Genomic DNA, 211,729 nt, shown 5'->3' with positions numbered 1-211,729 from the left:
CAGTCTGAACTTTAAATATCAGAGGGCTCAGCTCTGGGAGAGGACAATAGTCAACTGACTCCTTGCCACTAAATAGCACAACAAACAGCCCTGTGGAGATAGAACATAGAAGCAGTAGTCTGAAAAACACCTGGGTGTACGGGAGGGAGACTCGTTTACTAACCTCAGAGCATGTTCTGAAGGCGCAGGGCAGGGATTCTTGGGAGAGTCCTTCAAGAACAAAGGAACTGGTGAATGCTATTTCCCTCCTCCACCCCCCAGCCTAGATACAGGGACAGCTGCAGGAACCAGCAGAGTACAACACTCTCCAGCTGGCTTGATAACAACATGCACCCCATCCCCACACTTCTGTGGATCTGCCCCCTCCAACCCAGAGGCCTCGGCAGGGATTTTGGGTGGCCACAGGTCCCCTCCCAAGTGCACCCCCACATTCTCCTGTGGACCTGCTCCCTCCAGGGCACCCTTGGCCAGAGCCCATCCAAAGCAGTGAGCATTACAAGCCTGACAATGTGCATGCAGCCCAGACAGGGAACAGCATTACTCCTGCCCCAGGGAAAGGAGAAGATAACCACACACACCACTCTGACTATGGTCCCAGCAATGGGCTGGGAACAGTTATTTGGTTGGACTGCAGGCCCTAACCACCAACAGAAGCTTCTTGGGACAACACAAGGAAACTGCCCAGTAGTTTGGTGCTACTGCATCTCTGGCAAACACCTGGTCTGACTCAACTCAAGCCAGATGCGGCCCCAGACTGGCCCACTGACAACTCAGGGACCAAACCCTGCCCACAACAGGCATCATTGCAGATGACCGGACTGAAGCCACTATAAAAGGGCACTCACAACATACACAGCAGACATCCCCTAAAGCGCACAGTTCTGGTAAACAGGGGAAACTGCACTGCAGGGACCACAGGACCTCTTCTTCACAAGACCATAACTTTTAAGAGCAGGAGAGGTAGCTGACTCTCCTAATACCCAGAAACAGGCACAGAGAGACAAAATGAGATACAGGAATATACCAAATGAACAGGACAAAATCATAACAAGAGAGCTAAACGAAATGGAACAAAATAGTATATATTCCTGATGAAGAATTTAAAGTAATGGTCATAAAGATACTCACAGGATTGGAGAAAAGAGTGGAGGACCTTAGACCCTTAACAAAGAGAAAGAAAACATAAAAAGAACCAATCAGAGATAAAGAACTCAGTAAGTGAAATTCTTAATATAGTAGATGGAATAAACAGTGGACTAGAGGAAGAAGAATGGATCAATGACCTGTAGGACAGAATAATAGAAAACAATCAAGCTGAACAGAGAGAGGGAAAAAAACAACCAAAAATGAAGATAGACTTAGGGGAACTCAGCAATACCATCAGAATAATAACATCCACATTACAGGAATTCCAGAAGGAGAAGAAACAGAAAAAGGTGCAGAAAATTTATCTGAAGAAATAAACCTCCCAAATCTGGGGACAGAAACAAATATCCAGATCCAGGAGGCACACAGAGCCCCCAACAAAATCAATCTAAGGAGGTCCACACCAAGACACATATTAATTAAAATGCCAAAAGTAGTAATAAAGACAGCATTTTAAAAGCTACAAGACAAAACAGACAAGCAAACAGTTACATACAAGGGAAACCCCTTGAGGTGATTTTTCAGAAGAAATTCTGCAGGCCAGAGGGAGTGGCATGATATTGTTCAAAGTGCTGAAAAGAAAAAACCTGCAGCCCAAAATACTCCTTCCAACAAGGCTAGTATTCAGAATAGAAGGAGAGAGAAAGAGTTTCCCAAACAAAGGAATTCATGATCACTAAACCAGTCATACAAGAAATGTTAAAAGGGACTCTCTGAGTAGAAAGAAAATAAATAGGAATGAGAAAAGCAGCAAGGATAAAAGTAGTAAAATTAAGTGTATCTATAAAAATCAGTCAAGCAATTCACAAAATAAAAGGATGTAAAATATGACACCATATACTTTAAATGTGGGAGGGGAGAAGAGTAAAGAATGGATTCAAACTTAAGTGATCATCAACTTAATATAGACTGATGTAAACATAAGATGTTATATACAAGGGGGCACCTGGGTGGCTCAGCTGGTTAAGCAGCTGACTCTTGGTTTCAGCTCAGGTGAAGATCTCATGGTTCGTAGGTTCCAGCCCCACCCTGGGCTCTGTGCTGACAGTGCAGAGCCTGCTTGGGATTCTCTCACTCTGCCCCTCCCCAACTTGTGCTGTCTCTGTCTCTCTCAAAATAAATAAACTTTAAAAATTAAAAAAAAAAAAAAAAAGATGTCATATACAAACCTAATGGTAACCACAAATCAAAACCAGTAACAGACCTGCAAAAATAAAGGAATCCAAGTACACACTAAAGAAAGCCAGCAAAGAGTGAAAACAGAGCAAAAGAAGAAAGGAACAGAGAAGAACTACAAAACAACCATAAAACAAGTAACAAAATGGCAATAAGGACATACCTATCAATAATTACTTTGAATGTAAGCAGCCCAAGTGTCCATCAAAAGATGAAGGGATAAAGATGTGACACACACATACACACACACGCTGGAATATTATTAAGCCACAAAAAGGAAGAAAATTTTGCCATTTGCAACAACATCATGGATGGATCTAGAGAGTATAATGCCAAGTGAAGAAAAGTCAGAGAAAAACAAATACCACAGGCTTTCACTCAGATGTGGAATTTAAGAAACAAATGAACAAAGAAAAAAAAAGACAAACTAAGAAACAGACTCTTAACTATAGAGAACTGATAGTTATCAGAGAGGAGGGAGGGGGATGGGTAGAAACAGGTGAAGGGGATTAAGAGTACAGGTGAGCACTGTGTAGAGATTTACTGAATCAGTACAGGGTACACCTGAACTAATATAACACTATGTTATCCAGCATAACACTATATTGGAACTTATAAACAAAAAAATAAATAACCCAGGAATACATTTAACCAAGAAGGTGAAAACTCTACTGATTTATAAGACTGATAAAAGAAACTGAAAATGATGTAAATAAATGGAAAGATATACCACACTCATAGTTTGGAAGAATACTATTAAACTGTCCATACTGCCCCAAGCAATCTACAGGTTCAATGCAATCCTATCAAAATACCAACAGCTTTTCCACAGAACTGGAAGAAATTACCCTAAAATTTGTGTGGACCCACAAAAGACCCCAAATAGCCCTAGCAAACTTGGGATAGAAAAACAAAGCTGGAAGTAGCACAATCCTGGATTTCAAACTATACTACAAAGCAATGGTAACCAAAACAGAACAGTACTGTCACAAAAACTTTATCAACAGAACAGAGAGCCCAGAAATAAACCCACACCCTATGGTCAATTAATCTAGGACAAAGGATCCAAGGATCTAACAATGGGGGAAGACAGTCTCTTTAATATGTATATAATATGTGTTGGGGTTGCCTGGCTGACTCAGTTGAAGGAGCAAGTAACTCTTGTTCTCAGGGTCGTGAGTTTGAGCCCCACACTGGATGTAGAGATTACTTAAAAAACTTGAATGGTGTTGAGAAAATTAGACAGCTACATCAGAAGAATCTGTACCATTTTCTTACACCACATAAAAAAATAAACTTAAAATGGATTAGACTTAAATGTAAGACCTGAAACCATAGAACTCCTGAAGGAAAACAGCAGCAAACTGTTTGTTGGACAATGGTCTTAGCAATATTTTTCTGGAACTATCTCCTCAGGCAAGGGCAACATAAGCAAAAATAAGTAACTAGGACTAAAACAAACTAAAAAGCAAAGGAAATTAATGGAGCACCTGGGTGGCTCTGTTGGTTAAGTGGCTGACTCTTGATTTTGGCTTAGGTTATGATCTCATGGTCATGAGTTCAAGCCCCACATCAGGCTTTGCGCTCACAGCATGGAGCCTGCTTTGGATCCTCTGTATCCCTCTTTCTGCCCCTACTCTGCTCATGCTCTCTCTCACCCTCCCTCAAAAAATAAATAAATAAATAAGCAAAGGAAATTATCAACAAAACAAAAAGGTAACCTACTGAATGGGAGAAGATATTTGTAAATAATATATTTAATAAGGGGGTAATATCCAAAATATATCAAAAAACTCATACAACTTGTTAACACAAAAAACCCTCAAATAATCCAATTAAAAGTGGGATTTTTAATGCAGAGAACCTGAAAAGAACGGTTTCCCAAAGAAGACATACAGATGGATTGGGGCACCTGGGTGGCTCAGTGCATTAAGCATCCAACTTCGGCTCAGGTCATGATCTCATGGTTTGTGGGTTCTAGCCCACGTTGGGATCTGTGCTGACAGCTCAGAGTCTGGAGCCTGCTTCGGATTCTGTGTCTCCTCCTCTCTCTGCCCCTCCCCCACTTGTGCTCTGTTTCTCTCTGCCTCTCATAAATAAATAAATGTTAAAAAATTTTTTTCAAATAAAAAGAGACATACAGATGGCCAACAGATACATGAAAAGACGTTCAATATCACAAATCACTGGGGAAATGAAAATCAAAATCACAATGAAACGTCTCTTCACATCTTGTAAGACTGACTAAAATCAAAAAGACAAGAAGTAACAAGTGTTGGCAAGGACGTGGAGAAAAGGGAACCTCCATGCACTGTTGGTGGGAATATAAATTGGTGCAGCCACTGTGGAAAACAGTGTGGAGGTGTCTCAAAAAGTTAAAAACAGAAATACCACAAGATCCACTTCTGGGAGTTTACCCCCTAAAAACCAAAAACACAGATTCAAAAAGACACATGCACCCCTATGTTTACCCCACCATTATTTACAACAGAAGATATGGATGCATTCTACGTGTCCATTGATAAAGATGATTTGGTGCATAAACACACACACACCCACAGAGCAATGTTACTCAGCCATGAAAAAAAAATGAAATCCTGACATTTGCAACAACACAGATAGACATATATGGTATTATGCCAAATGAAATAAGTTGGAAAAAGACAAATATCATGTAATTTCACTTATATGTGGAATCTAAAAAACAAAACAAATGAACAAAGAACAGAAACAGACTCATAGATACAAAGAAAAACCTGGTGGTTGCCAGACAGGAGGGGAGTGGGAAGAAGAGTGAAACGGGCAAAGGGGATTAAGAGGTACAAACTTCCAGCTATAAAATAAATCAATCACAGGGATGTAAGTACAGCACAGGGAATATAGTCAATACTACCGTAATAACTTTGCATGGTGACAGACAGTAATTACACTTTTTGTGGGGAGCATTTTTTAATGCATATAAACGTCAAATGACTACATTGCACACATGAAACTAATATATTGCATGTCAACTATACTTCAATTAAAAATAAATTTTAAAAAACACATTGGTGGGTTAAAGGAGAAAGTGAGGTCAAATCTGCAATTCCCTCTGTGGCTTCAGCAGAAACTATATTTTAACTGAATAAACCTCCCAAAGGAACATTTATGTTCATGATTGTTTATTTAATTACTTCTGACTCTCTTCATCCAGAAGAAAACTTGTCTAAACATATTACCCCGTTTGCTTTGCAGCCATAATTCTAAACCGCATGTGATTCTACTTTTTTACCACCAGATTTTTGGAATCAGGAATCTGAGTCTGTACTACTACTGATGAGCTTCCACTGTCATTTTATTCCGAATCACTAAAAGCATTAATATTGATTGGTGGTGATTCACAGCCTGTGCTCAGGAAAATGCATCCATTTTATCCAAATTGTGGATTAAAGTGCCCCAAACTTTTGTACTTCTGGAAGATATTCACTGGACATAAATCACATCTCATCTCTACCCTGTGAAATGCAGGATTACAGGTTCACAAAATCTCAGTATTAGTGGTTACAATAATTTTAAACAATTAAAAATTATTAGTCGGCTGAGCTTCCGACTCTTTCTTGATTTCGGCTCAGGAGATCCAGCCCCAAGCTGGACTCTGCACTGACAGTGCAGAGCTTGCTTGGGATTCTCTCTCTCCCTTTCTCTCTGCCCCTCCCCTGCTTGCTCCCTCTCTCAAAATAAATAAACATTAAAAAATATATAAACTCATATTTTTACTGAACACTTAGGACCAAGAATGTGCTATGGATTTTCTGGCCTATTTAATAGTGAACTTCCTCCTCACCTCTGTCCCCAGCCTGAGAAAACAGCCTCCAACAAAGAACAGCAGATACCCTTTTGCTCCCCTTTACTGAACAAAACATAAAGAAATTAAAAAAACATGGTGGTACTGCTCAAATATTATCAACTGATCTTTATTTCACAAAATTATTTCCATTAAAATTATTTCATATGCCACTTTTACTAGATACTATTTAAATGAAACACAACTGGCAAATTCACAAATTACCCGCTTTAAGTCATTTCCTTCTACTCTGAGGTTACACATCAGACAGCATTTGTTCCCAAACCTAAGTAATGTTCTTATATTGATATGAATTTGGACTTTCATATTAGGTTGAATACGCATTACACCAAAGGAGCTTCTGAACCATCTGTCACACCTGTCCCAGACCAAAGCTTAGATCTTCTGTGACCTTTTGTGGTTTTCCTCAGCCCATTACTGAATCAATTAGCCAGACTCTGAAAACCATAGCCTACAGGGGATGAAGTGTACTGTTATCACAAAGGATAATGAAACAATAAAATTCTAAATATTCTAGGAAATACAATTTTAAAAATGAGGAAAAGTTCTGTATGAGACCTACATTACTTTTCTATTGCTGCCTTAACAAATTAACACAAACTTAGTGGCTTCCAACAACACAATTTTATCACCTTATCTATTGACCCTAAGTCCAACAGGTCTCAGGGGGCTTACCCTCAAAGCAGGGCTTTGTTCCTTCTGGAGGCTCTGGCGGACAATCTGTTTTCTTGCTTTTTCCAGCTTTTAGAGGCCACCTGCATTCTTCGGCTCATGGCCCTTGCCTCCACCTTAGAGTTTTTCTTACAAGTTTCTTTGACATTTCTGCCTCCCTCTTCTACAGTTAAGGACTCCTGTGATTAGACTGGGCTCACTCAGATAATCCAGGATAATCTTATTTTAAGGTTAGTTGATTAGCAACCTTAATTCCATCTGTTACCCAAACTCTCTTTCCTGTCCTAACATAGTCACAGGTTCTGGTGACTGGGACAAGGTCAACTTGTCCCAGGGGGACAATGGAGGGGTCATCTTGTCCAGGGGGAGAATGGAGGCTCATTATTCTGCCAACCACAAACCTAATTCTATGTTTGTAAAGTTGAATACACAATTTCTTTTAGAGAATGCTGTCTATCTAGCAGATACTTTTGATGGTCCACTCTAGTTATGGAAAGGAAGTCTCAGGGCAGAATTCAGTGGGCTAAGGCAGAAACAGCAGGAATCACTCCAAGGAATACAGTGGTTAAGAATCATGAGGTTTCAGAGACAGCTGGATAAGGAAGGGCAACTGTATGGAGGGAAGGACCCTGTCATGGAAAGTTGGTCAGTTGAGAAATCCCCGAGGGACAAACAGCCAACAAGTTTGAGAACAGGGCTATTAAATATTCAACCAAAACCTTGGCTGTGCTATATATGTCCGATCTCTCCTGCCCTGGTTCTGAATAAAAATCCCCAAACCATCTTGTTTCACTGGAGACATCATGAACAAGGGAAATCACACCAAACCAAACACAAAAACAAAAAAAAACACAAAAACCCTTGCAGACAGATTGAGGGTACTGGACATAGGGAAAAGGGGCAGAGTGGCACAAGCCGATGTTGCTTAATTTACAAAGGAGAGAAGCCCAGTTAACCCAGGACACTCAAAGAGTAAATCCTCCTGGGACTGCAGACTGCTGCAGGACACAGACCTGCTAACTTGACAATGATCTGCACCGGTAAGAGCAGCAGAGGTAAGATTAAGTCCATTCTGAGAACACTGCCCATCTTGCTATCTTGGCTGTTCAACCTTCTCTGGCTAGACCCTGCTTTAGGAACAGACTATACTAAACCTTCCCCTCAGCCAGCAGATCTTTTCAGCCAATGGGGATACACTGAGTTTGAAAGTCAAATCCTATTACACACAGATTATTAATACTAAATGGCAGGAGGAGAAAGTCTGACCATCACATCCTAATGAGAACTATCACTATGAGGACAAGACAGTGGACAATCAATCAATCAATCAGCCAGTCTCCAGAATCACCCAAGAGATGGCTGAGCACAATCTTCCCTGATAAGCCAAGGCAGGCCCTAACTGTAGTGTGATCTCTCAGCAAGGTAAAAACAATTAAAGCAGACAGTATAGGGAGTAAATTCCTGTAGTGTTGATCAAGGCCAGGAGAGATTTATTCCCCTGTGAAAGGACAAGATTCTCTGAAGGAGCTAACTCAATTGCAGAACCTTACCTTCTAGGCAATTAGATGGCCTCTTCCATTATGTATCTCAAAGTTGAATCCATCAAAGGCCCAATTCACCTTCTGGCTGATGTGCCCACCTGAGACATTACTAGCACAGAACTGCAGGACTCTCGACCTAGTCAGTGTTTATTAGTCAGGGCAGGCCTGCCTCACCTCTACCCACCCAGTGGGACAGTAGTCGACCCCACGTTTGTCTCACCAGCATCTGCTCTTCACTCTTCCTTTCTGACCTGCCTGGAGTGCATCTTCGTCCACATGCCAGGAGCTGGCTCAGAAATGGGCATATGACCCACTGCTGGGCAATGCGTTATGATGAAAGGTCTTCTGGAAGTTTCCTTGAGTCATAAGGTTTTTCTTCTTCCTCTGGAATGTTCTACTGTCTTGATATCCAACTTAAAATTGGTCCAGCCCTTCTTCTACCAGCTTGATGAAGCCAACAGGATGGATGGAGCAGAGAGGAGAAGAGTTTCTTTGTTGAGCTGATGCATCAATTCTCTACATAAGGACTTCCTGCCAAGTGAGAGACTAAATATCCTGGCTGTTTAGTTAGGCTGCTGAGCTGGGATGACTATAGGTGTCAAATGATGTGAAAATGTCCCACTCATAAACTGTATGTTGGGATGCAAAATGCTAGGTGAATGGAAAGAAGGTGGTCGTATCGTTCAGGTCATTGTACCTGGAGCTCTGTGGGGCTGCCTATAGAGTCTAGGCATGGAAATGTGATCATGAGGAGGCAACTTCCTGTGTCATCCTCCACACATCCTGACACCTCTGCCACATAAGTCACCTAGGATTCTGTTCCTCATGGTAGCAAAGAATATAATAAACAGATCCCTGGGAATTTGTCATTGGTTCACGAAGACTAACAGTCTCTCTAAAAATGCCTTTTTCAGAATTTAGTTAAGAGCATCAAGACTAAATCCAAGCTCAGCACTGAGGATGGAAAGCAGGAAGTCAGAAAAGGCAAAACTGGTTTAGAAACACATTTCCTAACAGCAAAGGAAGCTCAGTCACATCTGCTTGGTGACAATTCAGACCCCCCTTTGCCAGTAGCTCCTCCAAGATGGGAAAAGAAAATGAGTTTGCTCTTCCCTGTTTATCATTAATTCTACTTCCTGTTTGGGATTTAGACATCTAATAAAACTTCTGTTTCTTCAATCAAAAGAGATTTCAATCTCCAGTGAGTATTCCTGGTAAAGTTCCTTAGAGGGGGACATTCAGAGTAGTGAATAGTGACAGAGGACTTAGGGCACAAAAGTACAACACTTGGCACTTACTGGTTGGGTGAACCTGGGCAATTTTATTACTTCATCCCTGAACCTCAGTTTCCTCATCTATAAGATGGGGATAATAGCACCTATTTCATAATTATTAAGATTAAATACATTAATGCAGGGGCAACACATTAGTATGTACGTGGTACACACTAAGCACTCAAGACATTTAGCTATTATTTATATATGCTGATGTCTTCAAACAGGGATGGAATGCTTAATACAGAAAATAGTAAGTGTGAGCCACTCACATGTTCTCTTGACTTCTGAAACATGAGCTTCCCTGACCTCAGTTCATTCAAGCACATGGGCAAAGTTTTCTTTAATCTCTGCAGAGGTTTGACTCGAGACAACTGTAAAATGGCTTTCATTTGCACAACTGAATAATAAAAGCAATTCTGGCTGTTTTGAAGGACAAGACAGTAGAGTTTAATCTTCAAATTTGATGGACTTGGAAGCATTTCTGTCAATATAAAAGATTTTGTCTGGGGTGGTGGAGAAGCCAAGGCCAGCGCCACGGCTGTACTTCCAGCTCATGGCCCGGTCGTAGTCCTGCTGGAGGTTCTGCCGCAGAGTGTCGGCCGCCTTCTTGTTGAGAGCCATGTTGGGCCTTCCGGTCATGTTAGGGGGGCGGCTGAATGAAGGTGACCCATTTTTAAAGCCACCCATAAGTTTGAGAAATTTCAGTTTCTGTTCCTCGTTTTCAAAACCAGCAGTATCCCACTGGCCAAACTGAGTTCCCTGTGTTAAAAGAAAAAGGTGGTCATTTTCCTGGTTTCCAAAGCCCCATCCTTTCCCCAAGCCCAGCCTCAACAAGGAGGATCCAGCTGATTAAATGCTCACTGTGGCACAGTGCTCACAAGCACATCAACAGACTATATTTTTCATTCTAACAAGAGCCGTGTAAGGAATACTGTATTTATTTTCATTTTACTGGTAAGGAAATGAAGGTATGCAGCCTAACTGGGGGCACAAGCCTAATCAATGACCCTGCCAGAATTCCATCTCGGGTCTAGCCGACACCAGGGCCCACCTTTAAACACCGAGCTGCCTGTTTGCTTCATTCCTCCCCTAACTCATGGCAAAGAGTATGGCACACCTCACCTCACCTCCAACCACTTTACCTCCCAGCTGGCCACTCTGCCCTCAGGTTGCTGTCAGTTGGAGGGAAGAAGAGAGCAAGTGGGAATCTGAAACGCACATTGCTTCCCACGAGCACTGCGCTTTATAGTGGGGGGTGGAGGCCCAGGGGGGTAAAGGGTCACACAGCCAAGCCAGAGGCTGAGTTAGTCCAGGACTAAGGGGGTCCCAATTCATGTCCAGAGTACTCTACCACCTATACATGAGTCACCCATGTTCAAGAAAATCCAAGACAGCTCCTAAGAGCGGCTGCAGAAGAAAAGACCCCTTTCCTTCTCACACCTGTGAGATACCAAGAAACCCAGCTCAAGAAAATTATGACTTTGAAGTCACACAGACCCAGGGATCAAGCCCGCCCTGGCTGACTCTGTTCAAATCACCTAACCTCTCTGAGCCTCAATGTCCTCATCTACAATACAGAAGTGTAATACACCTCTCACAGGGCTTTAACTAATGATCAAATCAGGTTTTTACACCAGCAACCCAGAGCACAATGCTTGGCATACTTTAAGTTCTCAAAAACTGGTCATTCTTCCCACCCCACCCCGACTGCTGACCTCCATGCTGCCTGGGAACTTTCCACTTGCAAGACAAATGCCAGCCTAGCACTTATTTCTAGATCAGTTTTGGGAGAATACTAAAAACCAATCGTTGTTACACTTGCCCTGAGTGAATCAGTGACAAATTCTTCCAGTTTCACAGCGGCCCAGATGGAGGCATAATTAACAGCTTCCCAGGCCTACAATTTCTAGAATGAGAAACCACCTCTGACAGCCCTGCACTGGGTCTGAGGAAACTAGCTCTTCCAAAGGCTGCTGACCCACTCAAAGAGGCCCTCCCACAGGGGCCCACAGCCAGTCTGGAATCCTCACCACAGGCCTCACCTGTCAAGTGTCCCCAGGTCCTGGGAGGCAATGCTACCTAAAGTGTCCCCAGCAGATGCCAGCCCCTGTGCCCTAAGATCCCCATCAGGTCCTTCTAGGTGCAGCCTCTGGGGCCACTAGCTGCCCTGTTTCTTGCCTTCCTCAACTCAATAAGGATGTTCTATCAGCTCTGCTCAGCTGAAGAGGATGGAAAGAGAAGAGACACCCAGAGGGAAGACACATAACAAAGGCCCTCTCCATATCCCACTGGGCAAGAGTACAAATCCCACTTTACCGATGTGGAAACCGAGGCTCCAAAAGGAGAAGCTGCTTCCCTGGAGTCTCACAATGAGAAAGTGGCAGAGCCAGAAATTGAACTCAGGTCTTTTGATCCAAATTAGTTGTTCTGTCCTGTGTTAAACTGTGAAGGCTTAAGATAGGGCAGGAAAGCAAGCCTTCCTTGTCATCTAGATCCTTCTTTACCTCTCCCCAATCCAATTAACTATTAGCAAGTCTTGTTGGATTGTGAAGCTGTCTCTTCTCTCTGTCCTCTGCCACCATCCCAGTCCTCAGGCCTGCAGGCCGAGCCTCCTAACCAGCTCCCCACTTCCCCTACACACATGCCCTCCAGGAGCTCTCACTGCACCTAGAGTCTCCGTACAAGCTTCCAGCCACAGCTGTCGAGGTTGGCCTGGTGTAGGCCTGCCCACAGCCCCTCTCACCCTGCTTCAGCCTGACTTCGTGTCCTCACGCAGTACTCCCTCCTGTCCCATCTCCTCAGGCCTGGTTTGGACTCTCCCATTCCAACTGGACCTTGAAGGCAGTCCTGAGAGAGGCCTGCCACCACATAGCTCTTGCCTCTGCCACCTACCCTGGTCCAAGAAGCCTTCTGAGGTCACTATCCACTGCTGGAAAGCGCTTATCACATGCCCTCAGAGACCAATGTGTGGGACATCCCATCCATCCAGAGCTGGAGACAAAGGTTAAGGATGCTTCTCTGGCTTGGCCAGCTCTCTAGGAGGTAGGCAAGCACCCCTTCAGAAGGAGGAAAGTTAGCTCAAGACAAGCTCTGCAGTCAAGAGAGCCCAACGGCAGACTGGGACAGCCTCTGGGGCCTGGACTCCCATGGTCTTGTCTCCCATCACTCTGCTGCTCATGCCACAAGGCAAGGAAGGAGGAGTCAGGATGCCGGGGTATGTCACCCAGCAGAGCCAAAGCATTGAACTTACTGTCCACTTCCTTGGTTCAGAAGCTTCCGTTTTGCCCGACTCACGATCAATCTCTTCTTGCAAGGCCTTTCGCCTCACCTGAGCAAGGGAGAGCAAAGAAAAGAGGGAAATGGGACACAGAAGTTTTCCTTTGAGCTTAAAACAGAGCACAGAGATAGGGCAGGAGGACAGGACGGTAGCAAGAGGGAGAGGAGCTTTCCTCTGCTGCAAATTGGGGCAGGCATTTGTCGGGAACAATCTTCTAAGCATCCCAAGGCTGCAATCCCTTGGCCTAAAATGGGCAGCCTCATTTATTCTTTTTTTTGCCATTTTTTAAGAATGAACTTTCCTATAAACTGAGCCTTATCCACCTTCAGCAGAACATTTTTGTCTGTAACAGCCATAGTGGGTGGAAACTTCCCCAAAGCACACTGCCTGAAGCCCTGCCTTCCTATACAGAAGATACAGTAGTTAACTTTCGGGATAGCATTATTTTCTAGAAAGAACACTGGAGTGTGGCAAAGGCTAGTATGAAACTTAGCACTTAGATAAGTCATTTAACCTTTTTGTACTTAGATTCATTCATCTGCAAATAGAAATATCAGCTACCTTGGAGGATAAATGGCAGAAACAGAATTGTGCTATGATGTATAATAAATATATATTTGGTTGTCATCCTAGTTTCTGCAGAGAACTCCTAAACCCCTTGGGATTTCCAAAGTGAGGAGAGCAATCAAGGTGTCTTATGCTATGTAAGTGAGGAGAACAAAGAAAAGCACCTGAGGATGGGGGCTGGTTGTCAGGTGAACCAACCCCATGACCATAGGGGGTTGGAACTTGCAGTCCCCCCTCCAAACTCCAGGGAGGAAAGAGGGCCTGGAAGCTGAATCAATTAGCAAATGGTCAATGATTTAATCAATTGCACCTATGTAATGAAGCCTCCATAAACCTCCCAAAAGAGCAGGATGTTCAGAGAGCTTCTGGGTTGGTGGAAAACATGGAGATTTGTAAAGAGTGGTATACTTGGAGAGGGCATGAAATTTTAGTGCCATTTCCCTATACCTTGCCATATGTATCACTACCATCTGGCTATTCTTGATTTGTATCCTTTTATTATAAACCAACAGTCTAGTAAGTGAAATGATTCGGAGTTCTGTGAACTGCTCTAGCAAATTAATAGAACCCAAGGAGGGGGTCATCAGAACCTCCCATCTATAGCAGGCTGCCGAGGGGTGGTAGTAGCCTGGTGAGACTGAGTCCTTAACCTGTGGGATGTGACACTATCTCCATATATATTGTGTCAGATTGGAGTTGAATTGTAGGACACCCAGCTGGTCTCCAAGAATTGCTGGTGTCGGAGAACCTCCCTGCCCAACATTAAATTGTTGGGTGCAGAATGTTAAGAACCTAATAGAGTGCCTGGTACACAGCAGGTACATCTTATGCAACGCTGCTAGCATGGCTCAAGGCCACCATCAGCATACTAATGACCCTGCTGTTTGATATAAAAGCTTCCAGGACCAATATCCCTGACAAACATAGATCAAAAGTCCTCAACAAAATGTCAGCAAACTGAATTCAACAATACATTAAGAGAATCATTCACCATGATCAAGCAGGATTTATCTCAGGGATGCAAGGATGGTTTAATATCCATCCTTGATATACCACATTAACAAAATGAAGAATAAAAATCATACTCATCTCAATACATGCAGAAAAAGCATTTGATAAAATTCAACATCAATTCATGGTAACAAATGTCAATAAAGTCGATACAGAGGGAACATACCTCAACATGATAAAGGCCACATAGTTAACATCATACTCAATGGTGAAAAGCTTCAAGTTTTTCCTCTAAGATTAGAAACAAAACAAGAATGTCTACTCTCATCACTTTTATTCAACACAGTACTAAAGTCTCAGGCACCATAGACAAGAAAAAGAAACAAAAGTGATCCAAACTGGAATGGAACAAATGAAACTGCCACTACTTGCAGATGACATGATAATCTATATAGAAAACCCTAAAGACTCCACCAAAAAACTATTACAACTAATAAATGAATTCAGTAAAAGTTGCAGGATATAAAAACAATATACAGGAATCTGTTCCATTTCTATACACTAAAAACAAACTACTAAAAAGAAAAATTAAGAAAACACTCCCAGTCACAACTGCATCAAAAATAATAAAACACCTAGGAATAAATTTAAGGAGGTGAAAGAGCTATACTCTGAAAATTTTAAGACATGGATGACACAAACTTGAAGATGACATAAATAAATGGAAGGATATACCATGCTCATGGATTGGAAGAATTAACATTGTTAAAATGTCCATATTATCCAAAGCAATCTACAGATTCAATGCAATCCCTATCAAAAAACCAATAGCATGTTTCACAGAACTGGAATGAACAATCCTAAAATTCATATGGAATCACAAAAGATGCTGAATAGCCAAAGTAACCCTGAGAGAGAGAAAAACAAAGCTGGAGGTACCACAATCCCATATATCAAACTATACTACAAAGCAGCAGTAATCAAAATAGCATAGTATTGGCACAAAACCAGAGATCAATGGAAAAGAAGCCTGAAATAACTTATAGGTCAATTAATCTATGACAAAGCATCCAAGGATCTAGCAATGTGGGAAAGACAGTCTCTTTAATAAATGGTGTTGGGAAAACTGGACAGCTACATGCAGAAGAATGAACTGGACCACTCTCTCAGACCATACACAAAGATAATTTCAAAATGGATTAAAGACTTAAATGTGAAACCTGAAACCATAGGACCCCTAAAAGAAAACAAAGGCAGGGGCGCCTGGGTGGCGCAGTCGGTTAAGCGTCCGACTTCAGCCAGGTCACGATCTCGCGGTCCCTGAGTTCGAGCCCCGCGTCAGGCTCTGGGCTGATGGCTCAGAGCCTGGAGCCTGTTTCTGATTCTGTGTCTCCCTCTCTCTCTGCCCCTCCCCCGTTCATGCTCTGTCTCTCTCTGTCCCAAAAATAAATAAACGTTGAAAAAAAAAAAAATTAAAAAAAAAAAAAAAAAAACAAAGGCAAAAAATTCTTGGTAATATTTTTCTGGATCTGTATCCTTAGGCAAGGGCAATAAAAACAATTAGAACTACAACAAACTAACAAAAAGGCAACCTACTAAATGGGAGAAGATACAGCTGACCCTTGAACAAGTGGGGATTGGGGCGCTGGCCCCCTGCACAATTGAAAATCCACATATAAATTCTGACTCTCCCAAAATTTAACTGTTAGCCTACTGTTGACTGGAAGTTTTACCAGTAATATAAACAGCTGATTAACACAGACTCTGTATGTTATATGTATTACATACTATAATCTTACAATAAAGCTAAAGATGTAATTAAGAAAATCAAAGGAAAAAGTACATTTACAGCACTGTATTGAAAAACTTTGTGTATTCATGTACTCGTACAATTCAAACCCATGTTGTTCAAGGATCAACTAATTTGTAAGGATCAACATATCTGCAAATACTATATTCGATAAGGGCTTTATATCCAAAATATATGAAGAACTCATACATGGGGGGCCTGGGTGGCTCAGTTGGTTAAGCGTCTGATTCTTGGTTTCAGCTCAGGTCATGATCCTGCAGTTCATGAGATCAAGCTCCAAGTTGGGCTGTGTGCTGATAATGGGGAACCTGCTTGGGATTCTTCCTCTCCCTCTCTCTCTCTCTGCCCCTTCCCTGCTTGCATGGGCATGCTCTCTCTCTCAAAATAAAGAAACTTAAAAATCAACTAGAAAATGGGCAGAGGACCTGAATAGACATTTTTACAAAGACATACAAATGGCCAAAACATGAACAGATGTTCAACATCATCAGGAAAATGCACATCAAAATCATAACAAGGTATCATGTCAAGCCAGTCAGAATGGCTAGTATCAGAGACTGGAGGTAACAAGTGTTGGTGAGGATGCAGAGAAAAGGGAACCCTTGTCCACTGTGGGTGGGAATGCAAAGTGGTGCAACCAGTATAAAAAAATAGTATGGAATTTCCTCAAAAAATTAAAAATAGAAATACGATACAAGCCAGTAATTCCACTTCTGGGTATTCACCCAAAGAAAAGGAAAACACTTAATTTGAAAAGATATACGCACCCCTATGTTTATCCCAGCATTATTTACAATTGTCAAGATATGGATGCATCCTATGTGTTCACTGATAAATGAATGGAAAAAGTTGTGGTGTGTGTGTGCGCACAAACATGCACACGTGCGCGCGCGCACACACACACACACACAATGGAATATTACTCAACAACAAAAAAGAACGAAATCTTGCCAGTTTACGACAATGTGGATGGACCTACAGGGTATTATGCTAAGTGAAATAATTGAGACAGAAAAAAGACAAATACCATAGAATTTCACTTATATGTGCAATCTGGAAAACAAAACAAAACAAACGACTCATAAAAACAGACAACTAGTGGTTGCCAGAATGAGGGGTGTAGGAGGCTGGGCGAAACAGATAAAGGAGATTAGGAAGTACAAACGCGTAAGTAAGTCACAGGGATGTACAGTACAGCATAGAGAATACAGTCAGTAATCTTGTAATACCTTTGTATAGGTGACAGATGGTAGCTACACTTATTGTGGTGAGCATAGATTAAAGGATATAATTGTTGAATCACTAGGCTGTACACCTGAAATATAATATGGTATGTCAGCTGTACTTCAATTAGGGAAAAAAAAGCATCCAGGGTCTCCTTCTCCCTCATAAGGGTTCAGGTAGAACTTTGACCCAATTTGCGCCCTTTCCTCCTCCCTTCTAATCTGCCACAGGCTGTGAGACAAAGTGACCACTTATGTAAGTTGAAAACTATATAAAACAAAGTGACAACTGTAAAAATGAGAGAAAAAGTAACATATTCCTATAGCGGAGCCATGCTCCAGATGCAGAGTGATACAGATGTGCCTAAGACAAAATGAAATTCAATTCACCAGTTAAATGATAAAAATTAAGAGAATGGGGGGGCGCCTGGGTGGCGCAGTCGGTTAAGTGTCCGACTTCAGCCAGGTCACGATCTCACGGTCCGTGAGTTCGAGCCCCGCGTCAGGCTCTGGGCTGATGGCTCGGAGCCTGGAGCCTGTTTCCGATTCTGTGTCTCCCTCTCTCTCTGCCGCTCCCCCATTCATGCTCTGTCTCTCTCTGTCCCAAAAATAAATAAAAGTTGAAAAAAAAAATAAAAAAATGAAAAGAATGGTCTACATAACGTAGCATGATTACACAGTGCTTTAAAATTACACATAGTTACAAAGGAAAAATCTAGAAAAATATAGTAACAAAGGGTTAACAGTGACCATTCTTAGGTGATAGGATTTCAGGTCACATTATTTTTTTTAGGTTGCAATGTTTTAACATAGTGAACTTTCAGCATTTACAGGGAAAAAAGGCAGAGGTAAAATAGAAAGCTTCACTTACGTTGAGGTAATCTGTCACCCATAACGGTTAAAAGTTTCCTTAAAAATTGTAAACAGTAGGCACAAGTCAGCAGCAAAGGGGCTGCTGGTGGGCATCGCCCATAAGAAGTACATGGGCATGAGGACTCTCAGAGTTCTAGCAGCTTGCTGCATCCTGAACGGGGGAGGATACCTGCGAAAGGAACTGAGGGAAGGGGCCCAGAGCCCAGAGAGGCAGGGCCCCCCCCCCACCTCTGTCCTCTCGGTCCTCATTACAGTTAGCCCTGACCCTGGGGAGCCGCATGACTATGACCTGCAAAAGGCTGGGGACCTCCCATTTCTAAGGGGTTTGTGCTTTGTGCCAGGCCTTGGATTGGGCTCTGTCAGCATCCCCTTACTGATCAGCATGGTCCTACTTCCGATGCCCCTGCCTCCAGGGAGAGTTCCTTAGCACTCCAAAGGCATTAGGTTTGGAAATTCTTTGACATCTTCTAGGCTCCCACATACTCAGCTCACTTCCTAGTAGTCACTGGTTTCTTTCTCTCCTGGAGTAGAAGGGCCATGAGACAGGGGTCATCCCTGCATCACACCCTGTTGCTTCTCTCCAGCAGTTACTTGCTGACAAAGCGTGAGGATGTGGTCAGGGTAATGGGTGCCCCTTATTAAGCAGATATAAGACATGACCCTGCTGATTGCCTCACAAACATGACTGTGTCTGGTTTTCACAGCCACCTACACGAGAGGGTCAGTAAGGTCAGTGACTGCCCAAGGATGTTAGTAATGGTCCAAAGCCAAGCCTCTGCTGTTACCACTGTCCTGCCTGGCCTCATTTGCTCCAGGATCATACAAAGACCCCAATTCCAGAAAGTCATGCTCCTTTATAGGATACATCTACCTACAGATCCAGGCACACCAGAAGCTGAAGCTGAGCCACAACAGAGTAACTTCTCTAAGTGCTCCTGAATTGAGGACAGGAGGTGGCAATGCACGGGCCTGGCTGAGCGCATGTTCCCTGCCCTGGCTGCAGTTCCTGGAGTCATACTCCTGTCTCTCCTGCAGCAATTATAAGGGAAACACTCAGCCTGAGATTCTCAATGATCAGATAGCCCCTCAGCCAAAGCTGTGGTAGTGAAAGGGTCTCCCAGCATCAAGTGGGGAAGGCGCCACAAGTCCCCTGCCACTTGAGGTGTTCCAGAGCTGGCTGGTGGCTTTTGGGTTCCTTGACACATCTGGGACCAGGATCTTGTTGCCCAGGAGGAGACAAATGTGTGCCTGGTGGGTGGCAAGACATCTGGGAGGGGGATGAGGACCTGGACCGTACCTGGTCTATGTGCGCCTCATCCATGTTGCCTTTCTTTTCCAACACCACCTCTAAGTCTGTGTCAGGCTCCTGCACAAAAGGGCAAAGGGAGGAAGAGTCAAGCATACGATGGCCTCTGCCCCAGCAGCCCAGCAGGATGAGATCATGATAATCCAGAAAAGTCCCAAGACTGCAGCACCACCTCAACCCCTGCCACCAACAGAACTTCTGACATCCTGTCTTCCACATTTCTGATTCTCAAGACAACGGCACTGACCTAACATATGAAGAAACTAAGATTCAGAGAGGTGACAGGACCATCATGAAGTAACCCCCACAGCTCAGGGACAGAACTGACACAGGTCTCCTGACTAAGGCTGGGCACACCTTTCCTCCCACAGACATCATCTTATCTCCCATGGCACCACACCAGCAAGAGGAGAGAGGCCAAGGGCCCTGCTGATGGGGGTGGAGGGACAGACTGGCAGGGGACAGGTAAGCCTGGGGCCCTGATTGGGGTGAGGGTGGGCAGGGCGGGGACCCTGCCAGCAAACCTAAATCCAGTTCTCTCCTCCAGTGCCCATCCCCACTCCAGTCCTAGTCATTGCCTTCCCTCCTACCTGGACAACACAACAGTCTCTAACTCCTGCTTCCTCACCCCCTTCCACCCCAACCCTGCTCCATTATGCACAACAAGTAGGGTGAGCTTTAAAAACTCAACTGGAGGGGCACCTGGCTGGCTCAGTCAGTAGAGCATTACAACTCTGATCTCGCAGTTGAAGGTTCAAGCCTTACATTGGGTACAAAAATTACTTAAAACAAAATCTCAGGGCCTGGTGGCTCAGTTGGTTGAACATCTGACTCCTGATTTCAGCTCAGGTCATGATCTCGTGGTTCATGAGTTGGAGCCCCAAGTCAGGCTCCGCAAAGTCAGTGCAGAGCCTGCTTGGGGTCCTCACTCTCTCTCTCTCAAAATAAATAAATAAACTTAAAAAAAAAAAAAAAGGTAAATAAAATAAAATCTTAAAAAAAAAACTCAACCGGATCATATCATATATACACCTTAAACTTGCACCATGTTATATGTCAATTAAATCTCAATTAAAAAAATAAAAATTTTAAAAATCAGATCACATCACCCCACTACTCCCCAAACTCTCCAGGGGCTCTTATCCTATTTACACAAAAATCTAGACTCCTGTGGCCTCTATGGTCTCTATTCCTTGGCCCCTCCCATACTCCCAGCTTCTACTACCCCAGTCTCTGCTCCTTCCAGGACCTCTGCACTGTTGCTCCCTCTGCATGACCCACAGCCAACAGCCCTCACACAACTCCGCTCCCATGTGGTGTCCTCATTGGGCCTGCCCTGGGCATGTTTGCATGTGTCAAACTTGCTCACTGACCTTAGCTCCCATGGGACCCTCTAAAAGTGAGACCCCAGGCTACTTTCCCTGATCCTTTGGTCATGACAACTGCCATCTTTTCGCAGTCTGACTTTAAATGCGCTCTGCGCGGCACCCAGCATCACATGTGATGATCCCTGGAAGGCTCTGTTTACTCACATCACCCATCCAGACCCTGAAGATGTGTGCATTTCCTGACTCAGAGGGCTGTCCGAGGCAGCAGAGCCCCCAAGGCAGGAGATGTTAAACAGAGGGGACCAACCACCTTTCACTGAACTCTGGAAAGAAGGGATTCTGATGGGGGTTGGGCTCCCAGCCTCTGGGGTTCCTCTTGGCCCCAAGAGCTTCTGAATGAAAGAAACCAGTGAAATAAGTCTAATGGACTAGGACAAAACTGGGAAAAATCCAGAAACCAGAACTGCCTTTTGTAGGCCCTGAAAAGGAGGCCGCCCCTGCCCTCCTCAACCCTATCAAGCTGAGCTGAGGGTGCCCAGACACTTCCTGATGACCTTGCTCTAGGGGGCTCATCCTTCAATTGGTATTAACGGAGCCCCCGCCAGTGCCAGGGCCATCCTTCAGTAACAACTACATACACGTTAGCCATCATTCTTGAGGACCACAGGGCAGTGGCTGGTCTGAGCTTACCTGGCTGGTCGGTGCAGAACTGGGAAGAGAACTCAGGGCTTGTTTAATAGAAGACAGTCACTTCTTGGGCTCTAATGGCTCTACCATCTATGGGAAGTTACAGGGCAGCTTCTGAGAAAGGATGAAACCTCCAGTTCCAAAGCCAGACTGGGCTGAAAGCCCACCCTGACAGGTAGATGATCCTGATCAAGGTATTTAACTCCTCCCTTAGTATCCTTGTCTGTTAAATGAGGATAACGACAGCAGCCATTTCACCAGACTGATGTGAGGATTAAACGGGTTAATACATGGGGAGCATTAGCCTACCGCCAGGCACACAGTAAGTGTTCAACATCAGCCTTGCCTACCCCAACAGGCCAGACATCTGCTTGGAGTAGGACACATACCATCTCATTTCCCCCCTGCACATCCACTCACTTATTCCAAAAACAGGAATGAAGGTGTGGTCCTGACACAAATAGAGGCAGATGTGGACCTGTGGAGTCCAAGTGCTCTGGCTCATCTCCTCCCTTCTCTCCCCCACTCAAGGAAGCCTGTAGGATGGAGACAACGTATCTCTGTTGTCTTCGCCAGACCATCAACTATTCTCTTCCTCCAGGTAATTAGGATTGGGTTTTCCTCCCAGGAATTGTCTTCCCCCCGACCTCAAACAGTGGGGTTCAGTGGGACTAATACCCTAGTTTCCTCCCCCCAGCTTCAGATCAGGGCTTCCAGCTTAGGTGATCACCTGAGGCATGTGACAGCAGCCCTGAGGATTTTCTTGTAATCGTTTCAGAGGGGCTACAGTTCTCCCTTTGGGGGTAGTCTAACTACTAGGATGAAATCCTGGAACTGCTGAGACTGTCTTGCTATGGGTGGGAGGTGGGAGGTGCCTGTCTGTGACTAAAACCCACTAGAAGAAAAAAATACAAAGCCCAGAGCTGGGGAAAGCCACACAGGCATCTCCTGCAATCCAAACCTATTTGGTCTCTAAATCATGTAAACAGAGCACAGAAAATAAACTCAGATAGGCTTGGACACCATGTTATCTCAAACTATTTGGTTCCTGAGTTTTGGACAGCAAGTGGCAAGAGTTCAGAAAGAGAGTGATTCATCTGAAAAATTTATATCTATTCAGACCCTAAGTGAAGATAGTGAGAAGTTGGGTAGAGTTTCAATAGCAAGGGATACCTTTATTACTGAGGATAGTGCATGAGTACCTGGATCCAGCCATACCTGAAACTAAATAGCTTTTAACCTTTCCAGTTACATATCTCAACAAATACCCTTTTCTGGATGAAGTCAGTTCAATCAGGGTTCTGGAAGCTACAAAGGGGAGTGCCTGTGTACGAATGCACACACACACTCCCCACTTCCACCCTTATTCACCCAAGCAGAGTCTACTTCTGAAGAAAAGCTTACCTCTTTACAAGGCTCTCCTGCTACTCTGCTCTCTTTCTCCTTCTTCTTTTTGTTCCTCCTCAGAGCTGGCTCCTCAATGCCTGGCTGCTCTGCCTTTTTCTTGGCCTTCATTTTCTTTTTTGCAGGGGACTTGGGGTTATGTTCTATTGGGATGTATTCTGGAGCCTCAACTTTGACTGGCTTCTTACTTCCTTTCCTGGGGATTCCCTCAATGGACTTGGAGAGCTCAAGGTGCCCTAGGGAGGTGTCTCCCTTCTGGTGGATTTTCTTTTTCTTCTTCATCTTCACATTGTGCTCCCTGGGGCTCTCCTGCTTCCGTTTCCGCCCTGAGGCTGTCTGCTCCTCTCCATCCTTCCCCACCGAGCAAGCATACAGAGAATCCCCAGACTCACAGAACCAAGGGTCCTTGGCTGAAAAGGCTGCAGCCTCCTGAGCCTTTTTCTCCTTCTTGTGTTTTTTGGGCTTCTTGCCGATGCTGGTCACCTCCTCGCCCTGTCTGGGGTCCGGGAAGGTCTTCACTCTCGAGCCAGGGGACATGGCCGGAGGCCATAAGGACTTCCTCTTCTTTTTCTTCTCCCCACCTTGGAACTCAGATGAACCAAGAGCCTGCTTCCTGGGGCTCGGCAACTTCTCTGTCCGTCCAGCACGTAATGTGGTCTCAGGTTCTAAGTGCTGCTCACTGAGGGTGCTATGTCCCTTCTTTTTCTTCTTTTTCTTCACTAGAGGCATCTCAGATGCCTGTCCCAGGACCACACTCTTTGAGGGGGATGTGGCTTTTGTGGGACAGATCTCAGTGAAGTAATTGTCACTGTTTAAAACTGAGTATTGAGTCTCTAGTTCTTTGACCACCTTCTTTTTCTTCTTCTTTTTCTCTGGGAGCCCAAGGCCCAAGTCTCCTTTGTGGGTTTTAGTGATCATTCCTGAAAAAAGAAATGGTACACGTTATCCCCTACCAAATCCCCGTGTACAATTCAGTTAGGTAGTACCAAAAGCCACGTTTCTTTTTTTTTTAATGTTTATTTTTGAGACAGAGCATGAAAGGGGGGTCGGGTCAGAGAGAGGGAGACACAGAATCCGAAGCAGGCTCCAGGCTCCGAGCTGTCAGCACAGAGCCCAATGCAGGGCCCGAACCCACGGACTGTGAGATCATGACAAGAGCCGAGGTCGGACACCCAACCAACTGAGCCACCCAGGTGACCCAAAAGCCATGTTTCTGAGTAGCTAGTTTGAAATGTTAAGGGATGGAAAAATGTGATCAAAGAAGTAGAATGGAGTTTAAATTCAGACAGGCCCAAGTTCAAATTGAAACTGCTCCCTCACCTTAAGCTAATCATCTAGCCTCCCTGAACATTAATTTCCCCATCTAGAAAATGGGGGGAAATAACACTTCCTTCTCAAAGGGAGAAGTGATCCATGCAAAGTGGTACACTGTTGATTCCTTTTCCTAACCCCCCTTCTCAGATCTCTGAGCCTAGTCACCCATTCCAACAAATTTACTGCCTACCCTGTGCCAGCCAGGGAGGACACAACTGCAGTCAAATCAGACAATTTCTGAAGGGAACAGAAATCCTGAGGTGAACTCTTCCTGCCAATTCCCACCAGAGGCAGTAACTGTGGCACAATTAACTCCTTACCTTGGTTCACCTAAGTAGCTTTTCCTTTGTGTGTGGAAACTAACTTCCCCCACCTGCACGCTGGATGACTTACCCTTCTAATTACCTTCCCATGTGGCTAGTAGTATGAGCAGCAGCAAGATATGGAAGGAGCCCCAGCTAGGACAGACAAGACCTGGGTTCAAATGGTGACTGACACTCTCTTGCCACATAGCGTTGGCTTATCCGGGCCTCAGTATCCCTATCCATCATCAGAGACTGAACCAGATCAAAGGCTGCCAGGGGGAGAAGGTGTGGGGGCCACACCTCGCCTGCTTCACTGTTTTTAAATTTTCAAATTACCAATATTTAACAATTGGAGATGACACAGAGCAACCTACAATGTCCAGCTTTTTTGGGGAAATGTCATGTAGGCAACTGTGCGAGGGCTCTCAAGTACACTTTAGCTTCCAGCTAGGCTACTTCTGTCACTCATCACACCCCAGTTCCTATTGCTCCCTGAACTAGGTGACATGGAGACACCCAGGGAATCTAGAAACAAAATATCCCCCAGGTTTGGACAGTGGGAGGCATAGTTCAAAAGGCTCTCCATCCTGAAGCTCTCCAGGCTCAGAACCCTGCAGACTGGACTTGACTCACCATTAGCAGCTTCAAGGAGCCAGGCCAGGACCAAACTATGACTCAAATTCATTTGTAACTCATGCCAGGAGCACCTGGAAAGTCAAGGGAACCCTGTCATTCATTCCTATCCTGTTTTCTGCTCTATTCCCAGAGCCTAGCTCTGTACCTGGCACATAGCAGATGTTCAATAAATACTCACCGAAAAAATGAATGCCAGAGATACAGAGATGAACAAGCTAAAACACCTGCTATGGGGTGCCTGGGTGGCTCAGTCGGTTAAGCATCTGACTTTGGCTCAGGTCATGATTTCACAGTTCGTGGGTTCAAGCCCTGCATCAGGCTCTGTGTGGACAGCTCAGAGTCTGGAGCCTGCTTAGGATTCTGTGTCTCCCTCTCTCTGTCCTCGTCCGCTTGTGCGCACTCGCTCACTCTCTCAGAAGTAAAAAACAAAAAACAAAAACAAACACTTAAAAACTGTTAAAAAAAAAAAAAACACCTGCTCTCAAGAAGGTGTAGGAGGAAAAGATGTGTGATAATGAAGACACAAGTGATAACATCAAGGCTAGTGGTGAGGTCAGGGCAATGGAGTTAATCTAATCTGACCCATCAGTCGTCAGTAAAGTTTCTAGTACAGAAGTTTCCAGCTTGGGCAACTACAGGACGGTGGTGTTAAATCCTAAGAAAAAGGAACTGAAGGAGGGTGATTAGGGGCTGCAGGAGACAGGCTGGTTTGCATAGATGCCTTGAGATATCCAAAAGGAGACTGTCCAGTGAACAGGTGGATATGTGGGTCTGAGGCTCAGGGGTGATGGGGCTGACATAGATAAGAAAAACTTAGAAATGTATGGATGATAACTAAGCCTCAAATACAACGAGCCTAAGACAACACCTTAGGGAAACAGGAGGGCAGAGGAAAAGGGGCCTGCAAAGGAAGAGAAGTCGGTGCAAACCTAGAGAGGGTGGAGTCAAGAGAGAGGAGAGCGCCTCAGGTGGGGGAATAGTCAAGAGACCTGTTTGGAACAAAGAAGCCAAAGGGGGGCTGTGGTCAATTTAATCCCCTTAAGCTTCGCTCCTCTTCAGCACTGAATATCCTCCTCTTCAACCCAGCGAGCCCAGATGTATTCACTCCTAGGGAAGAGGAATGTTCCTTACAGTGTCTCCAGTAAAAACCAGCACTTTCTCCAAAAGCGCTTTTAAAATCTCGCGGTAGCCTTCTGAGAACTGGTGTGAAGACCCCATCGCACAGACTTGCTGAGGCGTCGAGACTTCAATTTACCAGTCCTAGGTCCTAAAGCCAGCAAGTGGCAAAAAAAGATTCGAACCCAGCCCGCAGAGCCTGTGCTCTGCACAATGGAACCAACACCCCACCACCACGGCAGGTTCACTAGCGGGAAGCAAGGGAGCCGGGAGGCGAAACGGACCCTCTAAAGCTCCGCAGCGCCAAAGCTTCCGCGCGCATACACACGCGCGGAGGGATTACCCGCGATCCTGGCCCCACTCCAAGGCGGGAGAACTTCCAGAAGGCGGCGGCCTCAGGCCGGAGCGAGCGCTGGTGGTTGGTGGTGTGGATTTGGGGTGCAAGTCGCCCGCTTTTCCCTTAGTTTGCCCCGCAAGTCCCCAAGCCCAATCTCCAGACCCCGCGCCTCCCCGCCTGGGCCGCCCCTCAGCACTCACCCACAGGCCAATCTTCCCCGCCTCCACGTGAAAGCCAGCTCCGCCGCGACCCGGAAGTTAATCTCGAGTCTCTGGCTCGCCCCCGTGAATTCTGGGTCCTTCCGGGTCGCAGCCCTGCTGGGAGGGCGGTTGCCTTGGAAACCGTGGCCATGGCGGCCCCGGGGCGGGTGAGCAGTCGCACCGGTCCTCGCGAGGAACCGGCTGGCTCTACAGAGTCGTCGGATGCTACCCGGACGCCAGTGCCCACCGTGTCCCCCGTATCCCCCGAGCTACCCGTCTCGCCCGGACAGGGTGCGGAGCCGCTGGGCAAGAACCTGTGGGAGCAGATCTGCGAGGGTAGGCAGTCCGGGCCGGCAGAGAGGGGCGGGACTCGTCAGGCTAGAGCCGCGTTTTCTGGGCGCTTACTTTGAATGGCTTTCTAGCAGCCGCGCCGCAGGCCCGCCGGGCTTTCCATTTCACGCATGGGGAAACTGAGGCTCCGAGAGGTTTGTCCGAGATTACGCAGCACAGTCTCCAACCTTGATCCGTAGTCAGATTAAAGGCAGGGGAAAGCGGAACAAGGGGACCCAGTGGTGGGGACTGTGGCTCTCAAACCTCATTTAATGAATAGGAAAGAATCTTGGGGCGGAGAAGGCGAGCTCGATTAAAGCGTAGGTTCCCAGCCCCTGCCCCCAGATCTCTTAATCAGATGCAGGAAATCTGTGCTTTTAACGAGCATCCTAAGTAATTCTGATGTAGTCTGTAGCCCACATGTTGGGTAAGCGTGGTCTATACAGACTTGGGTTTTAATCCTTCTCCCATTTCTAATCTTCCTTAAAATCCTCAAATGGAGGTTAGCTCAACTTCTTTTGTGGCCCCACACATAGGCTTGGTCATGAGGCCTTACAATACTCTTCACCTGTTGGGCAAGTTACTGCCCTCTCTGTAAAATGAGCATAATAATGACACCTATTTTATGGTATTAGGAGCGTTGCAGCTAAACAGTCCTAGAAAGTGCTTAGCAAACTGCCCGATTTCCAACAAGAGCTCATTGTTAGCTCTTGAAAAAATAATATTGGGTGGGTCTTTTTCTCCTGTAGGTTGTAAGCTCCTCAAGGTCAAGAACTCAAGATTTTTCATTCTTGTGGCTACTGTCACTACCTCAGCTGTGTGAAACAGCATTGCCCAGCAGAACTTTTCAATATGGTAGCCCTACTGATTCATCATGTTGTACACCTGAAACTAATTTAATATTATATATGAGTTACATCTCAATAAAAAAAATATGTGGTAGCTACTAACATGGTTACTGAGCACTTGAAATGTAGTTAGTGTAACTTTAGTACTCAGTTTTTTTAAGTTTAACAAAGTTAGATAGCCACTTGTGGCTAGTGGCTACTATATTGGACAGTGCAAGCCAGTAAATGTTGAATGGAAAAAAGAGTGAATGCACCAGTATACGGGATCGGATAGAAGGAGAGAGAGCAAGGAGGTGAAACAAGTGGAAAAATACAGAGGAGAAAGAGAATAGTTAGTGGACACAGTTGATCGATACCTCAGCAGCTGTCTGTTTCACCTGCATCCAGTGTTTGAATTCCTTCTCCAGCATTACATTATATTTAGAAAAATCTGTTTCATCTTGAATGTCCTCCTTATAATTTGATCCTTTGATCCTTGCCCCCTTGGTGCCATGGCCCAAGTTGATCTCACTCTACCATAAAGAATCCACTCTTATTTGAAGGTAGTTGTGGCTCTCATTTCCCCAGGAAAGTGAAAGATATTTTGACTTCTCCAAGCCAAACAGCTCTTCATAATACAGTTTATTGCTCATGTGTTGTTAGGGAAACTGCTTACCTACCTCACAGGGCTGTTGGGAAGACCGAATAAGAAAATGTATGTGAAGATGCTTAGCACAGTGTCTGGCATTTAGAAAGTGCTCAATAAATGTTTGTTGTTGTTAACAAAGAAACATGGTTTGCACTGTGTTTTAGAATCATGGGATTTATTTTGGTCAAACAGCCCTGTAGGGAGAAAGCAAAGACAAAAGGTTTTGGTGCTCTCTAAAAAGCAAGTGAACTGATGCCGCTCACAAAGTGACAGAGTTACATCCAAAAGTTAATGAGGTCTGGTGTGCCTGAGTGGCTCAGTTGGTTAAGCGTCCAGCTTTGGCTCAGGTCATGATCTCACAGTTCATGATTTTGAACCCCACGTTGGGCTCTATGCTGACAGCTCAGAGCCTGGAGCCTTCTTCAGATTCAGTGTCTCCCTCTCTCTCTGCCCCTCTTCTGCTCGTGCTCTGTCTCTCTCTCAAAAGTAAATTTAAAAAAATATTTTTTTTAAAGAAGTTAATGAGGTCAAAGGTGGTGAATTATATACTCAGGTGCTGTGATGATTATTACAACCCAGGTGAATAAACCCAATTTCTTAAACATTCTAACATGCAATTTTCTATAAGAGATAGTAAGATTTAGTGTCTCACGACAAACATGAAAAACAGACTTTGTGGTAATTCTATGTTTGAGGTTAAGTATTACATTCTATTAGTATATCTCCATTTAAAAAGCAAATTATTGGGGCACCTGGGTGGCTCTGTCAGTTAAACATTTGACTTCGGCTTAGGTCATGATCTTGCACTTTGTGAGTTTGAGCCCTGCGTTGGGCTCTGTGCTGATAGCTCAGAGCCTGGAGCCTGCTTCGATTCTGTGTGTGTGTGTCTCTCTCTCTGCCCCTCCTCTGCTCACACTGTCTCTCCTTCAAAAATAAACAAACGTTAAAAAAAAATTTTAAGCTAATTATCACAGCAATCAGACCTGCCAGAAACTCAGTTTCAGGAAAATGAAATACAGAACAGGTAAATATCTGACTTAAGACTGTCCTATGCTGCTGCTGCTGTCTGTGTGTGTATAAGTTGACAACTTACTTGTAAATGTTCTTTAATTTTCTGTCTCATCTTAACAGTGATGACTACCTCTGACCTTTGTATTCTCAAAGGCACTTGTATTATTGATAAATAAAGTTCCTTCACTGCCAAGGCTTCTAGTTAAATCCTACTTGTGACATGATTTTTAACTATAGTTTTAAGGAAGGCTGAGTCAAAGTATCGCGAGTTTCCCATCTTCTATTTTGATATTGCTGTTACTACTCTCATCAGTATCCTCATTATTGCCATTGGTTCATCACTCCAAACCCTCTCTGGCCTCAATCCTTAAAGCTATTGTAAAACCAAGTTCCTCCATCCCACCTCCCAGATACCAGTATGGACCAGCTCTGAATGCCTGCTTGTAACCCTAGCGCAGCAGCTGAGTACAGCTGGAGAAAAATGACACCAAGAGGCTCTCACAGTGCCTGTCAATCAACAGCCCCCATCTGCTAGTCCCAAGTTTCTACTGCCCTCCTCAAACATTGTGTGATACCACTTAGTAAATGTCGGAGGCATTCACCGAGAATAGTAAGGCAATCAGAAGCAGGAAGGGGATCCTCCAACTTCCATATTACCAATAAACATAATTGCATCTGCATGCATGGAAGAAGTGTTTACCCTGCTATTCACAGCTCCGCCTACATCTGTGCTTTGGTACCATCCTCCTGCGATCCCAGGATCCTGCTCTGTCACCCCCTCTCCTACATCTAACTTCTTTACTGGCTTTTGCTTGCAAACATCCTTTGGTCTGTCATCTTAAGGAAAAACTTCTCCCTTAGCCCCTATTATGTTCTAGCCCTTGTCTTCCCATGTTCTTCTCTCATCCAAGCTTCTGGAAAGAAGACACTGCCCTTGTTCATACCACTTTCATTCCTATTCTCTTAACCCAGCACAGACTAGCTCCTACTTACCTTATGGTTCCAATGAAATTATTCTCATATATTGTCAACATATCTACCCATGTTGGGAACTGTTTTAAATGCTGGGCCAGTAATGATTCTAGGCACTATTCTAGACACCAACAACTTTCCATCTCAATGAGTGTTACCATCATTCACTCAGCTACCCAGTCCAGAAATCAGAGATTCATCTTAACATGCTTCCCATTTGCTTTCCATGATCCCCAGTCCCTACAAATTCTACCTGCTTAACATTTGTAACCCCCAACTCATCACCCTTGATTCTCATGGCTGCTGCTTTAGATCAGGCCCTTACCACTTCCTATTTGGATTGCTGCTGTAGCTTTTTATTTGCAGAAGGCCACCGTCCAGACCATCTTCCACAGGAATGTCTTTAAAATTCAAATCTGATTACGTTATGCCATGACCTGCAATGATTTTCATAGCTTTCATGATAAACTCTTTACCTTAATACCTAAGCCCTTTAATGATCTTTTGTTTGTTTGTTTGTTTGTTTGTTTCATCACCTACCATTTGTTCAAGTCATCCTAATGGCAACATTTATTGAGCTGCTTTTTATGTGCCAGGCACTGTGCTAGATGCTTTTCCTCTCATTTAAACCACACAAGAACTCAGGGTTTTGCCTGTTGTACATATGAGGAAACTGAAGCAGATAGAGTTTAGGAAACTTGCCTGAAGCAAGTGGCAGAACCAGGCTTGAACTCCGATGTGTGTGTCACTCAAGTCCAAACCCTTAGGCAACATACAGCATGCTTCAAAGTGTAGACTGGGAGCACCTGCATCAAATCTAGATTACTTATTAAAATGCAGATTCCTGTGCTCTGTACTGGACCTAATGAGGTGGGACTTCTTGGGGGTAAGTCCCCAAGCTCTCCATTTTAAATAAGCTCTCCAAGTGAGGTACAAAGCACAGTACTACTGTCCTGTCCTGTGTACTTTTAGCCACAAGAAATTATTCCTGGGCACCTGGGTGGCTCAGTCGGTTAAGCATCCAACTCTTGGTTTCTGCTCAGGTCATGATCTCACAGTTTTATGAGTTCAAGCCCCTCATCTGTCTCTGTGCTAACACCTCAAGGCCTGGAGCCTGCTTCAGATTCTGTGTCTTTGTCTCTGCCCCTCCCCCGCTTATGCTCTCTCACGTGCATGTGCATGTTCTTTTTCTCTCTCTCTCAAAAATAAACATTAAAAATGTTTTGGGGGCACCTGGGTGACTAGTCGGTTGAGCATCTGACTCATGGTTTGTGAGCTCGATCCCCATATCAGGCTTCATGCTGATAGCTCAGAGCCTGCTTAGGATTCTCTCTCCTTGTCTCTATGCCCCTCCCCTGCTTGCTCTGTCTCTCTCTCTCAAAGTAAATAAATAAACACACAAAAAAATTTTTAATTAAAAATTATTTCAGAAAATAAATTGAATGAGTCAAACCATGGTGAATCAAGTTGTTTTAATGAGTTCAATACTCTTTACAAACTTAATCAAATTTATACAAACTCATGTGGCTTTCAGTGGAAAAAAGCATCAGTCTGTAATCAGTTATATATTTTAAATTGAAATCACAAGGCAAAAGTGACAAGTTCTCAAACATGCCAGATTCTCTTAAATATTACAGACTTGAAATCACAAACACATCAGATTATCCTGAAGATAATGTATTTTCCCATGCTTCTACATAATCATTTCAACTGTTTATCTTTTGTGGTTGTATGATGAAAAAATATGCATTCTTTCCATCAACTTTAAGTGAACTCCTAAGAAGTCTTCTTAGAAAAAAATCTAAATAGAAAAAATAAAAATAAATGACAATGAAATGCAGATAAAAGCAAAATATCATTTTAAATATAGGATTGGTAATAACCCAGAGAAACAGAGAGTCTCACTATTAGTATAAATTGTTGTAAACTTTTTGTAGGAACATTTGGCATTTGGGCCCAAATTTTAAATTATTTTTTTTCTTTAACAGAACAATTCCACTTCTAAGAAATAATCCTACAAATATATCTCCCTTCCAATTTATGATGTATATATAATGATGCTCATGGCAGCATTGTTTGTAATAATGAAGCATTGTAAAAAACCTGAACACCCACTAAGAGTACACTGGTTAAATAATTGTGGCATATCCTGTATATAACAACGTTGAAGGGTGTCACACATTCAACATCTAGAATGGTTCCTGGCACATAGCGGGCCGTCAATAAATATGAACAAATTAATAGATAAAGGGTCAAAAGTAACTTGCTATACTTTTTATTTTGTTCATTCATACATTCAGCAAGTATTCTTTGGGAATATGATACTGAGCATAAGCAGACCCAGACAATTTCCCTCACAAAATACACAGTCTATTAGAAGAGATAGTCATTAATTTTTACAAACTTCAAATAAGGATAAAGCTGATATAAATGAAGAAGAAAAAGGACTGTGCTATGAGGTTCTATACTTGGATGGTCTGACCTGGTGTAGGAGATCTAATGTAAATAAATGTATTTGCATATTATATACATATGTTAGTAAATACAGTGGTTATTATGGTTGTGATGGGATCAGATGTGACTTACACTCCCTACATAAGACAGGTCTGTATTCTTTGGAATTTTCTCACAATAGCATGTATTGCCTTTGTAATCAGAGCTCTAAATGTATATATCTTAAATCTAAATAAATAGTTTTCATACCATGTTCGTGTTTCTCAAACTGTTTGGGGAAGAAGAGTGAATTTACTTGCTTGAGAGGAAAAACAAAGTGGTAGAGCCCGAGCTGTTACGGTAGGCGAAATTCTAAGATCCAAGGATTCCCAGTCCCCAGTTGCACACACCTCCCAGTTATTCAATCCAACACAAATCTAGGCATTGCTGTCAAGGGATTTTCCAGATGTAATTAAAGTTCGTCATCAGTTGACTTTAAATTAGGAAGATCATGGTAGGTGGGCTGGACCTAATCAGATGAGCCCTTAAAACAAGTCAAAGATATTAAAGCAGAAGAGACTCCTGCTCATCTTGAAGTAACAACTAACCATGTGTGAACTGTCCATGGCGAGAACTCGAGGGTGGTCTCTAGGAGCCGGGAGTCCCACCAACAAAAAGAAAATGGGGACGTTAGACCTACAACCACAAGAAACTGAGAACTGCCAACAACCAATGATCTTAGAAGAAGACCCAACCCTCAGATGACATCACAGCCGTGGCCAACACCTTGATTTCACCCTGATGAGACTAACCCATACCAGGACTGCTGACCCACAGGAACTGTGAAATAATAAATTTGTGTTGTTTTAAGTTGCTAAGTTTGTGGTAGTTTGTTACACAGCAGTAGAAAACTAATATAGCTAGTATTGGAAATCAAAATTGCTCCTGCAGCGTAACATACTCATCACAGCCTGATACCTAGGAGTTTTAAAAAAAAATTCAAGAGATGTTTTACTGACAAGGAACCAGGTGGTAGAAGAAAGCATGTGTCCAATTCAGTTATATTCCATCAATACCATCTTGCCCAGAAACTTTTTTCCTCCTTGCTACAAAGTGATTATGCATTTGCCTTTAAAACATTGACTTTTCCAGAAATATTTTTACCACTCTTTCTTTTAGGCATGTAACTAATGTAGCCCATGAGCATTTCTGCCCTAGACCCATTGAATCAGAATTTCTGGAGTTAGGCCCAGACTTTAGTATTTTCAAAAAGCTCCCCTTCCCAGTGATGCTAGTGTGCAGCCAGGATAGGAAACTACTGGAGTTTACAGCAGAGCTACCACTTGTGTGCACAAGTCAGCTGGTATCTTGTTAAAATGCAGGTTCAAATTCAGCAGGTCTGGGGTGGGCTTGAGGTGTTGCAATTCTAACTTCCCAGGGATGCCCAGTGCTGCTCGTTCTTGAGTGTACTTTGAGGAGCAAGGTCTTTATGGGATTGCTCTTCCAAATGCATACCCCAACCGGGCCATCTTCATGTTCATCCTCATGACTGCAAAGGACAGCCCATCTCTCTGTCACTTCTATTCTGCCCTCCCCTCCCCTCTGTAGCTATCCGTGTCTTCTCTTAGCTTCCCTCCATTCTCTTCCTTCTTTCATTCCTGGTAGTTACCATAACTTGGGGGCAAAATCTAAAGTTGTATCCTCTCAGCAAAAGAACCTCAACCTCTTCCATAAAGCCTGACTCTGTCATGCAAGAGAACAGTCCTCTTTTACCCATTTTAAATAAGGTGGCTCACGATAATTACTAACCTGTAATAGCCAGTTGTTTTCATTTCTATACATCATCAAGGAAAATAAAATTTAAGAATGTTTTATTCAGAGGAAGGGAAATTGCATCGCAAACTGCAATGAAGTGTGGAATTGAGGATTTTTTTTTCCCCACTCTTTAGAGTATGAAGCTGAGCTGCCTCCCTTTCCAGAGGGATGTAAAGTCAAACCAGAAGGTATGATTACTGTGAGTATCACACAGGCCCCAACCCAAATAAAAGGTTCTTACGTGAGAACAGTGCCAATGGCTGGTGAATGTCAGTGTCATGAGCTAGGGAGGTGGGAGAGGGAAGGCACTGGAGTTAAAACCAGAAATGGTGGCCAATACTAACTCTACTCCTAATGGTGTGACTTAAAGGGCATCATTCATATAATCTCTCTGAGATTCAGTTTTCATATCTTTTAAATGGAACAGATGATCCTCGACTAATTCGTAGGACCTCTGTGGGGTTCAAATGAGATCCTGGATGAGAAAAGTCTTCACAAAGGAGTCAACACATGTCCATGTTGGGGACAGCAGGTGATAGAGCACGTTTCCTAAGCATACCAGCATGAGCAAAATAACGACTGTACTAAGGGCCAAGGACAAGGCAACTAGGAAGGAGGGCCCTCAGGCAGTATACTTGGAGTAAAACAGGACTTAATGAAGTTTACAATAAAAGAGCAAGGTTCTGAGACATTCAGCGACTTGAGCAGGTCACAGAGATGGGACCAAACCTAAGTCTCTACACTTCTAGTACATTATAACAGCTGCCACTATTAGAGATTCTTGTGTCTAAGAAATTTCCTGGTCTGTGATTGTTCCTTGTTCATAGCATCCTCTTCTCGCTTTCGGAATGCAATGCTTTCTCAAATTGCTCTGCAGATACCAACTACAGTTCCCTTCCCTAAATTGTATGTGCTTCTTCCAGAGTCAGTTCTTTGTAGGTCTTGATCTTTGTCTCTTATGCTATTGATGTGTTTTATCTGTGTGGGAGAACTTGGATTATTTATTCAAAATTTAAAATGGGGGTCTGAGTGGATTTTTCTTTGTAGCTAGTATGATTTTCTTCTGCTATTGTGCATGTGGGTTTGTTTTCTGGATGAGTCTCTTCTGCCAGTGGAAAAACTGACTGTGAGCCCTTGGGGAGTGATTGTCTACTGGAAGACTTTTCCTCGGGGTTAGCAGGCAGGGAGCCTCCAAATCATTGAAGCCTTTTGGAGTTCTGATGGGACGAGGGACCCCCATCCTCCGGGGCAATTTCCTCTTGTGGATCCTGGGCTGCCATTCCTTCTCTTTCTTAATTTGATGACAAGCTTCACCCGTTTGTTTTAGAAATGCTTGCAAATCTTTCATCCTCTGGTTGTCCTCTTTTCTCTATGAGGGCTTTATTCCTTGATTGTCATTTTAGGTGTCTCAGAAGGGAGGAGGAACAGAGATTTGTGCTCATTATGCCCCTTGAACCTGAAGTTAATACAGAGTTTTATCCTTTGTTAGGTTATAAAGAAAATACAGTTATTTAAACAATTTTATGAATTGATTCCCTCCCCAATACCACCCCCCATCAGGTTTCACCATTGGAGGAAACGATTTTCCATGGCTTCAATACAGAGCACCTTTATTCAACTCCTCGTTTGACCACGGACTCACATGTACCCTGTCCTCAAGTTAAGTTGGAAAAAATCCATCCAAAAACATGTAAGTAAGGAAGTGAAATTTTGTCTTTTGTAATTTGGGGCTTGTAACATTGCAAAACCACAGGATGGGGTGACCTCAAGGTGACCACATAAGTATGAAAGAATATGCTCTTGTTTTAATTTTAATTTCAATTTCAATTTTAATTTTTTTAACGTTTTTTTATTTTTGAGACAGAGAGAGACAGAGCATGAACAGGGGAGGGGCAGAGAGAGAGGGAGACACAATCTGAAACGGGCTCCAGGCTCTGAGCTTTCAGCACAGAGCTCGATGCGGGGCTCGAACTCACGGACCATGAGATCATGACCTGAGCCGAAGTCGGACTCTTAACCGACTGAGCCACCCAGGCGCCCCTTAATTTTATTTTTTAATTTTTTTCAATGTTTATTTATTTTTAAGAGAGAGAGAGAGAGAGGCAGAGCATGAGTCAGGGAGGGGCAGAGAGAGGATGAAACACAGAATATGAAGCAGGCTTCTCTGAGCTGTCAGCACAGAGCCCAATGTGGGGCTCGAACCTACAAACTGTGAGATCATGACCTGAGCTGAAGTCTGATGTTCAACCGACTGAGCCACCCAGGCGCCCCTATTTTTTTTTAATGTTTTTTTATCTTTTTTTTTTTTTTAATTTTTTTTTTTCAACGTTTATTTATTTTTGGGACAGAGAGAGACAGAGCATGAGTGGGGGAGGGGCAGAGAGAGAGGGAGACACAGAATTGGAAACAGGCTCCAGGCTCCGAGCCATCAGCCCAGAGCCTGGCGCGGGGCTCGAACTCACGGACCGCGAGATCGTGACCTGGCTGAAATCGGACGCTTAACCAACTGCGCCACCCAGGCGCCCCAAATGTTTTTTTATCTTTGAGAGAGAGAGAAAGTAAGTGAGTTGGGGAGGGGCAGAGAGAGACAAGGACAGAAGATCTGAAGCAGGCTCTGCTGACAGCAGAGAGCCCAACGCAGGGCTCGAGCTCACAAACCGTAAGATCATGATCTCAGCTGAAGTCAGACACTTAACTGAATGAGCCATGCAGGCACCGCTAATTTTTATTTTTAAGACAAATATCTTTTATCCCACTGATTTATCTTGAATGTTAAAATATAATAAAGACGATAACTAACAGCCAAGCATACTTTGATTTTACATTAAAATCAAAGAGAGGGAAATGAAAGAAGTGGAAGAAAATATCATACTGCCCTGCATTGTGGCCTGGAGCCAGAGATCTAAACTTTCTCCATCTCCCTGGGCCCAGTTCCTCTGGCCCTCCCTGGTGCCAGACCTCTCCTATCGCTCTGTTCTGTTATCTCTGCTGGTGTGCTTTGGGCCTTGACAACCACCACCACCATTACTATGGCCATAAGGCCCTAGACGTCGTACCCCCACCCTGTTCCTCTCTGGCCTCATCACCACCACACTTGCCTTGCTTTCCCTCCAGCCACACTGGCCTCCTTACTGTCTGTGCCTGTGGCCCTGGCCCTGTGCAAGACCCCATCTCCATCCTTGCCAGTCTGCAGAGGCTCAAAGATATTTTAAGTTTCTTCAAGATTACAGCCCAACTCAGCAGTCTGGAGTAAAATGTAACATTAAGGTCATGTTATTTCATGGATGGTATCTTTTTTTTTTGGTTCAGAAGCAAATGTTTCTCCCAGATTCATTTGGGCCATTTGGGATTTTCAGTGGGATTTTTTTGTTTGGTTTAGGTTCCCCCAAGGAATATTTGGAAACATTCATCTTTCCAGTTCTGCTTCCTGGAATGGCTAGCCTGCTTCACCAAGCAAAGAAAGAAAAATGTTTTGAGGTTAGTTGCTTTGTGGGGTTTCTTTATTTCTGAATGCTCAGTAATTTCTTTTTATCAGATGGTACTTCATTATCTCAGTACCATCAAGTGGTTGTTCTCAAAACAATCCCTTTGGGAGGGAAGGCTGTGTTTTGGTCACTCACTCCACTCCAGCCATGACATCTAGTTGTGCACACACACACGCACTGCCATCTGCTCCGGAGAGCTTTTCCACCTTCTTGGCCTCCCTGCCTGCCTTTCTCCTGGGTAATTGGCATCTACCAGGTCTGTCAGATCTTTCACTCCCTTTGACTGTGTTTGTGTGCAGATTAAAGCTCTCCTTAAATTTTATCTGACTCTGGATTGACCTTCCCACCTCTGGCCTCTCGCTACTCCGTGTCCAGCACCGTGCGTGTAGCTTGCTTCAGGAGAGGCTTGGCACATAGTGAGTGCTCCGTTAGCAGTAGTCATTGTCACGCTGCAGCCAGTTATGTGTGTGAATGGAGTCCCAGTCCTGCACACCTTCCTGTAAACACCCTTATGGAGGCTCCCTCTTTTCTACAGCTGACAGGATACTTTGGACGTGTGTGTTCCCTGCACAGTTTTGAATCCTAGAATTGGGGATGGCCCACATGAAGAATATAAAATAGCCACAATATTTAATATTGGCCAAGTACTTTGCTTAGTGCTTTACCATCCATGATTTCATGCATCCCTAGCAATAGCCTTGTGAGATTCCTATTAGTGCCGTCTGCATTTTGTAGATGAGGCAACAGGAGAACAAGGACATTTAGAATGGTGATCAACGGGGTGCCTGGGTGGCGCAGTCGGTTAAGCGTCCGACATCAGCCAGGTCACGATCTCGCGGTCCGTGAGTTCGAGCCCCGCGTCAGGCTCTGGGCTGATGGCTCGGAGCCTGGAGCCTGTTTCCGATTCTGTGTCTCCCTCTCTCTCTGACCCTCCCCCGTTCATGCTCTGTCTCTCTCTGTCCCAAAAATAAATAAAAAACGTTGAAAAAAAATTTTTTTAAAAAATTAAAAAAAAAAAAAAAAAGAATGGTGATCAAGGATGAATGGCAGAGTTGGGATTCAAATCCAGGCTAAATGATTCAAAATGATACTTAAAAGATTGGCAGTAACCCCAATCAGTTTGACACATCCCAGGATCTTGAGAGCATTCACAGTTAATGGTTTGAACTGTTTGGTCGCCCTTCAGCACAGAGCCTCTCTCTGAGAAGTGGATACTGCCTGGATAGTGCTTTTATATACTGAGGAGACACCCATACCCCAGATAGTCCTAACTTCGTCCCTCCCAAACAATGAGAGTTGGAGACTGTCCTCTAAATAGCTCTAGGAAACACTGATTTTTTTTTTTATAAATTTTTTTTTCTTAACGTTTATTTATTTTTGAGACAGAGAGAGACAGAGCATGAACGGGGGAGGGTCAGAGAGAGGGAGACACAGAATCTGAAACAGGCTCCAGGCTCTGAGCTGTCAGCACAGAGCCCGATGCGGGGCTCGAACTCACGGACCTCGAGATCATGACCTGAGCCGAAGTCGGCCGCCTAAGCCACCCAGGCGCCCCGGAAACACTGATTTTTAAATCCATATCTGTTGTGTGAAGAACAGATTGTTACTTGCCACAGGTTATAAAATCTGAACTGCTTCCACTTCCTGCATTTGTTCATTTGCTCATTTGGCTTCTCCTGAGGACTTAATTCTTGTCCCCTATTCATAACTGACCTTCCCCTCCTCAATGTGGTGTTAACAGGTGCAAGGTGCAGCCATGTGGATTGGTAGTGAGGCCAGGGGCCAGAGAGCAGAGCCTTGGCCTGACCCTGCCATTGTCAAGTGGCTTTGTCTCTCTGGCCTCAGGTCCTGCTGCTAAATGAGGGAGACCACACAGTCTCGCAAGTCACATTTCAGGGATTTTTCTTTTTAATCTTGCTGTTGGCCAAAGTATATGAAGTGTGCTGTGCCTTTTATTAGATTGAACAAAGGGTGGATCACAATGATTAAACAATGAAATGAGCACAGTGGAATAACCTTTGTTTGAATATGTGTAAGGAATATCTGCAGACAGATTAGGTCACCCAAATTAAGTTCTATTCAACAAATATTTGTTTAGCCCTACTATGTGCTGATTACGGGGCCAGACCCTAGGGAGGGACACAGAGAGGACCAGATATGGCCCTGTCCTCAAGAAAACCACAAACGAGCAGTAAAGCCTTCAGTAGCTGGAGTTTCTTTTTTCCCTATCCTTTGTTTCTGTTCTTATTTGAGCCTCTGAAATAAGAATGGACGTGGAGAAAAAACAAGAAGGGATCTAGGTGCTGTGAATGCACATCTAGACTTGGCACAGCTCTATTGAATCGTGCAGACTTTATTCTAATTTCGTCAGCTGTTATCCTTCTAATTTATACCCGTTCAGAGCACACAAAAATCAGCTAAAAGGGCAGTAATTAAGATTTTACATTGAGGGTTCTATATCTAATGTTTGTCCATAAATAGTTTTGTAATGAGGGGGCTAGAAACAGTTTCCAGCCTCTAAGCAATGATAAAATGCTTTTAAAGAATCAGAAAAATTTCTGTTTGTATTAGAGATTAATGAGGCATCCTCATGCCAACTCATATTTCATCTTCGACATCCTGCAGATGAGCTGCCACTGGGACTAAGTGAAACTAGTCTAAACATCAAATGCTGCAGGGTGCTTGAATGGAGCATTAAAGTTTAAATGTTGTAATGAACGATCAGGGAATGTAGAAAATGTGAGTTCTTAAAACTGTTAGCTTGCAAAAATTGATAAACTTTAAAGGCAGCCAGACACACTGGAGTCCAAAATCCTGCTCAGCCACTTCCTTGCAGTGGAAAACCTAGGGGATCTGTGAGCCTCAGTTTCCTCACCTCTTAAAAGGATGACCAGGAGGATGAGGGGAAGTATTTAATGATATTCATTGGCACCAAGGAAGGTTAGCTTCCTGCCCTGCCTGCCCTCCGGCTCTTCCCAGAAGCTCAAGTAACTTGAGTGCTACAAATATGCAAGATGGGTGAATTACCATTAACTTCTTTCATTTCCTGACTTGGGATTTGTTAATTAAATGTGATTCCCTCTTTTTTCACCCCCTGGTCATGTAGCCTTTTGTGGGTTATTTTTGAAGCCTTGAAAATTACATCAGCATTTGTCAGACCCAAATGGAGCTCCTCTTATCCAGATCTGCACAACAGATTTGCATTTTCTCAATTCAGCTGTTCCTCACATCCTGTCAGTGAGAATAGATGCTAAACTGAATGATAACCAGCCTCCAGCCAAAATTACATAACTGAAGCATTCTTATCTGTCACCCACAACTGAACTTGCATCCAAATGACTCTTAAACAGCAGCGTAATTCATTGTTTATTGGAGCCATTCAAATTATATCTTGAAACAGTGTTCATATTAGGTCGCTCAAGAAATAATTGCTGATTTGTATTTTGCCCTTAAAATGCTGGCTTATAGTTACGTTCCCTCGCTTTCATTATTTTCCGTTTTGTTCTATGATGTAGCTCCAGCAGTGCCTGGTACGTGGTAGGGACTCACTAAATATTTGTCGGATGAATGAATTAATACGGTTCCTCAAAAGTGAGAGCCAACTTTTAAGATAGCGGTTAAGTTATGGGAGCACTTGTCAGTTTGCCCTAGCTATTACATTCCAGAAGTAATTTACTAACTGTACCTGCAGTGTCTGGATTTACTGCCTCTGGAGGAAGGTAGACTGTAGGGAGGCTGCCCCTAGCGCTAGAGCTGAATAAGGAGCCCCTCCTCTAAAATTGAAGGGACCTCCTAGCCAATGGAGAGCCAGGGGGATGAGCAAGAAGCTGGAATTGAAGAATAGTAGTTTCTAGCGCTTTAGGGCCTTTGCTTTGTGCCAGACATTGTTCTAAGCATTTTGTCTGAAGAAAGTTTCATCTTCCCAGCAGGCCTCCAATGTGGGTGCTCTTTTTTTTTTTTTTTAATGTTTTTTTAGTTTTGAGAGACAGAGAGACAGAGCTTGAGCAGGGGAGGGGCAGAGAGAGAGGGAGACCCAGAATCCAAAGCAGGCTTCACGCTCTGAGCTGTCAGTACAGAGCCCGACGCAGGGCTTGAACTCACAGACTGGAGATCATGACCTGAGCCAAAGTCGGATGCTCAACCAACTGAGCCACCCAGGCACCCCAACGTATGTGCCCCTATCTTATAGATGAGAACTATGCGGCACCAAGGTTAACCAACAAGCTCAAGGGAACAACCAGTATGTGGTAGAGCCAAGATTCAAGCCAAGCAGTCTGCTTCCTGAGACTAGGAGTTTGACCCCCAGACCACACTGGTGTCAGTCCAGTGGCTTGCCAAAAGCACAGGCCAGATTCTGATATGAAAGATGGGTCTGGAAGCTGTGGAGAAGAGCAGTAAGAAATGAGGCAGATCTGGGGCAGTCAGTCACACAGACAGAGCCCTCATGTAGACATCGTGGGGCAGGATCGTTTATTTAGATTGGCCCCGTGAGTACTGTGACACTCCAAGAAAAACTGGAGGGAATAAAGCAGAGAGAGAGAGAGAAAGAGACAAGCATCAGTGATACCTAATTACTATGTCATAGAGCACCTGTCATAGAGCGCGCGCGCACACACACACACACACACACACACACACACACACACACAAACACACAAACACAAAAGAGGAAGTCTATGGTGCTTCAGAACCCAGCCTCCAGTGCTTCAGAACCCAGCCTCCAGAATCAGGCAGACTTTGCTTCCAGTCTGACTCTGTCGCATACAAGCTGTGTAAGTTTGATGATTTTGATTTTGATTAATTCATAATTCAATTCCTTTATACGTGTCATTTTAAGTATTATGAATTGAACTCTGGTGACTTTCATAAAGATCCTAATCAAACAGTTTGTTCATCATTGGATATTATCATCTTTTGTTTTTTTAAATATTTATTTTGAGAGAGAGAGCATGCACATGTGCACGCACACACACAGGAGTGGGGGAGGGGCAGAGAGAGAGAGAGACGGAGAAAGAGAATCCAAAGCAGGCTCTGCACTGTCAGCATAGAGCCCAACGTGGGGCTCAGTCCCATGAACCATGAGATCATGATCTGAGCCTAAATCCAGAGTTGGATGCCCAAACAACTGAGCCGCCCAGATGCTCTCATATTTTAATCTTTTAAGTGCTCAGAATAAAATTCAGCTTTATTTCTCTAGTCCTGATTTTTTGGAGGAGATTACAACTGGGAGACTAAACCTTAAGTGAATGATTTGCAATAATTATCTCAGCCTTAGGATTAGATAAAGACCCTGTGCATGTCCTAAGATGTTCTTAGCAAGTGGAATAAATTTATTCATTCTTTTCCCAGATCATTGTTTTCAACTACATGCAGAAAGGTCATAGAGAAGATGTAGGTGACAACTGTAGGACACTAAAGTGACCATCTATTAAGAAAGTCTATGGACCTTTTAGTGTTATTGTGAAATTAGCTGGTTGCTAGCAATATTTTATATTGTGTTAAACAAACATACTCTGTGAAAGATAAAGAGTGGGAGGGGCGCCTGGGTGGCACAGTCGGTTAAGCGTCCGACTTCAGCCAGGTCACGATGTTGTGGTCCGTGAGTTCGAGCCCCGCGTCAGGCTCTGGGCTGATGGCTCAGAGCCTGGAGCCTGTTTCCGATTCTGTGTCTCCCTCTCTCTCTGACCCTCCCCCGTTCATGCTCTGTCTCTCTCTGTCCCAAAAATAAATAAACGTTGAAAAAAAAATTAAAAAAAAGAAAGAGTGGGAAATGATTACTTTGTACAAATAGTTGGTGGCATTATATCTGAATTGACAATAGATATTGCACAGGCATTTCCTGTGTATATACTGACATGCACAGTACATAGACCAAGCCAAAGGTAAATGATAGTATCTAAACCTGTCAGCCAATAAGTGAAAATCACACATAAGCGGGGAGGGGGGGGGATGCATATTTAGAGGGCTTTTCTCTCTTATATTTCAGTATTTCAATAATATTTGAAAAATTGAAAATAAGTGTCAATTACTTTGGTAATTATAAAAAATGTTATAAATAAATGGGCCCTTGCCCCCAATTTAGGTGATTTTCTTTCTTTTCCATTTTCACTGACACATTGAGTAACAGTGACACACCTCACCTCCATCTTTTTACACCATTTGTTCTCTCTTTTACTTGTGGTGCTTTGACCCTGAAATCCTCCAGCACAACTCTTCTTAAGCTTTCTTAATGACCCAGTACTGCCAAATTCAGTCACCTCTTCCAGGGACAAAAAGGAAGCCAGTATGGGGGGAGCAGAGCAAACTAATGAGGTGGGAGGTAAGATGGCCGCTCTACAGTGGCCACATCATATAAGCCAGTAAAAAGTGCGGGTTTTATTTTAGGAGCAGTGGGAACTCATCAGCACAAGGTTCTCTGTGTTGTTGGGTCCTGTGCCCCCTTGTCACATTTTAAAGAGCCTTTTCATATCTTGAAATGCTTAGGTAATTTTGAGAGAGAGAGAGAGAGAGAGAGAGTGCATGTGAACTGGGAGGGGGCAGAGAGAGAGAGAAGAAGAGAGAGAATCCCAAGCAGGCTCCGCAGTCTTATTGCAGAGCCTGATGTGGGGCTCAAACTCACAAACCATGAGATCATGACCTGAGCCAAAATCAAGAGTCAGATGCTTAACCAGCTGAGATACCTGGGTGCCCCTGCTGTGTGTGTTGTTTATAACAAACTACCTGGAAACTGCCCGTCTTAACACATTGATTTAATATTTCTGTGGGCTGAATGTTCTTCTCTTGGTCTCACCTCGACTCACTCATGTGACTGCTTTCAGCAGGTGACTGGGAAGGGCTGGGAGGTCCAAGCTGGTGTCAGGCACATGGCTGGGGCCTCAGTGCTGGTGTTGGCTAGGCACTTCAGTTCTCCTCCTCATGGCTCTTATCCTGTAGCAGGCCAGCCCTGCTTCTTTACAGCCTGGTGGTTTCAGGACATTTCCAAGAGGGCAAAGGCAGAAATGTGAGGCTGGGGCTCTGGAACTCCAACAGCAACCCTTCTACCACGTTCCACTGGTCAAAGCAATTCACAAAGCCAGCAACTCACATGGCAACCCATAAGTAGGTGAGAAATAGACTCCTTCTAGAAAAATTAGCAAAGTCACATTGCAAAGGGGCATAAGGGGCATGGACCTAGCATGCATGATTCATTAGGTGCTCATTAGCTAATAATCTATTGCATCTATCTGTGCAATAATTTCAAACATATATATATATGTGTGTGTGTGTGTATATGTATACACACATATATACGTATACACACACACACACATATATATATATACACATATATATATATGTACGTGTATATATATATATATAGTGGCTGTTTATACTATAGCGGACTATAGCATAAAGGAGAAAGAAAATGGAAACCATTTACAACATATGTAATATTTTTTAATTTTTTAAAATCTCAGGTAAAACTATACTAGAAGATATGAGTAGTGACTTGCTTGTACATATACATAGAATCAGGGGCTCCTGGGTGGCTGAGTCAGTCGAGTGTCCGACCTCTGCTCAGGTCATGATCTCACGGTTCGTGAGTTCGAGCCCCACGTCGGGCTCTGTGCTGACAGCTCAGAGCCTGGAGCCTGCTTCCGATTCTGTGTCTCCCTCTCTCTCTGCCCCTCCCCTGCTCGTGCTCTATCTCTCCCTGTCTCAAAAATAAATAAAAACATTAAAAAAAAAAAGAATCACCATGAATATGATAGCTGCAAAAGGCAGACTGCATCACGCACGATGTATCAGTCATTCAGATACTGTAAGTGCTATTGCCCATGGTATTAGGATTTTTCTGAAATGGTGAGAAACTCCTAGGTTCTGAATAGAACAAAGTACACTTTTCCCTCAGTATATGTGGTGGTTGCTTTCCTGGAAAAATCAATATATATTAAAACCATGAACAAAAGACCCTACCTGTGTTTGTATGTTAAATGGAGTTAGAAGAGCAAGTGAAAGTAGGGGAGAGGGGCAGAGAGAGAGGGAGAAAGAATCCCCAGCAGGCTCCATGCTGTCAGTGCAGAGCCCGATGCAAGATCATGACCTGAGCCAAAATCAAGAGTCAGATGCTCGACTGATTGAGCCACCTGGGTGCCTCTAAAAAAAGGATTTTAAAAAATCCACTCATTTTAACTGAACCACATTTAGAGTTGTGCAGCCATCACCACAATCTAATTTTAGAACATTTCCATAACCTCTCCCCACCCCAATCTCTAGTGGCTATTTCTGGTTACTCTTCATTTCCACCCCTACCCCCAAGCAACAGCGAATCTACTTTTTATCTCCATAGATTTACCTTTTCTGAACATTTCAAATAACTAGAATCACATAATATGGTCTTTTACATCTGGCTTATTTCATTTAGTACAGTGTTTGTGAGGTTCATCTGTGTTGTATGTGTATCAGTACTTCATCTTTATTGCTTGGATAGATTTTCAGTAGAGGAAACTGGGTTTTTACCTGATCTTACTACATTTGGTTGAATGTCACAGCATTTAAGTGGGTCCAGATAGCAGATCCCAGTTTCACATTTTGGAAGTTAGTACCTAAATATGAAATACGGCTCTAAGTTAAGAGCTATTTCTTAATCATCTACCATTACCCAACAGTTACCTTCTAAGTGATTAATCAATGGTGATTGATGGCAATCATTTGTAGAGTACTTTCCATATGCCAGGCATTATTTCACATTGTGATCGCATTGTTACTTACAGTAACCCTTTGAATGGGTGGTTTTATTGTCCCTCTTTTATGGATAAGGAAACAGAGGTTCAAGAAGTATCCATGGGGGTGCCTGGGTGGCTCAGTCAGTTAAGCGCCTGATTCTTGGTTTCAGCTCAGGTCATGATCTCTTGGTTCGTGAGTTCCAGCCCCGCATCAGGCTTTGTGCTGACAGCGAGAGCCTGCTTGGGATTCTCTCTCTCTCCCCCCGCCTCTCTGTCTCTGCCCCCTCCCTCCCCAGCTTGCTCTCGCTGTCTCTCTCAAAATAAATAAATAAACTTAAAAAACATTGTTGAAATTGTTGTTGTCTTATTGTGCCTAATTTATAAATTAAATTTGTCATAGGTATGTATATACGGGGAAAACATACTACATGCAGGGTTTGGTACTCACGGCAGTTTCAGGCATCCACTGAGGTCTTGGAACCTATCCTCTGTGGATAAGGGGGGACTGCTGAATGCCAATAAGGCTGTTAGTGTTGAAAATACTTCACTCTGAGGCTCTTGGAATTGCTGTCCGATCCAGTTTGTAAACCATACAAGAAAATCTTATTATAACTTGATAGTCATGCTTCTTTTCTTTCTTCTTTTTAACAATGGCAGCATTGATCACTTCATTCCCTAACTTGGCTAGGAGTTGCTTTTGTTTCTAAAAATCAAAGTCATCCTCAAAAGACAAGGCTTTAGAAAGAAAGTCAACAGGCTCTGACCTGAGGGTGACCCCATGGTTGCCTTATAAAATAAAGGGCAATGGCTTTGTGACAGGATTTTCCTTTTCTGCTCTGAAGCTTTGTCCTCTTGCTTTCAGGGGCATGGCTCTATGCCAGGGGGCTGTCGTAGCAGTCTTGACTGTCTGCTAAATAGGGAGAGCATTTGGCTATAAATTGCATTTCACTTATTATACACGGCATCTGTTGATTTTTTGCTACATAACACACTACCTCAAAAGTTAGTGGATAAAACAACAGTTTATTTAGTTCATTCTCCTGCAAGAGAGCAATTGGGCTGGGCTCAGCTGGGAGGTTCTTCTGGCCTTGGTTGGGGCCATTCTTGTGTCTGTGGGCAGGCTGGGTCTAGGAAGGCCTTAGCTGGGATGTATCACCTCTGTTCAACTTGGCCACTCAGCTTCCATCAAATTAACCCTGGAGAGTTCACATCGTAGCTGGGCAGGGGTGCGAGGGTTCAAGTAGAAGTTCTCAAGCCCTCTTGAGCCTGATGAGGTTTGGGACTGGCATATTGCTACTTTTACGGCATTACGTTGGCCAAAGCAAGTCACAAAGCCAGCTCAGATTCAGAGAGCAAGAAAATAGACTCCACCTCTTGATGGGAAGAGCTATAAAACTACACTGCAAAGGTTGTGGATCCAGGAAGGGGTGAAGAATGGTGGCCCTTTTTGCAATTCACCTCATATACTGTATTAGAAATAGTATGGATTTGGCAGCAGGTGGCAGGTTTGACTTCTGGCTCTAGCCTAGTGACTTCAGGGAAGTTACTTGTCTGCAACTCCCTCCTCCCCTCATTTGTAAACCACTGGTGGGCTTATGGACAGGGTTAAATGAGGTAATGTGTGAAAGAGCAAGTTCTGGAGTCCAACTGAGTTCAAATTCTGACTCTGACCATCTACTAGTAAGTGACTTTGGACAAGGTATTGAACCTTTCTGTGCCCCTGTTTCCTAATCTGTAAAATGGGAATAATAAGAATAGTAACCTAATAATACGTAGTTGTCATGAGGATAAATGAGCTAAGTAAAATTTAGAAGAGTGCCTGGCAGAGTGACAACATTCAATGCATATTAACTGTTGTTAACATGATTAACATGATGCCTAGAAAATAGCGAGTCTGTAAAAGGAATGTTATTCCCCATGGTCCCTGCTGAGTGACCAGTTGTTGCTTGAATAAATGGAAGGTGGTATCCTTGTTACTAATTTCTGGGTATTACAGATGGCCAAGGATGGATTTTCCTCATCGTTCTAAAAATACTAGCGCCTTTAAAAAGTAATATATATTTGTAAAAATCTAAACATAACCCTTGGAAATAATATGGTGAGCTCAGAACCTGAGAATGCACTATTAAGGGCCCTCCAATGCTGAAGAAGCTGCTAGAATCACAGCCATAGTGACCGAAAAAGAAAGAAAGACTGCAAGGTATCCCAAAATTCTCTTGAGAATTAATGTCTAAAGGATTGGAAACCATTTTTTAAAAAGTGAAAATAAGGTTGAATTGATTCTTTTGGCCCTCTTGGTTGTTTAGAGAGCTGCATTTCTCCTGCTACTTTTTAGGAACAAGAAAACCCAAGTCATAAACTACTTCCAGAGCCAAAAGATGTTTAAACTGTTAATCCCTTAGAATAATAAAAGGGCTGTCCAGGAAATGGGTGAAACTGAGCTTTTATGAAATCAAATTTCTGGGTCAGAAATCAAGTACTATGGATTTTTCCATGCTTCTGCATGAAAAAGCATCTATCAGTGATTGATGATGTTCTAAAGCAGAGGTCTGCAAATTATGGCCCGTAGGGCCAGCTACCTCTTTTTGTAACTGAAATTTTATTGGAACACAGCCACACCTATTCCTTTACATTTTTGTCTATGGCCACTTTTGCACTGAAAGTGCACTTTTGCACTCTTCCACTGTAGCCAAGTTGAATAGTTGTAACACAAGCCTAATATGTATACCTGGCCATTTAAGAAAGTTTGCCAACCCTTGTTCTGAAATCCTAAAAACACCCAGATTTTTGTAGTAGTAGCTGCTGCTGGTGTTATGTGGGAGGCAGTGTAAGGGAAGCTTAATGATTAAGCATAGAGTTTGGAGCTATGCTTACCTGAATTGAGAGCCCAGTTCTACCTCTTTCTAGGTATGTGACTTTGGACCTGGCTAGCACTGGGACCTTGTAATTTTAACCTTCTAAGCCTCAGTGTACTCCTCTGTGAAATAGAAATAGTAATAATAATATATATATTATTATAATATATATAATGATATACATATTATTACATATAATGATAATATCATTCATAGTAAGAAAATTTAAGTAAGATAATGTGTTCAGCTCAGTGACTGGCACAGCTGCAGTGAAAAGTAGCAATAAAATAAGAACAAAATTGAATTGGAAAAATGTTCCTTAGGCCCGGAATGGAAAACTAAGAATGAGGGCAGTATGTAACGAAGAGGTGGGTTGAGACTGGCCATGTGGGGAGTTAAAGAGTAGTGGGAGGTTAAACTCAGACATGTGGAGGGCTCTGAGAATACAGTAAGGAAAGGTAAGGTAGGGTTGCTGGAATCAAAAGGGTGGGCTTGAATCCCCTCCTCCAACTTAAAAAAAAAATTTTTTTTTAACATTTATTCATCTTTTGAGAGAAAGAGAGAGAGAGAGACCCGAGTGTGAGCGGGGAAGGGGCAAAGAGAGAGAGACACACACAGAATCTGAAGCAGGCTCAAGGCTCTGAGCTGTCAGCACAGAGCCCAACACAGGGCTCAAACTCAGACTGTGAAATCATGACCTGAGCCAAAGTCGGATGCTTAACTGACTAAGCCACCCAGGTGCCCTCCCTCTTCCAAGTTTTGCTAGCTCTGGGCATCTGGGAAGTTTCCTTAAACTCTAAAACTCTAAGGGTCTCAGTTTTCTTATTTGTTACATGGGGAGGGTGATAACCATAGTACCCACCTCACCAGGGTTTTTGGGAGGATTAAGATGTTCTGTGTATGGCACTTAGCACAGGGTGAGTGTTCAGTAGGGGGTAGCCATTGTCTTTCAAGATTGTGCTTGAGGGATTCAGGAAGAGAGGCAGCTGGCAACAAGTGAGAAAACAGAGGGAGGAGACATGGGTCCAGGTTGAAAGTGAAGAAAAGAATAAACCCAGTTTCAGACGGGGATAGTGAGATGGATTAAGAAAGCCCTGATTGTCAGAGCCTCTGCCAGAAGCTTCCTTTTGCATAGGCCCTGATCAATTTTTCCATCTTCTCTGAGCAGAGGGCAGGCCTTGAAGGGAGTGCAAGAGACCCCTTGATCTCTTGGAGGCATAACTGTGAAGTTAGGTTGCAAATAATTTTTATACCAAGACAGGTCTTTGTAGAATTTTATGAAGACTTGCCTGTTCCTTGCTGCATCTTTGTTGACATTGACCTTCCTGATCTTCTATTTATATTTATAGCTGCCTTTCCTGGGATCCCTGGGCAGCCCAGAGTCTATGTGATTTGGAAGAGGTGAAAAGAAAATCAACTATGCAATTGTTAAGATAGAACTTCAGCATTTTTCTTAAACTGAACATTGATTAAAAGGCCATAATACTATTCCTATTCTGTCATGAATTGGGTTGTATTCTAGTGGCAAATTAAGTTTGAGACATGTAAACATCATCTTAAGATTAGACATTACATTTGGCTCCATGTTCTTGGTGATCCACTGACATCTAGCCCTGCCTTTGGATTAGCTTAATTGGAACATGAGAGGTGAGAACTTAATAAGAACATAACTGGACAGATATACTGAACAGAGCTGGCTTAGTGGCTATTATAAACTTCACTTGGGATTTCTTTCCAATGCAGCTCTGAAAATATTTTGGTTAATAATTAAGTTAATAATTTTTGCTATAAGCAATTTTTGATAAAAGTTTATATTGTCAGCAGTAAAAAGTATGGTGAACTCAAAGAGTTTGTTCCAGCTGGATGTGTTAAGTATGCAGAACTCGCTATTCCCGTATCTGCTAGTTATCTCTGGGGCCAGTCCCTCACATGACAGAAAACCCCATTTGAACTGACTTTAATGAAGAAGATTGTTTGTTTGTTTGTTTGTTTGTTTATATATGTCCTCTCCCATGGGGAGATCTTCCACAGCTTGATCTGGGGACCCAGATGATGTCTTCACGATTTGGTTCCCTCTCATCTCTTGATTGAGTTTCCTCTGGCGTGGCTCCACCCTCAAATGGTCCCTGCCTTGTGACACTAGCCTATGTCTCATGCCTTAGAGAAAGTCTCTTCCTGAGTTTCTAATTGAACTGACTCAGGTCAATGACCTACTTTGGAATCAATCCTTGGAACTAGGGGAATTTAGTGGGCAGTGGGCTGTTGGGCAAAGTGAAGGATCCCTAACCCAGTGCACATAGCTTTAGAATTGGGTAAAGACAGATCCCCAAAAGGAACTCAAGGTTCTGTTATCAAAAGAAGGCAGAAAGGATACTGGGCAGCTATCTTGGCTAGGACTCATTGTGCTGCGAACAGCAGGAAACTGTCTTAAATAATGAAGGGGATTCTTTGGTTCAGGAAACTAAAAGGTTCTGAGGTAAAGAAGGAGGATTTCAGGATGGGTTTGATTGAGAACTCAATGATAAAACCAGAGACTTGGTTCTCTTCTGCCTCTCTGGGTGGCCTCTTGCAAAGTTGGTTTTATCCTCAGGCTGGCCAAACAGATACTGCCACTGGCCTGGGCTTTGCCCCCGCAACTACAGCAACCTGGGGCACCTGGGTGGCTCAGTCAGTTGAGCGTCCGACTTCGGCTCACGTCATGATCTCGCAGCTTGTGGGTTCAATCCCTGTGTCGGGCTCTGTGCTGACAGCTCCAGAGCCTGGAGCCTGCTTTGGATTCTGTGTCTCCCTCTCTCTTTTCCCCTCCCCCACTCTCACTCTGTCTCTCTCTGTCTCAAAATAAACATTAAAAAGAAAAGAAAAGAAAAGGAAATGATTTCCCAGAAGCCCCAGCACATCTCCCCTCATACCTTATCAGTCTGAAATTGATTATGCACCCATTCTCCATTCAGCAAATCCCTCGGGCCAGGATAAATGTGGACCAGGTTTAGGTCTAGGTGGCAGGTGGTGTGGGCTTATCTGGACTGCCTAATCGGGATTCATACCTGGAGCTGGAGATGGACTTAATCCTCCATACTCATCACAGCAACCTCCAGCCGGAGGTTGGCTGCTGGATGTTGAATTAATAACCACAGTGCAGCCATAGCTTACTCATTTCTTTATCTCTTGTGTTTAACACAGGCTTGGCACATAGTAGGTCCTCAGTAAATGTTTACTGAACGGGACTAAACCGGAACAATGCACTGTGCATAATTTAGAAAGAAATCAGGAGTTTTCTGCATGACTAAAATGATGCCTGAAAATAAATCTTATCTCAGCTTTAAATATGGATGAAATGCAGGGTCTGGATAGAGGTGATAAGACTTTCTGCCTCTTTTCCTATCCTATCCCACACGGCATAAAATTTTCCCTTTTGCTTTGGTTGCTCATCAAATTCCATTACAATGAAGACTATTGTAAACAAAAGTTAGTATCAGGAAACTATTTCTAACTCCTGATAAGTCATTTGATGATCTCATGACACTAAAATTTGCTACTATGAATAATTCAGTAAAACAAATCTATTTCTTCTTAGAGTCCTGTGCTATCTTACAGTCATTTATCGTAGTCTTTTATTTTTTAAATAAAATACCCAAATATCTTTTAAAAAGTACAAGGGCTGTGGTCAGTGAAGGAAGAAACTCTGTTTCCTGACCTTGACCAATAAGGGAATTAGAAATACCATCCACTTTTGTTTGAAAAACTTTTCTAAGGAGTGGAAAAAATAGATTTGTCACAGGAAAGGTGTGGTAGAATTATTGTAGCATTACTCCTTTTACTTCAGAACGCTTTTAGAAATGAGCACGTGGCCCGTGCTGAAAGTCTTGGTCTATACTTTGTGTTATGAGTGTATTTTTTTTTAATTTTTTTAACATTCATTTTTGAGAGACAGAGAGAGAGCGTGAGCTGGGGAGGGGCAGAGAGAGAGGGAGACACAGAATCCGAAGCAGGCTCCAGGCTCTGAGCTGTCAGCACAGCGCCCGATACAGGGCTTGAACCCACAAACTGTGAGATCATGACCTGAGCCGAAGTCAGACACTTAACCAACTGAGCCACCCAGGTGCCCCATGAGTGTGTATTTTTAAGTTCTTTTGAGAAGTATTATTTTTCTTTAATGAAATTCTAATGCAGTCGGGGAAAATGTAACTTCTGTTTGCAGTTTGCTGTGATAAGTATTTTGGCATCTGGCTGTAGTCCAAGTGAGTGCTCATTTCTAGAATCAGTTATCACTTTTGTCTTGGGGGGCTGGTTCTCAGGCGTCTGGAAGTTTACTGTAGAGAATAGCTATGTGGGAAAGGAGGCTATGACATTCTAAGTGCATGCCACACCCACAGCCTTAACTTCAGCCCTCTGTCCCTGCTTTGTCCATGTCCCCATTACCCTGGCTACAAGTGATTGAGCCAAGAATAAGTGTCGCACCCTATGGGCAGCCACTTGAGAATGCCAGGTGACTATGAAATGATCCGGTACAATTGCTCTGCCCAACAGGGATGGCCCATTCTGAGTAGTATCTTACCAACCCAATCAGATTCTTCCTTCTGGGGAGTAGCGATGCCACAGGGCTGAGTCCCACGTAGATTGAGAACCAGAACTGTTGTTGAGCCACAAAGCTATAAGTAGATGAGGCTACTGTGATTAGCCAGACCTGTGCCCTGAATAGCCATGGACCCTGGTCCACTTCTCCCTGAGACCTGCCCCCAGTCAGAGGAATTCCCATTTTCCTTCCACACCTTCTGCCTTTACACTAACCCCATGTGCGAGACTATATTCGTGTTCAAAAATATTTGTGGCCTCTCTCTAAGGGAGGCTTGACCATGTGACTGCTTTGGTCAAAGCAATGTGTGAACGTGACATATGTCATTTCCAAATACACACTCTAAGAGTCAAAGCATGGTTCACCATGTCGTATTCACTTAATGTGATAACTAGTGCTATTTTAGAGAGAAGCTCGTCAGCCTGAATCCCAGAGTAAAGACAACGTGGAGCAGGGAGCTATAGCTGATTGAAATGTTCATGTAACATGAGTGAAAAAAAAAAGCCATTGATGATATAAGCTTCTCAGATTTAGGGGTTGTTTGCTGCGGCAAAATCTATCCTAAACTGATTTGTAAAAAATACCCAGTAACCAAGGTAACCCGAACAGATTTCTAAACCTTGCAAACCCAAAGAATCTCAACAAACACAATGCCATAGCAAGCCACACTTCAGTGCACTAACCTCACAGCATGTGCTTTTGACCTTTCTGGGGTGGAATTACATTCATTACCGGATGCAGATTCAGTGACTTTCCAATGCAAGTAGTTTCTCTTTCTAGTCTCTGCACTTCTAGTCTGCTTCTTATGGGTGTACCCAACATGAACATCGGGGCAAGGTGCTGTCTGGGTTGAACTCCAATTTCTGCCTTTTCTCTCTTTGGGGTTTCAGTCTTTTATGATGATGTTTTCCACCCCCGAATTTTATTACAAAATTTTTCCAGCAATATAGAACAGTGAAAGAATTTCAGAGGGAACATCCACATATTTACCACCTAGATTCTACAGTTACCATTTTGCTTTATTGGCTTGGTTGCATATCTGTCCACCAATCCATCAGTCCATCCGTCTATCCATCTACCTTGTTTTTTGGGTGCATTTTAAAGTAAGTTGCAGACTCATGATGACATGATGATGTCTTTGTCAGTTAGTCTTTTTCCTTTTAATTCTGGATTTTTAAAAATTGCTTTTTAACCTTGTTTGAGGTTGTCTTAACTGTTTCCTCTGCTTGCCGAAACTTGCACATACTCACCCTTTAACAATCATGAACTCAGTATGTTTGTCCGCATTACATAAACCCTGGGTGCCCACACTTTCTTAATCTCACTCTTTAATTTTTCTCTCTATTACTTCCTCTCTTATCTCTTCACTCACCACAACTTTTCATTTGCTCTCCCTTCTCTCTTTCAGCTCCCTGGCAGATAATTTTTAAACTAAACAACAGCTGAACAATATCCTCACTGTTCCACGTGTCTGAGTATGCACGGCACGTCCACACTTGCTCAGATCAGAAGGAAAACACAATTTCTTCCATTTTATTTCTTTGCATCAAAAGTGATTAAATCTGTCTGCATGACCTTCATACATCAGACCATTGGGCTATTTAAAAAGTCTATTTAATAGAGTAAGTCAAACTGCATTCCCTTGGTAGAAGGAATCTTTACCACCAAACACTGCAGTAAATGCCAAGGGAACAATGCATCTTTTATGGACAGGAAAGAAAGAGACACTGCCATCTTACAATTGCTGAATTGTTTAAATTATACGGCAATCCATGCTAGATACATATTTGCATTGTTGTACAAGTATTTTCTTAGTTGGGTTAAAGATGGCTTTTTGAAGGCAACCCTACTGTTGCAAGGCAGACTTAGAAAACCCTGTTACATGCTCCAGTACATTTAATTTTATTACCCTGGCCAGCAGTGTTTCAATTTTTTAATAAAAGGCTATCAGCAAGGAGGTAGAAGACTGCAAACAATCTCCAGCAACTCGGAACTGCTCTGTTTTATGGACTAACGGCTATAGTAAAGCTTTCCGTAAAAAATTTTAAGCAGCACTTTCCTTTTTGGTGAGAATCAGTTTCACAACAGTTTTTTTTTTTCAACCTTATCTAAGATTATAAAGCTGAGTTGGCTATTTTGAAGTGAAGGGTGGGGGGAGAAAAAAAAGAAGGAACATTTTCATGATAAAATATTAGGAGAAGAAAATGAAGAGAAACTATCCAGAATTATATTAGCAATCCTTAGTTGGGTTTTTTTTTTTTTAATGTTTATTTATTTTTGAGACACAGACAAAGTGTGAGCAGGGGAGGGGCAGAGAAAGAGGGAGACACAGAATCTGAAACAGGCTCCAGGCTCTGAACGGTCAGCATAGAACCCCATGTGGGGCTCAAACCCATGAACACTGAGATCATGACTTGAGCCGAAGTCGGACGTTCAACTGACTGAGCCACCCAGGCGCCCCAAGCAGTCGCTAGTTTTAAATATCAGAATTCTTGGGGCTCCTGGGTGGCTCAGTAGGTTAAGCGTCTGACTTCAGCTCAGGTCATGATCTTGCCGTTTGTGAGATCAAGCCCCACATTAGACTCTGAACTAACAGTGCCAAGCCTGCTTGGGATTCTCTTTTTCTCCGTCTCTCTCTGCCCCTCTCCCGTTTGCATGCACTCTTAAAATAAATAAATAAACTTTTAAAAAAAGATGTCAGAATTCTTGTAAATAAGCTCTTTCTTGCTTTGATGTTTGAGAGTTGAATGGTGAATTCATTCATTCATTTACTTACCACCCATTGATCACCTACTCCATGCAAGGCACTCAATTAAGCACTAAGAATATAAAGAAAAGAGACATGTGCCTTGTCCTCAAGAAGTTTATAGTTAAGTGGGGAAGATAGACATGCGGGCAAGTATTATGTTATGGTTATGTCTGAGGTGCTATGACAGAGTGGCAAATGAGGAACTGGGGGTGGGGGGCTGGAGAGTTTAAGCTGAGGAGGGTGAGAATGGTCAGAAAGTCTTCCTGGAGGCATCTAGGAGGACAAGTGGGGGTTAGCTGATTGGAGAAAAAAAGGAATCGGAGTTAAAACTTTTCCTGTTGTAAGCAATAAACAACCCAATATAAATTGGCTTAATCAAACAGAGACTAGGGATGCCTGAGTGGCTCAGTCAGTTAAGCTACTGACTTTGGCTCAGGTAATGATCTCACAGTCTGTGAGTTTGAGCCCTGCATCAGGCTGTGTACTGACAGCTCAGAGCTTGGAGCCTGCTTAGGATTCTGTCTCCCTCTCTCTCTTCCCCTCCCCCACTTATGCTCGCTCACTCACTCTGTCTCTCTCTCTGAAAAAATAAATAAGCATTTAAAAAAAAAATGAATATAGTGGCTCATGTACCTGAAAGGTCCAGGGAATTTGGGCTTTGGAATTTGGGTATAGCAGGATCTAGGGTCTAGTACAGTGTCATTAGAAATCTGCCATTGATGGTTTAGCCAATAGCATCTCCCTTCTTACTTGGTATATTACCCCAAATTTATTCATTTTCTTTGGAGTTGCTGTGCCCTTCAGGAGTGGCTGGACACAACTAATTATATTTGTAATGATCCTATTTCCAAATACAGTCACATTCTGAAGTTCTGGGAGTTAGGAGTTAAACGTATGAATTTGGGCCGAGGAGGACACACAGTTCAATCCACTACACCCTGTCTATCCTCCCTGTCTCGGATCTCCTGCTGGTACCTCCCACTGGCTGGACCCACCTAGTGAGTAAGGGAGCCTGGTGGAAGTGAACCATAAAATCAGCCTCCTGAGGCACAGAACTGGGTGGGAGAAGTGTAGACCTGGAGCCACTGTTGGGTGGACAACTGGCAGGGTCAGCCACACTGGCCAATGGCACCTGCATGCATGGCTTCCACATTGCAAGATGGTACCCAGACCCGAAGTAGTGCTGTTGGGAGGGTTCGAGTGGACTGGGAGAAAGCAGTAAGTAGAGTTACTCAGAATCAAGTTCCAGATTTAAATAAAATCCTTCTGTGACAATTCCAAAAGCATGTAGTAAGCCTCCTACTATGTGCACTGTCTTTTATTAGTCCCTGCTATCAGAAAATGTGCTAATCCAAAGATGACTGGAGAGGGGTGCCTAGGTGGCTCAGTTGGTTAAGCTTCTGACTTCAGCTCAGGCATGATCTCACAGTTCATGGGTTCCAGCGCCACGTCAGGCTCTGTGCTGACAGCTTAGAGCCTGGAGCTTGTTTCAGATTCTGTGTCTCTCTCTCTCTGCCTTTCCCCTGCTTGCACTCTGTCTCTCTCTCAAAAATAAATAAACATCAAAAAAATTAAAAACAAAAAACAAAAAAATAAAGATGACTGGAGAAAAGTCTTCAGAATTCTTTACATCACCCCAAGCTTGCAACTGTTTGTTGATGTACTTATAAACCTCATAAAAGACTCATGCATATTTCATCTAACCCAAAAAATCAATTAACCTCTCTTTGTCCTACTCAGACATGTGGACAAAGAGTATAATTTAATTCTCTCTTCTCTTTTTTCTCTTTAGAGGAAAAGAACAAAATTCATTGCCTGTGATTTTCTGACTGAGTGGTTATACAAGTAAGTTTTGCATGTGTTTGAATATTCAATGACCCTAAGGATTCAATAGTGTTCATTTGCAAGCAGAATAGCAACAATTGACTTGAATTTTTGCTTATTGTTTTCTTGTCAATCAAAATATGGCATCGCTACCAGTCAAAATCCAAAGAGGATAGGGGAGTCTTTCACGGAATTCTTCTCCATTCCATTTGTGGAGCAGTGGCTGAAGCATCAGTAAGTACCAACACAAGGCCTCAAATGATTTATTCCTATTTTAAGACTGTGTTAATGATAGTTTTCTCCAATCCAACTAACTCATGTAATCCATCTAGGACTCCAGGTCAGTTTTATTCGTGGTTCTTGTCTCTAACTATTTTCAGTCCAGGCTAAGAGCATCCTATCCGTGGTGATTATTCTAGAAGCACTTCAGAAATAAATCAGAAAAGTTAAAAAATTCTTATCCTAAGTAATTCATCTCTCCGTTCTCTCTCCTCATTCTTTCTCTTTTCCTCCCTTCTTCCCTGCCCCCTCTCAAGGTTATTATGTCTCAAGAAATAGGACTAAACTTTTTTAAATACTGATTTTTAGTTATATGGATCTATTCTACATTTAAAATATTAGAACATGACAGATAAATTTAAAATTCTCCTTGACCATCATATGAGTTCTTCTCTCCTCACAAAAGTAATCAGTTTAGTCTATAGTCCTTCCAGAGCTCTTAAGGTTGGTTAACCATGTAAAATTAGATTATATCATATAAAATTAGTAGTACTATTTGCTGTGAGTGATTTCTCATCAATGTAATGATGATGATGGCAAATAACATTTATTGAGTGCTTATATCATTGTTCTCAGCATTTAACACTAATGAACTAACTTGATCCTGGTAACAATGCCATTACCAGCCCTATTTTGCAGATGAGGAAATGCATGCATTATTTTGCAACTTGCTTTTGTTTGCTCTCAAATACATGCTTTTGAGATCTAGCCCTGTTGATTCAATCACACCTAATTCCTGCCTTTGATGGTGTTATAGTATATTTCATCTCTAGATTTGCATAATTCACTCATTCATACAATAAGTATTTATTGAGTACTACGATGCACCAAACATCATTCTAGGTGCTGGAGGTAAAGCACCTTCCTTGCCTTTATGGAATTTATATCCTAGTGGGGGATGACAGACAATGAACAAGTAAGTGCTATAGGGAAAAAGAAAGCAGAGAGGGGGAATGCAGAATATCGAAGGGGCTTAATTTTGCATAGGGTGGTCAGGAAGGATCTCACCTGAAAGATGACATTTAAGCAGTGGTCCACTATTTTAGATCATAGGTGGAAGAAAGGTCAATTTAGAGAAAATGATGTATATTTAACTTGTTGCTTTGAAATGTTTTCATGCCAGCCCTTTGTGAAAACAATGTAAGGAAACCAAGGCATTAGAAAATTAAGCAAGGCTTGTAAAACCTCATATTAAACAGAATGAAAGACCTTAAATTAGACCTTTAGCCCTTGAATATCACTTTTTTTTGTTTGTTTGTTTAGATATGCCCTTCTTGAGAATGCCAAGTTGAATAGACTCTTGACTGACTTTCTTAATTTGGAGAATTAAATATACCCCAGATTTTACCAGGGTTTTAAAAGATTTTTTTTAAGTACTCTCTGGGGATGCCTGGGTGACTCAGTCAGTCAAAGCGTCCGACTTCGGCTCAGGTCATGATCTCAGTCTGTGAGTTTGAGCCCCGCTTTGGGCTCAGTGCTGACAGCTTGGAGCCTAGAGCCTGCTTCTGATTCTGTCTCCCTCTCTCTCTGCTCCTCCCCTGCTCACGCTGTCTCTCTCTGTCTCTCAAAAATAAATAAATGTAAAAAAAAAATTTTTTTTTTATTTAAGAAAAAGTACTCTCTGCACCCAACAAAGGACTCAAACTCACAACCCTGAAATCAAGAGTCATATGCTGTACCAACTGAGCCAGCGGGGCACCCGTTATCAGTTTTTAAAAATCAGGGGCGCCTGGGTGGCTCGGGTGGTTAAGCATCTGACTTAGGCTCCGGTCATGATCTCACGGCTTGTGGGTTCCAGCCCCATGTCGGACTCTGTGCTGACAGCTCAGAGCCCAGAGCCTGCTTCAGATTCTGTCTCCCTCTCTCTCTGCCCCTCCCCCACTTGTGCTGTCTGTCTCCTTCAAAAGTAAATAAACATTAAAATAAAAATAAAAATCTGAGACTAGCAAAACATTGAAAGGAGAATGAATGATATTGGAAAACCGTATTTTTTTAATTAGCTTCCAAACCTGTGCCTGATTTTGCCCACTATGAAAATGGAAGGCCCATAATGTATTGAGTATAAATGATTAATAAGTGGAAGAGTTTGCATATATTTTTCTAAGACAAGGTTTTTTCAGTATCATTCTCCAAGTTATTGCTTTGCCTTGAAAATGAAGCATTTTCTCACTTCTGATAACCAATGAAAAAGAATCTTAAAGATATGAGAACTTCTCTAAATAAGAGTCCTCTCAAATCCCTAGTCATTTATTATAAAAATATCTTCTGGGGTGCTTGGGTGGGTCAGTCGGTTAAGTGTCTGACTTTGGCTCAGGTCATGATCTCACTGTTCGTGGGTTCGAACCTCACATCAGGGTCTGTGCTGACAGCTCAGAGGCTGGAGCCTGCGTCAGAGTCTGTGTCTCCTTCTTTCTCTGCCCGCCCCCCCCCCCCCCCCCGCTTGCGTTCTGTCTCTCTCTCTCTGTCAAAAATAAACATTAAAAATTTTTTAAAAATATATCTTAATTTAAAATGGTTGCTCACGTCCTCTGGCAACTCATAAAAATACACTAAGAAGTAGCAAAACTGACCATTTGACTTTAACTCCACAAGAACAGAAATATAAGAGCTCTCTCCTAACTGGCATTTGTATCCTCTATTTCTGTAACCTTTCAAAGAGATGCCAAGAAGTGTGATAAAACTTTAAATTATATTAATCTACTTTGATGCAATAAGTATTTTATTGAACACCTACCAAGTGCAATGCACAGAGCCTGGTATTGTGGAATAAATAGAGATGAATAAAATATGGGCTCTGGCTTTGGGAGTAAGAGAGACATATTTACAACTAAGTATAGTTTCTGTAGCAAGTATTCTAATACAGATGCTAAAGCACTGAAGGGAAATGGGGCAGCACAAGACCATTCACAGACCCTCCTGACAGGCCTGGAGCCAGCCCAGTTTGGGCAGCAGCCAAGCTGGTTGGTGCCCACATTTGGTCTTGAGAGGGAAGGACTCAGGTCTTGTATCTTTCTCAAAGATACCAGAAGAGTCAGAGAGATAAGTAAGAACCAATGTTCTTAAAGAGAATGAGAGCAGGAGCTGGAAACAATATCTAATCCAGGTTTTTTGAACCTTAGCACTATTGACATTTAGCACCAGATAATTCTCTGATGTGGGGCTGGCCTGTGCATTGTGGAATGTTCAGCAGCTTCTCTGGCCTCCATCTACTAGATGCCAATAGCACCTCCCTAAAGCCATCACCATCAAGAATATATTCAGACACTAGCAAATATCAGGGGCATGAGGGATCGAGTAGGGCAGGGAGACAACAAAATAGCCTCTGGTTGAGAACCTCTGACCTAATCCAGTGGTTTTCTACCCTGGCTGTGCGTTAAAGTCATTTGGGGAGTTTTTGTTGCCTGGCTTCCCCAAGACCTATTAAATCAGACCTCTTAATTCAGGGTACAGCCCATGTATTGGTTTGTTTGTTTGTTTGTTTGTTTTTAATAGCTTCCTGGGTGATTCTAATATATACCCAGAGTTGAGACCTCATCCATAGAGCAGAAGAAATACTGTGTTCAAATAAATAATATAATTATATTATACTATTAATAAAAAGTATACTTGAAGTAGTAAATAGTATAATTTCGCCATTCCTCTGCTAAGCACTTTTACACATATTATCTCATTTAATCTTAGTGCCAACACTAAGATGTAGGTCCCAAAACTGAAAGGAGCCGGAAGTTGCAAACAAAGTAAGGTTGGTCTTGGGCAAATATGGGGATTGTTGGGGGCAAAATAAATGGGCATTTTGAGTAGGGCTTAAGGGTACAGATTGGAGGAAGATGAATTTTGAGGGTAGACTTTGTCAAAGTTTTCTAAAGGAAGCAAAATATAAACTAGCACTTCCAGCAGTTCTGGGCTGAGGTTAAGAACATGAGCTCTGGGGACAGACAAACCAGTGTTCAAATGTCTCCTCTACCAGCTTACTAGTTGTATGACCCCGGGTAAGTGTTTTAGCTTCTCTTACTGTGTAACAAATTACCCCAGCACTTAGTGGCCTGGAACAGTAAACACTTGTTAAATTCTCACAGTTTCTGTGGATCAGGAATTGAGGTGCATGCTGCTCAGCTGGGTGGTTCTGTTTCAAGGTGTCTCATAGGCTACAGTCAAGACGTCTCGGGGGCTGTAGTCTTCTGAAGACGTGACTGAGCCTACAGGAGCCACTTTCAAGTTGGTTTACCCACACGGTACCACACGGTGCCACACCCACCCACAGGCTGAAGGCCTCCGTTTTTCTCCACACGGACCTTTCCATGGACTGCTCAGTGTCCTCACCACATGGTAACTGGCCTCTTCCAGGGTGAGAGACTCGAGACCAAGAAGGAAGCTGCAGTGCCTCTTGTGACCCAACTTGGGAAGCCAAACACCTGCACCTTCCACCACATTCTGTTCATTAGAAGTGAGTCACTAAGTCCAGCTCATGTACCACATGCAAGGGAAGTGTGATTAGGCTCCACCTTTTGAAAGAAGGAGTATCAAACCACACGTGGACATATTTTAAAAGCACCCCTGCAGGTCACTCTCTAGGCCTGTATCTCCTCGTTAGTGAAATGTGATTGATGATCATGAAGGTGCGGTGAAATGATGCACCTACACATGAAATCGTGAACAGGCCCAGTCTGGAGCAACATGTGCCTTCCTAGTGGCCACTGTTGCCATCAGAGGACACCGTGGACTTTAGACGAGACATACAGCAGAAAAGGGTACTCATGGCCAAAGGCAGGAAGGTGGGAGAAGGCAGGACTTGGTCCAGGCACAGGAAACCAGCATAGCTGACTCATAGAGCATGCCGACATATAGGGAGGGGATAGGAGATAAGGCTGGAAGGGAGTCAGGGGATGGATTTTGGTTTAGTGTAAAACCATCAAGTTTGGGCATTATTCCATAAGCACGAGAGAGTATTAAAAGATTTTGGAGCAGAGGCATACTGTGAGCGAGCTGCTTTGGCAGGATAACTCCCAAGAGTGCAGCGGACCACCTGGTCCAGCCCTAAGATCTTGAACTGGGACAACAGGAATGGAAAGGAGGACCCTGTGATAGGTCCAGTGGGTGGATGGCACAGGATGATGAGTTTGGGGGTGAAGAAATGTGCCTGAAAAGGGGAGATTTGCTGGGCGAATGGAAGCCCATGATAGAAGCAAAGAGACGTGGCTGGAAAATCAGGCTCAAGGGTAAAGATGAGGATTTCTGTCTTGCGCACATTGAGATTGAGGCGTCCATATTGGAAATATCGGTCTGAAGCTCAGAAGTGGAGTCTGGAGAGAAACATTGATTTTGGAATCAAGATCCCCATGTCAAATGTACAGCTACAGCTGAACTTTGGAGGGCCCCAGAGTTGGTCCAAGGGTTCAATGAAGGAGGCACTTACTCTAAGTCATGTGGTTGGCAATGGTGACCATGCCTTGTCTTGTCTGCAAAGCAAATCATTGTTTCCACTTAGGTTATGTTGAGTTGTTCAGTGGGGAGGGAGTAGGGTACATTAGTTTTCTCTTGCTGCTATAACAAATTACCACAAAGTTTTTAACCAATGCAAAAGTTATTATTGTACAGTTTGGAAGTCAAAAGCCTGACATGGGTGTCCCTGGGCTAAAATCAAGGTGTTGGCAGGGCTGCATTCTTTCATGGAGGAAAATGTGTTGTCTCTCTAGGGGAGAACACATTTTCTTGCCTTTTGCAGCTTCTAGATGCTGCCTATATTGGCTGGTGGTGACTTCCTCCATCTTCAGAGCCAGCAATGTTACATATCTCTGATCCTGTCTCCTTAGTCACATTTCTCTGACTCTCTTTTGCCTCCCTCTTTGTTAGGTTACATTGGCTCACCCAGATAATTCAGAATATTCTCCCCATCTCAAGGTCTTTAATTTAATCACATCTGCACAGTCCTTTTTGCCATTGTAACATAACATAGGTTATAGGAATTATGATTCTTTCATGTTTGGGTGCCATTTTTCTGCCTACCTCAAAGAGTAATGGAGAATATGGGAAAATTGGAAGTCCCTCACTGGTAGGGATCACCTACATTTTCTTGGGGATCACTGTCATTTTGAAATGGTATTATGGGTTTTGCGAAAATGATACATGCTCAGAGAAAAAAGTAAAAGTATGAAGAAAAAGGTACAAATCACCTAAGAGCCTGCCTCTCAGATGTAACCATTGTTGACATTTTAGTGAACTTCTTTTCAGAGACTTCTATGTGCATATATACACATATATTAGGTATAAGAAGATGTATGTCTTCTTCCGAGACCAGAACTACAAGTAAGAGGAAATTTGGGGTGAAGCGGAAAAACTGAGCAAGTTCATGGTGGGTCCTGTCATCCTGATTGTTCATTTAGGTGTAGAGGCATCTGCTGTGAGGGAGGCCCAGGCAGGTTCTGGAGGCTTGTGGGGGAGGAAAGGGGGTGTGCAGCAGCTGCTGTGGTGAAATCGGTAGGGAATCAACTAGGGATAAATAGGGATGGCCCAGCTGATGGCCTGAATTTGTGGTGCATGTAAACAGCCTGCTTATGTGATTATCACCAGCAACCCTCTGCAACCCTGGAAAGGGGGTGGAGAAAACAGATGGTTGGGTAAAATCAGGGCTGAAGACTAGCAAAGCTAATATTAAGTGGAAAGTCTAGACTGGACCTAGGGGATCTTAAATAAAGGGGAAGCATCATTAACTTTTCTAAGAATAATATCTTTTTTTTTCAAAAGCTACCATATTTTTTGAATTATGTTAACAATTTAACCACCAATTTTAAGAAAGAGAAAGAAATACTACATTATGTGTTCACTTTAGAAGTGAGAAACATACCAAACTTGGAGACACTAAAATGGGGTTCATGTGGTTTTTGAAATTTCAATAGGTAGATTTTATTTGGATCATGATTCAAAGGAAAAATAAAAAGAAAAATTAGGAGGCAATTGGAAATTTGAATACTTAATAAATAGTTAATGATATAGGGGCACCTGGGTGGCTCAGTCGGTTAAGCGTCTGACTTCAGCTCAGGTCACGATCTCCCCGACTGTGAGTTCAAGCCCCGCGTCGGGCTCTGTGCTGATGGCTCAGAGCCTGGAGCCTGTTTCAGATTCTGTGTCTCCCTCTCTCTGCCCCTCCCCCGTTCATGCTCTGTCTCTCTCTGTCTCAAAAATAAATAAACGTTAAAAAAATTTAAAAAAATAAATAAATAGTTAATGATATAGGGGCACCTGGGTGGCTCAGTCAGTTAAGCGTCCGACTTCGGCTCAGGTCATGATCTCACTGTTTATGGGTTTGAGACCTGCATTGGGCTCTGTGCTGACAGCTCAAAGCCTGGAGCCTGCTTCAGATTCTGTCTCCATCTCTCTGACCCTCCATTGCTCATGCTCTGTCTGTCTCTCTCTCAAATATAAAAAACAAAATATTAAAAAAAATTTTTTTTGAATAGTTGATGATGTAAAGAATTATTCTTTTATTTAAGGTATGATAATTTCATAGTCACAATAAAAAAGTTACTGCTTTTTAGAGAAACATGCTAAAATATTTATGAATGAAATATGAAATGGTATGGTGTCTCTGGGAGGGTTGGGAGCGGGGAGTTACATTGAATAACTGACATGCAGAACAGTAGAATTGAAGCTGGCTGATGGTGACGTGGGTTCATTTTTGTTTTCTTGTCTACTTTTTTATATCTTTGAAATTTTCCATAATAAAAAATTAAAAGGAAAAGAAACAATGAGATTTTTCAAAGCTCCTCATGACCACTTGAATGATGGATGAGCCATGGGCAAGGAGGTATTTATTGACTGGCTGTCAGCCGGGAGGGTTGGGGGCTGTTCTCCACTGGAGTTTGCTGGAGTGACAGACAGTGGAGGAGACTAAGTTTTCATGTGATCATGGTGAGAAACTCAAATGGCATGGAAGGAAAATGGCCCTGGGGCAAGGCGAGAGTAGCAGGTGTGGGACATGTGAAAAGCCTAGTGCTGGAGAGGCCTTGGTCACCCTTCCTGAGACCTGACTCTGAATGCGCATGACTCACCAACCAGTTCCCTTACCTCAGCCTCATTCTCCCTTCACATTCTCCTCTGATGCCAAACCCACTTCTCCCCAGCAACAATGAAAGGAGGATTTACATGATCAGAGCCTTGGGCTTGCCCTAAAGAACATGGTTCTACTAGTACTTTTTCTTACAATAAATACTTTTTTTGTAGAACATGGTAAATCTTTTAGGCTTTGCAGGCTGTATATGGCCTGCAAATTGCTGATCCAGTTACTTCAACTCCACCATTGTAGCAGGAAAGCAGTCATAGACAGTATGTGAATAAACAGACATGGCTAGATTCTAGTACAACTTTACTTACACAAATAGGTGATGGGCCACATTTGACCCATGGGCTATAGTTTGCTGAGCCCTGTTCTAGATACCAAGAACGTTCTCAAATCCTAGTTTTGCATAAGAGCTAAAAACAATTAAATGAGCGTGAGTGAGAAAGATGGAAGGTTGGATAAGGTTACGATCAGAGCAGAAATTTGGAAAATTGAGATATGAGAGTCTTCAGGGAATCTGAAGCCCATTCTAAGATGTGACCATTCTATTGAGTGATGGACATAAGGGAAGATGGGAGTCATGGAGTCACGTGGATTGGAGGCCATGGTGTTGGAGGTGTCATCAGTATGAATAATGAAGTATCTGAAAAGGCCGGTGGGGGATGGGTTGGGGAAGATGACAGCACGTCAAATCCTGGAGCTGTCGAGGGTGGTGTAGGAATATCCTAGAGGACAAAGAAGTGGCAGGAGTTGAAGTGTAGGAGTTAGAACTTGGACTCTGGGGGCGCCTGGGTGGCTCAGTCGGTTGATCGTCTGACTTCATCTCGGGTCATGATCTCACAGTCTGTGAGTTCGAGCCCCGCGTCGGGCTCTGTGCTGACAGCTCAGGGCCTGGAGCCTGTTTCGGATTCTGGGTCTCCCTTTCTCTGACCCTCCCCCGTTCATGCTCTGTCTCTCTCTGTCTCAAAAATAAATAAACGTTAAAAAAAAAAAAAAAAAAAGAACTTGGACTCTGGATTCACAACTCTGCCTTCCAAACCAAGCTTCACCATTTCCAGTTGTGTGACTCTGGATGAAGATGACTTAACTGCTCTCAGCCTCAGATTTTCCATCTGTAAAATGGTCTTTCAAGTAAACAAAGCTAGTTTCTTACCTAAGAGGAATTCTAGTGCCAACCATTAAGGGGATACCATTTTTCCAGTACTGGTATGTTTATGAATAGGTGTGTTCCAGCTATTTAAAAGTAGTTATTTATTTGTTCATTTATTTAGCTGATGTTTATTGAATGCTCAAATGTGCTCTAAAATTATAGAGCACAGATGTATTCATAAGCTGGTTGGCTACCGTTTATTGGATACTTTGTACCATGGAAATATAACACAGAGAAACATGGTACCTGTCTTCATGGATAGTCTTTGTGTATAGTTGGATTACAAAATGCATGTACTTAATTTATACTAGTTCAATGACATGCCTTTGGGGGAAAGAGAGAGAAATAAAAAACCAAGCTGTTCCCCCTTGCCATTCCACTCTATAGGCAAAAGCATAAATAGGGCACATGACTCAGCTCTTTCCTTAGTTGTTCCCAGTGTTATGTGCCCTTCATAACATGGGCAGCTCATAAGACAACTACATGCTTCTGTTTGTATGTCTGCCTACCCACATAACTACCTGCCAACCAAGCATTTATATAGTATGTACTCGGGTACTATTCTGAACAGTTGATAAATATTAACCTAATTTAACTTGTATGACAACCCTACAGAGTAGGAAATGTTATTGTCCCCGTTGTAGTAGTCAGGCTATTTTAGACTGAGTTGCAATCATAAACAATACTGAAATACTCAGTAACAGTTTACTTCTTGCTCATACAAAGACTGACACAGTTTAGACAGCCCTTTTATTTATAGCTATCTGGAACATAATGATTTTTGAGGTCACTAAAGCAAAGGAAGAAAAGAGTAGAGGAGGCATTTTAGTTCTTAACCTTCTCAGCCTAGAATGTTCTTAACCTTCTCCCGTCTCCTGACAGAGCCTGACTCCAAGCCAACTGCAAGGGAGGCTGAGATCCATAAGGGACACTGGATATTCCACGAGTACTGGCTGTCCCAGCGACAGCCATATTTCAGAGAAAAAACTGAGGCGCAGAGATGACTTACCTGCCCAAGGTCAGAAGCTAGCAAACAACAAGACAGGATTGAACCCAGGCAACCTGGCTCCTGAGTCCATGCCTTTAAGAACCTGCCTCTTAGATCACCTGCTACTTAGAGTGATCGGTGCTAAGACAGGGAGAACACTGGCTATGTGACATTGATTGAAGGATGCCGTGAAGGGGAAATTTTGACTAGATGTGATTTTCATCTTATGTGCTGATTTCAGAGTACAGCTGTGGTAGAAGATAGAACTCCTCTTTATATTATGTGTGTGTTAGCATTTATTGCCTCAGAGAATCCTATCTACCAGCCAGGGGAACCATCTAAAATGTGAGTTTGGCTTTATTTCAACGTTCTTGGTAAGACAAATTCTACCAAGCCCAGCTGTCTTTGTTGCGTGATGTCATTATGTTGTCAGATCACAGCTGGTAGGTTGGGATCATTTGTCACGGATGGCTGCCAATCACTTTTCACATAAATGACAGGCCCTTCTCCTACAGGTTCCCCATAATTTAGCATACTCTTCACTCTGTCCATGCGTTCTCAGTTACCCATTTCTTTTCCATAACTTTTTTTCCAAGTAACTGCATTTTTTGTAGCTATTTTATATAGACATTGACAACCCTTAAATTTTTTTCTTAGGTATGGGAAACCTGTGTGGCTCAGACAGTTAAGCGTCTGACTCTTGGTTTCAGCTCAGATCATGATGTCACAGTTCATGGGTTCGAGCCCCGTGTCAGGATCTGTGCTGACCGCACAAAGCCTGCTTGAGATTCTCTTTCTCTCCTCTCTCTGCCCCTGCCCGCCTCAAAATAAATAAATAAACATTAAAAAATATTTTTTCTTAGGTTTATAAAGATAACTAAGATTTATCACAAAGAAAATAAACATATTTGTTAAATAAACTATACAGTGAAAAGGAAATGTTTAAAATCAAGGATAATCATAGAATTAAATAACTCTACATGTAAAAATCTTTCAAAAGGATGTTTCACTCCAAAGTCAGGAACACGGCTTTTATTTTGTCTTCTAAATTATTTTGTAGCTCTCATATTGTCTACAGAGTTACTTTAAGAATTAAAAACAATTACAAAACTAAAGGGTATTTATTCTACTTTTCAAAAAAATTTTTAAAGTTTATTTGAGAGACATAGGGAGAGAGTGGGGAGGGGCAAAAAGAAAGTGAGAGAGAGGGAATCCCAAGCAGGCTCTGTGCTATTAGCAGAGCCTGATGCGTGGCTCGATCTCACAAAACATGAGATCATGACCGGAGCCGAAATCAAGAGTCAGACACTTAACCGACTGAGCCACCCAGGCACCTCTATTCTACTTCTTTTTATTCCATTTCTTGCTTCCTGTGGTAGACATTTATGTTTTTCCCCACCCTGCATTGATTTCCTCTTCCTCCTCTGGGTACAGAACTCCATGTGACACTGAGAGGATCACGTTTCTCCTGTTCTCAGTCCATGTGGACAGTGAGCTGATTCCCCCTCTGGCTCTGGGTTGAGGATGTGACCCAGGCCTCGCCAGTCAGACCATTGAATCCCCGACTACTGTAGTTGCTCCCAAATTGTTTGAATCACCAATAACCCCAAGATATTTTTAGGAAGCAACCAGGAAGCTCTTTTCCTTTAGACTTACTTTAGACTTTCTCTTTTCCTCTAGACTTGGAGCTTTGAAGTCATAAGCCTTGAGCTGCTGAGGGCAAGCACCTAAAGAGGTTGTGCCCGAGATAATAGTGGAACTGAGAGGTGTCCGGAGCCTGAGTTTCTATGGCATTGTTTTGGGCCTCTCTATCTGGCCATGCCTAAAGCTGACTCTATCCCTTCCCTCTTAGTTAATCCTTTTTTTTTTAATTATTTTTTTTTGCTTAAGCCAGTTTGAGTTAGGTTTCTTTCTTTTTAAGTTTTATCTATCTTATTTTATTATGTTTGAGAGAGCATGCACAAGTGGGGGAGGGGCAGCGAGAGAGAGAGAGAGAGAGAGAGAGAGAGAGAGAGAGAGAGAGAGAATCCCAAGCAGGCTCTCTGCTGTCAGTGAAGAGCCTGAAGCAGGGCTACAACCCATGAACCATGAGATCATGACCTAAGCCGAAATCAAGAGTTGGACACTTAACTGACTGTGTCACCCAGATGCCCTGAGGTAGGTTTCTATTACTTGCAAATGAAAGAGTCCTGATACGTGCTCTGACATGGTATTGCCCCAACTAGCCTCCAGTATTCAAACTTAGCTTTGTCTAGGTTCTGTTGCGAAACAACCCTCAAATCTCAGTGCGTTACAATGTCAAATGTTTCTTCTTCCCCCTTTTTTATGTTAGCTGCATATCACTTTTGGCTCAGCTCCATGTCCCTTTTCATTCTGGGACCCAGGCTGAAGGAACAATCCCCTCCCTCCCTCTCATGGCAGAGAGAGAAGGGCAATGGCCCATCTACGCAGTGGCAAACCTTACTTCTGCTCACGTTTCATTGGCCGATACAAGTCCATGGCCAAGCCAAATAGCAGTGCTATAGGGAGGTTGACACCACCCCCGGCAGAGACTGCAAGGCATATGGCAGAGCAGAGATATACAATTCTTTTTTTCCAGGGAAAAGAGTAATAACTGGGACCAATAACACAATGTGCTACATGCTCTCATGAGAGCTTAATGAGGGTGTTTCCTTCCCTACCTTTCAACAGCGGTGGGTTACATCATATCTTCTGATGCCTTTCCTCCTATTTATGAATCTGGCATCATCCTCTTTTTTGTTATAATAGAGTCGTGACTCAACCAGCCAATCGGAAACAAGGAAATTATTTGCTATCATATTGAGAACAAAAAAAGTTTCACTTTTATTTTGACCAAAAGGAATTGGTCAGATACATTTGCAAAAAGAAATCACTACACAAGCACAAGGAACAAAAGTGCCCTGCTGTCTATCTGGTCCCATGTCTCAGGGGAGAAGGCTCATGAAAGACATCATTAAAGCTGAGACCTTCAATGAAACAAAGATTGTGTTTTAGAAAAGCTTGCTTTGAGTGAAATGTCTTTTCAACAAATTTCAGCCCGTGGACAAAAAAAAGAAAAAGAAAAAAAATCTACAATACTTTCATGTCGATGAAAGGTATCTTATGACCAAAAGCTGAGGTGAAAACAAAAGTGTCACCGTGCCATTTGAGGACAAGCACCAGCCATTCGTATGATGGTCTGTTTGCAAGAAGGTTAATAATCTGAAGGAAAATGTTCGTGCCTTCTAAATGGCACAGGAAACAGCATGCATGTTGCACTAAGGATCATAATTAAAAGGTGGCATGGCAGTAAATTTGCTGTCGTGTCCTGTTGAAAGGAAAAAAATCTTTTAATTTTATTTTGTCTTATAGATGGGTAACTTCAGAGGCTAGGAGCCTCATGAGGATAATAAATCAACTTTGCTCTTTATATTAGCATTTGTCTTCAAATAGGAAGGAAGGAGAGCTGTTTCCTGAATTCAGGACACGCTGGGATGCATAAATCCGCTATGTGCTTCTTTCTCGCTGGAGGTTTGGCATGTGGGTAGCCCTTTTCTCTGCGGCACACAGTCCTGCTTCCTTCCTTTCTTCCTGTTGTTTCTAGGTGACTCTTTGGTAACAAGCCCAGACAGCCTGTTGGAGGCAGCATGGGTTCCAGCCTGAGCTCTGCCATTTATTAGTTGGGGTATTAGTTTCCCATAGCTGCTTAATAAATTACCACAAAACTGATGGCTCAAAACAACACAGGTGTCGTCTCTTACAGTTCTCGGGGCTAGAAGTGTAAAACCAATTCCTTCCAGAGCCTCTAGAGGAGGATTTGTTTTCTCGCCTTCTCTGGTTTCTGGAGGCTGCCTGTACTCTGGAGGGCCCATGGCCCCTTCTTTGCCTCACTCTGACCTCTGGTGTCCATCATCACAGCTACTCCTGTGGTGCCATCTGCGGCTGCATCCCTGTCACAAAGATCCTTGGGACTACATCATTGGCCCACCTAGATAATCTGGGATAATCTCAAAATCCTTTCCTTCTACAAAGTCCCTTTTGCCATATAAGGGGACGTATCCATTCAAGAGTCTGGGGATTGAATGAGGACATCTTGGGGAACTGTTATATAGCCTGCCATAGTCGGGCAACCTGGAAATAATCCGTTCACCAGCCGTGCTCCTCTCTCCTGTTACTTGGGGATGACATTGCAGGGTTGCCGTGAGGTCTAAGATGGTATCAGAGAAATTGTCACAAGCAACAGAAATTTAAAGGCTACTTAAGGAAAAGGGTATATACTGAAAGAAAAAAAAAGATTACTCACAAACGTGAAGGAAAAGGCAAGGACCTGGCCTTAGAAAGCAGGTGTGGTGATCCAGGAATCATAGACCCATGTTTTCTAGACAACAGTGCCGGGAAGAATACTATAGTCTCTGCCGGTCCACTCAAGATTCACATTCTAGGGAAACCACATCTGTTTGGCTAAGCTTGGCTGTCAGGTACACCCCTCGGTTACTGGAGGGTGAGGTGCTGTGACCCACGTTCCCCACCCCCCAGCACAGGGAGGTGGAACTGTCAAAGCAAAATCTGAGGGCTGATAGATACCACAAGAAGGGGCAGGGTCTGTTGAGCAGATGAAAATTAAAGACATCCATTGCCGAGGGCTCATAGGAGGTCTCCAAAGAATGATCGCTTTTATTGTGTCCTTAATCTGAGAATGGCAGTCACTACTTTAGTGGTATGAAACGTGGAGGGCAGAATAACCAAGCAAGAGAAGGACCAAATCTGCTCCGCCACTGATAAATCCTGACATTAAAGAAAGTTCTCTGTTTTCTTATCTATAATAATATGCATTCATTCAAAAACACTTACTGAGGGGCGCCTGGGTGGCGCAGTTGGTTAGGCGTCCTACTTCAGCCAGGTCACGATCTCGTGGTCCGTGAGTTCGAGCCCCGCATCGGGCTCTGGGCTGATGGCTCAGAGCCTGGAGCCTGTTTCTGATTCTGTGTCTCCCTCTCTCTCTGCCCCTCGCCCGTTCATGCTCTGTCTCTCTCTGTCCCAAAAATAAATAAACGTTGAAAAAAAACAAAAACAAAAACACTTACTGAATGCCTATTCTTTTCCAGGTACTTTTCTCGGTACCGTAGATAGAGTGGAGAACAAGAGAAAGTCTTGGCCCCCATAGAGTTTACATTTTAGTATAAAGACAATCAATAACTAAGCTAACAGATAAGCATATTGCATAATGTAAAGAAGACCCAAGTGCTCTGAGGAAAAATGAAGCAGCGTAAGTGGATAGAGCATCCCAGGGCAGGGGTGAGAGCTGCCGGTGTTTAGAGAAGCCAGGGAAGGTGCACTTCTTTAAACAGGAAACATTTGCACAGGGGTCTGTAAGCCAAGCTTACAAAGATCAGAAGGAGGAGTATCCAGGTGGAGAGAACAGCCACTCTGAAGGCCCTTGAGAGAGGGAACAGACTTGGCTAGTGAGACGAGGAGATGAGGGAGGCCAAAGCCGGGTGGACAGTGAAGCCAGAACAGTGGGCTAGGTGGTGCCCAGGTTGGGTGGGCCTTTGGGTACCATGGTAAAGATTAACTTTTTTCCTCTGAGTGTGATAGAAAACTATCAGAGGGTTTTTAGGAGAAGATCGAGGGAATCTGATTTATCTTTTACAAAAGATCACTATGGGGGCACTTGGGTTGTTCAGTTGGGGTTAAGGTCCGACTCTTGATTTCTGCTCAGGTCATGATCTCATGGTTTGTGAGATCCAGCCCAGGTCCAGCTCTGTGCTGGCAGCGTGGAGCCTGCTTGGGATTCTCTCTCTCTCTCTCTCTCTCTCTCTCTCTCTCTCTCTCTGCCCCTCCCCCCCCAAAATAAATAAATACACATTTAAAAATAAATAAATAAATAAGAAGATTACTCTGGTGGCTAGCGGGGAAGTTGACTTCAGTCACCTCTAACAATGCAAGTGGTCAGTGGGGAGGCTACTGTAGGCAGGAGATAATGGCAGCTCAGAGTTCAGGAGGCACGAAGAGGTTGTATTTGGGATATTTTGATGTTGGAACCAAGACTTGTTGATGGATTGAATGTGTGGTGAGAGAGAAGTCAAACATGGCTTGGAGATTTCAGGCCTGAGCAACTGGCTGAATGAGGAGCCAGTTACTGAAATGGAGTGGCAGAAATTAGAGTTCTGTTTTGAAAATTTAACGGCTTTATGGATAAATCCCAAGTTTTGGGGAGTAAAAATATGAAGCTTTCTTTTTATTTTTTCCCCACTAACTGACCCACTGTATCACGGTGGGTCTCCCTTCTGTCTGGGAGGCAGCCATTTAAATAACTTTTTGGCCGAATTCCCTAACTTCCTGGTCACTCTGTTTTTAGATGGTCTCATTTCACTGTTTGAATTCATCCTGTTTAGTTTTAAATCTTTAGTTCTCAGTCTCATCCTGGATGTAAACCTCGTCTTCTCCCCTTTCCCTAGCTCCAGCCATGCTGTCAATGACTCGAGGGTCCCTGAACTTGGAAGGTGGACACATTGCCTCTCTATTTTCATTACCCTTTAACTGAAATTTAGCCTCACTTTTAATTATGAGCATGGGCAATGAGCTTCAGAAGAGTCCATGGTACCTGTGTCTTGGTCACTAATAGTGATCATATTTTTTTACATCCCGATACAGTAGTTGCAATGGTCTTGAAATATCGTTTACACATGTCACTTCTTCTAAATTACAGCAGTTAATTGACATGCCATTAGCTCTTCCTATTTACTGCATACTCTAGAAACACATATGTTATTATGTCACCTCCTGGTTTTGTTTTGTTCTTTATTTATTTTGAGAGAGAGAGAGAGAGAGCACATGTGCACACATAAGCAGGGAAGGGGCTGAGAGAGAGAATCCCAAGCAGGCTCCATGCCATCAGTGCAGAGCCCATTAGGGGCTGGAACTCAGGAACTGCAAGATCATGACCTGAGCCAAAATCAAGAGTTGGACACTTAACTGACTGAGCCACCCAGGTGACCCACCACCTGTTTTTGGTCTTTTTTTTTAGTATTTTGAAAACTGTATTCCAGTATAATTGGTTTGCTTTGAAATCTTATATATTTACTTTCATATTTTAAAAAAAGTATTATTTGGGGGGGGGGGGTTGGCGATGTGCCTGGATGGCTCAGTAACTTGAGTGTCCTACTCTTGGTTTCAGCTCAGGCCATGATCCCAGGGTCGTTGGAGTGAGCCCCATGTCAGAGTTTGGAGCCTGCTTGAGATTCTCGCACCTCCCTCTGCCTGCCCCCTCGCCCTCGCCACTTGTGTACTCTCTCCCTCTCTCTCTCTCAAATTAAAAAAATATATGTTATTTAGAAAAGAAATCCAAACTGCCAGTGTAAAAAGGGATCTATGACACAAACCAAGTTAAGATCCCCTGCCAGAGATTTGGAAGCCATGAAGAGGGAGGTGGTCTGCTCTTCTGATACACCCACCCTTGCTCAGGCTCACTCTCTGGAGGGGGAAAAGGGATATTGGGAAGGAGGCAGGTCTCCCTCAGGTTTTCGTTGAGTCACGTTAAAGAAAACATGTAATCCATTACAAAGAAACTAAACAACACGGCAACCTGGACCCGTTTATCAAAACGCATCAAGTATCACAACCCTGACTTTCAACACGGTTATACTTTACAGGGTGGGCACCTGGCCTTGTCTCATTCTTAGGTGAGCTCTGTTGGCTAGACCCATATGCGACGTCCAGTGATGGGGCTGGTAAGATGGGATTTGATTCTGTGTTTAACTTAGGAGAGTGATTCAGCTTGATGCCAGGGTAATACCTGCTTGTGAGTCTCTCAGGGTGATTAGTGAGGGGGCAGAAGCCAGATCACATCCTAGTAACCATGGTTTCTGAATGCACTTTAAGGCCGCTAGAGAGTAATGCAGCTGGCTCTACCCTACTGATTTTCAGAGTTGTTCCTGACATCACAGAAAATCCTATGAGATTCCATCCTAATGGCTGGTCACCATATATCTGGGTACGTCATTCCAGATAACCTTTGTTGTACTTCTTCCAAATATTTGAAATTTATTACTCAAGACTGATGATGCCTCTAACACGGAATGTTTGGGAAACCAGTTAAGGCCGGGCAGGGACTGGATAATCTCTTTTGCTGGATAGGATGGGTAGTTGTTATTAAATACTTAGGCCCTAGAAAGGCTTTATAAATGATGATTGATTTACGGCCTGTGTCATTTTGTAAATGGCTTGGCATCAGGGTTGTGCTTTCGTGTTCCAAGAAAACAACTTAGTCTCTTACCTAATGAAAAGTGGATAGAATTTGGATTCCAAGATTCAAGTTTCAATATAAAGCAAGCTTTTCTGCTTTCTGCTTTATTTTGCTTAAGTGCCACTTTAGGATGGTCCCTCTTGTTTTAGAACTGGATGTAGAAATTAACAAAGATGAACTTTTCAGAGTCCCTTGTATATTTTGAAATCGTGCTGTATCTCTTTTAGGTCCTGCAAATCTTTTACTTAGCACCCAAAAAGGGGGAAAGAATTGTGTGTGTGTTTATGCATACACACAGAATCAGAAAAATAAATGCTTGTTCTTTCTCAGAATTATAGCATCGATTCCTATGTTCAAATATATTTGATTCACATTTAAGAAAAAAGGAAAAAGACATGACAAATGAGCATGACCAGTAAGATAAGTCTTGGAAACATACTCAGTGATACTGTTTTGCCCGTTGAAACATGCAAACCTGTCTGCTCTGGGTTATGTCCCATGTAAGCCCTTGAGGAGGGAGCCTGCCCGCCTTCTCCTGTGATTGACATGGCACCTCCTCCCCCTTCCCAGTTCCCCAATGATGAGAAGCTGCCTCTACTCGATCTCTATTTTTATTTGACCTGAAGCCAGTTGCACTGATTCCAAAAGAGAGAAAAGGGCCTGACATGGCTTCTATCCCTTCACGCTGGCCTGCTGAAATGATTGATAATTCCCAGGGACTACACTCAGAAGATTAAGTCCTTTTCATTTGGCTCTCTCATACTTATTCTTGGTTTGGGAACTAGACAGCACCCCATTATTTAGCCATGAAAGCAAGGATGTCACTAAAGGTGGCCTCATATTACTGCTTAAAGGCCTATTAGAAATCTCATTTTGCTTTTTGGAGATTCATTGTCATGCAAAGTGGTTCGAGGTTTCATTACTGGTGAAAGCCCTTTGTTGGGCTGGCCCAGGCTGTTGTCCCCAGATTTGCAGGTCTCCTTTCCTACTGCTATTCCAAAACAGGAATACTGTTACTTTGAGGATTTCATGACATCAGTAGAGAAAAACATACTTAAGGCAGGGAAATTGCAGCCGAACAGAAAGGCGCCATCAAATCTCCCCTCCGATACAAGTGACAAACTCCACTTTGTTCTGCTGTCCTGACATCGGATTTCCCTGTGGAGCGTCAGACAAATGAATACCTGCCAAGTTATTACTGTAAGAATTAATGAAGAGGGCATCTTCTATGATTACGGCTTTTTTCTCCCTCCCCAGTTTTTTCTTCTAGGCAAATGACCTTGTTTTCTTCTATTAAACACGCACAGCTGCGAGACCCTGAATTCCACATCAGTGACCTTCTGAGCTGTCTTCTCTTCCCCTTTTAGGCCACTCCCTGTGCTTCCTGGGCCAAAAGATTCTCAGCAGGAAATGGTCTGTGACCTTGAATGAGTCACTTCACACCTCTGTGCCTCAGTTTCTTTGTTCTAAAAGAAGGATAACCACAGCTAATATTACTTTTATTTATTATCCTTGCTAAGATTGTGAGGATTTAATGAAATAATGTATGGAAAGTGCTTAGGACACTGTGCCAGGCAGAGAGCTCCTTCCACAAACATTTATCAACTACCCACTAGAAATGTCATTTCTCTCTGGCTTTGACTTCTCTGGTTCTGGAATAATTCCTAAGTGCTGGGACTGCCAAGAGGCGCAGACACGGGCCTGGTCTCTGCCCTCCTGGAGCCTGCAGTCCGGCTGAGGATTAGGGCATTAATTAGATAACCACACAGATTTCTATCTCTGAATTAGGCCAAGGACTAGGAAGGAAAATTACACAGAGCTCCACTGGGTCCTAACCTAAACAAAAAACACCTTTCCATAACACTGGAATGGAGATCAGAAGAAAGAGTTAAGAGTGAACCAGGAGGAGTGTCAGCCCTCTCACCCCCAACCTTAGATTTTGAGCAAGTTAGGAAAAGGTACTCCTACCCCAGGGCAGATGTGACCCCAGGCCATGAGCATGGCTTAGCGGGCAGAGCATGGGCTGGGTTTCAGTGCCCTCTGGCCCATCTGCTGGGTGTCCTTAAGCAGCAACCTGCACAGCTATACGGCTGCAGATAGGAGGATATTGGAGGCAGAGGAAAGGCAGGGTCTGCAAAGACCATGGGTGGAAGGGCACTTTTGAAGAGATGAAGAGGGCCACCATGGCTGGAGCACAAGGAGCCAGGCTGATAGGAAGGAAGTCCAGAAAGCTCTCAGTAAATATCAGCTAGTATTAATGCATGATAATATTAGTCTCATCCATTGCCAACACACCAAGGTCTCCTTAGAAACCCCAAGGTCTCTCTAGAAGCCATTGATTTTTAACTAGTGAAGGAGAATTGCTTCAGGGATGTGATTTGTTAGTGTCACACAACTGAGACTTAAAGAATAAGGACAGTGGATGAGTAGAGACATTTGATGTGGAAAGCAGGGAGCCGATGTGTCTCTGGTGGCAAGCCTCCAGCAAAATATGAATGCTCCATTGCAGCCCAGAAAGCCAGATATTAGGTAAGAAGAAGTGAAAAACAAAAACAGAACCAAAAAAAATAAAAAATAAAAAAAGCCACCACATCATGCAAGTGAAAATGGAAACAGGACGTTAGGGAAAGGTTTCTGTCATTTTGAGGGTGTAATTATCTCTCCAAAGAAGTAGAAGACTGTCCTTGACTTGGTCTCTTCGAAAGGACCTGCCCAGCCCAAGTCCCAGAACCTGGCAACAACACTGTTCTCCCTAGAAATGGTCTTTTTTTTTTTTTTCTAAAGGATTTAATTTTTTAATTTTTTTTTCAATGTTTATTTATTATTGGGACAGAGAGAGACAGAGCATGAACGGGGGAGGGGCAGAGAGAGAGGGAGACACAGAATTGGAAGCAGGCTCCAGGCTCCGAGTCATCAGTCCAGAGCCTGACGCGGGGCTCGAACTCCCGGACCGCGAGATCGTGACCTGCCTGAAGTCGGATGCTTAACTGACTGCGCCACCCAGGCGCCCCTCCCTAGAAATGGTCTTAATACCCCCAAGGTTCTTCCTGGCTTTGATTTCTTCGATTCTGGAATAATTCAAAGCACACATGTTCATTCAAACAAATATACTGTATGAAGGGTGGGTTGTTGTTGTTGTTTTTAAGTCAGAGTTTAAGGGGAAATAAAACCACACATCCTGGAGAATCACGCATTATTGCCTGATAATGCTTTGCATTCTGTGCCAAGCTGGGCATCTGCGAGTGTTTGCTCAGTTGAGGTCTGGTGTTAGCAGAGCATTGTGAGGGCAGCCTGGGCTTTGGGATCAGATGGGTCTGGGCTCAGATCCCTACTAGGCCACCTACAAGCTGTATGACCTTGGGTAGCTTAGTCAACCTCTCTACACAATGGGAGTTAGTATAAATTCAAATGAAGGTTGTTATTAGGGAGAGCTCTGAGGCCAGGGCACTTAAGAACCCCTCACTTACAAAGCCGTTTCCAGGGTTCTTGCCTTGAGATCAGCCTCTATGACCCACATACTTCCAGAAGTTCATTTGTTTGTACTATATCTAAAAAGACTTAACTTGGCTTTTCAGCGGTAGCTGTGCTTTAGAGAAACATAAGGAACCAGAATTAAGTCATACTCATAAGATCTTGTCAGGAGTTAGTATCGCTATGAAACTTTTAGGGAAAAGAAAAGAAAAGAGCATTTAGCCGTGATTTTTAAATGTAGTATCTGTGATCAAAAATCCCATCACAATCTGCACAATCCAAAAAGAGCAAACAGTATCAACTGACCCAGCACTTGACATATTTTTTTGCCTATTAAGATGTAGTAGCAGAACTTAACTTAAAAATATGCTTGGGGTGCCTGGGTGGCTCAGTTGGTTGAGCCAACTTCAGCTCAGGTCATGATCTCACAGTCCGTGAGTTCGAGCCCCACGTCGGGCATTGTGCTGACAGCTCAGAGCCTGGAGCCTGCTTCAGATTCTGTCTCCCTCTCTCTCTGCCCCTCCTCCACTCATGCTTGCTCTCTCTCTCTCTCTCAAAAAGTAAATAAAAATTTTTTAAAATGTTTTAAATAAATGAAACATTCTTTTTAAAAAATATGCTTGAATTTAAGCCACATTAAATTGTAATGTGCACACAATTTATCAGAGATAAATACCAATATTTTATTTTCATTTCCCATCCATAGGAAGTTGGAAAAAGAGCCCTTTATTAAGTGTCAGTCATAAGGCAGTATTTAAAAGTCGCCCTTGCTGTGACTCTTGTTTTATGTCTACACAGCCTTATGTATGTGGCACCTTTAGGAGTAACATGCAGCTTTAGCAACCTGAGCCTTTCAAAGCAGAGCAGGTTAATAGTGATTTAAGATTTTGCTGGTTAAAAGCAAAACAAAACAAAATCCATCTTCGATTTTAAAACAAAATACGCTAACCCAGCTTAAACTTTTCTATCAAAAATGGCATTGTTGCTTTCTAAGAATGGAAATGGATGAGGCACTTAATCAGAGAGGCCATTATGTTGTCAAAGGCCTTGCTGAGACTGAAGGATGGATTCTCAGGGGCATATGACCATTTTATTGCTTTTCAGCCCACGGCCGGCAATGCCACTCTCCCTCCTGCTGACAGAAGGAGAGGCAGCGCTGATCATTCAGTCCTTCTGGAGAGCCTATCTGGTAAGGGTCTTGTGCAATTATGGCGTTTGGCCTGGTGGGGAATTTTTGTGATGCAGAGTGCCCATGGGAAAACTGTTAGATGAATTTGAAACAGAGGGTATTATAGCTAACATCCAAACCTCAGAAATAGGATTCTCTGTAAAATACATCTCAAAGAGTGGTTTAGTATTTTTACCAAAGCTTCTTTTGCAATTATCATGAAAAGTACTCTACAGCCTTTTAATGTTGGATCGACTAGCCTGTATTACCTAAAAAATAATATTATTTACATACAGAGAGCAATACATGTTCGTTTTAGAAAAAGAAAATTCAGATAATTCAGTTAGAGCAAAAAAAAAAATTTGAATTGCTGAAACTGTTACCCCAAAATAATCATTGTTGGCATTTTGCTGTAAAACTTTCCAAACCTTAAAAATCTTGATGGGTGAAACAGGTAAAGGGGACTAAGAGTACACTTATCTTGATGAGCACTGAGTCATGTATGGAACTGTCAAGTCACTATATTGTACACCTGAAACTAATGTAACACTGTTACGATAACTAAACGGGACTTAAAATTTAAAAAAAAATTTTTTTAACATGTATTCATTTTTGAGAGACAGAGAGAGACAGAGTATGAGCAGGGAAGGGGCAGAGAGAGAGGGAGACACAGAATTCGAAGCAGGCTCCAGGCTCTGAGCTGTCAGCACAGAACCCGATGTAGGGCTCGAACTCACGAACTGCGAGATCATGACCTGAGCCGAAGTCGGACACTCAACTGACTGAGCCACCCAGGCGCCCCTTAAAAGTTTTTAAAATGAATAAATGAAAAATATAAAATTTGAAAAATCTTAGAAGACAGAATAACATATAGACACTTATCATATGCTAGAAGTAACCTTTCCTTTTGAAACTTGTCTTTTGTAGCCATTTTCCTATTGGTTATTCCCAGTTTATCATTATTATAATAAATGCTGTAATACATATCTTTGTGCAGCCATCTTTGCACAATTGTCTGGTTGTTTATGTAGGACAAATTCTAGAAGTGGAATTTCTGGGTCAAAAGGTGAGTTCTTTTCTAAAGCTCCTGATCCATATTGTCATGTGGCCCTTCCAGAGGATGTACTTTGAAAAATTCTTACCAAATATACATATGAGAGTGGCCTGTGTATCTTGTGCTAAAAAGTATACATTCTCCCCAATTTTTTGGCCATACATCAATGTTAAGAAGCTTCCAATAAACATGAAGCTCCTGTTCTAGGTAAAAGCGTGTCTCTACCCAAGTCTGAGTGTTGAACATCAATGGAACTAGTTTAGATTTGATTTCAGAGGTGGTGAACATTGCCACAGAGAAAGGTCTCAGTGGACTTACACGGAGGCCAAACATCTCCATGCTGACGCTCTCCTCAGAACTGCTGTAGGAGAAGTAGCCTGAGGTGAACATGCCGGCAAACGGTTGTCCAGGAAGAAATTAGATGAATTCTAATGAGATACCATTAATAAATCAATAAGCAAAATATTTGTTAAATGTTAAATGGGACTGGGGCGCCTGGGTGGCTCAGTCGGTTAAGCATCCAACTTCGGCTCAGGTCATGATCTCACGGTCCGTGAGTTAGAGCCCCGCGTCGGGCTCTGTGCTGACAGCTCAGAGCCTGGAGCCTGTTTCAGATTCTGTGTCTCCCTCTCTCTGCCCCTCCCCTGTTTATGCTCTGTCTCTCTCTGTCCCAAAAATAAATAAACGTTAAAAAAAAAGAATTTAAATGTTAAATGGGACTGTCCTTTCTTATAAGCAGCTTACTGTTTCAGGCAATATTGTCCAGTGAACACAGGGCTCAAAGTCAAGTGTGAAGGTTAAATAATAGACTTGCACATTATAAGGAGCAGTTTGTTCCCAAAGATTTAATTTTTAACTACATAGGTTTTCAGCATTTCCTACATATTTTATACATATGGTCTTTGTCCTTCTGTAATTGAACATCAGCAGGTTAGTTTAAGTCCAGTGATGTCCAACCAAGGTGAAAGATTCCTGCCTTCCACATGCTTTTTGAGTTCCACCTTTGCCGTCAGCATATTTCATTTGTGAGACTTGAACTTGTTACACTACCATTAGCAGTTTTACTTTTCCATTTTCTGATCCTTTTAATGAGACAGTGAGAGCGAAATGCAATAAAATAGTGATTTGCAGATTTTGTTTCTTTAAAACAGCAAAGTCCTTTCTTCAAATCATACTCAGAAGCCTAAATTGTAATCACTATGTTAACAGTAAAAGGGGATGTTCTGTCCCTGATTCTCCCATGCAGTAATAAGACTTTCACACACAGGGGGCCTGTGTTATGGACACAGCATGAGAAACATAGAGATCTTCCTCTACTTATCATGGAGTTACATCCTGATAAACCTAGTGTAAGTTGAAAATGCATTTAATATACTTAACCCACTGGACATCATAGCTTAGCTTCGCCTAACCTATAAATGTGCTCAGAACACTTACATTAGCCAACAGTTGGGCAAAATCATCCCCCACAAAACCTATTTTATAATAAATTGTTGAACATATCATGTAACTTATTGAATACTGTACCGAAAATGAAAAACAGAATAGTTGTTTGGGTGCAGAATTATCCTCAGTGTATTGTTTATTGACCCTGGTGATCACATGACTGACTGGGAACTGTGGTTTGCCGCCTCATGAGAATATTGTATAGCATATCACTCACCCAGGAAATGATCAAAATTCAAAATTCGAAGTACAGTTTCTACTGAAGGCATATGGCTTTCATGCCATCATAAAGTGTAATCGTAAGTTGGGGACTGTCTGTAGTCCTTAAGACAGCTGAATTCAGCTTATCACACCAACAAACACTGCCATATAAAAAGATGTCAAAGTGGCCCAAAATTTAACCATGGCTATAGTACCATCATCACACTAGTGATATAGTACCTCACAGTACAAAAGATGTTTACAGGTCAGTGTATACTGTGTGAGAGTTCAGGTTGTTCAAACCCAAACATCTCCTGTGCTAAAAATATATTACTAAAGGTCACCAAGTGAGGGGGGAAGATCCTAAGTTATTGCCAGAAGGAAAAGAGGTCTGATATATGGGATGACCTTGGAAGCTTCCACAAAAAAGGAAGGACTTGGTCTCAGCCTTAAAAGAAAGATGGAACACTGGATTGTCTGCTGGGACCAAGATGATATCCCAAGGGGAGGAAATTGCGTGTGTGTGTGTGTGTGTGTGTGTGTGTGTGTGTGTGTGTGAGAAATACCAATTTTATTAAAACATACTGTATATTTTTATGGGGTGCTTGCGTGGCTCAGTCATTTAAGCATCCACCTTCAGCTCAGGCCATGATCTTGTGGTTTGTGAGTTCAACCCCTGTGTAGGGCTCTGGGCTGACAGCTCAGAGCCTGAAGCCTGCTTCAGATTCTGTGTCCCCCTCTCTCTCACTGCTCTTCCCCTGTTCTCTCAAAACTGAATAATCATTAAAAATTTTTTTTAAATGTACTATATATTTTTGACAACTACACACACACACACACACACACACACACACACACACACAAAGGATAGGAAAATATCTAAAGGGAAACAGAGCAATCTGACAACAGTGGATAACTTGGAGTAGCTGGGAAAAATTTGAGAGACCGTAGCCTTATATACACTGAACAGTTTTTACAAACAGGCTATAGTATAATTTTCATTAATTTCAAATTTATTTAAACCATGTTTTCATGTCAATGGATGCAGAACACAAAATCCAATGATTTTGTTATTTATAATTAATAAATTAACCATTAATTTATAATTAATAAACATTATTATATTACATTATGATAAAAACACTCAATAACTTCATAAAGGGTGGTCATAAAACTCCACAGCTAATATATTTAGGAAGAAAGGACTGGGTGTTTTCCCCCTAAAATTGGGAACAAGACAAAGATATCCTCTCTACTTTAGTTCAACATAGCACTAGAGGTTTTAGCTAAGGAAATTAGGCAAGAAAAGAAATAAAAGGCATCGGATTGGAAAGGAGGAAGTAAAACTATCTCTATTCTCTGTACAGACATGATCTTCCATACAGAAATTCCTAACTAATTCACACACACACACACACACACACACACACACACACAAAAGAACTAATAAGTCCAGCAAGGTTGCAGGATACCAAATCAATATACAAAAATCAAGTGTATTTGTACATACTTAGCAATGAACAATCTGAAAATGAAATTAACAGAACAATCCCATTTGTAATAGCATCAAAAAGAATAAAATACTTAGGAATAAATTTAACAAAAGCACTGCAAGACTTACGCTGGAAACTGCAAAGAAATTTTAAAAGACCCAAACAAAAGAAAAGACAGCCTGTGTCCATTGATTGGAGGACCTGATGTTGTAAAGATGGCGGTACAATTTGATCTGCAGGTTCAATGCAATCTCTATCAAAATCCCAACTGCCTTTTTTTAAACAGAAATTAACAAGCAGATCCTAAGTTTCATATGAAAATATAAGAGACCCCAAATAGCCAAAACAGTCTTGAAAAAGACAAAGTTGGAGGACTCACACTTCTCTATTGGAAAACTTACTATAAAGCTACAGTAACCAAATGCTAGTGGCATAAGGACAGGCATAGATCAATAGAATAGAATTGAGAGTCCAGAAATAACCCCTTAAATTTATGGTCAATTGATTTTTAACAAGAGTGCCAAGACCATTCAATGGGGAAAGAATAGTCTTTTCAACAAATAGTGATGCAACGCCTGAATATCCACATGCAAAAAATCAAGTTAGACTCCCACCTCGTACAATATACAAAAATTAATCCAAAATTAATCAGACCTAAATTAAAATGCAAAAACGGTAAAACTCTGAAAAGAAAACATAGGTGTAAAATTTCATGACTTTGGATTAAACAACAGTTTACATAACAAAAAGCACAAGCAACAAGAGAAGAAAAGCACATCGGACTTCATCAAAATGGAAAACTTTTGGCTCCTAAGAACACCATCAAGTGAATAAAAAAGTCAATTCACAGAATGGGAGAAAATATTTGCAAATCTTGTATCAAATAAGGGCTCAATATCTCATATAAAGAATTCTCACAACCCGACAAATAACACAATTATAAAACTGGCAAAGGATTCAAATACACACTGCTTCAAAGACTATACGCAAACCCATGAAAAGATGTAGGAAATGTAAAGCAAAACCACAGTGAGATACCACCTCACACCCACCAGTATGGCTAGGATCCAAAAGACAATAAATGTTGGTGAGAGTGTAGAGATCTTGGAAGGGCTCACACAGTGCTGGTGAGAATGGAAGATGGTGCTGCCACTTTGGAAAGCAGTTTGGCAGTTCCTCAAAATCTAAAAATTGAGCCACCACTCCATGACTCTGCATTCCCACTCCTAGGTGTATATTTAAGGTAATGGAAAGCATCTGTCCAAACACTTGTACATGAAGGTTCACAGAAGCATTATTCACGGTAGCCGAAATGTGGAAAATAATCCAAATGTCCACCAACTGATGAATGGATACATAAAACGTGGTACATCCATGTAATGGAGTGTTGCTCAGCCATCAAAAGGAGTGAAGTACTGTTACCTGCTACAAAATGGGTGAACCTTGAAAGCTTTATGCTAAGTTGGGGCGCCTGGGTGGCGCAGTCGGTTAAGCGTCCGACTTCGGCCAGGTCACGATCTCGTGGTCCGTGAGTTCAAGCCCCGCGTCAGGCTCTGGGCTGATGGCTCAGAGCCTGGAGCCTGTTTCCGATTCTGTGTCTCCCTCTCTCTCTGCCCCTCCCCCGTTCATGCTCTGTCTCTCTCTGTCCCAAAAATAAGTAAACGTTGAAAAAAAAAAAATTAAAAAAAAAAAAAAAGAAAGCTTTATGCTAAGTAAAAGGAGCCAGACACAATAGGCCACATAGTCCATTTAAGTAAAATGTCCGGAATAGGTAAATCCCTACACAGAAACCAGATTAGGGGCACCTGGGTGGTTCAGTCTGTTAAGCGTCCCATTTGGCTCAGGCCATGATCTTGCAATCCATGAGTTCGAGCCCCATGTCAGGCTCTGTGTTGACAGCTCAGAGCCTGGAGCCTACTTCGGATTCTGTGTCTCCCTCTCTCTCAGCCCCTCCCTTGCTCTCTCTCTCTCCCTCTCTCTCTCTCTTTTCTCTCAAAAATAAATAATAAAGATTAAGAAAAAAATTTTAAAAAGATACCAGATTAGTGGTGGTCAGGGACTGGAGGAAGAGAAGTACTGGGAGTGACTGCTAATGGCATTGTTTTGGGTGATAGAATGTTCTGGAATTAGATAGTGGGGATGGTTGTACAGCTTTGTGAATAAAAAGCACTGAATTGTAAACTTTAAAAGGGTGAATTTTATGTTATGTGAATTCTATATAAGGAAACAAATGAGGGGAGCCTGGGTGGTTCAGTCGGTTAAGCATCCACCTCTTGGTTTCAGCTGAGGTCATGGTCTCATGGTTCATGGATTTGAGCCCCATATCTGGCTCCGTGCTGACAGTGTGGAGCCTGCTTGGGATTCTCTCTCTCCCTGTCTTTCTGACCCTGCCCTGCTCACTCACTCTCTCTCTCTCTCTCTCAAAACAAATAAATAAGCTTAAAAAAATAATAAACACATGAATATTATGGGGAAAAATACAAAGCAAGGCACTTTATTCCTTTTAACCATGTGTTCTTCTGACACAGGTTCTTGATTTGGGGCCTGGATTTGTGAATAACAGTGAGGTATCCTATGACCAGAAAAAGGGATTTTCAGGAATTCGTGAAGTGTTACCTCATAGCTGGCAATGGTACAAACTCTCTTTCCTTACACACTCGCATGTAGTTTCACTGCACTTACCATGAAGGTTTTGCAATTAATGAAAACCTTTACTTGTACTTTCTTAAACACCATGAAGGAAAAATATAGTCTCCCACAAAATTTTTTCATATGCTAAAATATACATAACATGAAATTTACCATTTTGGGGTGCCCGGGTGACTGAGTAGGTTAAGCGTTCCTACTCTTGATTTTGGCTCAAGTCATGATCCCAAGGTCATGAGATTGAGCCCTGCATCAGGCTCCCCGCTCAGCGTGGAGCCTGCTTAAGATTCTCTCTCTCTTTTTCTCTCTCTTTCCTTCTGCCCCTATCCCCCACTCATGCTCACTCTCTCTCTAAAAACAAACAAATAAATTTTTAAAAACTATAAAAAAGAAATTTACCATTTTAACCATTTTTAGTTGTAGAGTTCAGTGACATTAAGCACATTCACGTTGTTGTACAGCCGTTACCACCATCCATCTCCAGAACTTTTTTCATCATTCTAAACTGAAACTCTGTGCCCACTAAACAATAACTCCTCCCTATTCCCTCCTTCCCCCAGCCCCTGACAACCACCCTCCTACTTTCTGTGTCTAGGATTTGACTACCTAGAAAGCTCATATAAGTAGAATCATATAGTCTTTGTCATGACTGGCTCATTCCACTTCGCATAATGTCCTTAATATTCAGCTATGTTGTAGCATGTGTTAGAACTTCCTTCCTTTTTTTATTATATTAAAAATTTTTTTAGTGTTTATTTATTTTTGAGAGACAGAGCATGAGCAAGGGAGGGGTAGAGAGAGAGGGAGACATAAAATCCGAAGGAGACTCCAGGCTCCAAGCTGTCAGCACAGAGCAGGACGCAGGGCTTGAACTCACAAACTGAGAAATCATGACCTGAGCCGAAGTCGATGCTTAACTAACTGACTGAGCCACCCACACGCCCCAGAACTTCCTTCCTTTTTAAGATTGAATAATATTTTTGGCAGGAAGTTTTAAAATCCAGAAATCTGACATCCTCACTTATCATAAAACTAGCTGGACATATCATAAAAATATATTTTAACCAACCACATTAAAAGAAATGTCACATGGTATGAAAAGCTATGTGTACTGAGCTATTCTTGGTAGCTGTGACTTTATAATTAGCCATATAAATAGATTCCTGGTAGTTATTACTAGATATTAAACACGTCTGTAAAAGGAGACATGCTCTTATTCCTTCTTTCAGAACACTAGAGTAATGGTTAGTCTAGATTGTTTCAACATGCAAACTGAATTTTTTAAATCCATTTGGATACTGTGAATGAAATCTGGTCCTCTGGACACTCTCCTTTCTGAAGTGTGATTGGTCATAAGCTGCCACATCAATGGTTCTTCTGCTTATGAAATACTGGATAGAATAGGTAACAATTAATAGAGAAAACTCTGCTCTCCTGTGAAGTTCAAATGAAGTTCTCATGGGCCATAAGGATTGAAATTTCCTTAATGATTTAGGACAGAGAGACCAGATAAATCCATTGAATATTGGTTCTGTCTAAATAAGCTCCAGGTGTTTTATGCCTTCTGCCCATTTGTTTATTTTATTTTGTCTAACTCAGCCTAGACTCCAGTGTGGCACACAGTCTTCCCTCTTCCCAGGATCAACTTCCCCTCTAGGCACTGTGACAACTGACAATCACAAAGGCTACTAATCATTACCGTTTTTGTTCATTCGATGAACAATACAGAGCAAGGTTGCTCCAGCAGCGCCTTTGTGGCTTTGCAGGAAAAAAAAAAAAAAAATTGGAGATCCTGATCTCCACCCGCAGAGAACAATGAGAATCTGTGCATTTATACCTTTGTCTGTTGTGCAATGACCTGGGGTGGATGAGGTGCCCCCAAGGAGAAATAGCTTGCTGTAAACGAAGAGCGCATGTTTAAAGTCGGACAGTCCCCCGCCCCCTCACCGCACAGGTGGGTCTGTGTCGGCTTGGACACTAGAATATTGTATCCCTCTGGCTACAGGGATTAGTTCATGATGGGCAAGACCTAAATGAGGCCACTCACACCTAGTGAAACTCCATTCTGGGAGTCTTACAATTGTTCACACAGTGCAGCAGCTTGCTTTGCATGGGGGTCTCTGGGAGGCCCAGCTGTCCGCAAACATCTTGCCACTGTGTGAAGAACCCGATGGAGAAGTGACTGCAGAGGCGAGAGAGATGAGAGACAGGAGGGAACTGAGCCTTTAAGGCTGTGGAACATCTGGATTCAGCTGTACAAATGAGTCTCTTCCAGAGGGGTTTCTGTCACAGTAGGAGTCCTGACAATGATAATTTTCAAGATAAAAAGTTCTAGACTCTTGATTAGTTGCACATTAAAGAGGATATGGACACAAAATAGAAATCTGGGTTCACTCGTACAGAGAAACTATGCCACTTTGTCCCAGGGAAAGACTGGGGCCCATATCGGCTTGCCCGTAGTTGGGAAGGGGAAGCCTACCCCAAGGAGCAAAATTTTCTTAGGCACATATATTATTTTTATTGCTTAAGTAATAGATTTCCATTGTGGAAAAAAGGATAATACATATAAGTTTTTAAAAATTCAATCATGTATTCACCCCTTTAGAATTTTTCCTATTCATTAGGAAGTTTTTAAAACAAAATTATGGGGGCGCCTGGGTGGCTCGGTCGTTTAAGCGTCTGACTTCGGCTCAGGTCATGATCTCACGGTCCATGAGTTCGAGCCCCGCGTCGGGCTCTGTGCTGACAGCTCAAAGCCTGGAGCCTGTTTCAGATTCTGTGTCTCCCTCTCTCTCTGCCCCTCCCCTGTTCGTGCTCTGTCTCTCTCTGTCTCAAAAATAAATAAACGTTAAAAAAAAAATTAAAAAAAAATACTTAAAATAAATAAATAAATAAAATAAAATAAAATAAAATAAAACAAAATTATGATGATAATCACTGTTTTGTGCCTGCTTTTACCCCTTAATGATTATATTGGGAATATCCTTCTTTGTCAGCACACAAAAGTCAGTTTCACAAATTATAATGGCTCTATAATACATAATTTATTTAACCATAGCTGGACATTCTAGTTTTCTCTACTATGTAACATATATTAAGAAAAACATCCTTGGGGCGCCTGGGTGGTGCAGTCGGTTAAGCGTCCGACTTCAGCCAGGTCACGATCTCGCGGTCCGGGAGTTCGAGCCCCGCGTCGGGCTCTGGGCTGATGGCTCGGAGCCTGGACCTGTTTCCGATTCTGTGTCTCCCTCTCTCTGCCCCTCCCCCGTTCATGCTCTGTCTCTCTCTGTCCCAAAAATAAATAAACGTTAAAAAAAAAAAAACCAATTAAGAAAAACATCCTTGTTCATATGTCTGCACCCTTATCTGATTTTCTCTATGAGATTAATTGCTAGAAGTAGAATTGATGGCTCAAAAAGTAAGCATCTTTTTTCAGAGTTTTGACAATTATTTCTATATTATTCTCTAGAGAGGCTGGAGACTAGCCTGTAGATATATTTACATGCACCAGCAATGTAGACAAATATGCCCTGCTGTAGGTCTAGACAGGAGAGTGAAGAGAGGAAGAGTAAGAGATTGGGACCCTAAAGTATGTCGAGGGAAGTTGAAGTTGCATGGACTGTGCAAGAGGGTATGAACAGGTAAAGGCAGTGTGACCAGTTGTGTGGGTTGTACACTGCACAACTCTGTCTAGGGAACACCATTTGCAACCAGTACAGCAGATCTCTGAGGCTTCACGAAGCCTGAAAAGTGATGATTGAGCGGCCACTTGTTATATCTAGATATCTCTTGGCCTATTCTGGTAGCTGGAGGCTGAATAAGTGAAGCTCTACCAGAACCAAAGTTATGATACAGGATCAGAATTTTCTTCATGAAAGTGTATGACATCTTTTAGATTAAGTAAAATGTAAAATAATCAATACTCAATAATGTGGTAATTATAAAATAAAGACTGGGCATTTACTCAATGGAATATTATGCCGACACTAAAAATAATAAACAGAGCATAGTGACAAGATGGAGATTGCCATAGTATATTAAGTGAAGGAAGAATAAAATGTCTTATATATATATGTATATATATATTGTTTATAATTATGTTAAAACAAGTGCATGTAGGTAATGCACAAGAAACAAATATATAAAAAATATTGTAGTTGTTCAGAGGTGGGATGAGGGTGATGTTTTTGCCCTCTACTTTTTTTTTATTTTTCAAATCATCTATTGTTTTTATAGATAGAAACAAAATTATGTGTTATTTTTACAGTGGGATAAAAACATGTATAAATGATTCTTTTTTAATGTTTATTTTGAGAGAGTGAGAGCGTGAACAGGAGAGGGGCAAAGAGAGGGAGAGAGAGAGAATCCCAAGTAAGGGCCAGGCTTGAACTCATGAACCATGAGATAATGACCTGAGCTGAAACCAAGAGGCAGTCACTTAACCGACTGAGCCACCCAAGTATCCGTAAAAACATTATTTAAATAAAGACTTGGAACCCTACATTTAACCATGATCCCTTTTCCTCTTTTCAAATTTGGCATCATTAAACTATTATTCCTCAGCCTCTTTAGGGCTCTGTGTGTGTGTGTGTGTCTGTGTGTGCATGCACGTTTACACACACTTGTGTCTATGTGTAGAAAAGAACTAGGTTCAAATGATTTTTTTGGGTTGCAAGGAAGTTTGATTATTTTGCCTATAGCTCTCCTGTTACAGTCTTAATTAACAAGAAATAACAGACCACAAGTCATTTGGAGAACTCTTTGATTTCATGAACAAAGAAAGCCTTTCACAGCACATGTGTTAGACTTCACTAGAGAAAAACCCATTGGATCAGCCAACAGTTTAAAAGGCAGGGGAGAAATATTGGCATTTCCCTCTTTATTTTTAAAAAAAATTTTTTTAACATTTATTCATTTTTGAGACAGAGAGAGACAGAGCATGAATGGGGGAAGGTCAGAGAGAGAGGGAGACACAGAATCTGAAACAAGCTCCAGGCTCTGAGCTGTCAGCACAGAGCCCGACGCGGGGCTCGAACTCACAGACCGTGAGATCATGACCTGAGCCGAAGTTGGACGCTTAACCGACTGAGCCACCCAGGTGCCCCGGCATTTCCCTCTTTAGAGCATTCTGAAGATTCTAAATAAAAAGTGGTGTGTGTTCCAAAAGAACTGAAAGTGGGGTCTCGAATAGATATTTGTACGCCCATGTTCCTAGCATTATTCGCAATACCTAAATCGTGGAAGCAACTCAAGTGTCCATCAATAGACAAATGGATAAGCAAAATGTGCTATATATATGAAATGTAATATTGTTCAGCCTTAAAAAGGAAAGAAATCTGTAATGTGCTACAACGTGGATGAACCTTGAAGACCTAAGGCTAAGTGAAATAAGCCAGTCACAAAAAGACAAATTCTGTATGATTCCACATTATAGGAGGAGCTTAGAATAGTAAGAATCATAAAGACAGAAAGTATAACCGTGGTTGAGGGGCTGGGGAGAGGGTAAATATGGGAGTGTTCAGTGGGTACAGACTTTCAGATTTAGAAGATGTGAAGGGTCTTGGGATGGATGGTGGTGATGGTTGCACAAGAGTTACTTAGTGTACTTAATACTACTGCATAGTACATTTAAAAATGGTTAAGGTGGTGGGGTGCCTGGGTGGTTCAGTCGGATAAGTATCAGACTCTTGGTTTCGGCTCAGGTTATTATCTCACAGTTTTGTGAGTTCAAGCCCCGTGTTGAGCTCTGTGCTGGCAGCATGGAGCCTGTTTGGGATTCTTGCTCTCTGCCCCTCCCCCACTCACTCTGTCTCTCTCGAAATAATAAACTTAAAAAAAAAATGAAAAAATGGTTAAGGTGGTAAATTTTATGTTATGTGTATTTTACCACAATAAGAGGAAAAGAAAGAGATGGGTGTTCGACTATGTTTGATTTGATTGAACTTGATATTTTCCCCCTGAAAAACCACTCCTTTCTCTTTAAGTTAGGTAGAAAATGGATGAGGAGAACAGTGCAGGATAAAAGCCAAGCAACTATGAAAAGGCCCTTCAAAGAATACAAAGAAAAAGTTTTGTAGTTCCTCCCATATTTTTATGCAGACATCAGAAATTCCAAGTTGAAGCTCTGCACTTAGGGGAAGAGAAAATTTCATCCACTTCTGGTAGCTGGCTGGGCTGGTAGGCGTGACCCTCCCCCCCAAATGAGAACTTGAAGTTCTCATCATTAGCCTTAACTTTCTTGTTCTTAAATGTTGTGGGTGAGTGGAAAGACTTGTTTTATTCTGTGTAAAACATGCTTCATGGCCAGTTGTTAATAATATGGGCTCTAGCAGCAGACAGATCTGTTTGAATCTGTATGTCAGGTTATTGATAACTTTGGGTGGGTTATTTAACTTCTGAACCACAATTTCCTGTTCAAAAAACAGGAATAGTAATAGTTCCCACCTGTGAAGATTGAATTGGATGGTTAGTCCACATTTGGGCCTTGGCACAGTGCCAGGCACATAGTAAATCCACAGTAAATATTAGCTGATGTTGTTGCTGTTATTATTACTGGTTCCATCTTCCTTAGATCAAGAGTTGCATGCTCTACCGAGTAAGCTAACCAGGCATCCCAGGGCATCTGTTTAAAAAACCAGCAGGGAGGGGCGCCTGGGTGGCGCAGTCGGTTAAGCGTCCGACTTCAGCCAGGTCACGATCTTTCGGTCAGTGAGTTTGAGCCCCGCGTCGGGCTCTGGGCTGATGGCTCAGAGCCTGGAGCCAGTTTCCGATTCTGTGTCTCCCTCTCTCTCTGCCCCTCCCCCGTTCATGCTCTGTCTCTCTCTGTCCCCAAAATAAATAAACGTTGAAAAAAAAATTAAAAAAAAAAACAAAACCAGCAGGTGGCCTTCTTATATAGTTCATCAGGGACACCATGCATGCTCCCATCTCAAGGCCTTTGCACTTGCTGTTTATTCTTTGCACTTGGCAACTCTCAATCACAGTACCTTCTCTTGCTTCATTCAGGATTCTTCTTGAATATCTGTTCTGGTCACCCTTTCCAAAATGGCACCCCCTCATCACTCTCCAGCTTCTTACTTTGCTTTGTTTTCTGCCTATCACTTACCAATCACCTGACATCATACTGAATATTCACTTGTCTGTCTCTTGCCTGTCATCCTGACCGGAATGTGAGCTCCGTAAGGGTAGAGGTTGCTTGACTTGTTCATCCTGTATCCCCAGCCCCTAGAACACTGTCTGGCACATACTAGGTACATAATAAATATTTTAGTGAATAACTGAATCCCTTAAATTATCTCTCTAATGAAGGCATTTGAAAACAAAGAAGAACAAACTGTTCTGTTCCATTTTAAAAGCCCTTCTCTGCGATTGACACAGGCACTTACACACAGACTTTTGTGGGGAGGTACTTTTGTACCAGGATCCTTGAACTCAACAGCTGTGCTTGTTAATCCCCAAGAGATCACTCTTGAGAAAAGTGTATTCATTTTAGCATTGGACTTTGTGAACCACCTCTGCACCAAGCCTCGTAAGGTGAAGAAATGAAGTGTGCGAGGGGAAATTACGGTCCCCCAAACAGGCTTGAAAGGAGAGCACCAGCTGAAAGCTAATGGGGCGTGTTTAATTCATCTGAGTATTGGACAGAAAAGATTGTCTTCATTCGGAATTTCTGTCCTGAGTGCTGATATCTCCTGACAGGTGGGCAGACTTCCCTGGCAAAAGTCAGACATTGTATTGTACAAAAGGAATGCTAAAAATGGGCGTTGCATCAGATTACCCTCAGCTTTCCTCTTGATGGTGCACAGCCATCTCTTGATAGCCTCAGAGGGTTGGTCACGACCTTTGTGATTTGATAAGAAATCTCTGCCCACGGTTCCTCTAGTGGGAACTCCACATAGACAGATTTATCTTCTTAAGGAATCTTCTTGGTGTTTGCTGGCCCATGAATACATTTTCAGTCTATTTTTCAGTTTCACTATCACCTTACCTTCCCAACCAGAAGATCCCCAAATGCCCTTTCCTTTAGGCTGTATCACAGGTATTTGTGAACCTCCCCCATAGTAAAATTGGTTGTGAGCATTTTCTAACACATGGAGAATGTTTTTAAGCTATTAGGGAGATCTAGGTCATGTATACGAGCCGATAAAGTAGAGTAAAACTTCTGTACTTCTCAACATTCTGGAGGTCTTGGTTTTAGGTGGGGATCCCGATATTAGACCTCTAGCATGTGAAGTGGAGTGCCCCCAAGGATGGCTGTGGGTATCCCTTCTGTCGGTTCCACTCAAATAGAGGCCTACTTCCTCCATTGACGTGTGGCTCCATATGTTCACTCTCTCATTTGACAGATGTGTATTGAGGACCTTCGACTTGCCAAGAACAGTGCTGGGTGCTTTAGAAACATCATCCACCTCTTGATGAGCTCAGAGGAAGCAATAACAAGAAGAATGATAATAATGTTAAGAATAGCAAAATCTAGGAACACCTGGGTGGCTCATTCGGTTGAGCATCCGACTCTTGGTTTCAGCTCAGGTCATGGTCTCAGGGTTCATGGGATTGAGCCCCATGTTGAGCTCTGCAGTGACAGCATGGAGCCTGCTTGGGATTCTCTCTTTCCCTCTCTCTCCGCCCCTCCCCAGCTTGCATGCTTGTGTGCATGTGCATATACACTCTCTCTCTCTCTCAAAATAAATAAATTAATTTTTTAAAAAAAAGAAGAATAGCAAAATCTAGTGTTATTGCTTCTTTTGCTGTGTGTCAGGCATTGGATTAAGTGTTTTACAAGCATTATCTCCTTTATGCTTTATGCTGATCCTATAAAGTAGGCAGGTAGGTACTACTATTATCTCATGTGTAGATGAACCAACCAAGGCCTAGAAACCCTAAGTGACTTGCCCAACATCACACAGTGATAAGTGGTAAGGCCAGAGTTCAAGCCCAGGTCTGACTGTCCTCAGAATCCCATCTCTCTCTTTTATTTTTATTTTTTATTTTTTTGCATTCTTACTAGAAATTTATGAGAGTTCCCATTGTTCTATGTCCTTACCAGTACTTAGTATGGTCAGTCTTTTTTAGTTTTAGCCATTTTAGTGGGTGTGTAGTAAATCTCATTTTGTGTATATGTGTGTTTTTTTTAATTTTTTTTAATTTTTGAGACAGAGAGAGACAGAGCATGAACAGGGGAGGGGCAGAGAGAGAGGGAGACACAGAATCTGAAACAGGCTCCAGGCTCCGAGCTGTCAGCACAGAGCCCGACACGGGGCTCGAACTCACGGACCGTGAGATCATGACCTGAGCTGAAGTCGGACGCTCAACCGACCGAGCCACCCAGGCGCCCCAGTATACGTGTTTTTTAATCAAGTTTCTCAAGATATATATTACATACAGTAAAATTTACCTTTTGTTGTGTATAGTCTTTCAGTCTTGACAACTGCATATAGTGTAACTACCCCCGTAATCAAGGCATGGAAACATTTATATCATCTCCCAAAATTCTCTCAGGCTGTCCCTCTGTAGTTAACCCCTGTCCCTACCACCAGCCTTGGATGCTCACTGATCTGTTTTCTGCCCCTCTGGTTTTGCCTTTTCCAGAATGTCAGATAAATGGAATCATAAAAAATATAGCCTTTGCATCTGGCTTCCTTCACTGGACCTGATGCATCAGGTTCCTGCATGTGGTTGTGGAGATCAGTAGTCTCTTCCTTTTTACTGTTGAATGGTATAGCACCCCAATATAGCACCCCAATAAGAGAGAGCTCTTAATCCTGGTGATGAATTAGCACATGTGAGTTTAACAAAAGACTGGCTTATCTATTACCTATGGATTGCAATGGTTTCAAGCCTCACTGTATATCAAGGTCATCCTTGGAAAGATTTTCTTTTTAAATTCTAATACCCAAGGCCTCATTCCCCTGAGATTTTTGTTCAACTGGCCAGGGTGAGAATAAGAGATTGGCAGTTTTTAAAAGACCCCTGACGTGACACTAATGTACAGCCAGATTTAAGACCCACCAGTGAATTAGAATCCACTTTGCTACCTATCTACTAGATGATCCAGTACAAATCACTATCCTCGGAATCTCAGTTTCTTTTTCTTTGAGACTGATGATAGCTGCCCAGCTCACCACGTTAGCATAAAGATCAAAATGTTCTTCAGTGGCACCACACAAGAAAGTGTCCTGTGAATTCTAGCTGCAGAAATGAATGGTATCACTATGGGTGTAATTATCTATCAGTGTCTTCCCTATTTGAAAAGTACCCTATTTGAGGTTCTGTTTCCTAAACACATCAGAGAGGTTTTCAAGAGCAGATGGAGAGAGTAGTCTTTCTCTGTCAATTTTATGTGTGCTGTTAGAAGATTGCTTGAGGTATGAGAGTAGCTGGAACGCCAAGGAGCAGATGGAGACGAGAAGTGGGATAAACACACCCATTCCCGAGGGGTGGTGATGTGGGCAGATCTGGGCATGGCTGTAGACCACGATCTTCTGCCGGATGGGTTAAGTCAGCACTAATTTGCGGCAAGTAAACACTGATGTAACTAAAAGGACAAGGCAAGCAGAGGCATGGCGTCAAGGATTCAATAACAGTCCTCACCTCAGAGCAATGGAGGAGAGGCCTCCTTGTCACTGGCAAACGTCATATGAAACAAGAGGTCCTTTTACAACCACATCTGACCACCTCAGAACATACTGCAAGGAGGAGCATGTCAGTTTGGGTATGGAAATGGATGGCCATCTTTGTATGAAAAAAGTCTTTCATTGATATTTTTATTATAAAATGGAAGATAGTCATGGTAAACAAAACCCGTACAGAAATAATGTCTTAGCTTGGGCTGCTGTATAACAGGATGCCACAGATCGGGGAACTTAAGCAACAGACATTTATTTCTTACAGTTCTGAAGGCTGGGAGCCTCAGGATCAAGGTGCCAGCATATTTGGTGTCTGGTGAGAAACTTCTTCCTGGCTTGCAGATGGCTGCCTTCTTGCTGTGTCCACTTATGGCAGAGAGAGAGAGACAGAAAGAACAAGTTCTCTGATTTCCTCTTATAAGAGTACTAATCCCATCATGAGGATCCTATCCTGGTGACTTCATCTAATCCTAATTACCACTCCCTAATCTCATCGTGTTGGGGGCTACAATTTGAGGAGAACACATTCAGTCCATAACAAGTACTTTTTTTTAATTTAAAAAAAAAATTTTTTTTTTTTGAGAGAAAGAGTGAGAGTGCGAGCAAGGGAGGGACAGAGTGGGGAGGGACAGAGAGAGAGGGAGACACAGAATCTGAAGCAGGCTCTGGGCTCTGAGCTGTCAGCACAGAGCCCAACGCAGAGCTTGAACTTGTGAACTGTGAGATTGTGACCTGAGCTGAAGTTGGACATTTAACTGACTGAGCCACCCAGGTGGTACCTTATAGTTTATATATAACAAGTACTTTATTTTTTTTATTTTTTTATTTTTTATAACAAGTACTTTAAAGTTAAATGTGGAACTCTCCATTCTTGTCCTACTCTAAACCTGTCTCCCAGATAAAACCACTGTTAACAATTTGGTGTGTGTCTTTTTAGTGTTTTTCTTTTGTACATGTGAACATTTATGTATATTTATTGTGTTTTTTATAAATATGGACACACACTCTACATCCTGAGTCCTGCCTTTCTTTTAGCATTGAGGATAGCTTTCCACATCAGCACACGTAGATCTATTCTGAGCATTTGTATTTGTGGGGTTTTTTAATGTTAATTTTTGAGAGAGAGAGTACAAGCAGATGTGAGGCAGAGAGAAAAGAGAACAAAAGATCTGAAGAGGGCGCTGCACTTACAGCAGTGAGCCTGATGTGGGCCTCGAACTCATGAACCCATGAGGTCATGACCTGACCCAAAGTCAGATGCTCAACCCATTGAGTCACCCAGGTGCCCGCTGAGCATTTGTATTTGAAGGAAAACACACTGTTCATGTAGTTGGAAGGTACAAATTTGGCCAATTTCACATTCAAGATATTCCCAACCCAAAGTGAGCCCTGAAGTGGCAGGACCTGAGGAAAACCTGAGGAGTGGGTATTGATTTGTATTTTGTCTGCCAGCCCAACAATTAGTGACTTAAGGGCCAGCCTTTTTCCTTCTGCTTTTTTGTGACTGTTGCCTTCCCCAGATTGTTAGTCAGCTTTACAACTTTCTTGACTTCCTCCTTTCCAGAGGGGGGTGTCTCCTGGTGCAGCTGTTCAGGGCAGGGGTGGGGGGGGGGTGATTTCCTCTCTTTGTGTGCGTCATTAGCCATCACTCTGGCTTTCCTCTGGGGACAGCCGCCCAACCAGGTGAGCCAGTGTCATTTAAAGCAGCGCTTCCATTCTCAGGCAGAGGGTGATGGTGGTTTCTGGGTGACTCCAGGGTCCGCTTCTGGGTGAAGTCTGGGGTGACCTGGGTGGCCCAGGTGAAGAGGGATGGCGTCTGGCACAGAGACAGTGGCAGACAACTTGGTGCATGTCCCATTTTCTTTGTAAAGGGTATGCTGCCTAGAACTCGTATTCAAGACAATTCTTTTTCTAATACTTGGTAATTTTCTAGGCTAACTCGAAGGCAGTCTAATAGCATAAAGGTTAAGCAGGCATGCTCTACAATTAGATCAATTCATTCACTGATATTCACTCACTAGTGTTTATTGAGTACCTGCTATGGGGCAGGCAGGCGTTGGTCTGGATGCTGGGAGTACTGCAGGGAATAAGACCAAGTCCCTGTCCTCATGGAACTGGCATTCTTGCCATAGACTATACAGATAAAAATAAATACATAATATAATGTCAAGAAGTGTGTCAGCTAGCTATTGTCACAATAATGCTGCTTAACAAACCACCCCAAAACTCAGTGGCTCACAACATACATTTATTTCCTACTCACATGCCAGCAGACCAGCCAGATTTCAGCTGTTCCAAATTGTGTTTGGCTGCACTTGGCTCTAGGCTGTTGGGTTCTATGTAGTTTTGTCCAGGGTCTGTCATTCTTCTGAGATCAGCAGCTGCCAAGGCCATATTCTTTTTACATCAGAGATCAAAAGCTCTCAAAGGGGTGAGGAAAAACACACACAAGTCTTAAGGCCTAGTCTGGGACATGCCACTTCCCCACTCATTCCAGTAGCCTAAGCAAGTCACATGGCCAAGGCCAACATCAATGAAGCTGAGAAGAGAGGCATTCTCTCACTTAGTTTCCATCAGGCCAGCATCCACAATGACTCCCCTGTGATCCCCACCTCCTGGTATTCTCATTTCTGAAGCATCCCTTCCCACAACTATACCAGGGTTGATATGTGTAACCAATAGAATATGGCAGAAAGAATGGCATGCCACTTCCAAGATTAGGTTATAAATGACATTGCAGCATTGGTGTCTCTCTCTCTCTCTCTCTCTCTCTCTCTCTCTCTCTCTCTCTCTGTCTTGGATCATTCACTCTGGGAGAAGCCAGCTGCCATGTCACGAGCAGCTCTACAGAGACACCCACATACAAGAACTGAGACCTCCACCCAATAGCTACATGAGTGAACCATCTTAGAAGCAGCTCCTCCAGCCCCACCAAACCTTCAGGTGACTACAGGCCCAGCTAACATCCTAGTTGTAACCTTGTGAGAGACCTTGAGCCAGAACCACCCAGCTGAGCCTCACCTGGATTCCTGAGCCTCAGAAGCTGTGTGAGATAAGTGTTCATTGCCATTGTGAGCTGCCAAATTTTGGGAGGTCACTTACTATGCAGCAGGGGAAACGAACACAATAACGCAGGCCGCTGTAGAGAAACCAAACTGTAGGAAGTTAGAAGTAGAAGCAGGAAAACTATTGTAATATCCACATCCCTGCTACTCAAATTGGGGTCTGAGGACCAGTGGGGTCATCGTCACGTGACAAATCGTTGGCAGTGCAGAATCTAGGCCCCACCCCATACCTCTAGAATCAGAATCTGTATCTTAACAGGATTCCCAGGTGAGTCTTTGCATACAGAAGTTTGAGAGGAAGAGCTGTAGGGGACAGCCTGAGTAGTTGGAGTACCATGATGTGGGTTTGAATACTGGCTCATCACCCCTGTGACCTTTAATAAGGTCACATTTACCCAAGCCTCAGTTTTCTTTCCTGTAAAATGGGCATAATAGTGCTGCCTTCACAGAGTTATATGTGAGGGTATAAATGAAATGGTGTATGTTAAGTGCTTAGCATAGTGCCTAACACATGGTTAGGGTTTCCTGTTAGTTCCTTATTGACTTGATCTCATCAATGCATTTTCTTCCCTAATATTCCCGATCATTTCCTGATAGTTTGCCTTAATGTTTTTTCCAGTTTATTTATTTATTTTTGAGAGAGAGACTGAGAGCACAAGCAAGGGAGGAGCAGAGAGAGAGAGAGAAACACACAGAAGTTTCCAGGCTCCACGCCATCAGTACAGAGCCTGATGCAGGGCTTGAACCCACGAACCATGAGATCATGACCTGAGCTGAAGTCAGATGCTTAACTGACTGAGCCACCCAGGTGCCCCAACCTTAATTTTTTTTTTTTAATTCCCTGTCAAAGAAAATCCTGTTTTGCAAAATGTCCTTGAGCTTGTCAGAAAGACCTCTGTCTGTGCCCAGCATGGTTCCAGTGATACCCCAGAATGAAGGCACCTGATTTCCACAGTCATTTCCCAGGCCCAGTTCTCAGGGCAATTTTCAGGGCCACCAGGCAGGCCAAAATAGGCCACAGCACTATTAATAGTGAGTTTAGCCTGCTTGGGGCCTAGCTTCCCAGGCCAGTCTCTTCCCCTTCCCCCTGCCTTGTCCTGTGGTTGTTTAAATATACTCTGGGTTATTTCTGCAAGTGGATTTTCCTTAATATGCTCAGAAAATGCTATGCCATGCTATGTCTGTGGCCAGACAGTCTGCAACTCCCGCCCCCCTTTTTATTTGCTGAGTCGCAACGCATCCCAAATACGTGGTGAAAACTGATAAGCCAAATTCTGAGGGTGTTGTGATGAATAAATGACGGAACTACGTATTGGTGGGACTGGATTCATAATCTGCAGGGCCTAGTGTAAAATAAAAACACAGGGCCCTTGGTTCAAAGTTTTAAGAATTTCTGGATGGTGACAATAGGGTGTGAAAACAATGCAAGGCCCTTCTAAGCATAGGGCCTGTGTGACTGTACAGGGTGCCCGTGAAGCCAGCTCTATGTATTAGTTGCATCTGATGCACCCAATACTCTGCTTGGTGGTAGTACTGGCCAAAATTACAACTTTTCCAGAGTGTTTCTCTTTAAAGGGCTAATCAATTTCCCTTCAATGCAAAGTATGTGGGTAAATTGTACAGCTGTAATATAAACCCTCCTGCTGCTCAATCTTAGTGACTTAAACCACAGCAGTTGATTCTTGTTCACAGTCCTCTGGGTTAACTGGGTAGTTCTTCTGCTGATTTCTCCTCTACTCACTCACGTGGCTGCATTCGGTTGGTGCATTTAATGGTGAATGCTGCATTCAGCACCTTCAACTGTGTGTGGGATGTCCCCACATGGCTCCCCACTGGGGCTCTGAGTCTGGTGCTCCAACCTCATCTGTACCACTTTCAGCATGCACCCTTTGGCCATGATGGACCTCTCCAGCAGCTCTGTGGTATTCTTGGCCTAGATGACCTCCTGGGCTGGGCTGGAAGTTCCAAGGTGGCCCCAGGCACATGTCTGGGGCTCTTCAGTTCTCTTCCACATGGCCTGTCATCCTCCAGTGGGCCAGACCAGTTTCCTTACATTATGGAAAAAACATTCTAGAAATGGAAGCTTCAAGCCTTCTTGAGGCCCAGACTCTGAAACTTGCACAGCAGCTCTTCAGTTACCTTCTATTGGTCAAAGCAAGTCATGAGGCTCACCTAGATTCGAAAGAGGGGGGATAGGGGCGCCTGGGCGGCTCAGTCGGTTGAGCATCCAACTTCGGCTCAGGTCATGATCTCACGGTTCATGGGTTCAAGCCCTGCATCAGGCTCTGTGCTGACAGCTCAGAGCCTGGAGCCTGCTTCAGATTCTTTGTCTCCTTCTCGCTCTCTGCCCCTCCCCCACTCATGCTCTGTCTTTCTCTGTCTCTCAAAAATAAATAAATGTTAAAAAAAATTTTTTTTAAAAAGAGGGGGGCTAGACTCCCCTGCTTAATGAGAAGAGTGGTACAGTTTTCCAAGGGGCAGGGATCCAGGGAGCTGGGATTCACTAGGGGAACAATGCAACAGTTCTCATACAGTAGTCTACATCAGAATGGTCTGGAAAGCCTCCTAAACACACAGATTGCTGGGCCTCAACTCCAGAGTATCAGAGTCAGTAGGATTGCAACAGGGCCTGAGCACTTACATTTCAAACTAGCTCTCAAGAGATGTTGAAGCTGCTAGTTTAAGGACCCCACTTTGAGAGCCACTGATGGAGGGGTGAAGTGTCTACAATTTTGAGCAGTGGCTCTCAACCTTGACTGCACATTAGAAACATCTGGGCAGCCGTAACTATATAAATGTCAGTTACGGTTATCAATGGTAAGAAGATCAAAGCATTGTGCAATAATATGGTCTTTGACATCATTCACTTGGCTGTAATTCACAAATCATTGGAAAGTTTACCGAATCCCTTAAATACTTTTGCAATTTAATAATTCGCTGATTATTTGGGTAAACAAGTACCAAGAAAAGTTGGATGAACTTTATCTCAACTGTCATCCCCGAGCCGTTGGGGGAAATTCCGCTTTTTCCAAGTATATACTGCAATATGATATTATTGTTCAAGGAACTTTAGTATAAAAAATAGGCGTGGCTTCCTAGGAGAAGGCCTTTCTAGAATTGCACTGAAAAGATGACCCCACCAAAAAGCAGTTGCTGTTCATGAGTCATACAGATCCTGTCTCCTGACCACACACTAATAGCCTGAGCAGTCCTTCTTGACTCTGATTTTAAGAATTTGAATAATCAACGTGGCATTGTGTAAGAACTGAGATAAAAATCTGCGGGTGTTAAAGCAGATGTCAGTCTCAACATTAAGTTCATTCTTCACATATTCTTTGGTTAGAGCAGTTTCAGACTCTTCAAATCATTAGAATCACCTGGGGTTCTTGCTAAACATACATGTTGGTTCCACCTCACATGCAATGAATCAGAGCCTACAAGGCAAGAGCCTGAGATTCTATTTTTTTCATGTTTATTTATTGGGCTGGGGAGGAGGTGCGCAGAGAGAGAGGGAGAGAGAGAATCCCAAGCCTCTGACAGAGGGCTCAAACTCATGAACGGTGAGATCATGACCTGAGCCGAAATCAAGAGTCAGATGCTTAACCGACTGAGCCACCCAGGAGCCCCCGTGAGAGTCCACTTTTGTTTTTTGTTTTGTTTTGTTTTGTTTTTTTTTCAACGTTTATTTATTTTTGGGACAGAGAGAGACAGAGCATGAACGGGGGAGGGGCAGAGAGAGAGGGAGACACAGAATCGGAAACTGGCTCCAGGCTCTGAGCCATCACCCAGAGCCTGACGCGGGGCTTGAACTCCCAGACCGCGAGATCGTGACCTGGCTGAAGTCGGACGCTTAACCGACTACGCCACCCAGGCGCCCTGAGAGTCCACTTTTAACAAGTGCCGTAAGTGATCTCAATATCATCAGATAAATTTAGAGAATTGTCTTAAAGGAATAATGTGTGTGCAATACATACAGAAAAATGGAAGGGGCACCAAGGGAAGCTTGGGGCTACAATTCTTTTTTTTTTTTTTTTTTAATGTTTATTTTTGAGAGACAGAGAGGTGGAGTACAAGCGGGGGAGGGGCAGAGAGAGGGAGACACAGAATCCAAAGCAGGCTCCAGACTGCTGTGAGATCATGACCTAAGCCAAAGATGATTGGACGTTCAACCAACTGAGCCACCCAGGCGCCCCTGGGGGCTACAGTTCTAATGCCCACTTAAGGATAAGAGCAGGGGCTGACAAACTATAGCCTGTGGACCAACTCTGGCCCACTGTTTAAATAAAGTTTACTAGAATGCAGCCATGCGCATTTTTAAAAATACATATTGTGTATGATTTTTTTTGTGCTATAGTGACAGAGTCATTGGGACAGACACTATATGGCCCATAAAGCCAAAAATATTGGGGCACCTGAGTGGCTCAGTGGTTACGTGTCTGACTTCAGCTCAAGTCATGATCTCACGGTTTGTGAGCCCTGTGTTGGGCCCTGTGCTGACAGCTCAGAGCCGGAAGCCTGATTCAGATTGTGTCTCCCTCTCTCTTCCTCCCCCACTGGCTCGCTCTCTCTCTCTCTCTCTCTCTCTCAAAAATGAATAAACATTAAAAAAATTAAAAAATAATATTTACTATCTGATGTTTAAAAAAAACCTGTATTGACTCCTGCATAAAAAACATGACCTCAGACCTGGAAATGGAACTAGGGCCCTCAGTGACTATGAGCTTATAATAAAAAATAAACCAACAAGGAATGGAGGCAGGGGAAGGGGGGGGGGGGGACAGCCAGTAAGTACAACCAACTGGAGAATCCAAGGCCTCAAGGGTGGCAATTTGAGACTGTGAAATAAGTACATTTAAGATGATTATAGAAATATACTAAAAAGTTTTTTTAAAGAATATAAGCCTTGCTAAATAGGGGAGTAAGAAAAAAAAGGATCAGATTTGAAAAAGAACTAAGTACAACCTCTAGAAATGAAAACAATTTAGGGACACCTAGGTGGCTCAGTTGGTGAGCATCCAACTTTGGCTCAGGTCATGATTTCACGTTTCATGGGATCGAGCTCCACCTTGGGCTCTGTGCTGACAGCATGGAGCCTGCTTCAGATCCTCTGTCCCCACCTCTGTCTGCCCCTTCCCCACTCACACACACTCTCTGTCTCTCATAAATAAATAAACATTTAAAAAAGCTTAAAAAAAAAAAGAAAAGAAAACAATTTAGCAAACAGGCTAAAGCCATGCTTCTCAAACTCCAGTAAGCTTCAGAATCACCTGGAGAGTTTGTTAAACATAGATTCCTGGCCCCTCTCTATTCAGTTCTGACTTCATAGGTCTTAGGTGGAACCCATGAATTTGCCTGTCTAATGAGCTCAAGTAATGCCAATGGTGCTGATCCATGGACCATATTTTAGGTGTGCATTAAATAGTAGACAGACACAGCTGGAGGAGTAATTACTACTCAGAGAGAGATCTGGGAGAAGGAAGGCAGCAGGGAGATAGAGTGGGAAATTGGGGAAAGCAGTTGAGACAAAGAGAAGGTCAAACACAAGTCTAATAGAAATTGCAGAGGGTGACAACAGAATGAGTGGGTGAGAAGCAGTGTTGATAGAGATCTTTGGGTGAGAATATCCCAAAGTTGAAGAAACATGAATCCCAAACTAGATACATGAGGACAGAATCACAGCAAAATGCTACCTGGTGAAACTGGAATGCCACAAGCAAGGAGGAAGTCTTAAAACTGTTTTGAAAGAAGGATTGCCTACGAAGGAAGAACAATGAGACTGATCAAGATTACTGATCAGGGGCGCCTGGGTGGCTCAGTCAGTTAAGCGTCCAACTTCAGTCAGGTCGTGATCTCATGGTTCATGAGTTCAAGCCCTGTGCTGACAGCTCAGAGCCTGGAGACTGCTTTGGATTCTGTGTCTCCCTCTCTCTCTCTGCCCCACTCCCACTTATGCTCTCTCTTTCTCTCAAAAAACGAATAAACATTAAAAAAAATTAAAAGAAAAGATTACGGATCAGCAGGAGTGCCTGGGTGGCTCAGTTGGTTAAGCATTCGACTATTGGTTTCAGTTCAGGTGTGGATCTCATGATTTTGTGAGTCGAGCCCTGCATTGGCTCTGTGCTAACAGCATGAAGTCTGCTTGGGATTTTTCTCTCCTTCTTTCTCTGCCCCTCCCCTGCTCACACTATGTCTCTCTAAAAATAAATAAGTAAACTTAAAAAAAAATTACTGAGCAGCAGTAGCACATGCCAGAAAACGGTGAAGTGTGTTCTAACTCTATGGGAAAGTAACATTCAACAGAGAATTATATTAATTATCTAATAATAGATTTATTATTTATTATTTACTAAATTATCATTTTATTAATCAACTTATTATTAATCAATTTACTAAATTATCATCCAAGAGCAATGGCTAAATACATTTTCAAACACATCTCTCACTGGAGGAACTACTAAATGATGTACTTGAGTTAGAAGGAAATTGAATCCACAAGGAAGGAGTGGGAGCAGAATGCAAGAAACAATAGTGAATGAGGAAGCTGCTACATCTAAATAGACATTGACTATTTTATATATACATATATATATATATCTATATATATATACATACACACACGTACACTTATGTACATATACTGCATGTGCATATATACATATATACACACATGTATACATATATACACACAACACACACATATACACACACCAGTGGGGGAATAAATGAGGGGAAACTAAAATACTGGACAACAATCATGAGAGATGAGAGTGGGACGTTAAAGTCTTCTAAAGTCCCATAAGTGCTTCAGGGGAGGTTGGACAGACTCATTTTTTACTTTAAGTTATTACATTATAATGACATATTCAAAAAATATATAATATGAACTAACAAATCAGTGGAAGGGGAAAAATGGAATACAAAAATCTAATTCAGGGGTGCCTGGCTGGCTCAGTGGTAGAGTGTGCGGCTCTTGATCTCGGGTTTGTAGGTTCCAGCCCCATGTTGGGTGTAGAGATTACTTAAAAAAATAAAATCTTAAAAGAAAAAAAAAAGAAAATCCAATGCAATAGAAAGCAGGAAAGGAAAAAAACGTAAAAGCATGATAAATAAGAACATTTGGTGAATTAGATTAATAAAATATTACTGATCACAATAAGTGTAAATAGAATAAACTCTGATTTTTCAGATTGGATTAAAAATAAATCTGCCTCTATGCTAGAGGTACAGGTAACACAAAATGATCCAGAATAGTTGAAAGTAAAGAGATGAAAAAGATATACGGCACAAATACCAACCAAAAGGAAAGTGATCTTGCATTCTTAACATCAGATAAAATAGACTTTGAAAGAAAAAAACATTTCCAGAGATAAAGTGGGTCCTTAATGATAAAAGAATATCTGGTATTTTCTATTGGATTAGACTTTTTTAAATGTTATTCACAATCCACTAAAGTGAATTTACTACTCGCTAAAGTGCTGAACCCACTGTTTAAAAAATATTTTTCTAGGAGCACCTGGTTGGCTCAGTAGGTTGAGTGTCCAACTCTTGATTTCGGCTCTGGTCATGATCCCAGGGTTGTGGGATTGAGCTCCACATCAGGCTCCACACTTAGTGTGGAACCTGCTTAATATTATCTCTCTCTCTCTCTCTCTCTCTCTCTCTCTCTCTCTCTTTCTTCCTCTGCCCCCTCCCCTGCTTGCACGCTCTCTCTCTTAAAAGTTAAAAAAGTATATATTTCTCTAGAACACATTTCTGCTCCTCCCTGAAAGCCCCCAGCAACTTCTAAGAGGCATACTATCTTAGTACGGATGAATGTCTGGGACACTTCTACAATACCAGGAAATATGTTATATCTACAGGTTTTTATAATTTGTTCCTAAAAACAATATGGAACACTCATAACTACCAGAATGAGAAACCAACTTTTGTTTCATTTTGCCAAAGATCTGAGAAGAAATAAAGAAGAAATGGAGAGGGGCGCCTGGGTGGCACAGTCGGTTAAGCGTCCGACTTCAGCCAGGTCACGATCTCGCGGTCCAGGAGTTCGAGCCCCGTGTCAGGCTCTGGGCTGATGGCTCAGAGCCTGGAGCCTGTTTCCAATTCTGTGTCTCCCTCTCTCTCTACCCCTCCCCCGTTCATGCTCTGTCTCTCTCTGTCCCAAAAATAAATAAACGTTGAAAAAAATAAATAAATAAAATTAAAAAAGAAGAAATGAAGAAATGAAGCTTACTTGCAGAGAGAAAATGGAACATATGAGAGAGTTGGGAACTGTGAATATTTCGTTAGGTATTTGCAAGAGAATTTGCAAACATATATTTCCTTCTTGTTGAAATCCACTTTTCCCGGGTATAAAATCCTTCAGTATTATTGTTAGTACATCAAGTCATGGCAAGGATGTGGTAAGGACCTTCTGAGGTGTCTCACACCCAGTTGGAGGCTGACTCTTGCCAACACGACTGAAGTGCTGACCGTTCTGTTGTTTCTCCAGCATCTTTCCAGGAACTGTACTATACTGAAAGTTTCTTCCTCCAAAGCAACTAGAAAAACCCCAAGGAATCCTCCAGAGAAAATAGGCGTTGCTATGTTATTGTCTGTTTTGCCAAGAAGCAAAGAAAACAACTGAGCTAAGAGGAATTCAGAAGTATGAAGGGTAATTTCCAAGTCCCAGCCATAGGGCCCCTCTCTTCTTCCCTGCCTGCAGTCACCATCCTACAGCCCTGATATCTCTCTACTGGTTGAGTAATGCCTACAGTTATATAATTGTAAGATCATTTATGTATTCAATAAACTGTAAGCCCTTGGGAAGAGACCTCACTTCCAATTTTATGAATCACTGGCTCTTCAGCCAGTTGGCTCCGTGTCCTACCAGCGGTTGTAGGATGCAACCCCAGAGCTGAACTCAGATTATTCTTACTACTTTATTAGTTGATGTAAGAAATTGCTAAAACAGGGAGGGCTTACTATGGACCAGACAATATCTCATCTTGTTTTCACACCAGTGCAATGAAGGAAATATGTATACTATCTCCATTTTACAGGAGAGGAAATCAAGGCTCAGACAGTTTAAATAACTTGCTCATAGGTTCCTCAGCTTGTCATTTGCAGAGCTGAGATTCAACTTCAGTCTTTCCGATAGAGAGTTGGATTTCTTAACCAATACGGTGTCCTGTTTTGGCTTTCATCAGAGTAATAGATAATTAGGAGAATTTGATTGGTTCATGGGCATTTTTTTTTTTTTTAAATTCACTTCCACTTAATGGAGTTTTCTTTCTTGGCTTACCCAAAGTCAAGTACACAATAATGTGTGTATTACTCAGTGTGCGTATCTTGGAAGAGCAGATGGACTCCATGTGGTAATTTAAACAAGTAAAAGTTGAAGCCAGTCGTAAAGGAGACTTCTTTTTTTAAAAGCAATGAAACTGTTGATGTGTTAAACATTACACTGCACTCTACGGTATTTGCTGATTGGCACAGCCACTGCCGTTTAAATTGATTCCGTAATCATGACTATAATGACCGGGATTAGCCCTGTTCAATGGGTGCATGCTTTCCCCAGGGCTCACAAAAGCCTTCTCTGGGGATCCAGGCTTTCCTGGTAATGAGAAGTTAACTAACAAGGCTGCCATGCTCCACTTTAGTAAATAGCAGTCCTTGCTTTCCAAATGAAGGAAATCAAGAAAAACATGAAGGGTCTCTGGCCAGACAGAGGAAAATCACCCTAAACTGGTCAGCAGAATCCTGAGAACATCTATAGCCTTCTGGAATGATGAAGGAAATGATGTTTCTGTTTGTTAAATATTAAGGTAATTGAGAGTTCAGGGGATTGTCGGGGAAATTCATCAGTTATTCTTAAGTTAAAGAACTCTTGTTTGCCTCTCAGCAGCCTGTTAATTTAAAATTTAAACACTTGTATTCCTAAAACAATATATGCTCTTTGTAAACGTCCCAAACAATCCAATCCAGAAAAATATGGAGTAAAAAGCTAAAGCTCCCTCCCCCATTTTACTTCCTTCCTAGAGGAACCCACACTCTGTGTCTTCTTCCAAACTATACGAATACATCAGTTATACAGAAAGAATTTGACTACAATAAAATCTAGTCAACTTGCTGATTATAATTAGTGTTAACCTTTGTTTAGTGGTTCAGAAGATCTTTCATCTTTATTAGCATTATGAGTATTAGTTGTCATGGTGCAGAAATGTGGGGGTTTCTGTGTGCTTGGATCCAGATAAACAGAAGTTCCTGGAAAAGATGTGATAACCTCCTTTTTAGCTGCCCATGAAGGTTTGAGTTTGCTTAGCCTACAGAACAGAGATGTTGAAGGTACCTAATCTTTTGAACATAATACTTTAGGAAACACTAAAAACATTGGTTTGTAATTTAAAAGATTTGGGGAATTACTTTATGTTCTATGACATTAATAAAGGGCCATTTTACTCTCTGAAATTTGCATAACTTTATGCTGGTATATGTGTATACATTATATACAAAGTACTATACATACATGTGTACACAAGATACACATATAAAGTATTTGCATACATAGTACTTTGTATATATAATTTTAAAAATATACATTTATAGATAATTTGTATATTTTCTTTTTCTTTAAACAAGAGTAACTGCCATTTAGAAGTTCAGAAGAAAACAGTCTTTTTTATCTTGGGGAAAAAAATCACTTGAGTAGTTTTCTTAAGATAACTAAGGCACCCCATGCTCTGAGAAATGAAGTAATAGGAAGGACTTTATTTTTCTTGAGTTTGTTAAGGCCATTTCCCCAAATGCCTCTTGGTGAGTAGTGCTCTGATGTGCATGGGATCAGTCTGCATAAAGAACCAAGGATCTTTCTGGAAGGGAAGGGACTGAGATCATCCTGACCCCAACATTGCTCCCTAAGGTTCCTAGTTATAAAAAGCCATGTGAGGCTTCTAGAGGACAACAGGACCCTTTGGAAACTCATCCAGGAAGCCTATATCCCAATGACCAGAGCAGGAAGTTTCAAGATCCAGTGTTTGTTTGAAAAAGCAGAAGGGTGGGCCCTGGCTTTGTGACATGATCATAGTAAGACAGAACTGGACCACCATGACACTCTACCCACTCTCTCTCCATGACTAACTCTAGTTTATGCTTCAAAACTCACTCCAGGAGTCGTCTCCTCCATGACGTGTTTCCTGACTGCTCCAGGCTGAGCTCAGTTCCCCTTCTGTATTCCCTTGTACTCACTGATATCCTTATTCTTACCACACCTTGGTGATCTTATTCCTGTACTCTATGTCTCCTACTAGATTCTCAGCCCCTCAAGAGCAGCTGGAAATCTCAAAAACATTTCCTAGATCTGTGACTCAGCAAGCTGCTTCAATTGAGTTTCCTCATCCGTAAAATGGGCATAATCATTCTTGCCTCATTGGGTAGTTTGATGGTTACGTCTTGTAAAAGACTTAAACAATGCCTGGGACCTAAGTGCTCAATAAATATGAGCTACAGAATAATAAAACTAAAACTTAATTAAAATTATCATCAGTAATCTGTTTATTGCCAAGGTATAGCACAAAGCCCAGTCTGCAGTAGACGCTTAGTCGATTGGTATTAAACTAATGCATTGACTGTGATTCCTCTAGAACCGATATACTGGCCACCAGTTGTGTGTGATTATTGAGCACTTGGAATGTGTTTAGCCCACATTGGGCTGTGATGTCACTGTAAAATACACACTAGATGTTGAAGACTATATGGAAAATGGAGATTAAAATATTTCATAAATAATTTTTGTATTGATTACATGTTGAAATAATATTTTAGATCTTTGAGGTTAAATAAAATATATTCTTTTTTTAAGTTTATTTATTTTGGGAGAGACAGGGAGTGTGAGTCAGGGAGAGGCAGAGAGAGAGGGAGAGAGAATCCCAAGCAGACTCTGCCACTGTCAGCGCAGAGCCCAACATGGGGCTCGAACCCACGAATGGTGAGATTATGACCTGAGCTGAAATCAAGAGTTGGATGCTTAACCTGAGCCACCCAGATGCCCCAAAATAAAATACGTTCTTAAAAATAATCTCACTAACTTATTTTTACTTTTTAAAATGGAACTGCAAGGAAATGTAAAATTTCACATGAGGCTACTTTGTATTTCTGCTGAAGAGCACAGATCTAGAATGTTCTCAACCTACCATTAGTATAGCAAATCTTCACACAATGTCATTTACACTCAAATACTACATAAGCTGTAGGAGTTTAGATAAATCCTTTAAAACACTGATTCACTTAGAACCTAAAGCATATCCAGTTGGTTTGTAAAGGATTTCCCATGCAGAGTTAACAAGCTAATGTATAGAAGTTGTAGGAAAGAAACTAAAGCTTTGTGGGCATTTTCCAGGTTCGGTGTGATCCTGAGATTCAAGAATTGCGTCAGTGGCAGAAGAAACTGCGTGAAGACAACCACATTCACCAGCGAGTCAAGATTTTCTGGGCCAAACAAGAACAGAAAGGTTAGTTGTTTGATTCACAATCCTTAGTTTATTTAGGAAAAACCTGAGTCTTAGCCCAGACTCAGAAAGAAGCCCTCTGGGTTCTTATGGGGTCCTTGTGTCTGCAGGGAACTCAGTCTGTGTTGGGGGGAAGTGGCTGCATATTAAGATTCTGCTCTAGAATGCCAGAGGTGATGTGATATAATTTATATGGCTATTTGCCTCACTCAGGGACAAATTCAGGGTCATCTTGTGTCTGCATGTCTTTTTTGTTCAAGCTATAAGACATCAAGGATAACCCCTCATTTTGGAAATACAGTGTCCATCAGTGTGATGGGTGATTTTTTTTTTTAAGTTGTTGATTGTGTGTCTGAACTGAAATGATGCTTTATGCTTGTTCTCTCCCCTTTTGTGAGAAATTAAACACACACACACATTTGTGCACGCGCGTGCACACACACACATACACACAAAGAACAAAGAATAGCAGCACCATTTCGTCCTATTTACTTTCCACATTTTTTGTTATAAAACTTTAATTTACTATTTATTTACAGTAGGAAAATTAGAAAAACAACAACCAAGGGGCACCTGGCTGGCCCAGTCAGTAAAGTCTGCGACTCTTAATCTCGGTTGAGGTTGAGTGCAAGCCCCATGTGGGTCTAGAATTGACTTAATGTATTTTTATCAAAATTTTTTTTATTTTTTATTATTTTTATTATACATTATATATATATTTTTTATTTTAAAGAAAGTAAAAAAAAACAACAGCCAAAACAGGGAAAAAAACAGAAATTCCACCACTGTTAATATTTTGGTGTATATCCTGCTATACTTTTTCTGGTACAAACAGGTACAAATGAGTGTCTATAGATATTTTGTTAAAAATAGGATTTTACATCGTTACAATCTGTCACTGAACATATTCAGAACATCATTCTGGTCAACAACTAAAGAGCAGCATCATGAAGTTTAACAGGTGCATGGTATGGATTTAGCATCATTTATTCAACCAACAACATGGAAGGAGATTTGTGATATATAATCAAGTGGAAAAAAATAGCAGAACCGTAAGTTTTCATCCGTATATTAAAAATATATACATGGAAACACGGAGACGTCTAAACAGCCTGGAAGAATACATTAATGATACATGGTACCTTTAGGATTTGTACGAGGTAGGGAGAGGTGCACTGTTGGAATCTTTAAAAAAATTTTTTTTTTTATTTTAGAGAGAGCGAGAGAGAGCATGAGCTAGGGAGAGAGGCAGAGGGAGGGATAGTGAGAGAGAAAGAATCCCAAGCAGGCTCCATGCTCACCATGGAGCTGAATGTGGGGCTCAATCCCATGACCCTGTGATCACGATCTGAGCCAAAATCAAGAGTCAGATGCTCAATTGACTGAGCCATCTAGACACCCCTGGAACCTTTTAAATAAATACATAATACTTTACCATTTATGAAAAAATAACCCTACTCACCTCAGCAGGCTACAGGCCATCCATATTTTGAGTCCTCTCAACTCAACTCCCCATCCAGCCTGTCCCCTGTCACTAGGCTATAGTCCCTCCAGACTTTTCCGTCCTTTCCATATGCCAATACCTCCCTCACCCAGAGGACACTGTACTTTCTTTCTTTTTTTTTTTTCTGCCAGATAACCCATCCTCAGCTGCTTCTCATCTTCCAGGCCTCCTTGAAATAGTATTTATTGAACACTCTCAACATGGTGGGGTCTAAACAAAAGCTTTCTCTTCTCCCCAGAAACTGTCTTCAATCCTGCCTTCTTGAATCTGTCTTTCCAGTCCCTTCATGGCATATTGGGTGGATTCCATGTCTTTTCTGTATGCTTTAATTTCAGAAAGCCCAGTCTAGTTTAAATTTCAATCTCATATCCCATTGAAATCTTACCCAACCCCCTCCGCCCTTCATCAGTGGGGGTGGGAGTGGGGGAAAGAACTATTAGATCTTTCACACTTCCACACTTTTCTTGTCAGAATCCCTTTCTCCTTTAGTGGGACGGGTGGGAAGGAGGGAGATACAGATCACTGTCTGTTGTGATCCTCTTTTGGCTGCCACTGCTTCTCCGGCTAAGGCTACCATTTGTGTCCTTTGGGCAGGCATCTCCATGCTGACTCTCTGACTCCTGTATTTCATATGCGTTCTTCCTGGGGGGAAACAACAGGTGGCAGAACACCCCTGTGGGGATCTGGATCCGTCTCTGCCTCTTCCACCACCACCCCAGATCTCACCTCTGCCAGTCCATTCCCAGCCTTTTGCTATTGGGGATCTCCTTACCTAGTGGCCAGCCCTCTTGGTTGAGGCATCAGGAAGATAGTTCAAGTTGCCTCCCAGTGTCCACCTGACTCACTCTCATGGGTGGACATGCAGACCTCTCCATGGTTCTCCTTCTCTCTGCCCCAGTGTGTCTACCCAGGTCACACTGAACCTTCTCAGACAGGCAAGGGGGATGATCTGTATGTCAATCTGCCCTTAAAGCAAATGTTCAACTAAATACTGAGATATCCTCAATTAAAAAAAAATAATAATAATGTTTTGTTTATTTTTGAGAGAGTGAGAGAGAGACAGAGTGTGAGCAGGAGAGGGGAAGAGAGAGGGAGTCACAGAATCCGAAGCAGGCTCCAGGCTCTGAGCTGTCAGCACAGAGTCTGATGCAGAGCTCAAACTCATGAACCACAAGATCCTGACCTGAGCTGAAGTGAGACACTTAACCGACTGAGCCACCCAGGCACCCCACCCTCAACCTTTTTGAGGTGTTCTCTTGGCTCTTCCCTTCCCTGGATTAGGGTTTGGCTTGGGAGAAGCACCCACTCTTATCTAGCAGAGGAGAAAAAAAGCCCAGCACTTTTTAGACCAGCAATTCTCAATCTTTTTGGACTGTGACTCAGTAAGAAATAGCTTTATATTATAATCTAGTACATGCCCTCCTGTTCTGTTGAGGTTTTGTTTTTTATTTATTTTTTTTTTTTTTAATGCTAGACATGACCAAGTAAATGAATTATATGGCCCACTAATGTGTCTTTACCCATGCTTTGAGATATACTGCATTGGTCCACTACTCCACAACTCCTAAATATCTTCTCTCCCTTCCCTTCCTAGAGCCATCTACTTAGGTGGTGGTTGGGCGCCTTCTTCATAGACAATGGTTCTCAATTGTGGCTGCACATTTGAATCACCTTGGGAGCTTTCTAAAAATAGCAGTGCCATTGACAGAAAATCCTAGAAGTAATAAGCATTCTTAGTGTCCAGATATTGGTTTCGAAGTACACTTTACTCTAAACAGAATTAAGTTTCTTGGAGAAGTGGGGATGCCTGGGTGGTTCGGTCGATTAAATGTCAGACTCTTGGTTTTGGCTCAGGTCACAGTCTCACAGTTTGTGACTTTGAGCCCCGAGACTGACAGTGGAGATCCTGCTTGGGATTCTCTCTCTCTCCGTCTCTCTCTGCCCCTCCGCTGCTGGTGCTTTCTCTGTCTCTCAAAATAAATAAACTTAAAAAAAAAAGTTTCTTGGAAAAATGGCTGATCACAAGCCTGGGGCAAGGAAAGTAGATCAGCCTAGAACATCTTATGCCAGAAAATAAAGATGGGGACATGGGAAAAGAATATAGGCTATAGCTTGATGGGAGTCTCACTGAGCAAATCTGGGACAGTTAAGTGTCAAAATTAATAGGACAGTAATGAATTGTAACTCCTTGACAAATGAGGGAGATGAGGAAGCTTTTCCTTACATTAGAATACCAACTAATACACAGAGAAAGTATAATGAAATTAGGGGCGCGTGGGTGGCTCAGTTGGTTAAGCATCCCACTTCAGTGCAGGTCATGATCTCACAATTGGTGAGTTCAAGCTCCACATCAGGCTCTGTGCTGACATCACAGAGCCTGCTTGGGATGCTCTCTCTCCCTCTCTCTGTACCCCCCCCCCCCGCCTCAAAATAAATAAATAAACTTAAAAACAAGAAAGTCTAATGAAATTAAAAAGTCACCATCTTGTAACCATATTAGTAAATAATTATCTCAGGCAAAAATCATCAGTACTTGCTAAAACCATTGTGTGAAAGTTTGATGAGGAATATGATATTTAGAATTCCAAAATATCCCTCTACAAATTAGTCATTAAACAAAGGGAAAATGCTAACTTGGCATTAGAGAAACCTGGCAGACCCACCTTCACCAAGTGTTGAGAATTAATATCACCAATATTGGGACAAGCTGATATAATGTGCCTCCTGGTATGATGTACCAAGGACCCACATCATATATGCTTATGCACTATCCCTGTCAAAATGCATAACTTGAATCTAATCATGGGGAAACATCGGGAAAACCTAAAAGGAAGGACACACCCCAGAATAACTGATTCAGATTCTTTAAAAATGCCAGTGTCAAGAAAGGCCAAGGAAGGAACAAGGAGGCATGACAGCTAAACACAGCACATGATCTTAGATTGGCTCCTGTATGGGAAAAAAATTCTATGAAAGACATTATTGAGACAATTAGCAAACTTTGAATATAGTCTTTATATAAATAAATACATGGCACTATCAAAGTTCCTCATTTTGAACAATGTTCTTGGGCTATATAAGAAGCCTATGCATTCTTAAGATACATGCTGAAGACTTTAACGATCAGCGGATATGGTATGTAGCTTAACCTCAAATGATTCAGAAAAAAAGAATGTGTAACATGCATGTATATGTATGCATACATAGAGAGAAAATGGTAATATAAGTATGGCAAAGTATAAACAACTGGTGAGCCTGGGGGTTCTTTGGATGATGATAGCCACTTTTCTGTAAATTCAAAATTATTTCAAAATTATCAGTTAAAAAAATTCCAGTGCCTCACCTCCACAAGTTCTCATCCGATGGTTTTGGGATGAGCCCCCAGGTGTGCATGTTAATGCTAAGTTTCCCAGTTCTAATGGTCAGCCAGAGTTGATACTCTAAGGAGGCGCTGGATCTGCAGTTGTTTCAGGTTCTCTTTAAAATGGGGAGACCTCTGGGGCCGCCTGGGTGGCTTGGTCGGTTAAGCGTCCTACTTCTGCTCAGGTCGTGATCTCACAGTCCGTGAGTTCGAGCCCCACGTCGGGCTCTGTGCTGGCAGCTCAGAGCCTGGAGCCTGTTTCAGATTCTGTGTCTCCCTCTCTCTCTGCCCCTCCCCTGTTCATGCTCTGTCTCTCTCTGTCTCAAAAATGAATAAACGTTAAAAAAAATGTTTAAAAAAAAATGGGGAGACCTCGGGGTGCCCGAGTGGCTCAGTTGATTAAGCAGCCAACTTAGGCTCAGGTCATGATGTCACGGTTTGTGGGTTCAGGCCCCACATCGGGCTCTGTGCTGACAGCTCAGAGCCTGCATCCCTCTTCAGATTCTGTGTCTCCCTCTCTCTCTGCTCCTCCCCAACTCCTGCTCTGTGACTCTCTCCCAAAATTAAATAAACGTTAAAAAAATTTTTTTGATGGGGAGTCCTCAGGGCACCTGGGTGGCTTAGTTGGTTGGGCGTCCGACTCTTGATTTCCACTCGGGTCATGATCCCAGGGTTGTGACATCAAGCCCCACATCGGGCTCAGCACCTACAGTGGAACCTGCTTGAGATTCTCTCTCTCTCTCTCTCTCTCTCTCTCTCTCTCTCTCCCTCTCCCTCTCCCTCTCCCTCCCTCCCTCCCTCTCTCTCCCTCTCCCTCTTCCTCTCCCTCTTCCTCTCCCCCTCCCTCTGCCCCCTCTCCTCAGCTTGCTCTCTCTCTCTCTGTCTCTCTCTAAAGTAATAATTTAAAAATGTGGAGTCCTCTAAGCCTGCATGCCCTGAGCCCCGGGCAAGAGAAGTCCATCTGTTATTTGTTTACTTGGCAGTTACCTGTCTTCCTTGTTAGAGTATAAGCTTTATGAGGACAAAGACCTAACTTAGTACAGCACCTGGCATAAAGTGAGTACCAAATAAGTATTGGTTGAATGAGTGAGTGAATAAATGAATGAATGGGTAGAGTCCTGAGGCTTAAATGAGCCAGCATACAGACAGTGCCTGGTGCAGAGTAAGAGCTCAACAAATTGGCGGTTTTAAAGACTTGCTACCATTTAACCCTTGCTAAGAAGCAGCTTGACTGTAAACTGGCAGGATCAGCCCAGGCCTCTCTTCTGTGCACAACTGCCGTTTCATTTCACTTCAAAATTGGAAGACAATCAAGGCTGTAATCAGTTTAAAGGTCAGGGAAAGTGCAGCGTGCCTATTTAGTTCTGTTGTTTCTTATTCTTTTGAGTTGATTTGCTGTTGGTTGACAGATTGATTTAGCTTGCTGTGTAGCAGGGAGAGCAGACGGGATTTGATGTGTGTAACCCAGCCAGCAGTGGAGGGGCAGAGTGAAAGCATTACCATCACCACCACCCGCCCATCTCAGCCACCTGCTGCTCGTGTCCCTTGTGGCCTTTCCAGGGCTCCAGAAGGAGCAGTCCTTTCCAGGCAAGATGGGGTTCAGTAAATGCTCCAGTGGGAATTCATGGGTAAATTTTCCACTTACAATTAGACTGTGAAATGGCACTTAGGTAAAAAAAAAAAAAAGCCAGTTCTAAACGCTGTCTCCAGAACTGTGGTTAGCTAAGAAGGAAGTCAGTACAGTGCAATGGGTAAAGGACTGGCTTTTGGAATTGGCCAGACCTGTTCAGAGAGTGCTTTTACTTTTCTCTGTGTGATCCTGATCTAGTTAACTTCCTTAAGCCTCAGTTTTCCCATGTACAAAATGGGACTAATGACAGTTCCTGTCTCATATGGCTGTTAAAAGGTTATAGGACATGATTTTTAGAATAAGTCCTGGCACATCATTCCCATAAAGGCTGGTTACTGTCACAATTTTAGTATAATTAAAATATCTGTGTGCTTTTAAACAATTCTGTTGGTTTACTCACTAGACTCTAAGTGCCATAGGGTTCCCTGGAGGGGACTCTTCCTCTTACTCATGATGCCTCCAGCCTAGCACAGAGCCTGGCATAGAGCATGCAGTCTACACATACAGGGTGGACAGAGCTTCATTTTACAGCTGGGCTTCATTTTACAAATGAATTAGTAGACGCCCAAGAAAGTCGAGAGACTTGTCCAAGGGCACACTGCCAAAGGAGGGCCTAGGGCCGGGGCCCAAGCGTTCCCTTTTTCTGTCCACTGTTCTAACACATATCTGAGGAAAGACAGAGAGTTAAGACGCTCCCTTGGATTCTACTGTCAGAGCCAAATTCCCTCAGGAATCCTCCTGAAAGTGACATCCTGCTTATCTTATTTCTCATGACCTGGACTTTCTGGGCTTTGGGTTCCTGCTGTTTGTGTTGACTGAAGCCTCTAAGTCAGGGCTGAATTGCTAGGAGCAGCACACAGACTGCTCACCAGGGGAAGTAGAACTCCTTGTTTCCTCCAGGTGTCCCTGAGTGGAATCGTTTCTTCTTGTTTGTTTTAATTTTTTTTAATGTTTTTTTTTTTTGAGAGAGAGAGAGAGACAGAGTGCAAGTAGGGAAGGGGCAGAGAGAGAGGGAGACACAGAATCTAAAGCAGGCTCCAGACTCCAAGCTATCAGCACAGAGCCGGATGTGGGACTCGAACCAACGAGCCATGAGATCATGACCCAAGACGAAGTCTGACGCTTAACCCACTGAGCCACCCAGACGCCCCAAGCTGAATCATTTCTTACACTCAGGCACTATAGAGTTACTTCCTGTTTTAAACCTTATGAATTAGGGTAGTGTGGCAGTTTGGATTATAAATCCCCCCAACCAAGGTGACACTATCATTAGACCCCAAAGACCTCTGATAAAGCAATTTATGTTAGACACATGCTAGTTCTCCTTTAGACTTGCAGTAAAGAAAAAAAATGGAATGACTGCAAATAAAAACAGTTCTTCAACTTTATCTAAAAAACCCACAAACTGATCTATGTACAAATCCAATAAACATATGTAATATACTTTTTGAGTGCATGCCATATTATCCATATTATGTTCTGGTATTTATAGTATGAATAAATTTTGCCAAGTTCATTTTTTGGAGCAACCTTGATGCAGACAGGAGGTCTGAGGGAGAACAGTGTCCGCTGTCAGGGTAGAGTTGTGGTCATATATAGCTCATCTCATGTTACACTGAGTCAGAGGCCCTCCCAAACAGGATTTTCTTCTAGGACAGAAATGGTGTGAAGTTATCCTTAAGTCTCTATCCACTGGGACAGTTGCAGGAATTATTTTTAAATGTGTGTGACAAGAATTGCAGCCAGTGTAATTCCAAACAAGATGCCTAAGTCATTTTTGAGATGTGGTCAAAAATCCCTTCTCAATTAATAGTGTATTTTTAGCTATGTATATACTCAGTAATTGTTTTCAAATGTGCTTTGTAGTTGAATGGTGATATTTTATTTGGAAATCTAGTATGTAGGAAGAAAGAAGCCGTAGAAATTGTTCCTATACTATCAGGTTACAGTATGTGTGTGTGTGTGTGTGTGTGTGTGTGTGTGTGTGTGTGTGTGTTGGGGGGTGTATTTACATATATTTACATATATGTGTATGAAACATCAGATTATATTTGTGTGTGTATTCTTTATATATATGTAAGTATTCTTTAATTTTTTTTCTTATGTTTATTTATTTTGAGAGAGAGTCAGAGTATGAGTGGGGGAGGGGCAGAGAGAGAGGGAGACATGAATCGCAAACAGGCTCCAGGCTTTGAACCGTCAGCACAGAGTCCGATGCAGGGCTTGAACTCACAAATTGTGAGAGCATGACCTGAACTGAAGTTGGACGCTTAACCAACTGAGCCACCCAGGTGCCCCATCTAAGTATTCTTTAAATGACTTTATCACTTCTTGTTGATATTTTAAAGAAAATGATGGAGGAGGTTGACCTGTCAAAGGAAACAGATTATTTACTTTTCTTTGCTTACCTGTTTATTCCCTACCTCATTCCAAGAGCCATTTTCAGTAGCTTACAGAAACTTGTATAATATAACATTTTTAGGTAAATGTGGTAATTGGGTTGGGGAAAAATTAAAAGGAGAGAAAAAGTTAAGCCACAAAATGCAGTAAGCAAAATACTCTAAGTCCTATACTTGCTAGAGATTTCTTAGAGACAAAGCAAAGAGGAAAATAGGATCTGTTAAATAGTTCATAGTGTCTATAAGAAAAAAGACAAGCTATTTGTTCAGGAAACACTGGGCCCTTCCCTAATACATTATGCAATGTGAATAATAACCTCAAAAATGTTCCTAAATAAATAGAACTATGATTCTGAGCTTCCTAGAAGCCACAACAATGAAGGAAATAGGATCATTATATTGTTTATTGTGTCTTTAAGATTAAGAAGGTTCTTAGAAGCACACTTATTCCTGGAACTGAAGTTTTTCTTTCATTAAGAGAACACTCAGAAGGGCGCTTGGGTGGCTCAGTCCTTCGAGAGTCTGACTTTGGCTCAGGTCATGATCTTGCGGTTTGTGAGTTTGAGTCCCTCATTGCTTGCTGTCAGTGCAGAGCCCGCTTTGGATCCTCTGTTGCCTTCTTTCTCTGCCCTCCCCGCCTCTGAAAAACAAACATTAAAAAAAAAAAAAAAAAGAAAAAGAGAGGGCACTAGGAAAAAACAAAGCCTGAGAGGGGTGGGAGGTGGGTAGGGACCAGATAAGTTATTTTTTTTTTCTGACTTTTAATCTAGTATTTTAAGTTTAGATTGTAATGATAAACCTTAACTATATTAGGATTGGGTTTTAAGGACAGTCTTAAGCATCTCATCTTGGCCACACCACATGCTTATGACCTTAGGATACCCCTGGAACTTAGTTTTAGAGCAGAGAAGGATGTGTGAAACTAAGTAGTAGCTGTAGTTTATTGGGCACACACCATGTGCCAGGCACCACGCTAAGCACCTTTTGTTGCCATGTAGTCCTCACACCTGCTCTGTCACACAGAGGACATTATCTCCATTGTACTGATGAGGAAACCAGGGCTGGGAGAACATGACTCACACAAGGCCACACTGCCAGTAGGGCCCAACCAGGGATTTGAACCCAGATCTGCCTGATGCCGGGAATCCTAGGACCATTTCATGCCATGTTGTCCAGTTACTTTAACTGGGCATGTTGGCCTAGTGCAGGGCTTCCCAACAGGGTACCAGGACCCCCAGGCTGGGCGGTGGGCAGCATCTGGCCATGCCTCCCACCCTGCCCGCTAACACTGAAATAGCCACAGGCCACTGGATAGGGAGGTGTGGAGAGAAGGGATGCTGAGCCCCTTGTCCAGAGGCTGCAGGATCTGTCAGCATGTTTTAGGAAGCCAGGGGTAAGTGGATAGGGATGAGGATGTTCTTTTCTCCCTCCTTCCAAATATCCTACCCATCCATAGATGAGGAGCAGGGAAGGGCTTCGCCACCAAAGAGGATACCCAGGTACAGAGAACACGAGCCTGTGACTCAGGAGGTGGGTTCTGGCATTAGCTGTAGCCCTTTGTAACTAATAAACATAATTGATCACCTAACAATGATATATGTTAAAATAATCAATGGCTTATTTTCCAGAGGCAGTTACTATTGAGGGTGTCTACCCATAGGGTTTCTTCATCTATCTACGTATAAATATATGCACATATATATTTATAAACATGGAAACATATTATAAATGCTGTAGTGCAATGTGCTTTTTCTTTCACTTGGCAGTATATCATAGACGTCTTTCCATGCTAAAAGTTTTAATAAAAATTTCATTGTGTAGCGAGGGGTTTTTCTACATCATCAAATAATTCTCTGACACCAGCTAGGTTGGAGAATTCAACTCAATTCTGATACTTGTCTACCCAGAGGTAGCATCCGTTCTCACAGTTAAAGGGCTCAGACCCACAGGACTGTCCCCACCGCAGACAATCCCAAATCCAGGTTGTTACCTGCTCTTCTGACTGACCGGCTGCCGTTGGTAGCTTCCCACAACCCCCTCCTTGGGTTCAATTAATTTGCTGGTGCAGCTCACAGAACTCAGGAAACTACCCACTAGATTACTGGTTTATTACAGAGGTTACATTAAAGGATACGAATCAGCAGCCAGATGGAGAGATAAAAGGGAGAGAGAGAGAAGTCCTGAACAGAGAGGCTTCTGTCCTCGTGGGGCTTAGGGCCTGGCATGATGGCATGGGGAATTGTTCTGGTATCCCCATCTGGAAGTCTCTGAACCCTGTCCTTTGGGTTTTTATGGAGGCTTCATTACATAGGCATGGTTGATTTAATCATTGGCCAACGGTGCCAGATTCAACCTCCAGCCCCCCCTCCCCACCCTGGAGGCCTGGGCGGTGGGACGGAAAGTTCCTAACCCTCTAATCACACGGTTGGTTTTCCCTGGCAACCAGCCCCCATCCTAACTTGGATCCAAAAGTCACTTTATCAACATAACAAATGACACCTTTAGCTTTTCTTCACTTGGGAAATTCCAAGGGTTTTTAGGAGCTGTATGCCAGAAGTGGGGACAAAGGGAAATATATATTTCTTATTATAAATCACAGTATCACGCATGCCAATATATATAGATCTATCTCATTATTTTTTTGTGGATCCATAAAAATGGTAATCAGTCTGTACCATGCTTTTAAAAAAACAATCCCTATAAATGAATATTCAGCCTATATTGTGAACAATGCTTCCATAGATATTTTTGTAGAGTTGTCCTTGCTTACTCATAGAAGTATTTCTATAGGATAAAGTCCTAGGAATGAAATTGCTGGTTCAAAGGACATGCATGTACTACGTTTAGACAGCGATTGCCATGTTGTCATCCAAAATTGTTGCTTGCATTTGCACTTAATGCCACCAACCCACTTTGGAACTGTTGATGGGTGATGTGATCTTGGTGTTTCATTTTCCCTGCTTGTAAAATGAGAATGATTATTGCCTTGAGAGTAATTCTAAATGAAGTCATTGCTTTGATAATACGCTGACTCTTTAAGAAGAAATATATCAGTAACTCTAAGGTGTCACTTACATCTTAATTTTTTCTCTCATATCTCCTCAAACTTTATTCCTTCTCCATTTGAACCTGCAAAAGAAATAAAAATTTGATTAAAAGAAATCTAGGGACTTCATGCCTCGATATTACTTTCATCGGTTCTAATTTAAGACTCACCCGTGGGTGGAGATGTTTGGATGACATCAACTTTCGTACATATTTTTTCATTAAAAATGTGCACACGTCTGCATAGCTAGGACTGCCTTCTTTTGAAATGCTCAAAATTAAAAAATAAATCAAAGAGGGTTTCCTTTTTTTGAAATGCTCTGGGTGCCATGGGGCACCTGGGTGGCTCAATCGATTGAGTGATTGAGCATCTGACTCTTGATTTTGGCTGAGGTCACAGTCCAGGGTCATGGGATGGAGCCCTGCATCGGGGTCTGCACTGGGCTTTGCACTGAGTATGGAGCCTGCTTGAGATTCTTTCTCTCTACCTCTGCCCCTCCCCCCCACTTGCAGTATCTCTAAAAAATAAATAAGTAAATAAAAATTAAAGTGCTTTGCCCCACAAGTTCAAGATCCCAAATTTAAGTTTATGTAAATGGATGCTTCCAACCTCCTTAGCTTCATTCCTTCATCTGATTGTTCAGTATTCTTCTTTGAAGTTATATAGATCCAGAGTGCTTTTGTAGGATTTGGATAAATCTACCAACTTCTGGAGATCTCTCAGAACCAGATTGGATTAAGTTTCCCATTTATCAACTGTATAACCTTGTGCAGGTTGCATAATCTCTGTCACTGACTCAGTTGGCACGGCAATAAAGTGGAAATACTGATATTAGCAACAACCCCATAGGGTTTTGGGAAGATTAAATGAACTGGAATAGTGCTTGGCTCATAATAAGAATATCAATAAATGATTAGTAATATGTAGGTAATACATGTTGTTACTAAGAATATTGCTTTGGTGGAGGGGAACATCTAGATGGCTCAGTTGGTCAAGCATACAACTCTTGATTTTGGCTCAGGCCATGATCACATGGTTCATGGGTTCGAGCCCTGCATCAGACTCTGTGCTGAGAGCACAGACCCTGCTTGGAATTCTCTCTCTCCTCTCTCTCTGCCCCTCCCCTACTTGCTCTCTTTCTGTCTCTCAAAATCAATGAATAGATATTAAAAAAAAAAAAAAAGGATATTGGCTTTGGGGTCTGACAGAACCGGGGTCCTGCCCCTTTTCATCAATGAGGTCAGGGGCAAGTTGCTCGTCCTCTCAAGGCACAGTTTGCTCCTCTGTTATAACGGGGACAATTAGGGCCTGTTGCAGAGGGGTCCTGCGAGGATTAAGTAAGATTAAATACCATCGTATGCTATTAAATAGACCCCTAGTCCAAAGTGAATACCTGGTGGCTGGTTTTAGTAATATTTTTTAAACTGTCAAGAAATATGTATACAATTTTTTAAATGTCTTTTTATTTATTTTTGAGAGAGAGAAAGAGGGCGAGCGTGAGTGGGGGAGGGGCAGAGATTGAGGGAGACACAGAATCAGAGGCAGGCTCCAGGTTCTGAGCTGTCAGCACAGAGCCCAACGTGGGGCCCAAATTCATGAACCTCGAGATCATGACATGAGCCAAAGCTGAACGCTTACCGGACTGAGCCACCCAGGCACCCCTAAAATTTTTATTCCAAGTAATTTACTGATAGCAGTGGTTCTCAATCCTGGCTGCAGATTAGCAACCCCTGGGAGAAATTTATAAGGATACATCAGGCTAGAGGCCAGAGAAAGTGATTACACGGATCTATTCTTAGTAGAGAATGTGTTGTAACCGCATCAGCAAAATCCTAATATTGTGGTGGACAAGCTGCAAGGTCTCAGCAACAGTGATAGGTTTTGGATTCAAAGTCTTCCTTTTGAGGCTCTTCTCACTAATGCAATTTCATTTGGATTAAAATTCAGGGAATCTGAGTTCCTGGCCCATCTGTGCAATTTACCAAGTAGATGGACTTTGCTTTCTCCTTTGAAAAATGGAAAGAGTAAACCAGGAAATCTCTCTAAACAAGAATTCCAACTGGTGTTGCCATAGAATCGCCTGCCCCCTGGGCAAGAGGCCTATTGCAGAGCAAACGTAGACCTTGGAAAACTTGCGGTTGTCTTGGTGGTGATTGATGGGCTTGGGGGGTTGGTCTCAACACTGAGGTCAAGAACAATAAGATGGTGAACATTCTAGGCTTTTGTTGGGGAGAGTAGTGTGGGATAGCTGAGGGCCAGAGAGTAACTGGGGAGGTTTAGATGTTGAGGTGGGTTAGAGGAAAGAGTGGATTGCGTATTTGGCCATTTAGGAGAGATTGTGGGGAAGGAGCAGGGATGTTTAAAGGAGATTTTTGTTCGATCATATATTAGAATAAGCATATACCCTAGACTGAGGGCCTTTCCTATCACCATATATGGGTCTGTCACACCCAGGGGTGACTCTGAATGAAAGTTGGAGCTAATGAAGGGAAGGCAATGGGAAGTTGCTCCTGCTGTGTGGTGTCCCGGCCTGGAGAGTAGTGTTGCCTATGTCCTTAACTGCCAAACCTTGGCTGTCTGCAAAGATCCATGGTCCTCATGAGAGCTCAATTTATTGAAGGCCTACTATGTGCTGGGCACCTTACATATATTATTTCTGATTAATCTTCATGACAAATTCTATTAATACATATTGTTATTACCCTATCTTTCAGGGGAGGAAACTGTCCCAAAGGTTAAGTCACTCACCTTTGGTCACACAGGCCAATAAGTGGCAGAGCTGAGGAAATTTAGAACTTTCCACAATTTCATACTGCCTTGCTGTTCTCACAGCCTTCCTTTCAGCCAGTCCACGGACTGGTAGGCTGAGGGAGAGGTCTGGAATTCATGGTGTCCAAAAGCTCAAAAAGAGCCCAATACAGAATTGAAGGCCACACCTTGAAAAGGATTGAAGGATGTATGCCTGCCCCAACATGGACAAACCTTGAAAGCGTTATGCAAAGTGCAAATAGCCAGACACCAAAGAGACCACATATTATATGATTTCATTTATATGAAATGTCCAGAATAGGCAAATCTACAGATACAGAAAGTAGATCAGGGGTTGCCTAGAACTGGGGGAATGGAGGGCAATAGCTAAAGGGTACGGGGTTTCATTTTTGGGGTGAGGAAGTATAAAATCGATTGTGGTGATGACTCCACACATCTGTGACGATACTGAACTATTTTTTTGGGGGGGGGTTTATTTTATTTATTTTTTTTTTAAGATTGTTCAATCATTCTTTATTTTTTTTATATATATGAAATTTATTGACCAATTGGTTTCCATACAACACTCAGTGCTCATCCCAAAAGGTGCCCTCCTCAATACCCATCACCCACCCTCCCCTCCCTCCCACCCCCCATCAACCCTCAGTTTGTTCTCAGTTTTTAACAGTCTCTTATGCTTTGGCTCTCTCCCACTCTAACCTCTTTTTTTTTTTTTTCCTTCCCCTCCCCCATGGATTCCTGTTAAGTTTCTCAGGATCCACATAAGAGTGAAACCATATGGTATCTGTCTTTCTCTGTGTGGTTTATTTCACTTAGCATCACACTCTCCAGTTCCATCCACGTTGCTACAAAAGGCCATATTTCATTTTTTCTCATTGCCACGTAATATTCCATTGTGTATATAAACCACAATTTCTTTATCCATTCATCAGTTGATGGACATTTAGGCTCTTTCCATAATTTGGCTATTGTTGAGAGTGCTGCTATGAACATTGGGGTACAAGTGCCCCTATGCATCAGTACTCCTGTATCCCTTGGATAAATTCCTAGCAGTGCTATTGCTGGGTCATAGGGTAGGTCTATTTTTAATTTTCTGAGGAACCTCCCCACTGCTTTCCAGAGCAGCTGCACCAATTTGCATTCCCACCAACAGTGCAAGAGGGTTCCCGTTTCTCCACATCCTCGCCAGCATCTATAGTCTCCTGATTTGTTCATTTTGGCCACTCTGACTGGCGTGAGGTGATACCTGAGTGTGGTTTTGATTTGTATTTCCCTGATAAGGAGCGACGCTGAACATCTTTTCATGTGCCTGTTGGCCATCCGGATGTCTTCTTGAGAGAAGTGTCTATTCATGTTTTCTGCCCATTTCTTCACTGGGTTATTTGTTTTTCGGGTGTGGAGTTTGGTGAGCTCTTTATAGATTTTAGATACTAGCCCTTTGTCCGATATGTCATTTGCGAATATCTTTTCCCATTCCGTTGGTTGCCTTTTAGTTTTGTTGGTTGTTTCCTTTGCTGTGCAGAAGCTTTTTATCTTCATAAGGTCCCAGTAATTCACTTTTGCTTTTAATTCCCTTGCCTTTGGGGATGTGTCGAGTAAGAGATTGCTACGGCTGAGGTCAGAGAGGTCTTTTCCTGCTTTCTCCTCTAAGGTTTTGATGGTTTCCTGTCTCACATTTAGGTCCTTTATCCATTTTGAGTTTATTTTTGTGAATGGTGTGAGAAAGTGGTCTAGTTTCAATCTTCTGCATGTTGCTGTCCAGTTCTCCCGGCACCATTTGTTAAAGAGGCTGTCTTTTTTCCATTGGATGTTCTTTCCTGCTTTGTCAAAGATGAGTTGGCCATACGTTTGTGGGTCTAGTTCTGGGGTTTCTATTCTATTCCATTGGTCTATGTGTCTGTTTTTGTGCCAGATACTGAACTATTGAGTTTTCGTGCGCTTTAAATGGGTGGATTGTATGGTATGTGAATTATGTTTCAATAAAGCTGCTACAAAAAAAATTTAATTGAAGGCACGGATCACCTTACACCCAATAGGATGAATACTATCAAAAAGCCCCCAGAGGATAATAAGTGTTTGTGAGGATGTAGAGAATTGGCATCCTCATGCACTGTTGGTAGGAATGTAAAATGGTATAGCCAAAGTGGTTCCTTTAAAAAATCTTAAGAGGAGGGGGCTCCTGGGTGGCTCAGTTGGTTGAGCATCCAACTTCAGCTCAGGTCATGATCTCACTGCTTGTGAGTTCAAACCCCACATTGGGCTCTGTGCTGACAGCTCAGAGTCTGGAGCCTGCTTCAGATTCTGTGTCTCCCTCTCTCCCAATGTGCCCCTCCCCTGCTCATACTCTGTCTCTCTCCCTCTCAAAAATACATAAACATTAAAATACTTTTAAAAATTAAAAATAAAATAAAAATTTTTTTAATTTTCTTTGACTATATGATACACATAACTTAGCCACTAATAATTTTTTCAAGTGTTTAATTCCTTTGAATCACCCAGGATTTTAAAGATTTATTTTGTTTATTGTCCGTGTAACCACACAGTGTAAATTCTGTAGTAGCAGAGGCTTTCTTTTTCCTTCCTGTTTTGTTCACTGCTGTAGCCCCAGCATCTAGAACAATGCACAGCACATGGTAGATGCTCAAGAAATATTTGTTGATTAATGAATGGATCTGTGTTTCATAATCCCCCTCCCAAATTATCTAGCCTAGTGAACACTCCAAGGACAAGTAAATGGAGCTTTTTCTAAGCAAACAAACACACAAACGGGAGACATAATGCTTACACAAAAAGAAAAGTCTACTAGAATATAACCCCAAAATGCTACTAGTGATTATTTCTTTTTTAAAAACTTTATTTATTTTTTTTAGTAATCTCTACACCCAATGTGGGGCTCAAACTCACAATGCTGAGATCAAGAGTCACATGCTTCGTCACCTGAGCCAGCCAGGTGCCACTATATTATAGTGATTATTTCTAAGTGGTAGTAATGCTGGTGATTGATGGGTTGATTGATTACTGCCTGTTTTAGTTTTTTTCTAAAATAGAAATGCAGGTGATTATTTTCCTTTTTTGATTATTTATGTTTTCTAGAATAATAGCAAAGGTTATCGACTGTGTGCTTACTATGAGGCAAGCACTGTTCCATGTGCTTCCCTAGCAGTGACTCAGTCTTCAGAGCAGCCCTGTGAAGCAGGTACTACTGTGGTGTCCATTTTATAGATGAAGAAACTGGGGCACAGAGAGGTTGAACAATGTACCCAGGGCCTCAACAGCAAAGAAGTAGCAGAGCCAGGCAGCTTGATTCCAGAGTCCTTCCTCTTCCCCACCTCATTATGCTGCAATGTACAGATGTTATTTATGGAGTTAAAATGCTCAGGAGAAATCTCTTAGTGTTTGGTTTCATGCAAAATCCATCAGGATCCGACCTCTGATTAAACTGCCAAGGGTAAGAAGCTCATGTCCCTTTATGCCTGTTAGCCTGGTTTAAAGGGCAGTGGTCCCACCCGCCTAATTGTCCCACTCCACTCTGTGAGCACCAGTCCAGCCCTGTTGACTCATGGTATTCGCCTTAGGATCTAAATTTAGGATCTGAGTAGCTGAAGTGTCTTGCCAATTTCCAGATTCAACTCTCATTAGTCCAGGACATGGAAAATTTTCAAGGTAAAGAGCTCTGGAAGGTAGCTGTCAAGAAGGGCAGGCTGATTCCTTTTACACGGATTTAAAAATTGTCCCTTTATCGAAGTAATACATTCTCATGATGAAAATGCAGAAAAGCATCAAGAGGTCAGAAAAAGTTACCCAGCAAGACTGTCACCGATGATACTGTGGTATATAGAAAAACATTTGAAAGGTGCCTTATTTTGTCCCATCTGAGTAGCAGGGAGGCAGCAGAAACTGAGTCCTGTGTAATGTCCTCCTGTTACCATGCGCATTGGAGTTGCCCTCATTTGCTTTTCATGTCATCTAAAGACTTGTCTCTTAAGAGGTTTCAAAGTGACCGCTGAAGCTGTTCAGAGAGAGCAGCTAATGATAGCAGAAAAAGTCCGGGCTTTGGAGTCCCCAAATCTAGCTTCAAACCCTGCTTGGAAGCTTCCTAACTGTGTGTCTTTGAGCAAGGCACTTACCCTTTCTCATCTTCCATCTTTTAACTGTAAAATGAGATGAACACCCCTTTAAAAGTCCAACTGAGAGGTTATTTGAGTTAAAAGACTTGAACTAAGGCCTACCTGTAGATTCTCATTGGCTGTGTGACCTTGAGCAAGTTATTGAACCTCTCTATGCTTTAGTTTCTTCATCTGTACAATGGAAATAATTGAAGGACTCTCCTCACTGGATCCTTGAGAGACCTGTATGAGACAATCCATATAACATGCTTAGTTCAATGCCTCATACACATTAGGTGCTCAGTAATGATCAGTGACTACTGTAAACCAAACAATTTTTGAAGCATGTTGGAGCCATTTTCCCACTGTGGATGGTGAAATCAATTAGTGGGTTGCCACCTGCATTTAAAAAACAAAAGAGTAGACCTAGAAAATATTAGTGTGTATTGCTTATAGTAAGAGAAATGCTCTTCCTATATCTTATCTTTCATCAGTGAAAGTTTTGCGTACTGTAAAAACGATGTAAATTGCATCCCCCCTCCCTTTTTTTAAACATTTATTTATTTAAGTAATCTCTACTCCTAACATGGGGCTTGAACTCATGACCTTGAGATCAAAAGTTGGTGCTCTTCCAACTGAGCCAGCCAGGTGCCCCATGTAAATTGTATTTCTTTAACTTTTTTTTTTTCTTTTAGAGAGAGAAAGGGAGAGCATGCAAGTGGGGGAGAGGGGCAGAGGGAGAGAGAGAGAGAATTCCAAGCAGGTTCCAGGTTCAGCGGCTTGATCCCATGACCCTGGGATCATGACCTTGCCAGAAACCAAGAGTCAGATGCTCAACTGACTGAGCCACCCAGGTGCCCCTAAGTTGTGTTTATTGTAGGTGGCAGTTTGTGAGTATGGAAGACACTGGCTTAGAGCAGATAAACTTGGGTCCTCTGATCTTAGATTTAACCTGAATTTGCCAAAGTGGTATATCTTTGGCCTACAAAACCAAGGTAGCTCTAGGAAATAGCCATATTAAATGTACTTTTGCATCTTCTCTAAAAAAGTTTGAGTCAAACTCCATTAAATCCTTCTACAAAAATAAACCATCAGAAATGCCTAGTTGGTTCATTTGGTTAAGTGTCCGACTCTTGATTTTGGTTCAGGTTACAATCTCACAGTTCATTTAATCCAGCCCCAAGATGGGCTCTACACTGACAGCTCAGAGCCTGCTTGGGATTCTCTCTCTCCCTCTCTCTCTCTCTGCCCCTCCCCTGCTTCCTCGCTCGCTCTCTCTCTCTCTCTCTCTCAAAATAAATAAGTAAACATTTAAAAAAATCCTCATATGAGAAAAGTTATCCAGCAGATAGTGCCAGGAAAAATGTTGCTTCCCTTGAGGAAATAGTTTGCTTCTTCCCTAACTTTCCCTGTTTACCTTGTCTGCCAGGAACCTCAGAGTTCATTTCAAAGCTCTTGTATAACAGCTTATTGGCTCTTCTGGTTAAGCGTATCTGTTTCTCTTCAGACTTGGTTTTCTTTCTTTTTCTTTTTTTTCCTTCCACTTTTATTACTATATTTTGTTGTGAATTATCTCAAATCCTTTTAGGGAGAAAGCAAGATATAAATATATTCAGAAAGAAAACAGGCATCTGCCTTGTTTACAACACAGAGGCTGTGAATCTCACATGAGATAATGTATGCAAAAGAACATTAAACACTGAGAAGCCTGGTCCAGGGGGAGTTGTCATTACAGTGTATCCAACTCTTGCAGAGGTGTGAAGTTTTATCAGCTTTGTAGAAAAGAAGAATACTGTTGGTCTTTGTTTTAACGAATTTTTTAAAGTAACTTTCTTCTTAACTGATTATAAAGGGAATAATTGCAAAAAGAAGTAATAATTGCCCTTTGTGGAAAAGTTGAACAAAAAAAGTTGGTCATTGTAGGTCTCACCACCCAGAGATGACCACTACTGAAATAGCTTTATTTTTTTAAACAGCTTTATTGATACATAATTCATATGTCATACAATTCAAAGCATACAAATCAGTGGCTTTTAGTGTATTCACAAAATTTGCAACCATGACTGCCATCAGTTTTAGCATATTTTCATCACCTCGCAAAGAAACCCTATTCCCCTTACCCATAACTCTCCAAGACCCCCATTCGTCCCAGCCCCAGATAATCACAAGTCTCCTTTCTGTCTCTATAGAGTTGTCTTTGTGACTGGTTTGTTTCACTTAGCACAATGCTTTCAAGGTCCATCCATGTCGTAACATTTATGTATACTTCATTTCTTTTTATGGCTTGTATCAGTCAGCTTAGGCTGACATCACAACACACCACAGACTAGCTGGTGTAAGCGACAGACATTTATTTTCCCACAGTGCTGGAGGCCAGAAGTCTGAGGTCAGAGTGCAAACATGGTCAGGTTCCGGTGAAAACTCTTCTCCAGGCTTCCAGAAGCTGCCTTCTAGCTAAGATCCTCAAGCAGGGGAGGGAGAGCTCTGGTATCTCTTCCTCTTCTTATGAGGGTGCCAGTTCTATGGAATTAGGGCTCCACCCTTAAGACCTCATTAACCTTAATTGCTTCCTTAAAGGCCCTATCTCCAATACAGTCACTTGAGAGGATGAGGATTTTAGCATGTGAATTTGAGGGGGGGACACAATTCAGCTCATAACATGGCTGAATATATCCCATGGTGTGGACATATCACATCTCATCCATCTAGTCACCTGTTGATGGATGTTGAGTTATTTTTGGCTATTTTCTATAATGCTTCCACGAACGTTCATGTACCATTTTTGTGTGAAGATGTATTTTCAATCCTCTTGGGTGTGTACATAGGAGTGGAATTGCTGGGTCATATGGTAACTCTAGGTTCAACTGTTTGAGGAACTGCAAAACTGTTTTCAGAGTGGCGAAACCATTTTACATTCCCACCAGCAGTGAAGGAGAGTTCCAATTTCTGCCCATCCTTGCTAACACTTGTTATTATCTGTCTGTTGGATTATAGCCATCCTGGTGGGTGTGAAGTGGTATCCAATTGTGGTTTGATTTATGCTTCCCTGATGCCTAATGAGGTTGAGCATCTTGTCATGTGCTTACTGGCCATTTGTATATCTTCTTTGGAGGAATGTCTATTCAGATCCTTTGCCTTTTTTAATTGGACTATCATTTTGTTGTTGAGTTATGAGAGTTCCTTGTATATTCTAGACACAAGTTTCTTATCAGATATATAATTTGCAGTTTTGTGGGCTGTCTTTTCACTTTCTTGGTGTCTTAACACGCAAGAGTTTTTAATTTTGGTGATGTCCAATTTATTTTTTCAGTTGTCACTTGTGTTCTTGGTATCCTATCTAAGAAACCATTGCCTAATCCAAGGTCATGAAGATTTGTTTATTTTTTTTCTAAGAGTTGTATGATTCAAGTGCTTTCATTTAAGTCTTTGACCTATTTTGAGTTATTTCTTTTTAACTTTATTTATTTTAAGAGGGAGACAGAGAGCACATGAGCTTGCACAAGCAGAGGAAGGGCAGAGAGACATAGAAAGAGAGAATCCCATGCAGGCTCCTCGGTCAGCACAGAAGAGCCTCACACAGGGCTCAATCTCACGAACAGTAAGATCATGACCTGAGCCAAAATCAACAGTTGGATGCTTAACTGACTGAGCCACCCAGGTGACCTGAGTTAATTTTTGTATATGGCATAAGGTAAGAGTCTAACTCCATTCTTTTGCATGTGGATATCCAGGCATCCAGCAACATCTGTTGAAGAGACTCCTCTTTCCCTAGTGAAATGATGTTGGCACCCTTGTTACAAATCGGTTGAACATGAATGTAAGAGTTTATCTCTGGACTTTTAATTCCATTTTATATATGTCTATCCTTATGCTAGTACCACAAAGTCTCAAGTACTATAACTGTATAATAAGTTTTAATTCAGGAAATTTGAATCCTCCAACCTTCTTTATTTCAAGATTGTTTTGGCAATTCTGGGACCTTTGAATTTCCAATTGTCGTCTTTATTGTCAATGTTTTTGAAAATGCAACTCTAGCTTTAATTTTATGTTAATGAAATCATCACCCATAACAATTATTTTCATGTGTCCCTAACTCTACATTGTAAACATCCTTCTATATTATAAACTTATTTTACATATGCGTAGTACATAATTTAGTTATCTTCCTATCAGACACTTCTTTCTGAACTTCATCATTATAAATATTGCCTCCATGGCTGCCTTCATTCCTAAGAGAGTTTAATTTTATTTGTGAAGCTATTAAAGATATTTTTGCATACTGAAAACATTAATCTTTTAACTAAAACTTTGAGGTGATTTTCCTAAAAGTAGTAGAATGGTCACAAAAAAGAGTCAAATTCCACATTTGCAGCTTAGAAAAGTCACTAATCTTTCTGAGCCACAATGTTCTCATCTGACACATGCAGATAGTAATAATAATAGAGCTGTTTTGAAGGGCGCCTGGGTGGCTCGGTGGGTTAAGTGTCTGACTGTTGGTTTCGGCTCAGGTCATGATCTCACGGTTTGTGAGATAGAACCCTGCATCGGGCTCTAAGCTGACAGCTTGGAGCCTGCTTGGGATTCTCTCTCTCCCTCTCTCTCTGCCCCCTCCCCCAAATAAATAAACTTAAAAAAAATAGAGCTGTTTTAAAGATTAAAGGAATGTATAGTCTAGCACACACGACCCATTAAATAGTACTTATAATAATCATCATTCTTATTTTCATCATTGTTGTTACTGTTGCTAGCTATATTAGAAGTTGCAACAGGTAGAAGAAATGGAGATGGTGGGCTGGCATTCAGGTCTTTCTTATCAGCCTGGGAATTGCAGTCATAATAAGTGGACATTAGTGACTCCTGGCTGGCCCAGCTGATGGAGCATACTACTCTTGATCTCGGGGTTGTGAGTCTGAGCCCCATGTTGGGCATAAGGATTACTTTAAAAAATAAAGAAAACTTTTTTAAAGAGTATATTTTAAAAAATGAGTAGACATTAACTATTTCTCACATTGACCAAAGAACAGGTTTTTTTTAATTAAAAAAAATTTTTTAACATATATTTATTTTTGAGACAGAGAGAGACAGAGCATGAACGGGGGAGGGTCAGAGAGAGAGAGACACTGAATCTGAAACAGGCTCCAGGCTCTGAGCTGTCAGCACAGAGCCCGACACGGGGCTCGAACTCACGGACCGCGAGATCATGACCTGAGCCAAAGTCGGACGCCCAACCGACTGAGCCACCCAGGCACCCCAAGAACAGTGTTTTAATATCATGCACCAAATAGATGTCTTCATTCCTAAATCTTTGTATGTATTTAAGGTTAGTTTCTTAGAATCGTTTCTTAGCAATGGCTGTGAGATGGTTTAATTCCATTTGTGTAGCTATGGAAGATATTGTTTACATATTGAAAACCCTTATCTTTTCATTAAAGCATAGATTAGCTCTGAGGGAGCAATGGCTGTGTCTGGCCTGTTTACGATTTAGGTCTAGCATCGACAAACACACAGTAGATGCAGACAGAGGAATGCTAGAAGGAAAGCAGGAGGCCCCCAACATATTTTGCTGCTTTGGATTACGTTGTGGCAGCAGCAGGGGCTAAAGGGGCTTAAGGTAGGAAACCAGGCACACAGTAGTTTGAGTCACGATACGAACCACCATTTATTATGTACTTGTTGCGTCCGTTGTGTGTTGGTCATTCTTCTGGTGGATTTTTATATGCTATCTCAGTTAATATATTTAAATGTCAAGATTACCTGTGTAGTGAGATCCATGGGGAGCCCAATGTTATAGGCAAGGAAACAGAAGCTTCAAGAGGATTAATGACTGGGCCTAGGGGGTACTGATAAGTAAGTGCTGGGGCTCAAATGCAAACACTTACCTCTCTGATACTAAAGTCTTGGTGTTCTTTTCCCGGGAAAGATGTGTGTCCTTTCGACAACCTAGCGGCTGAGAGAGAGGGTGGTTGGGACTTACAAAAGGAAGCTAGAGTAGGATTCATTAATTAGGTCAACAAAGATTGATCGAGCTTCTGCTCTGGGCGTGGGACTGGATAGTTCCAGGTGTTGGGGTATTCAATGGAGACTATAAGCCAATACCTTGCTCTACTAGAAACTCAAAGTCTAGGGGTGAATCACATAACTACTTGATTACAAATTGTGATCAGTGCTTCTGAGAAGTTCAGGGTGCCATGAGAGATCAGCAGGGGAATTTGAATAGGTTCCCCTTGGCTGAGATCAGAAGTGAGCTAGGAATTAACTAGATGTGAATGGCAGGAAGGGCTTTCTAGGATGAGAAAAGTACCTAAGCAAAGACCCTGAGTCTGGAAGGGGGACTGAAAAAAGGCCTGTGTGGCACAAGCAGGATGCAGGGTGACCGTGGAGCCAAGAGAGAGCAGTTAAACACTGTGGACTTGATCCTGAGGACAGCAGGGAGCCTTTAAAAGGTTTTAACTGAGCAGTGGCAGCATCAGATAGGCTTTCTAAAAAGATGAATGTGGCTGCAGGTGGAGAGCAGATTAGATGACCTGTTGGCAGTGGGAATGGACAGAAGTGGATGCATTTAGGAGACATTTTGGGGGTAAGAATGACGTAGGTGATATGAATGATCCTTTCTAAAATGCAATTTTGGGGCGCCTAGGTGGCACAGTCGGTTAAGCGTCCGACTTCAGCCAGGTCACGATCTCGCGGTCCGTGAGTTCGAGCCCCGCATCAGGCTCTGGGCTGATGGCTCAGAGCCTGGAGCCTGTTTCCGATTCTGTGTCTCCCTCTCTCTCTGCCCCTCCCCCGTTCATGCTCTGTCTCTCTCTGTCCCAAAAATAAATAAACGTTGAAAAAAAAAATTTTTTTTAATGCAATTTTGTTTGGAGGTAAATATGTTTCTCACTGTCTGTGGTTGGAAACATTCACGTTTATTTTTCAGTATACCAGGGGACTTCTTATTTTTTTATTATTTTATTTTATTTTATTTTATTTTTTCTTTTTAAATTTTTTTTTTTTTTTACGTTTTATTTATTTTTGAGACAGAGAGAGAGACAGAGCATGAACGGGGGAGGGGCAGAGAGAGAGGGAGACACAGAATCGGAAACAGGCTCCAGGCTCTGAGCCATCAGCCCAGAGCCCGATGCGGGGCTCGAACTCACGACCGCGAGATCGTGACCTGGCTGAAGTCGGACGCTCAACCGACTGCGCCACCCAGGCGTCCCTTATTTTATTTTTTCAACATTTATTTATTTTTGGGACAGAGAGAGACAGAGCATGAATGGGGGAGGGGCAGAGAGAGAGGGAGACACAGAATCGGAAACAGGCTCCAGGCTCTGAGCCATCAGCCCAGAGCCCGAGGCGGGGCTCGAACTCACGGACCGTGAGATCGTGAACTGGCTGAAGTCGGACGCTTAACCACTGACTGCGCCACCCAGGCGCCCCCCAGGGGACTTCTTATTAAGAAGAACCCTGTTGTTGAAACTCTTGGGTTTTTAATTCCCAAGCCCTCCTCTTTTCTTTTCTTCAAAAAAAATTTTAAAGTTTATTTATTTTTTAAATATTTATTTGTTTTATTTCTGAGAGAGAGAGAGCATAAGTGGGGGAGGGCAGAGAGAGAGGGAGACACAGAATCTGAAACAGGCTCCAGGCTCTGAGCTGTCAACACAGAGCCTGACATGGGGCTCCAACTCACCATGACCTGAGCTGAAGTCAGATGCTTAAACAACTGAGCTGCTCAAGCGCCCCTATTTAATTATTTTTGAGAGAGAGAGAATGAGCAAGGGAGGAGCAGAGAAAGGGAGAGAGACAATCCCAAGCAGGCCCCTCACTGTCAGCACAGAGCCCAATGTGGGACTCAAACTCACAAACTGTGAGATCATGACCTGAGCTGAAACCAAGAGTTGGATGCTTCACTAACTGAGCCACCCAGGCGCCCCTTTTTAAAAAAAAAAAAATTTGTTTTAAGTTTATTTATTTTCGAGAGAGAAAAAAGAGAGAGAGAGAGAACATGAGCAAAGGAGGGGCAGAGAGAGGGAGAGAAACAGAATCCCAGTCCCTCCTCTTAATGTTTGATAAGTTTGGTTTCTTAGTCCTTGGAGTTTCTTGACTTGAGCCCAGCCTGCCCTGGGCTCTGGATCAAGCGCTAAGATAGAGTGAATATTGCCCCAGTCCCTCAGTACAGATTGAAATGATTTCTTGATTAGTTATTAAATTGTTACTCTTGTAAAGGAACTGTTTAAAAATAAACTGGGGGATTTGTTTCCTTTTCACTTAAAGGCAACATTTAATATATAGAGCCTCTGCCAGTCTGAACTGGATGAGAACTGTTTATACCCAGGCTCATTCAAAATGCTTGGGATATTTCTAAAGGTTCAGTCTTGGCAGCAGCAGCTGAGAATGTAGAGATAAATAAAAAAAGTCACAAGACACGGCTGACGGGGTTTGTCTGTTCATTCACAGCCATGACTCACTAGGCTTTTGAAGACACTGAATTTTGAAGGACAACCTAGCAGACGGTGGCTGTTTAAATTGTTGGAACTCCAGTCTTGATGCAATTCAGTTAACTGTGAAATGGACTTAGCCTCGTGAATTGAGATGTGGAAAGAAAATGCTCATAGATATATAAACATCTGAATAGCACATAAAATTTGATTTTTAGAAAAAATGATTTAAAGAAAATTATTTAAATATTTGCTTAAAAATAGCATATTTTCCAGTTTTTCTACAGACACTGTGTTACTTGTATGATTAAGAAATAATTTTAGGGGCGCCTGGGTGGCGCAGTCGGTTAAGCGTCCGACTTCAGCCAGGTCACGATCTCGCGGTCCGTGAGTTCAAGCCCCGCGTCGGGCTCTGGGCTGATGGCTCAGAGCCTGGAGCCTGTTTCCGATTCTGTGTCTCCCTCTCTCTCTGCCCCTCCCCGTTCATGCTCTGTCTCTCTCTGTCCCAAAAATAAATAAACGTTGAAAAAAAAATTTAAAAAAAAAAGAAAGAATTTTAGGGGCACCCGGGTGACTCAGGCAGTTAAGCATCCGACTCAATTTCAGCTCAGGTCATGATCTCATGGTTCGTGGGTTTGAGCCCCGTATTGGGGCACACTGTCAGTGCAGAGCCTGCTTGGGATTCTGTCTCTGTCTCTGTCTCTCTCTCTCTGCCCCTCCCCAGCTCACACACCCTGTCTCTCTCTCTCTCAAAATAAATTAATAAACATGAAAAAAAATTTTATTGAGAGGTGCCTGGCTGATTCAGTCAGGAAGACATGCAACTCTTGATCTCGGGATTGTGAGTTGGGTGTGGAGATTACTTAAAAATAAAATCTGAAAGAAAGAAAAAGAAAGGAAAAGATAAGAAAAGAAAAGAAAAAAGAAAAGAAAAGAAAGGAAAAGAAAAGAAAAGAAAAGATGGAAAGAAAAGGAAGGAAGGAAGGAAGGAAGGAGGAATTTTATTGAGCACCTACTGACCTACTGTGTGCCGGGCAATGAATCATCTCATTTCATCCTTCATGCCACCAAGAGGAAGGTCTCACTATCTCTGAGGGAGCTGAGGCTTCAAAGGAGTTAGGAGACTTGCTCAAGGTCACCCAGTTGGTAAATGATGGTAAGATTTTGCTTCCAGAAGGTATGCTCTGAGCAACTAAGCTCTGTTCCAATGGCCCTGTCACTGATTTTGCCTTGGTGGCTCCCTTCCCCCTTGGGGGCCTCAGCTTTCTTCACTTATAAAAAAATGAGTCTTTTATTAAATGTCTCCCTTTCCAGAAACCAAGATCCTTTCCAGGGTCAGAATTTGATAATCCCCATGTTTCTGTCTCAATATAACCAATGTTGTCACTTTTAGCACCAAATGTTCCCATTTAAAATACCGCCTTCAAGGAGACTTCACTGAGTTTACTTTAGTAACACTGTTTAGAAGTCAGCAATATGCGTTAATTATTGCACATTCAAGACTGTCAGATTCTCCCCGATGCCTTATGGTTTCCAGGGCTCAACTTTCCTTAAAATAATGCAGGCCAACATCTGACTCTCAAGAAAGGGAGATTATCAGACTACTGACATTTACCCCTCGAATGTCAACACTTATTTCTTGTTAGGAAAAAAGCCTTCCATCATTTGTTCCTCCACTGGGGGTACATGGAGCTATTTTTTATTGATTTTTCCACACGTTTTCTGTGTTCTTCCAATTTTTCATAATGGCTATGTTTTTTTGTAATGGAAAAATAATATCATTTTTTTAAACATTTATTCATTTTGAGAGACAGAGACAGAGCACCAGTGGGGGGGAGGGGCAGAGAGAAAGGGAGACACAGAATCCGAAGCAAGCTCCAGGCTCCGAGCTGTCAACACAGAGCCCGACGCAGGGCTCGAACCCATGAGCCATGAGATCATGACCCGAGCTGAAGTCGGACACTTAACTGACTGAGCCACCCAGGAGCCCCCAAAAATAATCTCATTTTAAAATTCAGTCCAGGAGTGCCTGGGTGGCTCAGTCAGTTAAGTGTCCAACTCTTGATTTCGCTCAGGTCATGATCACATGGTTCACGAGATTGAGCCCCATGTCACCAAAATAAAATTCACTCCAGTAAGACACAAGAGAAATAAAGTCTTGGTAATATATATTATACATGCCTTGCCTTCCTAATTGGAAAGTATGGGGCATGACTATAAGCTCCATCGGATGATTCTGGGTCAGGATCAGGGACCTCATTTCTTACTTTTAAATTTTTTTTTTTTTTTCAACGTTTATTTATTTTTGGGACAGAGAGAGACAGAGCATGAACGGGGGAGGGGCAGAGAGAGAGGGAGACACAGAATCAGAAACAGGCTCCAGGCTCTGAGCCATCAGCCCAGAGCCCGACACGGGGCTCGAACTCACAGACCGTGAGATCGTGACCTGGCTGAAGTCGGATGCTTAACCGACTGCGCCACCCAGGCGCCCCTCATTTCTTACTTTTTAGTGCTATGACTTGATGGTTTAGACCAGGGGTTTTGAACTCAGATAGACCAGGCTTAGAATCTTGGCATGGCCAGTTACTCAGCTCTGTGATCTTGAGTAGCTTAGTGTCTCTAAGCCTTGGTTTCCTCATCAGTAAAAGGGAAATAATGATCGCATCTACTTCCCAGAGTGGCTGGGTGGATTGAATGAGATGATAAATGAACATAATGTCTAGCATTCAGTTAATGCAAGTTTCTTGATTATGTGATATTGTTAATATTCTCTTGCAAGTGTATGGGGCCCTTAGGGCCTGCTGAGGCACCTAAGACTTCTGGCCCTGGATCTGAATTAAAAGGTCCTCAGAGACCTATTTTCCTATTTTATTTTAATTTAATTTAATTTAATTTAATTTAATTTAATTTTATTTAATTTTATTTTATTTTATTTGTTGTTTAGGTGAAACTTACATGCAGTAGGATACACTGGTCCTAAGTGAAATTCTCTAAATTTTTTTTAATGTTTATTTATTTTTGAGAGAGACCACAAGCAGGGGAGGGGCAGGGCATAGAGAGCGGAGACACAGAATCTGAAGCAGGCTCCAGGCTCTGAGTTGTCAGCACAGAGCCCGACACAGAGCTTGAACTCACAAGTATTGAAATCATGACCTGAGCCGAAGTCAGACGCTTAACCAACTGAGCCACCCAGGCACCCCTGGTCCTAACCAAACTTCAACATATGTATGTCCCACATAACCACTACCCAGATCAAGTTAAGAACATGCCCGAGCACCTCTGCAGGCTCTTTCATGCCCGCAACCAGTCAGTAGCCCCAAATCCCAAGGCAAACTCTATTTTGACTCCTAAAACCATAAAATAGTTTTGCTTATTCTCAAACTTTGTATAAATGGAAAACACAGTATGAACTTCTTTGTGCCTGGCTTCTTTTGCTGACCATTATGTCTGGAAGATTCAGCCAGATTGTTGAGGGTAATAGTGGTTTGCTTTTTCACTGATGCGTAGTATTCTTTCATATGAATATGATTACAATTTCTATATCCATTTGCTTTACTGATGAACACTTGGGTTGTGTCCAGTTTTGGGCTGTTATGAAAAATGCCGCTTTTATGAACATCCCTGTATGTGTTTTCTGGCTTTAAATATTCACTTCAGTTGGCAGACTGTCCAGGAGTGGAGTTGATGGGTCCGGGAGTATATATAATATTTAATTTTAGAGGATACTGCCAAATCATTTTCTAAAGTGGTTGCACCATTTTCCCATTCACACTCATGAAACAGGAGTGTTCCACTTCCTTGCATCCTTGCTAACACTTGGTATGGTGAATCTCTTTCATTTTAACCATGCTGGTGACTGTGCATTAGCTCTCTCATCATGCCTTTAATTTCCGTGATGACTAATGATGTTGCACACTTTTTAATGTAATTATCAGCCACTGGGACACACCACTGCGTTCCTAAACTCAGTTATACTCTTGGGATATCTGATAGTTCAATTTGCCAGAATGAGGCTTAAAGAATGAACGAGCACACATTGTTCTGAGAGAGGTTGCAGAGGCTCTCCTATGACTGAAACAACAGAGTTTCTGAACATCTACACTGGCTTCTGCTTACTTTCAAGTTCTTAACTCTCTTTGATAGCGAGCTTGCAAGAGAAATACCTTGCAGATGAGTGAGATGGTATGAATTTAAAAAAAAATTTTTTTTTACATTTTATTTATTTTTGATAGAGACAGAGCACAAGTGGGGGAGGGGCAGAGAGAGAGGGAGACAGAATCCGAAGCAGGCTCCAGGCTCTGAGCTGTCAGCACAGAGCCCGACGAGGGGCTCGAACTCACAAACTGCGAGATCATGACCTGAGCCGAAGTTGGACACTCAACTGACTGAGCCACCCAGGAGCCCCTTATGAATTTTTTTAAATGCTAAGTGAACTCTCTAGCAGCATTTTAGCTTATATTTCTACTGTCCACGTAGGGGAAAAGAAGTCACATTAGTTGAGTACCCACTACATACGTGTCAATCCTTGCACCCGGCACTTTAAATACATTATATCCTTTATTTTTTTAATTTTTAAAAAATATTTTATTTTTAAGTAATCTCTATATCCAATGTGGGGCTTGAACTCATAACCCTGAGATCAAGAGTCACACTGACTGAGCCGGCCAGGTGCCCGTACATTAATAAGGACTTTGTGAGGTTGAGATGATTATACTTTCAGTTCAAATGAGCAAATTAGGCCGGAGGTGGATGTCACCCAGCTCTTAAATGGCAGAGCCAGGATTTGAAGACTGGGTCTGCTTGACTTCAAAGTCTACTCTTCTACATTCAAGCAAACTGAAGGGGAAGCATTATTTTTCTAGCATTTCTCCAGTCAGAAACTTCCTAGTGCCCATTTCATTAATATTTTTGGAATGGTCACCTCTATGAGGGCAACTTCACCTTCAGGTGGATCTCTCAGGGTCTCCCAGTGCCGGGTCTAGCCATACTGGGGAGGGTTGCACCTCCCGGACTCCTGCAGCTAACTTCCTGTTGGCCATTTGACCCCAATTTTTTCCTTCCTACCTTTCCCAATCTTTTAGCTCTGATTGCACTAATATTATATAGGCATTCATTCTATTGATAGTCCTTCTTATTCTTCTGTTTTTTTTTTTCAATGTTTATTTATTTTTGAGAGAGAGAGAGACAGAGTGCGAGCAGGATAGGGGCAAACAGAGAGGGAGACACAGAATCCAAAGCAGGCTCCAGGCTCTGAGCTGTTAGCACAGAGCCCGACACAAGGCTCGAACTCAGAAACCATGAAATCATGACCTGAGCTGAAGTCAGAAGCCTAACTGACTGAGCCACCCGGGCGCCCCTGTCTGATATATTTTCTTATAATTCTTCTAGAAAGAAAGTTTTTCCCAATTGGATAGCAATACATGTGTATTGTAGACATTTGGGAAAACAAAAATTCACCCATTTCCTCTTAATCATTTTACATGTAGTTGTTTTTTTGTTTTTAAACATAGTCAAGATGCTGGGCCATAACTTAGTTGCGGTAATGGACATGATTGGATTTTGTAAAAGGCAGTCACATTTAAGGATGTACTGTGGAAGGCCTCAATCAGGAATAGATGTAAAACAAGAGTTATTTGTTCTTCCAAAATACTTTTTTACAGAAAGATAGGAGGGAAAAAAGGGGCAGAGATGGTGAATGAAAGAACCTGGTTTCCACCTTACCTTTAGAAACATCATCGTGGTCGACTTCCAGCACCAACAGACAGAGCTTTAGTGTTCCCCTTGGAGACATTGTTAGCTTTTGGTATTGAGCAATTTCAAATTTGCCTCATCAAAATTTATAGCAAATGTGCCCCACTGTATTTTCCCCTTGAGGTTTCTACCTGTTCCTTCAAACATTGCAAAAGCATCACATTTTGAATGGTTTTGTATGTTTTACCAAGTTTATAAATTATCAGATACCAGGGAGCCTGGGTGGCTCAGTTTTTTATTTTTTATTTATTTTTAATTTTTTTTTATTTTTTAAAATTTACATCCAAATTAGTTAGCATATAGTGCAACAGTGATTTCAGGAGTAGATTCCTTAGTGACCCTTACCCACTTAGCCCACACCCCCTCCCATAACCCTCAGTTTGTTCTCCATATTTATGAGTCTCTTCTGTTTTGTCCCCCTCCCTGTTTTTATATTATTTTTGTTTCCCTTCCCTTATGTTCATCTGTTTTGTCTCGTAAAGTCCTCATATGAGTGAAATCATATGATTTTTGTCTTTCTCTGACTAATTTCACTTAGCATAATTCCCTCCAGTTCCATCCACGTAGTTGCAAATGGCAAGATTTCATTCTTTTTGATTGCCGAGTAATACTCCGTTGTATATATATACCACATCTTCTTTATCCATTCATCCATCAGTGGACATTTGGGCTCTCTCCATCCTTTGGCTACTGTTGATAGTGCTGCTATAAACATGGGGGTGCATGTGTCCCTTGGAAACAGCACACCTGTATCCCATGGATAAATGCCTACTAGTGCAATTGCTGGGTTGTAGGGTAGTTCTATTTTTAGTTTTTTGAGGAACCTCCATACTGTTTTCCAGAGTGGCTGCACCAGCTTGCATTCCCAGAGCACACACCTCTTGATTTCAGCTCAGGTCATGATCTCATGGTACGATCGAGCCTTGCATCTGCACTGACAGTAGGGAGCCTGCTTAGGATTCTCTCTCTCTCCCTCTCTCTCTCTGCCCCTCCCCTGCTCTCTCTGTCTCTAAAAATAAATAAATAAAACTTAAAAAGAAATCAGATACTGAATCATTCCCCAATTGTTGGGCCTTTGGGATTGTTCCCAAACCGTTTTTGTGGTAAATGATGTGGTAGTGAACACCATTGTCTGCATACTTCGTTGTGGTATCTTTGAGTATAGAAATCTTCATCTCCCACGAGAGACCATGACCCTGCAGGGGTTAAGAGCATGAATGTAGGAGCCAGACAGCCATGGTGTGACCACGGACAAGCTATAACCTGTATGCGCCCCTATCTCCTTGTCTGTCAGACTGGGCAAAATCACAACACTCACCTCCCCATCGCTTCCTGTGTGTGAAGGGCCCAGTCTGTGCCACAGAAGTGTTTGCTTTTATTATTTACCTGGAATCCTAGAAACTGGGTGCTCATTGGATAACAAATTAAACTTTAAGGTTTCTTAAGTATATTGGTGACTTGAGATTGTGAACCAGCCTCCTCTTTGTAACTCAACATGCAGTACTGTTTTGAGTCCATAACTGTATGATGGATGAACATATCATTGAAGCAACTTCTCTCTGCAGTGTGTGCACATCTCTTGGTTCTTACAAGCTCCTGTTTATTTTTCTGTTTCCCCCTCTTGACCGTGAGCTCCTTGAGATCAAAGAGCATGCCCTGAAAATAATAACAGGTAGTACTCACTGGGTGCCTAACTCTGGATCAGACTCAGTGCTCAGCACTCTGCAGGCCTTGTCTTGTTTGCTCCTCCCAGCACCGTCTCACACCTGGGCCCCCAGGAGACAGGCACCGAGTGCTGGCTGAGTGATGCAGTACTCTTTCCCAAACTTGTCACAACAAAAGGATCACTCAAGGCACAGAGATGGGGGATGCTGATTCCCAGGCCTGGCTCTTGGAGATCTGATTGTAAAGGTCTGGAGTAGCCCGGGGATCTGCCCCAGATGATCCTTTATGCTGAGGCCACACCCCGACTACCCCGTGGTCCCGAATTTCCTACGTCTCGAACCTTGGGCAGCTTCTCCCAACTGTTTGGAGTTCTCAGCCTTGTCACTAAATGGAACAAGAAAGAAGAATGGTGACCAAGAGGAGGAAACCATAAGCAACTCTCATTAGTATGCAGGGCCTTTCTTGTCACACTGCCTTTAATTGAAGCTGAAGGGCTGGCGCATCTCTCTGGGATTTTCCACTCTCTAGCCCTTCCGGAACTGGCTGCACACCAGCCTGCTAAGGGGGACAAGGACGGTGCAGGGGTGTGGAGGCATCTGTCCATTGGTGTTGGAGGCCAACCATGATGATGTCTCTAAAACTAAAATGGAAGCCAGGTTCCTTTATTTAGTCATCACTACCTGCTTTTCCCCTGCTGCTCCTCCCTACCTCCCTCCTTTTACCTACCTGTGGTCCCACCTGTGCAAGGCTCTGTCCTGCCAAGACGAGGAGGAAAACCACTAAGGGGGAGACTTCAATCTGTTTCTTAATTTTTAGCAAAGTAATCCTTGTACATTGTTCCCACGGTTAAAAAGATATACAGTAGTCCCCCCCACCTTATCCGTGTCTTTGGGCATCCACTGGAGCTCTTGGAACGTGTTCCTCAAGGACACGGCGGGGGGACTGCTGTGCAGGATGAACAGAAGGACGGAATGAGCATCATCTTTGTGGCACCCTCTGCTATGGCAATAACTTTGAACTCTGGGCTGTTTCTCTGGACGGTTATGATTTTAGATACGATAGATATGGTTTTTGACATTATCTACTGATTTTCTGCTACGACAGATGGGGGTTAGCTCACTTACACCCCATCTATACCCTCCCCAAACAGTTAAGCTGTTCTTTTCTGTTCCTTTACGAGTTGACTTTGTAATTTCAAGTAATATACTACCATCTTTATTTCTTTTTACTTGTTTTTGGGTATACAAACAATACAATGGGGGGTATACAAACAATAGTGACTATAGAGTACATATATACCTATGAAGCAGACACTCATGTAAGTACCGTCCCAGTTAAGAAAATAGAATACTGTCAACACCTTTAAAGCTCCTCCCCACCCAGTGAAGCCGCTCACCCTAACTTTTATGCTCATTGTTCCCTTGCCTTTCTTTAGAGTTCTTCTTATCTTTATAGGCACTCCTCAGTATTTAGAATCACACTACATGTATCACACTGTGCCTTATACCCTTCCTTCAACATCAATAAGCTATTCCAAGCCGATAGGTGTAGCCGTGGTTTATTCATGTTCATTGCCGTACACTCACCATTCACGTAGACCACTGTTTATTTATCCAGTCAGCTGTTGATGGACATTTGGGTTGTTTGCAGCTTTCTGCTATGGTGAACATCTTTATTCAGTCACTCAGAACATGTGTGCAAGGGTTTCTCCAGGCAGTGGATCTAGGAGCAGAATCCCTGCATTGCAGGGAACGTGCATACTCAGTTTTACTTGATAATGCCACTTTTCTGATGTGGTTGCACTAATGGACAGTCCCCACCTCCAGAGACTCTGACCTGATTGGCTAGGGCAGGGCTGGGCATTGACAATATTCAAAGCTCCCCAGATGGTTCCATCATGAGGCTCCATGTCCACCTTTGTTTCTAGTCCATCAACTCTAGAAAGTATTTTTTTGATTCTTCAGTTTGGAGGAGTGGTCCTAGCATCCCTTTCTGCTCTCTACTCTGAAGATTTTTGTGTAATAATCTGAAAGAGCTAACACGGCTTTTTCCCAGGCAAAGTCAAAGTGTGGGCTGGCTAAGAGAGGTTGTCAAGGCATGGACAGGAATTGGTTAAGATACTGGGACAAAAGTAGGGGCAGCTGGGTGGCTCATTTGGTTGAGTGTCTGCCTTTGGCCCAGGTCATGATCTCCCAGTTCTTGCGTTCAAGCCCTGCATCAGGCTTGCTGCTATCAGCACAGAGCCTGCTTCGAATCCCCTGTCTCTTTCCCTCTCTGCCCCTCTCCTGCTCATGCTCTTTCTAAAAAAAAAAAAAACTTGAAAAAGAAGAAAAGATACTGCTGGGGCACCTGGGTGTCCCAGTTGGTTAAGTATCCAACTCTTTTTTTTTTTTTTTTAATTTTATTCTTAATTTTTTTTTTTAACGTTTATTTATTTTTGAGACACAGAGAGACAGAGCATGAACAGGGGAGGGGCAGAGAGAGAGGGAGACACAGAATCGGAAACAGGCTCCAGGCTCTGAGCTGTCAGCACAGAGCTGGACGCGGGGCTCGAACTCACGGTCCGCGAGATCGTGACCTGGCTGAAGTCGGACGCTTAACCGACTGCGCCAACCAGGCGCCCCTCCAACTCTTGATTAAACTCACGGTTTGTGAGTTCGAGGCCCACATTAGGCTCTGTGTTTACAGTGCAAACCCTGCTTGGGGTTCTCTCTCTCCCTTTGCCTCTCTCTCTCTCTCTCAAAATAAATAAATAAACTTAAAAAAAAAAGATACTGGGACAAAGGTGAGCAGATGAATTCTAACTTCAGGCAGGTCTGAGAAACTACAGAAAATCCAAGGGCTGGGAATTCTTCACAGAAGCCAATCCTTCCTTCTCTGTGTGGCTATTAGTAGCCTCTAGCATCTGTCAGTTATAGGCTAGAGAAGTCATTTAACCTGCTTAAATTTTGAGACAAAGAGGGGAATTCTTGATTCTTCTAAACTGCTGTCAGGATCTTTATGGTCATGTTTTTTTAAAGGCATTCCAACCGCAGTTTGGGTTTCTCAACCCTGGCGAACAGTAGCAACATATGGGAACTTTGAATAAATACTGGTGCCTCAGACCAACTACATCAGAATGTCTGGGGTGAGACCCAGGCACTCACAGGCTTCTGAAGGGGCCCGGGAATGATTCTTAGACATAGTCAGGGTAGAGAACCACCAACAGTGGTTCAAACTTTAACTTGTATCCATCAGCATCACCTGGGAGCTTGTTAAAAACCTAGATTGCTGGGCTCCACTGTTTCTGATTCTATAGGTCTGGGGTGGAGCTGTCGGCTTGTATTTCTAACAGGTTGCCAGTGTTGCAAACGTTGCTAGTCCCCCCCAATCACACCTAGAGTACCATCTTGCTCCTGAGGTTTCCCTGTATACCTACTTGTAGAGACCCAGATCAGCCATGTACTGTGCCTGGTCAGGCTGGTAGCTTAAAATCAACTATGGAAATCAGCAAATACTACAAGTCAGGACTCTGCCATCCCCACTCAGTTGCTAAACATTCACATCCGGATCACATCATGGATCAGCAAGATACTGGGAGAGCACCTTCAGGGGTGTAGAGCATCCTTGGCTATGCAGGATCATTGTCATCAGTAGGGTCTAGATGCACATGGGGTGTTCATGGTGGTTACCCGTAGATCTTCCATATATATAGAACAAAAAAGATGTACACACTGAAAACATTTCTTTGAATTTTCCAGTGACCACAGGTTCCAAGTATTAAAAATACTTTTTCTGGTTCGAGTTATTAATACGATCATTAATAGTTCACAAAGCCAAATAAATACATTATAATTCTTGGTAGTTATTAAGCATAGAAAGGAGACTCCGTTGGACAAATTGCCTCCTTGTTTGACACCTGGGGATTTTGTACACACTAGGCAATGCCAGGACGGGGAGAGGTAGGAGAGGGGGTTGGTATAAATCCCACAACTGCAAGTCCACGGTGGGAAGCTGCAGATTTAGAGGTTGACTTTCTTTGAATAAACCATGACCAAGTACCCTTAGAAAGTCTTTGTGTAGCTCCAGCTTGAAGACTGCTGGGCTAGCCTGGGCTGATGAAAGCGTTCACCCCACTTCCAACAGGAAGTAACTGTGTTGCACGTGATGGTGTCCACACCTCACTCCATGCGTGGGCCTGGCTGGATCAAAACATCCGCCTTACGTGGTAACAAGCCCCAACACCCTTTCTGCTAGGACACTGCTCTCCACGTGTAACCAGAGCCCACGACCTTGTTCAGAAGAACCTTCAAGCACTAATGTCCAGGACAAGCACTTGGACATTTAGAAGCAAAGACTTATTAAAAATAAGAGGGTCTTTCTGAAAGGATTCCATCTCCTTCCCCACCCCACCCCCAACCCCCAGGGGACTGAGTTTCCCTATTTTTCCAGGGGAGGGGCTTGTACCTACTGGGACAAGTAGTGCCATCCTGTGTTCTGTGAACTTTCCTGTTTGGCCAATGCAGGAAATCCCCCATATCACATTCTTTTCCAGACCGTGAAAAGATTCTTTTCTGACCTTGTATTCACCCCAGTGTAATCCTGAGTTTTTAATTTTGGGCGAGTGGGGGGAGCAAGGTGAGTGGTGACAGATTGGGCTGAGTCAAGAGCCTGGAATCTGTCATCATCTTCACTAAAACTTCCTTTCTTCAGTTCCCCTGACCTGCAAAGCACCCTTTTGACCTTCTGCTGAACTAAATTAAGAATGGCTGTGATGGACTTTGAAGGTATTGCACTAAGTGAAGTAAGTCAGGTAGAGAACGACAAATACTGTATGATCTCATTTATATGTGGAATCTAAAAAAGCCCAACCAAACAACCAAACAAACAAACAAAAAAAACCAAACTCACAGGAAAAGAGATCAGACTTGTGGTTACCAGGGACAATACAAACCTCCAGTTACAGGATAAATCAGAACTAGGGATGTAACGCACACATGATGACTATAGCTAACACTGCTGTGTCATTGAGTAGATCCCAAGAATTCTATCACAAGGTTTTTTTTCTGCTTTTCTTTTTATTGTACCTATAGAAGATCAATGTTAGCTGAACCTATTGTGGTAACCATTTCACAATCTACGTAAATCAAACCATCGTGCTATATGCCTTCAACTGATACAGTAGTGCATGTCAATTCTTTTTCATTAAAACTGGAGGAAGAAAGAATGGCCATCAACATTGCATGGTTTTGAAACTTCAGGTTCTGTCCCTGGAGCACAATGGCCCTGCGTCCTTCCTGTGGCGCCAGAACCATAGCAGGTGCTCATTGGGCTTTGGTGTCATTGACTCTACACATCAAAATTTGCTGTTTTCAAAATGACAAGTCTGTCTAGATATGCAAATCGATCCTGACTTTCTCTTTCATTTCTTTGCAGTGAAATGCAAAATGGAGAAAGAGGAGGAGGCCTGAGCTAAGACTCCACCACCTTATTTAGCCACTGGTGGGATCTTTTCCCTTCGGAGCTTCAGTGACCCTCTGTGAGGAAAATGTATGAATTATGCTTCCTCTCTGTTAACTTTCTTAATGACTACATTTGGTACATGTGAATACAGAATCTTTTCTGCAGAAGATAGCATTTGTGGCACACATGTTTTAGTGCGTATCGTTTATCCTAAGACAGTACTGATCTTAACTTTCTGCAGTATCTCCAAATTTTATTCTTGTATCCATATTATTTCTTCAGTGTTTCAGGTGTATGCTTCTGCACCAGCCACCACTAAAATGTACAACAAACTCTGGCTTCCAAGAGATGTTGACGTGCTTTAGTTACCAGTTTCCCACTCTGGGCTGCCTTTGCAAAAATCACTATTTAAATTTAAGTCCCAAACCTCTGCAGTGGGTTTTAAGTTGATCTGGTTTTAAGTTACTCATTTCATAAAAAAGACATACTGCCTGCGATCATTTCCAAAGGAGACTGACTCTTAACTCTGACTGTAGATCCAACAAGGTGAGACACTTAAACCCAAACAACAGTAACAAAGGAGGTTTGTTGTCAAGTCCCGAGAATATTATAGAAAAGTTCCTCATTTGATGGGTAAGCTAACTTATTACCCTCATTTGTTCTGGGGTTTGCTGTTATCCAGGATTCCCCCATTCACAATGCCACAGAGTTAGCCTCCAGGCAGATCCGAAAGAAAGCCTAGTAGTTCTACCGAGTGTTTTGACAAGCTACCACACATCTTTAAGTAAATAGTAATGCCTTTATTTTTGTGTTAAGAACAGCATTTTGAAAATAAAACCTATCTGCCCATGCTTTACAACCTTTAAATTTGTAATATTTATATACAGTCATTTATGGTACACATTGATTGTCTTGAAATTTCTTTAACGATTTTTTTAATAAGTATGCAACAGTCAGCCAGGGGAGGATAAAGGTACATTATAAAACACACATTAATACATTTAATAAATATATATTATCTATCAAAAATGAGCCTTAGCTCTTTATCAATTAATAAAAAGCACCTGCTGAGAACTCCTGTAAGCTGGTATAATCATTGCATCATTGGATTATAAAAGCCACAACGCTCCCTTTCAGTTTGGGGTTTAACTCAGCATTGGCCAACCTAGATCACCCCGAGTTTACACTTGTTCAGTGGGCCCTGACACAATCTGTACTCAAAGCACTGGATCCCCAGAACTTCCCAGTTTGTCAGTTCTCTGAGCTGATTCCCTCACTCCCCACCCTCCATATCCAGTGGAGAAATCCAGGATAGAATGGCCATTTTCTATTAAAAGGGGGGACGAGAGTGGCTATTATAGTCCCAAAGTGATTTTAATAACCGGACACAGAAGGATTTGTGCTTACAATTAGGTATTTTGATCACAGATGCTGTCCTTCCAGGTTATGTTCCCTCAACAAGTGTTGTTTACATAAATAGATCTTAAACAGAGGTGCTATTTGATTTCATATTTAAACTTTGCTCCGTGGGGGCAGCTAGTGGCCACAGTCTCTGGGCGAAGAGGTCTCTTTGTACCCTTCAGGTGGAGTCATTAGAAAAATACCCATTCTCTGCTCTCTGCCCTCACTCCCCCCCTGCCCCATTGAGAGGGCATCCAGCCCATTTTCAACCTTAAAGCCAAAATAAGACAAAACCCAGAAGCACGATAACATATCATAGATTTAAAAAGAAAGGGGGGGAGAAAGGTCTCATCAAGTGAGGTTTCCTGTGGCTCGAAGCTGGTTCCATTTTTATGTCGGTGAAACATTACTTTCCCTTTGTAGCCATTTATACCATGCTCACCTTCTATGCCCGGACCAAGAACTGAGAGGGGAAACGCTCAGGTGAATTGCTCCCTTCTGCAAGGGAGGGGGGGCTCTTGCAGACGGAATCACTGATGGGATCAGAGAGCTCCAAAGGACTCCAAAGAGCGGGGGTAAGCAACCATTTCCTGGCACGAGAATGTGTAATGCTGTCGTTTTTCACTGGACTGGACCGAGGTGTTTGGAGATTTCTGTATTCTCAGAATCCTGGGACTGCATGCAACCGCCCCCATCCCCACCCCAGGTCCTAGTTTCTTTCCCTCCCTCCCCTCCCCAGTACTCCAGGTTTCCAGTCCACCAATGATGCTCCTCTGAGAGAGGACTGGAATCTGATTCTCTAGAAGCAAGCACATGCTGTGGGCCGGGGTGGGGCTGTTTCCCAAAGGTCAGGTACAGGTGGCATTCTGCTGCCATGCTTTTTCTTCCCCATGCATGGCAACTCAAGGAAGTACGCTGGCTGGAAGGAAAACTCGAAGTTGACCGCATAGGGACCGCCAAATTGGCCTTGTTTACCCCGCTGCTCTGCAAGGTTGCAGGGGGGGAGGGGGACTGTGACGAGGACGGGACACAGCAGAGACTAGGGCCTTGAGAAAAATCAGGTTTATTAAAACAGCTCAGACATATTGGCTTATGAAGAGGTCAGTTCCCCCCCCCCCCCCCCCACCAAACGCTAACCTTTTTCATTTTCTTTATAAAGGTTAAAGGCTTATGGGTTGTTTTATAGAAAAAGCAACAGAGTCATTAGCGTAGATGCCAAAGGGCTCACCCTCACTTATACATTTCATGCCATCAGGTTAAAATTCTTTGCTTCGAATCACTGCTAGTGATTATGCTGGCCAAACAGTGCAGAGAACATGGGGCTTTTTAATGGCCGAGATGTTCGAAATGCCAAATAACAAAGGAATGACTTGCTTAGGACGGATGGAAACCATGACAGAAACAATGGGCTTTGAAGAGAATCATTTTCATGGAACTTACAGAAAAACAAGTCAAAAATGCCCCACATACCCTCCAAGACAGCAAGAGCCCCTTGAGTGCTCCACCCCCCCTGGAACTTGCACTCCATCAACGTATGAGATCGGAGAACTCGCTGCGTGCTAGGCAGCAGCGTGTCCTCTCTCCCCGGGGAGGCCCTGCTACGCGACATCATCACAGAAAATCCGCTGTGGCACCTGCCTTCTGGCCTGCCAGCCCAGGGGGCTGGAAGCTGATGGTCCATCTAAGTTTTTGAAATGAACATGGGAATAAAAGCCTGGGAAAGGGCTCGGGCGGAGGGGGGAAAAGAAACTGCTGCCCCAAGCCGGAATACTGCTGTGACTCCACCAAGCAGGGAGGCGGGCTTGTTTTCCGGCCGTTAACCTGGAGCAGGAGGCCCACAGAGGGCACGGTGGTGGGTCATCACTTTCTAAATGTGATGGTCACTTCAATTCCCAGATAGCCTTCTCTGTATTGGCACATGCCAGGATCCCTCCACCACCACTGGTTGGAAAGCTCACCCCGTGATTCGGTTGGGACTCACCTTGGAATCACACCCACAACTCCTTAACTGCTCCTGACCCCCTGAAACGTGCAAACAGGCAAGCTGATGGAACAGTCCCCATTAGTCCTCTCAATGCAACAGTCATCTCCAAGAGGCCACCTGGGGTCTACTCGCTGGGGAGGGCAATGGTGTGGGGGACCTCCACAACCAACCCACACCAGCCTGGCCCACTGGCTGTGAATCTGGTTCTGTTCTACCCCCAGAGGATGAAACAGTCTGCCCAGCCACATTTTCGAGTGAGCCTAATACTATTTGCAATTAGCTTTGCTTTAGTTTGCAGGGATTGAGGTTGGTTTGGTATTACGTGTTTGTGTGTGTGTGTGGCAGGGGGCGAGAGGACAGTCAGTGTTAGCTTTTCAGTTCAGCAGTGTTCACATTTACATGAAATCCCCTTGTGCAGGATTTCTAGATCTCCTGGCTGTGAGGCAGCCTTGTTTGGCTACTGTTACTGATTTCTCCCTCAAGAAAGACACAGCCAGGGAATAAAATTGGTAAGAGAGATTCTTATTCTCTGGAACTTAAGTCTTTCACCAGAGGTGTCTTCCAGTGTAACTTGGCGGAGCAGTTGGGATCTGGAAACAAGGATAACACAGCTAAGAACTCTGTGCTTTGCAAAGTCAACATCAAAAACCAATGTGTTAACAATGTGCCAAAGAGAAGTCCCCTTGCTTTCTCCTAATGGGCTGAGTAATTCCCAAGAAAAGCAGCAAGCACTGTGTGTTATATTGCGCTGTTCTTGGGAAGTCATGTCCTTTTTTCTATAATCACGCACCCCTAATGGATGTTTCCTTACCCAGAAACCCCCTTCACTTTCTAAGTCCGGGGTGTATTTATAGACACTAGTCTTGAAGAGACCAGGAGGGCTTAAGAGTGACTGATGGGGCCATTTTCTAACCATATTTATTAAAACACACAGGCCAAATGCTTTTGAGTCAGGCTTTTCTTGGCACCCAATAATAAAACAGCCCAGTGGATGGCAAGGGGTTTTCAGAAAGCAAATCTGTGAGTCTATTTGTCTTTGAGCCTGTTCCAAACCAGTGCAAACCAATGCCTCGCATACCATTCAAAAGGCCAGGAAAACCCGAATTCCCTCCAGAGATCAAAGACCATCCCTGACTTACGTTTTAAAAAAAAAAAAAGGAAAAAAAAAAAAGCTCAGTTTGAGTTATGGAATTGGCACATGATATAAAGAATGGAAGTCCAATTTACATGTGTAAACTGGTATGCATTGTTTCTGAAAGAAGCATGTAGCTATGTTTGGAAATTAAATGTGGGAATGACAGTGTGTCTTTGGATTGCTGGAGAAACAAAATGATGTAATTCTACGGAGGCAAGATGTAAACAATGACAATTCTGCTGAAGGTCTGTTTGGCATCAGATAGTAAAACCTATTTTTGTGCTCACAGGATAGAAATGATAATCACTCCAATTTCTGAAGACATCCTTTAAGGAGTAGAGGTGGGGGAATCCGGTGCCCAGCTGGGGCAGAGACAGGGGCCTGCAGCAGGCGGCGGCGGGGGGGGGGGGGGGGGGGGGAGGTGGTTACACTAGGTTGGATGTCAGCAAAATCTGTCAGGGTTTCACAACTCTGGGCTTTTCCTAAAAGTCACCTCCCAGGGAGGGAGAGGTACCTTGTGCATAATGAAAGCCAGAGAATTCATTGGGTACAAGAGCCCCAAGAAACAGGGATGTTTTCAAATGAATCCACAGACTAAGTTAACTAAGTATAGGTGGGTCTTCCGTGCGTGGAGAAAGGGGATAGAGAGGGAAAGAACAATGGAAGCATTGCATGCATTCTAGCCGCAAGGGGCGTCAACTTGAGCCAGTGTTTTTGCAGGGCCCGTAAGCAGCCCCCACAGAGCGGTGTGTCCCGGTGAAACTGCCCCCCAACACTGACTGCTCTTTAGGCTTCTGGCCAAAACATCACCTCTTGATACTTACGGTCCCTCCATTGAGCACAACGGCCATCTCAGTCGGCTGATATACATTGCTTCTAAACGGAGCGCTGGGTCTGTTTCCCAAGCTGCCATTTCGAAATCCCGCTGTTCGGAGAGCTGAGGGGAGGCGGGAAGCCGCAACACAACACCAAAAAAAAAAAAAGAAAGAAAAGAAAAAAAAAAGGAAAAAAAAAAAGCCCCACAATTTTGTTTTCTTCCCCTGCATCAACACCGTGCTCCCAGCACACATCCCCCACCCCCCCTCCCTACTCCTCCCCATTGTCACAAGCCAGATTCAAAACAAAAGTCACAAAGGGGCTTTGTTCTCTGGCTCTCTTGGAGCATGACCCATCTCAGTGGGGTTGGGAAATTTGTAGAATCCAGGGCCAGGCTGCTGGGGTGGGAGGCAGGGTTTTGAGCCTCTACCAGAGCGCCCCCCCCCCACCCCCAGCCTCTGCAGCCCATGGGCGATAAGGAAGCACCTCTGCATCCTTCAAGGGTTTCCTCTCTCCCCACAAAACGTCATTCATGTCAAGTTCAATACCACACCGTTCAACCCTGTTCACTGTTTCTAGATACATGCAGGCAGACAACCCTAAGAATGTGGACACTGAGTACACAGTAGAGGTCATCTTCATGGGAAAGTGACGGGGGAGAGAACAGAGGGACTCCCAAGGACCAGGGTGGCGTATTTCTAATCAGGAAAAAAGGGAGAGTGGTAGCAGAGAGGGCAGAATATGTCAGCACTTTTTAACCTAAGAAAGGTGGGTAAATGGTGTTTCTTATTTGCTTTCTGCTTGTAGAGATTTAATTTTCCTTTTTTTTGTAAAGAAAGCCCCAGTTACACAAAGAAACATGGAAGGGACAAATGCATAAGGCTAAGCTGAAGAAGCCAGTCAGTAAAAGCTGCATACTGTTGTGATTCCAACTCAGATATTCTGCTAAAGGCAAAACTATAGAGACAGTGGGAAGACTAATGATTGCCAGGGGCGTCAGGGGTTGGGGGGGGATGCGGTGTGCAGTGAGGAACAGGTGGAGCACAAGGCATTTTTAGGGCCGGGAAACAATTCTATCTGACACTATAATGGTACATAGATGAGATTACCCGTTTGTCCAAATCTATAGAACTGCACAAACAAAAGAGTGAGCTCTAAAATGTAAATGGTGGACTTCAGTTAATAGTAATGTATCAATATTGATTTATCAACTGCAACAAATGTACCACTAATGCAGGCTATTGATAATAGGGGCATGCGGGAACTCCCTGTAGTTTCTGCTCAATTTTTCTGTGAAACTACAACTGCTCTGAAAAACAATCTATTAAAAACTAATGAAGAAGGTAGAGGCACTATAAAAACAAAAGTCCATCTCAGCAGCAACATGGCATTGTCATAATTTTCATTCTCCTTGAAGGCACTAATCTTGCTTTGCTAAGAAAAGCCTCACTTCAGAGTCTTCCCTGAAGGGAGTCACTTGTCTGCCTGAAAAGTAGCGCGAGAACTTGGGGTTTTTACAAATTACTTGAGGCAGGGACCAAAATCACCTTAGCAACATAGTGAACCGTCATAGACTGCCAGCTAGGAGCCAGGCACTGTGTAAAGTACTTTATATATTAACTCATTTAATTTTCATAGCATGATAGGTGCTTTCATTATGTCCACTTTACATGGGGCACAGAGAAATTAAGTTACTAGCCCAAGGTCCCACTTTTGGAAAGAGGCTACACGAGCATTCAAACCCAGGCAGGGAATCTTTTTTGGGTTTTGTTTGTTTAAGTTCACTTATTTATTTTTGAGAGAGACAGAGACATGTGAAGAGGGGAGGGGCAGAGAGAGGAAGACAGAGAGAGAGAATCCCAAACAGAGCAACCAAGAGTCAGACACTCATTTCCAGGTTGGGGCACCTGGGTAGCTCAGTTGGTTAAGTGTCCAGCTCTTGGTTTTAGCTCAAGTCATGATCTCATGGTTTGAGGGATGAAGCCCCATGTTGGGCAATGCACTGACAACACAGAGCCTGCTTGAAATCCTCTCCCTCTCTCTCTGTGCTCCTCCTCTGCTCTATCTCTCAAAATAAATAAACTTAAAAAAAAAAAAGTCGGATGCTTAACTGACTAAGCCATCCAGGCGCCCTGAGAATCTGTGTTCTTAACACCATACTGGTTCCAAATACTGTTTTTAACCATCACATTCAGTTACCTGGAAGCAACTTTTTAAGAGAGAGAGAGGGAAAGAAAGAACTCAAGCTAGGGAGAGGGGCAGAGGGAGAGAGAGAGACAGAGAGAATCTTAAGCAGGCTCGATGCTCAGCGCAGAGCCTGACATGGGGCTGGATCCCACGACTTTGGTATCACGACCTGAGCGGAAACCAAGAGTCAGATACTCAACTGACTGAGCCACGCAGGGGCCCCAGAAGCAACTTAAACTTAAGTGACAGCTCAGCCCAAGCTGGACCGAAGAAACTGAGGTAGGGTGAACAAATGTTCCCAGACATAGGTACACCAGTGTTTGCTTTAACGTCTCCCTCCGCACCTTCAAGCAGCTCATTATGCGTGAGCTGAGCACGGAGATACCTTACCCAGGAAGTAGAGAAGGGGGAGCCAGGGAGCGGCATCAGAGGACTCTTACTAGTCTCAACTCCTAGCCGATACCTGCTGGAAGAGAGGGAACACCAAACAGCACTGCTCTCCTGATAATGCAGAGAACCGGCCAGCTGCGGTGGGAGAATCTGGCCCCAACACATTTCCTCCAAGAAACAAAGGCTCGACTCTACTGGCCATCTGTGGGGTGCCTCAGCCCAAGGGCTCCTCTCTGTAGTAGTTATTTGTGGATCTCCTCTGGTAAACATCCCTCCCACATTCTGAGTGTTGGCTACGACTGCCTTCTACCCTGGCCTGAGGTTGGCATGTGACTTCAACCTGCCCAATAAGTTCCAATCAAAGTTAACTCAGGGATTTTTGCTCAAGCATCCTGGGAAATGGTCCTCTTTTCCACTGGGACTCTGTGCAAGCCCAGAGTTTGGGGCTGTCCTCATGCTAACAGGGCCAAGACATGGAGAAAGACCAACTGTAGTCATCATTCACGTCTCCGTGATCTAATGATTCCTGAAGCCTGATTCCCAGTACATTAGTGTTTTGCTGTTGTTGTTATTTTGTTTTGTTTTTGCTGAAGCCAGTTCAAATCAGATTTTTTATTGCTTGCAATGTCAAGTGTCCCAACTAACACCCCACTCTGACCTGGGTCAGCTGTGAAAGACAAGCAGGGCTCGTCCATAAGTGTGTCCCCACAGGAATCTAAGTTTACAGGCTGAATGCCGGCCTTCTCTTGCCCAGACTCTGAAAGTGAGGCTAGATTGGCCCTCCCCTAAAAGCTGATTTCAGGGCCTTCCATTAGGAAGCTAAGAGTCAGAGTTTAAATAGACCTTCATCCTAATGAGATCTGAGAGCCCAAATCCCCCAAAAGAAAGAACACTTTTCTTTACTGCTCCTTTGAAAGGTGCACATTTAATATGCCTTGTTAACACTTTCCCAGATGTGATCTGAGGTGCTACATCCTTCAGTGCATTTTAATCTTTTATCACATACCTCATGCCTTGTTGATACTTATTAATAAGCGAGAGGCTGATGAAGTGGTATCTACCTAGGGTCTCATTTTGGGGAAGGAAATACAGAAGCTGAGGGCACTGGGACTTGACCTGCAAGGAAAGAGAGCCCAAAAGGCTGGCTGGCTAAAATGCAAAAGAAACAGGGCTAACTGTAGCTCCTAGGCAAGGCCCTTTGTGGGGCCTGGTTCCCTAAAATACAAGCTGGCTGAGGTCAGCACTAAAGACAACAGCTGTTCTCACAGTGACAAGGAAGCATACCCAGATGTTCCCCAGCCAGCAAAGCAAGCGTTTCTAGAACAAAGGCAATCCTAGCCAAGACTCCAATTTAGTCTATGTGAACTTTGCCCGGGGCTCACCCTGCCTGGTCCCATTGGTCCCAGGTGAATTCTGGTGGACACACATTTGGGATGATCCAAAACAGGGCTATTAAAACTAAGTCTGACAACATCCAAGGTTGGGGAAGAAGTGGGGAAACAGGAATGGGGCTCTCATGAGTTATTAAGCCGGGGGAGGGGGAAGACAGTAAATTAGTTTAACTTCTGGGGGGCCATTTGGCTGTATATATGAAGATTTAGAGACTCTTTTATGCATGTCTAGGAATTTTTTTTAAGTTAATTGATCATGGGCCCAGAGGTGAATGTTCACTGCAGCATTACTTATACGGAAAGCCAGAAACAAGTGGAATGAATATGCATCAGCAGAGGATGAGAAAAGTAAACGATTGTGCCTAATGGGAAGCTCGGCATCATGAAAAGGATACTATGCTCCGCAGTCACTGGCCTGGAAGGGCCTCTGTCCATGAGACAATGGTGATTTAAGCAAGCACACTGCAGAACACTGCATACATTGGTGGCTACATCTGTGAGTCACTTGGAGAGCTCAAAAAACCTAAGCCCAAACAGACTTATCCAATCAGAACAAGGGGGCAGGCCCTGGTAATTTTTTTGAGCTGCCCAAGTGATTCTAACGTACAGCTAGGTTAAGAACCGCTCTATGGGATTGTCTCGTGTGTGTGTGTGTGTGTGTGTGTGTGTGTGAAAGAGAGTGGGAGGAAGAGCGGGAGGGAGGGAGAGAGACTGTGTTCACTGAGAGATGTCTGGCAAGATGGGAGCAGTCAGCAGCAGTTCCCTTTGGGCAATGGGATTCTGAACAATTTTTGTTATTTTTACTTGCTGAAACTTCTACATGATTATTGTTGGTTTTTGTCATCAAAAAGGAATAATAAAGCTATTTTGTTTTGGAAAAGAAAGAGGGGACAGAAAGACAACTCACTTGGCTTGGGAATGTGTCAGAGCGTGAAATAGAGGAGGGTGTGACGTACCCCTAGACCCCTCATCACCAATGTGCCAGGCCTGATACAATTGGTACCAACCTGGGTCCCAGATACCTTTGTCCCTGGATCTTACGTACATATGAAGTACTGGCTGCATTTTCACAAGAAAAGATGCATGTAGTAGAGAACCAACATCCACCCTCTTCCCTGCTCTTATAGTGTGAGCTTGAACAAGTTGCCCGATATTCCTGGACATCAGTTTCCTGCTCTATAAAATGGGGGACTGATAAACCCTGTATCCTCAAGGCACAAAGTTGTCCAGGCACATCAGTAAGATAAGGGCCACTCAAGTGCTTCGAGAAGAGAGGAGTATTCTTTTTTTTTTTAGATACTGATTTGTTTGTTTTGAGAGAGCGAGCATGAATGGGGGACAGGCAGAGGGAAAGAGAGAGAGAATCTTAATCAGGCTCCACGCTCAGCACAGAGCCTGATGCAGGGCTTGATTTCATGATTGTGAGATCATGACCTGAGCCAAACTCAAGAGTTGGATGCTTAACTGAGCCACACAGGTGCCCTGAGAGATGAGTAATTCTGTGGTAGACTAATCAGGCATGTGGCCTCTGGATCCAGCCTGTGTGGACTCAAACCCTGGCTCTGCCTCTTAGGCAAGATGTGTAGCCTTTCTGTGTGTCAGTGTCCTATCTGCAAAATGGACCTCAGTGGTTTATTGTAGGGATTAAATGAGATTAGCCACTAAAATGCTCAGAATGGTACCTGGTCCATGGTAAACACCTACTAAGATTAAACGTTCTTACTTTTGAAGACCCCAGTGCTTGGATAGTTCTAGCATCTCTGTTTTATTACAAGTAAACTAGACCATCAGGTTCAACAACACTGAGTCTTAACCATCTGGGGTTCGCAGACAGCTTTGAGAATCTGACAAAGTGACAGACAAAAATTCCCCAATGAATGTACAAAAATGTACATCCATTTCAGGAGTTCTTATTACTGTTGAGGTCCAAGGGGAGTCTATGGGTCTCATATAAAGAGGATCCTGTTCCAGGAGGAGCCAGGGAAGAGGTGGCTCCACCAGGACCCCACAAATTAGCCAGGCTCCTGACCTCTGCTCATCACATTCCCTGGAGGGCCCTCTGGGCTCCCAGTGATTATCTCCATCCTGACTCCTATCTTTTCCTGGTAACATGGTGAACCAGTGCCACCAGAGCTGACACTCCTGCTAAATCCTTTGACAAACATGGGCTTGCTGGCCTGAGGCTTTCTAGGAAGAATGAAACAGCTCTGATAAATACCACACCAGGGTTTCCAGCCCTGTCCACAGGTGGGGCCTCCCTCCAGTGGGTCTGGCCAGGAGTCAGGGGTACAGATGAAGCTGGGCACATCCAGGTGGGGAGGAGGGCACTGGGTGGCCTTGGAGGACCTGATGGTTCGATGTGCTTCCCCCTGCCTGCAGGGGACAGGCAGGCTGCCTTTAGCACTCAACCCAGAAAAGTAGACTCTGCCATACAGCTGGCTGGTGAACATTGCCCAGGTACCTTGGTGAGCATCACTGAAAAGGGGACTGTGACCATCTGGAATGGGCCATCTCCCAGCTGTATGTCCTTGGGCAAGTGACTGAACCTCTTAGAGTCTCCACTTAATTCATCTATAAGGTGGAGATACTAATGGGACCTATCTCAGTAGGTGGAGGTGAGGCCTAAAGAGAAAACAGAGATTAAGGCCTTAGAATAGTGCCTGGCACATAGTAAATGCTCAATAAACAATGACTATACTAGGTAATAATTACTACTGCTGCTGCTGCTACTACTATTAATGCTGTCATTATTATTATTATTATAGCCCCTGATAAATCTTCAGGTAACTGAGAAAAGGCAATTTTATTTAATTTCCAGTGCTGGGAACTTAGCCGACTCACTTGAAGTAATGACTCTAAGAAATACTTCTGAAGCATCTATAGGGGCTCTGAGTGCCTGCATCACATCCTCTAGGCCCACCTCTGAATCCCGCCACAGCAGTGTGGACAGTCCTGGGTACCCAGACAGCCTCCACCTCTAGTGCCCACTAAATCTCTGCTTTTGTGCCTCAGAAGCCAATGGAACTTATGTAGCCAGAGTAGTGGGAGATGTGACAATGAGAGTAGGAGACCAAGGACACACATGAGGGTGAGTGATGGAGGAACTGGTGGCAGATGCTACAGGCTCCAGATTTCAAAGATCAAGTCTGAGGCTCGTTCTACATGCATCCCTGGCAGGACTGAGTCCCAGCTGCCCACAGCAGTGACCAACATATTGATCTACTTGTTTGAGCATTTCTGCCTTCTTAGTCTCGTTATCCGTCCCTCTCCCTTGCAGGGAACACTTCCTGGGTAAGCCAGCTGTACCCAAGTCTTGGGCTCTGCTTTCAGGGGAACCCAAACAAGATACACATCCAGCATGCCAGGTCCTGGGGGAGACCCTCAGCATGTGACACTCAGTATGTTACTTTTCACAACTCTAGAGGTACATTCTCTCATTGTCTGTATTTTACAGATGAGAAAAACAGGTTCAGAGAGGTAAAGCAATTTGCTTAAAGCCACACGTCCAGGAAGTACAAAGGCAGGATTTGAATCCAGACATCTGACTCCAGGGCCCAATTCATACACTCGTGATGACAAAAGTGGGAAGGAGACACAAGCGTTGCTCCCAATATCCCCTGCATCCATCTAGCACTTGGACTAGAAACTCAAACACTTCCAGGTAGCCAGAGAATTAATGTTAATATGTTATAGTGGCTGGGTTAGGGGCAACGGGGAGTGGTGGGGAGTGTGGTAAACACAAAGTGGATCCCCATGTAAAGGAACAGCCACTTGGACTGCTTGCATAATTTAAGTACTGTAAATAATATTGCATAAACATAGGGGTGCATATATCCCTTCCAACTAGTGTTTTCATATTCTTTCGGTAAATAGCCAGGAGTGCAATTACCGGATCATAGGGTAATTCTATTTTTAATTTTTTGAGGAACCTCCATACTGTCTTCCACAGTGGCAGCCCAAGTGTCCCTCAACAGATGAATGTATAAAGAACACGTGGTATATATACAATGGAATATTACTCAGCCATAAAAAAGAATGAAATCTTGCCATTTGCAGCAACATGGGTGGATCCAGAGAGTAGAATGCTAAGTCAATGCAATACTGTATGATTTCACTCTTATGTAGAATTTAAGAAACAAAACAAACGGAAAAACAAAAACAGACTCTTAACTATAGAGAACAAACCAGAGGGGAGGTGAGTGGAGGTGGGAGGGTGCGTAGCATAGTTGAAGGGGATTAAGAGTACACTTGTCCTGATGAGCACTGAGCAATTATTCGGAGCTGTTGAATCACTGTATTGTGCCCCTGAGACTAATATAACACTGCATGTTAACTACACTGGAATTAAAAACAAACAAAAAAAAAGGAGCAGCCACAACTCCTGAGAGGTCGGGCCTTCCTGCACACACCGTCCATCAGCTCCAGACAATTGTTGCCAGGTGGGAATGTCGACCCAGCATTGCCAGAGCTGACTTTTCAAAAGAGGTGAGAAACCTGGGTTTTATATTTAAATAAGTTGGTAATGGATAGGAAAACATGCTAAATAAAAACCCATCTCTGGGCCAGTTTTATTTAGCACAGGAGCCAATGTTTATGGGCTCCCATCTGCCAGGACACTGCCCTCCCCCATCCCCCCCCCAACCCTCCCAACCCCCCCCCCCCCCCCCCCCCCCCCCCGATCACCCATCCCCACTGGAGAGAAAGAAGGGAGTCCTTCTGGGGCAAATGGCCCCAGAGGCCACCCCGCACCAGGGGGTGGGGTGGCGATCACGTTACCTGCGTTGTGTTCATCCATGGAGAAGGCCTTGTTCTCCATGTACGTCCGCGGCAGCTGCACATCCTCCTCAAACGCCGTCTCTCGCATCCTCGGCTGCGACGTGTCGAAGTAGTTGGGCGTGTTCTCCTGCGGGGCCGGCAGAATGGTGCAGTGGATTTCAGGGATGGCATGGAAGATGACGAAGACCCAGCCGCTGGCCACCAGTGTGATGGCCAAGGTGGGGTCGCCCCAGGCGTCTCCCTGCCGCAGCTCCGCGTTGCCAAAGAGGTACATGGTCATCCAGGCCACCCAGATGAGCACAGAGAGGAAGGCCGTGACCAGAATGCAGGCCCCGTTCTGCTTCCACTTCTTGAACTTGCCGCACAGCGTGAAGAGGGCCAGCCCCAGGGCCGCCACAAGCAGTACCATGTCGTAGATGAGGGCCATTACAAAGTCCATGGGCTCGTAAGCGCAGGCCGGCTTTGCGTCGCGCAGCACGGTCAGCACCAGCCACTCGATGGCGATGATGACCTGCACGAGCATCAGGCACAGCGCCACGCCCACCAGCTGCCAGCCGGATGGGCTCTTGCCGTGGCGCACCAGCCTCCGCACACGCCACGCCTGGCTCAGCAGGCAGGAGAAGCAGAGCGCAAAGAGGACGCCCCAGAGGAACCTGCGGACCGAGCAGATAGTCTCGTCCTCCCGGATGATGAAGGCGAACGTCAGCCCGAAGAGGCCCAGGGTCCCCAGGAGGAAGAGGAAGTGGAGGCCCACAGGGTCCTTCTTCTCCTTGTCCTTGATAAATGGCAGCCGCACCAGCAGGATGAGCATCAGGAGCAGCGTGATCAGGGCGCCTGCCCCGGCCACCGCCTCCACCACGATGCCCCAGATGGTGTCCAGGTCGCAAAGGGACACGTACTGAGGGAGGAGATCCAATCCGCAGCCCCGGGACGTGCTTGAGTTCTCAGAAGCCCCGGAGGCAATTACGAAGAGCAGGAGGAAGGCGAGCACCTGGTGGGTTCTCATCTTTCCCTCTGACACCAGAAATGTTCCAGAATATTGAGGATGGAGGAGATGTTTGGAGGGAGAAAAAGACCAGTTCACTGTCAGATTCCCACTTTCCTGACTTCTTTAAGACCCACCTCCTTTCAAACCTGCTAGCCCATAAGTTACCTCTGACAGGTCAGAAAAAGGCACCCCTTTCTCCAGACAGCACAGCCCCTGGGGTGGGGGTGGGGTGCACGACCCGGATTTCAGCTCCCATCTGCTGCTTTGGTCTGGCACAGTGAACAATCATGAATCATCATTGCTAGTGGTTGGAGAAGAGCGTGAGAGAGAGATTCACTCTCTCTGTATACTCTTTTGTATTCTTTGATTTTTATATTCTGTGCTGTGTCTGACCTCTTCAAAAATAAGGGAATGAAAGCAAAACTTTAAAGAGACAGCCATGAACCCAGCACTGTGCTGAGAATGGTATGTACTGCCTCCTTTCAGTCTCTCAATGGTAACGGCTAATATTTACCCATGACTCACTTGAAGCCAGGCACTAGGCACATCCAGTCCTTACCCTGGTGACAAAACAGGGTCTCCAAGGGGTTAGGATACTCGCCCAAGCTCCTAGAAGCATGCCCTCATTTCCAACATACCATATCCAATATGAACTATCTTCCTGGGATCCCCCTCTCCCTCTGCCCTCACACCTCCCCCAAAGGTCACCAGGGAACCCATCCTCACTGCACCTCCATCCCTCCCTCCCCAGGTGCTTGCAGGATTCCCCTTGGTACTCTTTCTGGACTCCCCACAGCAGCCATGGCAAATGGGCTTAACCCAAGTCCCATCTTGCCCCTCCTGCTCCTTCTGCTTAAACACTCTTGACCCCTTGAGTGGAAAACTGCGCCCCCCCCCCACCTCCCTGACCATGTCACCCTCTGAGACCTTGGCCAAGGTCACAGCCCCATCCCTCTTCACCAGAGCCTGTCTATTTCTTTCTTTGCTCTAATCATCTCTGTATTTTTTTTCTTGCCTGTTTACTTTGTTTCTCTCATTCTTTTTCCTCTTTTCCCTGCCTTTCTCCACTTCAAGATGCAGGAGGACACAGACACTGTCTAGGTCATCACGGTAGACCAGGGTTTCTCAACTTTGGGGACACTGACATTCTGGGCCGACCATTCTTTGCTGTGAGGGCCGTCCTGTGCATTGTGGGATGTTCAGCAGGGCCCTTGGCTTCTATCCACTAGATGGGTGCCCGTGGCACACCCACTCCCCCAACTGTGACAACCCCAAAATCTTTTGACGTTGCCAAATGTCCCATGGGGGTGGGGATGCAAGATCGCTGGGATGAACACCACTGGTGTAGACTGAAGCACCAGCACACAGTGCTGGCACAAAATAGATGCTTAGTAAATGTTGAATGAACGACAGACTTATTCACCACGACCCTATCCTCTACCCCACTGGCACCAGCTCTTGCTTTTGGAGGGAGCCTGGCCTTCAGAAAGCCATGGCCTACACAGCTCTGCTCTCTTGGTCATTTCCAGGGGGCTCAGGCTGGACCTACCACCTTGGCTGCACATGAGTGAGGCTGTAACCAGCCACCTCCAGCCACCTCCAGCTCATCCCTGGGGCTTCCTTAAGTAAATGCAGTATCGACTTCTCTCTCTCTCTCTCTCTCTCTCTCTTTCTGCTCTTTTATGGGATCCCGTGAGCAGCACTGATCCTGCCTTGGCCGTGAAGCCATTGACTGGGATAAATTATTGATGACACTGGATGAGGAGCCTGGTGCTATACGGATCGTCACCTTTGCCTATAGATGAGAGAAGGCAGGCCCAGAACAGAAAGCATCTGGCAAGAGATGCTTCTTTTTTTTTTTTTTAATGTTTATTTATTTCTGAGACAGAGACAGAGCATGAGTGGGGGAGGGGCAGAGAGAGAGAGGGAGACAGAATCTGAAGCAGGCTCAGATTCTCAGGTCGCTCGACCGACTGAGCCAGCCAGGTGCCCCATGGCAAGAGATGCTTCTTAAATGCATCCCAGCATCCCACTCAAGCAAATTAGGGGTGAGGATGCACGCCAGAGGCTGGCAGTCAGACTCATGGTCCGGCCCCTATTCATCCAGCCAATTAACTTCCCTTTTTGTATTAAGCCAGTTTGAGCTGGGTTTGTGTTACTTGCCAACAAAGAAGTTCTATTATTCCTCCCACATCATGTGGCCCCCTTCTTCCAGGACGTCCTCCCTCCCCAACATCTAGGCATGTGGATGCAACCAATGGCAGCCAGGCATTTTAGTGGGATCCAGCTGTCTCAAGTGGGATTATTATTGTCAAGGATGCCCATGAGGGGACAGCCACCTCACTCTACAGAACAATGTCTAGGATGATCTGGACGGCTACACACTGCCTCAGAATGAAGCAGAGTCTGGCTCATGTAGGATTTCTGGGGGATTCAGAATTGCCCTCCAGAGTTTTCTATTTTGCCATAGTGACAATGACAGTAACTAACTCTTAGTGCTTGCAACACTGTAGGCACACTTTTATGAACTTCACATATAGTAATGACTTATAATCTGCACAGTGACATTACGAGGCAAATACTATTACTATTTCCATTTTACAGGAAATAAAACATGGAGTTCAGCTGGCTTGTTCGAGGTCACACAGTTAGAAAGTGGTGGAGCCAGGAGGCAAACAATTGTACTATTGTTACTTGGGCTTCTTATGACAGACCAGGGCTCTAGAAATGTCACCTGGTGAGGGAGCCCTTTGCTGGCCAGTCTGTCTAAATTAGGTCCTTCCTGCCTCCCTTAAGCTCTATGCCAGTACTTTTGATTTTCATCTTTGTAGCATGTGCCATAATTTCCAAATATTTTGTTACCCTTTTGGTCTGTTTCCCCCCTCTCCCATGTCCAAGCCCTTGTTTGTCTTGTTCTGCACAGACTCTAGTACTTGGCACATGGGCAGGGCTTACAACCCAGCTGCTGGATAAATATGGGTGAATGGATAAATATGGTCTCAAACAGGGGTGCCTGGGTGGTGGAGTCGGTTAAGTGTCGGACTTTGGCTCAGATCATGATCTCACGGTTCATGGGTTTGAGCCCCGTGTAGGGCTCTGTGCTGACAGCTCAGAGCCTGGAGCCTGCTTTGGATTCTGTGTCTCCCTCTCTCTCTGTCCCTCCCCTGCTTGCATTCTGTCTCTCTCAAAAATAAATTAACATTAAAAAAAATTTTAAGTATATGGTCTCAAACCGTCATGTGACCCCAGTAGGGCAGATGTTCTTATTGCTGTCTTACAGAGGAAAGAACTGATGGTCTGAGAGGGTTAAGTCAAAGTTTCATCCTCAGACTGCCAACAGCAGCAGTGTCGCCTGGGAGCTTGCTAGAAATGCAGAATCGCAGAGGGTGGGCCTAGCCCCCTGTGTTTCAACAAGCCCCCGCAGTAAGCTCCAAGTGTGTTCAGATGACTGGGCACACGGAGGGCTGAGAAGCTCAGACATACATGCAGCAGGGTAAGCCAGGACCCAAGGCTCCAGTACATTCTGCCTCACCAACCCTGCCAGAGAGCAAGCGGGAGGCACCCACTGTCAGGATGCACCCCATCCAGCTGCATCAGCCACTTAGTGCTTCCTCCCCCCCCCACCCCCCCCCCCCACTCTGCATCCCCGCCCCAGGAAAAGAGCAGTGCTCCAGGAATCCCAAACTGAACAATGCCAGATTAGAGGTTTCAAGTCAGCCGCAGGCAAGGCTGATTGGGACGGGATGAATATATGGCAACAGACCCATGGGATGGAGGCGTGCAGCTCCTCAAAAGGAGTAATGAACAAATGTGAGCGACTGCACAAGCCTCGGCTCACATACTAATTACCTTTGCTGCCAGCCGGGCTCCCAGAAATGTGACTCATTCAGAGGCCCTTAAATACACTATCTCTCTCTCTGTGTCACACACACACTCTCTCTCTCTCTCTCTCTCTCTCTGTCCACCACCCCCACCTGCAGAGGGGCCAGAAGCCTCCGGCAGGTGGTGGAGGAACACGCTCCATTTCTCCATCTCTCCACGAGCTGGGGCCTGTAAAGGCTGGAAAGAATGCAGGCAAGTTTCCTTGCGTGAGAAAGGACAGCGCTGCCTGCCTGAAGGCCACATTCAGGGCTGGTTCTCCCAGCCCCGATCCCCATCAAGCAGGGTGAACTGCTGAGTGAGGTCTTCTGGTTTCAAGTCCTGCCCTTGCCACTTGCTGGTACCTGGTGACCCTGGGTGGCTGATTGAACCTATCTTGCCTCAGTTTTCCTCATGTGCAAAATAGGGGCATTAACAGTACCCAATATGTGGTTGTGAAGATTAAAATAGTAAGTTTTAGGACAGTAGTTGACACAGGGTATGCTGTCTGTTAAATAGAAATGGTTGGTAAATATTCCTTCAACTGAGGTTATGAACTTTCCTGACTGCTTTTCCAGGAGGAGCAGTTGCCATGGAGATGGGGGGAAGAAGGGGGTTCACCCAAGTGTTTATCCACCACTGGTTTCCAGCCTTCCCCATAATGCCAAGCAAAGAGATCCCTGAGTAGAAGGGGAGATATCTTTGGTAGTAGTCTACCCTAAGAACCTCTAAACTCACCTGATACCCAAAGCAGGTGCTCTAAATGGAAGCCTCCCTGTGAAGGTGGTTTTCCCACGGGAAACCCAGGCCAGCCTGGGTGCCCTGAAGCCCAGTCTCTCTGTCAAGAAGTCAGAGGGAGGACATCCAGGGACCAGACACTGGCCATTCCCTTGGGAAACTAGTGTCCTCATCTGCCCACTACCCATATGAAAAGAGATACAAGATGTATAAAACCACTCTGAATACACATTCTGACCAGCCTCTCTTCAGCTACTACCAGCAGGGCTCTAAGGAGACCACTTATCCTCCACCTTGAGGCCCCTTCCAGTGCCCAGCAGATCAGAGGCATCTTAAACCTATCTTCTTTAAAGATGTGGGGAGATGCTAGAGCATGGAAGGGAAAGAAAAAAAAAAAAAAGAAAACAAAACAGGGGCGCCTGGGTGGCGCAGTCGGTTAAGCGTCCGACTTCAGCCAGGTCACGATCTCGAGGTCCGTGAGTTCGAGCCCCGAGTCGGGCTCTGGGCTGATGGCTCAGAGCCTGGAGCCTGTTTCCGATTCTGTGTCTCCCTCTCTCTCTGCCCCTCCCCCGTTGATGCTCTGTCTCTCTCTGTCCCAAAAAAATAAACGTTGAAAAAAAAAAAAAGAAAACAAAACTGAGCAGGCGGGGAGGGGGCTGTCCCACTCCCGGGCATAGTTAGTAGTTCGGTACGTGGATGAATGCCTGGCACAGAATTTACCCACCCATCAATCTCATCCAGAGTGGAAGACCGCAGTGGGAGTGAAGCCAGACATAACTATGTGACATGGGGCATTACTTAACCTCTCTGACTCTCAGTCTCTTCCTCTATAAAACAAAGATAGCGGCTGCCTTCACAAAGCTGGTGTGAAAAGTACACGAAAAATACTCAGCAAAGGGTTGGGCACAAAATAATTGTCTTATTAAAAAGACAATCATGGGGCGCCTGGGTGGCTCAGTCGGTTAAGCGGCCGACTTCGGCTCAGGTCATGATCTCGCGGTCAGTGAGTTCAAGCCCCGCGTAGGGCTGTGTGCTGACAGCTCAGAGCCTGGAGCCTGTTTCAGATTCTGTGTCTCCCTCTCTCTGACCCTCCCCCGTTCATGCTCTGTCTCTGTCTCAAAAATAAACGTTAAAAAAAATTTATTAAAAAAAAAAAAAAAGACAATCATGATTCCATTGTCTTTCCTGTTGAGAAAATGGAGGTAGAGAAGTGAGGCAGCTTGGCCAGAGGCTTACTGGAATTCATAGGCCATTTCTCTAAATGGACGAAAACCCATTTCTCCGAACTCCTGACCCAAGGCTTTCCACTGCACCTCTGATTTGAGCCCTCACCCCACGTCTGGCAGAAGGCCAGGATGAGGCTGTGAAGCCAGTCTCCCCACACACCCCAGCATGACACCGTGTCCCAGCACACTCCTGTTAGAGCTGATGGTGCTGGTGCATTTCCTGCTCTGTGAGATTAAACTGTTACAAGGTTTCCTGACATTAAACTCTTTCCCAGACCCACAATCCCACCATCTGATATCTTTTCCAAGTTACACCATCTCATAATCTTCATTCCCAACGCTGCCCAGACCACCAGCCTATTTGGGGGCCCTTGAATTTAATAAGCCTCCTAGGTTAGTAAACAGGGTTGCCAGAACACAAGCTCCATGATCCATGAATATGCAAAGCAGCTCCAATCCTGTAAATAAAAGCAATCATTTAAATGCAAATTGCATCCCTGGCTGTCCATTCCGGGGTGGATGGTTCCTCTTGGGCAGTAATTCCGAGAAGAAAATGTGACTAACTCAGAACCCCCAGGAAGCTCAGCGTGAAGTGCTTATGGGGCCAAGGGCTCCGGGTGGGGATGGGCAAGAACTACCTCAAAGTGGGGAGTGAATTTTAAAACCTGAGCAACTCCTCAAGTGGGCTCACAGGGCAGGCCAGGATCAAAGCAGTCCCCACAGGCTGTATGGAGACCCTCAGAGGCTCCCCGCACCTCAACATCCCCAGAGGCAGAACGAAAGGGGAGTTGCTTTCCACTTCCATGTTGAGGTCAGGGGAGTTTTAAAAATTAACATCCCTTGGTTCCCACTCAAAACCCTCCAAGGGTTCACTGGCCCAAGGAGAATAAAACCTAAACTCCTTTCCATGGCCCAAAAGATCGTGGTCTGGCTGGTCTGTACCATTCCTTCTCCCACCCACCCCCTCCACATCTGCTTCCGAGCTCCAGCCACAATGGCCTTTGTTCAGTTCTAAGCTCATTCCCACCTCCAAGCCTTTGCACTTGCAGTGCCCTCTGCCTGCACAGTGGTCCCCCAAGATCTCCCACTGTGGGAGATCTTGCCAGGCTCCACAAAAATATCACTCCCAAGAATGGTCTTCCATACATACATCAACACTGGTCACTTTATTTGACATCCTCCTGTTTTATTTTCCTGGCAGCTCTTGTCCCAATTAGAAGTTATATCTACTTGCTATTCATTTACTTATTTAGTGTTTGTTCACCCACCTGGCCGGTGCCCCGAGAGCGGGGTCTTGTCCATTTTCTACACTGTACTGCCCCAGACCCAGTTCTGTAGGTGGTACATTTACTAAAAGAACAAATTAAGCAATAAAGATTTTGAGCCCTTTCTAACAAGGCTGCTTGCTTGCCCCAAATGGCGACTTCTTTCCCCTTCCATTTTTCTCTTTCTCAACTCAGCTGACCCCTTTTCAGACTTAGAGCAGGAACAGATAGAAAACCCTTCATTCCACAGCCTAGTTACAAAACTGGCCTCGTGGAGTGCTCCCAACCAACAGATGATGATTTGCATTCTATTTACATGCTATTTGCATGCAGCTTAACTCGAAGTTTGAATGCTCCAAAAGCCCCCCACCCCACCGAAGAAACTTCTGAATCAAGGTTTCTTGGCTGAAGTTCTGTGGCTTTTGTGCCAGGTCCCTTCCTTCACTTTTCCCTCACTTCTCTTGTCTTTTCGAGGACCCCCAGTTCCTCCTGGGCGCTGCTCAAGTGCCCCCCCCCCCCCAATCCTGGCTCAGTTGGGCAGCCAGTGTGGCGCGTGGGCCGGGGCCCCAGACAGGGACGCCGCTGCCCGCCACACTCCAGGGGCCTTTGTCCGCGCTCCAAGGAGCCGCCCCCTTAGCGAACCGGGGACGAGTTGGGAGGGGGAGATTGGCCAGGCCTGTGTGTGACAGAGCAAGGGCCATGGAACGAACTCGCGAGCTGCGCTGGGCCGTCCTCGGTGGCAAGGTCGGCGCTCCGCTCCCAGCCGGCTTAACTCGCTCCCCCGGGCCCAGGCGGGTGCGGACGGTTAGGGATCCCGGGATGTGCGGGGCTGGGCACATCCCCTAGGACAGCGAACGCACCACAGCACAGGGCTCGTCCTAAGCCCCAGCCGGGTCTGAACGAAACGCCAACCCCTCGCCATTGTATGCAGCCGCCCCTCATTTGTCCCTCGGCCCCAGGTCTCGGCTCTGCCTCTCTTCCCCCGCAGTGTTCCCCCCTTGTCCCGTAGTGCGCAGGCACTGTCGGCTGCGAGCCTGGCCCCCAACCCCTGCAGCAGGTGCGGCAGCTCACCCCCAAAGCCGGGTCCTTATGCCCCCAGCTTCGTCTGCCCTGTCTGTGGTCAGCCCCCACGCTGACCACGCGGCCCCCGGACCTGCCCGCGGCTCCCCTCACACGACGAGTTACTCGGGTACGGCTGGACACCTTTACACTACTCCCAGATGCCCTTTACCTGTGGTCGCCCCCAGACCCTCCTCAGAGACTCGGATCTCCACCTGGTCCGGGTACACAGCACCCCCCCCCCATAAAGGTCTCCAGGCCTCCCCTCCCCCCGCCCCGCCCTCTACGGCTCTTCTCCCGCGGCACTGTGGTACCCCCCCACTGTCGACCCCCATCTCCCCCAGCAGACTAACCCCTGGGGCCGCTCAGAAGGGCACAAGAAGCAGACTCCCAATCCTCCCAAGCCCACGGCGGGAAAAGTTTCTGGGGTCGTCCAAGCTCCCTCCACCCCATCGGCGCGGCTTGCACTCACCGACCCCCGCGGCCACGCAGCGCCGACGCTCCTGCTGGTTCTCGGCCTCAAGTCACATCTCTGCAGCGCGGCTGCGGCCCCCGCCCCGCGCGCGCCCGCCCGCCCGCGGGTCCTGTCTCACTGCATAGCCCTCGCGAGCCGATGCCTCGCGAGGCGCCCCCTGGCCCCGCGCTTGCCGCTGCAGCCGCGGCGGCCCCGCCCCCTGGCCGGCCCCGCCCCCGGGGCACCCAGCTCCGCCCCTTGCCCCTGCCCCACAGGCTCTTCCTCACGGAACCCCGCGCCAATTGCGCGGCGCCTCTCCATCCTCTCCGCCCGTTGCAAGCCCCTAGCTCCTTGCCCGGAGCGCTGAGACGACCCCCTTCCAAGGTCCCAAATTTGGGGACACGTCCCCCACATCCACGCCCATAAGCACATAAGCAGTGCAGACGCACCGGACATATACCCAAGTTGATTCATTTGCAGGAACACATACACAGAGGGATAATCCCACGAGTGTCCTAGTGCGGGGGATTTCCTCCGCTCAGGACACTCTCCAACGTGGGTTCACAAACAGTAACTTCCCCACAACATACAAACACCCGGTCCTGGACGCAAGAGAGGATCCTCGCGCGCACGTCCCAAAGTATACAACTAGGCATACAGGCGCGGCTTGGTCTCCTCTAGCTGGTCGAAACGCAGCCTTCTCCCGCCTGGGCTCTCTCCACTGCCTCCCCCGCCCTCCCAACCGCCCCAAAGTGTCTTTGTCCCTATGCACACACTGCTCAACCCTTGTGTCCTTGGCTACCCCAAACATACACGTTCACACTGCGCACCCCTCACGTAGGTCCTTACGCCGGATCCCCACCACGAACGCTGCACACATCATCCACGTACACCCACGGCACACACTCAACCGCCTGGGGTCACTGGCCTTGCGCTCCGCAGACTCTCAGGGCACAGCCGGGATGCACGCCCACAGGACGGCCCCAGCACCAGCTTGAAGGAGGGGTCCTAGGCAGCAGCGTCCCTGGGCACTTGAGTCTGGCTCGTAGTCCACCTGGCTGTCCGGAGATCAGCATTGCTCAGATGGGGCCTGGGGAGCTGCAGTCCAGCACACCCAAGGGGTTGGTTCCCTGGGTGACTTAGAGACTTTCAAGCACCCCCTCCCCCAACCCAGACTTTGAGGACGGTCCATTCTTGTTTCTGAGAATGAGACCACCTTCCTCCACCCCATCCGGGTGCTACAAGACACTGCAGGGAGATGACCCCTGCTCCCTACCTCCCTGCAGTGGGGTGGGGATAGAGAGGCAGGAAGGTGGGTTGTAGAATAACACTCCCTTCTGGGGGTAGGTGTATGCCCTGATCTTTGAAGACCACAGACCTTTCAGATATTTTCATCACTTTCCTGAGAGCCTGTGGTCTCTCACTTCTTGCACAGACAAGCCGATTTTCTCCTGGTCAGGACAACTACACATCTCCGCGAATACCTTTTATTATTTTTAAGGAAAAATGGAAGGGAAAGGCAAAATAATTTTCTTGTTTTATTTGCCTACGTATCCTCAGCACCTAGAACAATGCCTGGCATACAGCAGGCGATCTTTAAATACTTACGGGAAGACCCCTCTTCTGCGTTCCAGCCGGACTGCGTAATTGGAAAGTGGATAGGCACCGCCACCTGGTGGTTATTAGTGGAACTGAAACCGAGATCCTTTCCGGTGTAAACGTGGGCAAGTTCACCTTTCTAAGCCCCAATTTCTTGCAAAATGCAAAATGGAGATAAATTTAGCAGTACATTCCTAATGGGGCTGTTGTGAAGATTAAACACATAATACATTTAAAGTGATCCATGTAGAGTTTGGCATCTTGATATATATATGGTTATATTTCCTTTTCTGACTTATTTTACAGATGGAGTTTCACTGGGATGATTAGTTTAGCTTTGGGTGATGATACTTTGGGAAGCAAAGAGTGAAAATAAAGGAAGCTTTTGAGTGGCAGGTGCATACTTCCTCCCACCCCCACCCCTTGTTCAAGGAGTCATGGATAATCATCATCACCATTATGATAAGGTATGAGTGCTACTGTGCGCCAGGCGCTGTTCTAAGTACTTAACGTTCTTTAAAATATTTAAGCTTCCCAGTAATCCTCTAGACCAGATATTATTATTCACCCTGTGTAACAGATGTAGACACTGAGGCTCAGCAGGGTTAATTACCAGTTCACGGTCATACAGTTGTCAGAGCTGGGAGTTCAACCCGGGTTGTTTCTTTTATCCACTGGCTAAACTGGTGTAATTTGTTGCAAGGTCAGACATCTTCAGGGATGAGCTTCATGTCCCCGAAGGCTCCTTCAGTCTCTAGCCTTGAAGAGAACAGCTCTAGGAGGTATAGGGAGCTGTGTCAGGTTCTCAAATGTTCAGTCCCCTTTGGCCAAACGAAGAACAGAGGCTTCCTTGGCTCTATTCCTCAACTGAAAAGTGACAAGAGCATTGCCCCTGGATTCCCACTGACAAATGTCACAGTGTGTCATTAGGTGTCTGTGTGGCTCTTTGTTTAGTGTCTGTCTCCCCAGCTAGATTATATCTCAGTGCTGTCCCAATAAGAACTTTCTACAAGGATGGAAGTATCCTATATCTGCACTGTCAGCTGTGGTAGCCACTAGCCACATGTGTCTGTTGAGCATTTTATATTTTACTAGTATGGCTGTGGAAATGAAATGTCAGTTTTTAATTAAATTAAATTTAAAATTAAATTTAAAAAATTAAATTTAAGTAGCCTCAGGTGGGTAGTGGCTATTGTAAGGACAGTATTCTCTCTAAGCTTAACGAGAATAGGAGCCATGTCTGCTGTTCATCCTTGTTTTCCTTGCCCAGTACAGGGCATGGCTCATCAGGTATTTGTTGACTACATGAATAGGTAGATTCCAGCCTTGTTTCTCCTGTTAGAGTATGTCTATTCTGTATTCAATCCTGTCAGGATCCTCTTTTCTCTGCAAAGTAGATCAACTCCCAGATGAATGTGCTGCTCAGGGCTCTGGAGTTGCCAAAGCCCATTTCCACAGGTCATTTGCTTTAACCACGGTACCTTCTGAGGTGGGTGTCTGTATCTTGCTGTGACACAACCGAGGCTTGAAAAGTTGAGTGACTTCTCCAAGTTCTCACAGCTGGTAAGTGGCAGAGGCAGGATGAAAGCCTAGCCACCCATGCTCTTTCCACTCTACCCCACTGTCTTGCAGATGAAGTTTCCAGAAATATCAGTGCAAGCCTAAGGATGAATGAATTTAAATGATGGGGATTCAGGTGCCTGGTAGGATGAAATTTCAATACTTCTATAATAGCCTCAGGCAAGCGACTGCCTAAATATTGAACCCTGATGGTGTCACTAACACTTTCCTTGGGTGCCTTCTAAGTCCCAGGCTCTGTGCCTCATTCTGTTATGGTTCATAGGTGGGTCCTGCTATCAGCAGAGTGGGAGAGAGGTGGTTAGCACAAAGCGTTGTGGGAAGGCCTCCTAATTAATGGAGTCACGGGGGTCCTTGCTGGGCAAGGTTGAAAGGAAGCTCAGGAAAGGGCTCAGAGACTCCAGCACTTGACTTTCCCTCTGGAGTGGGAATGGGGGACACTCAGGCCATCGACATCTCTGGGCATCGACATCTTTGGAGTGAGTGGTTAGGAAAAAACAAATGTGGACACACCATTGCTACCATTCTATTATTTTGTGCCTGTGACATACATCACTAGTTGATCACCACACTGCTTTTAATGTCTTTGGTCTATAACTTATGCCACTCATTACTGGAAGATTCAGTCACTCTTGCAAAGGGCACATCAGTTACTTCCAGAGTCCCCAACAGGGTACATCAGAGTTCACAAATCAGAGTGCTAGCTGCAATCACCATGTGGTAGCCACCTTTTCTTCTTTTCCTGTATTGGCTCCCCCAGGTCTTTCCTTGTCTGTGGTCCATAAGACTGCTTAGAGTAGTCTTATGATAACCCCTGTAGTCCCCTGTGAGGCTGCCATGGTGATAATATCCCAATGCCCCCAAAGCTGTCTGTTAGGAAATATTCAAGTAACAGGGCAAAAGATGGCCTAAACAATAGGGATTTTTGTTATCACATGATAAGTTGAGATGTGGGTGATCTCACTGTTGATTCATGGTTCAACAATGTCAGCAAGGGCCCAGATCTTTCCAGCCATCTACTCTACCATTCTGAACTTGGCACCTCATGGTCACAAGATGGTTGCCACAGCATCAAGCATCAGGTCTTCATTTGATGGTCCCCAAATGGAGGACAGAAGGTGTTCAGGGAAGAGAGCTCCCCTCATGACCTCCCTGTTACCCAGGAGGGAAATCATTACCAGAACTATCTCCTCTCCCCCTCTCTTCCCAGCTGTAGACTTCCTTTTACATTTCATTGGCCAGAACAGGTTACCTAGCCTCTCCTGATGCAAGGGAGACTTGGGAACCAAGCACCTGGCACACGGAGACTCAGTAAAGAAGGATGGTGAGGGAAAGGTGGTTGAGACTGGAACTTCAATGTCTGTCTCAGGTGTGTCTCTTCCAGGTAGGGAGCCGTGCATGTTGAGAGTCTCAGCTAGCTACCCAGGAAAAGGGGCTTCCAAGCTTCTGAATGTCACCACTGTGCCTCAGAGGGATCAAACCCCAATCCCAGGGCTGGATGGGATACAGGTGCCCCCCACCCTTTAGTTTCTCCTGAAGCAACTTCATTTCCACAAAAGCAGCTCTCTTCTCTCAAGAAAAGATTTCTGCTTCACCATTTCACTGCTAGAAGGTGCCTTGCCATGTACCCAAAGCAAAGGAATTGTTTGCTCCTAAAGGCAAACTCAAGTTCCCACCTCTGTATAAAACAAAGAACCGAAAGTTGCTGTATGATCTCACTTATATGTGGAATCTTAAACAAACAAACAAAGAGGGGTGCCTGGGTGGCTCAGTCTTTCAGTGTCCCACTCAATTTCAGCCCAGGTCATGATCTCAGTGTTTTCAGCATGGAGTCTGCTTGGGATTCTCTCTTTCCCTCTCTTTCTGCCCCTCCCCTGCTCACAGGTGCTCTCTCTCTCTCTCTCTCTCTCTCCCTCTCTCTCAAAAATAAATAAACTTAAAAAAAAAAAAGGAAAACAAAACAAACCAAAAGCCAAAACCAAAACAAAACAAAACCACATAGAAAAAGAGATCAAATTTGTGGTTATGAGAGGCAGGGAGTGGGGGAGGGGTAATAGGCTAAAAGTGGTCAAAAGGTACAAATTTCCAGTTATAAATAAGAATTGGAGAGGCAATGTACAACATGATGACTACAGTAAACACAGCTGAACGGTATATTTGAAAGTTGCTAAGAGAGTAGATCCTAAGAATCCTCATCACAAAGAAAAAATTTTTTTTCTTTTTTCCCCTCTTTTTTTCCCTTGTATTTGTATAAGATGGTCTTATATAAGATCTTAACTAAACTTATTGTGGTCATCATTTCAAAAGGTATGTAAGCTAAGTCATCATGCTCTACAACTTATACATAGTGCTGCATGTCAATTATATCTCAATAAAACTGGAACAAAAATATAATAATAAAATGCAAGGAATTAAAATACAACAAAGAATTGTTTGAATTGTTGCAGTCCTAGGTTCGTTCTTTCTTTCTTTCTTTCTTTCTTTTTTTAATGTTTATTTTTGACAGAGTGAAAGCAGCAGAGGGGCAGTGAGAATGGAGGACAGAGGATCTCAGGCAGGTTCTGTGCTGACAGTGATGAACCAGATATGGGACTTGAACTCATAAACTGCGAGATTATGACCTGATTGAAGTTGGATGCTCAATCGATTGAACCACCTGGGTGCCCCTAGATTATTTCTTTACAGGCTTCTATGAACCTTCGCAGTGAAGGTCTCAAAAACTTTAGCAGCATTTGTCCTTACTCAGCTATCAAGCTTGGAGTGGTGTGGGTTCCTAGGTTAAGAAAGAAGCCGTGGGAGGTGGGGGTGGGTTGTGGACAGAAGGACAGCTGCACCTGTCACAGAGCCTGGGCTCTAACCACTACCCCATCCTGCCTTCTCATCTCTGGCAGAAATCTCAGCTCACGTTCCTTTAGCCCAGGCTAAATGCATGTTGTGACGTGAATGCAAATCACCTGGGGCTCTTGTCAAAAGCAAATTTCGCTTCAGAGAGTCTTGCTGGAGGCTGGTGTGTAGGAGGATTCTTCAAACTAAAACCCTCCCTGGTGGTTTGGGTAGCAAGGCCTTAGCGCAATTGTTGTCGATCCTGGCTACCCTTTAGAATCATCTGAGTCCTTAAGCAAAATGGGTGCCTGGGACCTTCCCAATTAAGCTAGAACCACCGGGGATGACGCCCAGGGATCTGTATGAAGACTTCGGCATCCACTTGAACAATTGTTAAGCCGGGTGGAGGGAGACTCTTGAACTCTGTATCTAAGAGCAGGAATTCCTGAATCAGAAATACTGGACACGGAATCTCTGGAATGCTGTGCAACCTTGGAAAAAGTCACTCAGTCTGTGTGCCTCGGTTGGTTTCCATATCTGTGCGGGGGTGGGGCGGGGGGGTGATCATAACAGCCTGCACCCATTAGAGTTGAGTGAGCAGTAACAATGTGTGTCAACGGCTTTGAATCCTGCCTGGACAGAGGCAGTGCCCAGTACTGGTCTGGTGGTGCTGTTTTAGTTTAAAAGACTGGAGGAGATTTGGGTCAAGAGAGCAAATCTGATCTCTAGTGACTTTTCCTCAGTATTCCTTGGTGAATACAAATTGGGTGAAAACATGAAAATATTCCCATTTGTCTCTGCTCTCTCCATCTCCTCCACCTACCAGGTAGTTCTCAAGGTGTGGCCCAGGGAAGCTCTCAGGGGATCTACAAGATCAAAACTGTTTCCATAATAGTACTAACATCGTATTTGCCTTTTTCACTGTCATTCTCTCACAAGCATCCAGTGGAATTTTCCAGGGGCTTCAAGACATGTGATACCTCGACTGGCTTGAATGCAGTCATAGATGTGGCACCCAGCTGCCTTTTATTAAGTCAGACATTACAGGGGCGCCTGGGTGGCGCAGTCGGTTGGGCGTCCGACTTCAGCCAGGTCATGATCTTGCGGTCGGTGAGTTCGAGCCCCGCGTCAGGCTCTGGGCTGATGGCTCGGAGCCTGGAGCCTGTTTCCGATTCTGTGTCTCCCTCTCTCTCTGCCCCTCCCCCGTTCATGCTCTGTCTCTCTCTGTCCCAAAAATAAAATAAAACGTTGAAAAAAAAATTAAAAAAAAAAAGTCAGACATTACAGAGATTTTCAAAAATGTAAAATATCACTATGCTGCTTACTAAGAGTTTCTTATTTTGGAAAATACAGTTACTTTTCATAAAAAGATTTTATGTTAACATGTAATGAGCTTATTTTTAGATGAATGAATAACTTTTAAAAATATAAGTTTTAATTTAAAATACAGTAAATACTGGTAGGTATAACCCACCTTAAAAAAGCTCTTTGAAGTCTTCTGTCAATTTTAAGAGGGTAAAGGGGTTCTGAGGCCATTAAGTCTGAGAACCACCAATCAAGGCCCACTTATCTAGAACCATCTCTCCAAAAAGAATAGCAAACAGCTCTATAGCCAGGCCCTATTCTAAACACTATATATCTCTATATAGAAACTTTTCTGATCCTTGTGACAATCCTATGAGGTATACTATATCCCCATTTTATTTTAAAATTATTCTTCTAGCTTTATTGAGGTATAATTGGCAAATAAAATTGTAATGTTCAAGGTGTACAACATGATCATTTGACATATGTCTGCATTATGAAGTGATTACCACAATCAAGATAATTAACATATCCATTACTTTGCATAGTTTTGTTTTGTTTTTTATTTTTCGGTGGTCAAAACACTTGAGACCTATTCTCTTAGCAAATTTCAAGCACACAATACAGTATCATTAACTATAGTCAGCATGACCTGGCCACGCTCAGAATTTATTACTCTTGTAACCAAAAGTTTCCCTTTGACCAACATCTCCCCATTGCCCCCCACCCTCCAGCCGCTGGCAACCACCAATCTACTCTCCACTCCTAGGGAGTTCGGTATTTTTAGATTCATCCTGTAAGTGAGATCATACAGTTTTTGTCCTTCTGTGTCTGGTTTATTTCACTTAGCATAATGTCCTCCAGGTTCATCCACATTGTCACGAATGGCAGGATTCCTCTTTCTTCAGGCTGAATAATATTCCGTTGTGTATATACACCACATTTTCTTTGTCCATTCATCTGTCAGTGGACACTTATGTTGTTTTTATGTCTTGGCTATTGTGGATGGTGCTGCAGTGAACTTGGGGGTGCAGACATTTTGCCAAAGTGGAAGATGAAGCATAGAAACCAGGCTGAGTCCTCTGACGACAGTCCAGGCACCAAGGCTTTGTGTGCAGAAAGTTTCCTCCAGAGCTCATTCCTGCCGGTCAAGTTTCGTCTAGTCCCACTGTGGGGATGAGGAATTCCTTCTCCTCCTCCTCCTCCCTCCTTCTTTTCCCCAGCCCCACACGCTTGCTGAGGGTTTGGTTCAGCCAACTGTGAAAGATTGTACCAGACAGGCGAGGCTGAGGTGGGGATGGAAGCCTGAGGTGACATGGGTTACATAAGGGCCCGTCGGACGGGGGACAGTTATGTAATGGGGGAGGCAGGCAGAGATGGCGAAGCGAGTCAGGGCAAGGGAAGAAACCAGGAGCTGGGGGAGGAGACAGAAAAGGACTGGGCAGAGGAAACGTGTCCGTCACCATTGGGCAGCTGCCTTGTAGGAGACAACTAGAAAAGGCCAAGGGTGGGGCTTCCTGTGTCCTGTCACCTCCCCAGTAGCTCTGCCCTGGGAGACTCCAGCTTCTCCTTTTGTGGCCTCATTGGGTATAGATGATTCCAGAAGTTCCCCAATATCTTTTAGCCAAACACCTTTACTACTTAATTAATCAGATCTTGCTTACAAACAAGAATCTTGAGTGATACAGAGACCTTTCCTACTCAAATCCTAGAATATATGGGGGTCTGGAAACTTCCAGGCACATGGTAGGTACTCATTATATGCATGTTGAGTGAAAAAGTAAACAATGGATATTTACCCATTTTCTTGTAATAGTTTTACTGTTATACTTTCTCTATCTGAAGATCACTTTGGTGGGCAAGTAAACTTGTGGGTTACTCTCACCCTTCTATTCTCTGTGGCCAACAGGAGAATGCACCTGCTACCACAGTCATTTAGTTGGTCAACAAACCTTACCAAAGCACTGTGCTAAGTGCCAGGAATGTAACTGAAAACAGGATGTTAGTGCTTTTGACCCCAAATTCCCAGCTTGTTGCCTTCTGGACATGTGGTAGGGTTGCACCATCAGGCTCTTTGTGGGTAGAAAGGTCCGGTGACCTCTACTGATCAGTGAGTTGTGGAGGGAATGATTGGTGTCACTTCCAGGAAAAAGATTTCATGGTTGGTTCAAGACTTTCCAGTGGTTTCTTTTCTCGACATCATGCAGAGGGTGGTTGCTCTGCCAGCCTCGGGACCCTTCTGAGGTTCTGTGTGCTTTGGTAACCACATTGAGCAGACACCCAGGAGGTACATTTGTATGAACAAGAAATAAACTTTGCTCTTTTATTCAACTGAGTATTGAGGCTTGTTTCTGCAGCATAGTCTGGTCCCTCCTAACTGATCAAATGGTGCCAGTCTTCCAGGAGTTTCCAGTCTGGTAGAGAAGGTGGACATATGTGCTTCTTTCTTCTTTTTCTTCTCTTTTTTTTTTTTAATGTTTATTCATTTTTGAGAGAAAGAGACAGGGGGAGATAGAATGTGAGCGTGGGAGCGGCAGAGAGAGATGGAGACACGGAATCCGAAGCAGGATCCAGCTTCTGGGCTGTCAGCATAGAGCCCAATGCAGGACTTGAACTCACAAACCATGAGATCATGACCTGAGCTGGTTGGATACTTAACCCACTGAGCCACGCAGGCGCCCCCTATGTGCTTTTTTCTGTCTGTCCTCCCAGATCCACTCTCCTCCCTGCTCTTTGAGCCAGGAAGCTGAGCTGTGTGGATTGCCTCAGTGGGCTCCTTGTCTTCCGGCTTCTAGTTGGGTTTGGGGGTCTGGCCCTGGCAGAAAACTGGAGAGAGAGAGAGGAGACTGAGATCAAAGTGTTTATTCATTTGGCCCTCTTGCTGTGCCTTGGGCTGGCTGTGGTCCTCTGCTGAAAGTCAATCTTTTTGTGAGGCAGTCATTTCTACACAAATCTTTATTTTTTGGGTTCTGGTAACCGCTTCTTCCTCGTGACCCTTCAGACCTGGGGTGGTGACACCTCAGGTGCCACTAACCCCCGGTGACTACACTGTCCTATATAGATGGCTCCCCTAAACTATGTCTTTGTTACTAGCCCTTCTGTAAACAAACCCCTGCAGTGAATTAAAGACCTTAAGGATATTATGTTAAGCTAGGTAAGTCAGACAGAGAAAGACAAATACTGTATGCTATCATTTATATGTGGAATCTAAAAAGCCAAACTCACAAAAAACAAAGAGTAAAATAGTCATTACCAGGTGGTTACCATGGGCGGGATAGGACAGGTGATGTGTAAAGGTACAGACTTAAAATGAGTAGTATATAAGTCCTAGAACCTTTATTTTATTTTTTTAATGTTAATTTATTTTTGAGAGAGAGAGACAGAACACGAGTGGGGGAGGGTCAGAGAGAGAGGGAGACACAGAATTTGAAGGAGGCTCCACGCTCTGAGCTGTCAGTACAGGGCCTGGCAAGGGGCTCAAACCCACAGACCATGAGCCAAAGTTGGACACTCAAATGTCTGTGCCACCCAGGCACCCCCTTCCTAGAAATCTAACATACAATATAGTGAACATAGAAAACAGTATTGCATTATAATCAGCAAACTTGCAAAGAGACTAGAACTCAGTTATGCCAACACTGAAAAAAATGATAATTACACCATATGAGGGAGGGGCTAATTATCACCACAATGGCAATCATATTACAATATATTAACATGTCAGATTAACATGTTGTACACCTTGTATTTACACAGTATTGTATGTCAGATGCATTTCAATTAAAATTAAAAAAAAGATAAGCTCTAAATTCCAGCTATTCCACCCATCAAGAGGTGAAATCTATTTCCCCGCCCCTTGAATCAGGGCCAGCCTTGAATTTTGTTTGACCAGTGGAATGTGGTGGAAATAATGCTGTGTAACTTTTAAGGCTGGACTTTTAGGGACATGAAGCTTCCACTTTCATGTGCTTGGGACACTCGTTTGGAACCCCACCATCATGCTTTGAGAACCACAAATCACATGGAGAGGCCACATGTTGGAGAATTGAGGTGCTGTGATTGACAGCCCCTGATGAGCTTGTAGCCAACAGCTGTGTCAGTGAGCCACCTGGACAGCCAGCCCAGCTCAGCTACATTTTCCACATTGTCCTATTTTGAGAGTGTCATCTCTTTTTTGGGGATTCTGGCTCATTCTACCATGAATAGATAGTTATAAGAGATTTAGTACCTTCTCAGAGAGGTAGCATGGGCCCAGGTGCTCAGAGGAAGATTCTTCTCTCTGACTTGGTAAATCAGAGCAAGTTTACAGAGGTAGTGACACCGAAGCTGATCCCTGGAGGTTAACTGGGGTCAGCAGCTAGCTGGGTGAAAGATCAGGAAAATGGCACTGTGGGTGTAGGGAACCACATGGACAAAGGCCTAGATGGCATTTGAGGAGCCGAAAGAAGCCCAAGGTGGCTAGAACAGAGAAGGTGGTGACCCTAGAGGAGGGCAGAAGGGTAGAAAGGGCTGGACACTATGGGAGGGGTATAGGTCTGTGCTCAGGGCAGTGGAGCCCCCTAGTGGTTTCAGCTGAGTGACACCATCTAATTCATGTTCTGCAATTTCTACTCTGGCTGTTAGGAGGGAGGTTGTCTTAGTCCACATGGGCTCCTATAACAAAATGCCACAGACTGAGTAGCTTATGAACCACAGACATTTATTTCTCATAGTTCTGAGGTTGCAGGTCCAAGACCAGGATGGGTTCTGTGAGGTTCCTGGTGAGGTGTCTCTTCCTGGCTTGTAGACAGCTGCCTTCCTGCTGTGTCCTCACCTGGCAGAGAGAGGGATCTCTGGTGTGTCACCCTCTTCTTATAAGGGCTCTAATCTCATCTTGGCGCCCCACCCTCACGAGTTCATCTAATCACCTCCCAAAGGACCCACCTTCTAATACCATCACGTTTTGGGGTAGGGCTTAAACACATGGATTTGGGGAGGACACAAACATTCAGTCCCTGGCACAGATGGACTGGGGACTGACTCCTCTGCAATTAGAGAGAGAACAGGGAGCTGATGTGTCTAGATTTTAGCAAATCTCACCTGGTCAACAGTCTATCTCGCCTGACAGGGAAGACCAACATGGCTGCAAAGGGACCGAGGAGGTCCTGGGAAGACCAAGACCCCTGACCCCTTCACTTCCTCCCATTTATTTTATTTTTAATATAGCTTATAGTACAACAGCTCCTCTACTTCAAAACACCTATATGCTTTTTATAGAAAATCCAGAAAATATTATAAATTTTAAATGAAGCAAATTCAACACCATCCTGCCACTCAGAAAGACTCGATATTTTTTTCTATTACACACACACACTATTTTATCTATATTATATGTCTATACTTGAAATAATTTATGAATGGTTTTGAGTTCTAGTCTTAAAAATTTACACTATGTTCTGAACATCATGGCACATGGTTGAATGTTATTTGAAAACACTTCAGTGACTGCATCATATTCAATTACCAGCCTAGACAGACAATTAACTTGACAATGTGTTTTTTCCCCTTTATTGAGATATCATTAAAATGTAACACTGTGCATGTTTAAGGTGTACAAAGTGATGATTTCATACATGTATATACTGCAAAATGTTTACCACATCCTTTATCTCACATAATTACCATTTTTGTTGTGGTTGTTATGGTGAGAACATTTAAGATCTACTCTCTTAACTTTGAAGTATACAATATTATATTATTTAAAAAAAATTTTTTTTTTCAACGTTTATTTATTTTTGGGACAGAGAGAGACAGAGCATGAACGGGGGAGGGGCAGAGAGAGAGGGAGACACAGAATCGGAAACAGGCTCCAGGCTCTGAGCCATCAGCCCAGAGCCCGACGCGGGGCTCGAACTCACGCACGGCGAGATCGTGACCTGAGCTGAAGTCAGACGCTCAACCAACTGCGCCACCCAGGCGCCCCACAATATTATATTATTAATGATAGTCACCGTGCTATACCTTAGATCTTCAGAATGCATTCATTTTATAACTGGAAGTTTGTGCCTTTTGATCAACGTCTCCCCATTTCCCCCTTCTTCCAGGCCCTGGCAACTGCTACTCTACTCTGTTTCTAGGGGTTTGGGTTTTTTTGATTCCACATATATCGTGTGAGATCAAACAGTATTTGTCTTTCTGTGTATGTCTTATTTTACTTTGCATAATGCCTTCCAATGTCATCCATGTTGTTGCAAAAGGCAGGATTTCCTATTTTGGCGGCTAAATAATATTCTATTGTATATGCATTCCACGTTTTCTTTATCCATTCTTCTGTCAGCAGACACTTAAGAGTGTTTCCTTGTCTTGGTGATTGCAAATAATGCTGCAGTGAATATGGCAAGGTAGATATCTCTCAAAGATTCTGTTTTCTTTTCCTTCATTTATACACTCAGAAGTGGGATTGCTGGATCATATTTAGTTCTATGTTTAACTTTTTGAGGAACCTCTTCCTTATTGGTTTTTTTTTTTAATAGCGGCTGCACCAATGTACATCACTACCAACAATGCACAAGTGTTCTATTTTGTCCATATCCTCGCCAATACTTGTTATCTCTTGACAACATTTTCATAAAACGAGTTTTGCAAATTAAATTTTATGAGAAGTAGTTTAAAAGTGTGGAATTTTTTTAATGTTTATTTTTGAGAGAGAGAGAGAGAAAGAAAGAGAAGAGAGAGAGAGAGAGAGAGAGAGAGAGATAGTGGGGGAGGGGTAGAGAGAGGGAGACACAGAATCCGAAGCAGTTTCCAGGGTCTGAGCTTTCAGCACAGAACCCAACTCGGGGCTCGAACTCACAAACTGAAATCAAGAATCAGATGCTTAACCGACTGAGCCACTGAGGCACCCCAGTTACTGTTGTAATTTAAATTTATTTATTTACTTTTGGTGGATAAATATTCACCTGGTTAAAAAACAGCCATGTAAAGAGATACCCAGTGTAAAATCTCTGCCTTCAGGGGCTGCAGAATTTTTGCATGGGTGAAGACAGGTATTCCCCTTGGTGGATGCAGCCAGGTGCTTCGGGAGAGGAAAAAAGCATCTCTTTCTTCTGGGAGACCTTACTCTGCACTGGTGACCAAGCTTGGTGGGGGCCCTGCAGGCATCACCCGAGCCCCTCTCACAACCTCATCTCGTGTTGAGCTCAGTCTCCCTGTCTGTGGCGGCTCTGTCCTCTGTCCCTGCTGCCATCAATTCAGGTAATCTCCTTCACAAGTAAACACTGCTCTTCCTTTTTTCTGTTTGCTTCCAGAGGTTATTTTTTTTATTCAAGTACAAGCTATGGTATTATGACTTACAATAAAAATATATATTTGGACTTCATCCCTGTTCCTGGCACAGAGCTCCTAAAACTCTTGGAATTTCCTGTGATGAAAGCAGCCAGGTGTCTTTTGTTATGTTAATGAGGCGCCTTTGGACCGCACCTAAGGATGGGGGCTGGTTGCCTGGAGGCCGGGGAGCGGGGAGGGACTGGAGGTTGAATTAGTCACGGAGGGCCAATGATTGAATTGATCGTGACTGTGTAACAAAGCCTTTGTAAACCCAAAAAGAGAGGCTTTGGAGAACTTCCAAGTTGGTGAAGACGTGCAGGTGTGGGGAGAGTGGTAGGCCTGGAAAGGGCAAGAGAGGTCTGCGCCCCTTCCCCACACCTTGTTCTATGAATCTCTTCCATCTGGCTATTCCTGAGCTATACCCTTTTATAATAAAGTGGTGATTTAGTAAGTACAATGTTTCTCTGAGTTCTACGAGCTGCTGTAGCAAATTAATTGAGCACAAGGAGAGAGTCGCTGGAATCTCCCATCCGTTGCTGGTAGGTCAGAAGCCCAGGTTATGAGCAGACTTGGAATTGGCGTCTGAAGTGGAGGTGGGTGGAGGGGCAGTCTCATGGGACTGAGACCTTAATCTGTGGAATCTGAGCTGTCTCCAGGTAAATGGTGATGAAGTTTTTGGGGGTGGGGTTCGCGGGGATGGCCAAGAAAGAATTCTTGAAGACGTGTTTGGTGCAAAAAGGTGATCTTGTTAAAGCACAGGGATAGGACCCGTGGGCAGGAAGTGCTGCCCGGGCACCGTGAGGAGAGACTGGCTGTATACCATGGAGCTGGGGGGCAGTAAAGTCCAGGGGGAGTTTCCAGTGAGATTTTCATATGCTAAAGAAGACTCCCAGGGTACTGGAGGCCTAGCTCTTGTCAAGCTAGGGTTGTTTGCCCTCTAGCAAAGCATTAGCATTAAGACACTAGGAAGTTCCTGGAGAAACATTTTACTCTGCTGGCCTCAAGTATCTGTCAGTGGGCTGCAGGTTATAAGGAAATTTAATTCTATCTGCCATTTCCTTCTTTGTTTCCCACATCACTCCCAGCCTCCTCCCTTCTGGAAGAGGGTGGATAGATGCACCCAGAGTCCACGCAGTCAGCCAGCTTCAATGTGGGGGTAGAAAGGCAGTTTTGACACCAGTTCCCTTCACCCAGCACTTCTTTTTACCAAAGGCCCCCTCCTTTAGCCAACGAATAAGGAAGGTGGGATTGATTTAGCAAGAACAAAGTTTATGGCCGATAGAAAGGAAAGTGAGAGGAGGGCGCCTAGATGGCTCAGTCAGCTAAGTGTCTGACTTTGGGTCAGGTCCTGATCTCATGGTTCATGGGTTTGAGCCCCGAGTCAGGCTCTGTGCCAACAGCATGACAGATTCTGTGTCTCCCTCTCTCTGCCCCTCCCCCCCTCATGCTCTGTCAAGAATAAATAAACGTAAAAAAAAAAAAGAAAGTGGAGATCACTTTTCTTTAGCTAAGAGAAATCTCAACGAATACACCGGGAGACCTGAAAAGGTGCTTTTGCACCCTACCCCCCCAGCACCGTACAGGGGACTGCCCTTCCTTGCCATATTCCCCCAGGGCTGGGGAGTGCCCCACACTGTAATGCCCCCGATTTCAAATCCATCCGAGAGACCACCAAGCAGCCCATACCAATGCAAACGCACGAGGGTTTATTTGCAAGCTCGAGCTTGGGCCCAAGTATACCCGACACAGCGGAGCAGGGACTTGGACCCTTAGGTTAAGAGGCGTAGCAGTTTTATAGGGGCCAGTGGCCAATGAGATTGTAACACACACAGAAAGTGGCATAATCATGTCAGTCCACACGCAGGTGGCCAATTGAATTACAATTTACCCTATAGTAACTGTTTGAACTAGCCTATCACTCTGGTCAGAATTGGCGCAGCTTGGCGGGCAAAAGGCGGGGTTTACATTCTTTGGCGGTTAGGGGTTCCGCATTCCTATTTGAGCCAGTTTCCAGTAAGGCTGTACTCAGCGGCTTGACTAGGGTGGGGGAGTGTCTTAAGCAATAAGCAGGTCATGTGGGGGTTATACATGAGATGGTGGCTGTAGCACAAAATGGAATTAGTCTTGCTCTGCTTGTCCAGGGGTAGGGGATATTTGTTAAATTCCTTGGATCCCACACACACGTGCACCTACTCAGGCACCACAGCAGCTAGAGGGACTCTTAGCCTCAACCACCCATTGTGTCAAAAGAGTCCCTACTCCCAAATCCTAGCCCTGATTAGGAAACCAGGATACAACCCAGACTCCAGTTTCATGGAAGAGTGCCCTAATACATGGGAGAACCTCCCATGTTAGGAGAAGGAATATGTTCTTAAGTGAAATAGGTGAAAAGGGTAAGAGAGTATATCACATCTGCTTTAACAATTACGCGTGCGTTTATAGTGTATGTTTTCTCCCCAGACCAAGCAACTCTCTGACATCAGCTGGGTGTCTTACCATTCAACTCAATTCTGATACCATTTGATGTGGGAAACAAAGGCAGAAGGAAATGGCAGATAAAATTAAATTTCCTTACAACCTGCAGCCCACTGATAGATACTTTAGGCCAGCAGAGTAAAATGTTTCTCCAGGAACTTCCTAGTATCTTAATGCTAATGCTTTGCTAGAGGGCAAACAACCCTAGCTTGACAAGAGCTAGGCCTCCAGTACCCTGGGAGTCTTCTTTAGCATATGAAAATCTCACTGGAAACTTCCCCTGGACTTTACTGCTCCCCAGCTCCATAGTATACAACCAGTCTGTCCTCATGGTGCCTGGGCACCACTTTCTGCCCATGGGTTCTATCCTCGTGCTTTCATAAAATCACCTTTTTGCACCAAAGCTGTCTTTAAAAATTCTTTCTTGGCCGTTGGCTCTGACTCCTTGCCTTTGGTTGTATTGCCTGCCTGCCTCAGTGGTTTACCTGGGACTGACCAAGATCTTCATCCTCAAGACTCTTGAACACTTGGTCTCCTTGCACGACTCAAGGCTGTGGCTGATGCAGTTGACCCTTCCCAAGTGCAATGGGCTGAATGTTTGTGTCCCCTACCCCCACTCCAATTCACGTGTTGAAATCCTAACCCCCACTGTGATAGTATTTGGAGGTGTGTGTGTGGCGGGGGGAGGAGGGTCTTTGGGAGTTGATTAGATCATTAAAGTTAAGCAGTCTTGATGAGAATAGTGTCCTTCTAAAGGGAATCCCAGAGAGCTCCCTCTTTCTACCAAGTGAGGACACAAGGAGAAGTTGGCAGTTTGCAATATGGAAGAGGACCTTCACCTAGCACCTGATCTCGCTGGCGCCCGAATCTTGGACTTCCAGGCTCCAGAACTGTGAGAAATACATTTCTGTTGCTTATCAGCCACCTACTCTGTGGCACTTTGGTATAGTCAAGTTAAGACACTGCCAGAAGCAGGCAAGAGATGCCCAGGTGGAATCATCTGAGTGTGAATCGTCTTTCTGACCCCTTTGTGGGAAGGCAGCCCTGTCTTCTCCCACTGATCAAGGCCATTCTTCCTGCCAGGACAGTGGCTTCTTTCTTTGCCTGCTCATCTTGAGCCAGGAGGAGCCCAGAGAGACCAGATGGCAGCTGCAGTTTGAAATTTAATGGGATATTTGCTGTGTCCCCTGGTGGGGATGTTTCCCCTCTGGGAGCCAAGACCCCACCTTCTGCAGAGCCCGGAGTTGCAGCTGAGCGGTGGCTGTCCTGGTCCCCATGCAGCGTGCCTCCCCATGTCCATCCCCTGCCTGCCCCAGGAGGCACTGAGTTTGCATCCCTGGTCTAGATCCGGACTGTTGTCTACCTCTCAGGTTCTCATTCAGAGAACTCCTTTCTCTCGGGAGGCATTTCCTGCAATCCCCACTTGGGGGAGATGTCTCTCTTTGTCCTGTTGCATTTGGCTTTGGCCTGACATCTCTTTTTTTCTTTAATTTTATTTTGACAGTATCTTTGGCATGTCCCAGGCTTTTGGCTTTGTTATAAATGAGTAGGTAGGATCGAGTGGGAGAAGTCAGAGTACCCCTAACAGCTTTATGGATTGACAGCCCTGCACTACTCAGGGCTCCCCCGAGACCCGTGGATCTCTGGGGTCTGAGACACAACAAAAACACACTTTTTTTAATGTTTATTTATTTTTGAGAGAGAGAGAGAGAGAATCTTAAGCAGGCTTGATGCAGGGCTCGATCTCACGAGAATCGGAGGCTTAAGTGACTGATCCACCCAGGTGCCCCAAGGACAAGTCTTAATGTAAGCCTCTAAGAGCTTCATACTTGCTAATGTCCCATTGGCTGAAGCAAGTCATGTGGTCAGGTCAATTCAGAGTGGGAGGACACTGCACAAGGGTGTGATATCAGGAGGAGGAGCCCAACAGAGGTCACCAATGTCATAGCCCACTATGGTCACCTCAATCTCTGTTTCAGTGATGTCATGTCAGATGGATGTGGGTTTGAACCCTGCCTCTGCTACATACTAGCTTCTTGGGAGTTGAAATGTGTCCTCCCCTCCCCCCAAATTCCTATGTTGAAGTCCTAACCCTCAGGAGCTCAGAATGTGACCTATTTGAAGAGAAGGTCTTTATAGAGGTAATCAAATTGAGTGAGGTCATTAGGGTGGGCCCTAATCCAATATGACTGGTGTCCTTATAAAAAGGAGAAATTTGTACACAGACAAGCACAGAGGGAAGACAATATGAAGAGATACTGAGAAAAGAGAGCCATCTATAAGCAAAAGAGAGAGCCCTGGAACATACTGGTCTCTCATAGCCTTTAGAAGACATAATTCCTGCCGACACTTTGATCTTGGATTTCCAGGCCCCAGAACAGTGAGACAATGAACTTCTGTTGTTTAAATCACGCAGTCTGTGATGCTTTGTTATGGCAGCCCTAGGAAGCTAATACTTAGGTCTGTGACCTCGGACAAGTTACAGAACTTCTCTGTGTCTCAGTTTTCTCATCTCTAAAATAGGGGTAATGATAATGGTTATAAATATTATTACCTGTAAGACTCACTGATACAACAGGCACTTCTTACTTGCCAACCACCATTCTAGGCATTGGAGATGCAGCAGCATAGGTGGGAGGGGTTCTTGATCCCAGGGAGCTTACCTTCTTTACAGACAAAAAATAAGCAGGCAAATAAAATAATTGAGATAACTTGAGATTGATCAGTGCTATGAAGAAAATAAAGTAAAATGAGATGATAGGAATGGATAAAGTGGTCAGAGAAGGTCTCTGTGAGCAGGGACCTGAAACATGACAAGGAGCCACAGGTGGAAGATGAGAAGGAAGTGAGGTTCACATAGTAGAAACAGCAAGTGCAAAGGGCCTGAGGTGGGCATGATTTTCTTGTGTTTGGGAGACAGAAAGCAGGAAAGGGTGGCTGGAGTGTGGTGAGAAATACTGTCATAGGGGATCTATGTTGACCAGTGCTGTGAACAGGATATGTGTATAATTCCGGTGTTTTAAATAGTAACCTGTACAAATTTCCTGTGACTGCTGTAACAAAGTGTCATGAACTAGGTGGCTTAAAACAGAAGAAGTTTTTTGTCTCACAGTTCTGGAGGTTAGAGGTCCAAAATCAAGGTGTCAGCAAAGCTGTGCTCCCTCTAAAGGGAAGAGTCCTGGGGCTCCTGGGTGGCTCAGTCGGTAGAGCATCTGACTTTTGGTTTCAGCTTAGGTCATGATCTCACAGTTTGTGAAATCGAGCCCTGTGTTGGGCTCTGCGCTGACAGTGCAGAGCCTGCTTGGGATTCTTTCTCCATCTCTCTCTGCCCCTTCTCTGCGCGTACTCTCTCTCTCAAAATAAATGAATAAACTTAAAGCCTTTTAAATAAAACGAAAAAAATAAAGGGAACAATTCTTCCTCGTCTCTTCCAGTTTCTGGTGGCCCCAAGGTGCTCCTTAGCTCTTGGTGTTATAATTCCAACCTCTGCTCCATCTTCACATGGCCTTCTTCTCTGTGCCTATGTGTCTCTCTGTGTCCTTTCCTCATCATGTAAGGACAACACTTATTATTATTTTTAATGTTTTTACTTATTTTTGAGACAGAGACAGAGCATGAGCAGGGGAGGGGCAGAGAGAGAGGGAGACACACTCTGAAGCAGGCTCCAGGCTCTGAGCTGTCAGCACAGAGCCTGACGCAGGGCCCGAACTCACGAACTGTGAGATCATGACCTGAGCTGAAGTTGGACGCTTAACCAACTGAGCCACCCAGGCGCCCCAGGATACCACTTACTGAATTCAGAGCCCATCCTAATCCACTGTGATCTCATATAACTAATTGCATCTACAAAGGCCATATTTCCAAAGAAGATCTCATTCTGAGGTTCTAAGTGGATGTGAGTTTTTGAGGGACACTATTAACCCTACTGCAGAAGCCACCGAATAAGAACTAATTTGTTCTTCACTGCAGCCCTGAGAGGAAGATAACGAAAGGGTTGTTTCTTTTCTTTTGTTTTTTAATTTAAAAAAATTTTTTTATTTTTGAGACAGAGAGAGACAGAATATGAGCAGAGGATGGGCAGAGAGAGGGGGAAACACAGAATCTGAAGCAGGCTCTAGGCTCCGAGCTGTCAGCACAGAGCCCAACGCGGGGCTTGAACTCATGGAGTGTGAGATCATGACCTGAGCTAAAGTCGGACACTTAACCGACTGAGCCACTAGGCGCCCCACGAAGGGGTTGTTTCTTACCCTTTTTTTACAGTTGAAGAAACTGAGGCTCACAGAGCCTTAGGCACATGCCCAAGGCAATGAACCAGTCCATTCATTCATCCATTCACTTAATACATAAATGGGATATGGGCCAGGCAATATCCTAGGTGCTGGGGATATAGCAGTGAGTAGGACAGACAAAAATTACTGTCCTGTTAAGACTGACATTGTAGGGGCACCTGGGTGGCTCAGTTCGTTAAGCATCCAACTTTGGCTCAGGTCATGATCTCACTGTTTGTGGGTTCGAGCCCTTCATCGGGCTCTGTGTTGACAGCTCAGAGCCTGGAGCCTGCTTCGGATTCTGTGTCTCCCTCTCTCTCTGCTCCTTCCCCACTCATGCTCTGTCTCTCTCTCCTTCTCTCTCTCTCTCAATAATAAATAAACATTAAAAAAAAAGACTAACATTGTAGTCAGGGGAGAGGCAATGGTCTAAGATACTAGGGTAGTAAGACATGTAGACCTTCAGATAGAGATGAGTACTTTGGGGAAAATATGGAGTACAAGGGGATGGAGTTGCAGGTATTACATTTTGTTTATTTATTTTGAGAGAGAGGGAGAGAGAGAATCCCAAGCAGGATCTGCTGTCAGTGCAGAGCCCCACATGGGGCTTGATCTCATGAATAATGAGATCATGACCTGAGTGGAAATCAAGAGTCAGGTGTTTAACTGACTGAGCCACTCTGGTGCCCCTGCACTGTATTTAAAAAAAAAATTTTTTTAATGTTTATTTATTTTTGAGAGAGAGAGAAAGAGAGAGAGAGAGAGAGAGCGTGACTGTGAGCAGGGAAGGGGTGGAGAAAGGGGGAACCACAGAATCTGAAGCAGGCCCGAGGCTCTGAGCCATCAGCACAGAGCCCAATGTGGGGCTTGAACTCATGAACCATGAGATCATGACCTGAGCTGAAGTTGGACGCTTAACGGACTGAGCCACCCAGGCGCCCCAAGATTGTATTTTAAATAGGGAGGTAAGAGAAGGGCACATGTGAGCCAGGCTTGGAGAGCTGAGACAGGGAGCAATGTCTGTATCTGGGGAAAAGCATTCCAAGTGAGGGAACAGCCTTTGTGCTTCCCAGTTGCCATGTTGCCCTCTCTCTCCCCTAGGGTTCGTTGGTTTTTGACACCCACCAAAGCCCAACTGTGCCTTCCTCCCCTCCTTTTGAATGTCACAGCCTCTGAGCTGATGGCGGACTTACCCTTGCAAGCCCCTGAAGGTGGCCTGCTGTGGAGCCCAGTGGCCACAGGGTGGCAGTGCCTCCCGTAGTCATGGCTCCTCACCCAGCTCGGGCGAGTTCAGTACGCGGTTAATGCAGGTCCGTTTCTCTTTGTCCTTGAAAGGACAGCAACTTTTGTCTCCAAAGAGCAGACTTCTTTGTGTTTTATAGCCCTTTGTGTCTCCACTCTCTAAAGGTGAGGGTGAGGAATGGGGAACCGGGACTCAGACTGTTAGAGTGGGGGTTTCCCACCAGGGGCTGATGAGATGATCACAGATGGAGTTTGCGACTGGGATGAGGAACTAGGGGCTCAGAGAGGGGAAGTGAGTGACTCAACATCACACAGCTGAGTCATGCCAGAACTGTACTTTCTGATCTCTGGACCAGTTCTGGCCTGCTGTGCCACCCCACCTTCTTCCCCAGGCTTGGGACACAGATTGAGTTAGTGGTGGAGTCAGAAAGGTGGTCTTTGTCTGCTGCTGGGGTAGACCTTGGGACTTAGTTTTCCTATCTGTAAAATGGGAATAAATAATGAGGTGGTACCTGTGTGTAGAGATCAAATGTGGACTAGTCTTGGGGGTGATATCTTATTTTGACCCCTCAATACCTGTGTTGGGAAAACTTTTTATAATGTTTATTTATTTTTGATGGAGAGAGAGTGTGAGCAGGGGAGGGGCAGACACACACACACACATACACACACACACACAGAATCTGAAGGAGGCTCCAGGCTCCCAGCTGTCAGCACAGAGCCTGATGCAGGACTTGAACCCATGAACTAGGAGATCATGACCTGAGCCCAAGTTGGACGCTTAACTGACTGAGCCACCCACGGACCCCAGGGTGCACTTTAAAAAATTATTTATTTTGAGAACTAGAACTTGAGCAAGGGGAGGGCAGACAAAGAGGGAGAGAGAGAATCCCAAGGAGGCTCCATGCTGTCAGCACAGAGCCCTGTGTGGGACTTGATCTCACCAACTGTTAAGACCTGAGCCAAAATCAAGAGTTAAATGCTTAACTGACTGAGCCACCATGAGAACTTTTAAAATGACTGTACCTTTGGGGAATCAGGTATACCTGGCCTCAGAGCCCATTTCCTAGCTGTATGATCTTAACCTCTCTAAGGATCAATTTCCTCCTCAGTGAAACGGGTCTAATGAAATCATGGATTAAATTCAGTAAAGAGCAAGCTCAGTCCTTGGCATGTTAAAACTGCGCATTATAGGGGCGCCTGGGTGGCGCAGTCGGTTAAGCGTCCGACTTCAGCCAGGTCACGATCTCGTGGTCCGTGAGTTCGAGCCCTGCGTCAGGCTCTGGGCTGATGGCTCAGAACCTGGAGCCTGTTTCCGATTCTGTGTCTCCCTCTCTCTCTGCCCCTCCCCCGTTCATGCTCTGTCTCTTTCTGTCCCAAAAATAAATAAACGTTGAAAAAAAAAAACCCCAAAAAAACCTGTGCATTATATATTCATACTGGGTTGCAGTGGGGAGGGGAGAGTAGCTAAGGTCAGAATAGAGGTAGGGTGGGCCTCAGAAATATACTCAAGGTAAAAGTTTGCAAACCCTTAGGGGCATCTGGGTGGCTCAGTCGGTTAAGTGCCGACTTCGGCTCAGGTCATGATCTTGTGGTTTTTGAGTTTGAGCCCCGTGTTGGGCTCTGTGCTGACAGCTCAGAGCCTGGAGCCGGCTTCAGATTCTGTGTCTCCCTCTCTCTCTGCCCCTCCCCTGCTTGTGCTCTGTTTCTCTCTCTCAAAAATGAATAAATGTAAAAAAAATAAAAAGTTTGGGAACACCTGGTCACTTCCCTAGTTGGGCAAGGGAAGGCTGAAAATCCAGGCTTTAGACTAGAAATAAAGATAAAATAATAACCACAGCAGCTACTGTTTCTTAAGTATGTCTGTTATTTCATTCGTGTCTCACAACCATCCAAGGGGTGGGCATTCTTGCTAAACCCACTTTATAGCAGGGGTCAAGGCTGAGAGACATTCGTAACTTGCTTAAGGTGGCACAAGTGATAAATAGCAGAGCCTGAACTTTAGGATGTTAAAGACACTGGGCTCAGCCACTGTGCTATAATGTCTCTCAGCTTTCCTAATTTGTACCCCTGGGATGATAAAATCTACAGGGACCCATTGTGTGATACACATTCTGACCATTCACCCTCATAGATAGTCTCCAATTCTTCTAAAAAAACCAAAATAAGACTATAGCCTGGCTTCAGGAGAGAAGTGAACCAAATTTTTTATTAAAAAAACAACAACACAATGAACTGGGTCGCCTGAGTGGCTCAGTCAGTTAAGTGTCTGACTTTGGCTGAGGTCATGATCTCTTGATTCATGGGTTTGGGCCCTGCATCAGGCTCTGTGCTGACAACTCAGAGCCTGGAGCCTGCTTCAGATTCTATGTCTCCCTCTCTCCCTGCCCCACCCCCCCAAATAGATAAACATTAAAAATAAGATAAAATAAAAAAAAATAAACAATGAATCTTTAAAATTTTTATTTATTTTCACTTTTAAAGTATAATTTTCACAATTATATAAAGTATATATGTAGGTAGTATATTCATTGCCCAGCTTCAAGGGTTATCAACATTTGCTGTCTTGTTGAATCTATTCCCACAGCCAAAATCTAGGTTTACCTGGGTGGCTCAGTCAGTTAAGCGTCTGACTTCAGCTCAGGTTATATGAGCTCGTGAGTTCAAGTCCTGAGTTGGGCTCTGTGCTGACAGCTCAGAGCCTGGAGCCTGCTTTGGATTCTGTGTCTCCCTCTCTCTCTGCCCCTCCCCTGCTCGCTCACACTCTGTCTCTCTCTCTCAAAAATAAATAAACATTAAAAAAAGAAAAAGCAAAATTCAAATTTTTTTCTCAAGAGGAATTTCTCAAGATTTAACTTTTAAAAAAATTTTGGGGAACTCACCACACTCCTCCCTCCACACATTCCCCTACAACCCACAAATTTATTGAGACACAATTGACATATAACATTTTGCAAGTTTAAGATATACAATGTAATGATTTGCTATATGTATATATTACAAAATGATTACATAATAAGGTGGTCCATATAATATAATAAGGTTGGACCATAATGAGGTCAATCACCTCACATAGTTACAGTTTTTTTGGTGTGGTGAGAACTTTGAAAATCTACTTTCTTAGCAACTTTCAAATATACAATATAGGTAACTATAGCCACCATGCTATACATTACATCCCTGGAACTTATTCATCTTATAAATAGGAATCAGTTTTTTTTGTTTGTGTGTTTGTTTGTTTTTGCTGAGAGTATTTAAATCTCTAAGAATCAAATCGTATTATGGCCTGGATCTTTATTATTATTATTATTATTATCATCATCATCATTATTTTTGAGAGACAGAGAGACAGAGTGCAAGCTGGGGATGGGCAGAGAGAGAGGGAGACAGAATCTGAAGAATCTGAAGCAGGCTCTAGGCTCTGAGCTGTCAGCGCAGAGCCCAGCTTGGGGCTTGAACTCACAGATTGCAAGATCATGACCTGAGCCAAAGTCGATGCCCAACTGACTGAGCCACCCAGGCGCCCTGAGGCCTTTAAATTTGTTCTACACACCCACACTGGTGCCTTTGGTCCTACCTCTCTCAGTAAACATAAGTTCCACTGCAAGTGAAAAAAGATTCAAATAATAAGGCTTAAACAATAAGGGCATTTGGTTAATTTATATAATTGAAGTCTGTGGGTAGGCAGAGAGTTGGGGAAGTGACTCAATGATTGCTAGGCACTAGGGTGGTACCTCTGTGAAGTCTCAGTCTTTACTGCATAGTCTCAAAATGACTGCCAAAGCTCCAAGCATCATGTCCTAATACAACAGCTTTCAAAACAGAAAGGGTGGGAGGAAAGGAGCAAGAGGGTCATCTCCTTGTCTGAACCTGCAGTTTTCCACAGGAATGGAACCGATCACAGAGGGTGACTTTGGAAATATATGAGGACATTTTTGTTGTCACAACGATCAGAGGGTGACGGGCATTTAGAGTGTTGGCGGTCAATGTTACATATCCTGCAATGTACAGGTCAGTTCCTCCAGTGATGATTATCTCTACTAGACATTCATTATAATCATCTGAGCCAAGAACCGAATTCCACTTTCATATAAACACAACTTGCTTTGAGGGTTTTAATATAGACCAACTTTTCCAGGGATGCAGCTATAGACTGTAACAAAGGAAGTCTGTACTTTGTTTTGTTGAGAATGTTGACAAGAGTTGCTCCTTTGTCTGTTTCAGGGACACACATCACTGGTGGCAACCTGCTAGTGGTGTTTAAGGGACCATCAACAGGGTCCAATGCCTGTCCGTGTTTACATGGCTGTTGCTTTTCTAGTTAAGTCTAGCTATAAGTATCGGGCTGCTTCATTCTTATGTTTTTTGTGTCATGGTGTCTAAGCATTTATATATTAAAATGCCTATTATTTCTATTATACATATCCTTTTATTATTTTTTCTTTATATTACAATCAGGTCATTACATCGATTTAACAACAAAAAAAATATGTACAAAAAAACCAATGTGTTGAATTTCCCTTTAGGAAGAGTAATGGGGGGGTTACAAACATTTTTATTATAAAAAAGGAGCTGGAGTCCCTGGCTGGCTGAGTCGCTAAAGTGTCCATCTCTTGATTTCAGCTCAGGTCATGAACTCACTCTGGGTTCGTGAGTTTGAGCCCTGAGAATCCCTGCTTGGGATTCTCTCTCCCTCTCCCTCTGCCTCTCCCCTGCTCGCACTTGTGCTTTCTCTCTCAAAAGAAATAAAACTAAAACTAAAAAAAAAAAAAAAAAAAAAAGGGAGCTACTGGGACTGAAAGTGTGACCCCTTAGCTTAGAAGTATCTCCTGGAGATGGGGCACCTTTCTTGAGTGCTTGGCCACTTGATCCCTGTGCAAAAGTGAGGAGTTGTTGGCAGGGAAAAAGGGGGTTGCTGTTGGGTAGAAGACCGTAGATGTCTGTTCCCCACTGATGGTGGATTCCAGCATCTCAGCAAAGATCTCAAGCTCTAGGGTGGCTGGAAAGAGCAAAGCTTCTGATAACCGAGTATGCAGATGGGTAGACAGAGGTGTGAATGTGTGTTAGGACAGGGGCAGAGCTGGTTTCTAGGAAGTGGTCGGGTATTTGTATATGTGTATGTATGTGCATGTGGTGTGTATATGTAGATGCAGTATGTAGATATATTTTAAGATTCCCTGATTGAGGTTATTTGTAAATAAACAGGAGGCAGAGATAATAGTGGTTTGGGTGCAGTAGTAATTATTGTAGTCCTCTTCCCTTATCTGCGGCTTCTTTTTCCACAGTTTCAGTTCCCCGGGGATCAAAGGCAGTCGGGAAGCAGATGATCCTCCTTATGACGAATCCGCAGAAGGTCAATAGGCGCCTAGCGCTACGTCACGGCACTTACGTCAGGGCACCTACGTCACAGCGCCTGCGTCACTGACCTCACTTCGCCTCATCGCGGGAGCATTTCATCACCTCACGTCGTCACAAGAAGGGTGAGTAGAGGATTGAGAGAGAGGCCTCATTCCCACAACTTTTGTTACAGGGTATTGTTATAATTGTTCCATTTTATTATAGTTTTGTTAATCTCTCAGTGTGCCCAATTTATAAAGTAAACTTTCTCATAGGTGTGTATATGGAGAAGACGTAGTATTTATAGTGCTCAGGGCTGTCTTCGGGGTCAGGTGTGTGCTGGGGGTCCCGAATGTGCCCCCCGGGATGGGAGGGCTGTGGCATTTGCCAGAGAAGCTCTTCAGAGAAACTGGGTGCAGCCTCTGTAACAGTTTAAAGAAAACCGCGAGACTGAAGACGCGGTGCTGATATGCGTGAGGGCGAGGGTGGGGGGATTTTAGTTACCTAAGTGGCCGTTTCTTTAAACCAGAGTTGCCCTGACTTGCCTGAGGCTCAGAAGGGGCAGCAGCGTGAGGAGAGGATTTTGGATTTAGTTTTGGAGGCCCTGAGAGCCTCTGGTAGTTTGAGCAGGAGAGTAAGGGCGTATTTGTTAAAAAAAGGACATACCCAGGCCCCATTCCAGCCTCTCAGAATCTGTGTGAGTGATTAGCACACCTCAAGTGATTCTTATCATCATGCAGCTTAAGGGATAGCATGCCTTATAGTGGGGGGTTCTTATACCTGAGTGTGCATCAGAATCTCCCTCTCGCCCCCCGCCCCCCCCCCCTCCCCCCCTCCCGGGCTTATCAAACCACTGGGTGCTGGGTCCCACTTCCACAGTTTCATAATCAGTAGCCTGGGGAAAGATAGAGAATTTGCATTTTTAAAGTTTCCGGTGCTGCTGATGCTATGCGTCCCTGGACCACACTCTGAGAAGCATTGGCTTCTGGCAGGGGTTCTCAGCCCTGGCTGCATATTGGAATCATCTGGAAACTTTAAAAAATACCAATGTCCCGATAACACAAGGGTCCCAACACGTCAAAATCTGTAGGGGTGGGATCCAGGCATTGAAACAAAGAAGCCCAACCTTTCCAGTGTGTAACCAGGGATGAGAACCATTATCTGAAAGTTTGTTTTTTTTTTTTAATTTTTTTTTCAACTTTTTAAATTTATTTTTGGGACAGATAGAGACAGAGCATGAACGGGGGAGGGGCAGAGAGAGAGGGAGATGCAGAATCGGAAACAGGCTCCAGGCTCCGAGCCATCAGCCCAGAGCCTGACGCTGGGCTCGAACTCACGGACCGGGAGATCGTGACCTGGCTGAAGTCGGACGCTTAACCGACTGCGCCACCCAGGCGCCCCCCTTTTTTTTTTTTGAAATCGAAATGGTGTCTGATTTCTTTTTTAAAGTTTATTTATTTATTTATTCATTTATTTATAATCTCTACATTCAGTGTGGGGCTCGAACTCATGACCCCAAGATCAAGAGTCAAACATGCTTTCAACTGAGCCAGCCAGGCACCCTTATTTCTCTTTTTAAAAACGTTTATTTATTTAAGTCATCTTTACACCCAGTGTGGGTGGGACTTGAACTCCTGACCCTGAGATCAAGAGTTCTTTCAACTCTTGTTGAACTCATGTTCTTTCAACTGAGCCAGCCAGACACCTCCATTATCTGAAACTTTAATAACCTTCAGTTGGCTATTAAAAGATGCAACACCTTCAGCCCCACTGCTCCCTAGTCAGAAACCCTGGGGCTGAGGATACTTGCATTTTGTTAAAACATTTTTTTCTTTTTGTCCTTTTTTTAAATATTTATTTTTGAGAGAGAGAGAGAGACACACACACACAGGATGTGAGCAGGGGAGGGGCAGAGAGAGAGGGAGTCACAGAATCCAAAGCAAGTTCCAGGCTCTGAGCTGTTAGCACAGAGCCTGATGTGGGGCTCAAAGTCACCAACTGTGAGATCATGACCTGAGCCGAAGTCGGACGCTCAACTGACTGAGCCACCCAGACGCCCCTGTTAAAACCTTTTTTTAATGTTTTATTTTTATTTTTTGAAAGAGAGAGACAGAGGGTAAGCAGGGGGGGGGGGGGGCAGAGAGAGTTGGAGACACAGAATCTGAAGCAAGCTCCAGGATCTGAGCTGTCAGCACAGAGCCCAGTGTGGGGCTTGAACTCACAAATGGCAAGATCATGACCTGAGCCGAAGTCGGACACTTAACCAGTTGAGCCACCCAGGCACCCCTGGGGTTTCTTGCATTAAAAAAAAAAATTTTTTTTTAATGTTTTATTTAGTTTTGACAGAGAGACAGAGCATGAGTGGGGGAGGGGCAGAGAGAGAGGGAGATGCAGAATCCGAAGCAGGCTCCAGGCTCTAAGATGTCAGCACAGAGCCCGTCGCAGGGCTCAAACTCACAGACTGTGAGATCACGACCTGAGCCAAAGTCAGATGCTCAACCGACTGAGCCACCCAGGTGCACCGATTCTTGCATTTTATTATTTTTTTTTTTAATTTTTTTTTTCAACGTTTTTTATTTATTTTTGGGACAGAGAGAAACAGAGCATGAATGGGGGAGGGGCAGAGAGAGAGGGAGACACAGCATCGGAAACAGGCTCCAGGCTCCGAGCCATCAGCCCAGAGCCCGACGCGGGGCTTGAACTCACCGACCGCGAGATCGTGACCTGGCTGAAGTCGGACGCCCAACCGACTGCGCCACCCAGGTGCCCCCCGATTCTTGCATTTTAAACAAGCATCCTAGATGCACTGAAATTAGAGAATCTGGTCACATGGCCACTGTCCCCTCCCCAAACTTCTGTGTCTTGGGGGAAATGATGTGTAAAATGACCAAGTCCTACCATGAGCTGAGCCCATTGCAAGCTGGAACATTTAGATTTAGCATCTCCTAGTTCCCAGTATAACCATGAACGAGGTAGAAGTATTAGCTCCATTTGACAGATAGGGAAACTAAGGCTTAGGGACATCACATGACTCACTTAAGGTCACTCTGCCCCTAAGTGGCAGAATCAAGATCTGAACCCAGGGTTCTCAAACTTTAAAACCCCTGCCCTTTGTGCCAGGCTATGTTCTTTGCTTGGGGTCTCCTTCAGACGTGTGTGTGTGTGTGTGTGTGTGTGTGTGTGTGTGTGTGTGTGTGTGAGTATTGGGAACACTTGCAGAAATACAAAATATTTTATATCAGTGAAGATGTAGTCTGGGTGTTCAGGCCACTGTAGTTGTTGAATAAACAGAAGATTCATTTATGTCAGCCATCTTGCCCCTTCCTTCTGGAACTGGCTCGTTGGTATTAATGGGTAAATGGGCCTCACTTGGGCACTTGTGATTAACGCTGACCACTGAGATTACCTCAGCCCCACTGGCTCCCACATGCCATAAAGCTTTGATTAATGCAGCTCCTCTACCCTGTGCTCTGGGTCCCGGGCCTGGGAGGAAGCCAGCCCCATGCGCAGAGGGGGGGTTAGCGGAAATGAAAGACTATTGGCGTTTTCAAACCATTGCGTTAGTTTAGGCACTCAGCATTTCCCCGTCCGGCCTGGCATTGACTTGAGAAGCTTGGCCTGTGGGGACTGAAGGAAGGAGGGCGCTTAGAAACCGAAGTGGAGTTTGGGTTCATGTCCACATGGGCTGCTCAGAATGCAGTAATCCAGGTTTTGGATCAGATAAGGTTAAATCTCTGCTCTGCCTCTTTTTCAGTAAAAATTGAGGTATAATTCATTTACCATAAAATTCACAGCATAAAAGTGTACAGTTCAGTGGGTTTAAGTGTATTTGTATAACTATCATCACTATCTTATTCCTGAATGTTTTTATCATCCTCCAAAGAAACCCTGTTTCCATTTTCCATTTCCACTCCTGATTTCCTTCTGTCCACCAGCCTCTGGCAACTGCCAGTCTGCTTCTGTCTCTGTGGATTTGACCAATCTGGATATATCAGTGGAATCATACAATATGTGACGTTTTGTGTCTGGCTTCTATCATTTAATGTTTTTAGGATTCATCCATGTTGTAGCGTGTTTTAGTCTCTCATTACTTTTTATGGCTGAAAAATATTTACTTGAGTGCATAAATAACATTCTGTCTGTCCATTCGTCCATTGATGGACATTTGGGTTTATCCCACTTTTTTGGACTATCATGACTAGTGCTGCAATGAACATTTGTGCACCTTTTATTTAGATAGACATGTCTTCATTTCTCTTGGGTATATACCTATGAGTGGCATTGGTGGCTCATGTGGCAACTCCATGGATAACTTTTTGAGGAACTTCCAGACTGTTTTTATAGCATCTCCCTGCTCCTTTTGGGGGGAAGTGGTTTCAGCTCTGGAATCTCAGTCTGCTCCTCCATAGAATGGGAGCCATTGGAGTGCCAGCCTCATTGGGTTGTTGTGAT

General features: G+C 43.7%; 3 protein-coding genes across 15 annotated transcripts; 1 reads left to right on the top strand and 2 right to left on the bottom strand.

Moving 5' to 3' along the window:
- Positions 1 to 6,259: 6,259 nt before the first annotated feature.
- Positions 6,260 to 27,065, bottom strand: KNOP1 (lysine rich nucleolar protein 1). 9 transcript variants are annotated; one of them, XM_047838333.1, is made up of 6 exons: positions 26,991 to 27,013; positions 26,327 to 26,444; positions 23,083 to 24,002; positions 19,655 to 19,723; positions 12,907 to 12,984; positions 6,260 to 10,415 (listed from the first exon to the last, which is right to left on the bottom strand). In XM_047838333.1, exons 3-6 carry the CDS (start codon positions 23,998 to 24,000, stop codon positions 10,104 to 10,106), a joined length of 1,377 nt encoding a protein of 458 aa, XP_047694289.1. In that variant the 5' UTR covers positions 24,001 to 24,002; positions 26,327 to 26,444; positions 26,991 to 27,013; the 3' UTR covers positions 6,260 to 10,103. The 9 variants fall into 9 exon arrangements, with proteins under 9 accessions (XP_047694289.1, XP_047694287.1, XP_047694286.1 ...); XM_047838331.1 differs by lacking the exons at positions 26,327 to 26,444; positions 26,991 to 27,013 and adding exons at positions 25,335 to 25,408; positions 25,516 to 25,678; XM_047838330.1 differs by lacking the exon at positions 26,327 to 26,444 and having other exon boundaries at positions 26,991 to 27,065.
- Positions 27,066 to 27,126: 61 nt separating this feature from the next.
- Positions 27,127 to 157,896, top strand: IQCK (IQ motif containing K). Of its 5 annotated transcripts, XR_007147744.1 has the most exons (10): positions 27,127 to 27,326; positions 35,162 to 35,226; positions 36,588 to 36,717; positions 38,407 to 38,504; positions 59,187 to 59,239; positions 59,375 to 59,452; positions 82,509 to 82,593; positions 115,476 to 115,587; positions 155,651 to 155,764; positions 157,502 to 157,896. XR_007147744.1 is itself a non-coding variant. In XM_047838341.1 (9 exons), the coding sequence occupies exons 1-9, from the start codon at positions 27,213 to 27,215 to the stop codon at positions 155,683 to 155,685; spliced, it is 759 nt and encodes a 252-aa protein (XP_047694297.1). In that variant the 5' UTR covers positions 27,127 to 27,212; the 3' UTR covers positions 155,686 to 156,529. The 5 variants fall into 5 exon arrangements, 4 of the variants coding, with proteins under 4 accessions (XP_047694297.1, XP_047694296.1, XP_047694299.1 ...); XM_047838341.1 differs by lacking the exon at positions 157,502 to 157,896 and having other exon boundaries at positions 35,162 to 35,215; positions 155,651 to 156,529; XM_047838340.1 differs by lacking the exon at positions 157,502 to 157,896 and having other exon boundaries at positions 155,651 to 156,529.
- A 248-nt stretch (positions 157,897 to 158,144) lies between these two features.
- Positions 158,145 to 179,512, bottom strand: GPRC5B (G protein-coupled receptor class C group 5 member B). Its single transcript, XM_047838339.1, has 4 exons — positions 179,364 to 179,512; positions 169,758 to 170,771; positions 161,022 to 161,134; positions 158,145 to 159,652 (listed from the first exon to the last, which is right to left on the bottom strand). Exons 2-4 carry the CDS (start codon positions 170,761 to 170,763, stop codon positions 159,608 to 159,610), a joined length of 1,164 nt encoding a protein of 387 aa, XP_047694295.1. The 5' UTR covers positions 170,764 to 170,771; positions 179,364 to 179,512; the 3' UTR covers positions 158,145 to 159,607.
- Between the last annotated feature and the right edge of the window lie 32,217 nt (positions 179,513 to 211,729).

The sequence above is a fragment of the Prionailurus viverrinus genome, chromosome E3, assembly GCF_022837055.1.
Source record: "Prionailurus viverrinus isolate Anna chromosome E3, UM_Priviv_1.0, whole genome shotgun sequence".
Lineage (NCBI taxonomy): Eukaryota > Metazoa > Chordata > Mammalia > Carnivora > Felidae > Prionailurus > Prionailurus viverrinus.
The sequence above is the reverse complement of the archived record's forward strand: the minus strand, read 5'-3'. Positions and strand labels throughout refer to the sequence as shown.

Excerpts from the sequence above, each read along its gene's own strand:
- IQCK (XM_047838340.1), top strand. The coding sequence starts at position 27,140 with ATGGCGGCCCCGGGGCGGGTGAGCAGTCGCACCGGTCCTCGCGAGGAA. Across the intron at positions 36,718-38,406 it reads AAAAATCCATCCAAAAACAT|GTTCCCCCAAGGAATATTTG; the intron begins GTAAGTAAGGAA and ends TGTTTGGTTTAG. Across the intron at positions 82,594-115,475 it reads CCTTCTGGAGAGCCTATCTG|GTTCGGTGTGATCCTGAGAT; the intron begins GTAAGGGTCTTG and ends GGCATTTTCCAG.
- KNOP1 (XM_047838331.1), bottom strand. The coding sequence starts at position 25,386 with ATGAATTTGAGTCATAGTTTGGTCCTGGCCTGGCTCCTTGAAGCTGCT. Across the intron at positions 19,724-23,082 it reads CAGGAGAGCCTTGTAAAGAG|GAGCCTGACACAGACTTAGA; the intron begins GTAAGCTTTTCT and ends CCTTTTGTGCAG. Across the intron at positions 12,985-19,654 it reads ATGAGGCGCACATAGACCAG|GTGAGGCGAAAGGCCTTGCA; the intron begins GTACGGTCCAGG and ends TCCCTTGCTCAG.
- GPRC5B (XM_047838339.1), bottom strand. The coding sequence starts at position 170,763 with ATGAGAACCCACCAGGTGCTCGCCTTCCTCCTGCTCTTCGTAATTGCC. Across the intron at positions 161,135-169,757 it reads CATGGATGAACACAACGCAG|CTCTCCGAACAGCGGGATTT; the intron begins GTAACGTGATCG and ends GCCTCCCCTCAG. Across the intron at positions 159,653-161,021 it reads TTGTGCTCAATGGAGGGACC|ATCCCAACTGCTCCGCCAAG; the intron begins GTAAGTATCAAG and ends CCTTGTTTCCAG.